Here is a 288,358-nt window from a genome sequence, read left to right on the forward strand (position 1 = left end):
TCTGGGTTGGGTCCTGTGTACCTGCTCTCTGGTGGCTTGCACAGAGCTGTAGGAGCTTTGCTCATCAGAATGTTGAGTGACATCATTCCAGAAGCCATTGGTAAGGAGCTAGACAAAAGAATCAGGACCTAAATGTACCCATCCTGCTAGCGAGTGGCCCCAAACCATCAAGAAGAAATGAGATAGAAATGAACAGAAAGTCCTTTTGTTGATCCCAAAATCAATGATTAGGAAGAGGCACCAAAGCTCTTGGCTGAGGAGCAGTTCATAGACTGAGGACCTGGCCCAGGCACAATGGGTCCCTATGTTATGTGGTCACCAATGACAAAGGACTGTAGAACTGCATTAGTAGAAACTCGGAGGCCCCTCAAAACACAGTAATGATGTACCTACACAGTGGCTTGCTAGAGACCTGGGTCTGACCAAGGTTCATATTTTAAGACAAATCAGAAAATATTTAGGAAAGAGAATGATACCAGTGAAAGATGTGACCACAGAGAGGGTTGAGAAATATCAAAGAGTTGATCATGACTATGATTTGGGTATAGCTCCAGTGACCACCCACCCCCCTGCCAAGGCTCTGTGTGTTGAAATTTATCCTCACAGGAGGAATTAAGACTGTAGAAACTTAATTGTACTTTGGTGTTTAGAAGTGAGGTCTTTGTTGGACCTTCAGGGTGGCTGGGATTAGATAAGGTCATCAGGGTGAAACCACCATGATTGAGTTTTAGTGTCCTTATATAAGAGACTCACTTGTACACATGGACACCTTGTCTCTCACCCTTGATTCTCGGCATCACCTCTAGACTCTGCCAGCATGAATGCTATCACAAGGTGAGACCCCCTAGACTTTGCTACTCAAGAACTGTGAGCCAACATAAACCTTTTTTAAAAAAAAAAATTATTTATTTATTTATTTGACAGAGAGAGAGGTAGGGAGAGAAAGAATAGAGAGAGAGAAAGAATAGAGACTGCAAATGAACTCCAGATGCGAATGCCCCTTTGTGCATCTGGCTAACATGGGTCCTGGGGAATCAAACCAGGGTCCGTTAGCTTTGCAGGCAAATGCCTTAATCACTGAGCAATCCTTCCAGCCTCCCCCCAACCCTTTTGTCAATATAAAGGACCATGCTCAGGTGTTTTATTATGAAGTAATAAGAAATGAATGAGCACAGTGATGTTTAGAATAGAAAAGGCAAGGGGACACACTATTCTGTGCAGAGAGCTGGCAACGTGACCACTAAACACGAAGATTGGAGAAATTACAGAAATGTCAACCTAGATATGTACGATCGTCCCATGTATGACTGAGTCCTCAGGACTACCGGGGCTCACTGGCTGGGATGGTAGAGTGAGCATTCTTTTAGAGTGAGAGATTTTTTCTGTGTGAGCCTATGGGACAAAATGCTTATAATGCAGGTCAGTGGGTTGAATACCGAATTGCCATAGCTACATCCTGTTGGTTCAATTCAGAACACGCACCTTAGCTGCCTGTCATTTCAAGACAGTTAACATACACACAGAAGTTATGGTAGGAAAGTGTGCTACTGGGGGTGTGTAATAAAGGTATGTAAGCAATTGACCATGAATAAAAGACAAAATCAAATACTTTTTAGTAGATTATAAAAGTGAACTCTGGGGGCTGGAGAGATGACTTAGCAGTTAAGAAACTTGCCTACGAAGCCTAAGGACCTGGATTGGATTCCCCAGTACCCACATGAATGAGATGCACATGGTGGCACATGCTTCTGGAGTTTGTTTGCAGTAGCTAAAGGTCCTGGTATGCCCATTCTCTCTCTCTCTCTCTCTCTCTCTCTCTCTCTCTCTCTCTCTCTCTCTCAATATACATAGATAGATGATAGGTAGATAGATAGATAGATAGATAGATAGATAGATAGATAGATAGATAGAAGATAGATAGATAGATAGATAGATAGATAGATAGATAGATAGATAGATAGATAGAAAGTTTCCGGCACTACCCTCTGTGGTGCTGTTTCCTTCTTCTAAAAGTGACATAAACACCAGCAGGTGTTTCCAATCCATCTCCAAACGTGAACAGCTGTCACCTGCCTGATGTTCTTGGGGGCACTGACTAACGGTAAGAATGGCCTCTGACAGACCACAAAATGGCCTGGGTCCTGTCCTCCTCTGAACACCCACACCCTTTGCAAGGACACTGTTGGTCAGCTTTACATCACAAACACCTGTGTTCATAGACTTATCAGGATTTTCATAGACTTTAAGGATATTGAAGGTTTACTTTGGCCCACTGTTTTGGAAAGCTCCCTTAAGTCAACTGGATCCATCGCTTTGGGGCCATAGCGAGGCAGCTCACCACAGCAGGGAGTGTGGGGAAAAGAAAAGCCATGCACCTCGTGACCATATTGTCAAAGAGAATGGAAGAATGATGAATAGCGTACTCCCCCTAGAGGGAACAACCCTATTGAGCTAAATGCCTTTCTCTACAACCTATCTCTTAAAGGTTCCACCGCCTTCCAGTAGCACCAAGCTGGAGACCAATCCTTTAATACAAAGGACATTCCAGTCCCAATTCATAGCATTAACACTGACTTTTCCTGGCAGGAAGTGGATTCTACATTCCCATAGCTTAACTCTGTCTTATTGTAACTTACCTTAGGGGGAAAAAAAAAAGAAGGCCATGGAAGTGGCTAGATATTAATTAGGGGTCAAGGCATCAATAGTCATTACATGCTTCTACCACCTTCCTCTGAACCAATACCCGGTCATCGTAGCAACAAACCCAGGCTACCCTGAGAGAGCTTGAGGAGAACACATGGAAACCTACTATTCTATCTGACAACATCCTAGGCTGGCTACTACCCAGCTGACCTCATAGCTGAGTAAACACACACACACACACACACACACACACACACACACACACACACACACAAACTCCATAGAAGTAAGCAAAGCCACCCAGCTCAAGCCAGCCCAAACTGCAAACCTATGCACTCAGGAGACAAATGGACATGGTTTTAAGCTGCTCCACTCTGGGGTGACTTGTCATACGGCAAGAGCTGACCGATGCATGCTGCACCCTACAGCCTCATAGTTCGTCTGCTTAGCCTTCCATATCACCTCGCTCGTTCTCAACTGTTCACCTACTGTTCTCACTCATTCAGAATCACTCCCTGGAGCCCCAAGATTTTAGCACTGGACTGGAAGGAAAAGACCTTGGGGGGCAGGTTGAGTTGCAATCTGTTTCCGTCTCACAAAAGCCCTTGCAAAGCACAACTCTTTTCTTTCAACCTTGGGATGACTGCCTTCGATTCCTTTGTTCCACGAGCTTCTGTGCTCCCAAGGAGCAGTGACAGCACTGCTTTCAGCCCGTGATTGCCAGTGAAATACTAAACCGTATTGATTTGAAATTCAGGATCCGCTGGAAGTTGGATAGTGAGCGTATTCTGGAGATAGGCAATTTTTATTTCTTCAAGTTGAAGAGCGATTATAGCTCCAAAGTATGTTTTTGACGTATCTCAAACCTGCTTTCTCATTTTCTTTCCTCCCAAATTATGAAATAGATTAGACTGCAGAATCTTTTTGCTCTTCCCAGTGAAGCATTCCATGCTCTCATCAATGAGAGAGCCAGTGTGAATGCACATGTTCTCTCTATTATCCAGATGTCGACCACTGTTGCCATGGTCTCCCCACACTCCCAAAATCTCAACAAAAGCCTCTTTTGCTATAAATAATGATGGTCTATTCTCAGTCAGAAGCCAGTAGAATCAGTTTTCCTTTAAGGAGGCTTACCAAAAAAATATATATATATCACTCACCAAACAAAGTTATATATTAGTCATACTTTCCATCTCTGTGGCAAATACAGGAGAAAGACAACTTGAAGAGAGGAATTATTTACTTTGGCTCATGCTTTCAGAGGTTTCGGTCCACAGTTCTTGGCTCTGCTGACTCTGGACCTAGGGTGTAGCACAGCAGAGCATTATGGAATCAAGGGAATATGGCAGAGGCTACGTATCTCATAGAGGGCAGGAAACAGAGCTAAGGAAATGAAGGGGTCAAAGCAGGACATGCTTCCATACCCCTAGTAAACTACTTCCTCCAACTAGGACCATTCTACTTTTCAACATATCAATATGATGCCATCATATTATGAATCTATCAGAGGATGAATCTATCAATTATATCAGAGGTCTCAGGGTCCAATCACTTCCAGCCAAGAACATCTGAGCCTGTGGGAAAAATTTCATATTAACACCAGTATAGTCAGATAGGCGTCATAAGGGACCATAAGCATTGCTTGGTTTGCAGCCATGAGCAACACTTAAATTATACATGCAAATGCTTGTATTAACGAAAAGCAGAAAAACTACTACTCGGAGGCAACCAGCAAAATTATATAACTGAGGAATTTCCAGCAAACTAGACCAAATAAGGTCACTGCACAGTCGTACCCAATCAAATGTGTTCTTTGCAGGCTGGAGAGATGGCTTAGAGGTTAAGGTTCTTGCCCACAAAACCAAAGAACCCGGAGATTCTTCAGTACTCATGTAAAGCCAGATGCACAAGGTGGCACATACGAGATGGAGTTCATTTGCACTGGCTAGAGGCCCTGGTGCATACATTCTCTCCCTTTCTATCTGCCTCTTTCTCTAATAAACAAAAGGTTTTTATTATTTTTTTAAATTATCTTCTTTGCTTTACTTCCATCTTTGTCCAGTCAATGCCACCCTTTGAGTCCCTTCCAGGAAGCTCCTTAACCACCTGTAGCAGTTATTGACTTGTTGCTGAGACAAAACATCCCACCAACCAGAAGCAGCTGTTGGGAGGAAAGGGTTTATTTCAGCTTATGGTATTGAAGGGACGTTTCAACAATGGCACACGTAGTCAAATATCAAAAGGGAAGAAACAGCTACTGAGCTAGTGGTGGGTGGTAAAGTCCCAAGATCAGCCCCAGTCACACACCTCCTCCAGCAAGACTCTGCCTTCAAAGCTCCAAAGCTGACAATGAGGTCTGAGGCTCAAGCACAAATTTATGAGGCTATGGGGGACACTGTACCTTCAAATCACCACAGACCCTCTGGCTGGGGCTACCCAACTGATGAATTGGTATTGGTTCAAAAGACTCTAAAAAAAAATCGCTTTGTGCCTCAGTTTAACTTTAAAAAAAAAAAAGCCAGTAGTGGCAGGGTCTACACAAACCTGAAACAGCCTGGACTGGAAGGAGGGTCACAGGAGGCAGAAGAAATGAGAAGCCTTTCCCTATCAAAGGATTTATTTTGCAGCTGGTGGAGCCTTTGGGGACTAATCTTATCTGGCTTTGACCTTGGCAGGAAACCTGACACATTGTTTAACATTTTCATAGTTGTGGGGGTGTGGGGAACATTCCAGCAAACACTCATGAGCACAATACTATGCACACTTCAGGGAGCTGCTGAGGCCCTGCAATATCCCCCTTGCATCTTGGTTCCAAACCTTGCTCCAGAGAATGTTTTTTTTTTTCTTTTCTTTTTTTTTTTTTTTTTCCAGCAGGGGAAAAAGCCGTTTGAGGGATGAAAAGGAGTTTCGTCACAAGGTAAAAAGGTCATATTCTTTTTTATGCATACAACACACACATGGTGGTACCTAAAGACTCACCGTACATCTGGCGGAGGGGAGGCTCCCGTGTCTTTCCCTAGACCTGCATGCGGTGTGTTGTACAAGCTAGAGGCCCCAAGCCTTGTGGCTGAAGTTGTGGACTCATTTACTTTCTTGTGGCATTTTGATACAGTTCAGATTTATTGATCTTGGTTTCTGGGAACAATATGGTTACATATTAGATACTTTCAGACCAAATTTTGTTTTCATCTATAAAGATTAGATAAAGGGTCACAGCTTTGTAGTTTTGACACACAAGAAGGACCAGCTGGGAGGCAGGACACGACAAGGTTCTCAATCCATATCTGCAGGTCACTGGCTGAGAGGTATTTAAAAAAATATATCAGTTTTCCCACTTAGAACCACAGTGTTCTCTCATCTGCTAGCAAGATGAGCTGGCTTCTCTTGTCCTACCTGCATGGTTACAGATTTGATAAGCCTTCAATGATGACAGTCACAGTGAACTCACTTCTAATGTGTATCTTACTCACACCTGCATCTCCAGGGTACAGGTACACTCATGAACCCCATTTCACAAATGGGGAAACTGGGGTTTGGAGGCTCTGCCTCAGACACGTGGCACTGTGTACTTAACCGTTATGGTGAGGTCTCATGGTGACTTCATCAGAACCTAAAATGCACAGAGGTGCCCACAGTCTTCAGCACCTTCAGCTTCGGACAATACCACAGCAGTCCCTCATCTCATCCTTCCAGAAGCAACCCGGCCCTCACTCTCCCCTGCATCTCTCTAAGTGTTCACACCGCCAGCCCTGTGAGCTCAGTCCTGGGCGCCTCGTGGTGGCCACATGCTGTCTCCATGGGTAACTCTTACTTTATCTCCCAAGTTAAGGGCTAGCCTTCCAGGACAGCGGCTGCCTTCCTCGGGAGACCTATTCCTGCAGGAGCACGGACTTCAGTCAGCATCGTGCCAGCCAGAGAGCCCCGACGCAGTGGAACCCACCAGTCCAGTGGACAGAAGTGGGGAAGTGGGAGGAGAAGGCCAGCACTCCTGGGGGCGCAGGAAGGGTCTTCACCAGGCTGGCAGTGGGGAAACCAAGCAGGACCTAGAGGAGAAAAGCAGAAGCTATGGGTAGAAAGCAGAGTGTGCCCATTTCTACTACAGAATGGGAGAAGCTAGTGCCGGCCATGCACCAGGTTGCTTTGGAAACTTCCAGAAGAGCCCTGGGTGCCTCCCTCCCAGCCCCACCACAGAGACCCTGGAAGGACTGAAGCATCATCAGCGATGTCATTCCCACGTTTACCTTTTTGAAATATTAATGACCCTGCCTGGTCTCCGTTCTGCTGCTCATGGCCACCGTACCTGTCCCCAGAGGCGACAGAGGCAGGATAGACAGACTCAGAACCCAGGATTGAAATTCCATCAGGCCTTTGGGTTCAATAGAAATCTTTTAAGCCGTGACAGTGCCGTGACTCCAATTCCTCCTTCACTAATTCCAGACGGAATTCTGTTTAATTCTAGCTATAAACACTGGCTGTGGAGCACGGGGCTCCCCCCCAGCGTCAGGTGTCTGCAGGGTCTTTTGTGGTTCCCGCTGCTCATACCTACACCAAAGAGGCCCTCAGAGGATGGGGGAGGAGAGATTCTGCATTCTGGTCAAGGCTGCAAGTCCAGTAGACCAAAGGAAAGGCCAAATTGCAAAGAAAGGATGGAAACCGAAGCCACTTCTCTATTAACCAACAAATACCTGGAACTCTCTAAAGCCAAGAGGCCAGACTTAGCACAGAGCCCAAAGCAGTGACGGTTAGGGTCAGCCCCTGCCAGCATTTGGCTGTTCTCCTGCATCTGGCCCATGGACCAGCCACAGTCCATGCATGCACTCTGACATGCACACATACTGACATGCATACACATGCTACCCACATACCAACAGGCATACACCCAGATGCACATGCCGACATGTGCACACACACACTAACACATGCACACGTACTAACACATTAACATGTACACACACATGCATATACTAGGATGTGGATTTGCATGCATGTGAACATACGTGATTACAGGCACATGCATGAGGGATACACATGCTGACATACACATGTGCTTACATGCATGCAAACACAGCAACACATGCTAACATGTATGCAGGTGAGCACACAGTGAGCTGCAGTTGATATCTGTGAATACTAACATGCATGCTGACATGCACACATGATATTCACCCATGCAAACATACAGAGGCGTGCACATGATGACATGCAAGCATGCTGACGCACTGGTATGCACAATCGCTGGAGCACACATGCAGCGCTCAGGACAGGTGCTCATCCACATCCTTCTGGCCCCCCCTCTCAGAGCCTCTGGTGCAATTTCTAAACTCCAGCTCCTGCTCGTCTTTGCAAAGGCTTTCTCTGCCCCTGGCGCCTGACCCACCCTGAGACATTGTAGGAACTGACAGGAAATGCCGTCGGGTGGCTTCTCGAACAGCGCCAGGCTCCTCACTCCTGCAAGTGCCCATGCACAGAGAAGTTAGGTTGATACCATCGGGCCCTCTCTTTATGTACCAGTGCTTCCTTCGGAATGTGAGACTCAATTCATTCTTCCAGCTGCGATCCAGTAAGAGTGCAGAGGGTCTATCACACCTTTCATTCTGGACAATCTGCCCCCATTATTGCCTTGTAAAATCACATTAGCTGATCTGGTAGCCATATCATATTGAGCCAAAACTCAATTAAAGTCCCGAAGTCTTTCTTCACGGGAGGCCGCTGTGCATGTGGCCATTGATTCAGTTATCAGCACTCTTAATAAAGCCATCCAGCCATGCTGTCTGTGGCCTTCTAACTACTCAGCTGCATTTTGGCCTCTTTCCAACTACTCCACGTGGCGAGAGACCCGCCTCCTCTCCATCTCGCTTTGTTCTGCGGATCTGAGGAAGCTCTGGAAACCAGCTCCTGCAGCCTTCTTGCCCTTGGGAACACAGCATTATAGCAGGAGAGAAATTTATACTGCAACCTGATCAAAACTCATAAAGTTATGCCATGTTACACATGATGTCCACAGGGTAGATGCATACATGTCCACTTGTCATGGAATTTTACCTTGTCTGTGCTGATGAAAATAAAAGGAAAACATGGAATTTCTCAGCCTGTCTCAGGAATGATGAAACTCTAGCCCACACAGACTCTACTGATTTATAAAAAGAAGAAAAGTGTAATCCATTTATATTTGTTTTGGTTACTAATCATTCATTTAAATCAGTTTTTACTATTATTCTCCTGAGTAGTTTTCTTTCTTCTTTCCTAACTTTTGTTTGTTTGTTTCTTCTTATCCTTTCTCTCTTTGTATTCTTTTGGAATTATATATCCAACTTTTATGCCTTCACCAACATAGTGTTAAAATCAACTACCACTATATTATCATAAAAGGATCATTAAGAACAATTTTCTTGGATTCTAATGCACTCTACACAAGTCAAGTTAGGCCTCCCCACTTCAATACTTTCCACACAAAACAGGAATCTGAGGACTGGAGAGATTGCTCAGTCGTTAACACACTTGCCTGCAAAGTGTAATGACCCGGTTTGATTACCCAGTACCCACATGAAGTCAGATTCAAAAAGTGGCATGTGCATCTGGAGTTCCCTTGCAGCATCTGGAGGTCCTGGCATGCCCATATTCTCATTCTCTCTTTCTCTCCTCCCACTCGTTGCAAATAAATAAAAGTAGTTTTTAAAGAAGATAAGGATCTGAGACTTCTGTAACTTCACCCAAATTTTGCCTTCCTATCATCTCTGAGATTTTTCATAGCATTTTAATTCCTTTTTATTTTAAATAATGACTCAAATGTTGACATTAATATTATATATATAGCAAATATATAATATATATAATAAATATATAAATAAATTATATATATATTATATATAGTAAATTTTCAATATGTTTATACAAGTTTCTCAAGTTGTCTTTACTTCACTGATATTTTCCAGGATTCTTTCCTTCTTTCAACATTGCATTATTATACTTGATCAGTCAGGTAGTATCTTTTTGGTATTTGTATATCTTATTTTTTTTTTTTTTTGAGGTAGGGTCTCACTCTAGCCGAGGCTGACCTGGAATTCACTGTGTAGTCTCAGGGTGGCCTCGAATTCACAACGATCCTCCTACCTCTGCCTCCCGAGTGCTGGGATTAAAGGTGTGCGCCACCACGCCCGGCTTGTATATCTTACTTTTATCTTCATTCATGTTGTATAGCTATTTCTTCTGGTTTGAAATGTTCATTCATGAAGGGAGGAGAGGAGTTCACAATGACTCAAGAAACTCATAAGAAATTTATAAGACTCATCCCTACTCAAGGTTATACAAGCTCTGAACAATTGTTGGGGGAGACAAGACCATTCAGCGGTAGAGCCAGCCGCATATTGTCCATGACTCCCAAGTGCTTTCGCACAGTGTGAGGCTAAGAAGCCATCAGACTGACAGCCAACTTTCCGGTGGCAACAACAGATGTCAGAGGAGACTGGGTGCTGTTCCGAAGTGATAAAGTGTTAAGTGGGTGATCATCCCAGGAGAAGAAGACTTTCCCAGCCACTATGAGATGGCACAACTGGATGAAAGACCTCCATCATCACTTTCATTTGCCTGTGTATGTGTGTGTGTGTGTATGCATGTTCAGATACACGTTGGTACATGCATCTGGGGTTGTACATGCATGTGTGAGTGTATGCAAGTCAGGTACATTCCTTAATCACTTTCCACTATACTCTTTTGAGATGAGGTCTCTCACTGAATCTTTAGTTCATTGATTCAGCCAGACTATACCTGGCAAGTCTTGGGGATCCTCTGTCTCCCAGCTCTAGGATTACAGGGGTGTCTCATCATGTCTGACTTTTACATGGGTGCTGGGAATTGAACTCAGGTCCTCATGTTTATGCACCAAGCACTTTACCTACCAAACCGTCTCCCTAGCTTCGTATTTTCTCTTTCTCTCAAAATTCAATAGAACTGTTTCATTCCCTACTGTATATTAAATTGCTATATTACTTATCTTAGGGGAGACCATCTCTATTTATACCTTATAGAAAGGGCAACAAATAGATCAAAGCAACTATTCCAGATCCATCTTGGTAAACCAGTGAACATTCCCATGGCTTAATAACAATGTGATGTGTCAGGTATGACTTTTTAATGCAAATGCAAACTTATTTAATGACTTTTTTAATTAGGAAATTTCCTCAGCAACACTTTTGAAAAATATTTTATTGATGTGCAAGCAGAGAGACAAAGAGAAGAGAGAATGGGCCTGCTAGGGCCTCCAGCCACAGTAAACAAACTCCAGATGCATGCACCATCCCATGCATCTGGCTTTACATGGTTTCTAGGGAACAGAACCCAGGTCATTAGGCTTTGCAGACAAGCACCTTAACTGCTGGGCAATCTCTCCAGCCCAGCAACACTTTTTAAAAATATTTTTGTTCATTTTTATTTATTTATTTAAGAGAAACAGAGAGAGAGAGAGAGAGAGAGAGAGCGAATGGGCACACCAGGGCTTCCAGCCACTGCAAATGAACTCCAGACACGTGTGCCCCCTTGTGCATCTGGCTAACATGGGTCCTGGGGAACCAAGCCTTGAACTGGGGTCCTTAGGCTTCACAGGCAAGCGCTTAACAGCTAAACCATCTCTCTAGCTCCAGCAACACTTTTTAAAACACTGTCTTTCTCATTTGTTCACTGAGTTCCCTTTGGAACTCCCCCAGCTATATTCCAGAACTTCACTTTCAATGTTCACGGTCTCTATTTGGGTTTAATATTTCTCATCTTTGATTTCCCTTTGAATGTACTTTCAGTGGGGTTATCAGATTTATATTCAAAATTATTTTTCTCCAGGGGCATTAGTAATCTTGCTCAAGCCACTAGTTTTTCTTTCATTTTGAATTCTATAATCTATTCTTGACCTGGGGAGGTAGCTCAGTCACCAAGTGATGACCTTGCAAGCACAAGGGATCTGAATTCAATCCCCAGAAGCCATGTAAAAATGCCAGATGTGGGCTGGAGAGATGGCTTAGTGGTTTAGGCACTTGCCTGTGAAGCCTAAGAATGCATGCTCAAATCTCCAGGTCCCATGTAGTCAGATGCACAGTGATGCAAGCATGCAATGTCACACATGCGCACAATGGGGTGCATGTATCTGGAGTTTGTTCATAGTGGCTAAAAGGCCCTGGGCCACCCATTCTCTCTCTCTCCCTCTCTCTCTTTCCCTTTCTCTCTCTCTAAAATAAAATAATGTTTTTTAAATGCCAGATGTGGTAGTGAGTACCTGTAATCCCAGCACAAGGTAGGCCAAGACAGGAAGATCCCTGGGGTTTGCTGGGCAGTCAGTCTAGCCTAACTGGTGAGCTCCAAACCAATGAAAGTCACTGTCTCAGATAGAAGTGGATAGATTTCCTGAAGATGACACCTGCCGTTGTCCTCTAGCCTCCATATGAACACCTATACATACATGAAAACAAAATAAAAATAAAAAAGTAGCTAGGCGTGGTGCCATATGACTTTAATTCTAGTACTTGGGAGGCTGAGGCCAGGTCAGACTGGACTAGAACAAGACCCTACCTTGAGAAACCAAACTAAATACATACATAAATAAAATCATTGTGTTTTTTTTTTTTCACTTTGAACATCTGAATCATGCCCCCACCCTCTTCTTGAGAGACAAGAACTCATTCTAGCCCAAATTAACTGGAACTCTGTCTGTAGCCCTAGGTTGCCTTGATCTCATGGTGATCCTCCTAGCTCAGCCTCCCAACCACTGGCATTATTCTAGGCATAAGCCACTGTGGCAAGTTCATGCCTGTATCTCACATGTCTTGGATCTGACCCTCATCTGTTCTTCATAAACACTCCCATTTGTTGCAGATATTGGCTCTTTCTCTGAAGGATACAGTGTCATTGTGCGTTTGTCATGTTCTTAGTTACTTGTGGGAAATCAGCACGTACCACCTTATATAGTGAGTGAGATGTAAGTCTGTCTTGGGCACACGCTGGTTCCTGAAGAAACTCCACATATGTGTCCCAGGGTCAGAAATGACCCCACTGGGATGAGTTTAGCTTTGTGTTCTGACAATCTAGCAGTTCCTGGATGATTTCTACATCTATCTCTATGCCGCAATGGTTTTTATAGGATTTCTTAGTTTTAGACCTGGCTGGGTACATTTAGTCTCATATTATAGACTGCAACAACAAAAAAAGTGTGCATCCTGGTTTCCTTCCATAAATTCTTTTTGAACTCAAGGTCCAGAGTACAAAACCCACGTCACGAATAGGGTAGAACTGTTGATCATATTTCCAAAGCAGAATGGTCCTTATTGCTGGGGTTCAGTTCTTCCTCCAAACAGCACCCAGCTTTGCCCATCACTCCTTGTAGCCCAGACTCATGGTTGATGCCTCTGGTTTTGACCCAATGCTGGGTTCTTGTTTCTGGCCCCCAGAGCCCTTCCTTCCCAGTACATAAATTCACCTGTGCATTTTCATGATTTCATTTTCAGTTGGTCATCTTGACCAACATTTGTAAAGGAGAGTCAGAAACAGAAGGATTCATTCATGGCCAGGGCTTTCACTTCTGTCTTTCCAGCTGTGCATCTCTGCGTAGAAGGCTGAGAGAAAACCCCCCAGCATATCCCCTAACTCAACGAAACTGCTCTTAAAGGGAAAGCACCCCATGAACAGCTCAGTGTCACACCCGAGTCTCTGTACCTCCTGTATGCTCAACGAGAACATGTGATTTCAGGAAAAAAGGACATTTCTACCTCTGTGTTCTGGCTCCACCGGGAGAGAATTCACAGTTAGAAGAGACACCCTTTTTTCTTAGAAACCCAATTTTGAGAAGAGAGCGACCTTCCCGATTGCTCACGCTCTCGCCCCAGCCCTGCTCAGAATCTCAGAGCACTTGCTGGGCCAGCCCGCACAGCTGAGGGAGAAGCCCAAGTCAGGCTGGTCAATAAAGCACAATAGAAATGTTAACTACGGTATTGATTCTTTATTATGTTTGTATTGCCTGTTTAATTCTATTTTCCTTGCAGGAAATTTTTAAATCAAAAATCCAGTCATTGAAAAGCCACACAAGCCAAGTGATACTGATGGGATGATAGGGAACGTACATTAAGGCTGCCGGCTGGGCCCTTCCACTTCCACCACCTCCAGCCTCAGTTCCAAACTGAAAGCTCCCCCACTTCTAGCTGAGAGTAAACGCCTGTGACCTCCAGCTCCACAGAGGCTAGCCTACTCTGATTAACTTTTCCATGTTATTTCATTAAATAAAAACAGTTTTGACACCCAGAAACTAAAGCATCCTAGAGATAACACAATAACCCCGTGCAATCATTTCAAATTGGATTGTAATAATTCATTTAGGTGACCATACATATTTGTTATATGTAATATGAAACATCACAAAATGAAATCAATAGAAATGTTTCTTGTTAATGAAGATATACTGGGCTGTTATGTGTGGGTTGCGGACTCAATACCACAGAAATCTTATTTGTATTATAAATTTCTGGGTACCCTGAGAGTTACAAATGAAGATAGCATTTCTTAGAGAAGTGACAGCTGGTCATTTAGAAAATTATATCATAAATTTTATGCCATTTCTTGGTCTTTCAAGGTCTTTCCATAGCACCATAGTCTTATAATTCAGGTAAAAAAAAAATTCTGACTGAGAAATTGCATTCAACCACTTACAAATAAACTTTTACCCAAACTTTCACTTTAAAATCATAGATTTTATACATTTTGAAATAATCTAGTTTTGTCTGAACATATTTAACCTTTACTATCCTGATATCCTTTCAAGATATTTTACATAAAAATAGATAGGTAGTTAGATGTCTGGATATAGGTTTATATGTATAATATATAGTTACACACACAATATAAACCATCCATCAGAACATTACCTAATATCATATATGAGGTACAAAATTACATAAAAGCATGTATACATTTGCTTGTGCATATAAACACATAGAGTAACATTGTTTTAATTTGTATCAACTAAACTCAGTGTTCCAACATGTGTAAGTGTATGTGTGCTTGTATGTATATATGTGTGTGTGCATGTGTGTGCACCTGGAATGCATACAACTTTCCCTTGTTGTGACAAAGATTCAACTTAAGGAAGGAAGGTTTCTTTCATCTTACAGTTACATTCCATAATGCATGGTACTTGAGGCAGCCGGTCACATTCAGCTCAGTGAGAAAGCAGAGAGTTGAATTCTGCTGCCCAGCCAGCCCTCTCCTGTATATACAGACCAGGACCCCAGCCCATGGAATTGTGCCACACACAGTGAAGGTAAGTCTTCCCATCTTAATTAACCTAATCCCTCACAGACATGCCCAGAGACTAATTTTATTTTTATATTCTTTTTTTATTTTAAAGAGAGAAAGACACACACACACACAGAGAGAGAGAGAGAGAGAGAGAGAGAGAATTGTGTGCCAGAGCCTCAGCCACTGCAATTGCAGTCAGACACTTGCGCCCTCTAGTGGGAACGCGTGGCCTTGCACTTATCTCACCTTTGTGTGTCTGGCTTACATGGGATCTGGAGAGCCAAATATGGGTCCTTAGGCTTCACAGGCAAGTGCCTTAACCACTAAGCCATCTCTCCAGCCTGCCCAGAGGCTAATTTAATCTGCATAATCCCTCCCAGGTGCTTCTAGGTCCTGTCAAGTTGACAATCAATATAAACAATCACAAGGCCATTCCTTGTGAATTTGATATGCAAACATATCACAGTTAAGTCAGTACTTTCTAACCCTTCTCTCCATAGATTCATGGCCATCTTGAATGCAAAATTCATACAGTCAAGGTTGTTCTCTGGCCTCTACATGCACACACACACACACACAGATTATGGAAAATGATGAACTATTTCAAACATTCATAAAAGTACAGAGAATAATATGCTCATCTTTTTAACTGTTTCATTAATTTATTTGCAAGCCAAGAAACACACACACACACAGAGTATATGGGCATTTCAGGGTCTCTGCACACTGCAAATTATCTGCAAATATGTGCATCTGGCTCATGTGGGCACTAGGGACTTGAACCCAGGTCATTAGGCTTTGCAGGCAAGCACCCTCACTGCTGATCTATTTGTCCATAGCAATACCTATGCTAATCTTTGATCCTCTTATTTTCTTCCTCTTTTTTTCCTTTGGTGGGCTTGTCTGCTATCTTACACCCCCTGCCCTGTGACAGCATTTGCTCCAAGCTCATTCTCACAACTTTAGTTGATCTGTAGACCTCACCTCTGGCCACCTACACTGAGGAATATCTGAAGGTCAACCAAACTGACCTTTTTGCCACCTTTCCTCCATCCTCCTCCTTCATTACAAGTGTTGATTTTCTGTTGGGCAGGTCACATCAGGAAAAAAAAAATTCTCCTATGGCATATTTTCACTAAGTTACTGCATCTCAGGAATGTCTGTCCACTACATCTCCTTCCTCTAGCCCTTTTGCCCATGAACCTAGATAGCGTCACTCTAGGCTTTTATCCTTCATTGGATCTGCTACGCTAGCTCCCTGCCAGCCTTCTCTCTCAGCCTTCACCAGCCATCCTCCAAGTCATTCTCCACCCTTATCTCTTTTTCTCTCTCTCTCTATCTTCTTTTTATTTGCTCAATTAAAATCCTATCATATCACTTTCCTACTTGGAAGGCTTTGGGGTTCCCCCACTTTTAAACTCTCCACAAGATTCAAACTATATCACAGAATACCAGCCCCTGGTTATTTCTTGGCCCTTGCTCACAACACATCTGCCTTTCCAGGCTGATCCTCCTGTCTCCCCAGAATGCTGTGACCCTGGTGCTAACTCTAAGTTATCCCTCCAGGGTCCATCGTTCTCTGGTCTGTCTTGATTTCAGATTTAGGGGTACACTGTCCTTCTGCACGTGCCTGTTTCATGTTCATCCTATGCTGCTGCTATGACACGCTTATCTCTCTGAACCTTCTGTGGATGCTCAGGAAGCAGAGGCTGGTATGACCTCTATGTGACCTGGACTGCCCATGCCTGCCCTGCCTTGAGTAAGAGCTCAGTAAGTACTCAACACATCCTGACTCAAGAACCTCTTCATTTGCACAGAGCTGGTGTTCTGGGGTTTAACAGAAAATTAATAATACAGCAAGTGTTTCTAAAATCCCCACTAAGGGTATGGGATACAGCGTAACTTAAATTCAAGAGTTTGCTTTAAGCAAGTCAGGTGAAAGTAGCATTATAAATTACTCCCATCTACTCCAAAGCTTTGACTTAGTAACCCAGAGAAATACAGTCAAAGGCTGAGTTCTTGCTTACCACAGAACACTGATGGCATCTTTCTATACATGAGGCAGTCGACAAATTGTAACATCTGTAGCCGTACAAGTCCTGAAGTTGTGACAATGAGCTGAAACAGCGGCCTGGCTGCATAGGTGGAGGGATGTGGGACAGGAAGGAGTATAAGAAGGTCTGGTCCAAGTGGCTGAGAACTAAGGTTAAACTAAGCCCTTGTATCCAGGTTCTGGGCAAACTAGGTCTTCTCCCATATCAAAGAATATGCGTTCGTGTGTATAAACCCATCGCTACTTTTATGAATAAAGTCACCCCATCGCCAAAAGGTAAACTGATTTTTTTTTCTTTGATTAATAAGGTTTAGTTTATAATGTACTGAACATGAACAGTTACAAATTCTAGATTCCCCCTCTATCTGTTTACCTACCTTCTCCTTGTTCCTTCTTAATTCTAATGGTTGTCCTTCTCTTCCCTGTTTGCTGTCCCAGGAGGCTGGCCCTGGCAAAGTCTTCAGTGGGCTTCCTTGTCCTGAGGCTCCTAGGTAGATTCAGCCAATGGAAAACCCTGGCAAGATACTGGGGTTGGAGGAGAGGAAAGGCCAGGGCGCAGCCTGTCTCTGGTCTCCCCGTCCACCCTCAGCTCTACCTGCGTCTGTGATTTTCTGCTGCACATACACATCACTGCTCTTCGCAATCCTCTGGGAGCTAGCAGATCAGTTCTCTCTGAAGCTCGCCCCTGGGTACACTATGTTTCTGATTCTCTTACCCTTTCACCTTTCTAACAACATCTTAAACCCCTGGAGGGAGCCATCTGCTTCCTTCCAGAAACCCTCCTGCATGCCTTCCCTCGCAAGAGCCTGCCCTTAGCAGCCACACCCAGGCAGGACGGATATGCTTGGTGCTGTAGGCAGTGAGCATACAGAACTCTGGCTGGTTGGACTCTAAAATCCTTTCCTCGTTCTTATTAATAAGGGTTCTCCAGAGCAGGGGAAAAAATGGGATTTTTAAGGAATCGGTTTATGGTACGGGTGAGGGAAGACATTATCAAGTCCAAACTCCATGGGACAAGCTGACAAGCTCAAGGAGGAGGTTCAGGGTAGTCTCGAGACTGAAGCTCGGGGTAATCAGACAGGAGGGTGGGGACAAGAAGGGACTCATGCCCTGCAGTGTAGAAGCAGAATTCCTTCTGACTTCAGAGACCCCTAGTCCATGCCCTTACCACCCCAGTGAATTGGTCACAACCCATCCAAGTTATGGAAGTTCATTTGCTTTATTTAAAGTCAATAGAGGGCTGGAGAGATGGCTTGGTGGTTAAGCGCTTGCCTATGAAGCCTAAGAACCCTGGTTCAAGGCTGGATTCCTCAGGACCCACATTAGCTAGATGCACAAGGGGGCACAAGCGTCTGGAGTTCGTTTTCAGTGGCTGGAAGCCCTGGCATGCCCATTCTCTCTCTCTCTCTCTTTCTCAGTCTCTCTGCCTCATGCTCTCTCTGTCACTCTCAAATAAAAAATAAATAAAAATGAATAAAGTCAAGTGTTAATCACATCTACAATTAGACATTCATGACAATATCTAGGTTATTGTTTGACCAAACAACTCATCAAAACAGTTTGGCCAGTTGATGAATGAAATTCACCAGCTCACCATCCTCCATACATACTTGGTTTCCTCATGGGGAGGGAGGTTTCCTTTTACAACAAAAGCTAGTGAGAGTCAACACAGCCTGGCCAGTAGATAAATGAAAATAACCACCGTGCTCATCTACCATACACATTTCCTTTCATTTGGTATAGAGGAGTTTCTCATTACCTCAAAAGCTAGTAAGGGCCTGAAGAGATGGCTCAGCAGGTAAAGGCACCTGCTTGCACAGCCTAACAGCCTAGCTTCAATTCCTAGTACCCACACAAAGCCAGATGCACAAAGTGCCAAATATGTGTGGAGTTCCTTTACAGTGGCAGGAGGCCCTAGAGCACCCTCATTTTTGCTCTCTCTCTCTCATCTCTATTGCACTCTCTTTTTCTCTCTGCTTCTGTCTCAAATAAATAAATAATATTTATAAAGCTAATGAGGACTTAGAAAGTTTGTTCTCAGTTTTCCTTTGATTCTGAGTATATGGAAAAACACCACCTTCGTGGCGCTGAAGGAAACCATCTAAACCCCTTGGTCTGTGTACACAGAATGATCCTGTTTTCTTCTTTTGTTTTTCTTTCTTCTTTCTTATTGACACTGATTGCCTTGTGCTTGAAAGTGTCCAAGAAATTTATAAATATAGGCAATAGAATTAGGATCTTGAACTATGACTCAAGAGATCAAACCCTGACAACTCAGTATGTTAAACTGTATTAAAATGCATGGCTCTGGAGGAAGGGATCAATATATGTCCTTCTCTGTCAGGAGCCTGCACTGGATGGCAGAGAGAAACGACCATCTGCGATGGTAGCTGTTGCCCAGGGGTTTCCTCAGCCCCTGTGCACACAGGGCCATTGGGTACAGAAAAGGCAAAAGTGGTGGGCTTCTGGAAGGAAGAGCTGATACACTTGCTTACTTATTTTAAAACTAAGGAAGGGAGCTGGGAGAATGGCTTAGCGGTTAAGGTATTTGCCTACAAAGCCAAAGGGCCCAGGTTCGATTCCCCAGGACCCACAAAATCCAGATGCACAAGGGGGCACGAGCGTCTGGAGTTCATTTGAAGTGCCTTGAGGCCCCGGCACACCCACTCTCTCTCTCCCTCTCTGTGCCTCTTTCTCTGTCAAATAAATAAATATATATATATATTTTTTTTAAAGAAACTAAAAAAAGGGCTGGAGAGAAGGCTTCACAGTTAAGGCACCTGCCTGCAACAGCTAAAGACCCACCAGGTTCAACTCCCCAGGACCCATGCAAAGCCAGATGCAAAAAGTGGCACATGTGCACGTAACTGGAGATTGTGTTTTAGTAGACAGAGGTCCTGGCAGGCCCATCCTTTCTCAATCTCTCACTCTCACTCTCTCTCTCTCCCCTTGCAAATAAATAGATAAACAAAATATTTTAAAACTGAGACAGCATGTCATACAGTATCATAACAGTGAAAATTACATAGCCATCACTGTTGGCCTCACCCAAAACACCCCCTAACTAATTGTGAAATGTGATTGTAACCCAGTTACAATCTTTTTGCTCCTTCCTGCCTTCATACAATAGGGGTCCCTCCTCAGTGAGGTTTCTGGTATTCCCCGTGGGGTTGTGGGTTATGTGTTGTGGGAGCGACAGTCAGTTACTAGGGGGAGGCAGTGCCTGTGGGCATGACATCCCAACCTGTGACTCTTACAATCTTTCTGTCCCTCTTCTGCAAAATTCCCTGTGCCTTGTTTGGTGTGTTTTAAGTCTACTTCAATGATGGGCTCTTAGGAGCCTCTGGGTTTCTGCTTTGGTAGGTGTTGAGTATCCTCAGCGTCTGTCTCCCTCACCCTGACACTGATTATCAGGCTCACCACGGAAGCGGCACACTTGCTCCTCTCCCCACTTCCTCCGTGGTTTTGCCTGGACCTTGGCTGAGATATGAGGGGGAGAAGTCTCCTTCCCATATGTACCCAGTGCAACACCAGGGGTCAGGGTTTGCCAATAAGAACTCATCATGGTTGTGCCGATGGAAAGAACATCCTTCCAAAAGCAGTCATCCACAGGAGTCCAAGGCCAGATTCCCATCTCCACGCACTGTAACAGATGGCATTTTGGATAAGAAGCAAACAGGAAGGAGCTGCCACACTCAGCAAATACAATGGTTTGCTTTATGCTGTGATTCCTTAGCTAAATATTTCTCAAAAGCTTATGGCAGATCTGGGGAGATGGTTTAGCAGTTAAGGCACTTGCCTGCCAAGCCTAAGGACCCATGTTCAGCTCTCAAGATCCCACGTAAGCCAGATGCACAAAAGGTGAGGCAATCGCAAGGATGAACGTGCCCAGTAGGTGGCGCAAGCATCTGGAGTTCAATTGCACTGGCTGAGGACCTGGTGTGCCAATTCTCTCCCCCTCTCTCTGTCTCTCTCTAAAATATAAAAAATAGATAAGCTTATGGGAGAGCTGGGGAGATGGATCAGTGGATAAAGGACTTGCAATAGCACATGAGAAGCTGAGTTCAGATGCCCTGGTCACACAAGAAACCTGGAAGCAGGGGTGGGCTTCTCTAATCCCAGCATGCCTAAGGTGAAAACGGTAGACCCAGGACAATTTCCCAGAAGCTCACAGGCCAGCTGGCCTGACAAACAGACCTCTACCCAATCACAGATCCTGCCTCTAGATGAAGCAGAAGGTGAGGACTGACTGCTCAATGCTGTCCTCTGACCGCCATGTGTGGTCCCATGTGTCCACCTGCTCTCACATTACCTCACTCCCTTCCCCCCCTGCCATGTTATGACAGCGCCTGGCCAAATGTTGCTCCTTTGCTCTGAGACTTCCCAGCCTTCAGAAATGTGGGAAACCAATTTCTCTTCTCATGAATAACCCAGTCTGTGGCATCTGTTCCAGCAATAACAAATAGACAAGGCATTTGATTTGGCATGCACATCACTTTTTACTTTTTTTTTTTTTTTTCCAGTTTTCCATAACCAGGCAACACCAGGATCGCCTTGCCTGGAGCATCTGTGCCACTGTGAGAACAAGATGGACTTTGGCTCTTCTTCCTTTGAGAAATCCCTGCAAGTAGTTGTTGGGCACTGATGGAGGCCAGATGTGGTGAGGAAGAGTGGGAAAAATGCTACAGAACGTCTTAGGCCAAGGACTTCTCTTCATATGGAGACACAATGCACTGGACAGCCCTGAGCCTGTATGGCTCTTACAGGAGTCACTTGGAGGAGAAGAGCAGGCAGTAGGAGTTAACCATGTTTATCCTTCTTTCTCACACAGCAGGAACTGAGGCTCTGATAACGTGTACCACTAGCTGGTGGGGAGCCAGAAACTCACACTCTCGTCTAGAAACGTATTATCAGTTCACACTGTCATCTCTGTGACATGGTACCTGGCAGAACATAAAAGAAGGAAAGGTTTGTTTTTCTTATGGCTTCAGGAGTGTCATGCAGTGTTGGCCTGGTATAAAAGCTGACATTAAGGCCTACAAGAAGCTGCAAAGAGAAGTAACAGGAAGGAGGAAAAGGTTCTTCAGTGACCTACTTCCTCTAAACAGGCAACACCTACGACAGTTCCACACACTCCCCCAATCAATAGCTTATTCAAATGCTGAAATCCATCAGCAGATCAATTCATTCATTAAATCAGAATGCTTATGATCAAATTGTCTCTGGAAATGTCATAACAGATATGCCCTGGGGCATGTTTTACTAATCTTGTAGGCATTTCTCAATCGAATCAAGTTGATGATGAAAATTCACCCTAGCAGGCTGGGAGGCGCCTCAGAGGTTAAAGGCACTCGCTTACAAAGCCTGACAACCTGGATTTTGGTTCTCCGGCACTCACCTAAAGCCAGATGCGCAAAGTGGCTATTGTATCGCAATTTCTTCTGAGTTGAAACATTCCCTCCTGGATTGAAGAAAGAAACTCAGGATAATGGAAGCCAACAAGTTTGGAAAGGGTTTCAAGACCCCACCCTAAAGATATATTAATTTGAAAACAACTGCTTGAAGAAGTGACTTTCTCTGACTGAGCTGCTGAAGGTCATGCGGTGTGCACCAAACTCCCAACGTAGTCAGCAACAGAGAGCAGCTTCCCTCAGTCACCGGCGTATGCTGGGGCGGGCTTTTAGGTGATGTGCCTGCCTTTGAGTCATCTTCCTGTAAGCAATCCCTTATCCTGCTTTGTAAGTAGCCCCAATCAAGTCATCGGTTGACCAAAACTGGTTTTGGTGCGATCATAGTCTGGCCTATCATCTGAGCCCTCTCTGGGGTTGTCTCACAACTCCTCTCACTGTGCTAGGATGGTGGTCTGTCGCCCTCCCGTGATGCACCAAATGAGCTGAAAGACGTGCTCCTCTCCTTGGGACCCTTGAGAACTTGGCTCTTAACAGCAAAAGCGGGGGCTGGAGAGATGGCTCGGTCAGAATACACGCCGGGCAACAGGAGACCCTGAGCTCAGTTCCCCTAGTACAGCAGTCACCTTCTCAGTGTTGAAGCCCCTGACAGGAGCAGCTGATGTGAGGAAAGGTTTTTTTTTTGGCTTACAGTTTTGAGGGGAAGCTTCATCACGGCAGGAAATGCATGGCGGAGCAGAGAGCTGGGGTGCCACAGCTTGTCACAGCTGCAGGAGGCTGACGTGGTGTGACTGAGCTGGCTCTGAACCCCAGTGGTGCTGAACTATGAAGTCCCAAGGCCTGTCCCGATGACACACCTTTTCCCACAAGCTTCAGCCTCCCAAAGGCCTCACAACCTCCGCAGATTTCCACAAGCTGGGGATCAAAACACACGAAGCTCTGGGAGACATGTTACATTTTACACCATACCAGGAAACCACGCAAAAAGCCAAGTATTGGCCCCACGTGCCTGTGACTCCAGTGCTGAGTGGGGACAGAGACAGGAGAATGGCTGGGGCTCACCGGGTAGCCAGTGTGTCCAAAAACACCCAGCTTCAGGTTCAGCAAGAGACCCCATCTCAAGGAAATAAGTAGAAGCATGATAGAGGACAGCCCCCTGCACCCCACCCCCCACAGCGTCATCTGGCCTTCATGGGCATGTGCATAAGGTATGCGTATCTGCTCACATGTGTGGGCATGCGCACATGTGCACACACACATGCACACACACTACCACCAGACAACTATCCCTGGTCTCTCATTGCCGGTGCCTCTGAGCCTCACTGCTGGTGGCTTTGCACACTGGTGTCTGCACTGGAGTTTGACAAACAGAGCATTGTCCTCAGAGCCGTACGTCTCAGCGGGGTCTTCTCTGCCGGCCCGTGTCATCTGACCCCATCTGTCCTTGCTCTTGTAGCTTGGAAGACACACCACGGCCGTGGAATGACTTTGGCACCTCCTGCCTTGCTGCAGGGCTTCAGTAACCTCTCATTCATGTCCCCACACATGACAGTCGAGGACATCTTGGGCCCAGAACGGACTCCACCCCCAGGGTCCCCCAGGCCCTGCTTATAACATGCCTGCCTACGCACAGGTTTAAGAGTGCCTGCTTATACCTATGTAGTCCTCCTGAATTATAAGGTTTCAATTTCTGTCCGTGTGTTCAGTGGCATCAAGCACCCTGTTTCGAAAATATTTGCCCCGTATTCCTCCTCCTCTCACTATCTCTTGAGGGAAGCCTTATCTCTCCTGGTTTACAGCTGGGCAAACTCATAAGCAGACCTTATCTGACTAGCCAAGAGTCACTCAGCCACTTAGTGACACACATATAAGGATCCCTCATTAAAAATCTCGACTATGAGCTGTTTCTGGGGAAGCAGGAACAGGCTAGACAGTATGAACCCACACGTAGCTGTGACGCGCGGTATGTCCGTATAGTGCAGCGGCCGCAGTTCTCACCTTCACAAAGTCACCCTGGCCCGGTTTGCATCCATCCGAAGCAAGGTTCAGCTGGGTATCTGTACAAGTTACTTCACCTCTCCGAGACTTGCTTTCTCACCTGCTGCACAGGAATCACAGCAGCAGCTTACAAAGCCAAGAGGACAAAGAAACAAGAATGCCAGCCTCGCAGCCAGAATGAGTGGCTTGGAATAGTAATTATTGGCTTAAAGTAAAATAACCATATGGCCGAGCACAGTTGATTTTTTTAAAAAACACAAACATTGCTGGCAAGTGCAATAAAAGCTACATCCACTCTGTCTTCACACTTTGGGTCCCCTTGTCATCCCTTCCGCCAGTATGCCAGACCCTCCGCCATGCCACCAAATTTACTTCCTGGCAAAACTCGAGCGTGTCAAAATTAGTTATCCTCATTGTGGCTGGCTAAACTGGACATCGAACATGAACTTTTTCCTACTTTTTACTACCTCCTTGTCTGGGATGGCCATTTATAAAGTTGTCCAATCATAAAATGTAAAGGAAAGAGGGCTCTTGTTAAAAATTTTTGAATTCAGGCTGGAGAGATGGCTTAGCAGTTAGACACTTGTCTGCGAAGCCTAAAGACACCAGTTCCAGGCTCGATTCCCCAGGACCCACGTTAGCCAGAGGCACAAGGGGACACATGCGTCTGGAGTTTGTTTGCAGTGGCAAGAGGCCCAGGCGCGCCCATTCTCTCCCTCCCTCTCTTTCTCTCTCTCTCTCTCTTTCTCTGTGTCTGTAGCTCTCAAATAAATAAATATAAATAAACAAAAAAATTTAAATGAAAAAAATGTTTGAATTCTACGTCCACAGGGAAGTAGCAATCTGAAGAGCTTCCAGGCCCCCAAACGCCAGGAAATTCAGACACTAAACAACCCACTGAGCCAAGAAATCAAGGTCTCCAACCTGATCCAGGCCACATGGCTAAGAGAAGAATTTACACTACGTTCTTCTTCAAGTACAAAGCAGAAAGAGAGCAAACTCGGAATCAAAAACAATGGGAGTGCCTCTGCCCTTTCTACTCCCACTGAGGACAGCAGGAAGCCCAGCGGATTTCTGTGAGTAGCTGAGGTGTGTGTGCTCACCTGCTCTGTCTCTATTTGATAGGCACTGATCCCTCTACACCCCATATGGGGTGATGGTTTGACTTAAATCCCCCCCTCCCAGGGCTCATGTGTTTGAACACTTGGTGCCCAGCTAGTGCTGCTATTTAGAACCTTCAGAACCAAAAGAAGTGGGTTACCAGAGGTAGGCAAACTGGGGGAGGGGGGGCATACCCTAGCCTCACGTCCAGCTCTAATTAGCTATTTTGTTTTATCTTTTTGTTTCTCAGATCTACCAAGATGTGAGCCATCAGCTTCACATGTCTTCATGCACCACAGAAAAGAGCTGGTCCTGACGCTATCCTTTCCCTGCCCTGATGGACTGCACCCTCTCAAATCATGAGCCAAAATAAATCCTTTCTGGACTGGAAAGATGGCTTAGCAGTTAAAGCACTTGCCTCTCAGGCCTATGGATCCAGGTACAATTTCCCAGGACCCATGTAAGCCAGATGTACATGGTGGCACATGTGTCTGGAGTTGGTTTGCAGTGGCTAGAAGCCCTGGCATACCCAGTCTCTCTGTATCTGCCTCTTTCTCTCTCCCCCAATAAAATAAATAAATAAATAAAGGTTTTATCTTACTGAAGAAAAAAACACTGTAAGATGAAATAAACCCTTTCCTTCCATAACTGCTTCAGATTGGGTAAGTTTTCCCCAGCATTAAAGTAGTGGACACACCAGGGCTGTGTCACGGAGGGCAGCAGTACCTCAGCATCAACCAAAACCACCTCTGCTGTAGGAACAGCACGCCAACTCACTACATAGTCATCTTAAAAAGCTGGAAGGGGTCTGGAGGGATGGCTTAGTGGTTAAGATGCTTTCCTGCAAAGCCAAAGGACCCAGGTTCAATTCCCCAGGACCCACATTAGCCAGATGCACAAGGTGGTACATGAATCTGGAGTTCGTTTGCAGTGGCTAGAGGCCCTGGTATGCCCATTCACACACTCTCTCTCTCATAAATAAATAAAAATTTTGTTAAAAAGCCAGGAGGGCAAAATTCTTAGAATCAGGTGACCCTGTGCCTGATTGGGAAGAATGGGGCTCCCAACCCTAACCCTCAATAGACAGAAGGAATGAGGCTGCTTCTTCCATTTGCCTAAAATGAGTCATGGTTCATCCATGCTGCTCGTCTCCTCAGAGAATGCTATTTCTCAAACATAGGGAGAAGAAAGGACAGAATTACAGACAGGCAATGAGTAGAATATTGAATAAGGCACAAACTTTCTTTCCAGATCATTTATGCCAATTAATTTGAACTACTAAGCAAAGTCATGCAGCTTGCTGGCAGTCCATCAGAATAAAGGGCATTTGTATTTCATTGTCATGTCACTCCTGGTTTCTTCTTGCAGACATTAACCTTGAACTTCTGCCATCACAGAGCGGTCACTGGCTTAAAAATATTTGCCTAGCACGATGGCAGTGAAGAGTTCTGGTCTACTTTCTTGCACCTAACTGTGGGCTTCTCGCTGGCAAACAAATATTCTAATCAATATCTTGGCTACATTCCTTTCCCATGGATATGCTAATTAAATAATGTTTAAGGTTTTGGTGGCTGAGGGGTTTTCTGTATGTCTCTCTGTGTGTATTTTTTTGTTTATTTTTATTTATTTATTTGAGAGCGGCAGACAGAGAAAGAGAAGGAGGCAGAGAGAGAGAGAAAGAGAATGGGTGTGCCAGGGCCTCCAACCACTGCAAATGAGCTCCAGACACATGTGCCCCCTTGTGAATCTGGCTAACATGGGTTCTGGGAAATCAAGCCTCAAACCAGGGTCCTTAGGCTTCACAGGCAAGTGCTTAACCACTAAGCAATCTCTCCGACCCATTTTTTTAATTCTAGAAAGTACAAAGCTGTTATCTCTGAAAGATCATTCAGCAGTTGTTAGTTACGTCATAAGACCCCTCTCCTCAGGAGCTGGGGAGACTCAGTGCATGAAGTACTGACTGTACATGCGTGGGGACCTGAGTTTGGATATGTTGCACCCATGTAGAAGCCAGGTGTGACATCATGCACCTGTAAACCCCAGGGCCAGGAAGCAGAGACAAAGAGGGTCCTTAGGACTTGCTGGCTAGCTAATCTAGCCACATCTGTGAGCTCTAGGTTTAGTGTGAGACCCTGTCCCAAAATTAAGGCAGAAAGTGATGGTGTAACACACCTCAAATGAACCTCTGCAAACACATGCCCTTGCACATACGCAAACATATATGCACACACCCACCACAAGCACGTGCTTTAAAAACCACAAAAGAGCCCTCTCTATGCATTAACTGTTAAGTAAATGCTTATATTTGCTAAGTTATAGTCAGTCCCTTCACACAAGTGATTTGGAGAAGCATAGGAAATATAGTCAGTGTGAGTAAGGGTCCTGGGTTGTATCAGTTTTCTGATGGTGATATTGTACTACAAATATGCAAGCCATTACCTTTGGGGGACACTGGCTAATGGATCTCTCTGTATCATTTCTGACATCTGAATTTGAATTTACAACCATTTCAAGATAGAAAGATTAATTTTTAAAGTGAATCATCAAAGGGTAAAATGTGAATAACCGAGCGCAACGTGGCAGAGGGGAAAGCGGGCAAGGAAGTAGGTACAGGCTGGAGGAAATTAGAGAGAGGCAAGCCAAAAGCTGCCTGCCTCTGCGGGCAATGGCTCGAACGCTTGATCTAAGCTTCCTCATATCCGAAGTAAAGAGGGAATTAGTTACAAGGATTACAGTGTTTATGGGACCATTTTAACGCTGAGAGAGGAGGGAGGACTGCACCCTGGACAGAATCTGTGCTTTCATTCCCTTCTTGGTGATGCCTACAATACCATAAAAGGGACACAACAGGAGTCAGGCTTTCTTTTGATATCCTTGAAGACATGTAGATGATGGAACTCAATGAATCAATTTCAGGAGAAAACAAAGTCAATTGTCTGAGGGACCAAGAAGTTTCAAGCAAGGTTCATGAAAGCAAGCGTAGAGATGTCACTCAGCCACCTTTCCACGATCACTTACTTCATGTTTCCTGGCATGCATTTACCCCCAACACTGGAATGCTCATTCCAGGAACTGTGGGCAAAGGTGTCTGTCTCTTCCTTAACTTTTTAATTTATTTTTATTTATTTATTTATTTGAGAGAGAAAGAGAGAACGGGTGCACCAGGGCCTCTAGTCACTCCAACCAAAGTCCAGACGCATGTGCCACCTCATGCATCTGGCTTATGTGGGACGTGTTGAATCCAACTTGGGTCCTTAGGCTTTACAGGCAAGCATGCTAACCACTAATCCATTTCTCTAGCCCTTCCTGGCCTTTTCTATTCTTCCATTTTAACAAAAACCAAGAGATTCCAATGTGTCTGCTACCCCTGTCTCCAATACCATCCTTAACACTAAGTACAAGTCATTATACAAGGGACAGGTTATATACTTGAAGGACCTCTCCAAGTCCCTGGCCAAAGGTGATACTTCAGAGAGTCCAGGCAACTGCTGAAGCCTGCAGCGTTATGGCTCGCTGCCAGGTTTCCTCCACAGGGCACAATGGCAGGATCAGTACATGTTTCCAGTAGGCCCTGGGCAGGTGTTTCTGTGTTGGCCATTCCTTGACTTCAGGCAGCCCAAGCCCAGCATCTGCATCACAGCTGGAGAAAGCGGGAGAAGCAGTTTAGAGAGACTGCACATCATCACAATGTACTGTGTGTCAGAACTAACCAGAGTAGACAAGTCCAAGGGGTGCCAACACAAACAAATGCTAACTACCCTTGTATGATCATCACACACTGTGTGTATGTACCTAGTTATCACACTGTACCTCAGAAACTTGTACAGTTATTATATGTCAGCTAAAACGTAAAGGAGCAGCTTAAATGCTTCCATGAAGTCAAATTATACCAGTGGATGGGAACCAAAGAATTCAAACATATGGTCTCTAACTTTGTGTGGGTGCTTGTCTGTGTCAAGGTCAAGCATAGTACAAAGTCCTTGGAGAAGCCACACAGAAGTGAATCAAATTCAAAAGCAAACTCCTGTACACCCAAGACCTAAGTGCTGGATTTAAGAAAGAAACCTGAGAAATATACCCAATAAGAGAACATGAATAGGGTCTTGGGAAGATTGGAGATAGATACACAGCTTGCTGGAAACTTATTTCACTAAATTACTTGGAATCAAAGGAATGTCAATCTTCAAATAGTGTCATTGTCCCCAACAAATCTGTTATGACTGGGACACTTTTGCTTCTTCACTGGAGACTTCAGACTCAGGATTTCCATCATGTGGTATTCCCCACATGAGACTCTGAAGGAACAAAGTCCCAAATGAGAGTCTGCTGTTCATCCTCAGGCACCTGATGCAGGGCGACTTGGATGGCAGAGAAAGTTGGAGACAAGGGACCAGCTTTAAAAAAATCCTTTGAGGGGTGGAGAGATGGCTTAGCTGTTGAGACACTTGCCTGAAAAGCCAAAGGACCCACATAAGCCAGATGTACAAGGTGGTGTATGTGTCTGGAATTTGTTTTCAGTGGCTGGAGACCCTGAGACACTCTTTCTCTCTCTCTCTCTCTCTCTCTCTCTCTCTAATAAATGAAAATAAAATATTTTTAAATGACCATGGCAATTCACAAAGGATACAATCAGCATGCACATGAGATGGAGCCTAACAAAAAGTAGAGACAATGGACCATCTCCTGCCTCAAAGGTACTCTGCCTAAATTATTTTTGATCTATTGGCACATCTCTTAGGAGCTACTAAAAAATTAAATTTTTCATTCATCTATTGTATTCAACAAGCACGAGTTGCAAGCCTGGATTATTAATGATGTCAGATCATGTATTACTAAAACAAATGCATAAAGGCTCCATTTCTGATGACAAAAAGAGAGTCATTTGTTTCAATCATGGAGGACAATCTTATTAAACACTGCCAACTCACTGCCAAGCTGGCCGGTCATCCATGCACAGCTATGGAACAAATGGAATCAAAGCACTGTCAATCTTCAGATAGCTTCACTGTCCCCAAAATAATAAACTTAAGGAGAGATAAATCTGTTATGACTTGGACACTGTTGATTCTGAACTGAGGTCTTCAGACTCAGCAATTCCATAATCCTTTCAATACTGAACAAGACTGTTCAGCAAAGGTTAGCGAGGATGGGCTCAATGATCTCACCTACGTACAAACCTTCTACACCCTGCTGGAACTGACCTAACCTTTCAGAAAAGCCACTTAGTGAAATGAATAAAAAGTCTTCAGTTTTGCAGAATAAAAGTGTATCAAATTTTCTTGCATCTATTTGTGACACTGAGGCGTAATACAAGAAGTCTTCCCTTCCTGGGGCTGAGATGGCTCCACCCTTAACATGCTTGTCCTAAAAGCATAAAGACCTAAGTTCAAGGGGCTGGAGGGATGGCTTAGCAGTTAAGGCATTTGGCTGCAAAGCCAAAGGACCCAGGTTTGATTCCTCAGGACCCCCGTTAGTCAGATGCACAAGGGGGGTACAAGCATCTCAAGTTTGTTTACAGTGGCTGGAGGCCCTGGAGCACCCAATCTCACCACCCCCCTCTCTCTCTTTTCCTCTCCCTCTTTCTCTGCCAAGTAAATAAATAAATATAAAATATTTTTTAAAAAAAGATCTAAATTCAGATCCCAAACACCCACGTAAAAGTCAAGCATGGCTCCACATTACATATCTGTATACTTAGGGCTGGAGAGGTGGAGACAAAGGAACCCTGCATTGTGCTGGCCTAGCTGAGGTGGAGACCAGGTACAGTGAGAGATGCTGTCTCCAAAACTAATAGTAATAGTAGGAGGAGCAATTGAGAATGACACCAGACATCAACTTCTGAACTCCACAGACATGCACACATATGTACCCTCATACACATGAACACACTTACACACTTGTACAGACACTACATGCACTACATGCACATACACAAGCCAAGAAGAAACCATCTCTAAGTTATTCCCATGAATTTTCTTCTACTTTTAAAAAATGTTTTATGTATTTATTTATTTGAATGAGATAGAAAGAGGCAGATTGAGAGAGAGAATGGGTGTGCCAGAGTCTCTAACCACTGCAAACAAACTCCATACACACGTGCCACCACATTGCCATAGTTTTTATTAATCCCAGTGGTGTTCAAACATTCCCATAATCCAAGCTCTTTTAACATAATACCAAAAATAATCCCCCCCCAAACCATAATGGCACAGAATAAACAGTCACTGCAAAAAAATGGCATTGGACATAGCAAAGAAATATTCAACCAATACAAGATTTAAACAGGGCAAACATCAAACTCTGTAGCTCCAAGTCTGACAACTCTAGTCAGTGACAACTCTCCATGTCTGATAATTATAACCAGCAACAAGTCTCTGGAGTTCCAATTCTGCCCCTCCAGCTAGGCTACTCACAGTCCTGGAAAAATTTATCCAGGCCTGGCAGCTCTCCTTAGCAGCCATCCCACTGTCCTGGCGTCTCCACTGGGTCTCCAACTGCAAACCACGGTGGGTCCATCCTCATGGCTCCATCAGGTCTCCATGCAGGTATCCAGCAAACCTGCTTCACACTTTCCATGTTCATTTTCAAAACACAAGGCTGTGTTGCAAAATCAGTGACCCTCTCTTTCCTGCATTTTTTATATACCATAATACCAGGCAGGGTGCCAATTTGTTAATCCAGGGGGGAATAAAGCAGACTTTGAAGAACAAGACATTCCTTCAGCATTCAGGCCCCTTCAAAAGACTGCATTCTTTCTGTTGGCGCAATGCAGGTCAGCTGGCCCAATCTCAATGGTTGTGATCTCTCATAGAATTGCAGCTGAATGGGCAGAAGTTTCACCCCCAAAATTTCATTTCTGTGCCATATCCCTCTGATCAAACTAGTCAATTTAGATACAATGCAACCCTGCATAAATTCTCCATGCACAGGCATAACAGTAAGCCTTTCACACACACTGCTTCTAGCCCAGTCCAAGCAAAGCATTTTCTCACCCTCTAAAGCCAAACCTCACAGTCCTTAGGTTTTACTGCACTTAGGTCTGTCAACTCTGACCAGAACAGTCCATCAAGCTGTACTTAGAGCACTACAAGGTGTCCTTTAGGCCAATGTTTCAAATCCTTCCACATTCCTCTTAAAACTCAACTTCAAGGATCACCATGATTTCTAGGCCACACTGAGACTACATAGTGAATTCTAGGTCAGAGCTAAAGTGAGACTCTACCTCGAAAAAAAAAAAAAAAAACAAACATCAGCTCCAAAAAGGCCAAAGCCACACATTCAGGTGTCTAGCAGCAATTCTACCCCACCTGTGGTACCAACTTTACTGTTGTGATCAAGTTCTCATTGCTGGCAGAAATCACCTGACCAAGAGCAGCCTATGGGGGGAAAAAAATGTTATTTTGGCTGACAGAATTGAGGGGAAGCTCCATGATGGCAGGGGAAAACGATGGCATGAGCAGAGGGTGGACATCACCTCTTCACCAACATCACATGGACAACAGCAATAGGAGAGTGTGCCAAACACTGGCAAGGGGAAACTGGCTATAATACCCACAAGACCACCCCCAAGAATACACTGTCTCCAGGAGGTGTTAATTCCCAAATCTCCCTGGAAACCTAGCATTCAGAACACCTAGGTTTATGGGGGACACCTGGATCAAACCGCCACACTCTGGAATCATTTATCTATTGCTATATGGGGGCCATATATTTTGCTGTCATTTTGCATACTTTCATATGCAAATGTGTGGGTGGAACCAATTGGGACAATGAACTGCACGGTGTAAAACTGTGTCTCTGAGGACCAGCCCATCTTTATCGCCATGTGTTTCAATGAGGACAAAAGCCACTCCATGGGGAATGGAGCATTTGGTTTGAAATAGCGTGTACATACCGGCATTACTGGTTCCTGTGATCCAGACCCATGCAAGGGATTAAACACATTAGCAAGAACCCCTTTACTGTGTGGCTAACATCAGAGAGCTTCACTTCATACTGGTGGAAATGGTTCTTGGGATCTTTCTAGAGGTAAGGAAAGAAATTCCAAGCCCTAACCTTCTCTAAGAGAGCGTTGACTTCATAGTCACATCTCCAAACATTCTGCCCGGTGAATAAGAAGCATTAGTTGGTGCTTAATTAAATATCTTAAATTTTGCATAGGCAAAAGCAATACCAGAGAGCAGAACAACGGGAAGAAAGCCCAGCCTGGCCCCATGGCACAGCATTTCTCTCCCAAACCCCAGGTAGCTGAGAGGTAGGAAGTCTAGAAACAGAATCGACCAGTTCTAATCTCTTTTATAACAATGTTCTTATTTTAACCCATGTCGTCAGGGGAAATAGCTGAAAATAGTGACAAATACAACATCAATAAACATAATAATAATTGATTTTGCAGAGATGAAAAATTTGAAATTAGTGGCCATTTCCCCCCCCACACACACACACCCCAGAGTATTGGTCGATTAATTTAATGTTCATCTTAGTCTTTCAAAGACATCCTTTGACTACTGATCTGCTCTGCCAGACTTTGTGATGGGTCTGTGGTTTAGGACTCGTGGTTATAGGATATTGCACAGTTCTGCAGTTTTAGAGAAAATCTTGATAGTGTGGGGAGGGCAGCAGACAGCAGCAGCAACAACAACAAAAGTTAAGACTTGTGAGGGCACTAAGCTTCCAGGATAGAACTTAGGTTGTCAAGTAGGATCTAAGTTACATGTCTGCATAACTCATCATTTTTCCTGCCTCCATTATGTTTTTGCATGTGCATAGTGTATGTGGTGTGGTATGTGTGTGCATATTGTGAATGCATATGTATGTGCAGATACATGCATCACATGTGCATACATATTCAGGTGTCCTCCAAATCCCTCAATCACCTGTGTGTTTCCTTGAAACAGTCTCTCACTGATCCTGGAGTTGGCTGTTTTCGTCAGCCAGCAGTTCTCTAATCTCTTCTTTGAATCCAACTCAGGCAATATCTTCCCCTCACCACCCCCCAGACCCTCATGCACAGGAAGCACTCTTATGCCTGAGCCTTCTAGCGTCCATGTTTGAGGAACAGATTTTGAGAGATACTCTCTGTGTTTTCTCAGATTATACTAAGTTAACTCAAAACTCTCAGTGCAGAGCAAGACTTTCACGGAATTAGTTCAAGTCTTTCATGTGGGACAAGATGAGATGAGATCCAGGTAAATGTTTCTACTTCCTTCTCCTGCCTATCTTTCCTCCTTCCTCCTCCTTCTCTCACTTCAAATTCATTTTTAAAAATCATCTAAAGGCACACACCTTTAATCCCAGCACTCAGGAGGCAGATGTAGGAGGATCGTCATGAGTTCGAGGCCACCCTGAGACTACACAGTGAATTCCAAAGCAGCCTGAGCTACAATGAGACCCTACCTCGAAAAACCAAAAAAATAAATAAATAAATAAAATCATCCATACACCACTCTAAGGTTTGATGCTGATACTTTTTCTACTAGACAACTGGGGTAAATATTATCACCTATTCTACATGTGATTGAGGTAAGATACAGGAAGATTTGGTGACTTCCCAAGATTCTGCAGTCATGGCATAAAACTAGGAACACAGACGGGACCTCTGGGTTCCAAGCTCGACCTCCTTCTATAGTTAGAGCAGCTGAGGAGATCTTTAACCAACCCTGTCAGTAACATCTCCATCTAATGTCCCCATAGAATGACTCCTGGAGTGCTGTGGATGGGCTCACAGAGGAGGAGCTCTGTGTCCCCTCAGATGTTACATGACTCAGAGCTTTGGGTATGTAAGATATGCTCTGGATGTGTAAGAGTGCATGGGTGTGCACACCCCAAAGGGTGTGTTCTGTTAGGTCTCTAAAGCATTTGCTACACATGGGACTGATCCAGCTGTTTGCTAATGTGCCTAGGGCCTTCTGCCTGCTCCATTGCCTTTACAGTGGCCCTTTCTGTTCATTCAGACCTTACTCGTCCTTGGCCATTCTCATGCAGAAAGATCTATGTGGTTACCATGAGCTCCTAACTATTATCCTTAACTCCTGCACATCCTACGATGGCACGGTGGCTTCAGCAACTCCGAAATGTATGCCCTTCTGTCTTGTTCTCCCCTTTTCTGGCCCATCCCAGAGTCCCCACCTTTTCTCCTATAAATAACCGATACGCTTTATGAAGATGTGTCTACACACTCCTCGAGGTAAGTGATTGTAATTGTCTTCCTAGCACAGTCGCCCACAAAACAGCTTTAACTCAGAATTTACTCATTCCCAACACATTTTCCTTAGGCTAGGAAGTAGCAGGACACGCCTGGGAGCTTTCTGGATGAGGCCATTTCTCCTTGAAACGTGATAAAGAATGGCTCTCCCTGCAAAGGGTCGAGGAGAGGCACAGCACCAAGTCACCTAAAGGCCGCACTCCCAAAGCCCAGCCATCATTAGGACCTACCGATGCCAAAGGAAACAATTCATCACTGGTAAAGACTCAAGAATTCTGGTTGCTTGGGCTGCAGAGACAGCTCAGTTGTTACCAGAGCTTTCTGTACAAATATGAGGGCCTAAGACCACTGACTTTTATTTCCCAGCACCCTTGTAAATAGCTAGGGATGACCATGTACCTGTGGGTGCCCAGCCCTTGGGGGAGCAAGACTGCCGAACTGCTGGGGCTCACGGAACAAAAATTTAAAATGGCAAGCTCTGGAATCAGTAAAGAGATTTCCTGTGGTGGCTTGAATCAGATGACCCCCCCATAAACTCAGGTGTCTTGGGTGCTTGATCCCCAGGTGGTGGCAATTTGGAAAGAGGAGCCTTACTGGAGGAGGTGTGTTGTTGGGGGCGGGCTTTGGGGTGTTACAGGCCCAGCTCCCCTTTGCCAGAACTTAGCTCACTCTCCTGCTGCTACTGTCCACCTGACGTTGGCAAGGAGCTGATATCCACCCTCTGCTCTACCATCTTCTCCCTGACATCGTGAAGCTTCCACTCAAGACTATGAGCCCCACCCCCTTCCAAACAAACTTTTCTCCCATCAGCTACTTTTGGTCAGTTGCTTAATCCCAGGAGAACTGATACAGGGCCTCCAAGAAACAAGCAATGAGTAATGGAGGTGTCACCTAATGTTCTCCTCTGTCTTCTACACACACATGGGGTATCACATCTGCACACACATGTACGTATACCACATACATACACCACACACACACAACATATCACATCTTCTATACACATGCACACATACAAAATTTAAATTATATAGAAGATTGCTTTTTGTTTTCTAATTTATTCTTTTTGGTGCTGGGGCTTGAACCCTGGCCCTAGTTTGGATGAGGCAAGTGTTCTAGCACTGAATTACAACCAAGACCAAAAAATGCATTTTTCAAACTTCATACCATTAAGCCGTGGCCTCCTACCAGAGAGGTTTCATGTCAGAAACAAAGGGGGAAAAAAAATCGCTGTCACTTTCCTACCTAGTGCCTTTCAGAGAGCCCAAGGCATGGATGCTGGGAATCATCAGATCGGACAGTCAGTAGGGAGGGCAGGGGAATCCAGTTAGAGCGAGGGACACAGCCTGAGTCACTGAGTCATAGTCCCCAGGCACAGGCCCCATTTATAACCTGTCCCTTAACTTTGTTTATCTTTGTTGAAATTCGCAGAAGCATCTTACTTTCCAGAAGTTGGGGCCCTATAATCATTACTTGTCTTTGGAGAAAATGAGATTAGATGCCTTTAATTCCCCTTCTCAGAAAGTCCACATTGTAACCGACGGCTCCCTGGTGACCCTCGTTCCTGGGTGGGGCGCCCGGGTTTCACAGTTCCCTCTTGGCCTGGTGCTGTAAGAACAAACCACAAGATCAGCAAACCTTGACACTCGGCTTGTATCACAGACAGGAGACAAGAGGGGCTCACCTCACTCAGCCTTTATGACTGACAGCCCGGCTCGCCCAGGAATAGGAACAGCAAACGTTTCTGGAAATGGCACACACCTTAGAGGTCTCGGCTTGTACTTTGCTGGGGCCGATGTCACCAAGAGTCATATGCTGGGTGATTTAAACTTTATTAGCTGATGATTTCAAGGTTTTGGAAGCCAGAAGATGAAGATTTACTTCCTCCTAGGCAATGGGGGTGGGGAGGTCTGATGCAGGCTTCTCTGTTACCCATAGGAGGCGCTCTTTTCCCACTAGCTTCTTCCAGTGGCATCCTCTCTCGTTCCTCCTTCCTCATTCTTTTTCTTCTTCCTCTCTCTCTCTATCTTTATCTCTCCAAATTTCCCTTTTTAATTAGGACTCATCCTAACTTCCTTTTAACCCAATTCCCTCATCAGTGAAGGGCCACCATTATTTCCAGAGAAGCTTCTCACTGGTCAGGGGGTACCTGAGGGAGACACCTTCACTAACATCAGGGGCCACCTTTTGTGGACATATGCTGGGCTGCAAGCCTCTCCCATGGGAGCCTGTGAGCACCCTCTGCCCACCTACCATGGCATTCCTTGGCTAAGGGGCTCTCTTCCACCCTCAGACAGGAGCACATCATCTTGAGATCTTTCTCTCCAGCTCCATAAAGGGTCCATGTCATGACTGTGGATCAGTACAGATACCCCAGAATAACCTTTCACCCCAAAATATGCTAATGAGCAACCTCAGTTATAAGCTCTGGGTTCTGGGCTCAGGTTGAACATCTTCGGAAGGATGGAACATTTCCCTGCTGACCCTGGTCAGGAAAGGTAGATTCCCTCCTAGAAAGAATTCTAGTAGCAAGTAGAAGGATATGGTTTATATGTCATCACATAAGGACTGACAGTAACCACTGGGTTTTGGGATTTTGTTGTTGGCTTTTAGCAAAAAGGGGGCCTGAGTGAGCCAGGCATGGTGGAACATCCCTGTGATCCCAGCACCTGAGAGGTGGAGACAGAAGGATCAGAATTCAAGATCATCCCTAGGGAGTCCAAGGCCAGCCTGAGCTACAGTGAGATCTGGTCTCATCAAACTAAAGAAAACAAACAAGGACCCGGGTAAGGAACAATCAGAACTCAGAAGGCTAAAACATGTCCGAGGAATCAAGATGAGAATGTAAATGCAGACATTTGTCACATTATCAAGGACGCCAGGAAGTAAAGAGATAATGAACTTTAGAGAGCAGAACAAGCCACAGGATGGGGGGAGAAGATCAGGCTTAACGTCTTAATTACAGGTTTTGCACTCTTGAGTCCAAGGAATCCAAATTCCTCAACCCAGCACATTTATCCCAGCCAATTAGCATTCAGAAGGAAGTTGCCTGTCACAGGAAGTGGTGGGACAGTAGCAGGTTGCACAGTTCCCTCCTGCCAGGCAGCTGGGTCTCTGTGGAGCACTCCTAAGTCAGCAAGATTTCCCTTAGCAGGCCGGGAGTGGTGGCGCATGCCTTTAATCCCAGCACTTGGGAGGCAGAGGTAGGAGGATCGCCGAGAGTTCGAGGCCACCCTGAGACTACACAGTGAATTCCAGGTCAGCCTGAGCCAGAGTGAGACCCTACCTCGAAAAGCCAAAAAAAAAAAAAAAAAAAAAAAGATTTCCCTTAGCCAAACTCTGTTCCAAGGGTGGTCCCGGACCAGCGACCAGGAATAAGCATACACCCCAGACCGTGCTGATCCATCCTTCCCCAGTCCTCATAGAGCCTTTGCTTAGTTATCTTAGTTATCAAACCCTTGCTTGACTCATCCCCAGATGAAGTATACTGAGATACATCCCCCGTGATGGATCTGGGAGCAAGGAAGGAAAGTGAGATATATCTCTGGGGGGGGGCTTACTAACCTTCAGTGAGAAGTCCCTACACCATCTCTGCATAAGTCACTTTAGTTGTTGTGACCTGACCAAGAAGCAGCTTAAGTTAGGAAGGTTTAGTTTGGCTTACAGTTCCAGGAGGATACATCCCATTATGGGAAAGGCATGGTGGCAGGCGGGTGAATCCAGCACATTACACTCTGGTCAGGAAACAAAGGATGAATAGGAAGTGAGGCCAGGCAGTAAAACATCAAGTTCCAACCACAGTGACCCACTACCTCCAACAGGGCTCCCAGTAACCACACCAGATGCATGAAGTGGTGCATGCGTCTGGAGCCATTTGCAATGGCTGATGCCCTGGCATGCCCATTTAGAAAAAAAAAATCCATCCCCTTCCAAAACAGTGCCACCCACTGGGGACCAAGAGTCCAAACACATGAACTTGTGGGGGACATCTCACATTCAAATCACCACAGTCTCTGGGGAGAAAAGGAGATCTAGCTCCTCTCACAGTGGGTAGTCTCCTTTTGTGACTTGGAAAATTCAGAGGGATTTTGAGGTTCAAGATTTTGAGGATACCAACCTAGATGGCTGTATTGGGGGCAAAACCAGGACTAGAGAGAGATGAGCAAGGCCATGAAGGAACAGTGGTTTTGTTTTGTTTTGTTTTGTTTTGTTTTGTTTTGTTTTGTTTTGTTTTGTTTTGTTTTGTTTAAGTCACCATACACACAAGGGCTGCACCCCTGATTCCTCACATGGTCTTAGCCTAGTTGCGATTGGTTTCCAAGTTTCGGTTTCCAGTTTTTCCCAACCATGATCTTGGCCTTAAGATTGAATTTGGCCTTGCTTGTAATTTAACTTATGTCAGCAAGAAGATTGCATAAACTGGCTATTGGGATGAAACCTCAAAGCAAAAGTGGTCCATAGCCCATTGACTGTGCAAACTTTCCTACCTTGTCTCACAGTCTAGGGATATGGACACACTCCATTTAATGTCATCATTTTAGTCAGGCCAGATAGCCAGAACACTGGAGGCCTTAATAAGACATATATGTTTCAGAGAATGTGAGGTCAACCCCACGAAGATTCAGAGGGGCACCATGTAAGTAACAGATGTGAAGGGTCAGGAGTATTCCAAGGCATCCAACGAAAAGGACAACATATTGCATCGTGCATCTCCATCACAGACAGACAAGCCCAAGATGATTTGTTAGACTGATTGTCTTGAATCACCTATGGTATTCCCACCAGCTCATCGTGTTGCCCATGAACAGCAGAGAGGGCCACAATGATGTTCTGTATAATGATGTGCTTGCTGGTACTGTCAAAGTCACTTAGCCACAAAAGCACAAATTTGATCAAATCTTCAGGCAGCTTTACTATTAGGGAGCTTTTCTTTTTTTTTTAATGTTTGGTCAGGGCTAGAGAGATGGCTTAGCAGTAAAGTCACTTGTCTCTGAAGCCTAAGTACGTCAGATGCACAAGGGGGCGCATGCATCTGGAGTTCATTTGCAGTAGCTAGAGGCCCTAGCATGCCCATTCTCTCTCTATCTACTTCTTTCTCTCTCTTCCCTCTCTCTTTCAAATAAATTTTAAAAATGTTTTTTAGAAAGTTTGGGGGCTGGAGAGATGGCTTAGTGGTCAAGCACTTGCCTGTGAAGTCTAAGGACTATGGTTCTAGGCTCGATTCCCCAGGACCCACGTTAGCCAAATGTACAAGGGGGCACACACGTCTGGAGTTCATTTATAGTGGCTGGAAGCCCTGGCGTGCCCATTCTCTCTCTCTCCCTCTCTCTCTCTCTGCCTCCTTCTCTCTGTCTGTCACTCTCAAATAAATAAATAAAAATAAAACAAAAAAAAGTTTTGTCACTGTATTATTAATTGTACAAAATAATGGATTCCATTATGACATTTGCATATACATATGCAACATACTTTGATCACACCCCATTACCTACTTCTGTTGCCCACCACATCCCTCCTATTGGTCTCTTTTCTCCTTATAAATAGTCATCCTTCAACTTCCATGTCTTTTTTAAATCTAGATTCTATGTCTGGCAGAAGACCTGCAATATTCCTCTCTGTGATTCTGCTTTATTTCGCTTAATACAATGATCATTGGTTCCACCCCATTTTCATTATTGGCAAATGGCATAATTGCATTCTCCTTGATAGCTGAATAGTTCTCTATTGTGTACATAGATCACATTTTATTTCTCCACTTATCTGTTGATGGACATCTAAACAGATACCATAACTAGACTATTGTGAAGAGTGTCACAATTACTAATCCACACTAAAACATGCTGGCTTCATTTATTTATCATATGATTCAGCCAGCAGTTTGGAGTGGCATTAATTGGGAGGTACTTGCTTTTGCCTGGGCCCACACCTACATCTATGGTTAGCTTAGAGTTAGTAAAGGACTGGATAGTTTGAGGTGGCCTTGACTGAAACATCTTACCAACACTATTCCTGCAGCAGGTTACCCAAAACTGCCCTGGTCTTGTTCACAATGCCTCCTAGGAGGAATTTCAAGAAAGCATAACAGTTCATAAGAGCCCTTCAGCTTTCTGGCAAGGCTCAAGACTGGCATTTCCACTGCCTCGTGTAGTGGTTAAAGACGTGGGATGTCTAGGTCCCAGACCAGGCTTGAAGGGGAACAGGATTTCTCCTAGAAGGAGGGCAGTAAAGTCAACGGGACAAAGGAAAAAAAAAAAAAGATGCAGGGGCTGGAGAGATGGCTTAGTGGTTAAGTGCTTGCCTGTGAAGCCTAAGGACCTTAGTTTGAGGCTTTATTCCCCAGGACCCATGTAAGTCAGATGCACAAGGTGGCACATGCATCTGGAGTTCATTTGCTGTGGTGGGAGACCCTGGTGCGCCCATACTCTATCTGCCTCTCTCTCTCTCTCTCTCTCTGTTGCTCTCAAATAAATAAATAAAAATTAAACCAAAAATTAACATATTTATTTATTTGAGAGATACTCTTGCCTCCACCTCCCAAGTTCTAGAATTATAGATATATGCCACAACTAGCCTCAACCTTAGACTTCTGCCTCCAAAAGTAGAAGACAGTAAGTCTCCGCTATTGAAACCATGCAGATTATGGTATTTTCTTCCTGTATCCCTGATGTGTTCACGCAGACAGCTGCCATCTCTCCCTCTCCTTCCCTGTGGCACTCTCCTAGCCCTTACCTCATCTCTTACCTGTGGATGATAATCCCAGTCTGACTGGAGGGTGTTAGGACCCATGAAAAGAACTCATACACACGTGTTTTGAATAGGAATTGACATGCAGAGAGTGGTATGTGAATTTCGTTAAAGTTTTGAAAGCCAACGCCCATCTCCAGGAATCACTACATGAATTATTAGTGACATTTGACTCTTGGGCCAGTGTGACATTAGAGGAGAAATAAAAAAAAAAAAAAAATCCTTTAGAAAGCCAAAAAGCCATTACTCTTCCCAAGCATGGTCTGTGAGTTGTTATAATTAGATCTATATTGTTTTCTTCGTTTTTCTTTCAATACACTGATGTGGCAGTGCCTTGGGCCTTTAGGGTTCTGATAAATTATTAATCTGGGAGTTAATAATTCATGTTAATTGGTGCTATAAGCACTTTCTCTGGCAAATGTGAACAAAGGTCACAGGTTTTTCACAACAAAGGTGAAACCTTCTCTAAGTTTCTTTTTCCATGATCTATCATGGAAATACTAAGATATGGAAGACAAAATTTAACCAGAACTGGGCAAGCAAGATAATTCCAAGGGTAAAGGTTTAGACCTCTAGTCACACTCCAGCAAACAACACGGATGCACAGCCCAGCTGAAAGGAGAGATGGTCTCCAAGAAGCAGGGACTGGAGCCCCTTGGGAGCTTTCTTCAAATGATGCCACCAGCAGGTTGGTGACCTTTAACAAAATGCTGAATAATAAGTTAGAGTTCTAATTCCTTCTTGATCATTTTTTTTTTCCAGAAAATAAGAAAAGGCATTGGACAGACTAGCATAGCAGTAGGATTTTCATAAAGAATGTGATTTTTCTAAATTTTAAGAGTAATAGACATTAATTCATACTGGGATAAACATGGAGAGGAATATAACCAAAGCCCTGCTATCATTGCCTTTTATTATTTTAATATTCTATTCTATTCTATTTATTTATTTATTTGTTTGAGAGAAAGAGAGAGGCAGATAGAGATAAAGAGAATGGGTACACCAGGGTCTCCAGCCACTGCAAACGAACTCTAGACGCATGCACCACCTTGTGCATCTGGCTCACATCGGTCCTGGGGAGTCAAACCTGGGTCCTTGGGCTTTGCAGGCAAGCGCCTTAACTGCTAAGCCATCTCTCCAGCCCAACTTCTCTCATCTTACTTTGATCATTTGTATGTTTTGCATTTTAGCCCCAGGATGAATACGAGATTGGTCATCACAGGCCGCGGGAGGCAGGAAGTAAACAGCTTACTACCACATAGCTAGACTTGCTCTCCAGCCCCATCCTTCACCCAAAGCCTGAGAGGCAGCCAGGAGAGGCCCAGGTGCCTGGGCATTTTGGTCTTCCTGAGCCTTGATAATGATTTGAAAAGCTTATATCAAGTCCCAGACTGGTTTGATGAAACAACTTACTCTCATTTGGAGAACAAAAGTATAGATTTTTTTTCCAGCCTTGATTAAAAGATAATTGTAAAATATGCAATGAATGAGGCCTGAAGACAGGATAAGACTGAAACGGAAACCAGCAGCTTGAAGAGTTTCAGGGCGAGGAGTCCAGTCCTCTAACTTTTGTTTTCCTTAGGAAAACGGGAACAGCATACATTTTCCGCTGTGGCCCTCTCCAGCCATTTACATATGGGGGAACTGTCCATTTGGCATCAGGTCCTATTTGGAAACTTGCCCTTTGTAAATGTTTTCATTTCTGGCACATCTGTGTGTTCTAGGCAGAATGAAAACACCAAGCAAAAAAAAAAAAAAAAAAGACAAATACGTAGAGAAAGGAATGGTTTTTCCAGCCTGATGTAGCACAGTGAGAAAGCAATCATTCAGCCGTGACTTTTAAAAGCAGGGATCCTTGACTGAATTTTCCATCCATTTCCTCCTAAATGACTATTTCTTTCCAGAACTGAACTAACGCAAGGAGACAGGTTGTTCCTGCGCCAGATCTGAGCAAGTGAAGGACGGAGGCTGCGTCTTCGGGGATGAAGTCAGCGCGATAAAACCTGCCATCTCTCCCTGCTGCCTCTTGGGCAGATGACAGCAAAGGTGCTGGTGTCTGGCTCGGGACACTTTTATTTGTGGCCAGCTGACTCCGTCACACTTAGAGTTCGATTATTTGCAGTCAGTAACAGGGATTCATCCTTGTGTCCATCACATAACAAGGGGAATCTTTGTCACTCACTGTAAGTAATAGCCTTGCCTCGTGTGGGAAGATGGGAGATGGACGCTGTCCATGACTTAGGTGGATTCTGACCAAGCTTCATGAGTCCTGTGGGAAAATTAAGATGAAGGAACTTCAGCAGAAAGAGGTAAGCAAAGTATATTTTGGGGGGCTTTGGGGGGGGCAAAGGAAAGTATGGAGGTTTCTCCCTCTAAGCTCTGTTACTATAGTCCGAGCTATGTCTCTAACTTCTCCTATCAAGCCAGGTGACCTTGAAGAGTCCTCTATTCCTATGTCCTCATCAAGGTCACGAACCCTTCCTGCAGTTCAACCACTGTGCCCCTTGGTGAACGAAGAGATAGATCCCATTGTGGGCCAACACCTAAATATGAAAGTGGAACCTTGGCCCAGGAGTGAACGCAGCTCCCCAGCTCTCAGCCCTTTCATACCACGCCATGGCCTTTCCTTCCACTTTTGGGTCGCCTGCAGTCGGATTAGTTTTATTACCTCATCAACTTTCTTTTTCCCCTCATCCATAAAAATTTTTGAAAAAAATGACCGAATGTATCAGACATGTCCCCAAACCTTTAACTTTCTGCCTTCCACACTGGGGGCATTCCAGCCTTGTCTCTGGAAGATTCGGGGAGTCCATAAATGCAAATAACTCCTCCTGGTTCTCATGTTCAGTAGTCGATCTCCAAGTTTGTACTTCCTTAGGCCAAGTTGTGACTTCGTTTAGGACAGTCTGTAAAAATTCCAAGATGGGTGGGAGAAATCAAATGAGGGCACTGGTTAGCTAACCAGTGCCCTGTCGCCCCACGTTTTGGTGTGCTGATTACTTGGAACCAGCCGAAGGACGATGACTCGGCAAGAGCCTCCGAAGCAACTCCGATTTTTCTGCCCTTCCTCCTGCTCTCCTTTTTCCGTGGGGCAAACCTCCACGCCCTGCTCCGCCGTCTTTCCTGACTGCTCTCTGCTCTCCAAGGTTCACAGCTTTCTCTTGTCTTCCTCTGAACATGGATGGTGTCTCTCCCCTCCAGCTCCGTCTCTAACTCAGTTTCAAACTTCCTCTCCCTTGTCTCCTCTAAAGACGCTTTCATGCAATTCACTGCTCAGTTTGGGTCTATGCCATCTGCCAAAGAATGGCCAGTTTTCACAGAGCTCGGTTTGGGGTCTCTCCCCATCCCACCTGTCTGCTTCATCACAGACCGCAGTACTGACAGTGTAGGGGCCGGTGCCGCCGCAACTTCATTCAGACTGGAGGTCCTTGGCTTCCCGCTGCAAGCCCTCATTTCTGTGCTGCCTGAGCTCCTGGCCATGGGTACGCCTGTTGGTTTTGGTGTCACTAAGCACATAATAAAAAAAGTACACTTCCACAGACGGGCATCGGATTCTAATCCTATGTGTAAATGAAACCACTTCCTTCTAAGTCCATGAATTTTTGCGCCTTGAAACAAATCATGTCATTTTTAAAGCTGACGTCACTGTGCACTTAAGAAGAAAGTTCCACCCAGTCTGGCAATCTTTGCAGGCACAATTTTAATTTCTACTCCATCCCCCATCACCACACTCTCTTGGGTTGATGTGCCTTAAGTATTTGAGTGAATGTTTGAATCCTCCCCCACCCGCACTCTCTCACATATTATACCAGTGAGTAATTTTAAGAAATCAGTTAACTCGGGCTCCTGTGACCCTGAGTGGACCTCATAGGTACTGAAAATATGAATACACGAAGCCCATTTCTTTGTGTCTTCTCCGCAGACTTGAGAGTCAACCAGGTCTCTCATGCCATCCGAGTCACACCCAAACCCCATGGAGGGATGCTACAAAAGCCAGAGCCTCACCTGTCCCCTGGGTCCCTGTTGCTTCCTGCTCGATGCAGAACTTGAATCTCATCACAGGGCATTCCCTGCCTCTTACCTGAACCCAGGGCTGTTTTAAATGCTTCACTACTTCTCTTTTGCCTGTATTTCTAACTTGTGCTGAGGTCTGGACTGCAGACAATTATGGTCTCAATTCCCAGTGTTCCATTTTTGCTTGTTCTCAGCATATCCAGCAAAGGCTGGGGTGGGTTTTTTGGTTGTTGTAGTTTTGTTTCGTTTTGTTTTTTTTCTGGTGGAGTCCATAAATGGAGGAATTAGGATAACAGCAGAAACTGGTTCCCATTCCTAGAGTGGCATGCAAGGCCGTCTGAAGTCTGGTCTCTAAGGCATTTTCATTCATAGCAATGAATTGCTCACAGTTCACCAAACCCCCACCCAGAGCCCCGGCAGGAAGGCCTTTCCCAACATGCTCACTGTCCCACACACTAGCCCTCCCCCACTATCCATGAAGTACGAGGAGCTTCATTAATTCAGAGGAAAACTGAAGCATGAGCTTCTTCGCATGTCATAGCAGCTAGGACGACTCTCTGTGTCTTCCCAAACCCCGTCTTAGCTCAGATGCTAAAACAAAGCACAACAGACTTAAACCATAGACCACTGTGTCTGCATAGATATGGATGTCTGAGCTCAGGTTCTGAGGAATTCCATTCTCAAGGGCTCTCTTCCCAGCTTATGGGGGGTCATTTTTGTGCTGTATTTTAACATGGCCTTTCTTTAATGCATGTGCAAATAAAAAAAACAATAGTAAACTCTTCTCTTTTCCTATACAGCTAGCCACCATTCCCACCCTTGCCACCTCACTGATCACAGTCACGCTGGGGGTTAGGACTTAAACACATAGATTTTGGGAGAACTTAGCTTAGTCCACAGTAACCTACACTGAAAGCTGCCTCAAAGAATAAAACCCACTTCTTGCACACAGGAGATTAATACCTTACACTTTGAGTCATCTACAGATTAGCTGAGTACTTTAGAATAGACATTATTTGTGGTATAACTGTACCACGGTGCATTATTATCATAGGATGAGGAGAAATTCAATATGCTTACACATGTAAAATATACATATGTATATGTGCTCCATAAAAAGTCATACTTGACCATTTTTGCCTAAAAGTTTAATTTTGGAGTGAAATTTAATACATATATGCATGTGTCAATGGTATCTGTACCTCAACCAATCATATAAATAATTTGTAATTTAGGTTTTATTTAGAGATGCGTTAATGGTTCATTTTGAAATTTTGATGAACATGGTCAAAACAGTTGGCATGACTAAACACTAGATTGTATTTCATGAAACTAGGCTCGGCATTGCCATCAATCTGTGAGTCAGAACAGGACAAACTGATGGGCCAATAAAGACCCACTTCACTGAAGGAACCTCACCTTTTCGTCTTGTGATTTATTAAAACCAAGACAGAAGTTGCCCTTCTAGAAATGGATGGATGCTGTCAGGTGTCATGTTACAAGTTAGGTTTTATTTATCTTTAGCTCATAGTTCCTTGTGACATGCATACTCAGTGACTGAAAATTTCCAGAGGTCATTAAATATCACTGGTTACAAGGTGCCTAAGCCCTCAGTGGTGTCTAAAACTAATGAAAGTCTCAGCTTAAATCTTACATCACACAATAAGAAAAATGTGGACCTGTTTTCCAGATCCCCGTTTCTTGTGAGGTTGGCTTATAAAATAATCAGAGAAACTTCCAGAACCCAGGCAGGAAGGACTGTTTGGGGGTGGTCGTTAACGTCTTCTGTATTATGCCTGACTTCCACAAGAGTCTGGAGCTGCTAAGAGCTTTGAGTGGAGGAGCTGCATACCATCTGTGCACCCCTGAAATGAAGGTGCCTTAGCAAGTGGCCACGTAGGAGAACAGGCCAACATGTGACCAGCCCGTCCTTGCTGTTCCAAGGATTCATTAAGAGCTGCCATTCCTTTCTGATAAAAAGATTCTGTAAGCTGAAAGATACACATTTACCTACACCAGATCCCAGAGGACAAAATTCGAGAGCTAGGAATCCATCAGGCTCGGTCTCTCTCTCTCTCTCTCTCTCTCTCTCTCTTCCTCCTCCTCCTTCTCTTCCTCCTCCCCACCCAGACCCATGGGCTGGTGGCAGAGACTCCCTCTGAACCAAAGGCCCTGGATTTCACTTTCAGTCTCCACTGGCTAGGACTAGAGGCTCACAACCTTCCTGGCTTTCTGACTGGCCTCATCTTGATCCAAGGGTCAGCTTCCCTCTGACCCGTCCTCAGAGGCGCCTTCACTGCTGGGGTGTATGAGCATGGATTGCCCTCATTCAGGAGAAACCAAACAGCTCTTCCCACCAGGGATTCTGCTCTGCCCTATCACATATATTCTTGCTTTATATTAACTGACAATGGAGTCCAGAAACATTTCAACTTGAAGAGGTCACAGAAGGGAAGTCCCCTTCCTCCCATCACCCATCTCCCACCTCTCCATTCACCCCATCCCACTGCCCTTCTCCATCTCCCCGTTCATCCCATTCCCTCTCACCCAGCGCCTCTCATTCAGGCATTCATCCGCCTTCCCTCGTCCATTCCTCCATGCACTTCTTTCCCTATCACCCATCTCTCCATGCCGCCTGTTTTCCAGAGCCTGACCTCATCAACTGCCTCAGCCACGCCATGAGATCTGACTCAGCAGTGTCAGCTCAGAAGACCGTGTCAGCAAGTGTGCAAGTGACCGGTGCTTGTCCCTCACCCTACTGCTCCGCACACCTGCACACTTTTCTCGGTCTTGGAGCTCATAAAAGCGTGCAGCTAGCTGCTGGTCACTCCCTTAGGTATTAGTTACAAAGAACAGAAGGAAAGAAAAAAGAAAGCTACCGGCCATTACCAAGGAAAAGAAGTGTCTCAAATCCTCAGACCATTTCATGCATCTGAGCTTAATTCAGCTGGAAGTAAATATTTCCCATAAACTTGAGAGACAATAAAAACCACTGATTTTTTTTTTCTTTTTGCATAAAGATATGTGGCATTTGTCTGGGGAAATCTGAACTCAGAAAACTAAAGGCTCCATCTCACTAAAAGATTTTTTTTTAACTTTTATTTTTTATTTATTTATTGGTACCTATACATATCTCAAGTAAAACTCAGAAACAAAACTAATGACATATAAGGATAGACCCATTAGATAATGGAAAAATTAAACACTGGCTTTTTAGTGGTTCCCAGATAGGTAAAACATTCTAAAGAGATGTCATTTTAGCCGGGCCTGGTGGCACATGCCTTTAATCTCAGCACTCGGGAGGCAGAGGTAGGAGGATCGCCATGAATTCAAGGCTGCCCTGAGACTACATAGTGAATTCCAGGTCAGCCTGAGCCAGAGTGAGACCCTACCTCAGAAAGAGAGAGAGAGAGAGAGAGAGAGAGAGAGAGAGAGAGAGAACATTAGAACATCAATTAAGAAAATAAAATTGGCTTCTCCCATCATAAAGAGCAATACAGAAAGGCTGGCTTTTTGGCCTATAAGAGTTCTATCTGTTTAAAAGCATGTCTTATAGAGACAGAAGGGACATACAAGGAAGCATAACCTTAGACTCCATCTAGTACTGAAGAAAACCGCACACAGGGACATGACTTGGTCAATGAACACAGTTGGAACGTGGACACCGCAGTACTGTATCGTGGCTAGACTATGGACAGTGATAAGTATACTGTGACTGTGTGAGAGGGTGAAAATCCAGTGTTCTTAAGACTGAAGTCAAGGAGCCACGGGCCATGGAGCATGCAAGTCACTTGTGAATGTTCAGGAGGAAAATATTACACATGTATATGTCCAAGTGTAGAGAGAGGAAAGAGAGAGCGTGCTCGATAAATGATAGAACAAGGAGAGCAACATGTTCTTAGCAGATGTAGCTGGGTAATGAGTTCTCGTCACGTACCCTGATATTCTTATTATTACAATTCTCCAAGAAATTGGAAATTATATACAAAGTAAAAATTTTATGAACACATGCTCTGATTTGAAATTAGGGTTTGAAGAAGAGTTACAAAGTAGAGAAAAAGAGGACAAGCAAAAAGTTAGTTTGGGGGCCGGAGAGATGGATCAGCAGCTAAAGCATTTACCTGCAGAGCCTAAAGACCCTGGTTCAATTCCACAGTACCCACGTAAAGCCAGATGTATAAGGTAGTGCATGCGTCTGGAGTTCATTTGCAGTGGCTAGAGGCCCGGCATATCTATTCTCTCCAGCTCTCTCTCTGCCTCTCTCCCTCTCTCTCTCTCTCTCTAATAAATAAATAAATACTTTGAAAAGTTAATTTTAGGAAGATAATTATCTGCAAGTGGCCTCTTCCTGTCTTCCAAGCTGGGTCACCCACAAAAGTTGATACTAGCTCCAGCCCACTCATCAGTATATCGCATTAGAAGTCATTGAGGTTGGCTAAAAACTGTCTACAAACAAGAAGTATGAAAGTGAGGAGCTTTCCTACTTGAGGATGGCTCACTGGGTAAAGTGCTTGCTGGCCAATCATGAGGCGTGAGGTCTGAAGTGTAGCCCCAGGGCCTTTGTAAAAGCCAGGCACAGTAGTGTGTGCCTATCGTTCAAGGGAGGCAGAGATGTAAGGAAACCTAGGGTTTGCTAATTGCTAGTGTAGCTGAATGGGTGAATTCTGGGCTCAATGAGACTCTGTCTCAAAAAATAAGGTGGAGAATGACTGAAGAAGACACTTCACATTGATTCATCCTCCACATGCGTGCACATGCGTACACACACATATGCACACACTCATATGCACTCAGAGTGAATGTGAACACACAAATCCTCTTAGCTCTGAATCCTTGACTTCCTCATGCTGCTCCTGGAGCCACTGCAGAGTCAGACAAATGTTTCCATGCTGGCCCCGGAGGAGAAGCCCATTTGGATTGAAGTTTAAAAGCATAAAACTTCAAATGTCTTTTTCAATTCTATAAAACATAAAATCCCTACAGAATAACTGGCGATATGCCAGACCAAGGTAGCAAACTGGCTTCAAAAAAAAAAAAAAAAATCACAATAATTACCGGTAGCAATAGCATCATTTTATTCTAACACTCTGAAATGCATTAAGTCACCAAGCCCTCACTTAATCCTTAAAAAAAAAAAAGTGATTATTCCCACTTACCAATGAGGAAACAGAAGCCCAGAGAGATTAAGCAACTTGCCCAAGGACACACAGCTGGCAAATTACTGAATTTGAGCCCTGGCAATCTGACGCTGAGCCTGCACCCTTAATTACCACACTCCACATCTCTGCCTCACCCTCTCAGTCTCAGACACCCATCTTCACCTGCTAGTTAAAATAGCTCTAATTATTGGAATTGCCTGACAGGGGTGTCGCTACTAAAGCAGCATTATCTTCATTCAGAATGATGTGTTTTGTCACCAAATCCCTAGAAAAAGATCAAAATTTACTTTACAGCACTGTTACATCGAGGTCATGTCACCATGTTCTTTTCATTGTCTTTACCCCTCCCAAACAAGCTGGGGAGATAAAATCTTCAACTATTTCTTCAACCAAAGATGATCTCTGTCCTCTAAATCCACTGTGAATAATGGCATCCGGCTCCCAGAACAATAGAAAACATCCCACTTCCTCACACATGACCACTGAGTGGCAGGATCGCAGACTTGTTCTGTGGGTTTGGCTAGTGCTTTTCACTGTTTCGTAGCAAGAAGCTGGGCCTGGTGACACACCTGTAGTCCCAGCTACTTGGAAAGCTGAAGTAGGAGGATCACTTAAGCCCAAGAGTTTGAGGCCAACTTGAATGAGTAAGACCCGACCGATCTCAAATAAAAAAGGGGAGGGAGAGAGAAAACCATTTTCCCCTCCCATGAAGCAGGGGTTTCATGGTAGACTTTCTTGGAAGGAGCAGTCACTTCTTCCATGGACTTTTCCTCCCAAAAGAAGGCCCTAGCACAAAAAGATGGGCAATTCTACAGAGGGCATGAAAGTAATTAGTAGGTGTTATGGGGTGATAGGAGCAGCGAACACTTCCCTGAGTGTCGGACAGTAAATGCCTTGCCTCGACATATCCCTGTGATCTACATGCCACAAGTATCAATGTCATAGATGAGGAAGCTGTAGAAAAAATAATGAATGTCTGGTGAGGGTATGGAGAGGGGGGTCTGAGTAGGGTTTGTCAATGTGACAGTGTTACAGTCACTGCACATCCATCCATTGAAATCCATCAACAAACACATGTAAAGCCCTGATGGTTTATAACCCATTCATGTGTGATCAGATACTCAGCTGCAGCCTTTTGCAGTGGTTCAGGAAACACATTTGGCCTCCTCCTGGTCACTCCTGACCATTTGCTGGTCCCTTGGAGTTCTCCTTACACTACATCCGGTTGATGGAGGACAAGTGGGCCCGAAATGCAGTATCCTTCTGGATCCATAGAAAACTGTGCCTACACAGAAAGCCGGCCCCCAGGCGTCAGAAATCAATGTGATTTCCCAGGTTCTCAGGAGCAAGCAGTCTTCAGGGTCTTCTAAGCCAGGCTCTCCTTGAGTAGCTAAAGCACCCGGGTACAAAGAGGCAAGGGCTACAGAGATGTGAACTTTCTCTGACTCACCTGCAATTCGGCCTGAAGTCAGACAAGTGCTAACGCACTGCAAGGCGCTGCCCCGGGCAGGGCATCGCATCAGGAGAGCCTGTTTCTGGGCACGGAGGTGGGGCTTGGCCAGATGGAGTCTAGTTCTGGTTCCCACCACACCTTGTTTGTTCATTAGGTCACAGAACCTTCCAGCAAGACTTATCTGACCATAGCGACAGCCTTCCAGGAAGAGAAGGGACAGAAAGACAGGCACTGTGAGGGCTGCGGCCTCCCTCCTCTCCAGCCAATCCTATCCTGTTTATTCTGGATTTTATTGCTCTCATCAGTCAGTCAGTCTCTTGGGAAATGGCTTTTGGCCATCTTTACTATTTGAGGAGCCGCGTCACTGCAACTGCCACGTCTTTGGTGCGGCATCCTGAGTTCACTTTCTTTAAAACGCGAAATCTTCAACAGGGCTTCTTCCCTGCCTGCTCGGTGCCTTGACATCTTTATCTGACATCAGGACTAGCCAAAGGGAGCAAAGTCAAACCAGAGTTTTCATTAGTCATAGAACTGAAACGTGGATACTTTGGTTTGCAAGTTGAAAAATTAACTTGTTCTCCCAGGAAAACAGTTTATGGCAAATAAACAGCCCAGCAATTTTAAAGACTATAAATACAGTAAAATAAGTCCCTCTTCAGATTTCTTTCGCTTGTGTCTTTTCTGCCTACCTCTTCTCTACTCTTCCTCCTTCTAAGACCTTTCAAATAAAAATCAAGAAAGGAAGGCTGGAGAGGCAACTCAGCTGGTAAAGGAGTTCAACCTCAGACAGGGTCCATGTTAAAACAACAAACAACAAAGCCAGGCATGGTGTATGCACTTGGAGCTCCAGCAATGGGCAGGCGGAGAAAGGTGGAGCCCTAGGGCTCACCAGCCAGTCAGTTCAACCTACTGGATGAGCTCCAAGCCAGCGAGAGACCCTGTCTCAGAAAAGGTGGATGGTGCCCAAGGAACACCACCCACCGCTGTCCTCTGGCTTCCATTCATTCAAGCATAATGCACATACAGGCGTGCACACAAACATGTGCAAAAAAGAATCGAGAAAAATCCCCAATAAAACCTTACAAGCAAATCTATGAGGCATAATATCTGCATAATTCCATACAAAACCCCTCATATGAATACAGACTGATAGCATTAGAGGAAAAAAACGGGAGCCATACAACCCAATGTGCCGGAAGAGCCTGGTGACTAAAGTAAAGGCAAGACTTTGCAGGAACAAAGTTAGTAAGAACACCAAACACTGATGTGATGGGAATCACAGGATGAAACCAATCCTACCATGTAGGAAACAGAAGCCAAAACGGTCATGATTCAGCCCATCTCTGTACTGAGTGCTCACTTAAAATCCACTCCCAGGCTGGAAAGGTGGTTTAGTGGTTAAGGCGCATGCCTGTAAAACCTAAGGACCCACGTTCTATCCTCCAGGTCCCACGTAAGCCACATGCACATGGTGGCACATGCATCTGGAGTTTGTTTGCTGTGGCTGGAGGCCCTGGTGTGGCCCATTTTCTCCCTTTCACTCTCTCTCTCTCTCTCTCTCTCTCTCTCTCTCTCTCTCCTTCTCTGTCTCTAATGAATAAATCTTTAAAAATAAATAAATAGGATCTGGGGAGGTGGCTCGGTGTTTAAGGGCATTTGCTTGCAAAGCCTGAGTTCAATTTCCCAGCCACCCACGTAGTTGGGCAAGTATTCCAAAAAAAAAAAAAAAATGTGCTCTCATGACACACACCTGGTTTGGAGAAATGAGTGAGCAGTGAGACCCACCCTTCAGGGGACAGATTAAGAATTCCTCTACCACGTGGTCAATGCAGTGAGAAAGACGGTCCTGAGAGAGTAGAGGAGGATTGGCCCTCAATGGTGTCATAGGGATGACAGTATCTGGACATGTGAGAGTAAACTACCAACATGAGTGTAAAGAAAGCTTCCTACAGCACCTCAGAGTTTTACAGCCTGGCAAAAAGCATTTGGAACCCCACTTTTCCAAAAAACGCCATCAAAAACACAGAATCCCTCAAAGACTTGAAAAAAATCAAGAGTTACTCAAGGTGCTAAAAACATAAAACTGCTTACCGTGATATGATCAGAAATGTTTATATTACCAAAAATGTATTAAAGACACTTCGGATAAAAAGTTGTTAAATGAAATTAAAGTCACTCACAACTCCATCAGTCAGAAATAAGGTTTTCCTGTAATAAAAATGTAAACCAGAGGAGATGTCCTATATCTATTTTATTTAACATAGTATGAATATTTCCATTAGCTTGTGTTCTTGGAAATGAGCTTTTAGAGGTGTGAGAAGCGTCTGCTATGTCGGTGGCATTGACTGGCTTTCGCAAACTCATGCACCTGAAAAGAGGTCATTAATCATTTGATGTATAAGTAGCACTATAATGAACATCTTAAATGTGTCCCTTAGACTTCGATATTCCTTACAATCTGGGGCTCTCCACTACCATGTTAATGCAAAATGCACACTTTCCTACGTGTGTCCTTGAGAAAAGGTCCCTGCCAGCTGAAGCACTTGTCTAAGGAAAACATCACAGTTTGCTTTCAGTTATCCTTGATAATGAAGGGGGAGAGAGAAGAACAGGCTCTGTTTCATGTCCCTCTTACTTGGCCTGAAACCACATGGGAACAGGTCCAAAGAATTCCTAGACACTGTGGGTGGCTTTGAGGGGCTATTTTTATGATAACTAAATGTGTTCACTTTCTTTTGTGCCAACAAGAAGTTTGGCTAATGAGCCCTTTTACCCCCTCTCTATTCATCTGAGAGATTAGACAATGTTCTAGGCTTTATAACGAGAGTTTTCTTTTTTTTTTTTTAAATACAAGCCACACATATTGGGTGGGGAAAATAGAGAAGAAATGTGAATGTAATTCCTTTTTCCCAGACCCTACAAGTCGCTGCTGGAACTGCCAAGACAAGAGGAAAGCCAGAACCATGGCTGGGTGAGAAGACAGGAGTTAGCGCCAGGAGACCTCATGGCCCTCTTATGTAAGGTGGGGGCATTCTCCAGGGAGGGAGGGCAGCAAACACTCCAGCCACTGAGTCAAGATCATAGATGAGGAGAGGCCATCCAGACTGAGCTGGTGGTCAATAAAAAGTCTATGCAGGAGTTGGCATTGTTTTAGTCCCCAGTCCAGCACATTTCTGGTTTGATTCAGCTCTTCATTATTTGTGTGTGTGTGTGTGTGTGTGTGTGTGTGTGTGTGTGTGTGTGTGTGTGTATGCAAATGCACCTGTAGGGGTACAAGGGGTACAGACGCCAAGGGAAACTGTAGAGTGTCCTTCCTATGCTGTACGTTTACATACTTCCTAGAAGAGGGTCTCTCTGAACACAAAGCTTTGACTTTCATGAGCTCCAATGATTTTCTTGGTCTCCATGCCCCATAGAACTGGACTTACAGTTGTGTGTGGCCTCTCCCAGTTGTCCATATGGGTGCTGTGAATTGAATTCAAGAGGTCTCAGGGGCTGGAGAGATGGCTTAGTGGTTAAAGCACTTGCCTGCAAAGCCAAAGGGCCCAGGTTCGACTCCCCAGGACCCACGTCAGCCAGATGCACAAGGTGGTACGTGTCTGGAGTTCATTTGCAGCAGCTGGAAGCCCTGGCATGCCTGTTCTTTCTCTCTACCTGCCTCCTTCTGCCTCTGTCAAATAAATACATGGATTAATAAATAAAATTTAAAAAGAAAGGAGGTCTCAGGTCTTTGTGCCCACAGCAAGCACTCTTACTTCCTGAACCACCTCCCCAGCCCAGATGCAGCGCATGTGAGGGCACATGCCCAGAGCCCTAGGCAGCTGGGTGAGCTGGGAGGGAGTCTCTATAAGGGAAGATCAACATGATGAGCCCACGAAACCTCAGTGACCCGGGAGCGTCCTCCAAGGTTGCTATTTGCACTGGCTGATGACTGTAAAAGCCAGCAGGCTTACTGAACATGGGTCCTGTCTAGCCCACAAATCTGATTAATAGCTCACTTTCCTTCCAGCCTTTGGGGAGGATATCACAGTCCCCAACAACATGGGGACCTCATGGTTCAGCACCCTAGATGCCGGGGTCCTGTGAACAAGCCCCCCGCAATGGCTACACCTTGCAGAACCTGAACTGTCCATGGAACCACATGAATTTCTTCAGCCAACACAACGTCTTCCTAAAGGAAGGAAGGCCCAGAGAAGACCAGGAAGGTAGCCTTGAAGCTGTCAGGCTAGGACAACCCCTTCGCTGCTCTTTCTCCCCCAGGGAGAGGAGCATCGGAGTCTTGCTGGGCAGCGGAAGCCCCACTAAGGCCATGGGCAGAGCAGCTCTGAGTCTGGAAGGAGAGCCTCCTACCAAGCCAGCTCAAGCAGCTGCCTGCCTCTGGCGGGGCCTGCTCATTCCCGGGCTGGCTCTCACAACCTGTCTGAAAGCGCTGCAATGCAGGAAGGAAATTTTTCAAGAGATTAAACTATTATTGTTTCCTGTGCACTGTCTTCATTGCTGTATGAGAAAGGAAAAAAAAAAATAGCTTTAAGGGCCCTTGAAAAGAGATTTGTCTGAATAGCAGGATTGTTGAGAATCATGCCCCTCCCTCCAGGCGGGATTTGGCCAATTTCCTCAGGAAAGTGGTTGATTAGGACCCGTGGATTTATCCACGACCTAAATATAAGATGTCATAAAGGTGATTAATAGTGAGCTCACCATCAGAGGGAGTTAAGAGTTTATAGAAGCTATTTTTAACGGTTTGGAAGGAGGGGGGGGGAGCCTCATTTGTCATGTTGCCAACATGTTTCGGTAGTTAAAAACCTCTTTGTAGCCCCTGATAATCCATGCTACTCACTGTTAAAGGTCGACTATGTTTTCTGATTTTTGTGAGTTTGTTTGAAAAATTGACTCAATGTGTTTCGCTATTTATATAAAAGCACACGAGGGAAGGAAATACACAAAACGTGGTTCTACCGTGATGAGTACTACAGCTCCCGGTCACACTGGGGACAAGACTCTCTTTTCTTGTTTCCACCGTTTCTCAGGAGAGAGAAGAGTGACTTTTCTGTTCATATCTCTGCCGTGTAAATAAATACCAATGGATGGAAGGTGCCCGAGACAGTCTGCAGAGGCCAGTAACTTGCCAGAGCTTCCCGAATTAAGGGAAAATGGAGCATTTCAAAAAGGGTGTAAAGTGCTTGCCTTGCATCCATGAGGAGCTCAGTTCAGTCCTCAGAACCCCTGTAAAATGTTGAGTGTGGGGGGGTGTTCCTGAAACCCCAGCACTGAGGAGGTTCAGAGAGGAGGACCCCTGGGGCTTGCTGGCCAGCCAATCTAGTCTGATGAGCGAACTTCAGACCTATGTCTCAAAAGAGGTACATAGCATTCCTAAGGATAACACCCCAAGATTGTTCTCTGGCTTTCACACACACATGAATGCACCCACACACACAAATATGCACACACAAAATTTTTTTTTAAAAAAAAGGGCTAGAGAGATGGCTTAGCGGTTAAGCACTTACCTGTGAAGCCTAAGGACCCCGGTTCAAGGCTCGATTCCCCAGGACCCACATCAGATGCACAAGGGGGCGCACGTGTCTTGACTTTATTTGCAGTGGCTGGAGGCCCTGGCATGCCCATTCTCTCCCTCCCTCTCTCTCTCTATCTATCTATCTCTCTACCTCTTTCTCTCTGTCACTCTCAAATAAATAAATAAAAATGAACAAATTTTTTTTAAAAAATAAAAATAAAATAAAATGCACAATAGATTAAGAGCTCCTGGTAGTGTCTGATGTGGCTTAGAAATGTCACATTACCCAGAGATACTAAAAAATGCTAGTTTATTATAAATATATTTTCTCTTCACTTATAACTTAACTTTCTCTAAAGGAATGTATAGGAATAATTTTTTTTTTCAAAAGTTGAATTTCCTACAAAGTATTCTACCTATTGTAGTTACCTTCTTGTTGCTGGAACAAAGCACCCAACCAAAAGCATGTGGTGAGATTAATCATTTATTTTGGCTTACAGTCTCGAAGGGAAACTTCATGATGGCAGGGGATGGATGGCAGGTGCAGAGGCTGGACATCACCTTTGCCACAGCAGGTGGACGTCAGAAGCAGCAGAGTGAGCTGAATTCTAGCAAAGGGGACCTGGTTGCAACACCCCTAAGCCCATCCGCAACAGCGTCCAGCACGGTTCCACCTCCCTCAGTTGGGGACCAAGCATTCAAAACACATGAGTGTATGGGGGACGCCTAATCCAAACCAGCACCCTACCTACTTTTCTGAAATTAGATAATTGCCACATTCCAACGGCAAATGCCAATGATAGCTGAATTGTGTGGCAACCCACTAATGGGCAGCCATTGAATTCTAAAGTTTGCCAGTTTTGTTGGATATGTGAACAGTGGAACTTGAAGGCATGTGTTTATTCAGTTGCTATCAACAAATCTCAACAGATAAGATGCTGTAATCCTTGCAGTGTGTTGGAAGGGGGCCCCAGCCAACATAGGAAACTGAATGTTATATAGGATATTCTTTCATTCCCTCGTTTTTTTGGTGGATTTATCGTAGCCTCCGTTCTGCCCGGAATGCTGGCTGCTTCTCCAGGCTGGGGAGGCAAATATGACTCAGACCTCACTGAGCTCCACGGGAAGCCTGGCAGATATGAAGACCTCTTGCAACAGAGGGAGATAAGTGTATAATCATATGTGCAAATGCACTTCCTGCCCAAGGTCAAGGAGAGGTAAAAGTTCTCTCCTATAGTGAGAGAAGTGGCCAATCATAGCCATCTGGAAACTTCTGTTTAAGGGCCCAGCAATGTTTTCTCTTGTATCCCATTGGCCTCAAGTTACTGCTAGATGTAGTCGGAAAGGAGGCTGGAGAAAGGGGTGTCTTGTCTTGCTCCCCCAAAATGATGGCATTTCTATTACTAAACAAAGCAAGAGGAGCATGATGCTTTAAATATTCTCAGGTAGGGGGTCTAAAAGGAGGTTGAACATCAAAAAGCATCGACTGGGCTGGGGAGATGGTTCAGTGGTTAAAGACACTTGCTTGCAAAGCCTGATGACCTGGGTTTGATTCCCCCATACCCACATAAAGCCAGATGCACAAAGGGCACATGTATATGGAGTTTGTTTGCAGTGGCAAGAGGCCCTGGTGTACCCATTCCCTCTTCTTCTCTTTCTCTCCCTCTCTCTCTCTCTCTCTCTCTCTCTGTCTCAAATAAATAAATGAAAATATTTTTTAAAACAGAATTGACCATTAAAGTACATTTCTTGGTACAGTGTCTACATACAATGATGGAAAATACATTTGATTACTATCTTGCATTGGAAATGTATAATTGCACGAGATTATTTACGTCATACAGTTATAAATATGGAATTGTTTATGCCATATAGTTATCAAATGTAGTTTATTTTCACATTTAGATTTATTAAATTATGTTCACTAATTCGAATACGTTTTAAAATAAACAACAGTGCAAGTTACATGGGATTTGTTCAAAAGGCTATAGAGGATTGAAGTTCAAGAAAGCCTGAAGGAGAGCAATGAACTTCAAGTCAGTATAGACTGTGTGGAAAGACAGCTAAGCGAGGGCACCCCCACTGACTCGAGGCCACAGGGCTCTTTGTCAGGTAGCTGTCTCCCACATAAAGCTGCCTGTTACTCACCTGGGTGATCAAGGCACCTAGTCACGCTCATATCCTCTGACTGGCTGTTGACACGTGTTGGCTACAAGGGGACGACACTTGACTTGGGTTTAAATAATGCACAAAACTCCAAAAGACAGTCACCACAAGGCCACTTGGCTTCAGTCTCACTGTCACAGGGTCTGAGATTTTGATTTTCAGCACCACACGGCATACAGAGGGTTAGCAGTAGTGAAACGCATCCTATAGCTTTAATCTTGTGCCCTGTTACCAGCCACCAGTGGAATATACAATTAACTCATTTACATAAATCTTATAAATAGCGTGCCCATAACACAACCTCGTATGTTTGGACAAGGGTTAGAAATAATCATTTTGTGGACTAGGGAGCTGGATAAAGAGCTTGAGATTGGATCCTCTATCACTGTGATAAAATCTGGTGGGTGATCCACCTGTATGCCCCATGCTTGGGAGCCAGAGACAGGATCTCTGGGGCAAGCTGGCTAACTAGAGCAGTTGAATCAGTGAACTCGGGGTGCAGGTGAGAGAGCCTGCCTCTGTAAAACACAGCAAAAAGACACTGAGGAAGACCCTCAAAGCAGCCATGAGCTATTAAATGTCTTTTTTTCCCCCTTATTCTTCAGCAAACTTCTATGGTGAATTGTCACGTGCCAGGCATGAAGCTGGGCACAAGGTATATAATAGCGGGTGAGGAAGTCAGAGCTCTTCTCCATGCTCAGTATCTGGGGTGGCATAGTATGGCCTCCAAAGATGCTTGTAAACTATCGTTTTGCTTTTGTGGAACCATGGCATTAGTTTTCTTTTCTTTTTTATGTGGAGGATACTTTTTTATTTTTTTAAATTCTTTTTTATTAAGTACATACTTTGTATAGACACATCATGTGTGGGTCCCATCACTTCTCCCCTCCCTGCCCCTATTCCGCTGAAGGCCCTCCTCACAAGATTGCTGGTGTTCCCCATAGAGTTGTGGGTTGAGAGTTGTAAGATCAGCAGTCAGGCATTGGGGGTGGGAGGGAAAGACCTCTGGCTATGCCCTCCCAACCTGTGGCTCTTATCATCTTTCTGCCCCTTCTTCTGCAAAATTCCCTGAGCTGTGGTGGGTGTGTTTTAAGTCTGCTTCAGTGCTGAGTTCTCAGGAGTTTCTGAATTTCTGCTCTGGTATGTGTTGAGTACTCTCTGTCTGTCTCCATCCCCCTGGCATAGAATGACATTAGTATTCTATGGTGTTACAGTAACTTAAGACCATACAGTGCTCTTCAGTGGCTCCCTAGTGCCTTTTATTTTATTTTTTTTTAATTTTTTATTTATTTGAGAGCGACAGACACAGAGAGAAAGACAGATAGAGGGAGAGAGAGAGAATGGGCGCGCCAGGGCTTCCAGCCTCTGCAAACAAACTCCAGACGCGTGCGCCCCCTTGTGCATCTGGCTAACGTGGGACCTGGGGAACCGAGCCTCGAACCGGGGTCCTTAGGCTTCACAGGCAAGCGCTTAACCACTAAGCCATCTCTCCAGCCCTCCCTAGTGCCTTTTAGTAAAGGCTCCAAAACCTGGGCAACATGCAACCTCAACCCAGCATCTCCACCTTCCACCCCACTGCCCCAGTGAGCTCTCAGAGGCAATGCTCCTCCCCTCTGAACAAGTCCAAACCTTCTGAAATTCCCCTTTTTTCTTCCCCCCACCCCACTGCCTGTGCTCCATAGCTATTCCTAAGTAAAGCCTTCATCTTCAAGGGTATTTTCTCAGGCAATTCTTTTTTTTTTTTTTTTTAATTTATTTATTTGAGAGTGACAGACACAGAGAGAAAGACAGATAGAGGGAGAGAGAGAGAGTGGGTGCGCCAGGGCTTCCAGCCACTGCAAACGAACTCCAGATGCGTGCGCCCCCTTGTGCATCTGGCTAACATGGGACCTGGGGAACCGAGCCTCGAACCGGGGTCCTTAGGCTTCACAGGCAAGCGCTTAACCGCTAAGCCATCTCTCCAGCCCTCAGGCAATTCTTAACTGAAACCCTCAGGCTGGCCCAGTAGAGGCTTCCCTTCCCCCTCCACTTTTCTGTCACACCGGTCCCCTTCTCACCAGCTGACTGTGGAGTTTGGGAGGTCTTGGCTGCTGACTGTACTTCTGAGTCCTGCCTTAGTGGGGGGTCAGTATAGATTGTCACAATGAATGAATGCATGGGTGAGGAAAAGACAAAAGATGATTCACCTTCATCTAAAAAGTCTCCCCAACTCTGTATATCTGACCATTTTTTACTCTCAAACAACTCCTTCAAAGTCTGAAATGCTTTGGGCAGCTTAATTATGACTCCTAGACTTAAAGAGAAACATGAATCTGTCTCTATTATAATAATCTTACTTTTAAAAAACGCAGCCTCACAAAAAAGAGAGAGAGAGAGAATAGGCATGCCAGGGCATCTAGCTACTGCAAAAAGAAACTCTAAATACATGTGCCACTTTGTGCATTTGGCTTTATGTGAGTACTAGGGAATCAAACTCAGGTCATTAGGCTTTATGGGCAAGTGCCTTAACTGCTGAGCAATCTCTCCAGTCCAAATTGGTGAGTTTTACCTGGTGATATCCTCTTGCCTTCTAAAATCGGCTACAATCTGCTGACCTTCTGCAACCTTGCATTCATTCCTTCCAAGAACAACGGTCACCAGCTGCAACAGGACCAGCAACAGGCAGTGTTCAAACAGCTGCTGTCCCGTGGTACCTCAAACTCACTTCATTTCTCTAAAACCACAACCTCCTGCCTCCACAGACGTGGGGCAGCACTGAAGTCAGGCAAAGCTCCTTCGAGCTGGGAGACAGATAATGGGGTACAAAACCTTCTGGCCCTCCAGATCAGTTATGTTCTCTTCCCCTGCACCTTTCAGGAACAAGTCCACAGGCCCCTCACTCAGACTCTGCCTTACAAAGGTTTGTGTGTTAACTTGGAAAACACAGAATTCTTCTAGGTGAGAAGAACGCTGGGCAGAGAATGTGAAGGCATATTTTTGAGGGTTTTTTCTTCTGTGTTGAGCACTCTAAATATAAAATATAAAAGTCATACAGGAGGCAGTATTTGTAATGAAGATTATATATATATATATATATATATATATATATATATATATATATATATATATATGTGCATGCACTGATATGCATGCATGTTCGCATGTGTATGAATAAGATGGTACAGTCTGTGTGTGAGATGGAATTCCGGAGGCACTCTCAATTGAGTACGATGATAGAAGGATTTGAGGAGGAGCCGCCTTCATCTTTGCTTAGACGAGGCACTGAAAACAGGAAGAATCTTAGAAGTAAACGGAGACGGGCAGGGAAGCAGGAACAGGCAGTAAACTAGGAGCATGGGTGGCCATCCTAGAGGACAAGCAAGGCTGCGGGACTGATGGGAGGGCAGTCCTCAATGGTTAGTACGTGAATCCAAATGACAGCAGCCCAGCAGTAGTAGGCCGTCAAAAAGTCAAGGTGTGGGGCTGGAGAGACAGATGACTTAGCAGTTAAGGTCTGCTTGCCTGAGAAGCCTAAGGACCCATGTTCAACTTTCCAGATTCCATGTAAGCCAGACACACAAAGGTGAGGCAAGTGCAAGGTCGCACATGCCCACTAGGTGGTGCAAGAATCTGGAGAGCAAACGTAGTGGCTGAGGCCCTGGCACACCAATTCTCTCTCTCTAATTTTTTAAAAATATTTTATTTTTATTTATTTATTTGGGAGTGGGAAAGAGGCAGAGAGAGAGAAAGAGAAAATGGTCATGCTAGGGCCTCCAGCCACTGCAATTGAACTCCACATGCATGCGTCCCCTTGTGCATCTGTCTTACATGGGACCTGGGGAATCGAGCTGGGGTCCTTTGGCTTTGAAGGTACACACCTTAACTGCTAAGCCATCTCTCCAGCCCTAAATTTAAAAAAAAGAAAAGAAAGAAAAGAAAAGTCAAGGTGAGGAAGGGACATCATCTCTGAAACCAAGTACTGAAAGAGAAACAAAAGTTCCCCTGATCCTCTCGCCCTGTAACTCGGCTTCATACACGCGATGTAACTGCGGCGGGTCACAGATTTCAACCACAGGGGCTTGACACCCCTCACGGCTCGCTTGCCCATGCTCCTTCAAGGTACAACGCTGCCTCAACAAAATGCTACACAAAGTGAGAGCAGACAGGCCCAGGAGGGATTACTAGATACACAAAGCTTCAAGTGTAGAGCGGATGGAGAGGACGGGTGCCAAGAATGATCATGGCAATGGCGACGGGGGGTGGGGGTCCTTCTGGTGCGCATCTGTGGGGCACACGCTTCTAAACTGAACAGACGTGGAGACAATGTGGGGTGAAGAGGCCTCCCTGCTTGCAGAGGGAAAGTCCTCAGTGCACATCTGTTAGACAATGAGGTGACAGGGGACGAGGGGACAGACAACAGAGGCCACTTCTCCTTCTTCTCTCTTGGTTTTAAATTCTACGTCCCACTTGCTTACTGTTTATTTTCACCGAAACCATTAGGCGATTTCCAATGGCCTGATTTTCCTTTCCTCCTTGCTGCACACAGGTACGTATGACCATGGATAGCCCAGGACAAAAAACAAACAACAACATAGAATCCATGCTCTTCTGTGTCCAGTAGAAACACGCAATAGTTCACGAAGGATATGATGGGGAACAGATCAGGATTAAGAGAGGCCCAGGCCTCTCCTGTCCCAAGGCTCTGCCCCTGAGCTGCACCAAGTCACAAGCGAAAGCCCTACAGGACCCTAGAGCTGCATGATCAATCCGAAAGGGAAGTTAAGCTCGTCTCCTGATCAGACCTGGGCCACTGTCAGTCCCCACGCCAGAGTCCAGCTAGAGGCGCGCGTATCTCATGAGAGCAACAGGGTATTGACCCCTCCCTAGAAGCTGGGAATCTCAGAGTGGGACCAGTCCTCAGATGTGCGGCTCTTAGCGTAGAGCAATGGCCCGAATGCGCTCTCTACCAACCCATCCCACACCCACCACCTCCTCGCTTTGCAGAGTGGTGTGCTCCAAAGAAAACGTCCACATCGTCAGCATCTCTGGAGGCGCACAGCAGCCACAAATTAAGCGGCCGGGTGGGGGTGCGTTAAAAAGGAAATGGCGTGTGAATGGTAGCTCATGAACGCACATTCAAGTTGTGAATTGTTTTCTAGATCATGAGGCACCAACAGTTTGTAAAGCTACAATCCATCAAGGCGCCCCCACCCTCCCCCAGGGCAATGACATCCATTACTGTGACCAAAAGATTTATCTTAGACCAGGAGTTAGTTTGGAGAAATCAGTTGCTTCCAAACATCATTTCAGTAGCATTAAATGAATTAAGTGTAAATTGCAGCTCATTGGGAAGACCCGTCCATCCTTCAGAAAGCCACATGGAACAGAGAAATGGGAGGAGCTGAAAGTTGGGACAGGATCAAAATATGCACAAAAATTTAACAGAAGCACATTTATTACATGAACTGCATCAGAAAGTGATAGGGAAGGAGGGGAGAGGGAAAGGAATTTTCCCTAGATACCAAATGTCTGCAGGAGGCTAGGCCCGGGCACCCCAACTTCAAACAGCTCTCTGTTCTGTGGCTTCTGGCTCTGTGTGTAGAACTGCACTCTGGTATGAAATACTGAAAAGAAAATGACTACAGAGGGGCTATTTAGACCTTCCTGGCAAGAGCCACACTGAAGGAGAGGAGGGAAAGGTCTGTTTATCTTGACAGAGGATTTCCTTACCATAGAATGTGGAAAACATTTCTTTTTGTCAAATATGGTTAATAGTCACCCAGCAACACAAAGCGCGGTTTCAGGAGCTTCACATCCACAGGGGGTCCCTAGGAGCCCTGTGACCAGGCCTCGAAGGGTAGAATATGAGCTTACTCAGGCCCATGCCCTGGACAGGGACAGTGTTGTTGAGGAGTGCATAGGAAAAATATCATTACCTAATAACACTTTCCACCAAGGAAAATGTTGTCACCTACTTGGTAGGTGATGTAGACATGCCCAGCCAAGAGCGGAGCAAGCAGAAATATGAATGGACACATCCTCAAAATGCCTTGAAAGTCCAGACTGGCTTTTTGAAGAGGAATAACGAGGTTGCCTTCCTGGTACGCCCTCCCCATTGTGAAAGGAACAACCTGCCCCACAGAACATCTCTGAGGGGAGCAGGAAGGACTCATGGAAAGGGCCTTGGTGTTTTGGACCAGGTTATATTGGTTCTAGTCCTGAGTCTACTATCCACTAACTGAGTTCTACAGAACCAACTGTCCTCTCTCTGAGCCATAATTTTCTGAAGAGCTTTCCAAGTATGTCAAAGCCACTGATCAGCGAGTTATTGAAAGGTCACCAACAGGCAAGAGACAGAACTCTGCATCTACTGGCCAGCTCCACAAACTCATAGACCTAAGTCACATATGGACCCAATGGTCTCATTTTCAGAAATGTTTGTTCTGCACATGTCAGAATTTGCACAAGGAATGGTTATATATGGTTCTTTTCATGGGCCCTTTTATCTACCCACATCTCTAAGGTCACAGTTGTCTGTCTTTTCTCTGTATGTTTCCCCAATCTGTGTGTGTGTGTAAGCCAAAAGTCGACATCACATGTCTCCTCAATTGCTTTCTATACAGTTTTTTGAGACACTTTCCCTCAGTGGATCTCAGTGATTCAGTGACTAGGCTGCCAGCAAGCCCCAGGAATCCTCTTGTTTCTGCCTTCCTGGTGCTAATATGAAGATCCAGCTGCTCACGTGGATTCTGGGATCTGGATCCAGGTCTCCACGCTTGCACAGCAAGCGAACTACCAACTGAGACAACTGCCGTTCCCCTGCTCCCCAAATTTCTAATGAAATAAAAACAACAGCCTAATCACCTGTGTGATACCTGGGGTAAAAGTTCATTCCAATGGCTTATTTCAGAAACAGGCATATTTTCTGGCTTTTTTCCCCCCTTTTTTTTACTGCTTTTGTCTACAAATCCAAATAAGAATGCTGTGATGTTTGGGCTGTTAATATGTCTCTGAGGAGCTGGGCGTTCCTAAGCTTATTCTGAGTTTTGGACTTCAAGCAACAAGATCCAGAGACAGAGACAGTCAATGCTAAAATCAAACTAAACCCAGCAGGGGGATGCTTCTGGGAGAGTTTGTACCTGGTATGATAAACTGAAAATATACATAAAATGCTTTAAAGTTACTCCAATAAGGAATTGAAAGCTATCCCTACTTCTAGACCTGTGACTTTTTTTTTTTTTTTTTTTTTTTTTTTTTCACTGACAGAAAGTAACAGAAGTGACGTTTGGCCAACTCTTAGCTTAGTCCTCTTGTGGCCTCGAAAGCGACCCTCTGCTGCTTTAGGAAGCCTGATACCATGTGATCAAACCCCCATCATCCAGTGAAAGATCAGAGACCATTGTCACAGTCACCCATCGCCATAGCCTATCTCCAGATGAATGTCCACGGCTCACGTGAATGGAAGGATCCGACACCAGCCAATGCCCAGCCAAGCCACCAAACAGTCATAGACGGTCTCCAGCAACAGGCTGAGACCAGCCAAGCCCATGCCAGACCAAAAGACCCAGAGAAGAACAGAACCATGAACTGAATACATGAGTGTTGACTTAAACCATCTTATTTGGGGACTGGTTGTCATACAGCAAAAGCTAACTATCGCACCTAGTTTGTCTTTAACAAGAGCTGGCTTTGGGAATAATCACATGCAATGCTTTACATCACATTATAAAGTAAGTAACTGGTCCTCAGTAATTTATCTGGTCTATCCGCTTTGCCCTCGTTCTCACCTACCCACGGCACCCTCTGTCAGAAACTGCTTTCTTCTGCCATCCCCAGGGAGAAGTGGTGAATAAAACCAATCTGAACAAACATGCATTTGTTCAAACTCAGGAAGAATGTCTTAAGTGCATGGTCTCATTACATTTCATTTTATTTCTGTAACAACCCAGGGAGTGGCAAACATCACTCCCAGTCACATTTCTCACAGATAAGAAAATTGTAGTTCGGAAAGGAAAAAGCTTGTCCACACCACTAAGTTGGTAAATAGTCTCTCAGTTTCTCAGTTCCAAGACTTACATGGTCCCCCTACCTGCCCCACCACCTCAAGCTTCTCTTCATCCAAAGTTTTGGCATTTCAGAAAGACCAGGTGAATTCTAGGGGAAAGGCCATGTCAACTGACCAACCTGATGGCTTTCTTGAAGGGAATCTAAACTTGCCCTTGGACCAAATCCAGGTGGTCACACAATTTCATCAACAAGGTTCTAATCAGGGACACACCACTCCTATTTGCTTGAGTAGTGTTCATGACTGCATTGTAAGGACAGGGTTGAGTAATTGGGACCAAGACGATATGACCCACCAAGTCAAACATATTTATAATTCTTCCCTTTTACAGGAAGAGTTCATCAAACCCTGCTGTGGATACACCAGTGTGCAATGGTAAAAACATACATTTTATATGCAAAAAATACATATATGTGTATATATATATATATATATATATATATATATATATATATGCATACACACACATATATGCATACACACACACACACACACACACACACACACACACACACACACACAAATATATATATAGGATTTAGTACCGACTCTGCCATTCACTAACTGGAATACTTCAGGAAGTCTCCTAACAACTCTAAGGAAAGCTAAGTTGCTTCCTTTCCTATGCCGTGGAGACAGGAGACATGTAAAGTTGTTGAAAGGATGAAGTGACTGCCTAGGAAGTACTTAACAAGGCATGTGGTACACATTCAATAAAAGGCTTTGCTGTCGTCTCTACAGATCAATAAAAGTCTCTGTCTCCTAAGGCACTGTATGAAGAAAGCTGCTCGCTTGTGGTGGATGCCATGATGTCTCAATGCTCCACTGAGACACTCTTCAATGAAGGTCTGGTTGTCCCAGATGTACACAATGGTGTCTCTGAGCAGCCTTCAGCTAAGGGCTCCCACAGGAAGGACCTCAATGCCTCAGTCATGCTCGTTCTGATTTATACAGGACCTAAAGGCCTGATCACCTCAGCTCTCATGAGGACAACTCTGAGAGCCAGCCTCTGTGGGGTTGAAGGACGCTGCGTCTCCACTTTTGCTCTGCTCACTCTTCCCTCCATAGGTGTAACTTCCATCTCAAGGCTTCTCCTCTATAGATAGACATCCTACAGGCCACCTGCTCTTCTCTGAGAGAATCCAGCCCATGGCATGTCCAGAGAAGAACAAAAAACTACTGTGCTTGGCAGAATAATGTCCCCACCCAAGATTGTTATGCCTCAGACTTTAGTGCCTGTGACTATGAACTTACATGACAAAAGTGACTTTGTAGGTGTAATTTAGATCAGGTGGGTAGATTCTTGTCCTGGATTATCTGGGTAGACAGCGGGGGAATCATAGACCCTTAAGCAGAGACTCCTTTCTAGTTCTGACCAAGGGGAAGATGACTAGGGAAGGAATACAAACCCCGACAACTGGTGAGTATAAAGTCACAGAGAGAGGGCACGTTGTCTAGGACAACTCAACGGACTGGGAACTAACTCTTTGATGTTTCTTGTGCAAATTCCATGCCAATAATCAACCTGTGTACCACGCGGATTAAGATAGTGCGCATGGAGTGTGGGAAAGCAAGAGACAAAGATGGGCAGGAAGCCAAAGTCACACATAAAGATGCATGTGTAATGGCTCTGCTTCTTCTTGGGCAACGTGGTGCTCTGCAAAGTGTAGGCACAAGGATTTACTCATTTTGTGATAAACAGTGCTTCTCCTGGCAACACTGTACATGTACCCGCTAATTAACAATGGGGACTCTGATAGCCAGCCGCAGAAGGATTATCAACCAGACTTCTGTAGATACAGCACCATCTTTCTTGTTCAGTGCAGTGAGGCATTTGACACATCAAAAGGCAAACAGCTACAAGCAGTCAGGTTGCAGCTGTCTATTCACTAGAGTGGAGTTACTGAACTCAAGGGGGGAGGGCGGCTTTGTTAGGCTCTCCAATTCATTCCAGAGAAGATATGCTCCTCTTGAGACATCTCCATCTCCATCAGGGACATGTTGCAAAACCTCTCCCCCCATGGTGGATATCCAAGACTAGATAGTGGCATTATATGTTCTGATTTTTTTTTTGGTCTCTATAGTTACATGCCTATTGTAGTAGTTCCCTTTCTTGTTGCTAAAACAAAATGCCAGATTATGGAAGGAAAAGGGTTTAATTTGATTGACAGTTGCAGAGGATAGAGTCCATCTTGGTGGAAAAGGCATGGAAGGAGCAGGAAGAGGGAGGAAGCAGAGAGCAATGAATGCCGCTGCTCAGCCAGCTCACTCCTTATATCCAGGAACCCAGCTCATGGGGTGGTGAGTCTTCCCACCTCAATCTGATCAAGGTAGTCCTTCACAGACATGCCCAGAGGCTACCATAATCTACCTAGTCCCTCCCAGTGACTCTAGGTCCTGTCAAGTTGACAATAAATATAAACCATCTTCACATCTATGATGAAATTTAATTTATAAACAAAGCACAGTGTAAGATAAACACCAATGACAAAACAGACTCATGATGACTATACACTGTTACTTAAAGTTTATGAGCTATTTATTTTGGAAATTTTTCTACTTAAAATATTTTCAGATCAGGGTAGACTGTGGGCAACTGAATCCCCAGAACGTAAAGCATTGTTGCATGCAATGGGCTGCCATACAGCAAGGTCCACACCACACTCTGGTTGGCACAGACTCAGAGTTTCAAGGAAGCTCAGCACCATTTCATGTAATCCTCTCATTGCTTGGATTCTATCAGCCAGTGTTGGGTCTCCATAGCAAAACATCCGAGATCAACTGAGAGTTAAAAGGGTGTGTTTTGCATCTCAGTTTCAGCCAATGCAAGGTAGCACCGTGGCTCAGGGATCTGGGGCGAGGCAGAGACGCAGGGGCCCAGTGCACAGAAGAGGGCCTGTGGTGAGGCAGACACACGGGGATTAGTGCATGGCAGAGTAAAGCTGCTCAGCTTGTGCAGCCAAGAAGCAAATAGAAAGAGTCCAAGTCCTAAGATCCCTGTTAAGGTATGTCCCTCATGACCTGACTTCCTTCCACCACACCTCACCACCAAAGGTTTACACCTCTAAAGAGCCCCAGAGGCTAAGCACCAGCCCTGCAACACCCAGCCCTTGGGAGACACATAAGACCCAGGCCATCACATTCACCATTTCCTAGAGACCCCAGTCTCTCCATTTAGGGGACAATCCATCTCCATGCTTACATCCCTTCAACTAGCTCTGCTTCTGGAGCAAAGCGGAACACAATTACAGGCAAGGTGGCGACGCACGTGGTTGCTTCAGGTCAGCCAATAATCTAACTCCTTTTGACAATATTCTTTAAATATGGGTTGTATGCTCTCCCACTGGAGACAAGACTTATTTACTTTAAAAGTGGCTGGAGAGATGACTTAGTGGTTAAGCGCTGACCTGTGAAGCCTAAGGACCTTGGTTCAAGGCTCAATTCCCCAGGACCCACATAAGCCAGATGTACAAGGTGGTGCACGCATCTGGAGCTCATTTGCACTGGCTGGAGGCCCTGGCGTGCCCATTCCCTCTCTAGCTTTCTGCCTCTTTCTCTCTCTGTCAGTCTGTCACTCTCAAATAAATAAATAGAAATAAGCAAACCAAACAAAAGTATGTAAGAAACTAACTCCCAAACTCATTTCCCCAGTCTGAAATCAGTAACCATGTGATAAAAGAAAGGATGGGGTGGGGTTTAGGGTGATTGCTCAAGGATTAAAGGTGGCTTATTTTCAACCTTTCCATCCCAAGTTACACGCCAGACCACCCACATAAAACTGGATACAAAGTGGTGCTTGTGTCTGTGATCCCAATTCACCTATGTCAATGGGAGGCAGAGAGCCAAGAAAACCCAAGAGCTCACAGGCCAGCTAGACTGGTGCACACAGCAGCAAAACAACCAGAAACCCTATCTAAACTTTTTTTAAAAATTTTGTTCATTTTTATTTAGTTAGTTGAGAATGACAGAGAGAGAGAGAGAAAGAGGGAGAGGGAGAGAGAGAAAATGAATGCTCCAGGGCCTCCAGCCACTGCAAACAAACTCCAGACGTGAGCACCCCCTTGTGCATCTGGCTACCATGGGTCCTGGGGAATGGAGCCTCTAACCAGTGTCCTTAGGCTTCACAGGCAAGCACTTAACCACTAAGCCATCTCTCCAGCCCCACTTGCTTGAAAAAGATGTTATCCTATTACCTCCATTACACGTATACCCATACACTCACATAAGTTTTTAAAATATAATGACAAAAATGAAAGCCAAAAAGTCCTCATATTTTTAAAAAATATTTTTTGGTTCATTTTTACTTATTGATTTGACAGTGACAGAAAGAGAGAGACAAAGAGGCAGATAGAGAGGATGGGCTTGCCAGGGCCTCCAGCCACTGCAAACGAACTCCAGATGTGTGCTCCCCCTGTGCATCTAGCTAACGTGGGTTCTGGGGAGTCGAGCCTCGAATGGGGGTCCTTAGGCTTCACAGGCAAATGCTTAACCGCTAAGCCATCTCTCCAGCCCAGTCCTCATATTTTGTCTTACTAACCAGAAGTGTCCTCGGGAGGGACGTAGCCTGTGTGGCCCCACTAGCCTTACAGGCACTACAGGATGTACTGCTTGAGAAGCTCAGCATCTCTACTTCAAACTTCTTAGGCAATAATCATCAAGATGGGAGCTGGATAACTGGAAAGTGGGACTCTCTGTTTCCACTGGAGGACACTGTCATTGATAGATCAGTTAGACTATTTTGGTTATGTTGTCACCCACGGTTAGACCCTCCTTGCAGTATAGAGATCTGAGCTTGCTGGTGCACCCATGACAGAAAGGTCTAAATCCATCTACAGCTCAGTTCCCTGCAAAACTCTCCACTTATCCCATCCCTGACTCCCGGTCTGGGCCTGAAGCCTCAAGTCCTGGTAGATGAAAAGGGAGGTGCCAAGGGGGCTTGGGTTCACTAGAGGAAAGCAACAATCAGAGTCGTGCTAACTGAAGACTCTCTTACTTACCGTCAGAAAGCAGCAACAGCTCCCAGCCTATCCGCGTGGCCTTGCTGTGGCAGTCAGCCTCTGTTTCTAAGAGGAAGGAAGGAAGAAAGAGAAGGGAACACATGGGAGGCTGAGAATGAGAAGGAATGCAAGGAGAGGGCAAAAGAAAAGAAGGAAGGATGAGAAGGAGGGCTAGCTCATTTGGTGAAGTGTTCACCCTGTAAGTATGAGGAACTGAGCATGATCTCTAATGCTCACGTAATACCTGGTGATCCCAGTTCTGGGGAAATGGAGATACGTAGAACTCTAGGATTTCCTGGCCAGCCTCGCCTTCTTGGTCAAGTGCAGGCCAATAAGAGACCCTGTCTCAAAAAAAAAAAGAAAAGAAAGATAGATGACTCCTGGATCATCTGGCTTCTACATGCACATGCACGCGTGCACACACACATGCACACACATGCATGCACACAAAAAAGCAGGAAGGGGGCTAGAGAGATGGCTTAGCAGTTAAGCACTTGCCTGTGAAGCCTAACGACTCCTGTTCGTGGCTCAATTCCCCAGAACCCAAGTAAGCCAGATGCACAAGGTGGTGCACGCATCTGGAGTTCATTTGCAGTGACTGGAAGCCCTGTCACGCCCATCCTCTCTCTCTCTCTCTCTCTCTCTCTCTCTGTCTTTTTCTCTCTCTCTCTCTCTCCAGCCCTCTCTCTATCCATCACTCTCAAATAAATAAAAATAAACAAAAAAAGCAGGAAGGAAGGAAAGGTTGGCAGAGGAGGAGACATGGTAGGGAAGGAGGGCAAAAGGGAGGGAAATAAAAAGCTGAGCTTCTGTCCTGAGCGCTAACTGTCCAAGCGCCATCAACAGTAGGATGTGAAGCTTCACCCAGCTGAGTCCTGAAGGGCACTTCTGCTTTGTAGTCACACAAGACAACAGAGGGTGCTGAAGGGAAGACAGCTCACTGGCCCCTAGGCACAAGAAGAATGCGTAAAGGCAGAGGCCTATGAACGCAACCCTGAAGTGAAACCTCCAAGATAATTTATGGAGGAAGAAATGAAAGAGAGAAAGATATCTCTGAAGTATCTAATTGGGGCCTGGAGCTTCCTCTACAGAGAAACCCACAATTTGTGTCATTAGAAGTAAACTTTCGGGCTTGAGAAATGTCTCAGAGGTTAAGGTGCTTAACAACTGGAGTTTGATTCCTCTGTACCCACATAAAGCCATATGGACAAAGTCCCCCACAGAAGAATGCTCACAAGCTACTACTAATGAAGACTCAGAATCCTCTGAGGGACAAACAGTCCCAGACAACAGCTGCAGCAGAAAAATTAGCATCCATGGCAGACAGCTCCACCCTGCCCTCATGGCTGGGAGCTGGCAGAGGGGAGGCCTGGGGCTGGTGTCACAGGGGCGTGTGCCCTCCCATCTGGGTTCTCTTAAAATACAGAGGGATAGTAAAGTCTGCACACTCACAGTGTCACAATAATACTTACTTTTTGTTTTTTAACTATTTTATTTATTTATTTGAGACAGGGAAGAGGCAGGTAGAGAGAAAGAGCGAATGGGCACGCCAGGGCCTGTAGCTATGGCAAATGAACTCCAGACACATGGGCCCCCTTGTGCATCTGGTTTATGAGGGTCCTGGGGACTCGAATTGGGGGTCTTCTGGCTTCGCAGGCAAGAGCCTTAACCACTAAGCCATTTCCCCAGACCCATGATGATATATTTAACCACCTCTCCTTTGGACTTAAGAAAATTTTCAGAGCCATTAGAGGGAAAGGATATGAGGAAAACTGGGTCCCATTCATTTGCTTGTTTGCATTCCTTCATCTAATAAATGTTTCTTTGAGTCCTGAGTTTGCACCAGACACTTACAGATGTTACATTGAACAAAAATGTATTTGCTATGCCAGGCATGGTGGCACACGCCTTTAATCCCAGCACTCAGGAGGCAGAGGCAGGAGGATCACCGTGAGTTCAAAGCCACCCTGAGATCACATAGTGAATTCCAGTTTAGTCTGAGGTACAGTGAGACCCTACCTCGAAAAACCAAAATTTAAAAAAAAAAAAAATGTATTTGCTATTTTTGTGTAGCTGTGACCAAAATACCAAAGAAAGCAACTTAAAAGAGGGCAGATTTACGTGAGCTCACAGTTTCGGGAGGTGTGGTCAGCGGACGCTGGGCTGGGGCAGAACATCCCAGTGGTAGGAAGACGGTGGAGGTTTTTCTTCACTTTGCAGCGTACAGAAGGCAGAGAGCAAAGAAGGGATTGGCGACCAGATGTAGCCTCCAAAGGTGTACTCCCATTGGTCTGCTTCCCCCACTTCCCTGAGCTTCCAGAACCTTCCAAAACAGCACCCTCTGCTGGCACCAAGCACGCATTCAACACCTGAGCTTGCAGGGCTGCTTCATACTCGGATGGTAACAAGCAGCATCTGCCACGTCCCTGCCCACTGGGCATTGAGATTCTGCTGGGTGAAAGAGAAAACCGAATCATCAAGCAGGTGTCGGGCATAAGGTCAGGTGGTGACGGGGGTTCTGAGCAGAAACAATGCAGGGTAAAAACATAGACTGTAGTGGTAAAAACGTAGAGCTGCAGCCTCCCAGAGCACACCTGGTAAATCTTTCCCTAAAGAAGTGTTTGCCTTATGTGGTCGTTTGGATAGATGGCCCCCAATATATTCAGTGTTTTATTAGTTTGTAGTTTGCATCTGCAGCCACCTGGCTGGAAGCCGTGTCACTGGGCGGATCTTAAGGTGTGGCAGTGGGGTTGAGATTCCAATCTAAAGATATGCAAAGTGTGCCTAGCTGGAGTTCCTGAAGTGTGCTGCGCTGTGTGGCCTTTGGCTTGTGCTTCTCTCTCTGTGAAGAGAGGCCAGCTTCTTCTGTCATTATGGAACTTCCCCTGGATCTGTAAGCTTCAATAAATATCCCTTCCTCCATAACTGTGCCTGGTCTGGAAGTTCATCTCAGCAAATCTAAAGTTGTCTGCTATACCTTATAAGCCAGAGTATAAATTCAGACTTTTTCTTAAATTATTGGACATTTTTAGAAGGCTTCAGGACTGGAATGCTGTAATGTGTGTGTGTGTGTGTGTGTGTGTGTGTGTGTGTTTGTGTGTGTGTTCATGATGTATGCATGTGTGTAGATGTGGGTGCGAGAATGCATGCACCCCATTTTTCAAAGCCAGGGAAGGATGTTGAGTGTATTCTCCTCTGTCTCTCTTCCATCTTATTTTCTTGAGACAGAATCTGTCACTGATCCTGGAACTTGTACAATTTTTTTTTGGGGGGGGCGACACTGGCTGACCAACAAGCCCTAGAACTTTTCCTGTCTTATGCCCTCAGCTCTGGGGTTACAGACATGTGTGCTGTAACCATGCTGACATTTAAAAAAAATATTTTTATTTATTTGACAAGAAAGAGGGAGAGGGAGAGAGAGAGAATGGGCGCGCCAGGGCCTCCAGCCACTGCAGACGAACTCCAGATGTGTGCGCCCCCTTGTGCATCTGACTAACGTGGGTCCTGGGGAATCGAACCTGGGTCCTTTGGCTTTGCAGGAAAATGCCTTAACCACTGAGCCATCCCTCCAGCCCCCCATACTGACATTTTGTGTGGCTGCTGGGAATCTAATTCAGGTCGTCATGCTCAGACAATAGGCATTCTTCCCCACCGAGCTGTCTCCCCAGCCCCTGCTTGTGTTTTTGAAGGGTCTCTCTCCAGCTGCTGTGGCAATAACACTGTTAAGGTGCCAAGAAGCTATTGAGGGAAAGAGAAAGGACACTGTAGAGGTCGAGACAAATCTAGCACATACAAATCTGTAAAGTTTAGGGGGTTTTAGGCAGTAGTCTGAATGCCATTTTTGAGGGGAAATAGAAAGCAAGGGGTGACTCCTGCTTTTTTGGCTTGAGCCGAAGTGGTTGGTGGTACCATTAGCTAGAACATTCCTCCCTCCTGATGTATTTAGTCAATTTCCTGTCTTTATTGTCTAGAGGAGACAGACCTGGCTTGGATAGACTCCTAGGTACGGGGAGATGATAACCTCATTATTTTATTTGAGTCCTGGTAGGCTGTAATGTTGGGAGCACACAATTCATAAATGAATTCACTCTACTCTCTTTATCTCTTTGTTTTTTTTCCATTCGATTGAAATCCTCAGCACTGGCTTCTACGAGGATGATGGATTTGGCTAGAAATTCATCACATTCATTCAAGACTAATATGGTGCTATCTAGTACAAGAAACAGATGAGAAATCATTCCTGTAGGATGGAGGCTCAGACTTGGCTCAGAGGAAATGTATGAGACATAAGGAAATCATTGGGACACAAATGTTAGCCAGCCTTGTACTAAATTAGAACATGCCTTCGTTCACCCAACGTGTATTTACAGGGCACACAAGCAGTTGCTTTTCAAAGGTGAATTTTCTTTGCATCCTTCAACAGTGTTGGACTTCAGACAAGCAGTTAGCCAACAGAAGAAAATCATCCAGGCAGCAAAGCGTCTAATGAGACACTTCTGTCTCCCAGATGCTGTGGAAGGAACCTGTGGACTGAAGGGGAAAAGCAACGTGAGCACTCAGAAATAATTGCAAAATACTCGCCAAGCAGAAAGACTGGATGCCACAGAAGCACATTACGGGGAAACCAATCCAGTCCAGGGAATAGGCGGACGCAGGGAGGATGAGTGGTTATCAATGAAGTACAGAATACCCAACAGCAAACAGGGCGGTGTGCCTGAGGAATGGGACGGAGGTAAAGAGGAGATGCTTAGCAGGGAGATGAGAGATTAGCCAAGGCTGGGTGAGGCAGTCGGGGCCTTCTGAGTAAGCCTTGCTCCTCGTTCACTCTGGGGACAGTCGGAAGCTGCTAAGTGGCTGTAAGTAGAGGAGTCAGGGGTTGGGTTTGAAAGCTCATTCCGGCAGTGCGGTGGGAAGAGACATGTGTGGGCAAGAAGGTTCGTGGTGAGGGAGAAATGAGGTTTAATAAGGTATGGCCGGGACGTGAGGAGCCAGGAGAGTTCCTCAGGAAGCAGACAGAGACTAGAGAGTGGCTGAGATGCATGGCCGCGCTCAGGCCTGGGCGAAAGTGGAAGCTGTGAAAGGCAAGGAGACGGTAGGGGCATCCGGGACTCCTGGCAGAAGTGTCTTATTAAAATGGACATCTGCAGAAGCTGTCTCAAGGCTTGGTTACACCTCCTGTCCAAGTAAGAAGACAGAAATCTAGGAAGAAATCTAGAATGAAGCCCAGAGACAGACAAGGATGAGAGGAGCCATTCCAGAGCCTAACAGACATGGGAACTAAGACAGAAGGAGAAACAGTGACCCCTGACGACATCCCTAGACTCCCTTCCCACCCCTCTGACAAGAAGAGAGGCAAGCAGAGTGTTCCCGACTCAGGAGAGGCCAGAGAGGGCAGAGGCTGCAGCTGTCTGGCCTGGGTTTCTGGAGAGCTGGAAATGTTCTAGTGAGGGAACACAAGGAAGGTCGGAGAGATGGCAGGAGAAAGAGAAGGGGTGGGCCGTGTGGATCGGGAAGGGACCCTTGCACTCCATTGAGTGAAGCTTCAGGCATCCCATGGGAAAGCTGAACAGGGAAGCCCGCACACCCTCTGCCCACTCTCTTGACCCTTCTTGAAGATAAATACCAATGCTGGGTTATGAGGTTCCAAGGGCCAGAGCACATCCAGAGGACCTCCTCAGTGCACGAGGGCAGACTTCCTTCTCTGTAACACCGCTCACTCCTGTCTGTGTAAGGACAGCAGTATTATTATCCAGGCTTACAGATACACGCAGAGGTGCTGACAAAACGCTGAAACACATCACCTGTAAGATTCCCTGGAAAGAGTCACTGAGGGAATTCAGATGGGGTGTCGCACCTACAATTAACCTCTCTATCCCACAAGTGGGATAATAACCCAAATGGAAAGAGAATGGACTCAATTGATTGGTTCCAGGAGGCCATGTTGCTCAAGGAAGCATGAAGAGCAGAATTCCAACCACCAAGTCATATACAAGCAATGGTGTATCCTCAAAGGGAAAATGGGGACATCAGAATCACCAGTCTTTTTTTGCTGTGGTTTCTGTTTATTTTTTTAATTTTTTTTTTTTTTTTTTACTTTGCTCTGTTCTCCAAAAATACTGTGGAGAAGGAAATGAAATGAAATGATTTAAAATTAACAGAGTTTGTTTCTTTTTTTCCATTTCCTTCTCTTTGTGGCAATTCCCCCAGTCTTCCTCAGCTTAGGGAGAGTAACATGGGATCGCTGAGTCAGACTGTGCCTCACAACAGGTAGAATGAGAAAGAGAAGGTGCTTTAAAAGAATAAAAAATGCTAGGCGTGGTGGTGCACATCTCTAATCCCAGCACTCAGGAGGCAGAGGTAGAAAGATTGCCATGAGTTCAAGGCCAACCTAAGTCTGCATAGTGAATTCCAGGTCAGCCTGGGCTAGGGTGAGACCCTACCTGAAAGAAATATGAGGGGGCTGGAGAGATGGCTTAGTGGTCAAGGTGTTTGCTTGCAAAGCCAAAGGACTTTGGTTCAATTCCCCAGAACCCACATAAGCCAGATGCACAAGGTAGATCATGCGTCTGGAGTTTGTTTGCAGTGGTTGGAGGCCCAGACACACCCATTCTCTCTCCCTCTCTATCTATCTATCTATCTATCTATCTATCTATCTATCTATCTATCTATTTATCTCTTTCAAATAAGTTTTTTTTGAAAAAGTTAAATTAAAAGAATATGAGGGCTGAGGAGATGGATTAGCAGTTGGGGCACTTACCTGCAAAGCCTGACAACCTGAGCTCAGTTCCCTAGTACCCAGGAAAAGCCAATTGTACAAGGTGCCACATGCATTTGGAATTTGTTTGCAGTGGCTAGAGGCCCTCATATGCTCTCTCTCTCTCTCTCTCTCTCTCTCGCTCGCTCGCTCGCTCGCTCTCTCCTTGCCAATAAATAAATAAAAATCTTTAAAATATATGACCTTGAATATGATGCCAAAGCTTTCTTCAGAATCTAGAAGTTCCACCCTTCTAGCAACCCAGCATTTGAGTCTGACTGTTCTATAGAAATGTTGGTAGGGGGCTGGAGAGACAGCTCAGTGGTTAGGGCCCTTGCCTAAGGACACATGTTTAACTCTCCAGGTCCCACATAAGCCAGATGCACAAAAGTGATGCAAGTGAGCAAGGGCACACGTGCACACAAGGTGACACACATGTCTGCGCTTCAATTGCAGTGGCTGGGGGCCCTGGCACACCAGCTCTCTTTCTGTCTCTCTCCCGATCTTGATCTCTCATTAAAAAAAAAAAAAAAAAAAAAAAAACTAAAGCCAGTCTGTTGGGCTTGCCTCAAGAAAAGAGAAAAAAAGAAATATTAATGGTGGGTCCTGAGGTGGGTCATGATTTCAGTTCATTGTCTGTGACTATAATGAATTTTACCTGAAGTAAGCTACTTTATAAGGAAAAGCAGTTAATGTAGCTCACAGCTGTGGAGATTCAAGAGCATCAGCTGGACTCTAGGGAAGATCTCAGAGCAACTGGCACCACAATGGATGGAGCGTGCACAAGCGGGAAAGATCACGTAGCCAGATAGGAAGCCAGTGAGGATAAGGGCCTAGGCTTGATGCCTTTGCGACACTCTTGAAAAAGTCAGGGATCCCATAAGAATTACCTTTATCTCTTTCAAAGTCAGGACCCCCAGTGACCCAACTGGTTCCCATAGGCTCCACCTCTTAAAGGTCCCACTTCTCACACTGCCATTCCTGGGTCAAGGTCCTCAACACATGAACCCTTGGGGACACCGTTATCCAAACCACAGCACCCGCCTCCTAAATGACTGATAGAAATGAACCTCACTGGTTTGTTCCTGTGGGTCACAGGCAGAGAAAGCAGGTCACTCATCTTCAGGCTTATTTTAAGGAATTATTTATTTATTTATTAGAGACAGAAAGAGAGAGAGAAAGAATGGGTGCACCAGGGCCTCTAGCCACTGAAAACAAACTCCAAACAGGTGTGCAACTATGTTCATCTGGCTTACGTGGGACCTGGAGAATCGTACCTGTGTCCTTAGGCTTTACAGACATGTGCCTTAACCACTAAGCCATGTCTCCAGCCCTCATCTTCAGTTTTGAGCTCTTCTTACTTGCACAAATGTTTTCAATACCCCTCCCTCATCCTCTTTTCTCTCTGATCCATGATCCCTGCTCCATTAACTCATCCCCAGAAGGTAATCTGTTCTCAAGTGATTGCTTATCTCTAAATATGCATTAAATATCTTTATAAGACATGTAGAGCTGTGATATTTGTTCAATTAATAATATTCAAGTGTTAAATTATAGTTAGTAATAATAAATTATCTATATGCACCATCATGTGTATACATAGGTTGTGTCAGTTTTGTGATTTCTCTCTCTCTCTCTCTCTCTCTCTCTCTCTCTCTCTCTCTCTCTCTCACACACACACACACACACACACATACACGCACACACACACACGGCTCAAGTCATGAAGTTTCTACAATGAAGATATTGGAGAAAAAATTAAGTATGGGTCTGAGGAGATGGCTCAGCTGTCCAAGATACTTGCTTGTAAAACTTGATGGCCTGGGTTCATTTCCCCGGTACCCATGTAAAGGCAGATGCACAAAGTGGCACATGCATCTGGAGTTCAGTTGCTGGAGCAAGAGACCCTGGAACACCCATTCATTCTCACTTCCCCTCTGCCTCCCCCTGCTCCTTCTCCTCTTCTTCTTCTTCTTCTCCTCTCTGTCTTAGATAAATATGTAAATAAATAATTTTAAAAATATTTTATTTTTATTTATTTGACAGAGAAAGTGGGAGGGGGAGAGAGAGAGAGAATGGGTGCGCCAGGGACTCCAGCCACTGCAAACGATCTCCAGACATGTGCGCCCCCTTGTGCATCTGGCTAATGTGGGTCCTGGGGAGTCAAACCTGGGTCCTTTGGCTTTGCAGGCAAATGCCTTAACTGTTAAGCCATCCATCCAGCCCATAAATGAATAAAGCATTTTAAAGAGAAGCATGACTATTGTAGTAGAGAGCCTCAGGTCGTTGAGATGAATCTCCAAGCCAGGCACAGTTACAGGAGATGAAACTGACTAGAGCAGGGGAAGTTCCACAATGGCAGAAGAAGCTGGCCCACTTTCTCAGGCCCACACACAGAGAGAACAGCTACAAGCCACCAACACCAGTACACGCAAGCGCACTTTTGGAACACCAGGCTAAGCTCAGGCACTTTGAATATCTTTAGACTGGAATTCCAGATCCATCCCTCACACCTTAGGAGCTGTCCGGTGACTCCTCCTCAAGCCAGGTGGCTACAGAACTGAGTGACAAACCTTAATAAACTCCTGACTATACCGGGGGCCATCCATTCAAACCACCACAACTATGGTATGGTTTGGATATAAAACGTCCCCCTAAAGGCTCCTGCAGTGGAGACGTGGTCTGCATGTGGTGGATGTAATCATCAAGAGGTGATTAGACAATGAGGTGCTCTGCCTTCTTCAGTGGGTTTATCTGCTAATTGGTTAAGAATCTGATGGCATCATGAGGAAGTGGAGATTAATCGGAAGAATGGAGGCGCTATGCAAGTGCTGTTAGGGTTTATGTCTTGTCCTCTCTCTCTCTCTGCCTCCTGTCCTCCATGAGGTGAAACGCTTCGCTCTAGCACACACATAGTCTCTGTCACGATGTTCAGGCACACATAGTCTCTGTCACGATTTCTGGTACATATAGTCTCTGTCACGACGTTCAGGCACACATAGTCTCTGTCAGGATGGTCAGCCTCACCTCACGCCCACAGCTATGAATCAGCCAGCCATGGGCTAAAGCGTCTGAAACCAAAGGTTCCTAACCAATTTTTGCCTCCTTTGAGTCATCTTTCTTGTAGCATTTTATTAGGCCTTAAAAATTCAAATTCAAACCTCTAAGTGAAACTTGAATGCCAGGTTGAGTAGATAAGAGTTGTGCAAGCAAGAATGGTAGTTTATATATATATTTTAATGTAAAACTATTAAGAAATAAGTACCAGTTAAAAATTCAAAGGAAGGAAAAATCATTCCCAAGATTCCTAAGCTCATAAGTCATGCTTGTGTTTTCTTTGATCACATATCAGGGTATGAAGATTTATGAGTAACTACTGTCTACTGAAGGGTAAACATCATTGAAACATTCTGGAGTCTATATATGTTTGCTCTTCCATTCCTAACTGTTTTGGCACATCACCAAATTTCAGTGAGCAATACCTTTGTAGCTCTCTACTAAATAAGAAGAATAGAAAAGAAAACTAGGCAACTTGAAAATTAATACAAGTAAAAGGATGCATTTGGTAGGTAAGACTATGACATTCACTATTTCCCAGGAGAGGGAGAGATGTCGTGTCCGTCAGAGGACAGAGAAAGGTTTCTGTCAGCACAGTCTTCGTCCTAAGGTTGAAATCACAGCCTCCAAGAAGAAAGACCTTAGCCTTCCTTCAGAGAAGCAACCTACTTATGTCTTGCTCTGAGCCAGATGCAGCAAATGTTGGATGAGACTCTCATTGTAGATCAGCCATCACAAGTCACTCTGCCACAATTAGAGTCACCTTCAGTCAATCCCATCAGGAAAGCCATTTCCCAATGATACCACAGAAATCAAATCAACATTAAAAGGAACAGGATTCCAAAGGACACCTCCCAGCCACCCCCATTAAAATCCAGAACACTTCTTGCTTATTTTGGACCTAGAATGTCTCCAAGAGGCCCATGGATTCAAAGCGCGGTCTTCAGCTTGGCACTAAGAGGCAGTTGAACCTTTAAGAGGTGGGGACTCGTAAGCGCTCTTAGGTCGCTAGCAGCATGCCCTTGAAGGTGATTCTGGGACTCTGGTCTCTTCCTCTCTGTCCTGTGTCACCCACTGACTAGAGGTGAGGAGCTTTTCTCTACCCCAAGGTTCCACTTTGTTGTGCTGCCTCAGTACTGGCCCCAAATCAGTGGGGTGTCTGACCATGGACTAAGCACCTCCAAAACTGTGAGCCCAGGAAACCTGTCTTCCTTCTATGTTAAATTATCCCAGGTATTGTATTTTGCTATAAATAACAGAGAGCTGGTTAGCACACATTTTCTGAACACAGGGACAAGCAGGTTCCAGGAGGGTCCATCCTGCCTGCCCTAACTTCCACAGCTCCTGTCTCTCTTCTCCTCTCAGTATATATGCTGGAGACATGCTCCCTTCTGGAAACCACCAGAAACAGTCTCTCAGAACCTTTCTCCCAGGTAGCATTTGCATTGGGCCAGAAGTCATTTACATCTAATGTAAATAAAGACCATGATCAACAAGGGTCCCTCACGGACACCCCTAAGGAGCTACTAGTGTTCAGACCTGATTTTTTTTTTTTGATAACTTTTTGCCCATAGAGTATCTAATTAAACAATGGAACATTTGCTTCTGTTTATGTCAATTTTTTTTTTCTGGGTGGCCATGGAATCTGCCCATGTAGTTTACAGGTGTATCAGTGAAGGCTGCCTACATAAAGTCAGTTAGACTAACACCTTTGAGCATCTGCATCCTTCAAGTAGGCCCCACAGCAAATGGTACGTCTGGATGTTTTATTTTTATTTAGTACTCCTTATTCTAGTTAACCAGGTTGCTTTAGAAAAAAAAAAAAAATTCTTCTAAAACTAATATTTACTCATTCCTCCAGAAATACTTTAATTGGTTTTGTGAAATCAATGGTCCCCTTGATAATTGATAAAAGAGTGTCTCTTTTCCCTGTGCTGGCAATATCTTGGTTTGAATAACTGCACAGATAATTCTTTCACAAATATGAAAAACAGATTTTCGGAAACAAGCTTATTTTATTAAGCCATGTTATCTAATTTTATCTGACATTTGAAAGTCATTTTTGCTAGTAAGCACTCTACATTAATACCTTGAGTTCACATAGAGTTTAACAATATGAATTTCCTATCAGAGAAAAGTCCAATATATGTTTGGCAGAAGCCAAGTTCATGAAGAATTAACAATTATCAAATTCCAAAGGGAAAACAAATTAGCTGTGTTCTTTCCTAGCCAGCTCCCATGCATCCAATTTGCACTTTCAAAATTCTTCCTCGGAACCTGGACTCAGGAATGAGAGATGTAGTGACTTCACCCAGGGCTCAGCTGTGCATTTTCAGCAGCTCAGCATCTCCATCAGCACCTGGCACCTCACTGTGGGACAATCAAATGAAAGAATGCAGAATTGAACAGGGTGGTTTGAGTTGTTAAGCGTTTAACACAGACAGCTCTGGGTTGGCCCCTTTGGATGACTCCGAAAAGTCTCCAGTTGGCACATTCTTTATTTCCCCACAGCGAACCATGGGGCAGTTTTGGTTTGGTTGTTCTAAAAAGTCAGAGCTCAGGCTGCAGAGATGGCTCAGCAGTGAAGGCCCTTGCTTGCAGAGCCTAACAACTCAACTTCAATTCCCCAATACCCATGTGGAACCAGATGCGCAAGGTGGTTCATGTATGTGGAGTCCATTTGCAGCGGCTAGAACCCCTGGGGCACTAGTTCTCCCTGTCTCTCCTCTATCTCTCTGCTTGCAAATAAATAATTCTTTTTTTTTTTTTTTGTAAGTCAGAACTCTGTGACTGCAGAAGGGAGAGTCCATAGATGCGCGCATGGGTAACACATCAGGGTGACTCAGGAAGGTGCCAGGATAACCCACCTGCTAATACCTTTATTGGTAAGTTTTCTACACTGCTCTCTGTGGCCTAGTAACACAGCGCCCCCAGATGGTTCACCTGGTTATAGAGTGGAAACAGCTGTGGATCTGCTGAAACTGAAAGGTTGCCAATTACAGGTGTGTGTAACATGCCAACAGCAAGTACTAAAGAACCCCAAGAGTGCACCTTCCAGCACCCTCACCCTCGCAAGCAAGCAGACCAGGCAGGCTCCATTTCATAGGATCATGCGGTGAGAACTCCCCGACCTTTGGACGTCTTTGGAGAGCTATCCAGACACATGGCAGAGCACACACACACACACACACACACACACACACACACACACACACGGCTGTGAGAGTCCCACCCCTGCAGGATGTGATCAGCAGGCTCAGCCTCCACAGGGAACCCACTAAGCCTTGGGAGTTCCAAAGGCGATGGGAGATTCCTAAGCAGAGAAGCAAATCCTGACAAGGAAAATGACCCATAATGCTCTTCAGCAGGAGACTCGAGTCTGGAGAGTTAAAGACCACTCTACCCCACTGATGGAACCATAACCACCGTGATAATGGTGGCCTCTTTTCCACAGACGTCACAGAGGGGTGAGAAATTGGGTTTTAAACAGCAGACTGGGAACAGATTTTTCCCTTTTGCATATTTCAGTGTGCTAGCTGTTAGCGTGAAAGCCTGGGAAAGCAGACTCCATCCTCTACCTGCTGATCTACCTTGGAAAGGGCTTTCACACCACGAGAGGTTCTGCAGCCCCCGGGGCTGGGAGAGGATGAGATCACAGAGCGGCTGGAAGGAAAACAATCTCAGGAAGGCGACAGCAAGGCAGCAACTGACTGGCTTCCAGGTCAGCGGAGGTCCTTGGTATGCCGGGAGCATCCGTACCCCCCAAATGGGAATAACAAAATGGCAAAAGTGGCTTTACGGAATTTACCTCACTAAACGTAAATATGGTAAAATTTCTTGACAAAATTTACCCCGCTAAATCCTAAGGATTCCTAATTCTGTCAGACTAAAACCTGCCATTCTTCCGATGTTCGCAGTCACATGTTATCAGTCCGGTTCTGTGGATCCAGGTTGCCACGGCACTCCTCCGTGTCCACTGTGGCCAAGAGCAAGCATCACTTCCTGACAGCACAACCAGACTGTTGAAATTCTATGGAGCGGATGGTACCCACAGAAGTACAGGGCAGTACACGCAGATCTTTACAGTGGGTTTTTATCAATTTCACACTGCCCCACTGTTTCATCTAATGCACAGAACTGAGAACTGGTTATGATGTTACTAAGTTATAAATCTGTGATTTCTTTCTTTTTTTTTATTTATTATTTTCAGTTTTTTGAGGCAGGGTTTCACTCTAGCCCTGACTGACCATCAGCACCATATGCATAATTTCTGAACCTGTCTCCCCTCAGTCTAGTTACCCACTGCCTGCCAATCAAGTTTTGGTGGAATTAGCTTCAGCCAAGTTCAATGCTTGGTGAACACAATTTGTTTACGGAATGATTAGCTTTCCTTTTGCCCTGTTTAGAGGAGAAAGTGGGAGGGGAGAGGGAGACTGATGCATGCTTGTATGCCCATGATGCAATACCACTGAGCCATGGAAGCTATTTACTTGATGTCTCACTGGGACAAGTCTTTCTCCTTACAGACAGATCTCTAAGGCCAAGCAGAGCAAACAGAGGCAAATTTCGTGTGGCCTGTCATCTGTGATGTCCTGGTTGTCATTGTTTCTTCAGAGGCCTGCTTTCTGTGTCACAGCATTGATGCTCTTGGAGCTTCTGTCAGCCACATGGTTCTCTAAGCTAAGAAAACAATCCCGCCTCTGACTGGGCACTGGGAACAGAAGACCCAGCTTCCAAAATGAGAGCCCAAGTGAGGCCTGTGACCCTGGCTTGAGAGAGAGAGAGAGAGAGAGGTGTTATAACAATGAACCACACAGGCTCCATTCCTGATTTTTTTTTTTTATAAGGTGCTGCTTTCAGCCCCCAGGCTCACCCAGAAAGTAACCAGAACCTTGGGCAAAGACTCACATATGCTTTATCTTAAGCAAAACTGCAAAGCCACTGGAAAATAATTAGCCTTGGCCAAATAAGAAATGAAAGGGGGGAAGGATGATAAAAGAAATATACACTCACATCTAACACAATAGTATTAATAATGAGCCCCTGATCAAATATTCTAAAATGCAGAGCAAATTATTTTTCATCAAAAGTCCACTACTGAAACTCCACTGCAGATGACTGTAGAGGCCGTGAACTTGGCTTTTTGCCCTCTCTTAGGGGCCATTGTACCTGAGCTGCCATCAGGTACGGGAATACCATTGGCCTCTGCCTCAATGTGGTCACATAAAGCAATACAGAAACAATTTTTGGCTTTGCTGCAAATGTGCATAATGGAAAGCAAATATTATTAAAAAGACAATCATTTTTAGTGATTAAAATAATCCAAGGCAGAAAAAATTTCTCCCATAAGTTTCTAAGTTCTCATTTATCATCGTTTTGCCGCAAGAAGCCAAAGTAATTTTATTTTTCCTGACTTCTATTAAAAAGATCAATACATATGATTCCAAAGAGTCTCGGCTCATGAAAAGATGGAGCAGGCCTGTAATCACATATGAAAGTATTGGCTGTCATTAGCAGAAAGATTGATCTGAAAAGACAGCCGACCCAGAGTGAAAGGACTAAAAATTTTCCACTGAGCTGCCCAGCACCTTTCACCTTCCAGATAATTAAATACAGATAACAGATTACCTTATTAGAGGAAAGAATTGGATTGGGGATATTCAGGAGATGCCCACTTTAGCAAAATGACAACAAATTTCTCAATAGTGACTTTGTTTCATGTGAAATAAGGTATGCAGCGCCACAATGCAAAGTCATAGTTCGATGTGCATTTGAGCCACAGTTTGCTGGATACGATTTTTATACAGTTGACTGTGGCATCACAGGCTCAATGAGTGCTCACATTCAATTGACTTTTACAAACACTAACTGGACATATTCAGGCAAATGTCACAGGCTCATCCTGTGAATTGAGCTTCTTTTAGCTTGTTTTAGGGAATTACTGGCATGACCCTTGGTAATGACTGTATAAAGTGCCCAAGAACTGAACTTATACAAACGGGCAAATAGTTTTACGTTACTGGATAGCTCACCTTTCCAGAAACCCACTTACAATGTAAAAACACACACAAAAAAAGCTAGTTATAAAGCAAGGATAGAATTTTTATGGGTCTATAGGAGGGCATGGTAAACTTGTAGATCCAGAGCGATCGTCTGAAGACACTCTCAGCTGAACTGAAAGTCGTGGTTTTTAATATCTTCCCTCCTGTTCTGCACAGGGGCAAAGCTAACATGGACAGCGTCTTCATGCTTTATAAACATGTGCACAAGGTGGGCAGAGAGAAAGAGCAAGAGAAATGCTCTGATAACCAAGCTTTGGCTTGTGTATTTTAAGACATGTGAATATTTTATCACTCCTTGATCTCTATACTTATGTAGCTACTTGCAAGTACCTGGGCATCTCGCAATAATTGTAATCGTTCATAACTATTAAGCACCGGTCACTTTGTAATGAACTTAAAGCTGACACTGAGGTGAGTTCTGCATCCATTCCCAGAACATCAGCACTGAGTGTAGGCGGGCATTGACTTTTATGTTAGGAGCCAGCATGTGTAATGGACTCCAATAGAGCTGGGGAGAGACTTTATGTGGCTGTAATATTCTATTACTCATCTCTGAATTCTTAAATGCTTTCATTATCTAAATTTTACATAAAATCACATTGTCATGGGCCCTACAAGACACTTTCTTGCATACAAATCTAAGCTGTTTGCCTCCATGTCTAAATTCAACAAAACATAAACACTTGATTTTATGAAAATAACAGAAAATGTTCACGCTTTTGGAATTTCCTGTAATAATAGTATCAGGAGTAAATTCCTCTAAAGACGGAGGACAGGAATAAGATCAGCCAGGAATTATTTTTAGTTTTACAAACTTGGTAAATTCCTTCCCATTTTCAACTGAAAGGATTATTTTTCCTTGTAACTATGAAAACAGCTCCATTTTACTAATGAAATCAATGCTTTTTAAAAAGGAAGGGAGAAATATAATTTTTTCCATGTGTGCTTTGTACAGGATTTTGTGAAGTATACATGCAGACATGCATATTCCATACTGGTGATGAGGACATGTCTTTTTTAAAATCCAGTTCTCTTTTAAAGAAAATCAAAAGAAAAATCATACCAGGGCATTATCACTTTAGGAGTCTGGGGAGATGACTCTGTCGGTAAAGTGATGTGCTTACCCATAAGCGTGGGGACCTGAGTTGCATCCACAGTGCCTACATAAGATACTGGACATGGTGGCACTTGTTTATGCTCAGTGCCAGGGAGGCAGACACAAGTGGATCCTTAGGATTAGCTGGCTAACTTGTCCAGCCTAACTGGTGAGCTCCAGGTCAAGCAGCGACCACAACTAAGAAATAACAACTGAGGTTGTCCTCTGGACTCCACACATATGCACTCACACGTGCATACATACCTACACGCACAAATAGCCACGTATCTGTGCAAATACTCACACACATGTATGTTAAAAAGTAACATTGAAAAAAAAAGTAACATTGTTACATTGAAAATGATACATGATGACTCTCTAAGGCTGGGATAAGCTACAGAAGGTTCTAAAGAAGGTCCCAGAGGGCTGGAGAGATGGCTTAAGTGGTTAAGGCGATTGCCTGTGAAGCCCAAGGGCCTGGGTTCCATTCTCCATGTTAGCCAGATGCACAAGGTGACACGTGCATCTGGATTTCATTTGCAATGGCTAGAGCCCCTGGGTGCCCATTCTTTCTCCCATTCTCTTTCTCTCTCTCTCCCTCTCCCTCCTCTCTCTATCTCTCACAAATAAATGTGTATATTTAAAAGAAGATTCTAGAAGACAACTCCTGGCTCATAAAATTCCACAATAGACAGACAGCCCATAATGTTGTTTAGAATGCTCAGTGGCAGGGTCACCTGCTGCTGGGCTCTCATCCCTCCACTGCTGTTGCTGTGACCAAATGCCTGACTGGAAGCACCTTAAGAAACAAAAGAGTTTATTCGGGCTGACGGTTTTGTGGGAATACATTCCATAATGGTGGGGAGGACATGGTGGCAGGAGCAGGAGGTTAACTGGCCACGTCGAAGCCAGATGACAAAGATGATGTGGGTGGGGCCACAGAGCTCAAAGCACATCCCCCAGTGCAAGGCTCCACCTCCTAAGGACTCCACAGCCTTTCCAAACACCAGCCGGAAACCAAGTGTTCAAAACACATGAGCCTATGGGGGTCATTCTAATATTTAATCCAAAACACAGTCTATCAATTAAGTATTAATCTCATGGGAAACACCAGGACTGTTAAGACAATTATCTGGGCACCCCATGGCCTAGTCAAGTTGATACATAAAATCAACCACTCCAGTAACTCTATAGAAAGATGACATGATACCCTTTTTTGTCACAACACTCCTACTCATCCCTGCTTCTCACTATTCCTTTGGTTCATTTGATTTGGTGGAAATAAATATTTCTTCCTGTGTTTCTAGAAGCAAAAAAAAAAAAAAAAGGTAATTCATACTAAATGAAACTCCCCCCCACACACACACACCAGCTAAAGCTAAAGCAAGGAATATTTATTTAGTAAGTGGAAGTCAATAGCATATTTATTTCAAGCAGTCAGATTTAGTGTCAACTTGTTCTATAAAGAAAGTTGATGGGAATTCATGCTCTTTCTTCCCTCTCTCTCCCAATGAAAAAATGTCCCGTACCATTTCTTTCATTCTCAAGAAATCTGCTATTAACTATCTGTCTTGGTTTGATTCAGGAATCTCCCATAAACTCATGTGTTCTGAATGCTGGGTCCCCAGGAGGTAGCAATGTAGGGAATTGAAGCCCCGCAAAGGTGTATTGTTAGGGGTGGTCTTATGAGTGTTATAGCCAGCTTTCTCTTGCCACTGTTTGACACATTCTCCTGCTGCTGTTGTCCATCTGATGTTGGCCAGGAGGTGAGGACAAGCTTCTGCTCATGCCATTGCTTTCCCCTGCCATCATGGAGCTTCCTCTCAGGATGGACTGTAAGCTAAATTAACCCCTTTCCTGCCACAAGCTTCTCTTGGTTGGGTGCTTTGTGCAAGCAACGAGATGGTAACGACAACACTACCTATTCAGTCTGCCTGGTTTGCTTCTTTGAGACAATCATAACAAAGAACGCTGGTGTAGAATGGTGCCTGGCTACAACTTTTGAAAGAATATTTATGCTCAATTGCTGTTTAAGAAAGAGATACATAAAGATAGGTGTCCTTGAAAGCAATGGAGCTTTCCTTAGGTCTTAACGGGCTGAAACTCAGGAGTTAGGGTACCAGAGAAGCTCGTGGCTACACAAAACTTTGACTGAGTCACTGGCCTCCAGGTTCTTGTCTTACGCATTTTATTTTTGGGATTTCGAGGTAGGGTTTCATTCTAGCCCAGGCTGAACTTGAATTCACTGTGTAGTCTCAGGGTGGCCTTGAACTCATGGTGAGTCTCTTACCTGTGCTTCCCAAGTGCGGGGATTAATGGTGGGCACCACCATGCCCAGCCCTCATGAAATTTGTGAATGAAATCCACAGACCATACAGTGTGAAATTTAGAGAGAGTTTATTATAGAGTTTACAGAGATAGAGCAAGAACAGAGAGAAAGAGAAGATAAAGTCCTCAGGCCGGGTGTCTGTACACCATTCCAGGTTTCTAGGGAAGGAGAAATCCTTCAGGGAGCAAAAAATGGGGAAGGACCAGATTCTCTCTTACAGGCTCAGGTTTCAAGAAAACTCTTCTACCCAGAGTTCATGACTGGTCAGCTTAAGCAAAGACAAAGGCAATGTATGGTGCATGATGAATCCACCACTGTGCATGTTCCAGGCAAGCACACCCCCCACCCCACCAACTGGAAATGGTGTCCATGTGTCCTTTGTTCTCAGGGGAAAAGAACCAGGAGGTGAGCTGCCCTCTCTGCCATCTTTGGTCACCATTTTGGAACACTTTAGAAGAGTATCTAGCTGCCTTCCAAGGGCCCTTTTCCCTGTCTACCCATCCAAGAAGCCATTTAACTTCTAAAGTCTCTCAGAAGCATAAATAGAACATAAGTGTAAGAAATACATGAAGCCAGAGCTGTAAGGATGGCTTAGTGGTTAAAGCACTTGCCTTCAAAGCCTAGGGACCCAGTTTCAATTACCCAGAACCCACATGGGCCAAATGCACAAGGTGGCACATGTGTCTGGAGTTTGTTTGCAGTGGATAGAGGCCCTGACACCCATTCTCTCTCTCTCTCTCCTTCTTCTTCTCTATCTCTCTTCCCCCTCTCTCTCAAAAACTAAATAACATTTTATAAAAAGAATTACATGAAGCCAAATAGTGCCAACAATCACAATGGAAATAAAGTCAGCTTCAAAGTCAACCTAAACCACAGATAAAAATAGCCTTTTTCACTTAACCTTCAAATTAATCCTGGGTGTTCTTTTATCCTTTTTATGTAACTAGGAAAATGAACATATTTGTATAGAATCTAATTTTGCTCTTTCATTTAATGTTAATTCAAATGCAAAAGCAGCAATGGGAAAGGAGACTTCCAAAGTCATCAATTCTATGCAGATGGGATGCCCAGAGTATAAGTAAAAGATGAACAAGCAATCTTAAGAAAAAGACATGAAAGATTGAGATTAGCCATAAGGGATGATTTGACCCTAGGAGGGCAGGCGGGAATCAATCATAAAGACAGGAAAGTGGGGTTTTCAAAATGTCATTGAATAACTTTTTTTTTTTTTTTTGGTAATTCAGAAAAAGGAAATGATATATAAAAACTTTCCAAAGAAAGGAGTATTCAAGAGGCTAAGGAGATAGCTCCTTGGACAAAGTGCATGCTACCCAGGCATGAGGACCTGAGTGCGATCTTCAGAACATTTGTAAAAATGGCAGATGTGCTAGCACATGCCAGTGCTAAGGCGGTGAAGACAGGCACCTCCTGGGGCTTGCTGGCTAGCCAGTCTAGCCTAATTGGTGATTTCCAGGACGATGAAAGACACTGTCTCAATAAAAGGTGCCTGGGAGAAGACACGGTCTGACCAACCAGCTGTCTATAATCTTGCAGTGAGCTCCAGAGATGCAGCTTCTGTGAGTGGTCACCTATGCTCAGTGGACTTTCCAGTGCAGCTGCTATGGTCACCCATGTTCCTGTAAATAAGCCCTCACCCTGGTGTGTAAGTGACTCCAATAAGCTCACTGACTCACCAAGTTGGACTTCAGTGTAATTGTTACATTGGTCTGCTGTTGAAACCCTATCTGAGAGTTGATAGATGTTGTATTTTATGACTATGTTGGGGTTTTTTTTTCCCACATATCTCCAGGAAAATTTAACACAATAACATGTATACACATGCTTATGTGCTCCACTCACAAACCAACACACATGCAAACTAAAAGAAGAAATAAGGGCTGGAAAGATGGCTTAGTGGCTAAAGTGCTTGCTTGCAAAGCCCAAAGACCCATGTTTGACTCTCCAGATCCCACGTTAGCCAAGATGCACAAAGGTGAGGCAAGTGCAAGGTCGCACATGTGCACTAGGTGGCGCAAGCATCTGGAGGTCAATTGCAGTGGCTGAGGCTCTGGTATGCCAATTCTCTCTCTCTCTCTCTCTCTCTCTCTCTCTCTCTCTCTTGTTCTCTCTGTAATAAAAAAAAAAATAAGAAGAAATGAATATTAAGCCAGCTCATCTGTAAGGCCATCACTAAGAAACATGAAAATAACAAAGAGTGATCAAACTATCCTTTCCCTCTGGGGCAACTGTTATGCAAACACCTTATATTCTCAACAGCACAGGAAAAAGGGTCAAGTCTGCAAAATGACACACAACTAAACAACCCACCCAGAGAGCTTTGCAGACAGGGGAGCATTTCGCAGGCATTTAGATGTTGGTTGTGAGCAAGCTGGAGTCAAGACAGGGTAGCCACACACAGTGTCATAGCTAATGCCCCTCAAGAGCAAGCAGTTACAAACTTCAGCTATTTTATTCTACACTGTGCTAAAGAGAAGATTTGCTAGCAATCCCCTCAGCTAAAAGTGTTCTGTAACAATAGAGGAAATGGGAGAAAAAATGGACTGAGTCAACTTTGAGATTGTCATGGGGTGGGAGGTATGTGGGCAGGAAAAGAACAAGAAGAGAAGGTAAACATTAATGAAAAAATATGTAAAATCAAACCAACTGCTGTCAAGTTTTCAAAACCCCCACCCCATTATACCTACTTTATGACCTGCTGTTTCTAAGCTTCTTTATTTTTTGCCTTTTTAAAATTTTATTTTATTTTTAATTCTTTTATTAACAACTTCCATGATTATAAAAAATACCCCATGGTGATACCCTCCCTCCCCCCACTTACCCCTTAAGCTTCTTTAATCAACATTGTTGACTTACTTTCCATCATACCCCTTAGCCATGGGCCTTAAACATTGATTTTGATTGGGAAATAATCCACTGCCAATTTTCCCAGTATCACTGGCATAATGGACTGCAGGCACATGCTAGTTTTCCAAGATCTCTGCTTTATATTAAAAGCAGTAAGCTCCGGGGTGAACTTTAAACAGCAGTTTCTTTGCTTATGGTTGAAGATGGCATTGTGTGATCAACCCTTTCCCTTCTTCACTCTTCCAAGTGAACGGAACCCTCCACTCCTCAGGGGCCCAGGCAGCACCATGTTTCTGTGCTTGGTAAGGTGTCTTTGCTCATGAATAGTTGTTCTGATTGGAGAGCATGGGAAAACTGCTCTTTGACTGGAGTCTGGCTGTGGGAGAGGGGCTGAGCCTAAAGGGGTGGCTTCAGGGTTATCCCTACAGCCGCCTTCCCTGCTGTCAAAATGCATGGCCTCCTGTCCAGCACGAGACAGACCTATGTAGAACAAGCTCCTCCCAGCTTTCATGGGGCCAGGATGAACATGTGACACCGATCAGTCATCAGGTCAGATCTTACCGTTTCTGTAGAATGTCCATTATGTGAGTTTCTGAGCAAAGAATGGGTACAATATAACCCCCAGAGTACACTATGAAGTCAGTGGGTATTTCTAACCATGAAAATATGCGACATTTCAGGGGTAACGTCATAAAAAGAGGCATCAGACCAGTGATCACGGTGTCCACTTAACTGCAATCTCTAAAAATAACGTCAGCTCTCATTTCCGACAGCAAGAATGAACACACTTATGTTTTTAGGAGTCCCTATGTAACCTAACTTTTCCAAAACTGAACTTAAATATCATGCAGTTAGAGTTACATCCCCCAAGGTCGTTTCAATAGACATGGGGATTCACAAAGCAGAGTGGAAGATGATGTGTTTTCATCAGAGCTCGGATTAGACGCATGGCGACTCTCAGCACTCCCACCCTTCCCCATTGCATCCTTCACTCCCCAGAGCCAAGAGGCTTCTATATGAAAATTACATGTGGTCAGAAAATTACAGGAGGCCTGGGAGTAATGATCCATTCATTTGATAACTTGCTAAATGCTTATATTTTCTGCACCTCAGTTTTTCCTTCCTGGTTAGCAACATGTGCATTGTGACGAGAGATAAACACATGGAGCCCCTCCCAGGAATACAAGCAAAAATGGTGGCAAAAAAAAAAAAAATTAAATGTCTTTCAAAATTGAAAATATATAATACTGTCTGTAAATGTCTTTTATGAGACACACTGGCTGAGAAGCTGAAATGTACTATTGTAACACACACAGAAATTTTTCAGATGACAGTGATGTACCCCAGCACTGGCAAAAAAATCCCACAGAAAATGAATGGCACCAGAAACACTCAAGGGGCACCTCAAGAAGCCTCTGACTGTGGCCAATAGGTCTCATCTCCAGAGGCTCCTACAGGATTCCAACTTCCATTGCTGAAATGTGAATAGATGAGAAATCCAGACCTGTTGGTCATTGTCCTCCAGGAAAATGCTGGCATTAGTTATTCTGAGACTGATGCTTCTATCACTGGCCATTCTCAACAGCCTTGACCTCCCTGGTGACTGCTTCTCAGTGTTCAGGGGAAATCCAAGGAAGTCTGTTCTCTATTGTCACCTGCTGGCAGGTCTGCTGATGTGTCCTGATGAGGTGACTTGCCACAGTGCAAGGTAAGAGGTCCCTGGGGAATGTCACCAATTCAAACATGCCCATAAAGTGCCCATGTCAGATCACCTTGAGTTGGGAAAATCAAGAAAACTTACTTGTGTGTGTGTGTGTGTGTCAGAGAGAGAGAGAGAGAGAGAGAGAGAGTTATTACTACTACCTGAGAAAAAAATGAAACATTCTATATGAACAATTCCCAGCTGTCAGGTACTGTATCCAGGACGTTCCAAGGCAAGGAGTTTACATGGTCTTGAGTAGTTCTGATGATAGTGGAAAATGCCTGATCACAATTTGTTCCCATTCTTCCTTTCCTCTTCAATCTTTTTCAGTCACCTGAGGAAACAGAATCTAGTTGTCAGGCTTCTCCAGCCAAGCAGGATTGGTCAAATGACATTTATATGAATGGTTCTAGAAATATTTTATACCAATTTCAACATTGTAGGAAATTAAATGTATGATATTCCAATACTAACAAAAGAAAGGTACTGTTTTTTCAGAGATGCCTGTCTGCTTCTGTGTTTCCTGTGTTGGACAAAAAGGCCCCGTTCTTCTCAGAACGCTGAAACATCAAGTAGCCATTATATTAAAATGAGTGTCCCTGTTTCCCTTTTAAGTTCTTAGGGAGGAAGAGAGAGAGACGCACAGAGAAATTCTAGGCTAGAAGATCAGGAGAGCAGACCATGATCACTTCAAGGCTGAGCACCAACCTAAGAACCTGTCACATAACAGTTGCTCAGAAAATTCCTGTGCTCTATGTGGAGTGACTTTTTTTCTTCTTCTCCCTGTTTGTTGTTGTTTTTGTTTTTGTTTTTCAAGGTATGGTCTCACTCTAGGCAAGGTTGACCAGGAACTCACTCTGTAGTCCCAAGCTGAACTCAAACTCACAGTGATCCTCCTATTCCTGCCTCCCAAGTGTTGGTATTAAAGGTGTGCGCCACCATGCCCGGCTCTGGAGTGACTTTCTAATGAGGGGGTTTCTGTCACTTCACTGTACTCAAAGTCACAGCAAAAATCTACTGAATAATTTCCATTGAATGATTCTATAGCATGATTTTCATTTAAGAACTTTTCAATGTAACTCTTTCTTCTCACTAGATGTTTAGTCTTGCACACCCAAAGGTCACCGTATTCAGCTCAGGAGTGGTGGACAATGCCTTTGAAACCAGACAGACACACTCAAGTTCAAGGACTTGCTTCTGCCCCTTGCTCTTGCATTCTTAAATTGCTAATTTCCCTGAGCCCAATTTCACCTCACCTGAAAAACATCATGTTTTTATTGGACAGGGATGTCTATGGGAAATAGATAATATATAAGAAGCAGATATATAATAACAATATATAAGAAGACCCTGATAATAAATAGTTTATTTATGATGGTTAATTCATTATTAATATTATAATAATTACATTTATTATCTTCCCACAATTTTAGGATGGCATAGTGTGCCTTATAAGTGAAACATTTTGCATATTTCATTAAGAAAGTCTTCTTACTTATAATTTATAAACTGTTTCTTCATCCTATATACTATCAAAGGAGAGTAACTTTTGGGTCTGGCCATGTCTGTGGACAGACAACCTGTAACAAGGCAAAATATTTGATGCAAATTTCTCTATAGCCTTCTTGAGTTACCTATGTAGATCTTTAAAATGTCTGCATAAAAAAAATCACCATCACAAAACAGTGATCATTTCCCAAAGTAAATAGGCTCTCAGTGGTCATCCAATTCAATGGACAGAGTTACTTCAAGGCGTCCTGTGAAGTTTGGGGGTAGGCAGCACCCCTCTGACTGTGCTGCACACCCCTTCCAAAGATGGAAGAAGACGGAGCTAGGAGCCTATGAGCAGATCAACACCCTCCAAACCTGCATTCACCCTCTGGTGGCTTAAGAAACAGTTCTCTCTCACTCTGTGTTCTATTCAGAAGTATTAACTGAGCATCTGCGATGCAGAAGACGCTGCTATGCAACAGTGGAGACAGAGGTGAACAGAAAAGCCACAGGCCCGCTCTCCTGGACCCTGCGTTTTACACTTGAGAAGTGGGGCACAATATATTCTTCTACCTTTCTAAAAGTTCTTGATTGTCACTATCCTAATTGCCAAGCCAAATTTCATTGCTTCTACCAAAAATGGTATGGATCAGTCTGAAGTATGAAGGCCAGCTACTGAGAGGCCTTCATAGTTGTTTTAGGGACATTTTTGGCCAAGGAAAGAGGGCTGTGGGAAACAGAATGACAAAACACTGGGAGTGACTTTAATCCATTCTTTCATCTGTCTCCACAGCAGGGATCACAACACATCAGAGTCTTTAAGCACAAAGAACGTTTTGTTCCTAAGCCCCCAGGAAATAAGGGGAGTATCCAGACGTTGTACCTATTTTGTAAGTTCAAGTGAAAAAGAAACACCGGACACGAAACCCGTGGCTGATGTCTTCAGAACAGAAGCTCAGCAGCGGGTGCTGATTCCCCGTGGTTAGACAAAGAAACCCCAGTCTCAGGAAAGCCACATACCAGAGCCCCGCCCATGCCACTGCTCAAACGGATAGCTGTATCAAAAAGTGAATAAAAATTGTTGTGGACATTTGAGTTTCGGCACGATATGAGAAAAGTGTTTTGTATTACTTAAAAGTTTCAATAGCCGTCTTGAATTTGGCTTCTCTTGAAATTAAGCCTGTCCTAAGTAAGCAGAGAGCGTTTATTACTTCCTGTATTGCTTTCCACACCACCAGAAAGCCTTAGGAATGTTCTAAAAGTTGCTATGTGGCCTTTATTATTTTTAAGGATATTGAATGCAATTAGGAGAATTTTCAGCAAGACCTCAAGGAATGTCATTTTAGCATGTGAAAATCTCTTACTTAAGCTGTATTAAATGCTACAATTAATTCGAGATTGCTGCAGGTTTTGTATGTATATGTGTGTTGCAATGCATGTGCATTTGTGCATACATGCATGTGGAGGCCAGTAGTTGATTATGGTACCTTCCTCAATTGCTGGCCTTATCTTGTTTTTTCAGACAGTGTCTCTTACTAGCTCTGGAGCTCACTGATTGAGCTAGAATAGCTAGCCAGAAAGACCCTGGTATCCTGTCTCAGTCTCCCGAGTGCTGTAACACCCAACTTTTACATGGGTGCCGTGGAATGGAACCCACATCTCTAAGTTTCGATAACTTTTTAAAATTTTTTTTTGTTTATTTGTTTGAGAGAGACAGAGAGGGACAGAAAGAGGCGGATAGAGAGAGTGAAAGAGAATGGGTGTGCCAGGGCCTCCAGCCACTGCAAACGAACTCCAGACACATGCGCCCCCTTGTGCATCTGGCTAACGTGGGTCCTGGGGAGTCGAGCCTAGAACCAGGGTCCTTAGGCTTCACAGGCAAGCGCTTAACCGCTAAGCCATCTCTCCAGCCCACCTTTTTTAAGATTCATTTTTCTCTCTTATATTTTGATTTAAAAATTATCGATGGGCTGGAGAGATGGCTTAGCGGTTAAGCGCTTGCCTGTGAAGCCTAAGGACCCTGGTTCGAGGCTCGGTTCCCCAGGTCCCACGTTAGCCAGATGCACAAGGGGGCGCACGCGTCTGGAGTTCGTTTGCAGTGGCTGGAAGCCCTGGCTCACCCATTCTCTCTCTCTCCCTCTATCTGTCTTTCTCTCTGTGTCTGTCGCTCTCAAATAAAAAAAAAAAAAAAAAAAAAAGGTTTTCCTTAACCAGCACACACACTGTGTGTGTCAGCTTTCTGTTATTTCTATAACAAATATCTGAGATCAATCAACTTAAATGGAAGAAAGATTTATTTTGGCCTGTGGTTTCAGAGGGTTCAGTTCATGATCATTTGGTCCCATTACTTTGGACCTGTGGTGAGTCAGAACATCATGGTTGGACTGTGTGGCAGACGAACTGCTCACCCAGTGGTGACCAGGAAGCAAAGGGCAGAAGGAAGAGGAGGGGCCAGCATCATCACAACCTATTCAGGAACACATTCCCAGTGGCCTAACTTCCTCCCTCTGGGCCTCATTTCATAAAGATTGCACTAATTCCCAGTATCGCCACAAGTTGAGGATCAAGTCTTGTACACATTGGAAGACATTCAAAACCCTAATCACAGTAATCGCTAGCCCTAAGAACAAAAAATAAATGAATTACATTATAAAATCAAATTGAAGCCAGGCATGGTGGCACACACCTTTAATCCCAGCACTCAGGAGGCGGAGGTAGGAGGATCGCTGTGAGTTGGAGGCCACCCTGAGACTACATAGTGAATTCCATGCCAGCCTGGGCTACAGGGAGAACCTACCTCAACCGCCCCCCGAAAAAAAATAAATTATGTTCATTGGCATTAAAAGAGTGAAGATGCAACTCACAGAGTCACAAAAGGTGTATGCAACACGGATCTCCAACAAATAACAGATAACTATAATATGTATTTCTTAACTCAGTAAGTAAAAAAAGAGTAACTCCACTGAAAAAAACAAACAATGAATTTGAATTTCATGTTTTAAATGTATTCCTTTCTGATTTTTATTATGTGTCTATATGTATGGATGAATGTATATGATATGTGGATGTGTATGATGTAGGTCTATGGAAATGTATGCCACAGTGCACATGTGCAGGTCTGAGAACATTGTTGGGGTGTTTGTCCTTACACTGCACACTACTTCAGCCCGGTCTCCCTTGTTATTTTGCCTTTGTTGTTTGGCTTTAATCCCAGCACTCAGGAGGCAGAGGTAGGAGGTTCACCGTGAGTTCGTTCGAAGCCACCTGAGACTATATAGTGAATTTCAGGTCAGCCTGGGCCAGAATGAGACCCTACCTTGAAAAACCAGTTTGTAGCTGGCCTAGGAGCTTCCAGATTCCTGGTTCTACCGCCCATTGCCATAGACATATTGGGATTACAGACACATATACAGGTTTGTATCTGGCTTTACGTGGGTTCTCGGGAATGAAACTTGGGCAGGCAGGTTTATAAGCAAGCACCTTTAACCCCTGAGCACCATCTCCCTAGCGTCTACTATTAATTTCATTTCACATACAAAGATTAATTAATTAATTTCACATATGAAGATATCCTAATGGCCAATAGACATATGAAAAGGTGTTCAATTTTGTTCATCTTCAAGGGAATGTGAACTAAAACCAGAAGCATGCTTCCTTCCATGTTGCTGAAGTTAAAAAATAAAGGCAGCAAATGCCCAGTGGAGCAATCCTCTCTCCCACAGTGTAAAGAGAGTATATGGCCTAATACTTGAGAAAAGTGTTCAAACCACTTACTAAGCAGAAATCATCAAAGTGTGGACCCTGGTCCAGTAATATCAGCGTCATCAGGAATGTGTCTGAAGCAGCAATTCTTGGGTCCCACATTAGATGTGCCAAATTAGAAGCCCCCAGGTGTGTAACAGATGTCTATATTGTCACAAGCTCTCCAGGTGATTCTGATGCTATCTTTAGAGCCAAGGTTGTAAAGCAAAACATTCATATTTCTCACAGCCCAGAAACTACACTCTCAGGCATGTCTAACAGAAATGTGACAATGTTCACAGCAGCGCCTCCCCACCCCCAGGACAGAGGAAAGGTAGAGACCCTCACATGCTACAATCCTAGGATGCAGTCATCGGATAAACATCTATGCAGTGATGAGGATGAGCACTCCGTAGTCTCACAATCTACATGGACCTCACACGCATCGTGTTGAGCAGAAGCCAAACACAAGACAGTGCCTTGGACAGGATTCTGTTCCTATAGAGAACAGAAGTGGACAAAATCAAAGCCAGCTGTCATAGGGCAGGATTCAGCTATGCTTGGGAGAGAACCGTAATTGGCCCACAGGGGCCTGAGGAGGGGCTATGGATGTGTCAGGGTTCTGTGTCTTGAGCTGGGGCTGGTTACAATCGTGTGAGCTTATGAACTTCATTGCACTGCACACCTGTACTGCGGGCATGTTTCTGTATTGTTAATCCAGTATTTTTTTTTCTAATTTGATTAAAGAAATTCCTTTTGGGAGTAGAATAATGACTCTGTGGGAAAAATGTTTGCCGCATGAGCCTGAATCCAGATTCCCAGCACCTACTAAAAAGGCCAGGGATATGGTGACACACACCTGTAATCCCAGCTCTGGGGAGACAAGGACTGGTGTGTCTCTACGCCTCACTGGCTAGCCAGTTTAGCCAATTTGGTGAGTTCTAAGGTTAGTGAGAGATCCTGTCACAAATAATAAGGGGAATATGAGAAAGACATGGACATTGACCTCTGGCCTCCACATACATATGCACACACAATCATGAGCACCCGTACCCACAAGTGCACTCACACATATGTGAACATACATACAGGTACACCATGTACTTCATGCACATAGCAATGCCAAAATCACAATGATAATTCTTTTTGAATTGTGTAATAGGCAAGAATTACTGCAGGTAGAATATTTGCATTGGAAAAGGTTAAGACATAGAAGAGTCCTATCCTAATATGTCACTCTAGGGAACTCTCATCAACATGACTGAAGAAAACAAAAAAGCTTCCAAGGTTAAATACCAATGGATACCTCCCTGTACGACTGCATCTAGGCAATCTTAGATGGTCCCTGGGGTCTTATTGGACAGTGGAAACCCACCAGTGGGCATAGCCCATTGGTAAATCTATGTTTTAATAATTAAAATGTAAACAGTATATATTTATCTCTTATCTCCATAGGAATGTTCAGTGGCTGTAATTGCATTAACCTACTCATCAGGCAGTTAAGAGCCATCAGGGAAACCAGGGAGCAGATGGGAAGGTCAAACACATTAACAAGCTAATGCCTGAAGTTTGCTAATATTTTTGGTCAGCAGAGCCAAGAGATTTAAAAGAAAAAAAAAGTGAATATCCCTTTATCTTTGGTCCACAGAGACTTCTCTTCACCTTGAACTCTCTGCTGAGTAGCTCCAAGGGTCTGGTTTAGACAGGTTCAATCTGGTCTTTACCAAGAAGGATAGTGACTTTGGGAAGTTACATGGCTTGAGTAACTCAATGTGGGCTATAAATCTATAAATTCTTTCTTCAATTTTTTTTCCTTTTACATTTTGAGGGATTTTTTTTTGAAAATGTAATTTTTTCACATGATTCAAAATTGAAAAAGTAGAATATCTACAAAAATGTTTCCCTCCTAATTGCATTCCTGACCCATCTCTGAAGGTAACAAATATTACCAGTGTCCAGTTTAACTTCCCAAGAACTGAATATTACTTGGAAAAATCATACAGCTGTGCTGTGGTTAGAGTGTGAAACCCCCATAGACATAGTTCATAGTGTTTGAACACCTGTTCCCCAGATGGGGGCGCTGTTCGGGAAGGTTGTGGAACCCTTAGGAGGTGGAGTTTGACTGAAGGAAGTGAGTCACTGGATTTGGAACTGGAACTTTTATAACCTGACACTATAAGCAGTTCACCCTCTGCTTCCTGACTAGGAATTCAGTGTGATGAGCCAGCCTTCCTTTCCTTGCCTGACACAGTGGAATACATTCTCTAGAAACTGTAAGCCAGAATAAACCCTTTCCTTCCTTAAATTACTTCCTTTCAGGTATTTTGTTTACAGCCATGAGTAAAGTAACTAATATAATCTGTGTCCACGTATTTCAGTTCACCCTTCCCTCTTTTCCATACCAATGGAAGCATATCACACTGTTAGGCATTTAGTATCTTGATTTTCCAAGTCAAAAATGGGTGCCTTCATTGTTTATTTTAGCTGCTCAGTGATCACTGTGTAAATGAATATATCATGATTCAGGCAGTCATCCCCTAAGATATTCATGTCTATCAATCTTTTCTCATTTCAAAACATCCTATAGGGATGGAGAGATGGCTTAGTGATTAAGGCACTTGCCTGCAAAGCCTAAGGACCCAGGTTCTATTCCTGAGTACCTACGTAAGCCAGATGCACAAAGTGGTACAAGGTGTCTGGAGTTCTTTTGCAGTGGCTAGAGGTCCTGGCATGCCCACTCTCTCTCTCTCTTTCTCTCCAATAAATAAAGTCCTATAAAAGTTGTTTTACATATGTCTCTGTGGACATGTTTATCTGAAAATAAAATCCAAAATTGTTGTTCATCTTATTATTACCTTTCAACTTTTTAAAAAATTCTACAGAAAAGTCACACGCACATTACCTTGAACTACAGATGATATATACTTTGATGAGAATCTCTTCAACACTACAATCCACTAAGCATTTTACCTGCATGCACCAAGACTCCTCCAAAAGCAAGTGAGCCAGGATGTTTGAAGGCTCTGTTCTGAAACACGTATCCCAAGGGAGAAGAAAAAAACGCAGGAGGAGGTATAAACAATGCCAGCAATAGCCAAACACACACAGTTGCCCTGAATTCTGCCCTCTCTCCATCACATCGAGACAGACAGAGGTAGCCAAGACTTGTTCTATAGACAATCAGGGCATAAATAGTTTAGACTTTGCCCTCCATATAACTGTCAGTTATAGCTTGTTCAATGCTACCGTGATGTCACAAACATAGTCAGACCTAACCCCGAAATGAATGTGTGTGGCTGCGTTCAACATCACATCCCAACCAAACTATTTACTAAGGCAGGCCAAGGGCTGAGTTCGATCTGCTAGCCGTAAGTTAATTGCCAAGCCCTGCTCTTAAAAGGGGTAAGATGAAAATTATTTATTTTAGAATAGACTGAGCTCTGGGCTCATTCCAAATGAAGAACCCCATTTGAAGCTTTCCAATTTCAATCGCAAGCACCAGTTTCCAGCCTCGGACTTGCGGTAACTCAACTGTCATTCTTGGTTCAATCCAATTCCACTCTTCCTATTTGAACAAGTCAGCTCTGCACTGATAATAAATGTCAATTTCAGAGGCTGGCTTATCCACCGTCCTTGAATGGTCCATGAGTGGACCCACTCATGCCAGAAATGTTAATGTGTCACCTTGAAGGCAAGGACTTGCTTGTAGGTTTCAATGTACACGAATACATGAAAAAACATATTTTCTCTCTCCAAAGAGAAAATGTCACTTTGATGTTTGCGTTCTCATGTGACAGAAAGCTCAGCTGAGCCTCCCCAAGTGAGGTAGCTCCTTCCAGCCAATTTCATAAATGGAATTTCTCTGCTTGGATTCTTTTAAGCCATGCATTTTTGTCTCTTGAATCAGGTGTTTGATGTCATTGCGTTATTATTTCCCTGTGGAGGAAGAAATATCTGTGCTGACTCCAAATAAGCTATATTTTTGGTGCTGTAGAAAATGGATAGCCATAAGAAAGCCAGTGCTTGGGCAAGACAAGGCAGTTTGCATCTGGAGTATCTCCCAAAGATGGATGTCCTAAAGGCTTGGTCTCACCAGCTAGGAACCATTGGGAAGTCGGCAAACTTTTAGGGGTGGGGCTTACTGAGACATCTTTAGATGGTGGTGTGTCTCCTTGAAGGAGACTGTGAATCACTGGTTGCTTCCCACGGTGGTTTGAATGTAAATGTGCCCCCACACAGGCTCGTGTGTGGCTGAATACTTGGTCCCCTACCCTGGTGGCAATTTGGGAAAATCGTAGAGCCCTTGAGAGATGAAGCCTTACCTGAGGAAGTGTGTCACTGAGAGGGGTGGGTCTTGAGGTTTATCAGTCCAAGTCAGCAGGTGTTCAGAGCTATCCTGCTTGGACTACCCCCTTCCTGCTGATGTGTGATGATGTGCACCAGCTTCCTGCCCCTGCCATGATCTCCCCGCCAGCTTGAAACTGTGAGCAGAAATTAACCCTTTCCTTCCATAAGCTGCATCTGGTTGGGTATTTTGTCCCAACAATAAGAAGGTAACTGCTACATTTCCTGCCCCTCTCTTTTGTTCCCTGTTCAAACGAGTGGTCCTCTATCACACAGATACTGTGATGTGCAGCTTCACCAGCCTAAAGTCAATAGAGCCAGCTACTCACGGATTGAAACCACCCAAACTGTAAGCCACCATAAACCTTTTCTCTTTATAAGTTGACTACCTCAGGTATCTGTAACAGTGATAGAAAGCTGACTGACAAATATGATGTCAGTGGACCTTCTCTGTTTCTCCTATCCTTACCAGAGCCTCCTTTCACCTTCCCTTCTTCCTCACCTTGTTTCTGGTCTTTCTCCTCTTTCTGCAAGCCAGCCAGACATGTAGGAATGGAAAGGAAGTTGAGGCTAGCAAGATAAATCTATGAATAAAAGATCTTAAAGACAATGTCAGCCAGGAGTGATGGCACACATCTTTAATCCCAGTACTGGGAAGGTTGAGGCAGGAGGATCACTGTGAGTTGGGGTCTAACCTGGGACTACAGAGTGAATTCTAGGTCAGCCAGGTCTACAGTGAGACTCTGCTTCAAAAACAATAAACAAACAAAAAAGAAAATGTCCTTCACATATATATATTTGTGCTATTATTTATCATCTTTATTCTAATGATTATGATTTTTATTCTATTTTTGAGTCATTTCTTTGAAAGTAAAACATATCTTTAGTATACTAAAGATGAGTCACTCTGACCATGAAATAAATCTAGAATATCAATTTGTAACAACTATGCCTCCAATGTCCCTTTTTATGAGTTCATCTCAGAAAGTTTCTTTGATTGGTATTTGCTATTAAAAATCAGTGGCAACACAACCACGATGTTATGACCTCTATACAAAAAGATTAAAATGCTAAAACACTAGTAGTCTACTGGTTTCACATAAAATATTAAATATTAGATATATTATAATATTACATACTATACTATATCTATTGATAATATGTATGTTGTATATTATTTGAATATTATATAATAAATGTCTATTGAGAGGTTGACAACCAATGACTCATGGATAGCATACTGTAGCCTCCAATCCCATAAAAAGAAATCTAGATGAAAATTGGAAGTAATGCACTGTGTGCCAAAATGGGAACGTAAGGGTTTCACTTAGATAAGCAATAGAACATGGCCTCATGCATACAGTCAGTTTCCTCGCGTGTCAGACAGGACGACACAGCCCACATGCCAGTGCTGATAGGCTAGCTGCCTTGGAACAACTGAGCATTCTGTGAATGCAGGTGGGTCGTTCTTCGCAGGAAACAGAAGGGACACCTCCATGCAGTCAAAGCTCTCTCTAGCAGATTAGCTTCTACGGTGTCCACATGATATCAATTATGAAGTATCCAGGTCATGCAGTGTGGAGTAAAGTCTGGGTGCACGCCATCAGGTCCGTGGCTGACCACCCTTGCTTCCTTTGTCTTTTTTATCTAGGACAAGATTTTGCTCTGCTAGCGGGCCATGAACCATTCCACCAACCTTTGTCTCATTAGTTAATTCCTAAGTGGCTGGAAGTTTTTTTGATTTTTTTCTTTTGCAATTTCTTTTTCACACTGCCAAGTGAATAGGAACAAAACGTACCTGAGACGTGAGGATCAGTCAGTCAGTTGGTATGGATGGTTCTGAAGGCCGTCCCTGGAATGTCAGGGTTCATCTATCCAGAACACGGTCTGAGGACCTCACACCACAGGTCCAAACAATTGCCTTCCAGGTCCATTGTCTGCATCAAGCTCTAGCCTGTCTATCCTGAAGGGCCAGCAAGGTCTGGCGCCTTCCCAATAGCATTGCACGTATAGCATCCTCCACAACAATGCAGAAGGGACCTGATGAATGAGTTTGGAGCAGGGCAGATAGTCCTGAGCCAACAGACCTGAGCTCTAATCCCTGGATCTGGGCCCTCACTTAATGTTCTGAAACCCCTGGATGCCGTTCAACATCCACAAACTTCACTTCCTTTAGGGATGTGTCATGCCTTGGATACACACGCATATGCACACCAACACATTTCTCAAACACTGCCTATGTTTAGACAACATCTCCCTTATCAGTCCTACTTGCCCTAGATAAACAACAACCAAAAAATGAGTTTCTGAAACAAGGGTGGGTGGTCAGCTTTCTGTATCCACGCTGGATTCACCCACTGAAGATCATAAATATTGGGAAACGCTGGGCCTTTATTTGTCACGGTCCCAAGCATCTCGGTAAAATAACTATTTACATTGCATCAGGTAATAGAAGTAACCAAGTGGTGACTTCCCGCACGCTTCAGGGTGTGTGGGGGCTGTATTCAGACACTAGGCCAGAGGCCGGCACTGTGCGTGGGGCATCTGTGGATTTTAGTATCCATGGCTATTATGCCACCACTCCACAGGGACACCGAGAAATGGCTGTGGGTGACCTAGTCTTTGTGAACCAGACACACTCGTGAGAGACTTAAAAGCAGTAGGGAGCAATGCAAAAAGGTAACAGGCTATAGGCAGCCTCTATTTTTTTTTTTTTTTAGTTTGTTTTTTTTTTTTTTTTTTTTTAGTTTTTCAAAGTAGGGTTTCACTCTAGTCCAGGCTGACCTAGGATTCACTGTGAAGTCACAGGGTGGCCTCGAACTCAACGGCGATCCTCCTACCTCTGCCTCCCGGGTGCTGGGATTAAAGGCCTGTGCCACCACGCCCAGCCCTTTTTTTTTTTATTTTGTGGAGAGCAAGGAAAGCCTTCAGCTTTGGGGAAGATCAGCCGAAGAGGTCTCCAGCCATCAGAGATAAGAACCTGTGGGGAGGAGCGGAGGGAGGCTGTAGAGATGGCTTAGCAGTTAAGAGCTTGCTCGGTTCAAGGCTCAGTTCTCTGGGACCCACGTTAGCCAGATACACAAGGTGGCGCATGCATCTGGATTTTGTTTGCAGTGGCTGGAGACCCCAGGGTGCCTATTCTCTACCTATTTGCCTCTTTCTCTCTCTGTCTGTCGCTCTCAAATAAATAAATAAAAATAAACAAAGAACCTGGGCCTCCCTAGCTCTGCAGAGATGTTAAGAGGCCATCACAAAGATTTCCCACCCTTACAAGACAATATGAGCTATCAAATCAATTGTGTATTAAGTTCCATTTATGCTTTTGCAAATTTGAGTGTGTTTAGCTGTTTCCAACTAAGGATCTCAACACATTCACTTATTTTGTTTTGCAACAAGAAATGCTAAGGTAGATTTCATAAAACATGTTGAGCACAGTGTGACAAAGCTGCCTGTAGTCCAGGCCCGTGGTGCGCATCGGTATTGGTGAGGTGGCTCGCTGAGTAAAGCGCTTGCTTTAGTTCCTCAGTTCCAGTGGCCACAACCCACATAGATGCTTGGGGGGGCAGGGTGGCCCACCTGTAACACCAGCACTGGGGAGGCAGAGACAGGGACTCCCCGGGACAAACTGACTAGCTGAATCGGGGAGGTCTGAGGTCAAGTGAGAGACCCTCTGCAAAATCAGATGGGGAGTGAATAAGGAAGAAACCCAGTGTCAACTTGCGGCTTCCACATACACACCAGAGCATGAACACACGTCACCCCCACACACATGAGCACACATAGACAAGAACTCACATCATTCAAACACATACACAAAGGGAAAAAAAAGAATCTCTTTTCTTCAGCTTTTGCTCATGAAGTATTTTTTTTAAAATGTTTATTTATTTATTTATTTATTTGACAGAGATTGAGAGAGAGAGAATGTGCATGCCAGGGCCTCCAGCCACTGCAAATGACAGAGGGGGACCATTTTACCCTATGTTTTACCGTTGCGATTAAGACATGCTATAATAAATTCTGTGGGTCCTGTTAGAATAACATTGATTCATAGCTCACCTGGTAAAAATAAGTTTAATGTTGACATAACGCCCCCTCGGGTATCTGGCTAATGTGGGTCCTGGGTCCTTTGGCTTTTCAGGCAAACGCTTAACTGCTCAGCCCTCCCTCCAGCTCATGAAGTACTTTTTTTTTTTTTATTAACATGTTAGTTATACATCTATTTACTATCCTTTAATGGATAACCTAAAGATAGATTACATGCAGCATGCTCTTTTATTTTTCGTTCTATGTTTGTTTTTGTTTTTTTGTTTTGTTTTTTTGAGGCTAGGTCTTGTGTAATCCAGGTAATCTTGTCAGGTAGCTGCCTCTATAATTTTGTTTCTTGTTAATGTATCCAGTATCTGTTTCCTTATCATTATTACATCCAGTGCAGTGGTGGGAATCTTCTTATGCTTCACCTGGGGGAGGCAGTCCCAGATCTCTGTGACAAAGGACACAGCTAGAGAGTTGACTCCCATCAAAATCCCTGATCTCTTTCAGTAACAACATACTAAACTGGAATAAAGGAGATCATAAACATTTTGATTTCTGGGCTTTAGAGAGCTTTTAGATGGTGTTTCATTCTCACATCTGAAGAGCATTACAGTTAGAATAAAAATGGTTTCTTGCAAAGAGACCAGGTTGGCTGAATTTAAATCATAACTTCTGATTCAGATTGGATTTTATCATCCCATTTGTATAAAACACAAATCCAAATAAAGCCACGATGACAGAGGGGGACCATTTTACCCTATGTTTTACCGTTGCGATTAAGACATGCTATAATAAATTCTGTGGGTCCTGTTAGAATAACATTGATTCATAGCTCACCTGGTAAAAATAAGTTTAATGTTGACATAACAGAAAAAGCACTTGTTTAAAACGAACTGAAAAGCAGACAAATTTAATTTACAATAGATTAGTCCTATTTGTGAAAAACTATTCAATGTGAGTATTGTAAAACTTGCCTCTGATCACCTTCACACACAAGTTGCTGCTCTGGGGAAAGCAGAAAGGAGAAATAAGGACTTCCCATGCTGGGCGTTCACCTAAGCATTGCCTCATGCAGATGTGAATGCAGAGAACCCAGCAAGCACAGTGGAGAAAGACTTCTGCCGTGGTTCTCCTATCCCCAGGAACACAGCGACCATGGATGCTCTGGTCCGTCCTAGTTTAAAGCTGTAAAAAGCCCTTGACATCTTTAGGTCACAAACTGCAATGGTGCTCATCTTAATTTCTGAACATTCCCCCACTCCAAGGCAAGTTGTTCTGCTCAAAGCCCTCCACAACCAGCCAAACTGGACTCTTTTTCCCCCTACATTGCTGAAGCCCTCTTTGTGGCCTATATCTGCAATGGTAGTCAGCCCAAGTGAAAATTGAGAAGCATCCCTTTAAGGTCCTTCTATCCTAACAGCCCAAATTGCCTAATGCATAGGGCCAGACGTGGCCAAAGTAGTTAAGGAAGTGGGTGGTTCTTCTGGGACGGGCTAGAAGGAGAAAGCTACCATTAACTAGCCACTGTCTCCAGCCTGCTTTCCAAATGTGCCATCTCTATCCTGTCACTGCTGGTGAAAAATTTAAAGGCCACTTTTATTTCTTCAATCAACAGCTTGATGAGATCTAATAAAGTGCAATTGCTTTAATGGATAGGTTGATGTACTGGCAAATTGAGGTCCGAGGGCCCCATACCTGGCATATACACACATATGCAAGTATGTGATCTTCCTAAAACAGCTCTTCCCTTCCCACCAAAGGGCATAAACCATTTGTCCAAACAATCGCCCACTCTAAACTGAAGACAAAAGCTTGGTCGGTGTTGAAATCTGGGTGGGGCCCCCAGAATCTAAGACTCTATTTTTCAGGTGGGAAAATCAGATGCACAACATAATAGATCAAATGAAACCAAAACACTGAGCCCTGCCAAGCACTTCCAGCAGCCCCGTACAGTGCCAGATTGAACTGGCTGGCTCAGCCTTCACAAGGTCAAAGAGGTATCTCTTCAAGATCTTTCCATGTTGTTTCCTGAAACTTCCATCAAACAGAGGTTTTTTTAAAGATTTATATTATATTATATATATTATATTATGTTCTTTCATATTGTTGCCTGATACTTTCATCAAGGAGTTTTTAAGATTTTATTTTATTTATTAGAGAGAGAGAGGGAGAAAGAGACATACACAGAGAGAGAGAGAGAGAATGGGTGTGCCAGGGCCTCCAGCCACTGCAAAGGAATTCTAGACGCATGGTGCCACCATGTGTATCTGGCTTACATAGGACCTTGAGAAACAAACCTGGGTCCTTAGGCTTCACAAGCATGCATCTTAACTGTTAAGCCATCTCTCCAGCCCCATCAAACAGAGTTTAAAAAAAAAAAAAAAAGTTTCAAGGGCTTAAAGTATTCCAGTGGGTACTTTGCTATTTTACTTTGACATAAACACATTTCTTTATAATCACTTAAAGTACTTTGCACATATAGGAGAGATAGTGCATTCAAACCTATTATATATTCTTTCAAGTGATTATAAAAAGATGGAACTTTGGGCTAGAGAGATGGCTTAGCAGTAAAGGTGTTTGCCTGTGAAGCCTAAGGACCCAGGTTCAATTCCCCAGGACCCTTGTAACTCAGATGCCAAAGATGGCACGTGTGTCTGGAGGTCATTTGCAATGGTTAGAGGCCCTGGTATGTCCTCTCTCTCTCTCTCTCCCTCTCTTATAAGTAAATAAGCAAATAAATGAATAAATAAATAAAATATTTTAAGTGATGGGACTTTGTTACATCTTTGTTCCTGCAAATGAATGAGCAGGGTATTGCTCCATCCAGCGATGGCCGGACATTGCATCCACTCCCTAGCTACCCAGAACAGCATCTTCTCAACCAGGAGATAGACAAAGCCAAGAACGTTGTCATTTCTCAGACACCCCCCTTTCTAAATCCAAACCTGTCCTTCATATCAACCATGAGCTATGTCAGAAAGCTGCATTCACATTTTGAGACAGTTCCCTTTAAAACACACCTAACGTCTGAAGTCCCTTGCCAACTCAGGATCATAATCTTAGCCCAAGGTCTCATCAACGTGTCAGCTATTGTGTGTGGAACTCAGTAATACAAGGCTCAGGAGAGATCTCCAGTCAATCATAACCCCCCCCCCCCCGCCCACCCAAACAAAACCACACACAGAAAAAAACCCTACGTGACAAAGTCTATATGAAGGATATTAGTTTTGGCTTCCTCCTCTGTCTCAAAAAAAAAAAAAAAAAAAAAAAAAAACAGTTCCCATAAAATAACATGGCTGGCTTAGCAGATCAGCATTACTCTACAAAGCCTTTCACAACCCTCACCTCACCTGAGCCCAACACACCTCAATGGAGCCAACAAAGCCGACCTTATCCTTACGCTGGGATTGTGAAATCAGGATCCACAGGGGTAACTACCTTCTCAGGGAAGCAGCAGCCACGGGGCAGGTGCTGCCTCCCATTGCTCAGTTTCAGAAAGGGCCGATTGATGTCGTTTCAACACAAAGACCAGGACCTCTAAGAGCTCCGCTACCGCTGGGATACATGTCTCTTGAAATTCAGTCCTCTGAAGGTGGAGCCAAGGTTTTCCAAAACACGCACTCCTGAAGACAGTCTTCCACATTCGCTTCTCTCTCCCCAAGAGTTTACCTGGCTCATCAAATCCTTGCTACCACACATTTTAAGAATTTTAAACATCCTATCATGTTTACACACTTGGGGAGATCCATCTTATTGCCCAGTTAGTGACTGGGCAATGATAACAATAACTTCTTTGTAGGGACCTCTCTGCACTGGCAGAACTCTCCTCCCTTGTCTTACCAGTCTATTTAAATTTTTCTTTATTTATTTAATTATTTGAGAGAGAGAGAGAGAGAGAAGCAGACACAGTGAGAGAGAGAGAGAGAACGGGCATGCCGTGACCTCTAGCCACTGCAAATGAACTCCAGATGTGTGTGTCCCCTTATGCATCTGGATTGCGTGAGTCCTAGGGAATCAAACCTGGGTTAGTTGGCATGGCAACTTAGGCAAGCACCTTACCTGCTAATCCATCTCTCCAGCCCTTTATTTAAATTTTTAATATTTTCCTTTCATTGTGGATTTTTGTTTGGAAGCATGCGGTTCCATCATTTGCCTTGATCAATGAGCTTTTTGTTCCCTGAGATTTATGCAAGAGGGAAGTGCTCCCTCTCCTCTGACCCTAACCATAGTTCTATTTCTTTAAAATCCTTCTTTCCTCATTAAAAGCAAATAATCACCTATGGATCTGCACAAACTTAGACAGGCCCCGGCAGTTGGGAGCTCATGACCTTGGTCAACTTAACTATTTTGACCCTTCATGACCCATCAGAATATTGAGCTCATAGACATATTTAAGTCATAAAATCAATTTAAAGATGCTTGTCAAATGCCTGGCCCAGAGTGAATATACAATAAATAGCAGCCATTGTTAACATTATGACCATTTTCTTTTTAAATTATTGTTGTTTCTAATTTTGGCAAAAATACAAGTGAATTACCATGTTTACCACTTTAGAGTTTTTAAAAAAGATTTTAGTTATTCATTTATTTAAGAGCGAGATAAAGAGGCAGATGAAAAGAGAGGGAATGAGTGTGACAGGGCCTCTAGCCGCTGCAAATGAACTCCAGATGTACTCTGTGCATCTGGCTTTATATGGGTACTGGGGAATCAAACTTGGGTCCTTAGGCTTTACAGGCAAGTGCCTTAACTGCTGAGCTATCTCCCTTGCCCTAAGTTATTTTTTTTTAATATTGTATTTATTTGTAAGCAGAGAGGGAGAGAGAGAGAGAAGCAGACAGACACACAGTATAGACTTATACAGGTCCTGCTGGCCCTGCAAGTGAAGTCTAGATGCATGCACCACTTTGTGCATCTGGCTTTATGAGGATACTGGGGAATCGAACCCAGGCTGTAGGTTTTGCAAGCAAGAGCCTTTAGCCACTGAGCCATCTCCCCAGCCCTCTTTCAAGTTTAATAATGTTAATTTCATTCACTTTTTTGGGTAGTCACCTCCATAATTCTCTCCACTCTGCATAAGTGAAACTACGCCCCCAACTGAACAGCACTCCACATTCCCTGTGGCCCAGCCCTTGGCAGCCCCCATACCACCTTGTGTCTCTAGAAGTTCAAGTACTCTAAGTGTCTTATATGGACGAGATCATGGTCCTCATCCATGTTGCTGCTGGCTTAGTTCACCGAGTACAAACATCCTCCATCTTCACCCATGTTGTAGCATTTTCTCATCACTGGGGTAGATCAAATCCAAAGTGACTATCTGCTGTGTCACTCTTCCTGAGGAGACAGGAACAAACATCTGTGCACCCCCGGAAGAGCACTGACGACGGATCGAAGAGGTGAGTCCTGCTTGGTGGACCAGTGCGAGTTTATTGAGGTTCCTTACAGGACCATGGGTGACTCGAAGCTACATGATGGAAAAGCCACGCCCAGCACGCTGGAGACACCCCACACCAGCTGCATGCCCTGAGCTCTCTGCACACCTTGCTCGTGGCTCTGCTGGAGTCGCTTCTCCCTACTTGTTGCTGCGTTGATCACCCTGGGGGGGGGGGAGCTTGTGACTCTTGTTCTTCTCTCTGAGTCTCCTGGGCCTGGGAAGTGTCAGCATTGTCCTCCTTCCCTCCTGCAGTGACTGTTTCTGCTCAGAGGAAATGAATGCACAGCATCTCCTTAGAGAAAGGGGCAAGTGCGGAGCCAGACACAGAAACGCACACGGGGAAGGCACATGAACTCGGACACAGAGCTTGGAAGCAGACAGCACAAACCAAGGAGCAACGAGCAAAACTACACAAAGGAAGACAAGCTCCTTCCTCCACGTGTTCCAAGGGGCACGATACCTCTCCCGCCCTGAGCTCAGACCTCCAGCCTCCAGAACTGTGAGGCAATCGGTGCCTTGTTCTGAGCCACCCAGCTCTGGCAAACGGTTATAGTAGAGAGTCAGCAAGATAATGGAAATAAAGCATGTATAGCTCAATGCCTAACATGTAAGAGATGCTCCAAAAATGCGTACGGAAGTCATAAGTGTTCTTTTAAAGTCTAGATACCTTTATCAGACCCCAAGGATGGGTTTTACTAAGAGACTCTATATATTCTTTCACGGTGCTATGGAATATTGGGAACTGTCAGTATTGCCCACATTATAGACAAGGAAATTGGAGCCCAGGGAGGCGAAGGAACTTATGGGATAGAACCAAGGACATAACCCAAGTGGTGTCAGGTTTCCCTGGCAATAAGAAAGAGGCTGGGGGCTGTTCTTGTTTCCTGGGCAACAGTGGGTACTGGTCTTACATGCCTGATTTTGGACCCTAGGCCATATGTTCTAGCACTTTCTTTCTTTTTGTGGTTTTTTGTTTGTTTGTTTGTTCATTTGTTTGTTTGTTTTTTGGTTTTAAAGGCATGTTCCACCACGCCCGGCTTTTCTTTTTGTTTTGTCTTTAATTGTTTGTTGTATTTTTTTTCTTTTTATTTTTTTGTGAGAAGGGGTTTCTTATAGCCCACCTGACCTCAAATTTACTATATAGCCAAGGATGACCATGAGCTCCGGATCCTTCTAACACCCAACTGCTAAGATTACAGGCTCAGGTTACCACACACTGACTCTAATTGAGATCCATCATCAAAGAACAGTGGGAATGGGGAAAGGATGAAAATCCCACTTTGAAAAAAACACATGTGTATATTACACTTGGGTTTAAAAGGCAACTTCTCTCTCTCTCCTCTCTGTCTCAAAGAAATAAATAATTAAAAAAAAAAAAAAAGACTGGAGAGATTGCTTAATGGTTAAAGCACTTGCCTGCAAAGCCAAAATAACCCAGGATTCAATTCCCCAGAACCCACATACACCAGATGCACAAGGTGGCACATCTATCTGGAGTTCGTTAGCAGCAGCAGTAGGCCCTGGCAAGCCCATTTTCTCTCTCTCTCAAATAAATAAAAAATTTAAAAATTACAATGCAGTGTCTTTCAAGCCTCTACTTCTGAGGGAAAAAAGATAGAGAAAAGAAGAGGCAGGAAAAGAGAATGCAGAAGAAACTCTGGCTGTAGACGGACCTTGGCCAGGCTACGGAAGGGCATGCCACAAGCTGCAAAGGTACGACCAAGCCCTCATCGCTCCAGCTCAGTCCTCACCTGCCTCCACTCTCAGGGGGGTTTTGCACCAGAAACTGGCTAGGCCCAGCCCACGTTGTGTGGGAGCAGATTTTAGACAGTTATAATCCCCTCAGAGCCTCGCCTTCTGCTATTATCTCAAGAAGGAAGCTAATTATCTGACTGGGGATGGGAGAAGGGTGAGCAGGATGGGGCTCTCCAGGCTGGAGGGGCAGCTCCAAGGCTGAAAGTGAGCCAAGAGCCTCACCAAGAGGGAGGGGAGGAGGCAGCCAGACCTCCTCAGGGATTCGATCCGTTTGGTGTCAGGAAAGCCAGTGACACCTCCAAGATCTGGGGAACAGACAGAGGCGGGGGTCAAATGCAAATTACTGGGAGAAATCTAAAATATTTCTGGCGAGATGAGAAAAAGAATTGGCAAAGAAATAGCATACGCCATCTGATTAAATATCTGCTTTTTGTCTGGTAAGAAGCAGACTGGATCATGTGGGAGACTGGAGAAAAAGCTGCATGCTCAGGATGACTGGGAAGAAATATAAAATTATAAGTAAGGAGAGAAGGCCAAGGGTTTGCCCAAATCAGCACCACCAACTTAAACATGCTGAGTTCTCTTTTTAAAAAAAATAATTTTTATTTATTAGTTACAGAGAGAGAGAGAATGGGTGCGCCAGGGTCCCTAGCCACTGCAAATGAAGTCCAGACCAATGCACCACCTTGTGCATCTGGCTTATGTGGGTACTGGGGAATGGAACCTGGGTCCTTAGGCTTTGCAGGCAAGTGCCTTAACCACTAAGCTATCTCTCTAACCCCACATTGGGTCCTTGAGGAAGAACTGAGTGTTGAAAAACAGCTTTGCCACAAAGCAGTCTGTGACAACTATAGATTTACAATAATATCCGAGAATTGGAGAACACTGTAGATTTCCACTGACGCCTGAGGAGGTGGCGGAAAAGTTAATTTACCTTATTGCATCCCATCTTTAACTGATGAGGGAAACCCCAACTAAGACCTGCCCTGAGGATTCCTAAGTCATGTGAGTGGGATGAAGGAAGTCCATCCTCCAGCCAGAGAAAAGAGAAGAAGCGAGCGTCAACAACAGAACAGAGCTAAAGCGGTCTCAGTCACACTGCAAACCAAGAAGGCAAGCAACACCATCCTGGCTCGATGTGGGATAATAAGCAGACTATTAAGCGAACTTCGCCAAGTGCTCAAGAGATGATTTGGAAAGACGTAAATTGTTATGTATAAAAGTGCCACCGGTAAACACTGAACTTTATTAAGTTGCCTAAGCTGTTACAAAGATGCTGAACAAACATAAGATAAAAGACCACTCTAAAGTAAAGTCTTGGAGGGGAACGCTGGAGAGATTGATTAGTGGCTAAGGTGCTTGCTTGCAAAGCCTGACAACCAAGGTTAGACTTCCCAGTACCCACAGAAAGCCAGATGCAGAGCGACGCAGGCACCTGGAGTTTGTTCACAGCGGCAAGAGGCCCTGGTGGGACCATTCTCGTTCTCTTCTCCACCCTCCCTCTTCCCTCTCTCCTCACTAATAAATGAGAAATAAATGTGCTTTAAAGTGAAGACTGTGGACTGAGGAGCTGGCTCAATGGATGAAGGGCTCGCCACACAAGCCTGAGTACCGGGGTTCAGATCCCCAGAAGCCATATAAGGAGTTGGATGCTATGTATGTCATGAGCATATGTAATTCTAGCACTTCTAGGGTGAGGAGGGAGGTGGGAGAATCTTCCAGAAGCTTGAGGGCCAGCCAGCCTGATGAATGCATTGGTGAACAAGAGACTCGGCCTCAAACATGGAGGAAGACAAGGAGTACCGACACCCAAAGGTGTCCTCAGACCTACACACACACACACCCCAAAGAAATGCAGAATGTGGTTAAAATTATTTAATAACAATAATACGAAGCTGAAAACCTGGCTTATATTATTTTTATTCTCATAAGTGAAATTCGAAGAGTAAGTATGTCTCATGCCACTTCTTTGATATAGAAAGCTTGTTTCAAAATTATCTCCTTCTCCATGCTCTCTCTCTCTCTCTCTCTCTCTCTCTCTCTCTCTCTCTCTATGTCTTCTCTGCCTCTTTCAAACAAACAAATAATAATGAATTAAAAGGGAGCATGGAGACAGTGCTTAGCGGTTAATGCACTTGCCTGAAAAGCCGAAGGACCCAGGTTGAATTCCCCACAGAAGCCAGATGCACAAGATGGCGCATGTGTCTGGAGTTCGTTTGCAGTGACTAGAGGCCCTGGTATGCCCATTCTGCCTCTCTCTCTCTCTCTCTCTCTCTCTCTCTCTCTCTCTCAAATAAATAAAATAAAAATAAGAAACTTACTTCCTTCATTTTGATCTCATAGAAATATGTATTTTATAATGGTTTTATAAATGTAAAAGACCTCTCCAGTCAAATTGAACTAGCACATGACAACCTAATCACAGGAGAGTGTAAAAATTTTAAAGAAATACATAAAAAGAATAGGAAACATTAAAAAGAAGAAGCAAAATGGGTCGCGATTTTTTTTTTTTTTTTTTTTGGTAAAACAGATATGACTTGGCAAAAATAAAGCCAAGAGGGCTGGAGAGATGGCTTGGCAGTTAAGCGCTTGCCTGTGAAGCCTAAGGACCCCGGTTCAAGGCTTGATTCCCCAGGACCCACGTTAGCCAGATGCACAAGGGGGCGCACGCATCTGGAGTTCATTTGCAGAGGCTGGAAGCCCTGGCGTGCCCATTCTCTCTCTCCCTCTATGTGTCTTTCTCTCTGTGTCTGTCGCTCTCAAATAAATAAATAAATAATTTAAAATAAATAAATAAATAAAGCCAAGAAATATTCAGAGACTTAGACTGTGAAAATTAAATCTAGTTTGTACTGAAGAAATGATATTGAAAAATGATCAGGAAAAGATATTTTTAATGAGTGAAGGTTTTTAAATATTTTAATTTTTCGGGATTTTTATGTGTGAATGTGTGTGCCCTACAGAACTTTATTTCTTTATCTGTCTTCCCAAGACACGAGCGGCTCTTGGGGGCCTGCTTTGTGTCACACAATTCCCACAGCACTAAATAAGTCCTCAATTTGTGTTGATTCCTTCTTTAATTAGTCAATCAATGTACATAAGGAAACTGGCATTTAGAACACCTAAGTTTATGGGGGACACCCGAATCAAACCACCACACCCTCTCTGCTTCTTTCTCTCTCAAATAAATAAAAATAAAAATTTTAACAAAAAGAATAAATTTCTAAAAAGTTCATTACAAATAAAAAATTATAGCAATATTTATTTCCAACAAAACTCTATTCCAGATAAACTATTTAACATAACACGTCTAAAATTCATTGCCAGTTAATATAGAATCAAAAGTGAAAATGCAATGTTTTCTGAGTGAATATCAAATAAAGAAAAAGTTATTACAAATGACTAATATTTAAATAGGAATCAGTATATAGAAGTTAATATGCATGCCTCTAAACAACTCCTCACTGAAAGAGTAAACAAAAAACTGAGCATGGTACTGACGCCTATAATTCCAGTGCCCAGGAGGCTGAGGCAGATGGATCACCACGAGTTCAAAGCCTGAGCTACAGAGTGCGATTTATGTCAAAAAAAAAATTAAAAAGGGAAAATAAGAAATAATCTTTTTGAAATTTAAATGGGTAAAAATTTCAAACTATATTGTCAAAACTTTCAGATAAGCTCAGATGGAACTTACAGGAAATTGTACATTTCATTTCTCTTAGAATTAAAAAGAATGACTGAAATTCAGTGAGCTGAACCCTCAATGGGAAAAGAAAATAAATTTTGTAAGTGGTTAAAAAATACTTTTAAAAATTGTGCTGTTTGAAACATGGTTGAGCAAGTCTCTCTGAGCTGAGGCATGGATCTTTTAGGGTACATGCACAGTAAGGGAATAACTGGGTCTGATGGTAACTCTATAGTCAGTTTTTTTAGTAGTCTCCATATTTCTTTCCAAAGTGGTTGTACCATCCTACATTCCCACCAACAGTGGATGAGGGCTCCCATTTCTGCACATCCTTGTCAGCATCTGATTTTTTGATGTTTGCTATCCCTACTGGGGTAAAGTGGAATCTCACGTCAGAGCCACACATTGGGTCATGACATGCAGAGACACGTCCTGCTACCCAAAACTAAAGGCTAACCCCACAATTCACAACCCATATACCCCAACAAGGAGGGTCCCTGTGGAGGGGGAGGACAGGGAAGAGGCTAACAATGGTACCAACTTGCTGTATTCACTGATTACACAAATAAAAAATAAATTGTGCTGTTAAGCTAGAGAATGACTAGCTGTGCTCTGAAGCAGGTGCCGAGCAGAGCAGATTCTTTAGAGAACATGCTCACAAATACCCGTCCCTGAGCAGTACACTTAGGAGCTCACAATAGACCCATACAAACGAGGAAGCAGAGACGATCACAAATAAAAAATATTTTTCAAGGGCTGGAGGGATGGCTTAGTGGTTATGGCACTTGCCTGTGAAGCCTAAGGACCCAGGTTCAATTCTCCAGGTCCCACATAAGCCAGATGCACATGGTGGCACATGTATATGGAGTTTGTTTGCAGTGGCTAGAGGCCCTGGCATGCCCTTTCTCTCCCTCCCTTCCTCTCTCCCTCCCTCCCTCTCTCTCTCTCTCATAAATAAATAAATAAAAATAAAATATTTTTAAAAATAAATAAAAAGTTCAAGAGCTATGGAGGCACATTACATGTGGAGCGATGCTAATCAAATCTCTACAAGATAACAAATTCTTCTAAGAAAATGCCATCAAAACACAAGCAAGGGCTTCTCACTGGGATAAACCAAAAACCATAGAAAAGGCCAACAAATTAGTCAAAGTTCAGCTATGTTTAAATAAGTGTTTTTGAGTAAGAGTAGATTATTTTTATGTCCTTTCAGAACATAGAATATATAAAGAGTCCAGAAATACAGTTTATTCCAATTTGTCCTGAAAGCAAAAGCAGATAGATAAAATAAAAAAAAAATCAAAGAAAGAAGAAAAATTATAAACCAGTCTAAGAACTATAGAAACAAGTGTTCTTTTTAAAAACCACAAAATGGATTTATTATTTTGGAGTGGTCCACAATAATGTTGACACAAAGACCCCAACAACACTTGACTTACTCCAAAACCCAGCACACGGAGGCTAATTAGAAAAGACACTGTCGCAGCCAAATACAGAAGAGCAAAAGCCCAGATATCCAGATATTTCTTGTGATATTTTCATATTCGTACATTACGTTTTCATCCTGCGTACTCCACATTACCCTTCTTTGTCCCCTCAGCCGCTCTGAACTCCTTCTCCTTCCTCTCTTACTAGGAGCTGTGTGGCATAAGAAAACCGCTGCCCTTCCCTACCTAGAGCAAAATAGGACTGTTCCCATCTTATAGAGGTCTTGTGCAGGTAACCACATCCGGTCTAAATCCATGAGTGCCAATAACTTTCTCATGTCCAGACGCCAGAGTTACACAGATAATATTTTTAAGGAAAAAAAAATCAATCTAAGATTGTCATTAATTCAAATTGAGTATCAGCTGAGAATGAGAAACAGAATGACTGTAACAAGCTATTTCCTCATTGTGGGCAATGGGCGCCACCCACCCACCCAAGGGGGCCCTCCAGAGCACCCATGTTGCTGTCACTGTTCACAGGCCGTCACCCTCATGGTAAGCCATGAGTGGTTTCAGTCCCACTTGGTCCCCTCGGGAAGTCCCTGCTAGCACCCTTCCCTGTCCCTCGCCTCATGGCTCCACTTGGGTCCAGCTGCCGCAGAATGCCCTACAGATCTTTATTTCTTTGTCTGTCTCCCCGAGACACGAGCAGCTCTTGGGGACCTGCTTTGTGTCACACAATTCCATTATCCCACCCCACAGCACTAAATAAGCCCTCAATGCGTGTTGATTCCTTCTTTAATTAATCAATCAATGTAGAGAAAAATCTGCAAGCCCACATCTGTAAGGCTTTCTGCGGAGCAAGGCAATTCGAAATTCATGACTGAGTCACAGTTACGCTCACACATCCGTGAGCACAGATTCACATCGCCAGTTTTAAGGGATTTCCCAATTCCAGCCTTTAAGACTTGAATGTAAGGAACAAAAGCTAAAAAGCATTCCACGGTCATTTCTCTTCTTCCGGGTTTGGTTTCATCTGTGCAGACGGTGAGAAAACACAGCTAGGCTAATCCAGGTTTCCAAGTTCAATTACACACTTGTAAGGGCTAAGCTTCAGATGAAACGTTAACCAAAAGAACTTCCTTACTCAGCTAATGGTCTGAACATCTCCTTTGGCAAAACCCAAGTAAATTTCCTCCTCTTTTAAGAGGCAGCTATTTATTTTGCCACACTACCTGTACCAAGTTACACTAATCAAGACCACACTAACAAAGCCTCCTTCTACTCATGATCAAGATAGCTAGTCTTCAAGATAATAAAAAACACTTCTAAGCATTCTGAATACAGTATGTATTAATTGAGGGGGAGAGACTGTTCTGAGGCACAGTGAAATTATATCATAGACAAAACTCCAGGAATCCACCAAGAAATTGGCTAAAATAAATATTCAAGAAAGTGGTAATGGAAAACTTGCTCATTTGGGGTATGATTTGACGCATCTTGGGTTTGCAGCTTTAAGAAGTTTCTGCCTCACTCTCTAGTTAGGTTTATGAAGTGGATTTGTTTTCTTTTTAAAGAATCAAGACTTGTCTTCAAGTTCAGGTAAACAGAACGGGAGGCTCATGCAGCGAGGGAGGATAAGAGTGGATTGTCTGAGGAAAAGTATGGCAAACAGACAAGATTAGTGTTAACAGCCACAGGACATCTGCACGTTGCAGAGAGGAAGAGGGAGTTGGCAGGGATCCAAGAAATCTGAGCTATGAAGCCCACAAATCCAAATTATTCAGTACAAATCCCCATTTAAGAAAGATGGGCCAGGCCCATAAACGTGCCTACCATCCCGACCGTTACCTTTGTAGATGCACACCTAAATATTTAGATGTAGCTAGGACATCTGCTGAATTAAAAAGTTATTTTCCAATCTTTTAATATCACAAAGCAGTTACACTGCTCGGTCACCACTTATATAATTTGCCCTGACAATTTCTTGTCGGATACCACCAAAGAAAGCAAATGAAAAATAGACAGAACAGTTAGTGTCTTGCATGATATATGCCTGTGCCAAGAAGAGATTAGCAAAAATCCATCTTCCTCCACCTGAATTCAGAGCATGTTTGAGGGAGCTGTCAGGAAAGTCGTTACTAATGAAGTACCAGGCTATGTGCAACAATGGTTAGAAAGGAAATTTAAAAGATAAATGCAATTGCAGATGTCACAAATGTTTCATTAGTGAAGGAAGATGCTGGGAAATGTCATGTTTCTGAAACAGCCTGTGATGATTACAAGTGACCAGGGCATCGAATCCTCTCCAGTCCCATGTCTCCATCCAACTCTCAACCTTCTCCAAGACCTAAACTCCTCCTAGTATGTTTTGGCACTAGCTTATTTCTAGAAAACTTGGAAAGACAGGGGCTGGAGAGATGGCTTAGCAGGTAAGCACTTGCCTGAGAAGCCTAAGGACGCCGGTTTGAGGCTCGATTCCCCAGGATCCTCATTAGCCAGATGCACAAAGGGGCACATGCGTCTGGAGTTCGTTTGCAGTGGCTGGAGGCCCTGATGCACCCATTTTCACTCTCTCTCTCTCTATCTGCCTCTTTCTCTCTCTGTCTGCCTGTCACTCTCAAATAAATAAACAATAAATAAATAAGTAAGTAAATAAATAAATAAAAATAAACAAAAAGGTTGGAAAGGCAGCCATTGCGATCTTGTAACCCTACCACACATACTTTTAGGCTAACCTAGTTTAAGGCATGAATAATCCATCGATTGAAGAGACCCAGGAACTTGCAAGTCATCATAACCCTCCTTGTTCTCCGAGGCATCCCAACACCCACCTAAAGATCCACAAAAAGAGCTTTGCTCATAAGAGGGATGGGTCTTGGTCTAGAGACATCTGCTGAACTATACCTCTGGCCACTGCACTGTGGTTTAGGGATTGGGAATTAATGAACATCCAAAGAAGGCATAGAAGGAAAGGAGAGAAATGGACTCCAGGGTGTGATAACTTTGCAACAGGAGGCCAATGATTCCTCTTTCTATCTAGACACTCCCACCATGCCCTTTGTCTAGTGACTTAATATCTTAACCATAGACGGGGTCTTGTTGTTCTCTCAAGGAACTGTGGGATATGTCTCTGCGAGAAAAGCAAGAGCTCACCTTGTCCGAGAGTGCTTCTGGAATGTGTTTCTTCAATTTTACTTACTTATTTATTTATTTATTTGAGAGAGAAAGAAGCAGACCCAGAGTGAGAGAGAGAATGGGTGTGCTGGCATCTCCAGCCACTGCAAACAAACTCCAGATGCATGCACCACCTTGTGCATCTGGCTTATGTGGGTCCTGGGGAATCGAACCGAGGTCCTTTGGCTTTGCAGGCTGACGTCTTAACCACTAAGCCATCTCTCCAGCCCACTTCTGGAACATTTTATTCTCTATTTAATCTCTATTTAATCTCTATTTCATGTTCCTGCCACATCAACCTGAGAAGCCAAATGAACAACCAGGGGCTGCTGTCTGCTTCCCCTTCTCTGGAAGCTCAGGCGCTGGCCAACGGTGCCCTTCCTAATCTGCTCTGAGCAATTAAGAGCAACTGTGTCTCATGTTCACACTGACAAGCGAATGAGTGATTTGGAATTGGTTGGCTCCACATCTACCATTCCTGCAAAATATACTTTGAAAAAAAAAAAAAAAAAACTCTGAGTAGACCCTGGCTCCCAGTTCCTCTGTGGCTTGTGTGAGGCAGATGGAGGAGAAAACAGAGGTAAGGGGCAGGGGAGAGAACAAGGATATATCAACACATCAAGAAGAGAGAGATGGGGCTGGAGAGATGGCTTAGCGGTGAAGCGCTTGCCTGTGAAGCCTAAGGACCCCAGTTCGAGGCACGGTTCCCCAGGTCCCACGTTAGCCAGATGCACAAGGGGGCGCACGTGTCTGGAGTTCGTTTGCAGAGGCTGGAAGCCCTGGCGCGCCCATTCTCTCTCTCTCCCTCTACCTGTCTTTCTCTCTGTGTCTGTCGCTCTCAAATAAATAAATAAAAAATGAACAAAAAAAATATTAAAAAAAAAAAAAAGAAGAAGAGAGAGATGACTGCCTTACCAGGAGATGGGAGACCTCCACCTCATCTGCCCGGGCTCAGAAGTTATCACCGGGGAAATGGGGACACGAATACTGTTCTCACTGCTAGCCTGAAAACCAGTTCCAGGGAAATTGCAATAGACACTGTGGTCACTCGAACCCCACACAAACAGAAATCCAGAGTCCACAGGGAAACCAATACTAAATCAAATCCCTATCTTGCCCACCAAGGCTTAGGGAGGATTAAGGAAGAAGGGGCAGAAAGATTGTGATAGCCTCAGTGTGGGTGGGATTAGCCTGAGACATAGTGTTTTCCCCATCCCTGCAGAGACTGACTGAAGCCTCTTGGTCCCCACAATGAATACCAATAACCCCACCAAGGGCCCTCAGAAGAATTGGGGTGGGGATATGAGGTCTATGTGTGTAACCTTTGTATTTAGAAAAAAATCAATAACTTAAAAATAAACAAATAAATGAAACTCAACAAAGAATCATTGGAGCCAGGCGTGGTGGCACACGCCTTTAATCCCAGCACTCGGGAGGCAGAGGTAGGAGGATCGTCATGAGTTCAAGGCCACTCTGAGACTACATAGTGAATTCCAGGTCAGCTTGAGCTAGAGCAAGACCCTACCTTGAAAAGAAAAAAACTGTTGAAATCTTCATGGTTAAGGACGACTATGAACCACTTTGAAGGCGTTTGAGATAAACAATCTGCAAAGAGCCAAACCCGCCACCAGTATAAGACTGCTAAGCAAGACGGAAGCTGGACCAGTCCCTCAGCTTGGATTTCATCTCTGATCTCACATTGCACTGAATGCAATTTAGTCAAAAAGTAATGCTTTTCCTTCTTCAGTGTCCAGCAATTGGGATGATTCTGCTTTGAGTAAAAATCCATAAAGCGGAGTCAGTTCCCTTGTGCACAGTCTGTTCTAGAAGGTACAGAGAGTCGAATGCTGCATGGGAGGCAGGAGGAGAAATGTCAGCACCACTCCAGGAATCCAGCCAGAGCCAGGACCCAAGAACCCATAGACACAGAAGGATGCAAGACCCAGGGCCCCAGTTCCCTGTGGGAAATTAGTGTACAAACCAGTGTCTCGGAAGTCATGGAAGGGGTGAGGATAAAATAAAGCTAAAGATTACAGTCAGCAAAGGCAGGACAGTAGGGTCTGGCCCCATTCACCGAAGGCAATGGCATAAATGGGACCCAGTCAGGACGGGCTGTTGGAGAACCTGCACATGGATAAGGCTGTGAGCGTCCACAGGAGAGCCAGCCTGAGGTGGACATGGTTGTGGTGGATCAGATACCTAGAGACAAGGTGAACAGAAGCCCAGGACCACAACGTGACCATCAAGAAGCTCTACGCCATCCCTTCCATGTGCAAAGATATCTTCTTTGAAGTCCCATTAGTGGGATTTGGAATGCCTCAGAGAACGGAGTGCATTTTGTGGTTAATGGCTTGCATGCTGTTAGGTCATTTTGAGTGAATGATCCGAACAAGGCAGGACCAATCCTACAAATCTAGAAGCCATCCTTTAATGACAGGAGCAGCCCATGGGCTGAGCCACTGGCCAAGTGGTATGTTTGGCATTGAGTAGAAGTCACTTCAGAAGCACATGTCCCTGATGCCTCTCGCTCTTACTGAGCATGTGCAGTTAGACATGTGAAGATGAGCTGGTGGTGAGCGTTAGCACATCTACCCCAAGGGTGGTTAAGGGACCGTGGGCGTGCTGTCCACTCTTTTTTTAAATAATTTTTTGTTTGTTTATTTTTATTTATTTATTTGAGAGCAACAGACAGAGAGAGGAAGAGTCAGAAAGAGAGAGAGAGAGAATGGGCACGCCAGGGCCTCTAGCTACTGCAAACGAACTCCAGACACGTGCACCCCCTTGTGCATCTGGCTAACGTGGGTCCTGGGGAATTGAGCCTTGAACTGGGGTCCTTAGGCTTCACAGGCAAGCGCTTAACCACTAAGCCATCTCTCCAGCCCTGTGCTGTCCACTCTTAAGCTCCTTTATGCTAAAGAAGCAAATCACAGCCTAGGAATCAAGGCTCACATTGACGACGGCCTTTCCAGGTGTGGTTTCTTGGTCTGTTTTGTGTTAGTTTCATTTCATTTTTGTTGTGCCTGTATGTGTGGGGCATGCACACGTACGTGTTGATGTGAAATCGCACGGGCTCACCTGCAGCAGCTCAAGAAACACACCTTGCAACAGAATCTCTTACTGATTCCATAACATGTCCTTCATAAACACCAGAGATTGGTCTCTGCTCTCCACAGAAATGGGGTTACAGATGTGTGTTGCCATGCCCAGCTGTTTACGTGGGCTCTGCGGATTTGAACTTGGATGGGCTCCAAACCCCCTCAGTCCCCCATGCTTGTACAGGAAGTACACTTAACCACTGAGCCATCTCTCTGTTTTTAACCAAGTTTCAGCTCCATACCTGGTTTTTATTCCTACATTCCCTTAGCATATAGCTTATTGGTTCTGCAGATTTTATGCTGCATTTAGTATGGAGTAGACAATGTTAAGGGCTTAGAGTATGTTTCAAGACCTGAAATCGTTCATAACTTGGAACTTTGAGTAAACTATGTAGTTAATAAGAAAAAAATGCAATTAGTAAGGAGTATTTTCACTTATTTCTTGGTGCCACTTTCAAATGGCTGCGTATGTGTCACTAATGTAGCCATCATGGAGGACATTTCAGACCTACAACACTGCCCTATATTAGCATAAGAACTCTTATACTAACACGAGGCAGCGTGATAGAGCTGAACCGTACGTACATGGGCCCTTTACATAAGGCAAGGCTTCTCATCTTGCCTCCACGTCCCACATGCTCAGACAGCGTTTGAGAATGGGCTGGTGCATGCTTGTGCATGTACCAACTTAACTGGCCACGGGGTCCACCAGCTAAACACTATTTCTTGTGTATCTGTCAAATGACTCAGGAAGACAGGTTGCCTCCTCTGGTGTGAGGTGGGTCTTATCCAATCCCTTGAGGACCTAAATAAATCAGAAGGCAAGAAGACCAAGGAACTCCACATGTTTCCTCCCTGCCTGCCTGCATGGCTGGGACAGTTCACCTCGTCTTTGATTCCCCAGATTGGGGACGACACCATTCACTTCTCTGGTTCTCAGGCCTTTGAACTTGAACTGAACTAGGCCCACAGCTCTGCTAGGTTACCAGCCTGCACACAGTCCACATGGACTTCTCATGCTCAGCATTAGGGGGGGAGGGGGCTGATTCCTCACCATCTATACACACACACACACATCTATGTGTATATATAAACAGATCAGTGTGTACATATAAACACATACAGTCAGGTGTTGCTAAATGACAGACTTACATTCTGAGAACTGTTCTGGGCTGATTTTATCATTGTGAGAACATCATAGAATGGTATTCATGCAAACTAAAACGGCATGGTGACCACTAAGGGACGTAATCTTGTAGGCCCACCGCCGTGCACGTGGTCTGCTATTGGCTAGCGCCTGTGACGTGGCAGAGGACCTCACGGACATGGGTGGTCCATTGGATGTGTGTGCTTCTGGAGAACTCTGGCCGCTGTGGCAGTGTGGAGCTATCCCAGGCCAAGTGCATCAGCTGCTCAGTGTGGGCAACTTGTTCACACCCTGATGCTCTTCCATGTGAACACACCAAAAGTAGAGCCCTTCAAAACTACAAAATTCGACACAAATTCAATCAAAGTGGTTTAATAAAAAAAAAAAAAAAAATCAGATCACTGTGCTTTTTAGCATACCAGGTCACTGTGGGACCGGGAGCAGGAAGGGGGAGGCTCCGGGCCTGAGCCTGGGCTACTGCTCCGCCTTGTGTGCCATGCATGCCCGTGAGCTTCTCTCCCCACCCCCATCCTCTCCGCTCAAATTGCCCCGAGCCTCGATGCTAAGGCACTGGCTGACGGCTCGGGCCCTTCCTGTGGAGAGACGTCCGTCTGGAACAGGTCCGCCTCTGTTCAGTTTTGCATTGGCATGTGACAAGCACCATCGGAGCCTCCACTGTGTGTCTGCAACGGGGTCTCCTGGCCACAGGCGTGCCTGCAGAGGGCTTCCCATGGGCCCACAGCGGAGCTGCTTTCCTGATGGGGAATACCCCCTATAGCTAAACTCAGCATTCATTGCCATTAAAATCTCAGATTGTGCTAAGCACCAAGCATACAGGTAGAGTATAGCCTCCCAAATAAGCAAGCAAAACAATTAACTAGAATTTAAAGTACCTTTGTGGGGTGGAGAAATAACTCAGTGGTTAAAGGCTCTTGCTTGAAAAGCCAAAGCTTGGAAGCCTATGCTCAATTCTCCAGTACCCACATACAGCCAGATGCACAAAGTGGCGCGTGCATCTGAAGTTCGTTTGCAGTGGCTGGAGGCCCTGGCACACCCATTACTCCCCCTCATTCTGTCTCTGCTTGCAAATAAATAAATAGTTAAAGTCCCTTTGTGGGGCTGAGCGATGGCTCAGCTTGGAAGAGCATGTGCTGCACAAGGGTGCAGACTTGAACCTGATCTCCAGCACCCATGTGAAATGCCAGGTGTGGCCACGAATGCCCTTGACGGCAGCACTGAGGGAGGCAGAGAGAAGAGGGTCACTGGGGCTCTCTGAGCAATCTAACTAAAAAACAGCAAGTTCCAGGGTCAGAGAGAGACTCCATCTCTAAGAAATAAGGCAGAAAATCAAGAGGATGACACCCAATGGTTTCCTCTCATCTCCATATGTGTGTACACAGGAAGGCAAATCTGCACACATGTATGCACACCACACACACACACACACACACACACACACACACACACACACACATCACATACTATACCAAAATATAAATAAAATACCGTTGCAGTCAGGTTTGCATTGCTGGCAGAAATCACCCGACCAAGAGCAGTTTGTGGATAAAAACAGGTTTATTTTGGCTTACAGGCTCGAAGGGGAAGCTCCATGATGGCAGGGAAAACGATGGCATGAGCAGAGGGTGGACATCATCCTCTGGCCCACATCAGGTGGACAATAGCAACAGGAGAGTGTGCCCAAAACTGGCAAGGGGAAACTGGCTATGACACCCATAAGCCCTCCCCCAACAATACACTCCCTCCAGGAGGCTTTAATTTCCAATTGCCATCAGCTGGGGAGACTAGCATTCAGAATACCTAAGTTTATGGGGGATACCTGAATCAAACCTCCACAAATTCCCTTGACATTTCTTTAAGATGCTAATAAAGTATGGGATAGCTGACTTATCCATACGGACCTGATAAGAAATCTCATCCCACTGAGGTTGTAAGCTACTGCAACAGACTGCTTGAATGAATGTTTGTATCCCCTTGAACTTGGCACATTAAAACCACAGCCCCTGGTTTTGAAAGCATTTCAAAGTGGGCCCTTCGGAATGTGAGGAGGGCATGAGGACAGAGTGCTCATGACTGGCCTTAAAGCCCTTATAAAAGCGTTGGAGAGATGGCTCAGCAGTTAAAGCAGTTGCTTGCAAAGCCAATGGCCCTGGTTCAATTCCCCAGTACCTATGTAAAGCCAGATTCACAAAGTGGGGCATGTATTTGGAGTTCGTTTGCAGTGGCTAGAGGCCCTTGAGCACCCATACTCACTCTCTCTCTCTCTCCATCTCTCTCTATCTCTCTCATAAATAATAAAATATTTTTAAAAGCCCTTATAAAAGACATTAGAAAATTCCCTCATTCCATACACATGAGGACTCAGTGGAAGACAGGCATCTAGGAGCCAGGAAGTGGAGCCTCACCGGACACCAAAACTGCCTAGGCTCTGGCCTTTGGGACTTCCTAGCCTTCAGTCCTGTGGGAAATAAATTTCCCCACAGTTTATAAGATGTCAAGTCTATAGTACTCTGTTACAGTAGCCTGAGGGGACTAAGATAAAGACAACAGCAAACAACAGAGGGGAGTTCTGTCCCATGGGTCACACAGCGATGGTTCCTGGGGTTAGAGAGGAAACTGGAAGACAGTTGGAAAGTGTTGACACTTATAGTAGAATTCGCTCCACTCTCTTGCACCACGGAGCCTCTAAAGTATGTTTGAACACATGTGACTATTTTGTAAGGTCTAAACAAACAAAAAAATAAAACATAGAGTCCCATCCTAAGACCAGCACATAAAAGAGCTGTTACACTGAAGATGAGTGTGAGGCAGTTCTGCAAGTTCAGCATGGTTTTAGATGGCTTTAGACTGACTGTCTTTCCTTGTTTTGTTTCTGAATTAGCTTATGCCAAGAGACAGATACTTGCCCAAAATCTTCCAATTACACACACACACACACACACACACACACACACACATATATATATACTAGGAAATGTTATAATCTTATTAGAAATCAAATTCAGGGCTGGAGACATGGCTTAGTGGTTAAGATGCTTGCCTGCAAAGCCTAAAGACCCAGGTTCAATTTTCCAGGTCCCACATAAGCCATAGGTGGCATGTGCATCTAGAGTTCATTTGCTGTGGCTGGAGGCCCTGGAGTGCCCTTTCTCTCTCTCTCTCTATGTCTCTCTCTTGTTCTCGCTCTCTCTTCCTGCTCTCTGTCTCTAATAAATAAATTAATTAAATAAATCATAAAATTTTTTTTGAGAAATCAAGGACAGAACAGTGTGTTTAAAAAAGGGAAGAAGGGGGCTGGAGAGATGGTTTAGCGGTTAAGCGCTTGCCTGTGAAGCCTAAGTATCCTGGTTCGAGGCTCGATTCTCCAGGACCCGCGTTAGCCAAATGCACCAGGGGCACATGCGTCTGGAGTTCGTATGCAGTGGCTGGAGAACCTGGCGTGCCCATTCTTGCTCTCAAATAAATAAATAAATAAACAAAAAAAAAAAGGGAAGAAGGGGCTGGAGAGATGACTTAGTGGTTAAGTGCTTGCCTGTGAAGCCTAAGGACCCCGGTTCGAGGCTTGATTCCCCAGGACCCTCATTAACCAGATGCACAAGGGGGCGTGTGCATCTGGAGTTTGTTTGCAGTAGCTGGAAGCCCTGGCATGCCCATTCTCTCTCCCTCTCACTCCCTCCCTCTCTCTCTCTCTCTCTCTTTCTCTCTCTCTCTCCCTTCCTCCTTCTCTCTCTCTGTCACAATAAAAATAAACAAAAAAATTTAAATAACAGGGAAGCAGGAGCCAGGCATGGTGGAGCATGCCTTTAATCCCAGCACTAGGAGACAGAGGTAGAATTGCCATGAGTTCGAGGCCACCCTGAGATTACATAGTGCATTCCAGATCAGCCTGGGCTAGAGTAAGACCCTACCACAAAAAGGGGGGGGAGGGGGAAGTAAGGGGAATGGAGAACAGCTCATTCAGGAAAGCACTTGCTGTACAAGCATGAGGACCTGAGTTCAGATCCCCAGCACTCAATTAAAACCTGGGTACCTGTATCTCACCAATAAATAGGTAGAGGCAGTAGGATTGCTAGAACTTTCTGCCCAGGCAGTCTAGCCAAATCGGTGATCTCCAGGTTCAGTGAGAGACCCTGACTCCAAAGATAAGATGCAGAACAAATGAAGACACTTGATATCAATTTCTGATGTGCACATGCACACATGTGTATAATCACCTGCCCATATGTATACACACACACAAATAAACATGCAAAAACTCAGATTACCATCAGGCTGAGGATTGGGGGGAATATTAATCAGAACACACCAACAATCAGAATATTTTTTTTACTTATTTATTTATTTATTTATTTATTTATTTATTTATTTATTTGAGAGCGACAGACACAGACAGAAAGACAGATAGAGGGAGAGAGAGAGAATGGGCGCGCCAGGGCTTCCAGCCTCTGCAAACGAACTCCAGACGCGTGCGCCCCCTTGTGCATCTGGCTAACGTGGGACCTGGGGAACCGAGCCTCGAACCGGGGTCCTTAGGCTTCACAGGCAAGTGCTTAACCGCTAAGCCATCTCTCCAGCCCCAATCAGAATATTTGATCTGGGTGATCTCCTGAAGACATTTTTAACCTTGTGCATGTGTGTTCATAAAGTAGCATAGATTCTATAAATATTCAAGTCAGACTCAAAATTATTAAAATAATAAAAAGTAGAATGAAATAAATAGCATAAAAATTATTGCTTCTGACCAACTTTTCCCAGTGTAGTAATGCCTTTACAATATATCTCACAGTGCTCTAAGATAATAAATTTAGGTAATTTTGAGCCTCGACATTGATGGAAACATGTCACATAGCAATAAGAAACTAACAGTCATAGAATTTGTGATATGTCATTGATATTATATTCAGAAATACTCATATCATGTGATGACTTTTTATTTGGAGTCAAATAAAAAGGGTCAAACCCTTACCGTCCCATCCAGTGTCTCTGTAGCTTTGGGCAATCACCAAACAGCGTAGGCATTCAAGGGAGAAATGAACGAATGGGACTGTGTATGAATTCTTTGGATACAGGCATAATGTACCAATGGTTTATCCACATTCATTGAGCTACTGGCCATGTGATGATGGGGAAGAAAGGGGAGGCCCTATATTTCCTGTGATCTTAGAGCAATCCAGGGTTGTAGTGGGTGTATGTAGGGTGACAGCATAAGACAACATGACCCAAGTGTCATAAAGGTGACAAACCCAAAGATGACAAGCCCAAGAGTCAAGAACAGCAAATGGCCTTATTTATCTCAGATGTGACCTTGGAAACGTTTCTGCTCACAGGTTGTTGTAGTCCGGTTCGCATTGCTGTTAGAAATCACCCAACCAAGAGCAGCTTCTGGGAAAAAGAGATTTATTTTGGCTTACAGGCTCGAGGGGAAGCTCCACGATGGCAGGGGAAAACGATGGCATGAGCAGAGGGTGGACATCACCCCCTGGCCAACATAAGGTGGACTACAGCAACAGGAGGGTGTGCCAAACACTGGCATGGGGAAACTGGCTATAAAGCCCATAAGCCCGCCCCCAACAATACACTCCTTCCAGGAGGCATTAATTCCCAAATCTCCATCAGCTGGGAACCTAGCATTCAGAATGCCTAAGTTTATGGGGGACACCTGAATCAAACCACCACACAGGTGTTACAGTTAACTTCTCATTAGTGGGACAGACACCCCAACAGAAGCAGTTTACGGGAGCAGTTACTCTTTTCTTTTCTTTTTCATTTATTCATTTGATCTTATTCACTATTAATATTTTTACCTTTAAACTTTTTCATACTTAGGTTTTCCTTTCCTCTGATATTTATGTTAATGTAGCAACATTGGTATATCTGTATATATAGTATACTTTAATATAAAACTAAATATTTTTTAAATAAATATTAATATTAGTTTTACAGTTACTTCCTCCTAAACAGAGGATCTGATTTTCTCACACATTAGTTCTAGGATTCATTATATACTATATCAGTATCCTCTCTGTGTGGGTGTGGTTTGTGTGCATACACGCATGTGGGAGGGTGCCGACATATGTACATGAGGAGGCCAGAAGTCAACAACTGTCTTTAATGAAGTAGCAAGTTCTTGATCTCTCTAAAAAAATATTTGTGTTTGGATATAATTTTTCTACCCTACCTTCATTGATTCTTAAAGAATCCTATCCACATTTGGGCATAGAAATATACTATAATTCATTCAAAAATTCTGCATCTTGTACTTCTGAGTAAGAAGATATTTATAGAAAATAAAGGTCAGCCTTTGTCTAAATCTTAAGAAGTTTCTAATTTTTTAAATTTTTTTATTAGTTTTCTATTCTGCAAGTACAGGCAGTTTGGTACCATTATTAGGCTCATCCGTGACCTACCCCCTCCCCATTAGCCCCTCCTTGTTGAGGTATATGGGTCGTGCATTGTGGAGTTAGCCCACAGTTATTGATACGATAAATGTCTCTGCATATCATGACCCAACATGTGGCTCTGACATTCTTTCCGCCCCCTCTCCCGCAAAATTTTCCGGAGCCATGTTGGGTTCATTTTTGGTCTGCTTCAGTGATGAGGTGTTGGGGGCCTCTGGGGCATGGGCTCTGGCTCTCTGATTTGGTAGGAGTTGATTTGTCTGTGTTGATCTCCTTCCCCCTTGTGCTGGTATCTGGTTCATCAGGAAAACAGCACCCTTGCTTGTTTCACCAATTTTCCTTAGTTTCAGCCAGGGCCCTTTTGAGGTATGATCTTAAGATCTGCATCTATCTGAAAAAGAGAAGCAGATTCTCCAACGGAGAGTAAGTTAGCACCAGGACAAAGGAGATAACCCTTACTTTTTTTATAGAGAGTTTAATAGGTGTAGGCCCTCTTGTAGCCCATGACTGATGGTAGCTTGATATTGGAGAGTGGGCTTATGTTTGGATATGGTTCTGACTTGTTTCTCAGCTCCAGCTATGGGTCCCGTACCACTGAGGGTATCAGTTAGCCAAATCAAGAGCAGTTGGTTCCCCACCATGGCTGTGTGCCACTGTTGCACTTGTGTGGGCATTACATCAGGTTATTTGCTGCTAAGTAGGTTGGACCATGAGTTGCTTGGACAGATATTGGTCATTTCCCCCAGTCGCCCATGTTGCACCTTCTGGCACTAGACATGCTGAGTGTCTGGGGACTGACTCTCTCCTGGCCTCCAGCCATGCCATTCCATTTTACGTGACAGCTGCAAATGGTGTCTTCAGCAATAGGGTCTTACCACTAACCTTTGGTGGGTCATCAAGTACTCTGACAGAAATCTGTCATTCTTTTAGGAAACCTTGTAGGCTTCTCTGATCAAAAGTTCATTGTTGGTGACAGCCCCATGCTGGTACTGGGAGTTACAGGTCAGTGCCCCCTAAGAAACTGAGGAAAAAGATAACTAATATACAAGAGTTAGAGAGGAGAGAAAGAGAGAGGGAGAGGGAGGTAGGGAAGATGTAGAAGATCTTACTTTGAGCTGTCAAACACCACTATTAAGCAGGCTTGGGAAAATACCAAAGTGGAAGTCACCTTCTTCTAGTACCAACAGCCCTCGAGTGCATTCCAAGTTGTTGCTGAAAAGTGCGGTGTGCATTTTTGTAGTCTAAAACATTCTCTGTCGCTTTTTGAAATCTGTAGCGATTAATACAGGTTGTTAAGTTTACCGTCATTGTTCGTGTCACATTTTCACCTGATTTCCAGTCCCTTGATTGGTCATTTGACTTTACCTTTCACTGGGGGTTGGGGAAGGCTTTGGATTTAGCCAAATGTTGAAATGACTCATCAATCATAAGAAAAGACTTCAAGGGGATATGGGTGAAACTTTGGGATTGTGCAGTCAGCTTCTTACGTTCGACTTCAAGACAATAAGTCTCATGGAGAATTTTGCTTAACAGACCTAATGAGTATGTTAGTCACATCCAAAGTTCATCTGCTGTCCACATGTTCACCTCCAAGTATAGAGCACACATGTGTGTGTTTCATCCAACACCCATTTATTATGTAGCAAGATGTGTTTTAAGCTATTCATGGCTACCAATCTATTCCCTAAGCCTTAGAGGTCACTATAGAAAGAAAAATGAGCCATATTCCCAGGATGTGAGCCACATCTGAGCAAACCCCAGAGAAACCACAATTCCAGCTTTGTCTGCATGGATTCCAGTTGAAACATAGAGCCAAAATACTTCCAATGATTGTTTTTAAATCAACACCTCTGAAATGTTCATTTTATGAATTCAGCCATATGTTTACAAAGGGGCCAAGCATTTTACTTTAAAAAAGGGTGTGTAGGATATGCTTGTGTGACAAGCGTGTGTGTGAGGAGGCGTGCAGGCACATGCCTACAGCCTCAGGTGTCACCCTGAGGAACCCATCCCCCCCTTTCTGAGACAGGGTCTGTGGATCCTCCTGACTCTATCTGATCTAATTTTCCCAATGATGGGATTAGAGATGTGATTTTCCTGTGAGTCCTGGGGATGAAACTCAAGAATTTATTCTTGCTAGGCAAGTGCTTTATTGGAAGCTATCTTTCCCCAGCCCTGAATTAATTTTTCAAACATAAAAATATTGTTTCCATAATATTAAGATTTGAGAAAAAAAATAATGTGTAAGGTTAAGAGAGAAACACAATGAAAGCTTAAGAACTCACTTTGGAATTATGAACTGAAAACTGCATGGCCTTCCAAGAGTCACAGTAAGTTATTGGGTGACTGTTAAGTGAAGAAACTGAGAAACACCCACAGCACTGCAATGCAACCTTAAACGCACCCTAAATAAAATGGATACTCGTGGTAGTTTAAATCAGGTATCCCTCATAAACTCACGGACTCTGAATGCCTGGTTCCCAGCTGGTGGTGATTTGGAAGGTGGAGCCTTGCTGGAGGAGGCGTGTTTCTGAGGGCGGACTTAGGGATGCTACAGCCAGCTCCCCTTCTCTAGAGCTCAGCTCACTGCTCTGCTGCTGTTTTCCCCTGCTGTGGCAGAGGTGAAGTCCAGTCTCTGCTCATGCCATATTTTCCTCTGTCATCATGAAGCTTCCCCTTGAGACTCTAAGCCAAAATAAATTAGCTTTCTTCCCATCAGCTGCTTTGGGCCTGGTGCTTAGTCCCAGCTGCATGAAGGTAACTGTGACAATAGTTAAGTGCCCCACCCCAAATCTGGGTGGGGCTGCCATGAATTGCAAAGCATAGGTATAAGTAGGATGTGGAACTGCAAAGCACAGGCAATCTACGGGTGGGCTGGAAAAGCTTCATAAGGTAAAAGCATGCAGGATTTCAACACTCAGGGAATAGGATTCGGGCCAGAACAGAATGACCATACGCATGAGGAGGGTTGGCCCAGCCCTGAGGCAGCCAGCAACCTGTGGACTAAAAGGGCCTGGGTCGGGCTGGAGAGATGGCTTAGCGGTTAAGCGCTTGCCTGTGAAGCCTAAGGACCCCGGTTCGAGGCTCGGTTCCCCAGGTCCCACGTTAGCCAGATGCACAAGGGGGCGCACGCGTCTGGAGTTCGTTTGCAGAGGCTGGAAGCCCTGGCGCGCCCATTCTCTCTCTCTCTCCCTCTATCTGTCTTTCTCCCTGTGTCTGTCGCTCTCAAATAAATAAATAAAATATTTATAAAAAAAAAAAAAGGGCCTGGGTCTAGGACACTATAGTACCCATTACTGAAATGGAAAACTGTGATCAGACTGTGGAGGGCTTCAAATGCCAAGCCAAAAAGCGAGGACATTTCTCTGAGGGAAGTGAAGCCAAGGGAGGGTGTTGGCAAAGTTCTTTAGTTACTGGAATCCATCGCAGGCTGAAGGACGGACTATGAGAAGCGGAGAAAGTATTAAGACTCGCTAACATGAGGCGATGGGTGCACATGGTCAGTTACAGGCACTTGAGCCTGGAAAGTAAAAGTGGGGACAGAAGAGGGGAAATTCAGTAGCAAGTCAATTTGGTGACTGGTACCTCCTGGAATCAGGAACAATAATTCAAAATTTTCAGGGACAGCAGACACAGAAGGGGTCCTGGAGCTCACTGGCCAGCCTGTGTAGCCTAATTGATGGGCACCAGGCAAATGAGAGACCCTGCATTGAAGTAGGTGGGTGATGTTCCTGAGGTTATTCTCTGGCCTCCACACGCATGTGCCCACACATGAACCACACCCACATGCACATGCAAAAATGTAAAATAAAATGATGCTTAATGTGAGTCTTAACATGTCATCTAGAAAAATATATCTTATTTATTTATAGGTAACAAAAGACAGAGAGAAGAGAGACAGACAAAGAATGGGTGTGCCAGGGCCTCCAGCCACTGCAAATGAACTCCAGATGCAATGCACCACCTTGGGCATCTGACTTTATGTGGGTGCTAAGGGTATCAGACCCAAGTTGTCAGGCATTACAGGCAAGTAAAACAAATAAAGGGGAGAGAGAGGGCTGTAGGGATAGCTTAGTGGTTAAAGCATTTGCCTGCAAAGCCAAATGACCCAGGTTCAATTCCCCAGGACCCACATTAGCCAGATGCACAAGGGGGCACACATGTCTGGAGCTCATTTGCAGTGGTTGGAGGCCATGGTGCATCCATTCTCTCTCTCTCTCTTTCTCTCTCTCTCTCTTCCTCTCTCTCCCTCCCTCCCTCCCTCTTTCCCTGTCAAATAAATAAAAACTAAAATATTTTAAAGGGGAGGAAAGTCACCAAGGTACAAACTGAGGCTGTCACACTGTCATGAAGACAAGACGGTGGTGAGAAGCAAGGGAATGACAAAGATGAAAGGCAAGAAGCAGTCAAGAGGCCAAATTGCTCACCCCAATGATAACTCAGACATGGGGTGATAAGGGAACCAGAAGGTAGTCTCCCGGGCACCATGCTTAGGTGAACCTAGGGATTTTGCTCCCACCTTTGAAGTGGAGAACAGTTGACAAGGAGGAGACAAATCATTCAATGAGATGAGTGACAGAGACACAGTTCTCCCCAGAGACAGAAGAAGCTCCGGATTAACAGAGCTTCACACACTGAACATTCCATCAGGGCAAAGCAGCCTGAGCAACAGTGACGCTTAGGGACCAGTTGGGAAATGTCCTTCCAATGCCCCATGTGAGGATGAGAGAGCTTCACCCTAGGATCCTGCTAATAAACGTATTGCAGTCATTTGTTAACAAACAAATGAAAATCTAAAAGTGCCTTCGGTCAATAGAGCTAGGGAAACAGAACCAGGGTAAGATCTTGCCAACAGAACTCATCTGCCAAAGCTGTGTGGGTTCCGCCTGCAGGAGCTCTCCTTGGGAATCCCACGTAAGGTAAAGTGAGTATATTCACCTGATAGGGAAGCTCTGTGAGGGGCTGACAACCCACTTCCCAGCAGCGTGAGGATGCGGCAATTTGATCAGCTCAGCTGCCCACAAGATCTGTCCCCTTAAAGCTCTACGAAGGGGGGCTGGAGAGATGGCTTAGCGGTTAAGCGCTTGCCTGTGAAGCCTAAGGACCCCGGTTCAAGGCTCGGTTCCCCAGGTCCCACGTTAGCCAGATGCACAAGGGGGCGCACGCGTCTGGAGTTCGTTTGCAGAGGCTGGAAGCCCTGGCGCGCCCATTCTCTCTCTCTCCCTCTATCTGTCTTTCTCTCTGTGTCTGTCACTCTCAAATAAATAAATAAATTTAAAAAAAAAAGCTCTACGAAGTGATCAGTGTAGAGAACCCTTGGGAGGCTGGGAAGAGCTCGGTCAGAAAAGTGTTTTTGTTTTGCAAACATGAGGGCCTGTGTCTGATCCCCAGAACCCATGTAAAAATGCTATTTGTAGTGTTATGTACCTCTATTCCCAGCTCTGGGGAGGTAGAGACCGGATGGTCCCAGGGGTTTGGTAACTAGCCAGTCCAGCTTAATTGGTGACTTCCAGACCAATGAAAGATCCTATCTCAAAGGAGTTGGAGAGCCTTCCTAAAGAGTGACACACAAGGGACTGGAGAGATTGCTCAGTGGTTAAATGTGCTTGCTTGCAAAGCCTGACGGTTTGAGTTTGATAGCCCACTACCCACATATAACCAGATATACAAAGTGGTGCATGCATTTGGAGTTCATCTGCAGTGGCAATGGGCCCTGACATGCCCATTCATTCTTAATCTCTCTGTGTCTATGTCTATCTCTAGAGAAAGTAAAAAAAGAATATCACTCAAGGATATCCTTTGACCTCCACTTGCATGGCCACACATGTAAACACACACGCACACATAAGACAGGAGAGCCTTCGGCTACCCATGTTAACCAACTTCATGGGCTTGTGGATCACACAGGTGGAACTCAAGATGGACACAAGCAGGGGAACCAAAGTTTGGGCTACAGCTGATCCCATAACCTGCTCATTCGCAGCTTCCCGCCAGAGATTGCTCTCTCTCTCCTCTCTCTCACTTTCTCTCTCTCTCTCTCTCTCTCTCTCTCTCTCTCTCTCTCTCTCTCTTCTCTCTGCCTGCCTGTCACCCCCCAGGGATGTTGTGTCCTTCTTTCGTTTCTTGGGTCAGGTTTCAGGCTGACACGTGGTAATTGATTCCGCTGGTGGTGAGACGGGCGTTAAGTGGGAAGGATGAAGTTTCAGTGGAAACAAATAGCATTTCTCGGGCCTGACCTTTCCGCCTGCGCTTCTGCTGTGGTTGCGGCTGGGGTGGGCAGTTCAAACCCGCGTGAGCCTTTGTGTCTGTGTCTGCACTTCTCCCAGCTCACCTTCACCGGCTCCCAAGGCACGATGACAGCTGGCCTGTCTCACTGTCACTTCTGGCGCAATGACAGCCCAGCCGCAGGTGGAGGCTCTGATTCAAGCCCACGCATTCTTGTCCAAAGGGCAGAGATGGTGGAGTGCGCCTACTCCTTCTGGGATAGCAGGACTTTGTAGAAAAGGCTTCCGTTTAGGAAATAAGAATGGGCGTTCGAATGACTAGCAAAGTGCGTGTTTGGTTCAAGTACAGTTTCCGTTTTGTGGCACAGTGGGACAATCAGGACTGACTGAAGAGTTCGGAACTCCCCTCCCCCCCCACCCACCCAGTGAACTCTTGGGGTGTGGCCATAGTTGTGCTCTGCATTTCTCAGACACTCCTTCAGGACTAACGGATTCTGGGAACGACATCTGGGGACAGCCATCCTAACCTGATGCTGCCTTTGACAGAAGAAGCCACCTTACCCAAGATCAAGATCACACTCTCTCATGACAGCTGACATCAACGACTGGTTGGCAGGTGATGTATAGCACCTGAAAATTGACATATTCCGTCCTGGAAAGAAGACGGAGAGCTCCCAAGACTCAGGCAATAAACAACTCAGTTCTTAGGAATCTCCTGAAAAGTACAAGGGTCTCAAGGCCTCTCCCTAGGGTTATAAAAGAGTGCGCTGCTGGGAAAGAGAAAGTCGAAGACCAACCGAGCTGCCTACCAGTTGTGCAGCGCAGTGAAGCACTTACCATGAGTGTCACCTGCGCTGAAGCAGCTCCTTGGTAATGCAGCTATCATTGAGTCACCCAAACTTTTGTAAGTAACCCCTCACTCCATCCTGTAAATAACCTCAGTAAGCCCATTGGTTTACCAGTTGGAGTTTGTCATAACCATTCCTTTGACCTATGCTCAATGCCCGGTCTGGGGAGAACAGACGCTTGTTCGTGAATGTAGGTCTGGAAGGATTGCTCAGAGGTTAGGGTGCTTGCCTGAAATGCCTGATGACGTGGGCTCAATTCCCCAGGAGCCACGTAAAACCAGATGCACAAGGTGAACGCAACAGCAGCGTGTGAGCATGGCAGCCTGCGGTCAGTTAAGCCTGACTCTAAAGGCTATATCCCAGGTTCCCACAGAATGACAAAAGCGCCATGCAGTGTCTTCTCTTCCTTCTCCTGCTGCCTCTCCTCATGGGCCACAGGAGTGCACCCTACAAACTCGCAGAAGGCTAATTTCCCCCCAGCAGAGTCCACAGACTGGGACTGGAGAGCTGGATGACTCACTACACAGCCTCAGTGAAAACCCCACCTTGCAGCCAGAGTTCAACGTGGCAGGGAATAAGACAGGCGCTAGGGTGGGCTGTGGTGGTCTGGCAGCAGGAAGTGAGCAAGCCCCGTGCTGGGCATCAGCTCTTCGAGAAACACGTGGAGAAAATGGTTGGTGGCATTGCATGTGGATTACTGAGGACTGTGAATGTCTGGGAGAATGAGAAAAGCAAAGCTGAGGACTTTGACCATGACTTGACGCATATGAAATCCAGCCAACCTCCTAGTTAGCCTGAGGACAGACTGTTTCTTGCATTCAAAAAGGTAGCAAAGGTAAGACCTATTGCAGAAGACACCATACGCCATCGACACAGAACACGAAGAGACCTGGCTGAAATCTGGAAGACAGCCAGTCCACAGACAGACCGTCTGGTGCTGCAAAATGCTCTGTGAGCTACTGGGGGGTAAGTGGCCAGCAGTGGTGTGAGCAAGCAGGGCTCTAAGCTACTCAGAAGCAACCAGCATGACAAGACGTGCACACACCAGCGTAATGGTGGCACACAGCCTCAGTGGATAACCAACGGCTTTCCGGTTGGCTGAAAGATCCACTCAATGAAAAGTGAACCCCTATCTAGAATTGGCAACCAGGTCTCAATCCTATGACTACAAAGGTCATGCTACCCAATGTCAAGCTCCCACTAATCTTTGGCTAAAAGAGGGGCTAAATCCATCAAAACCTCCCTAAATTAGTAACATTTAACCTATGCTGACTTCACTCTCCACTGGAGAATCTGCTTTCCTTTTTGAGAAGGCAGAGAGACCCGAGGTGATAAACCACCCCTCGCATTTCAGTCAAGGCCATGGTGAAACGGGGAGACAAGCCAGGGGGCTGCCACCATGGAGAGCCTGATAATCAGTGCCAGGGTGTAGGAGACAGATGCTAAGGACATTCAACACTTACCAAAGCCGAGATCCAGAGGGTCCTAAGATCTGATCACTGAAGTAAACTTAAAATACACCCATCAAGTCTCAGGGAATTTTATGGAAGAGGGCGCAGAAAGATTGTAAGGGCCACAGGTTGGGATGTCATATCCAGAGGCACTGCCTCCCCCGAATAACTGACTGCTCCTCCCACAACCCCATGGGGAATACCAGAAACCCCACTGAGGAGGGCCCACTGTGGACTGGGGGCCTGAAGGAGAGAAAACATGGTACCAACACATCATGCATCCATGCAAAGTATGTCCTTAATAAAAATTTTCAAAAAGAGACAAAGAAGTACACAAAAACACTAAGGATTGGACCCAGGTCATAAAATAGAAACAACAGTTTCTGTGAGAAGCATCAGAGCTCCCATTTCACTGTGGTTTGAATGTGCCCCCCACCCCCAAGTTCACGTTTTAAAAACAGTCTTCACGGCGATGATCCCAGGAGGCAGGAGCTAAGGTGTTGGTGTCTTATGCCTCTGCCTTCACAGCATACTCATGTCACCATCCCCACAGGAGCAGGTCAGATTTCAGTGAGGTCAGGGCTGGAGAGATGGCTTAGAGGCTAAGGCCCTTGCCTGCAAAGCCTAAGAACTCATGTTCGAATCTCCAGGTCCCCCATCAGCCAGATTTATAGTGACACAAGTGCACACAATGTCACACATGCTCACAAGGGGGCACACGCATCTGGAATTCGTCTGCAGAGGCTGGAGGCCCTGGCGTGCCCATTCTTTCCCTCTCTCTCCATGCCTCTTCCCCCCCCCCCTCTCTCTCTCTCTCTCAAAATAAATAAATAAATAAAATAAAGTAAGGTCAGCCACCTCTTGCTCTTCTATCTTTTGCCATGAGATGGTGGAATGCAAAGCCACCTATCAGATGTCAGCCCCTTGGATATCCCAGCGTCTATAACTATATATATATGCATTTATATATACATATATATGTATGTATGTATATGTATGTATGTATGTGTGTATGTGTATATGTATATGTATGTATGTATGTGTGTGTGTATATATATATGTATGTATGTATGTGTGTATGTGTATATATATATGTATGTATGTATGTGTGTGTGTGTGTATATATATGTATGTATATACACATATATATGGCCTCAGGTGTCCTGTTCTAACAGCACAGCACAGACTAAGGCATGATGGGAAAGAACAGCAGTCTGAGCAAGTCTCGTCTGGTGAGATCATCTGGACCACAGCACTGAGACCGCCCTAATGACACGAACACAGACTAAGTGACTTAAAGCACACACATTTATCAGAGTCTGGGAGGCTAGAAGCCTAAGGTCAAATGTATTAGTCAGGGTTTTTAACTAAACAGATCCTATGTGGGGATATATAGGAAAGGAGATTAATTATGGAAATCAGCTCATATGATATAAAGGCTAAGAGGTTGAATGCTCAGCCACCTCTGTAAGCCAAGGCTGAGGTCCGAGAGACAGGTAGAAGCATCGGTAGGAATAAGATCCGGAGTCCAAAATCTCAAGATACAGGGAGTCCGATGTCCAAGAGCAGAAGGACTTCCCAACTCAAAGAGAGAGAAGGGAGGAATTCGCTCTTCCTGTTACATGTTAGTCTGCTCAGGCCCTCGGTGGACTAGATGACGCCTTCCTATGGTTAGAGCTGAGGACTGCACTCCCTATTCAGTCTCCTGTTTCAAATGCTAATCTCCTCCCAGATTTACCCAGAAATGTTTTACCAGCTCTATGGCATCCCTTAATCCAGTTTACAGGACACCAAATAAACCATTCTACCAGATGTCAGCCGGGTTGGTTCCTTCTGGGGTTTCTCACCTTGGCATGCAGGTGGCTGCCTTCCTCCTGTGTCGTCACATGGCTGTCCTTCCGTGTGTCTGGGTTCTGATCTCTTCCCTTAGGGACATCAGTTATATGAGATCAGGCCCTTTCCTAATGGCCTCGCTTTACCTTAAGTACCTCTCTAGTGACTCTGTTCCTAAATGCAGTCACGTTCTGAAGGTCCTTGGCCCAATCTCCAGACATAAATGGTTTCACACTGAGCCCAGGAGACCTGCATGTCCTCATGACATCCACCCATGACTCTCCAGGTCATCAGTCATATCCAAGCTCAGGTCTAGCCTGAGAAGGTTCACTGGATAAATATGCCATCCTATAGCCATTTCCCCAGTCTGCCAATGTATGGTGGTGACAGACATACTCAGTGACTGCAAATACCCACCTCAGGGTTTTGGGTGTGTGGGATAAGACCTGTCAATGAGGAAAACTAAGGGGAAGTTTCTAAAAGTGCCCCAACTCTAGTCAAATCCAAAATAATATCTCATCCTGAGATGGGGAGTGGAGGCAGGGCCAGGACTTAACTTAAAAATTGTCCTTAGAGACCTATAGGATGCAGGACTATGTCTAATATCAAATCACTTTTTGATTAATCAGCTCCATCCCTACAGAAGACAGATGTGTCTTGGGGGATGATAGACCCCCACACACTTAAACAAGAGGCAGCCCACAGGTGGCCCTGGAGCTTTCTTGCCAGATGTTCTGTCTTCACCCATTCCCAGACTCAGGTACATGGCACGTAGCCCTTGATCTGGGGAGATCTGGCGAGCATGTTCTTTTCATCTCTATCAAACAGGAGGATCACTCACCATTGCTGGGAACAGACAATGGTATTCCCTTACAGGGTCGGCCTGGGGCTATGTTAACGCTCCCCTCTGTCATAATGCAGAATGAAGAGAGGAGGACCAGTTGGGTCACTGCAGAGCATCACACTGGTGATGACATCATCACATCAGCCAAAGCTGATTCTCCAGGTCCCATGTAAGCCAGATGCACATGGTGATGCATGCATCTGGAGTTTGTTTGCAGTAGCTAGAGGCTCTGGCACACCCATTCTCACTCTCTCCAACTATCTCTCTCTGTGTAAGAAAGGAAGAAAGAAAGAAAGAAAGAAAGAAAGAAAGAAAGAAAGAAAGAAAGAAAGAAAGAAAGAAAGAGAGGAAAGAAGGAAGGAAGGAGAGAAAGAAAGAGAAAAAAGAAATAAGGGAGGGAGGGAGAGAAAGAAAGAAAGGAAGGAAGGAAGGAGAGAACGAAAGAGAAAAAAGAAATAAGGGAGGGAGGGAGAGAAAGGAAGGAAGGAAGGAAGGAAGGGAGGGAGGGAGGGAGGGAGGGAGGGAGGGAGGGAGGGAGGGAGGGAGGGAGGGAGGGAGGGAGGGAGGGAGGAAGGAAGGAAGGACAAGTATGCCAGGGGCCTTCACGAGTCACACTTGTGCAGTAAAGGCTACGGGACAGCCAGGCTGAGGAGATGGCGCTTGTGACACCATCATGAGACACGGAGTCTGCAATTACAACGTGAGGCAGCGGCACCAGTCCATGACCCAAGCACTCCTGCAACAAGACGAGGCCCCACCTAGCCCAGCACAGCAGCAAACAGCAGAGAGACCCTTGTGCTTGGGCCCAAGCAAGGTGGAAGGCAAAGCCCGAAACCCGAGGCTGTCCTCTTAGCTCCACACGCACGCCGCGGCAGACACACGTACGCTCCCGTGCGCAGGAAAGAAAACGGTAAATAACATCAAAGGGGAATCTGAGAGCTGGTGACGTATCAGCAAGCTCCTGCAGGTCCAGGATCGAAGGCATCTCAGCTAAAGAAAAGAACAAATTATTAGACCTTTCCCCCACCCAAACAAAGGGTAGTGTACCTGGTAAGTTCCTTTAGGTTCCGGAGACATGAGCACCACAGTGGGGAATATTGTCTATACCCAGTAACTAGCAACATGAAAGGCACTGGTTTCATTGGGAACCAAAGGGGGAAAAGGCCCTGTGAAAGATCCAAGCTACAGGGTAAGTGGCCCAACAACTCAGCCTTAAGACCCTGTCCCAGCAGCCTTTAATATCTTTATGCAAAGATATTGGCAATAAAAAACACGAACTGTAGAGTTTTTAGCCTATCACAACCTAGAAACTTGGAATTCTGATGTCACCCTGTGCGGAAGAGGAATACAGATTCCATTCCTACTTGTGACCATCACAGGTGAGTCCTCAGACACCTATCCTGAATGTGCATGAATGGACACAGTGAGTCCTTTCTTTATAAAATAAATGGATATTGAAAAATCATAGGAAAAATAAGATTTTTATATGTTTATGGCTTGGTGGCAGATTGCCAAGACTGGAACATTACAGCAAAGAACTCTAGAACTTAAAAAGAACATCTCAGGCTGGAGAGATATCTTAGTGGTTAAGGCACTTGCCTGTGAAGCCTAAGGTCCCAGGTTCAATTCTTTAGGTCCCATGTAAGCCAGATGCACATGGTGGTACATGCATCTGGAGTTCATTTGCAGTAGTTAGAGGCTCTGGCACACCTACTCTCACTCTCTCTATCTCTCTCTCTCTCCCTCTCTCTGTCTGAAAGAAAGAAGGAAGGAAGGTAGGAAGGAAGGAAGGAAGGAAGGAAGGAAGGAAGGAAGGAAGGAAGGAAGGAAGGAAGGAAGGAAGGGAGAGAAGGAAGGGAAGGGAAGGGAAGGGAAGGGAAGGGAAGGGAAGGGAAGGGAAGGGAAGGGAAGGGAAGGGAAGGGAAGGGAAGGGAAGGGAAGGGAAGGGAAGGGAAGGGAAGGGAAGGGAAGGGAAGGGAGAAAGAAAGAAATGGGCCCTGGAAGAGATTTATCCTAAGCATGGGACACCCAGACACCCAGTAACCAAGCATTTCTGGTGATCTGGGTCCCATCATACCCACAAAGCCGCACAGTCGGGCAGACCTAGCAGCCTCCATGTTAATATGGGGGCAGTATGCTTTAGTTTGTTTTGTAGGTATAACTAAACACTGGAAACTTAATAAAAAAAAATGGGCATTATTTTTCTCAGTGGAAACTGGGAAGTCCCAAGATCAACAGTCAACATGTTTCTTGTCTGGTCCAAATCCAATTTATGTGCCATGGTGCCTCGAATGTTGTGCCCACAAAGGAGAAGGTGCCAGGTTTTCATGACACAGAACAGAAGATCCAAAGAGCATGAATCCAGATGTTGCATGACACCTCCTTTATAGGGGTCTTTAATCCTATTCATGGCGTTAAGAGTCTTCATGATCTAATCAATTCTTAGTGGTCCTGTGTTTCGATACCATCACATTGGCTATTAATTGGCCTGAATTTTGGAGGGCACACATCTGAACAACAGTATGGGTACAAGCACATCAAGGGCACAGACAAGCTGCACAAACAGGTACCCAGACCACAGTGTCATTATTTGCCACTTGTTGGGTCAGTGCCTCCCTTGAGTACATACCCGTGGCCGTGTGGGCATTCCCTTGTGACTAGCTGATGCAGGAGGACAAAGCCTCAGCTTGGGTTGCCACAAGGCAGCTAAGTATAAGGGTTCTAGAAAACAGAAAACCAGTGGCTGAGGAGCAGCCTCACTCGCCGTCTAGCCTTGAAAGATGACGGTGGGAAGAAATCTTCCCAATGGACAGAGGTTCGGATGCCATACGCGTCATGTGAAATGGGGATTGGCAATCCACGGTGTGCACTTATCATTTGCTCCTTACACTTCGGCTGGACTTGGGCAATATCCGTGGGTGGTGCGTCCTCAAATCTAGATGAGCATTAAAGTCATCTGAGAATCTCAAACTCCCACACGAGAAATGCAGAAATAGAAGTCCAGACATGAAGCTCAGAATCTTCATCTTGAGATCCTCGGGTGGCCTCCTAATTTCCGTTTTAGGAAACATTTGTCTGAATGGTTAGTTAGCAGGGCCGTAGCAGAGGACAAAGTCATCAGTCACAACACCAGTGCCTCTAACATCTATGCGCTCTGCACACGTCGGCTTTTCCGTCTCACAGCCACGCTCCTGGGCATGTCATGTCATGTGATCCATCATATTTTGCCCCTGAGAAGACTGGAGTTCAGTGACTTGCCCGAGGCTACAGAGCTAGTGAATGACAGAGGCAGCACTTTGAACGTGGTCTCACTACCGCTTACCCAGGACACTGTAGTAAAAAGAACAGTTAAGGAAAGAAAGGGAGTTGAAATCTCTGTAACCCAAAAAGCACACGCAGCCTGTAGGACTAGATTCCATATATACCTAAACAGAAGACAGTTTTTCCTAATGGCTCCGTATTAGAATGGTCCACAACAGCGTATGGGCGCCACACAGTGGCTGTGAAGGGTTGCTTGTATCGCCACAGCTCTTCAGTGGCAGGGTCAGCTTGTTTCAGAAAAATTATTGACATTAAACAGACGACCCTCCTCCCAGGTTCCAAAAGAATGTTTACGTTTTTAGAAAATGTTTGTAAAATATGTCATAAAAAATGAAAAGAAAATAGGTGAAGTCAATAATGGCAATAGGAGTGATAGATTTTTTTTTTCAAATAAAACGTAGTCATAAAAGATAAAAAGTGACAATGTAAATAATTTAAAGTCATATATTTATAATGATTTTATTATGCTCATACGTTGATATGCTCTCATGATTTTCTGGGAGCTATATACCTAAACTCAGCTTCCTGAGTGTAACCACTGAGTGTGGGTGCTCTGGAGATTGATAAGTATCACTGGAAGGCCACCCAGGGTATCTGTGTGAGGTTTCCACGTGAGTCTGTGGACTGAGTGGGGAAGGCCTGCCCTGAACAGGGGTAGGCACCATCCAATTAACTGAGTGATAGAACATAAAACTTGGGGGGGAGGGGTTGCTGGAGTGATGGCTTAGCAGTCAAAATACTTGAATGTGAAGCCTAAAGACCCTGGTTCCCCAGGACACACATAAGCCAGATGCATAGGTGGCACATGTGTCTGGAGTTTGTTTGCAGTGGCTGGAGGCCCTGAAATGCTCTACCTACTATCCATCTATCATCTACTATCTATCTGTCTATCTATCTATCTATCTATCTATCTATCTATCTATCTATTATCTATCTCTCAAATAAATGAATAATTTTTTTTTTTAATGGGAGCATGGAAACTTCTAGCTATCATCTGCCCTTGGATATGAGAACTCCAGTTTCTGTGGCCTTTGAACTCCAGGACTTAGGGGCTCTAGGGTCCTCTATATCATTAGCACGCCTGCTTCTCAGGACTCCGGCATTGGATTGGGCCACATGACTGACGTCCTTGGCTCCCTAGCTGGAATCTCTCAGCCTCCATAAGTGGGTTAATTTTCCAGGTCCTTTTTCATTTCTTTCCTTTCTAATTTTCCTCTCTCTCTCTTTCTCTCTCCCTCTCTACTCTCCCTCCCTCCCTCTTCCCTTCCCTCCCTTCATCACAGAGAGAATGTATGTGGGGAGAGAGAATGATAGCTGCATCTCCTAACAGCTGCACTGCCTCTGGAGAATGCTAGCTAAGACAGACTCAGAGAGGATTACCGTACGCATCGGTTACAGAGCCCAGGCCACCCCGGGCAGTGACAGGTTGCTAGAGCCTTCACTACAAACACATCTGACAGTGAGAATGGGAAGAAAGAAAAGACGCCTGGTCTGTTGGGAGGAAAAAGAAAATTCCTCTTCAGCACTGACATTGCTTTAAAAAGCAACTGGAAAACAGGCTACTTGAGCTTTGGGTCTTGGCTCTGCAAGCTGCACGGGGCAGGGCTCCTGCAATCCGTGAAGCAGGTTGGTCCTCTTCTATGGGAAGCTTCCGGCTTTGGGATCCCTGTCACGAGAAACCCATTCTAGACATCCGGGGCCTCATCAGCAGACCTCTGTCAGGCATCAGAAGGAAATGGGCAGTTGGCCAGTAAGCAAGCATACATTTCACACACACACACACACACACACACACACACACACACACACATACACACACCTAATGAAAACCACACACAGGAAAACACGCGATGTGTTCTACCTGCCCAAGACAATCTGGAGTAGAAAGCAAATGGAAAATCGCCTCGGGGACTTTATTCTGAATCCACTACATCTGAGGGGGGAATTGAGTTTCTCAAAAAATAAAGTCAGTCTGTTTACAAACATACTGTTTTTGCCAAAGAGAATTCTTAATTTTAGGTGCTCTGGGAAAACTGCAGAGTCCTCGGGTTTGGGGCCAAAGACGCCCAAATGTTGCAATCCTAAACCTTTGGCAGTGACAAAAAACATGTTTGCAAGTGGAAAGTTTTCGGTGTGGGGCTTCGTGTGTTGTTTTGTTTGGGTGCCCGCTTGCTTGCTTGCTTGGTGCCAAAGGATTTCCTCTACGTCTTCCCAGAACTAGGGAGCAGGGGTCAGCGGTCCTTGGGATCTTGGCCCACCTGTGCCCCTCCTCAGACATCCTGTATGGTTTGAGGCAAGGAAAGAAAAGAAGAAAAATTAAATGTCTTTCAACTTGGGAAGCCATCTTCAATATAGGGAAACCTTAAAACCTGAAGCTTCTGACAGCTGGATTTCCTAGAGGCTGAATGGATTTCTGCTCTTCACCCTAATTCTGAGCCAACATTGGGTGGTCTTCCTACTATATTGCTCCTGTTGTCTTCCCATATCTCCACCTCTCTTGGTTAGTCTCTGCTCAGGTAGCAGTTTAATATATTAACAGAGACTCCACGCCTATCGAAACTAGACACCCAGAGAGGACTGGCTTCCCAGATGTAGGGTTTCCAGATGTGTCGCTACCCTCCCGTAAAACAGGAATAATTGTCTTGGAACCGGGGGCTTTTGATTAGCAAAATGGGTGTGTTAGAACTCACAAAGCGAAGGCTGGTCCTTTGGTCTAACGTTTTGGTCACGGGAAGATATAGAAGGGCTCCAATATCCCACCTAACACTAGACAAAGACAACCTGAATGCAGCATGTCTACTGCTGGGGACTGAAGCAGATTGAAGGCCCCAGAGGACAGCAGAGAGAGCCAAGCAGCTTAGCGCTCAAACCTTCAGCTCACCAACCCAGATAGGGAGGTAGGGGAGAGAAGAACTGCACCCTGGTTCAGTCCTGAGAGTCCAGGGCCACCTTGGACCCCCACACAGCAGAGACTCGCCCACCTACAGCAGGAGCAGACCAACTGATGAGATCCACCAAGAGTCATGCCCAGACAGCTTCTGAGTCCACTGTGTGCCTCAGCAACTCACTCTCAGGAAGCCCCAAGATGGCCATCACACCTGACCCCTCCTTCTCTCCGCCAGCCTCCAGGTGGCCCTCCCTCCTCTCTATCTGTTCATGATAATCGTGCCTTGCATCGCAGAGGATTCTGCCCTCTACTTTATCCTCTCTTTCCCTCCATAGCACATCTATTGTCAAATGCCACTGGTCCTACCTTGCTGTTGTCTTTCCCATCCATCCTTGGTCTTCATGTCAGCGCTAACACCTGAGTCAGGTTTCTCAATGGAACTCTAACTGGACGCCTTCCTAATATCCTTGGTGCCTTCGCAAACCTCTTCTCTCTGCTTAAAATATTCTACCCATCTTCACCCATCTAACTTCTGTTCATCTATAGATGGTCCTATGTGCCTCTTCTTCCTGGAAGGCATCAAGCTTTCACCAACGGGTAGGCAGAAAATGGATTCCTATTGGCTGGAATTACAAGGAAATAGCTTAAGTAGACCTCAAAGGTAAGGTGGTGGGGCGGCGGTGGCTCACTGACGACAAGGACCCGGTCTCATTCTCTCTAGTGTCTTTGCTGTCCCTGGTGTGATCTTCATCTTCTAGCTAGTAACAAGATGTCTGTTCCCATTCTAGATGTTTTCAAGTGGAAGAGGAGGAACAGAAGGAGGAGGGTCAAGGGAAACACTGGGAGGGGGAGGAGGCTGTTCAGAAGGAGATATGAGGAGACATTTTCCAGAAGCATGCATTTCTCTCCCTGCCCCCAACAGAATCCTCTTTACATTGTACTGGCCAAAATGAGTTCATGGGTCTGTTACTCTACCAGTCACTGGCAAGGGGGATGGCTTGACTGACCGGTGAGGCCATAAGAGTTCAACTTCCTACGTGGAGCTCAGATGAAGAGAACTCTACTCCCTGATCCAAGCTTTCTTCCCATTTGGAAAGAAATATGAAGCAACTGCATCTGGTTCAACGGTCCTCCAAGAGCCTTGCCTTCCTTGACCTCCTGAGCATTCACTAACTGGGAGGTGAAAACAGCCTCCTCCTCACCCCCTTCACACTCACCATCTCTTGCAGAGCTTCACACAGCTTCAACGGGAATCACATCTCAACACATGAGTTTGAAGTGGTAGTTCAGATTCAAGCCATGATACTCAAGTATGGAGAAGGGAGAGCTTCAAAATGTTTTTGGAGGTAGAATCTACCTACTGTCTATGGCCATACCACCCTGGATACATCCAATCTTGTCTGATCTCAGAAGCTAAGTAGACCCGGGCCTGGTTAGTCCTTGGATGGGAGAACTATCTACCCACGTAAGCTCCAGGGCTCTGTCAGTTATACATCACATAAAAAAAACACAAGTTAGGATTATACAAAGCTGAATTTTTCCTTCCCTTCTTTTTCTGCATAATAGATATTTTATTAGTATTTTTATTCATTTATTTGAAAGCAGACAGAGATAGAGAGAAAAGAGACAGAGAGAATTAGTGTGCCAGGGCTTTCAGCTACTGCAAACGAACTCCAGATGCATGTGCCCCTTTGTGCATCTGGCTTTATGTAGGTGCTAGGGAATCAAACCTGGGGAAGTAGGTTTTGCAGGCAAGCACCTTAACCCCTGAGCTATCTCTCCAGCCATGCTCCCTTGTCTTCTTTTTTTAAATTAATTTACTTTATTTTGGTTTTTCAAGGTCTCCCTCCAGCTCAGTCTGACCTGAAATTTACTATGTAGTCTCAGGCTGGCCTAAACTCACTGTGCTCCTCCTACCTCAATCTCCCAAGTGCTAGAATTAAAGATGTGTGCCACCACACCCAGCTTAACCAGATGGCGTTTTATAAAATATTTTAACTTTATTTATTTATTTGAGAGAGAGTCAGAGAGAGAGGTGAGGGGGGGCAGACAGAGAGAGAGAAAGTGAATAGGCATGCCAGGACCTCCAGCCACTGCAAATTCCAGATGCATCTGGCTTACATGGGTACCGGGGAATTGAACTGGGATTCTTAGGCTCCACAGGCAAGCACCTTAACCAGTAAGCCATCTCTCCAGCCTCTCTTGTCTTCTTTGAAATCCCCTACTGTAACTCCTCTATCGCAGGTTTTCACACCATTTAAAGGCTTAAGAGGCTTTTGAAGTTGTTTTTCTATTCACGTCCTAGCACACAGGCAGTGAGTCAGTCTGTCCCCAGTCTTCAGATGCTGGTCTTGAACTCCACCTCGGTGCTATGTGATCATTCACTTTGTCTCCCAGCACGGATCCACACACTCAGTGTCCCCAGAAGCGTTGTCTCAGCAGGCTTGGATGAGCACCTGTGGGATGCTCACTCCCCAGTGCCCCAAGGTCCTCACACGAAAACAAAGACCTTGGGTGAGCCACGTGGAGAACTGAGCCCTGCTGATGGGAATCCCAACAGTCTCTCACGTCAACAGCCAGCGAGGAGACCTGGCAGCACCCGTGTGGCCACAGTGTGGCACCATCTTCCCAGCACATGCCAGAGAAACGCCGTACGTTAAGTACACGCACAGAGTGAAAAGGTACCCTTGAAGTCCTCTACTCAGATGCATGGAATGATGTCCCTGACGGACAGGGTGGCTCACTGTTCAAGGAGCAACGGTGGTCATTTTCCTTTCTTCAGGAACGTGGGCTGCAGGCTCCCCATCTGGCAAGCCCACCCTCTGGAAGCCGAGTCCTTGGAGACAGAGCCCCACCAGGAACCAAGTTCAAACTGTGTGCAACCCTTACGTTATGTCTATTTTAGAAGTTGACTTTGGCAGAGGTGTTGACCACTCACACAATATATCTACTCTTCGAAAAGATAAGGAGGAGGTTTAAAAACCTAGCACTGACTTTTCTTTAAATTCTCACTTGGAAGCAAATGCCTTGGCTTCCAAAGAGGGGTATAAAACTTGCCTCAATGATGACAAAGGAGCTGGAACACCTTATAAAGAAAAGATTGTAACTATAACTTACTTTTAAAGAACCTGTCTGCTAACATATCTCCTGACTGGCAAATTCTGAAGAATGTAAATCTTCAGATTATAGTCTATCTGAGGCAGTGTTGGTTTTTTTGTTTTTCAGAACTATTGGAATGAGTCTAAGTAATGAAATAAATTCAATCATATTTTAAAGAGTCACTGTCGAGAGATGGAGTCAGATGGTGGATCACGTATAAATGGGGCAGAAGAAGAGAAGCCACTAACTCATCCAAGATGCCAAAGCCCCACCATGAGGGCACTCTGGGAGAATTAGGAACAAGGGCCAGGGGCATGGTTCAGCGGGTAAAAGTGCCTGTCACACACACATGAGGCCTTACAGAAGCCTGAGACCATCTGAGTTCGATTTCTCAGAACCCACATGAACAGCTAGGCATGGACATGCATGCCTGTAGCCCCAGTCCTTTTGCGGAGTGGAGACCAGAGAGTCTGGAGCTCACAGAAACCACAGCCCTGGGTTCAGAGAGAGACTGTGCCTCAAGGAAATAAGCGCAGATGGGTAAGAGAGAAGGACACCTGTTGTTCATTCTCCTCATCTGCACACACAAGAACACACACACTCGCACACACACACACACACACACGGAAAGAATTAGGAAGATTTCAACTCTCCATCCCTTCCAATAGTGAATGAGTAAGAAGACCACATTCAAAAGGGAATGACAGAGGGCTGAGATAGCTCAGTGGTTAAAGGTACTTGCTGGCAAAGCCTGACAGCTTGGGTTCAATTCCCCAGTACCCATGTAAAGCCAGATGCAACAGGTGGTGCATGCATCTGGAATTTGTTTGCAGTACCAGAATTCTCTTGCATACCCATACTCTTTCAGTGTCTGCCTCTCTCTGTCTCTCAAATAAATAAAAAAATTTTACTACAAAATAGAACTGCACAATATTTTCTCAGATCTACTTCTGTACTACTCAAAACACTTCAATCTCCTCCCCCAACAGCTCTTTTTCCTTTACCTTTGAACAAAATGGAAAAATTAAACTTTATTAAAGCTCATGAAACAAAACCTTTAATTCAGGCTCCACCAGGTACTTTTAAATAAATAACATAAACATTTTCCATGCTGAAAAGTCATGTAATTGGGTCACCAAACAAAACAAGACACCACTGTAACAGGAAACATCTCAGGGGTACAAGAAGAAAATGAAGAAAGGAGAAAAAGTCCCTGACTAATCATAAAGTGATGCAAATGTGAAAGGAAATACTCAGGCTGTATTTTTACCCAGCTGGGCAGTCAGATGTTTAGAAATGCCCTGGATGCTTTCTCAATCTTTCCTGCTATTAAAAGCAAAACTGATCAGAATCAACTCTTTTTCTTTCTTTCTTTCTTTTTTCTTTCTTTCTTTCTTTCTTTCTTTCTTTCTTTCTTTCTTTCTTTCTCTCTTTCTTTCTTTCTTTCTTTCTTTCTCTCTTTCTTTTTTCTTTCTTTCTGCAGGCTCTTCTTAATCATAGCTGTTCCGCCCAGCGGCGATAGGAGGTCTAATTGTGAGGACGTTAAAGTAAGATGTTAGCCTGGGCCAGAGTTATTTCTGTGAAAGTCACAAGAACTGCGAGTCTGGGAACACGTGCAGAACTGGGAAAAGGAGGAGGTGGGGAAGGACTTAGCACATTTTCAGTTTGTTTCTCTCACAACCTGTGTGAAGACCCAGACATTGATGGACTCCAGAAGAAGTCTCTGCCGGCTGCACTCCCGGGAGCTCGGCCAACGCCCACAGGCCTGTGGTGAGCTGGTCCCTGGAGGGAGAAGGTGGTGACAGCCACAGGCTAGTTACACGGTGTGAGAGCCGGGAGGACAAGCTCTGGCAATGCCCGAGTCGCCCTCTGTGGCCTTTTCTTCAAGAGTGAAGTTGGAGGCATCTGGTCAACCCCAGGTGAAGCGGCGACTCGGAGCGAAGCTTGGAAACTGTCAAGGAAGCCAGCCCTAACGAGGAGCAGAGACCCAGAAGTATGTGCCGAGTCAGCCGGGCGGGGGCTGGAGTGAGAAGCCGGCTTGGCTAGACTCAGTGCCACCAAAGCTATGGCTATGTGGGACCGCTCGGCCGCTGGGGCAGAGGGCACAAGTATCCTGCAGAGCGCCCTGCACGACAGGCATCATTAGCCTTGCGATTCTCAGCAAGCTGAGGAGACTGGTGCCAGCTTTTGCCCTGGATCAGTGCTTGGCCCTTTCCCCAAAATAGCATGTGAGACCTGTGAAAAATGTGCCTTGGCCCATTTTAGACTCTGGGCTCAGAAGACATGAGGGCAGGAACGAGGCCGGATTTACATAAAGTCCTTATCACCCCTTGCTGGAATGTGTTCTCTGGCTTGGGGACTGTCCCTAAGAAATAACACAGGACCCAGCAGCACAACCCAGAGAGCTTCATCCTTCAGCGTGCATCCTGTCGGGATGACATATGTAGAGGAGGGGACTTTTGCCACTCCTGTGCCCTGATCAACAAGAACATAGCTTTATGAAGACATCACACTCAGTCATTCCTGAGGCAAAATCACTTTTTTATTTTATTTTTATTTATTTTACGGGAAGAAAGAGAGGGAGAGAGAGAGAGAAAGAATGGGCATGCCAGGGCCTCCAGCCACTGCAAACAAACTCCAGACACGTGTGCCCCCTTGTGCATCTGGCTAGTATGCAATCGAACCTTGGTCCTTGGGCTTTGTAGGCAAACACCTTAACTGCTAAGCCATTCCTCCGACCCAAAAATCACTTTTTTATATTGATAAACCCAGCCACCTTCTTTTCCAACTTAGGTCAAAACGAACATGTCTCAATTCAGCAATGTCACTTTCTGCCGTTTCCGTGTGGGAACTCTTATGCGCTAGCAAAACTGGCATCAGGGATGGACATTCATCTGGTGGAAGGGGAAGTGTGTGGACATGCAGCCACACATAACCATAAGCCAGATGACTCCTTGTTTTTCCCACTTCAGGCAAAGTCTGCTGGCTATTAAGGAAGAGAGAAGTAATGTGTCCCCAGGAACCCAGAGTCACTGGTATAGACTGACCTGCTTCCACTCACCCCACAATTAACATGCTGAACTGTTAACCTGTGTATTAACCTATAATAACCAGTACCTTATAATGTGACCTTAACAGGAAATTATAACTAGCCAAGATGAAGTCATTAGTGGAGTGAGGTGGGCTGCTAATCCAGTCTGGCTGGAGTCTTTTTTTTTTTAATTTTTTTAAATTTTTTTTATTAGTTTTCTATTCAGCAAATACAGGCAGTTTGGTACCATTATTAGGCTCATCTGTGACTTACTCTCTCCCCAATATCCCCTCCTTGTTGATGTATATGGGTCGTGCATTGTGGAGTTAGCCCACAGTTATTGGTACGATAAATGCTTCTGCATATCTTGACCCAATGTGTGGCTCTGACATTCTTTCCGCCCCCTCTTCCGCAAAATTTCCCTGAGCTATGTTGGGTTCATTTTTGGTCTGCTTCAGTGATAAGGTGTTGGGGGCCTCTGAGGCTCTGGCTTTCTGATTTGGTAGGAGTTGATTTTTCTCTGTGTTGGTCTCCTTCCCCCTTGTGCTGGTATCTGGTTCATCAGGAAAACAGCACCTTTGCTTGTTTTGCCAATTTTCCTTAGTTTCAGTCAAGGCCTTTTTGAGGTATGATGGGCTGGCTCTCTCCTTAGGATCTGCATCTATCTGAAAAAGAGAAGCAGAATCTCCAACGGAGAGTAAGTTAGCACCAGGACAAATGAGATAACCCTTACTTTTTTAATACAGAGTTTAATAGGTGTAGGCCCTTTTGTACCCCATGATTGATGGTAGCTTAATATTGGAGAGTGGGCTTATGTTTGGATATGGTTCTGACTTGGCTGGAGTCTTTATGTAGAGTAACACCATGGAAAGAGACAAAGGTGTGTACGGCGAGAAGATGCCAACAACAGTGAGGAGAAATACCTGGAACAAACTCTTCCCCATGCTGCAGAAAGAACTAGCCTTGCCAATTTGTTGATTTTGGACTTTGGACCTCTGAAATTCAGACTACAAGTGCTGTTGTTCAGGCCGTTTACTCTGTGGCACATATTTACTCCAAGGACACTCATATAATCACATATGACTTTTGTGAGTCTTAGATCCTTTGGCCTTCATGGGTCCCTCCCCCCATAACAAATATTCAAAATTACTCATATCCCTGTGTTTCTATAGAGAAATATTATACAGGCTGGGCATGGAGGTATGGTGGTGCACACCTTTAATCCCAGCACTCAGGAAGCCAAAGTATGAGGAGCACTGTGAGTTCAAGACCAGCCTGAGATTGCACAGTGAATTCTAAGTCAGCCTGAACTACAGCGAGAATCTACCTTGAAAAAAAAAAAGAAAGAAAGGAAAGAAAAAAGAAAGGAAGAAAGAAAGAAGTATAAAGCAGGCTGAATTATATTCATCTTTACCTCTTTATTTAAAAAAATACCGATCTTAGTGGGCATGAAAAGTCACATGGGCCCTGGACACTGTGCCTTCTGCGTCTCACAGCCCCATAGGAAAAGATTCCTTAAAGCCCTCAGTCAAGGTTAAAGGAGTCCTTGGACATCCTCTGTCTTGGTGGCACATTGAAATGACTCAGACCACTCCCTCACCTCCCCCAGGCTCAGAGTACCTGTGAAAACCAAAGTACTTTCTCATGGACCTCTGCTGACCCAGCACAGCCGGGATGTAGTAAGTGCTCAGTAAATAACTGTTGATCCAACTTGAAATGAACAGATAGGGATCTGAGGCTATTCAAGGTCATTACCGAGAATAAAACAAGCAAAGAAGAAAGTGCTGGCAGGCGCCGAACCTTAACAGCTGCAGCCTCGGCTCCTGGTAGCACAGCGAGGATTTGGAAGCTTGGCCCAGCAAAGATTTTGAAACTGAAATAAAATGTTTTATAACCATCAATTCTGCTCCATTTCTTTTTACCCTCTTGCTCTCTTCCTTTATCCAAATTTTGTTTTTTCACTTTTGTTTCGAGGGGTTTCACGTGAAGGTTTCTCAAATTCTGACTTTTCCACTGAGATTGTGCGAAAGCAAGTAGACCCGGGCTTGCTGGACCCCGCTTCCCCTGTCCTGTAGCTCAGGACGGGGCGACAGTCCTAGTCACCCTCACTTTGGGACAGTTTCTTTTTTTCCTGCTAGCCATCCTTCATCTTTGTCATGTTCTTTTCTCCACCGGGAACCCACACTAGAAGACAAACAAACCTCATTTAGCCCTACTGACACTGCATACAGTTTTTCAGGGGAAACATTACAGGGCCTGGGGAGATGGCTCAGCAGCTAAGAGCACTTGCCACAGAACCCTGAGGACCTGGGAAGGTCAATGCAGCAGCACTCACATAAACAGGGTCACACCAGTGACTCTAGTCCTACGGGGGCCAGACCAGAGAATTTCTGGGACTTGCTAAAACCACAGTTCCAGGTTCACAGAGAGATTCCATCTCAATAAAACTCAATGATGCACTGAAGGAGGACATCTGACATTGCCCTCTGACCTCCGCATGCACATGCATGGGGCACGGATCTTCACGCATGCATACGTGCTCACACTATACACATTCCACACACCTCACATACTACACACACACACACACACACACACACACAAGAAACATTCTATTGAACACATGGAAGAAACTACGATATGGCTGAAAATAACACTTACAAATTTATGGTGGGATATCATGAGCTGTTAGAACATTCTCCTAAAAGCATTAATTATTAATTAGTTAATAAGATACTGTGAGTGTCACACAAGCAAAAGGCTGTAAGGAATACAACTGGGAGATGCAAGGTTTAAAAAGCCAAGCCAATTTTCTGTAGCACAAGACTTTTCAGAGCCTTTTACCTACAACGCCAATCTCCACAAAGCAGAGAGGGCATTGTGTATTTCATAGATTGACTTGGCCATGGATGCACCCCACAGGGCGGGGAGATACTTCAGGGAAAAGGGTGCAGCTCAAGGGACGCTTTATCACAGACTCATGTGCAGTTTCAAAGAAGACATGTGCTTCTTGAAGAAGGGCTACTCACTATGTGCTGAAATACTTGAAGTGATCTTAAAAATTAAAAAAAACAGGGCTGGAGAAATGGTTTAGCAGTTAAGGCATTTGCCTATGAAGCCAAAGGACCCACGTTCAATTCCCCAGGGCTCACGTTAGTCAGATGCACAAGGGTCGCACGCATTTGCAGTGGCTGGAGGCCCTGGCGTGCCTATTCTCTATCTATCTATCTGCCTCTTTCTCTCTGTCTGTCGCTCTCAAACAAACAAATAAATAAATAAATAAATATAAATAAATAAATATTTTTTTAATTTTTTTTTATTTATTTATTTGAGAGCGACAGACACAGAGAGAAAGACACATAGAGGGAGAGAATGGGCGCGCCAGGGCTTCCAGCCTCTGCAAACGAACTCCAGACGCGTGCGCCCCCTTGTGCATCTGGCTAACGTGGGACCTGGGGAACCGAGCCTCGAACCGGGGTCCTTAGGCTTCACAGGCAAGCGCTTAACCGCTAAGCCATCTCTCCAGCCCATAAATAAATAAATATTTTAACGCTTGTATTTGAGCTCAAAACAAAGCAAGATAAGTTGACTAAACAGTGTGAGAGAAGAGGCCTGGGGAAAGAGCTCTAGCGACAGGAAGAATTTACAAGTAGAGCTTGAAGAACACTAGAAAGCCAGCTGGAAGGTGTCTGTGGACAGCACCCCAAGACCCCAAAGGAATGGGGGGGTGGGCAGGGAGGTGAAGCACCATACTTCTGTGGGACGAGCCGGAACCAGGAACTCAGCTTGCAGGCACAGGCGCAGGCGTGGTCCGGAAGGCCACAGGGAACTAGGCTCCATCACTGACGTCCCCCTGCCCAGTTCTCAGGGAGCAAAAGGTACCAACAGTCAGGATTGTGAACCAGGCACATGGTGGAGCCACTCCAGGTCAGGGCTGAGCACATTAAAAGATCAAAATCCCACACTCTCTGACTTGAGACGCGCATCTTAATCATGCAGTCAATGCACTCATCTGCAAAATAAGGTCTTCCCAGTATCACCCTGACAATATGTGATGTTATGCAATTCATGCATCTGAACAGAGCCAGCAGGGCTTAAATGGACAGGGCACTTGGAGGTCACAGAGTCTAGTCTCCCACTGTGAGCTTAGTGGGATGGTGTGAGCTGACACTGAGCTCTTTTTCTAAAGGAGAGCAGCTGTTCTAGCCTAGATAGTTGGAAAGTCAAATGCAGCCCCCGCCCACATCACCTGAGCAAGAGGTGGGGTTCTCCTCCGCACCCATGAGACACAGCTTTAAGACAACCAAATGGTCATGTATTGGGGGACAGGAATGCAGAAGAAGTTCTGGGGTGGTCTTCTTCCCTTTGGGACTCAAACAAGATCCATCCCCACACCATCCTGAGTCTCTTTAAAAATATTTTCTTTTTTGTTTATTTATGAGCGTGACAGAGGCAGGTAGAGAGAATGGGTGCACTAGGATCTTTAGCCACGGCAAATGAACTCCAGACGCATGTGCCACTTTGTGTATTGTGTGGCTTATGCATTACATGGCTCACGTGGGTCCTGGGGAGTGGAACCTGGGTTCTTAGGCTTCACAGGCAAATACCTTAACGACTAAGCCAGCTCTCCAGCCCCTGCCCTGAATCCTAAATGATGTAATCAACTGAGTCTTGTGTTCTAATTTCGTAGCTACTTCCCAAACTGCCATGGACCCATTAACAATTCCTGAGTCTATAAAATTAAGAAATTAGTAATAGTTCCACAGAGCTGCAGAGTGGATTGTGTGGTGTAGGCTGTCCAATGCGGGAAAGTTCATAGCTGGCCCAGAGGGACAAGTCAATAAATATTCTCAGCTCTGTGTGTGTTGTGATCCAACAAATGATGTCCCCGGGTGCATCACTGATGCGTCTCCCCACCATCAGATACCACCTGTTGCATCCTGGCACTCTTCTTGCCCGCCTGCGAGGGATTTCAGCTCCAGCCACTCACGGTTTTCTTCACCCCGCTGCCGCTACAGCAAATGGAGACCAAGAACATATACCCACTGGGCATCCCACATTCCTTTATGCCCATAGCTAGCATTATAATTTTAGCTAAAATTTCAGAATAAGTTGGCTTTCCATTATTAATGTTTTTTAAAATTTTTTATGTATTTCATTTACTTGAGAGAGAGAGAGAGGCAGATAGAGACAGAGAGAATGGGCACTCCAGGGCCTTCAGCTGCTGCAAATGAATTCTAGATAGACACATCACCGTGTGCATCTGGCTTACATGGGTCCTAGGGAATCGAACCTCGTTGGTTGATGCAACTTACACATGACCTGCATAATGTGAGGGAAAATGATGATATCGAAATGGAAGAGGGACTAGCTTGAAAGAAGGAGTTCAGTGGAGAAAGGATAGTGGAGGGGGACAAAGGAGCACTGTGGGAGAAGATTATGACCAGGGCACATTGTGATGATGTGAATGAAAGTTGTTAATTAATAAAAATGTTTTCAAAGGCCAGGCATGGTGGTGCATGCTTTCAGTCCCAGCACTCAGGAGGCAGAGACTGGAGGATTGCTGTGACTTCAAGGCTAGCATCAACCTACAGAGTGAGTTCCAGGTCATCCTGGGCTAGAGTGAGACCCTACCTCAAAAAAAAAAATTGTTTTGAAAATGCAAAATATGTCCTAAAAATGCAGGGTGACCTGGGTTGTTTGTTAATCCCCTTCCCATCTGCCACTTGAGGGTGGCACTGATCCTTGCCATCTTTGGTTCACTCTCAGCTTCTGGCTAGCCCTTTAATTAAAAAAAAAAAATGGAATTGAGTAATGCAAGTCAATTCATTAGAGTGAAACTTTTTTTTTAATGAACTCAACTGGCAGTGCATTAACTCAACATGTATTTCAAATATTGGAAGAATGGCTAAAATATAAGCATAGATTGTTTTATGAAGTATTATTTTGAAAGTGAGATACTGAGTAATCAATCCATTCACTCAAAAAGTGCTAGCTTAATACCTACTAAGAGCCCATCGGGATTGAAACCATTGGAAGTAATAGATGAACCAAGTCATGGACAGGCGGCAGGCAAGCAAATAGATCCCCAAATACCTGTTCACAAAGGAGGCATGAACAGACGTGGGCAGTGCACAAAACAGAGGCTGTGCTCTGGTCAGAAGGTCCGCCAAGCTTTCAGTGAGCGGCAGCATTGCAGCTAAGCTGGCTAGGGTCTCACTTGATGGACAGGTGGGAAAGTGGGAGGCAACACTGAGTGATTGGAAGGCATTCAAGACAGTATAAATTTCTCATAAAAAAAAAATGTCACAGGAGGACTGGAAAGACTGGAAAGCGGTTAAGGAGCTTGCCTGTGAAGCCAAAAGACGCAGGTTTGTTTCTCCAGAACCCACGTAAGCCAGATACACAAGGTGGCGCGTGCGTCTGTGGAGTTCGTTTACAGTGGCTGGTGGCCCTGATGCACCAATTTTCATTCTCTCTCATAAATAAATAAGTAAATGTCACAGGACACCGGGGGGCAGATGAATTCAGAATGGCTGGAATATCAGGTCCAGGGAGACTTGTGAAGGTGATGGGTAGAAGTTCGATGAAAGAACTATCCCTGAGGACTTGAGCTTCACCCTAAAAGCAGAGCAGACTTTCAGACTTGCCACTAGTGCGGAACCAAGCAGGGGGGGCACCGCGGTCATGAGCAGGCAAGCGCAGGAAATTACTTAGCTGTCTGAGACCACCCGGCCCAACTAACTGCACTTCCTTCTCCTAAAGCATGCACCTGGCAACCGGCTGGGAGCCCACCCTGAGCCCACCACCACCACCTGCACAGAGAGGCATGTGCTGCCCACTCCACTGAAATAGGGGTCACCTCCTAGTGACAATGTGCAATCAGCTCTTACTCGAATGGTTCTTAGATAGAGCTGGGGTCGGAACAGCAAGGACCGTCCAGCCTACACAGGTTTTGGTGCATGTACATTTAGACAAACTCCTCTCCACGTGGACTTTTAGGAGGACGAACTAGGACTATTTGCCCCTGTGTTGGGGAAGCAGAGACAGATGGATACTGGCCAGCTAGTCTAAATAAATCAGTGGGCTCCAGGTTGATTAAGAAACCCTGTCTCGGGCTGGAGAGATGGCTTAGCAGTTAAGCGCTTGCCGGTGAAGCCTAAGGACCCCGGTTCGAGGCTCGGTTCCCCAGGTCCCATGTTAGCCAGATGCACAAGTGGGCGCACGCGTCTGGAGTTCGTTTGCAGAGGCTGGAAGCCCTGACGCGCCCATTCTCTCTCTCTTCCTCTACCTGTCTTTCTCTCTGTATCTGTCGCTCTCAAAGAAAGAAAGAAAGAAAGAAAGAAAGAAAGAAAGAAAGAAAGAAAGAAAGAAAGAAAGAAAAAGAATGAGCAAAGCTCTAAAAAAAAAAAAAAGAAAAGAAACCCTGTCTCAAAAAATAAGGTGGAGAGGGCTGGAGAGATGGCTTAGCAGTTAAGATGCTTTCCTGTGAAGCCTAAGAACCCATGTTTGACTCTCCAGATCCCACTTTAATCAGATGAACAAAGTCTAGGCAAGCGCAAGGGCACACATGTCCACTAGGTGGTGCAAGCATCTGGAGTTCAACTGCAGTGGCTGAGGCCCTGGTGCGCCAATTCTCTTTGTGTGTGTCTCTCTCTCTAAAATAACAAAAAAATAAGATGGAGAGTGATTGAGAAGAACACTTGATGTCAACATCTGGCCTGTATACATACACATGTACACACACAAAAGCATTTTCCAGGGATCCCATTGTCAGGTTTTAATTCCACTCAGAAAAAACTCAGGATTGGTTTAGTGCCCAAACTGATGGTGACCTTGTAGACTGTCAGATCCTCAAAACAAAATCATCAGTTCTTGTAGGAGAACAACCAGGGTGTTTAGCAAAAACATATCCATAATTCCCTGCTTCCACCCTGCCAGAGATGAAGCAAAGAAGTCCAGAAATTTATAAGGGTTCCCCCCACCCAGAAGATTCTGTGGTTCTTCCACGTGTGGAAATAACTAAATAGCTCATCTCTAATCCAGTGTCAGTCCTTAGTAACTCATGGGTCCCTTGAGCAACTACTAAAGGAATTGTGCTGGGGCTGCAGAGACAAAGCCCAGAAACCTCCCTGCCAGAGAGGAAGTTTAGGGTTTCTCGGTGCCAGCAAAGCCTGTGAGGAAAAGCTGGGTACAACTGTGAGTCTGCAGGGTAAATATTATCACAGTGACATACAGCTGCCACCAGTGTGAGTCGCCATGTAGGTGACGCCCTTCGGTGGATCACAGGGTGCCCTAGCGTAAGCAGCGGATCTGCGACTGTCACTACCAACTTCAACAGCCTCCTCCAATCAGTCAGTGAGGATTTGCCATTGTTGTTATGGCAACAAGAGGAACCTAGGAAGAGTGATCCCTCTCTGGCTCCAGAGCAGGAAACACCTGTAAGCGGGGCCAAACACAGACTGTCTGGTTCGCTGGGATTCCTAAGGGAAATGACAGCCTGATGAGTGACATATACGGCTGGCGACCTCCCTCATTTCAGAACTCACACTTCCCCAGAGGGAAAGGTGACCAGTGCTTGCCAATAAGCAGGTGATGCCCTCTGGCCTTTCCTTCCCTCTCACAGTGCTAATCTCCAATGCTGATCCCAGCTCTGTCCCTATTTAAACCTACAGTGCAATGTCCGTGGCCTGAAGATGAGCTTGGGCTCCTCCGCATTTGCTTCACTAACCAAAGGGCTGGACGAATTTCCTCCCAGGTTTTCACCATTACTCTTCTCTTCAATTGGGAGAGATGGGTTGGGTGGCCAAGCTCAGCCTGTTGGGACTGCCAGATCTGAGGGTTTTGCCTTAAAACTCTAGTTACAACCTCTGTGGGGTAGAATGAAGGAAGGAATGGAGAAATGAGGCAGGGATGACCGGTGGAGAAAGAGATAAGGATGAGGAAATGCAGAAGAAGGGGGAAAAACCTGGATTGGACACAGGAGACATCCAACTATTCGTCTGTTAGTATTAGAAGGAACTACTTGGGCTGGGGAGGTGGCTTAGTGGTTAAGTCACTTGCCTGCAAAGCCAAAGGACACAGGTTCGATGCCCCAGGATCCATATAAACCAGATGCACAAGGTGGCGCGTGCATCTGGAGTTTGTTTGCAGTGGCTGGAGGCCCTGGTATGCCACCGTTCTCTCCTTTCTCTCTCTCTCATAAATAAATAAAATATTTTTTTAAAAATAACTACTGGGCTGGAGAGATGGCTAAAGTGGTTAAGCACTTGCCTGTGAAGCCTAAGGACCCCAGTTCAAGGCTCGATCCTCCAGGGCCCACGTTAGCCAGATGCACAAGGGGGCGCACGTGTCTGGAGTTCGTTTGCAGTGGCTGGAAGCCCTGGTGCACCCATTCTCTCTCTCTCTCTCCCTCTCTCTCTCCCTCTCTCTCTCTCTCTCCCTTTCTCCCTCTTTCTCTCTCTGTCACTCTCAAATAAATAAATAAAAATTAAAAAAAAAAATAACTACTGACTTCAAGGTACTTCACTTGGGATATTAAAACAAAATATAACCTTTAACTTCACTAAAAGCCAGCAGGGAAAAAAATACACTGTACAGATAGTCAATTTCTTTTTTATTATTTTTATTTATTTATTAAAGAGAGGGAGAGGTAGAGAGAGAAAGAGAGAGAGAGACAATGGGAGCTCCAGGGCCTCCAACCATTGCAAACAAATTCCAGATGCACATGCCACCTTGTACCTGGCTTACGTGGGTCCTGGGGAATCAAACCTGGTTCCTTTGGCTTTGCAGGCAGCTGCTTTAACCACTAAGCCATCTCTCCAGCCCTGGACAGACAACTTCATTAAAGTCTGTAAAGTCCAATTCACGTGTATACACAGGTAACCTAGGGGCGCCGGGAGTATCACGTCAGAAGCTGAATCCTACAGCGTGAGTGGGAATGAAGGCAGCTTATACCTCCAGTAGCAGGGAAGTGTGTGGAAAGCAGAGGAAAGCTTGGGCAGAGGCAGAAGAGCACACTGGGTGTCGAGAGGAAGTGTGGGCATGAGGACTGTCAGAGAATGCACTCCGGGAACCCTTCCCCCCTGTGTGCACCTTGCTTTGACTTGGTACATGCTCAGGCTCCCCCACCCTATCCTGCCTCCCTTCAGCCAAGAGTTCAGACACCCCATCCTATCCTACTGTTACACACAGCAAAACAAATGCGGCAATTCTAGCATCCAGGGACCTGGAAGAGTCATCAGGGTAAGCACTGTATCATCTTGGCTACACTGTTTTCCAACACCTAAGTACCCAATTCAACCACATCTCTCTCTAACCAAAGCTTTCCATCATGGGATCTATAAAATGGTAAAGAGTCCCATATAGGAAAAGGACAGAAAAACAGTGAGGTGGAAAAGGACCTAGAAGGAGGGTGATGATTCTCATTCAGCCTCCTGTCGTGTCAGTAAGACATGAGAGCTCACCAAGCCTCCATCCCTCATCAAACCGAAACACTACACTGGATGATCTCTAAGGGCACCCCGAAGCCAAAGGGTTGGCAATTTTTCCAGAATAGCAGCTCTAGAGCCATAAGGATCCACAGAGAGGAGTTCTTCAGTGAGGAAAAGGTTGTAGAAAAAATTTAACACCATCCACTTCTCTTTACTCATCTCTTTCATTGGTATATTGGGGTGAGTGGTCAAGCCTAACCTGTTGAGACTGCCAGAGCTGGTTTATGGTTTGTTTGTTATTGTTGTTGTTTTTTCTGAGGTAGGGTCTCACTCTAACTCAGGCTGACCTGAAATTGACTATGCAGTCTCAGGGTGGCCTTGAACTCACGGCGATCCTCCTACCTCTGCTTCCTGAGTGCTGGGACTAAAGGTGTGCACCACCACACCCGGCTTCAGAGCTGGGGTTTTGTTCTAAAACTTTGATTACAACATCTGTCAGGTACAATGATCGAAGGAATGAAGAAATGAGGCAAAGATGATGAATGGAGGGTTGTGCTGTGATGTCGCTGAAACTTTCTCTCTGTGACTCTCCAAGAGGAGGCACTGGGGAGCCCACTGTTCCCCATTTGCAAGTTTCAAATAGCTCAAAAGATCCTTTATTCCTAAAGCCCTTGAGAACAGTTGGAGGTACCTCACGTGGCAAAGGGCCAGGTGGTCTGCTGTATGCCTGAGGGATTTAGAAGGTTGGAAGGAAAGGAAAGCCATGATTACAGTAATTTCATCTATGCGTTTCCAGAGATTAATTATATTTATTGCATCTGACACCAGTCAGGAATAGCAAACATCTTTTGTGGGCCTTACAGCAAAAGTTAAAAAGCATTACTCCTAATGGTTGACTTTGTTTTATTATATCTGACTCAAAGCCAAAGGTAGACAGCACTTAGAGCTGTCTGCGGACGTTAATGTTTGAAAGCAACGGACAGCTTCCCTCTCTATCGTCCTACTGACACCTCCCCCCAACACCAGGTGTAGGTGTGCGTGTGTGTGTGTGTGTGTGTGTGTGTGTGTGTGTGTGTCTGTGTGTGTGTGTGTCTGTGTGTCTGTGTGTGTAGGGGGATAGAAGGAAGTGCAACACCTCTAAAATTTGTTATTTAGGTGCCACATAGCTAGGTGTTTCTGGGTTCCCTCCTATCCACAGATGCACAGTGATAAACAGTCTACCAGACATTGTCCCATAAAGATGACGTTATGTGAAATAGGACAGGTAGAATAACAACGGGGTAAGCATATGCCAAGAAAGGAATGGTGAGCTCTAGTTGGGATGATCATAAAAGGAGGGTTGTTTGAGATAAACCAACATCTATCTTTCAGGCAAACACAAAAGGGAATTGGATTCTGGGGGACGGGGTCAAAATCAGCAAGCAAAGACAGAAAACTGTGAAAGGGTGGAACCTCCTTTCCAACAAATTTTGCATAGTGGGTATTCCTATGGGGAAAGAACACAGTGGTACAGAAAAGAGAACTCATGGGATTGAAAGCCTTACAGGCCACCCCAACAGAGGGCACACGATGGGTAGTCAGTAAGGAGCATTCATGACCTTGATGACAGGGGCAAGGTGAGAAGAGCTATACTCACGAGCCAGGGCCTTTCACAGTCTTGTTGTGAACCACAGCTCCAGGACACAGTTGCACTTGCCAGTAGGAGTGGTAGCACTGCTTCAGAACACACAACTCACACTGCCTTGGTAACATGGCCTGGAAATCTAACAATCGTGTTCCCATAAACAGATAGATATAGATGATATAGATAGAGATAGAGATAGAGATAGAGATAGAGATAGAGATAGAGATAGAGATAGATAGATAGATATATCTATAGATATATATGTATGTAAATTTCAAGCTGTTACTTTGCGAACAACTTTTTTTTTAAGCATTTATTTATTTATTTATTTATTTATTTATTTATTTGAGAGCGACAGACACAGAGAGAAAGACAGATAGAGGGAGAGAGAGAGAATGGGCGCGCCAGGGCTTCCAGCCTCTGCAAACGAACTCCAGACGCGTGCGCCCCCCTTGTGCATCTGGCTAACGTGGGACCTGAGGAACCGAGCCTCGAACCGGGGTCCTTAGGCTTCACAGGCAAGCGCTTAACCGCTAAGCCATCGCTCCAGCCCAACGAACAGCTTTTTTAATTTTTTTTTTCGGCAAGAGAGAGAGAGAATTGGCATGCCAGGGCTTCAGCCACTGCAACTGATTTCCAGATGCATGTGCCACCCAGTGCACATGTGCGACTTTGCACCTGCGTCTCCTTCGTGCATCTGGCTAATCTGGGATCTGCAGAGTCGAACACAGGTCCTTAGGCTTCACAGGCAAGTGCCTTAGCTGCTAAGCCATCTCTCCAGCCCACAAACAACTTTTGTAACTGACCCATTGGTAAGCAATGGGCTGACCTCCAAACAATGACAATTTGCTTCATGTTGTAAGGAGGCCTGCAACTTTTAAGGAGAACTTGCAATCTAGTGGAAAACATGATAATATCGCAGAGAGAGTATTCACTGGTTCCCAGGAGGCAGGCTCTGCACCTATGTGTTCCTATGTCATAGGACAAGAGCATAAGCCGCCAGAGAGGTTCCTCACTAGCTACACAGATGGCCTATGTGAGTCACAAACCCACACACATCACACAGACACACATATACCACACATACATATGGCATATATTTATAGCATGAAAATCCACATAGAGTTAATTTCACTGGAAAATTGTTCTCCTTTCTTAGAACATTAGTCTCTAAGGACAGAGTACAAGGGGGAAAAAAAAACTGTTTTTATAAGCTTGCCTAAGAAAATTGTTACACCCCAAGGCCCATTATACTTAAAAAATTCCAATGCATCTGTCTCTTGTTTACTTTGAAACCACCATGCTAAATCTACTTGAGGAATTCAAGGCAAGATAATAGAAGTTATGTTTATTTTTATTTGGCTTTAGAGGGGAAATATAGTGGGAGAAGGGGAATAAAGTCTCAGTTGTCAAGACAATATGGCAAAAGCCAAAACGTACATGAAATGAATTAAGGCTGATCCTTCTACCTCTATATTCTCAATGGGTCTTTTCTTCTCTCCAAACAAAAAATTTATGTCTTCTTTCTCCATACATATTTTCTGGATCTATACTCAGTGACCCATATTTTATACTGCCAATTATACTTAAATATCAAAAATGTCTACTACAGGCTGGAGAGATGGCTTAACGGTTAAGCGCTTGCCTGTGAAGCCTAAGGACCCTGGTTCGAGGCTCGGTTCCCCAGGACCCACATTAGCCAGGTGCACAAGGGGCGCACATGTCTGGAGTTCGTTTCCAGTGGCTGGAGGCCCTGGCGTGCCCATTCTCTCTCTCTCTCTCTCTATCTGCCTCTTTCTCTCTCTGTCACTCTCAACTAAATAAATAAAAATGAACAAAATTTTTTTTTAACTTTCTACTACTTATTTGAAAAAAAAATGGCAAGCCAAAACAAACAATAAAATTCTACCATAAAACTATGGGTGCAAGCCCACATCATCACCTGTGCACTCTTCTGTCTACTGAGATCACGAACAGTCATGTAAGTATTTCAAGCTTTTTGTTTATGGGGTTTTTTGTTTTTGTTTTTTTTTTTTTGAGGTAGGGTCTCTCTCTAGCCCACGCTGACCCTGAATTCACCACATAGCCTCAGGCTAGCCCCAAACTCACAGCAATCCTCCTACCTCTACTTCCTGAGTGCTAGGATTAAAATCCTGTACCATCACACCCAACTTTAAACTTTTTATTTCAATATAATTTTAAGCTCAAAATATTGAAGCAATAGAATAAAGAATTCAGAGTTTCCTTCTATCTCCATTCTCCACATACTACCACTTACCATGTATGTGCAAATGGATAGGTGCATAAATTGAAGACAACATGCCTTTTTTTCTCTAAATTGTTTTGTTTCATATGTGGGTGGTGTACAGCGTGAGCAACATAAGCACTTGTGTGTGCCCTGTGCACATGCATGTGGAAGCCAGAGAAGAGTGTCAGGTTTCTTCTGGGTATTACTCCTTCCTGTGTCAAACTGCTTGTCCAGTGAGCCCCAGCAATTTACCAGCCTTCACTCCCAACAGGGCGATGGTTACAGGTATGTGTGGAGATACCTGTTAATGTGCTATGTTTGAATACATGCTAATTAAAGTTTTTTACATGACAGTTATAATCTATATATAAACATAAACAAACACATCTATAAGTACTCTCCCGTATTTAAGTACTGTTGAGTAATACATAGATATGCAAAGAATTTATTAGCATAAAGCTAGGGTAGTGATTATTCCTGGAATAGAAGAGCAGCTTGTGAAGTAATTGGCAAATTCTAGTATAATTAAAGCGGTATAAAAATAAATTGAAAGCTGGGCGTGGTGGTACACGCCTTTAATCCCAGCACCCAGGAGGCAGAGATAGGAAGATCGCCATGAGACTACAGAGTGAATTCCAGGTGAGCCTGAGCTAGAGTGAGACCCTACTTTGAAAACACCAAAACTAAATAAATAACTAAAATAAATAAATAAATAAATTGAAAAGTCAAAAAACAGTTGCCATTCTTTCTAAAGTGCTTCAGAAAAAGAAACAGTATGATTATTGACAGCTCATGGGGAAACCCTTTTGATATACATCTGTAAGTAAAAAGGTCCCAAGATAATCCACATGCTGACTGGTAAGACAGCCCTGAGGGGCTGGGAGGAGGGAATGGACCCAGAGGCGCAGGGCAGGAGCAGGCCTCTCTTGTTACTCACTGTGTTTCCCCACTGCATGCATTTTTACAAGCAACTTTTCATGGCCTTTAAACAAATTAAATGACTCAGTCAATCTAAGAATGAGAGGCATGTGAATGAATACCAGACTAAGTGAGGGGAATAAGCAAGTGAATGGGACAGGGAGGGAGCGAAGAAATGGAGAATGTTTAAAAAGCAGCCCATCGGAGTGACAGGAATCAGCGACTGTTGACTGCTCGATGCTGAAGAAGATGACTCCATCACACCAGCAAGGCTCAGGGAACACTGGGGAGGAAGACGCAGAAAGAATGTGAGAACTGAGGATGGGGAGGAATGCTTTGGTCTACTGGCTTCTGGACATGGAGTGCCCCTTGCACTCATGACCTCACAGCAGCTGGCATCACCTGCGCAAGACATGGACAATATTTCAACCATCAGCGTTCTGTTGTGGACGATGGAGGAGGGCAAAAATAAGAAATCAAAACAGAAGAAGGACTCGCTGGAAAGAAGAAGGAGCGCAGTGGAAATAGAACGCAAGAAAGCAGTGGGAATGGACCATGATCCAAGTATAGTTATGCAAATGTATGGAAACTGTCGATGAAAAAGTAAAATCCAAGAAGCACCCCAGCACGGTGGGCAGGTCCTGACAGCAAAGCTTCCCTCAAACCATGGTCAGTGAATGAGAGAGCACATTATGCAAAGTCCGGCCAACCCACATCAGATGCTCTAGAGCTTGCATGTGTGAACACCCTTAACTCCCTCTGTGAGATGATGCTGAACTTTTGTAAATGAAAAATCTATAAGAAAATCCGTGGTAGAGAAGTCACAATGGAAGCCACCATGTCCTATCCTAACACCCTGTGTATTTCCTAACACCTCCTGTCTTTCCTTTAGGTTTCATGGGATCCTTCCAGGAAGTGTCTCTGCCCATTTACAATTCCCTAAAGCATCCAAAAGCTCATCTCTGCATCATGTAGAATCAGTTCTTTGCAAACATTCCTGTTGAAAACAGAGCCATAGCCTCTAAATTATTTTGTACCCAGTGTCCCAATTCATGGTAGAGAAGTACACTTTTAAAAATGAAGCAATTGAAAAAATAAAAATAACACAACTGCAAACTCTCCCTCCAATCAAAAACCATTGGATGTAACTCTGAGAATCTACGTTTCCAGGAAGCTTTTCAGAGGGAGAATGTGTTGTTTAACCCAGCCAGGACCTCATCTATAGAATCCATATGTATTCCCCATCTCACCACCGAGTTACACAGGTGAAGTGAAGTGATGGGTACCCCTGCAGTGCCTGGTGTACAGCAGCCACTGTAGTCAACTGTTTCCACTGAAGGGTATTTTAACCTATGCCCAGGACATAGGGTCGGAATAGATCTGGGAAGGCCAGCAAATCAAGAGAGAGAGGAACTGGACCAAACTTTTCAGAGCTTTGTTATTCACAGGAACCTGGGGAGAACTCAACACATCATGTGAGGCTACCTGGGAAAACCCCTGGGATTAGGCAAGGCAAGAGGGATGAGAAGGAAAATGAACAAGCACTTGTACTGTTGTTTCTGCGAAAAACACCAGTGAAGTTGCGTAAGTCCAGGGTTGGCTAAGCTGAGCCATTTCAGCAGGCGCCGGGGCACAGGACCTGGTGATTAGGTGAGTAAGGAAGGTGACGGTGGTCCACAGTGTGACAACCGATATGAGAGGAAACTCGGATGTGGACCTACCCAGACATTCCAGGGGGGCACTGGCTGGCTCCTAGCCAAGGTCTCCAACCTGGCACAACAACACTTGCCTACCATGTACAAGACCCTAGGTTTGACACCTCGCTTTGCAAAACTAAAATTTAAAAGTTGGCCAAAACAATGCAACCATCAAATAAATTTTCATGTAATTAAAAGTCATATTAAAAAAAAGTTGGGGGAGGGAGGGCATTACCATGGGATATTTTTTATAATCATGGGAAATTTTAATAAAAATTGAGGAAACGAAAGTTGGTCAAAGCCTGGTGTGGTGCTGCACACCTGGAAGGCAGAGGTAGAAGGATGTGGTAGTTTGATTCAGGTGTCCCCCATAAGCTTAGATGTTGGCAACTGGGGAATTAATGCCTCCTGGAGGCAGTGTATTATTGGGGGCAGGCTTATGGGTGTTATAGCCAACTTCCTCTTGCCTGTGTTTGGCACTCTCTCCTGTTGCTATTGTCCATCTGATGTTGCACAGGAGCTGATGTCCACCCTCTGCTCTTGCCATCATTTTCCCCTGCCATCATGGAGCTTCCCCTCTATAAGCCAAAATAAACCCTTTTTCCCCACAAGCTGCTCTTGGTCATGTATTTTCTGCCAGCAATGTGAACCTAACTGCAACACAGGATCTCCGTGAGTTTGAGGCTAGCTTGGAACCCAGGTCAGCCCAAGCTAGAGCAAGGCCCTACCTCAAAAAAACCAAAGAGGAAAAAAATGTTGGTCAAGACAACATTTAAAGGAAAGTATGTGTGGTGGTTTGAATAGAATAGATGGCCCCCAATATATTCAGTTTTTTATTGTTTGTAGTTTGCATCTGCAGCCACCTGGCTGGAGGCAGTGTCACTGGGTGGATCTTAAGGTGTGATGGTGGGTTTCAGATTTCAATCTAAAAATATGCAAAGTGTGCCTAGCTGGAGTTCCTGAAGTGTGCTATGGCTTTTAGCTTTTTTTTTTTTTTTTTTTTTTTTTTTTTTTTGGCTTGTACTTCTCTCTCTTTGCTTGGTCCTGTGAAGGCAGACCAGCTTCTTCTTTCATTTATGGAACTTCCCCTGGATCTGTAAGCTTCAATAAATATCCCTTCCTCCATAACTGTGCCTGGTCTTGAAGTTCATCTCAGTGCACCTGAATCTATCTGCTACAGTATGTCTCTGTACAGATTTACCTGCTCTCAATACATTGGATAAATGGAATCATATGTGACCACTATGGATTGAATTCTGTCTCCCCCAGTCCCAATAAAAAAGCACCACTGTGGCTATATTAGGCAATGGGCCTTTTGGAAGGCAATTAGCATTAAAAAAATAAAGTTGTAAGGTTGGGCCCTGATCTAATATGACTGGTCTCCTTCTCAGAAAAGGGATGGTCATCCTCCATGTGAGCACACAGGGGTGAGGCCATATGATAACATTCAAGAACAAGCCAATAGGCTGGAGAGATGGCTCAGCAGTTAAAGCACTTGCCTGAGAAACCAAACAACCCAGGTTTGATTCCCTAGTGCCCATGTAAAGCCAGATGCACAAAGTGGCGTGTGCATCTGGAGTTTGTTTGCAGCAGCTGGAGGCCCTGCTGCACCCATGTTTTCTGTATCTCTCTCTGTTTGCAAACAAATAAAAATTAAATATTTTTTTAACTTTAAGCTTAGATCCAGGTGTAGTGGCACACACCTTTAATCCCAGCACTCAGGAGGCAGAGGTAAGAGGATTGCTGGGAGTTTGAGGTCAGCCTGAGACTGCATAGTGAATTCCAGGTCAGCCTAGGCTAATGAGACCCTACCTCAAAAAATGAAAGAAAGAAAGAAAGAAAGAAAGAAAGAAAGAAAGAAAGAAAGAAAGAAAGAAAGAAAGAAAGGAAGGAAGGAAGGAAGGAAGGAAGGAAGGAAGGAAGGAAGGAAGAAAGAAAGAAAGAAAGAAAGAAAGAAAGAAAGAAAGAAAGAAAGAAAGGGAAAGGCCAAAAAACAAACCTTTAGAACAATGAAAAAGAAGGCAAAACCAGCAAAGAGCCTGCGGGAGGAGCCCATCCCAGACACTCTGAACTCGGACTTCTGGCCTCCAGAACTGCGAGGTAAGGTTCTGTTATTGGTGCCACCCTCTCTGTGACAATTTCACATGGCCCCAGGAGCACATGGGCAGGCTGGCACAGCGTGTCACTTAGCATAAAGCTCCCGTGGATTTTACTGATGCTGTTGTTGCTGTCGTTGTTCTTGCTGTTAATTTTGTCATCGCTGTTTTGCTTTGGTTTCTTTTTGAGACAAAGTCTCACTATGAAGCTCGTGCTGACCTGGAACTGGGGATCCTCCTGTCTCAGTCTCCTAAATGCTAGGTTGTAGGTAAACATCACCGTGCCCAACAGCATCAACCTCTGACCCACTGACGCATTCCTTTTTGAGACAAAATCATTTTCCATTACATGTGCATATCACTGTTTTTGTCCATGTTTCTAGCATGTGGCTACTGTGAGCAATGCCACCGTGGACCTCTACATATAATATAGGTATTTGACTGCTTGTTTTCAATTCTTTTAACCATATACCTAGGAATAAAATGGCTGGATCATGTGGTAATTCTGCATTTAACTTTTTTTATTTTTTTATTTTTATTTTTTGAGAGAGAGGGAGAGAATAGGCACACCAGGGCCTCAGCCACTGCAATCGAACTCCAGACGCCTGCACCATCTAGCAGGCATGTGTGACCTTGCACTTGCCTCACTTTTGTGCATCTGGCTTACATGGGATCTGGAGAGTCAAACATGAGTCCTTAGGCTTTGCAGGCAAGTGCCTTAACCTCTAAGCCATCTCTCCAGCCCTGCATTTAACTTTTAATTTTTTTCTTTATTTTCATTTATTTAGTTGATAGTGACAGACAGAGAAAGAGGCAGAGAGAGAAAGAATGGGCACGCCAGGGCCTCCAGCCACTGCAAACGAACTCCAGATGCATGCACACCCTCCCCCTTGTACATCTGGCTAATGTGGGTCCTGGGGAATCAAACCTCAAACCTGGGTCCTTGGGCTTCACAGGCAAGTGCTTAACCACTAAGCCATCTCTCCAGCCCCCTGTATTTAACTTTTTAAGACCTTTTTTATTTTTTTCCATTTTTGCTAATTTTACACATGTATATTTTTTTTCTTATTCCCCAAAGTAGCCACTCTTTAAACTATCTTTATTTGGAAAGAAGTCATCTCAATACAAGCACTGTTTTACATAGGTAGTGTAATACCCCTGAGCCAGCTTCCTTACCTTTCAGTTTATTGTCTGTGAGAACCATTTCTCCAAAAGGAAAGAAGTTAATTATGATTTTTATGGGTGTCTGATTTTATTCAAAACAAGTACCTCTAAAGACCAAGTCATCATAACTGAGCCCCAAATTTCAAGCACTCTTTACCCTGTCGATTAATGCTGATCACTTCTAAGTAGGTGAAACTTGACCTTCTTAGCAGTGAACTCATAAAATAGATTTCTAGACCTTAAGCCATACACTTCATACATGCATGAATGCAAAATGGAGAAAGCCTGTCTGGCACAATTGCTCAGATGGATCAGAGCGAAGCAAAGGCAGGTTATGGAAACAAAGCATAGAAAGTTGAAGGGGTGGAGGAGATTAGCTGGGTTCATAGAGACACAGCTGGGAAGGGAAAACATAATGGGGCATCAGAGAGACACGCAGAAAGCAGAACAACACAAGAATGCCAGGATGAGGAGAAGACCTGCCAGTTACGGAAGGAGACAGGGTTAAGACGGAGGAGGAATGTGAGTTTCCTGCCCCTGCCAATGTCTTTCATGGCTAATTACACCCTGACAGCCTGTAAATTCCTCTAATAGTTTTCCATGGAGAAACTATTCTTCTACCCACCCCTGCAAATATGAAGTGGTGAGACTGGTTTAGACTAGCTTCCAGAATCATCCAAGTGGCCTTGATTATCAATGGTGGGTGTGGACAAGGGAGAAAACAAGAATGTATTCTTCTGAGAGCCTTCTGGGCAAAAAGAAAAAAATATCACCAAATCACCATGTATGGTAAATATCAGATTCCAGACCTCAGATGTCCCCATTTCTCAACTGAAATAAATATCTGGAGGTATCTTGGGGTCTCTCTCTTTCTCTCTCTCTCTCTCTCTCTCTCTCTCTCTCTCTCTCTCTCACACACACACACACACACACACAGATACACATACACACACATACACAGACCCAACACAATAGACAATCTCTCTAACCAACTCTCAGCATCCACTTGTCAGAGTAAATGGATTAATCTTTGTCACTTAAGGACATATTCTAGTTCCACATTCATCGGCAAAGAAACCAAAATTGAGTGAGTCAAAGAAAAAGGCTTTCTCATACCCAACCAGAAGCTCCTTCATGGTTTGGGATAAATGCAATGACACCAAGCTTTCCTCCTTGCGGTCTATTACAGACACAGGCTAGAAAGGAGGGAGAATGGTGGAGATGGCACAAGAATGTGTTGACCTGCAAGCTGTCTTCAGGAGGTGAGTCCACACCAATTGTCAAGTGGCTTAACACAACATTATAAACTGACTGAACACTTATGAGATTTTTCTCTTGCAATTTTTTTTCAACTCAATTACACAGTTCTTGAGTGTCAAAGCTGTTGAGGACAATGCCATGTTGCTATGTCAACAAGCTGGACATGACTGGTAGGTCAAGCAAAACCTGGACAGAGGAACGGGCTCTAAGGTGTGAATGAATGATCCACAGGGTCAAAGATAATACTCACAAAGGTCTACATCAACTCCTCAAAAGTCTACTAAAAAAAATGGCTTCTTTTCCTTCTTTTCCGCAAACCTCTTCAGATTCTTGTCTCAATGCTCCCTGGCTCTCTGGTCCCTTGAGAGCATCAGAATTCTCATCGAAAAATGGCCAAAATAACAGCATGTACCAAGCAGACTTAAATGAGCTCACATCTAGCCCAACAGTCAGCAAGGGCAGAGCTAGCAAAGGTAACATGGCCCGGACTGAGGACCCAACTTTTAGAGTCTAATTGATGCAATAGGACTAAACGTTTCCAAAATATTAAATAGCCTAGGGATCCTTGAAAATATTCAGAAAGGAATATTACACATGTTTAGTAACTTGGGCTTGGTTTTGTAGTGGCTTTTACAGCCTGTGCAGTTAATTGATGTCAAATGGAAAAATAGGCAAAGCTTGCCCTAGTTGCGTATGTGGGTGCAAAAGACACACAGTTCGGGGTTCTCCTTCTATCCAACACCATCATTTATTTCCCTGGCAGGTGTCCTTTGTGGAAGAGACTTCTCCAAAACACAGAGATGCACTAAGAAAGACTAAAAAGACTTATTTTAAACTAAAAAAAGAAAATCATTTCATACTTTTATGGATGAAGAACATGGGCGCTTACCATTTTCTCTCGCCAGCAGAGAATTCAGACATGTGAAATAATTGTTTAATATATTTATTTATTATTTATTAAAGAGAGAACATGTGTGCCATGAACTTCAGACATATCCATGTGCCACTTGGCTTTACGTGGGTACTGAGGAATTGAATTCCATGCTGGCAGACTTTGCAAGCAAGTACATTTAACCACTGAGCCAGCTTTCTATCCATGAAGTTATTTATTTATTTAAGAGTGACAGAGAGAAACAGAATAGGTATGACAGGGCCTCCAGCCACTGAAAATGAACTCCAGATGCATGTACCCTCTTGTGCATCTGGCTAACATGGGTCTTGAGGAATCAAACCTTGGAACAGGGCCCTTAGGCTTCACAGGCAAGCTCTTATCCACTAAGCCATCTCTCCAGCCCTGAAGTAACTTTTTTTTTAATCTCATATATTGAGTATAATATTCTTGCTTAAATACAACAACAACAACAAAAATTCCTGCCCAGAAAAAAAAAAAATAATGACCAACTGGGTACTCACTGATTATTAGAAAAATCTGTATCTTGGAGCTGGGGAGCTGGCCCAGTTGATAAAGCACTCACCTTTGAAAGCATGAAGACCTGAATTTCATCCCTAGAAAGCCCATGCAAAAGCCAAATATGCTTGAAACACCTGGTGCTTGCTGGCTAGCCAAACTTGCCCAACTGGTGAGATCCAGGCCAGTGAGAGAACCTGTGTGATGGTTAATCTCTTTTGTCAGTTTTACAGGATTCAGGCTTAACATGGAAACAAATCTTTGTGCGCATCTGTGAGGGAGTTTCCAGATTAGGTTAGTTGAGGTGGGGAGACCCACCCTAAATATGGGTAGCAACTAGAGTCTTAGATTCCATGAACAAGGAGAAAAGGATATGAGCAGCATTACTACTCTCTCTCTCTCTCTCTCTCTCTCTCTCTCTCTCTCCCTCCCTCCCTCCCTCCCTCCCTCTCTCTCTCTCTGTTTCTGTCTCTCTCTTCCTGACTGCAGACTGAATGTGACCAGCCTCATACCCCCGCTGCCACACTTTCCCCATGTCTTACCTCAAACTGTAAAGAAAAATAAACCCTTCCTCTTTAGGTGGTGCTTGTCAAGGATTTGGGCACAGCAACAAGAAAAGTAACTGCTGCACCCTGCCTCAGAAAAGGGTGTGCGGCACTTTAGAGAAACAACAGCCAAAACTGTACTCTGGCGTCTCCACATGTACATGCCACACACACACGCACTTACACACAGATGAACACACACAAGGGCACAAAAGAAATCTTCATCTCTAGGGCTGGAGAGATGGCTTAGCGGTTAAGCGCTTGCCTGTGAAGCCTAAGGACCCCGGTTCAAGGCTCGGTTCCCCAGGTCCCACGTTAGCCAGATGCACAAGGGGGCGCACGCATCTGGAGTTCGTTTGCAGTGGCTGTGGCTGAAGGCCCTGGCATGCCCATTCTCTCTCCCTCTTTCTATCTGCCTCTTTCTGTCCCTGTCTCTCTCAAATAAATAAACAAAAAAAAAAAAAATTAAAAAAAAGAAAAGAAAAAGAAATCTTCATCTCTAGCCCGGATCTTGACTCGGATTCCCAAACTCTAAACGGCACACAAGCGAGTCAAGCTCGATCAGAACCTGACTGAGTGGCTTTCCCACTCCATCTTTGTATGTCTTTCGGTGCAATGGTCATGCATCCAGTTCTTCTTGAACAGAAATGGAGGGGAAATCTTTAGTACTATTTTCTCCATCTTTCAACACACGTCATGGTCAATGAACTCTTGTCCATATTCCCTCTACATGACCGTCAGTCTCTGTGTTGCTCCAATTCCATGGCCATCCAAACTATGAGCCCAGGCAGCCACTATTTATTGCATGAACTATACCCCCGCCCCAGCATCCTCCCTGATACTGCCATCCTTTGTTTACCACAGTTGCTAGGGATGGGGAGATGGCTCAGAGGTGAAGGCACTTGCTTGCAAGCCTACTGACCTAGGTTTAATGTTCCTCAGTGCCCACATCAACCTGGACACAAAATGACTCACAGGTCTGCATCTTCAGCAATGCGAGGCAGAGCCAGGAGAATTTGGAGGCACTCAAGTAGCAACAGTGGCAAGAGAAACCATGTCTCAAAAGAAGGTGGAAGGAGAAGAGAAACGCCCTGAGGTTGTCCTCTGACCTCCACATGTGTGCCATGGCATATGCACACCCATTTATCCACGTTCACACTTGCATGCATATATACACAAATAATTTTTAACTTATTTTTTAATTTATTTATTTGAGAGATAAGGAGAGAGAGGCAGATAGAGAGAGAGAAAGAATAGGCATACCAGAGCCTCCAGCAGCTGCAAATGAGCTCCAGAGGCATGTGCCACCCTTGTGTATCTGGCTAACATGGGTCCTGGGGAATCAAACCTGGGTCCTTTGGCTTTGCAGAAAAATGCTTTAACCACTAAGCCATCTCTCCAGCCCACAAATAATTTTTTAAAACCTCCAAAGTCCCATCTGACATCCCACCTTAGCTTTTTGAATGTCCTGGAGTTCAGGAGATACAAGTTTATTCTAGAATGTTCCAGAACATTCCTCGTGATCTGAAACCATGATTTTCTTACTCTGAGCTCCAGCCAGAGCCTCCCTTTAACTACAGACCCACCCAGATCAAAGGGTCTTTCATCCTGCTCTGCCCCTCTCAGAGATGCTCTTTCCCTACTATCTGGATATGCCCCTACTTGACCTTCAAGTCTCCCTCATATGACTCTGGTCATATGGAGTTTATACAGCTTCATACATTCCTAGAGCTGTTTTACTTTACTTCTTACACGTGTCTTTGTTCCCTCACTGTTGTGACTATCTGTCCCTGTTCGACTATCAGCACCATGAGAACAGGTCTGGTTTTTCCCACCATCCTTCCTTCCAAGTCTAATGTCTATGAAAAGCAGGCTCCTGATAAAAGTGGAGGCTGAGCAGTGAGTAAAGACGTGAAGGTGAGGAGCACAGGATTTAGGAAGACAGGAGCTGTATTTCATTCCAAGAGGTTCTTTAGACAAAGTCCCTGGGGATGGCAAGTGGAAGAATTCTTGTTTCCCAAGTGCTCACCTACAGGAATGGCACAACGATTCTCTCTCTGTTACTTCCAGAAAATTCCATAGGAAGTGAAGGTACAAAAGCATGGGCGTCTTCCCCTCATACCAGCCCTCTGAGAATAGGGCCAACAGTAGAAATAGGAATTAGAGAGAGGAAGCAGGAATACGTCTCTGCAAAACCTTCTCAAGTTGTCAAGACAAAATGCACCAGAAAATAACAGATGAAAAACAGGAAAAAAAAACTTACTTATCCATCACCTTGAGAAATGAACAGGAGATGCTTGAGTGTTTCTCTTTTTTTGTTTTGTTGTGTTGTGTTGTGTTGTGTTTTTTCGAGGTAAGGTCTTGCTCTCTAGCTCAGGCTCACCTGGAATTCACTATGTAGTCTCAAGCTCAGGCTCACCTGGAATTCACTATGTAGTCTCAAGATGACCTCAAACTCACAGCCACTATATCTGCCCAGAGTGCTGGGATTAAAGGTGTGTACCACCACACCTGACTTGAGTGTTTCTTATCCATTTCAAATCACATGTCTCCTCTTCCATCTGCTGAAAATTCCATCGACTGAGGAGAAATAGTCCCTTGACCTTATCTCCAAGGAAGATAACTAGAGGTTTGTGATGTTTTAGAAGGATGATGGCAAGAGGTCTTTACTGCCTGGCCACACAGAGTTGCTTCTCTGAGAATTGTGAACAGATCCACTTCCAGCCATGACAACGAAAGAGCCTGGAGCAACTGAAGAGTGTCTACTGGGAAGGGAAAGAACCCCACTCACCTTCTCAGTTTTGTTTTGTTTTAAATATTTTATTAATTTATTTTCAAGGATAGAGAAAAAAAATGGACAGGATGGGCACACTAGCCATTGCAAACAGACTCCAGATTCATGTGCTATTTTGTGCATCTGGCTTTACGTGGGTACTGGGGAATCAAACCTGGGTCATTAGGCATTGCAAGCAAGTGTCTTAACCACTGAAATGTCTCTCCAGCCCATCTTTTCAGTTTCGACAATTACTCTTTCATCTAAAAGAAAACAGAGCACATGAAAGTGAACGTTTTTCTCTCACGCACACCTGTGTTTAAAATAAAGCTTTCATGAGGCACCTTGACAGAACCAGAAACAAGCATCCTGCAGAAAAGCTGGCCTTTTTCCCAAAAGCTATCATCCAGTTCCTTCCAGCAGTGAAAAGTGAAAGTTTATCTTGAAATGTCTACTTTTAAAGGAAAATACATGACCATCTTGCATCATATTTCAAGTAAGTGCAGCAGCGTTCTCAGCTCCAGTCTTACATAAAAGTAAAAACTAGATCTGTGTCTGGCTTCTCTTGCCCAAGTTGAAAAAAATGTTCCAGTAGAAAAATCCCATGGAATACACATGGAATAAGCATCCCACTTTCTCCAGGTCCTCTCAGTCACTGCGCTCCAGAGCCGCCCACCTGTGTCCCATCAGTCCAACACCTCCAAACCAACACAGAGCTCTTCTCCTTCCCAATGTGCTAAACTTTAATCTTTATCCCTCTGACATTTTCTCGCCTTGGCAAAAACCAGAAACTTTCAGGGTGGTGAATACACAGTAGGTGTCAGCCTAAGGGTTAAGAATTCATGCTCCCAGATGATAATCATCAGTATATTGTTCTGGAAAATTAAATACACCTGAGCCAAGTTCCTCATGGCTGTGCATTTTGGAGATGGTTCAATTAAAAAAAAAAAAAAAAGAAGAAGGAGGAGAAGGGGGAGGGGGAGGAGAGGGGAAGAGGGGGAGGGGTAAAGAGAGGAGAAGGAGAAGAAGAAATGGTCCAAGTATGTGAACTTTTTCTCACATGTATTTCCCTAGGATTCTTTTTCTAACTTTCTTTCTTTCTGTCTATCTGTCTTTGTGTTATTTCATTATATGCTTTGGGTCTTCTCCAGATATTTTACCTATCCTGATCTCCTTGGTATTACATTCCACCATCTTAGCTGGGGCATCGAAGGACAAAGAGGCTGGTAGTTTAAGAAATGTCGTGTGTACGATATTACTACACTCCAACCACTCTGGGCACACAGACCTTCAGAGAGGAGGAGGAGGAACAACACAACACGGCGCTAACCCCACAGGGGCGCACTCATCAGAATGCTCATTTGCTTCCCGCTCGATGCCTGCAGCTGGGCTTGCATCCACACGGAAATTAACATTCTACAAAGGAGGAATTAGCAACTGGTGAGAATGAAGGATTGGGACAAAATAGACACAGGCTCGGTGACTGATACCACATGATTTCTTTCATATATGGAATACAGAAAAGTTGATTTCAAAGGAATTGTGAGTAGAACAGTGGTCACTAGCAGCCAAGGAGAGTAGGGAGAGAAAGGCAATGCAGACAGGCTGGCCAATAGGTGCTAACTTACAATGAGCGAGGAGAACTCAATTAAAATTCTGGCAGTATACCATGTAGTAGAGTATCTGTGGATAATATTAATAGATAATAATACTCTCTATATTTTTAAATATGTACTTATTTGAGAGAGAGAAAGAGAATGCATATGTCGGGGCCTCTAGCGACTGCAAACAAACTCTGGATTCGTGTACCACCTTGTGCATCTGGCTCTATGTGGGTACTGGGGAATTGAACCTGGGTCCTCAAGCTTTGCAGACAAGCACCATAATCACTGAGAAAACTCTCCAGCCCAAATCTCTATATTTTTAAAAGCTAAAAGAATTTTCAATTGTCCCACACAATGATATGATCAATATTTGGGGAGACATATATGCTTGTCCTGATTTGAACCTCACACTATATATACATATGCATGTATCAAAACATCACAGGGCACCCCATTAAATACATGGTGGTCATTATTCTTATTCTGAACTTGTCATCTCACTGACTGGCATCACACAGGCAGATGCCACAGTAGATGTCACTGACACGGACAAACAACACAAGACGTCCTTCCAAACACAGCCAACACAAGCTGTCAAGTTCACTTCTGAGGGCTCCTTGTTTTTCTACTCTCCCCCCCCACACACCCCACAAAATAAACGACACATCAGACAGATTTACAAAAGAAGGTGAGAGGAATAGATTTTAAAAACTGATATCTGTAGGGCTGGAGGGATTGTTCATCAATTAAGGCACTTGCCTGCAAAGCCAAAGGATCCAGATTTGATTCCCCAGTACCAACGTAAAGCCAGATGCACAAGGTGGTACATGCGTCTGCAGTTTATTTGCAGTGACTAGAAGCCATGGTGTGCCCATTCTGTATCTCTTTCTCTCTCTCTCTCTCTCTCTGTCTCTCATAAATAAATGAAATATTTTCAAAAGCTTTAAAAAACTGCTATCTTGACTGATTGGCCCCATCAATACAAACGCAGAGGGACAATCCTATCAAAAGTATTTCCATCCTTAGCCGGGCGTGATGGATCATGTCTTTAATCCCAGCACTCGGGAGTTAGAGGTAGGAAGATCATCATGAGTTCAAGGTCACCCTGAGACTACATAGTGAATTCCAGGTCAGCTTGAGAAAATATTTCCACCCTTGACGCACTGCCAGGCAGGTCAACTGAAGAAGGAAAGAAATCACTAAGGGACCCTTCCTGCCATTCCGCCCCACCTCCTTGATGCTGCATTCATTGGAGAAGGTTACTAGGACCTTCCCTGCACCTCCTTCCACCCCACAAAAATTTATAAACAGCACCTTTGTGAGCCAGGAACTGGGGCCCAGCCACAGCACGGAGAGGCCTTGCCAAGCTTACCAAGCCAACATATATGCAAAGCTCCCCATAGCGCATTTACAGAACGCATTGGAAAAACCCAGCTGCTTTTTGGTTGAAAATTCCGCTCTACTTCTTCAATGGGTGTTCATGTCTTTGGAGACTCAAATGCACAATAGTGCACATGTTCAGACATATGGAGTCACTAGTACATAAATGGTGCATGGCTTCAAGATGTCTATGTCATTCCATGGCTAGTGGTCTCCTCAACATTTGCCGCGTAAACACCTCCATGTCCAGATGTGCTCTGTCAATGATGTGTTCCCAAAACATTAACAGGTTTCAGGTGACAGTGGCCTCCGGATACTGATGCTCACAATACCCGTGGCTTGAATAGGCTTAGCAGAACTAAGCTCACTACTTTATGGGCCACTTATGTTTACTTATAAAGCATACTGCTGACTGGGAAGGACCACTTGTAGATCTGCACCATTCTCTAGGAGAACCACTGGCCACGCTGGCTTTGGAAGACTTGAAAGGTGGCTCATGCAAATCAAAGTGTGCTGGGAAACACACACCAAATTTCAGAGACGTAGCATCAGATTGGGGACGCAGCTCAGTAACAAGGCACTTTCTGTGCATGTGCAGGGCCCTGAGTTCAATCCCCAGCACCATGAAAATTAACCGACAACCAAAAAGTAGTACCAAAAATGTCAAATAACTCATAAAGAACCTGTTACAGAAACCAAGTGTTCAAATGCTAACATGACTATATTGGATTAAATCAAGTATACTACTAAGATTTCACTTGCTTCTTTTTATTTTTTTGTATTGCCAGTAGCATGGTCCAAATTTCACACATGGATCACATCATATGTTCATGGTACAGTGCTGACCCAGGACACTGACGGTGGCCCAGGAATCTGCATGGCCAGCCAGGACCCCAAGTGTCTGACATCAGTGTCAGTCAGAGGCCTGTGAAGCTGCAGGTGGTGGCCTGAACCGTGAGTCTGAACTCTTGCTTTCTAACCTTGTCTCAGGCCTTCCTCTCACCTGGTCTCCATTCTCCTCACCAGTACAATATCTTGGGTTTCAAACTTCCAAGAACCACAGATGGGATGTCAGGCCAGGAGACATCCCCTGGACCAATGAACCCACATGGACTGACCCTAGAGACACACTCCTGGTCACGAACCACAGTACTCCAGAGAAGCCCTGAAAGAATAGGTCACTGGAGGGCTTCCCACAGAAGCACAGTGGCTAACCACACCACACCTTGTCGGTAGCAGTAGCAGGAGCCGCTGACCATGAACTTACTATGGGGAAAACCCAGTCATGCTACTTTTTTGGACGAGTGAAAAAGGAAGTACTGGGGTGGAGAGATAGCTTAGTGGTTAAGCACTTGCCTGTGAAGCCTAAGGACCCCGGTTCGGGGCTCGATTCCCCAGGACCCACGTTAGCCAGATGCACAAGGGGGCGCACGTGTCTGGAGTTTGTTTGCAGTGGCTGGAGGCCCTGGTGCTCCCATTCTCTCTCCCTCTCTCTCTCCCTCTCTCTCTCTCTCTCAAATAAATAAAAATGAACAAAAAAAAATTTTAAAAGGAAGTACATAGATCTGCTCCCTCTGAACCTCGAGTGTGCCCAAAGGGAATGGGGCGGGAAAGTGCCGCTCTCCTCACACCGCAGCAGGTGAGAAAGCAGAGACAACAGTATTTCACATCCATGTTTGTTGACCCGTGTGAGGAGACAACTCACCACAGTGACCAAGAGGAAAAGTTCCCACCCAAGCCTTTCCTTAATCAATGCAGCAATGCCCCCTTTCCCCATAGCTTTATTGTCACCACCAAGAAAGGAGCAGAGGACCAGCCACAAACAGGTCAGTCACCACTTAGACATCAACACGATGGCATTCTATGGCCTAGGGTCTGTGATGTTCATGAACGGGCTTTTACTCCCATTAGATAATAACCATCTGTCCTGTGTGTAGGCTTGTACCATGAGAAGATACATATGAAAATGCCATTTGCCAGCGGCCTCTCCAAGTCAAGCCTTCCCGGATGGCACATTAGCCTGAGTCACCATCTGCAGGTTTGTTCTGAACATCAGCTTCTAACCAAGCCCATGAAGCAGGGTCTTCTCCCCACTAGCTCAGCCACACAATGGTTGCCAGCGCACAGAGGATGAACACATCCGCGAGATGTGTCACAAACAATTACTGGGACCTGGCCGATGAGCTCGGGGCATGAATAAACACAGCCATTCCTGGGAAGGCTTCAGTACATGGTCCTGTGCTCAGTAGAACAGGGTGTGTTCTTCCTGGGGCCTCGAGCTCATCTGATCGCAGCGCCTCACTGCTGGGCTCTCAGAGCTCTCCGCCGGCACACATACAGAGGCCGGTGTCTTGGACAGCCAAGCTTGGCTAAACAGGAGCAGAACAGTCCAGGTGGCCAGTCAAATAAGTTATCATCTGTGACCTCAAAGTAGACTACAGCCAGCTGGCATGGCCGTCCAACAGCTATGTCTTCCCTTGGCACACGAAACAATGAATGCTCTCCATGATGTATGACTGAAGTCCTGCTAGGTCCAGATATTGTGTCACTGGGAGTCTATGACAATGAGCAATTAAAGAGCTTTCTGAAAGAAGATGGTCCCATTAGCTTTTCCCAAGTGCTGATAAGGTAGTTCTGAGCAGACCTCAGTGTTTTGTATAAGACCATAGCTGAAAATGGGCTATTTTTCACTCAACATACCTGAAGGGTTGAGGGCAGGCAGGACATCACTGCATCAGCTACCTCTCATGAAGTCAGGACTCTGTGCAAGAGGCATTTTCTCCAAAGAAGACCACATGGCATGCTGTAACCTCTAAGGGGCTCCACACACACAGGGCACAGCTCCTAAATGAGGCAGCGGGCAGTGGGGGACCTGGAAGGGAGGAGTCCATCTTGGGAGGAGGTGTCTCATGCATGATGCCTACAGAAGCCCCTGCAGACAATTCCTCAGGCACCAGAGAGAAAAATTAACTCCCACCACATGATATCTAAGCCCAGACCATCTTGGAGGCTTCGCTAGCATATCTGGAAATTCATTATGGGTTAACAGTTATTTTTTGTCTATGTGTGTGTGTCTGTGTGTGTGTGTGTGTGTGTGATGTTTGTGTGTGTATATGTATGTTCACATATGTGGGTGTGGGCATGCCATGGCATATATGTAGAGATCAGAAGACAACCCCATGGGTTAGTTCCCATTTGCAGCTCATCTGAGGCAATGTCTCTGTCGTTCACTGCTGCAAAGCCAGGCTAGCTGGACAACGAGCTTTGAGCAATTTGGCTCCTCATTCTTTCCTTTTTCAGAAGATAAGGGGGAGAATGGGAAAGACTCCGTCTTGCTCATGAATGAGAGCTGGTACATATTTCTAGGAATTCTCATTCTGAGGCCGGTTCCTACTGTGCCAGGTTGTTCTTCAAGTCATTTCATTGTACAGTGTTAACTAATGATTGCTCCTGTAAAATCGTAGTTTTGAAAACTGTATGATAAGAATAGAAATAACAAACAAGGAGAAACATGAAAACACACCAAGTCAGTCCTAACATTAAAGCATAACCAATATGTAAAACTACTGTGTAATTACCCAGGATATGTTTTAAGTAATAGATGCTTTATTCAGCTTCAAAACACTCTCAGAAGTTTTGTGTGATCATTTCCTCACAGTCCCTTTCTCACGTTACTTAATCTTCACCAGCATGATGTAATCCCAGCATGCCTACGGCAACAAGAGGCAAAGTCAGTAGACTCCCAAAGCTCATGAGCCAGCTGACATGGCATTCATGGCAGCAAAACAAGAGAAATTCTGTCTCGAACAAAGAAGGAGAGGACAAGCACCTCCAAGTTGTCCTTTGACCTTCACATCACTCCATGGCACATGCATGCCCACAAACACACACATGTACAGAGAGCAACACATTCACACACACCACAAAATTTTTAAAAGAATATAAAATGATATCCCAGGTATGGGAAGGGTCCTTAAACATGGAAAATAGTTATGATAATATCTCTACTGCTCATATGCAATAGTAATCCCATTTTTTAAAAATATTTATTTATTTATTTATTTGAGAGAGACAGGGACAGGCAGATAGAAAATAGGCATACCAGGGTCACCAGCCACTGCAAATGAACTCCAGATGTGTGTGCCACCTTGTGCATCTGACTTACCTGGGTCCTGGGGAATTGGACCTGGGTCCTTAGGCTTTGCAGGCATCTTAACTGCTAAGCCATCTCTCTAGCCCAGTAATCCCACTTGACTATATATCCGAAAGACTTGAAACCAGGATCTTAAAGGGATACTTGAATGTCCATATTCATGCCAGTACTATTTGGTATAATTATAAAAATAACCCGTGTCCATTGTCAGACAAGATGTGGTACATGCATACATTGAGGATTTTCCCTACTTTAGACAGAAGGAAATTCTCAGGCTGGAGAGATAGCTCAGTGACCAGAGTTTAATTCCCCAGTACCCACATGAAGCCAGATGCACCAAGTGACACATTCATCTGGAATTTGTTTGCAGCAGCTAAAGGCCCTGATGTGCCCATTCTCTTACTCTCTCACACACTCTCTTTCTCTCTTTCTCTCTCCTAGGTATAGTAGCACACACCTTTAAGCCCAGCACTCAGGAGGGTGAGGTAAAAGGATTACTGTGAGTCTGAGGCCAGCCCGAAACGACATAGTGAATTCCAGGTCATCCAGGATAGAGCAAGACCTTGCCTCAAAAAAAAAAGGAAGAAAATCCTTTGTTTTTTGTTTGTTTGTTTTTAATTTTTGAGGAGGGTCTTGCTGTAGCCCAGGATGACCTGGAATTCACTATGAAGTTTCAGGGCAGCCTCAAACTCATGGTGATCCTCCTACCTCAGCCTCCCAAGTGCTGGGATTAAAGGTGTACACCACCATGCCCGGCTACGGGAGGAAATTATGTATAGCTACATGAATAAACTTGTTGAGAGGGTTATGCTAAGTAAAATAAAATACTCTATTCATATGAAGGTACACACTGTGTGATTCCATGTACACAGAGTATGTATACTAGCAAGAGGCATAGAAAAGGATATACCAATGGTTTCCAGGGACTAAGAAATGGGGAAATGGAAGGTTTTGTTCTATGAGTATAAAGTTGTACTAAATAACTAAGTTATGTTTTCTGTCCAATGTTGTGCCCATAATGAACAGTACAACAGTGTCTATTTCAAATGTTGTGAAGAGGCTAAATCTCATGTTAAGTTTTCTTACCACAGAAACAATCAAAGAGATGCAAGGGAACCTTGAGGTACTGGTTATGCATATTACCTTGATTGTGTTGATGGTATCATAGCATTTCCATGTGCCCAAACTTGTCATATTATGCACATGAAATATATTGGTTATATGTGTGTTGATTATGCCTTGATAGTGCTTTTTTTTAATAAGGAGGAGACAGATTTTAGGGTTTCAGAGTTGTTTCCACTGTATAAAACAAAATAACCAATAAAAAAATATTCAAAAGGCACTAGGGATTATTTTGTTGTTGTTGTTCACTTCGATGAATACTTACATCATTTCTTTTTAAAGTCAATGTTTTCTTGAAAAGGATTACTCTGCCCACATGCCTCCAACCACACCCTGGGTCTGGTACATTTGGCCAATACATCATGGCTACCTTATGAGAGCCTGTCCAGTAAATGATATGCCAGGATCCATGCATGTGGACCAAAATAAAGAAACTCAAGGAACCACAACCATCTCTTCCCATTATCTCCCTCTCTCTCTCTCTCTCTCTCTCTCTCTCTCTCTCTCTCTGTGTGTGTGTGTGTGTGTGTGTGTGTGTGTGTGTGTACAAACATATGCATTTGTGTGAGGGTTAATCTTGGTTGCCAACTTGACAAGATTTAGAATCACCATGGTAACAAATCTGTGGGTATGCCTAAGGGATCCTCAAGATTACATCATTGGCGGTGAGACCATATACCCAAAATAAATGTGGGTGGCACTACTCCATGGGCTGGAGTCCTGGACTGTACCAAGAAGAGAAAGCTAGCCTCAGCTGGCTTACCACTTATCACTCTCTGCTTCCTGACTGTGAATTCACTGTGACCAGCTCTTTCAGGGTCCTGCCACCATGATGGACTGAATCCCCCTAAAACTGTAAGCCAAAGTAAACCCTTCCTCCCTTAAGTTGCTTTCTTCCAGAATATCCTGTCATAGCAATAAGCAAAGGAGGAGGACAGGGAGAAGGCTAATGATGGTACTAACATGGCTGTATACACACTGTGTACATGACTAATAAAAAACAATACAGAATGTTTAACAACAAAAAAAAGAAAAGTAACAAATATAATATGTATGTTTCTACCAAACTTGTCTCAAGAAAACTGGATTATCAAAAACTCAGGACCCAGCAGACTGAACTTCTTGCCCCAGAGTAGCAATTCTCATGACTAGTTCACCTACGAAGAAAGATCAAGGAAGCTGGCAGGGTTCCGGATGTGTCAACAAAATGCTGTTGTCTAAGGCAGGGAAAAGGAAAAGAATGAAAACAGGAGAATGAAGGGATAATAAAAACAATGATAGTAAAAAAGGGAAAAAAAATAACTGATGTAAAAAGCATTGCCTCAAGTTCTCATACCCCTCCCCGATTCTAAAATGAGAAATACAAGACTAGAGTGTCACTGAGGTGGTGACAGAGGTTTGCAAGCTCCATGCTTACAGCTGAACATGTCTTTGCCAATGGAATTAAGGTGGTAAAGATCATAGATGTGGGGGGGCAGTACTAGGGCTGGAAAGCGAGAAAGGAAAATAGCAAAGGCAATCATTGGCTTAGGCACTATGCTGGTTTGATTCATGTGTCCCCCATAAACTTAGGTGTTCTGAATGCTAGGTTCACCAGCAGATGGCAATTGAAAATTAACACCTCCTGGAGGGAGCGTATTTTGGGGGGCAGGATTATGGGTGTTATAGCCAGTTTCCCTTTGCCAGTGTTTGGCACACTCTCCTGTTGCTGTTGTCCACCTGATGTTGGCCAGGGGTTGATGTCCACCCTCTGCTCATGCTGTCATTTTCCCTGCCATCGTGGAGCTTCCCATCGAGTCTGTAAGCCAAAATAAACCTCTTTTTTTTTTCCCACAAGCTGCTCCTGGTGGGATGATTTCTACCAGTAATGTGAACCTGACTGCAACAGGTACCAAGAAGAGGACAGGGAGAATGAAATCCCAGCAAAGGCAAAACTAAGAACCAAGAGGGTGGCCCAGAGTGTCAGAAGGAGAATAAGGATGATAGAAAGAAGACAGGTGGAGCCAAGAGCTCTGGTAATTAGTGGCCATTGGTGTCTTTGTAGAGCACATTTACAATAGAATGATAGAGAATAAAGCAATTACCAAGGAGGGGATGCTCACCAGTAAGATACAGGTACATTGCCCCTAAATGCAAACCAGAAAGGAGACATCACACATGACAAGACAGATTAACAAAACTATGACAGAGGAATCACAGGACAAGCAGGACAAATTGAATCCAAACAAGTGTGAGACAGGAAGTGTATGGACAATGTCCAGTTGACTGCCATAGGATGGAAGAGAGAGAGAGAGAGCCCTCTCCCAGACTGGAAGGACTCACTGGGCACAGAGATAGGGCAAATCCAGCCTTTGGAATTCAATTCAGCAAACTGATGTCCAAAGGAGTTGGGAACGACTCACTGATAGTCTCACAGGGAGGCCACAAGGCGGGTGCTGGAGGAGGCACACGTGTTAACATGGAAAACCGTGAAGTCTTCCAAGAAGCAAACTAAAGCAAGAACAGGAATAGTTCTAGGAAATGAGCTGGAAGACATCCAAACAGCATCAGAGATAAGTAGGATCTCCCCAAGGGACTGTGGTTCAAAGGTCAGACTCCAATCCCTGAGAACAACCGGCAAGAGCAGAGAGGTCCCATACAGGAGAGAGGAGACTAAATGTGTCCAGCAGGCTCTTGACAAAAAGATAAGATCCCCTCAAAATGGTAAGACAGGGAGCTGGAGAGATGGCTTAGCGGTTAAGCGCTTGCCTGTGAAGCCTAAAGACCCCAGTTCAAGGCTCGATTCCCCAGGTCCCACATAAGCCAGATGTACAAGGTGGCACTCGCATCTGGAGTTCATTTGCAGTGGCTGGAGTCCCTGGCACACCCATTTTCTCTCCCTCCCCCTCTCTCTCTCCCTCTTTCTCTCTATGTCTGTTGTTCTCAAATAAATAGATAAAAACAAAAAAGGTATGACAGCAAGTGAGCAGAGCTGGGGTACAAGATAGAGCAAAGGGGGTCACAGCTCCTCGGCTCCTTCGTCTGTCGGGGCAGAAAGAGCCAGGCGGAAGCGCAACTGGCCAAGGAGCCCGCCAGAGGAGAACTGACAAGACTCTGAGACATAGAAGGCCAAAGAAGGAGCACTTTAATACAGAGAAGCTTTAGAAAAAAATAAGCGAGCAGAAAAAGAATGCTCGGAGAGGTCCCAAGAAACGTTTTGTGAAGAGGAAACCAGCGAAGAAGTAGAAATAAAGAAAACGCCCAGGGATGCACAACCTCGCTGTCCCCCCAGACCTAGCCAGTCCCAGACCCAGACGACGTGTCACCACAGAACGCCCTCCACCTAGTGTGACATGACCTTACACTCACCAAGCCAGGAGACCGGACATCAACTTCTGTGTGACATCCAAGGAAGAATTTCTGTGTTAGTCTATGCACTGAAAATTCAGGAAGGGGTAATCTTAAATTCGAAGATCTCTGAATGCCATCTAACTAATCACCCACCTCCAACACATCTTTACACATCATCCCATCAAAAACCAATGACTTTGAAAGCCCTGATATGCCTTGAGGACTCTTCCCTCACCCCAAACAGGAACTAATATCCCCCAGGAAACAAAATGTTTTAATCTGTTGGATGGAAGTCATTACCAATGATTTCTCTCAATCTGAAGAGACCCTGCTAAGGATCATCTTATTTATCTCACATTCATTTGTGAGGAAAAGTCATAATTATGACAAAAAATACTTGCTACTATGTACTGAGCATGGATGGGCTTCCTGTACTGATCTTACCTATGTTATCTTGCTCCGTTCTCAGCAATCTCATGGAGCCTATCATTGTGCATCCTACAAAACAGAGCAACACAGAGGTTAAATTCTCTGATGAACCCTTAGAGGTAGCAGAAGAAAGATTCACACCAAAGCACATGGGACCCAAGTCCACACTCCACTTCATTCTCTCAATAATTAACAGATTCATTCCCAGTGGTGCTGTGTACATTTTTAATCATAAGCATTTTTGTCCTAAGATATTTTGTTAACCACATTAAAGTGAGCAATGTGATGCAATAGAATTTTCACGGTTCACTTCTCAGCAAGGATAAGGACTCCATCAATACGTTAGCATGCATATCCACTTATCTAACATCAAAGAAATAAGAGCTTGCTTCTGAACAAAAGATACTGCCCCACCCATATGTTGGCAACTCCAAACCCTTGGGCTTGTAGCCACACCGTGGTTATTCACCAAAGCTCAGAGACTGTGTCTTCATCTTCTAGCTGTCTCTCACAAATGCCCTGAGCATCCAACACATGGCTCAAGCTACACGTCTCCAAAATATGCTTGTTACAAATCTTTCAGACACCTTCTGGGCTGTAAAGGGAGCATCGGTCATAGAACACACCCCAACAAAAAATTTATATTCTGAACTTCAGCTAGAACATTGTTAAGGACAAAACTGTAAAGTATATCTTCTCATCATGTTAGCCCAATAGAAAGTGTTGGGAAAAAAAAAAAAACAATTCCAGGAACCAGCGTACAAGTCTGAGCACCATAACTATATTGGCCTGGCACCAACTTATAAGAAGAATTACATAAATCTTTGGAGCCTGTCCTAAAGTATTTCATCTTATAATTTTTATTATTTATTTATTTGTAAGCAGAGAAGTACAAAAGGAGAGGGAGAGAGTGAGAATGGGCACATCAAGGCCTCCTGCCATTGCAAATAAATTCCAGATGCATGTGCCACCCTGTGCCTCTGGCTTTATGTGGGTACTGGAAAAATCAAACCCAGACCATCAGGCTTTGAAAGCAAGCACCTTTAACCACTAAGCCATCTCTCCAGCCCCTATTTTGCTATAGTTTTAGCTATCTGGCATATTAACCCCTTCCCTTATTGGAGGATATCTCCCCATAACCTGCCCATCATAAGACCCTGTCACTAGAAAAGCTGAAAATACTGTGGTCCCATTAGCTCTTATCCCAGGAAAGAAAGGCCAACCATGGCCTTCTAGTGGCCAAGCACATGTCTGGGCCTCCGGATAACCTATCTTTATCCTTTCCTTCCATTTATCCACTTGTTTATTAAATTCTATCTACTGCTTCTTCCTAGTGCCTGAAGAAATTCTTGGATCATATGGATAATACAAAACATACTTCACAAATGAACCCATACATAGATAGATAGATGGGTGGATATGCAAAAGAGAATAATTTACTAGAACGTTCTCCATGGTGTCATGCATGATACAGAAACTTATTCACGCATTCCTTCCTCTAACTGTGGTTATTGAGAGAAAGACACAACAGGACAAAGATCATTTTATAGTCTGTGGAAAGTTCGGTTTCCTCCACCCACCGCACAACTTGTTCTCCTGATGCAAGTTCCGCTTAGTGCTTCCCTCAGCACTGCACAGGTTTAAAGGGTATCTTTATCCTTCCCTTATTCCTATCACCATTTTGATGAGTGGAACTTCCAAAAGAAAAACATTAATAAATGTTCCATACAGACAGGTCTGATTATCAGCCTCTGGTGATCCCCTTAGGGGCCAAGGAGAACAGATTAGGAACAGAATTGAGAAAATATTTCCACAAAGCTAAAAGGAATGGATGTGGAGAGCTTGACTGGAATGCCATAACGCCTTGAGACCAGTCCCCAGAAACATCAAAAGAATAAAATATAGAGCCGGGCATGGTGCCGCACGCCTTTAATCCCAGCACTCGGGAGGCAGAGGTAGGAGGATCGTCGTGAGTTCGAGGCCACCCTGTGAATTCCAGGTCAGCCTGGGCTAGAGTGAGACCCTACCTTGAAAAACCAAAAAATAATAATAATAATAATATAATATAATATAATAAAGCCATTCCCGAATATTGCATAATGGGATGGGGAGATAGCTTGATGAGTAAATCAGTTGCGATCCAAGGGTGAGGATGATTCCCAATACCATGGAAAAAATGTCATGCCTGGTGGCATGTGCCTATAATCCCAGTACTGGGGCAGAGGAGACCAACATATGCCTGGGGCTTACTGTCTAGCTAAATGGATAAGCTTGAGGGCCAGTGAGAGATCATATTACAAAAAGAAAAAAAAATGAAGTGGATATTGACTAAGAAAGACACCTGATATTGAACTTTGGCCTCTGTACACATGTACACACACATGCACAAGTGCCCACACACATACAAACATGTATGCACACCATACACACATAGACATGCCAAAAAATAAATTAAATTAAATTGAAGGGGTAACGAGGATCTAAAAGAAAGTCCATAATGCTTTATAGCAAGTCCCTTGAAATCTAGAACAAATGAACCAACAGTTAACATAATCTGAGGATATTTTGGCATCCATTCTCTCATCCTGCTTTATGATATACAATTTACTTATTTGAGAGAGAAAGAGAATGGGCATACCAGGGGCTCTAACCACTGCAAACAAACTCCAGATACATGTGCCACCTGTGCATCTGGCTTTACCTGGCTACTGGGGAATTGAACCTGGGTCCTTAGGCTTCACAAGCAAGCACCTTAACCACTAAGCCATTGCCTGCTTTACATTCTTTTAGCAATTTCTTCACATTGCACATTGGACCTGCCCCGACACCAGTCATTCCATCATCTCTGTACTTCACAAAATAGAGACCTTGGAGGAAGATGGCAGACCTGAGATGGTTACCTTGTTCTCCTTCCACGCCTCATCCTAACAAATTGCAGAAGAGACAGTTGTAAAATATGAAAGCAGTAGGATTATGCCAAACTAGGAACTGTACCAAACATTAAATGGGAACTTTGAGATAAAAGCAGAAATACATGAACTAGACAAGATCAGCTTGTCAGAGGAAACTACAAGCAAACCCTGATACACAGAACCCTCGACAGAGCACATGACCACACAGAGCAGCCGCGAGAAACGGGCACAAACAACACAGAACTCACTGGGTCAACATGCGGAGTAACCACCTCTCTGCACTTCCCCCTCCCCACTGTCTTTACATTTCTTTTACTTGTGAATGTGTGTGGTTTACATGCATGTGTGTATGCTTGTGTGTGTGTGTGTGTGTGTGGATGCACATGTGTGTGCAGATGCACATGACACGTACATGTGGAAACATGCAGATGGAGGGGAGAGGTCCATATCAGGTGCCTTCCTCACTTGTTTTCCACCTTATTTGAGCACAACACCCCTGCTTTGACATAAGTGCTGGGGATCCAAACTCATGTCCTCATCTTTGCACAGCAAGCACGTTACCCACTGAGCCATCTCTCCAGCCCCCTCCTTCCCTTCTTGAACTGAGCGGTGACCAAAGCAGCATATTGCACAGGGTAAAGTGATGGGTGGAGTGCTCAGACTTATGAGGGATCACCAAGCCTGAGCTAATGCAAAAAAGAGGTGGGATGTTCACAAGCCCATCTCCCTTTTCCCAGGCACATAGGAAGACTACACGTGCCAGTTTCCTTTGCAGGTCTGCTGAGGTCATATAACTGGTTTCTAGCCAATGAATGGTAAATAAATGTACCCTTTCCAGGCCTGGTCATAAAATGTACCTCACAAACATCTTAATCCTTTCCTGCAATAGCAGAGGTCCGATTAAGACCTATATGTTCTAGTGCTGAAGTGACGGCTCAGCAGTTAAGGCACGTGCCAACAAAGCCAAAGGACTCAGGTTCAATTCCCCAGTACTCATGTAAAACTGGATGCACAAGTTGGCACATGTGTCCAGGGTACATTTACAATGACTAGAGGCCCTGGTGCACCGCCCATTCTTTTTCTCTCAATCTCTCTCTCTCTCTCTCTCTCTCTCTCTCTCTCTCTCTCTCTCTCTCTCTCTCTCTCTCTCTCTTTCTCACAAATAAATAAATAAATAAACTTTTAAAAGGTCTATGATCTTACCAAAGATCCTCAATGAGGACAACATTGTAATGCGAAGACAACTGTGGCCTCTGAGCATGAGAGAGAGAGAGTAAAAGGGAGAGAGAAAGAAAGAGAAATCTTTACCAGGCGCTAAGATTGGATTATTTATTACAGCTGACATGAGTTATATGATTCCACAGTCAAGACACTCCAAAAGGACATGGAGGAGCCACACTAGAAAACACTTTCCCAGCATCTCCATCATTTCAGTCAAGGTATTGACAGGAAATGGATGGTGTTTGCAGAGGTTGAACTAAAGAAATATTCATAGGTGGACTACTTCAAGAGGTCATGAAACAATCCACCAAGAAATGACTAAGCTCTCAAAGATCAGCCATGCTGGGAAATCATTACTCCCTCCAGGCCTGGAGGAGAAGAGAAAGGGACAGTAACCAAATGTCAGTAGTCACAGTCAATACCATTCCCAAAGAATTCTGATTATAATGGGGGAAAAAAAGACCTCAACTTTCAAAAACAAGGGAGACGACACTGGAGAAATGGCTTAGCAGGTAGGGTGCTTGCCTACAAAACCAAAGGACTCAAGTTCGATTCCCCAGGACCCATATAAGCCAGATGCACAAGGTGGTACATGCGTCTAGAGTTCATTTGAAATGGTTGGATGCCATGATGGACCCATTCTCTCTCTCTCTCTACCTCTTTCTCTTTCTCTCAAATAATTAAATAAATAAAAACAAAAAGACATCAACTTTCAAAAACAAAGGAGACAGGGCTGCAGAGATGGCTTAAAAGTTAAGGTGGTTGCCTGCAAAGCCTAACGATCTGAATTCAATTCCCCAGTGCACACATAAAGCCAGATGTATAAAAGGGTGTATGTATTTGGAGTTTGTATGCAGCAGCTGGAGGCCCTGGTACAACTATTCTCTCTGTGTCTCTTCTCTCTATCTCTCTCTGCTTGCAAATAAATAAATAACAAAAGCCAAAGGACCCAGGTTCAATTATCCAGGACCCACATTAGCCAGATGCACAAGGTGGCACATGCGTCCGAGGTTCATTTGCAGCAGCTAGAGGCCCTGGCATGCCCATTCTCCCAATCTCTGTCTGCCTCTTTCTATATCTCTCTCACTCTCTCTCAAGTAAATAAATAAAAATAAACTTTAAAAAAGGCAGACACAGAGAGAGAGAGCAAGGGAGAGGGGGATCGGGATGCCAACCTTCCCTCTTGACCATCACACTTAGCTGGAAGCTCCCTTTGGCTGAACCAATGGTGAAGAGATCCCAGCGATGCAAGAAGCAGCCTCTGGGGCCAGTGCTAGGCAGATAAAGACAGAGCACAGATACAGGAGACCAGCACATGACCTTCCAGCAGATCATTAAGCCCATCACCCCAACTCCAGAGGCACGCATGAGTGAGCAGAGCTTACACCCTGGAAGGACAAGCAGTGATCATCACAACAACAGATGAGCAGACAGCAAGGAGTAGGTCTGAGCAAAGTGACACACAAGTCAGGTCGTTGCAAGGAAGGCATGATGGCGCAGGAAGCAGAGTACACATAAGAGGGTCATCTTTAAGGACACATTTTGGAAGCATAAGAGTGGTTCTCGCTGGACATGGTGGCGCATGCCTTTAATCCTAGCACTCGAGAGGCAGAGGTAGGGAGATTGCTGTGAGGTCAAGGCCAGCCTGGGCTACGTAGTGAATTCCAGATCAGCCTGGGCTAGAGTGAGACCCTACCTTGAAAAAAAAGAAAAGAGTAGTTCTCACACTCACATCCACAAATTAATAATCTTCTATTACGAAGGAGAATTGGAGATCCTGACAATCTTTAAATTGATTTAAACAATACAACACTCATTGTATAAACAGCACTGCAAACCAGAATTGCGCAGTTAAATAGTAACTTGCTAATCTGAAAAACTGAGCCAAAAGATTATTTAAGATGATATCATCAAAATAGAGAAGTAAAAATTATCTTTAAAAAAAAAAAGTATAAATGTCCATTTCATGAAAATTCTACAAGTAGATAACAGGAAATTGAGAAATGGAAGCGAACAAATAATTTCAAAACAGAAAGGAAATGTCCCAGAGCTGAAGAAACATGGATTTCAAAAGCTCATCACTTGTGAAAAGGCCTAATCTTTGACATACTGTTATAAAATTAGGAAGTTTAAGGATCAAGAGAAAATCCTAAATGCTTCATGAGAGATGAAACAGACTGCATGAAATGAATGTGTATCTGGCCAGCATCAAATTTCTCCTGCACAACATGATGCTAAAAGATAAGAGCAGTAACATGAAAGTCCTGAGAAGGCATTACTTTGAATCAAGAGTCTGATTCTTATCCAATTTAGCACTCAAAAAGAAAAAATACAATAAAGCCATTTTCAGATACTCAAAGGTTCTGGAAGGTAATACAGAATTCCCAAAAAGACTCAACAGCAAAAGAGAGAGAGAAATCAGGGACCCCAGCATTAATGGTTTAAAAAAATAAATCATAATTTATAAATATATGTTTTAATTTTGTAACACTAATTGCAACTTAAATCCAAAAAGATCTCTACATAGGAGACAGTGAAATTAGGGAAGTAAAGGAGATGGAGTGGAAACCTGCCATTCCCAGTGTTGTTTGGGTATGAAAAGTTAAAATGGTAGATTTGAATAACAACTGACAACCTATCAAAGAGGAAAAAATAACGACATTAAGATATGTTGTTAAAAAAATGCAAACAATGACACATAAAAAATAAAATAAATTTGGCGCTAAAGAGATGGATCAGCAGTTAAGGAAGACACTTTCCTACAAAGCCTAATGATGCAGGTTCAATCCACCATGTGGTGCATTCATCTGGAGTTCATTTGCAGAGGCTGGAGGCCCTGGCACACACATTCTCTTTGTCTTTCCCTCTTCTATGTATCTCTGCTTTCAAATAAAATAATAATAATAATAAAAGTACCTGTAAATAAATAAATTTGATTCTTTCAACACCTAAGTGGTTTTTCTTTACAAAAAAGTGAATTGATCAAGATGAATCTGAGAAAAAATAGAAAATATTAATAGACCAATAATATTCATAAATATTAAAACGACAGGACTCTAACACTCAAAATTTCTTAAAGAATCAAGTCCAGAAACTTTTATGGAAATTTCTATTCCTTAAAGCAAGTAACAATCTCAGTTGTGTCTCTGTCTGAAGGTACACAAAGATGGGGTACAGCAAACTTCACTCTGCCCAGATAGCAACACTGTAATTCCAAAACCAGACAGAGTTATTAAAAAGGAAGTGAGGGGGTCTGGGAAGATGGCTCCGTAGGTAAAGTGCTGGCCACTTAAGCTTGTGGACCCAAGTTCAGACCCCCAGTACCCATGTGAAACCCACTGCACTGGGGAAGGAAAGACAGGAGAATCTCTAGGGTTTGCTGGCTAACTGGTCTAGTTGAAGTAGTGAGCTCTGGGTTCAATCTCAGATAAGGGGAAGAGCAAGAGAGGAAGACACCCAACGTCAACACCTGACCTTCACACACCCACACATGCACATTCATGCACACGCACCTCTACCTGCACACACACACGAGTCCCCATGCATGAAAATGCAAACATATAAGCATGTATACCACACATACATGCAAGTGACTTTCCTTGAGAATAAAAGTGACCTCCCTTGACAATACAAGTGGCTTCCTCTTTCATCTCTCTCTCTCTTTCAAATAAATGAATGAAATATTTCTTAATGTGGCCTATGCATTTGCAGTTCATTTGCAGTATGCACACTTCTGCACTCAGATAGATGAACACGCGCACACCTCATGGAGAGAGGGCAAGCGAGAAGAACGGGAGTGTCAGGTAGACACCCCCGTGCCCAAGGGGAAAGTTGCAGTCATCTGGGGCGGTAGTGGTCCAGAGAAACACTGCCATCCAGCTAAACGATTGTCCCATCTTTCTCCTAGAGTCCAGGTATCCCCAGAGCTCTTGATTTCACCCTCTGGTATTTTACTTCCGACCCTGAATACCTTCATTTTCCATCAGAATAGTGATTTGGTGATTTTGTTGACTTCTCAGCTGCCTCTTCAATAGAAATTAGGGCTCTGTGTTTGTCTCTTTCAAAACAATCGGTGGCACTTCCAATAAATAAAGTGTCCCCAATCAATAAATACAGGCTTCTGTGGTTACTTTTATTAATCACATGGATATAGATATAAAGATGCCTTACCAAACAGGCAATAAGAATATGTTAGTTTTCCATCACTGTGACAAAATACTTGAGACATGGACTGGAGAGATGGCTCGGTGTTTAAGGCACTTGCACACAAAGCCTAAGGACCTGGGTTTGATTCCATGTAAAGCAAGATAGACAAAGTGGTGCATGCTTGGCTAAAGGTCCTGGAACACCCATGCACACACAGTCTCTCTCTCTCTCTCTCTCTCTCTCTCTTTCTGCTTGCAAATAAAAGAATAAAATAGTTGAGACAACCAACTTAAAGGGGAAAGGCTCATTCTATGTCTTGGCATCAGAAGATGGCCAGTCCTTTGCTGCTCAGCTCCTTCAACTTGAGGACGTTAGTGACAAAGTCTGTCCCTGCAGGCAATGTGGGGCTGAGGACGCTGCTTACCTCCTAATGGACAGGGCGTGAGAGACAGTCATGAAAAAGTTCCAGAACCCATCCAGGGCATACCTCTCTAGCCTGACCCTCTCCCTAGATCCCACTTCTTAGAGATTCTACAACCTTCTAATAGTCCATAGGCTGGATATCATGCTTTAACCCATGGGCCCTTGAACAAAATTCCAGATTCAAACTCCAGCAGTTACCAATACTTTCGGGGGGGGGGGTCAAAATTAATAGGTTAAATTCAACAAGGTAAAATTTAATAAAAGCACATTTAAGTCCCACACTGAGACTTTCAAAATCAACTTTATAATCTCAGGATAGGGAAACTTCTCTTACTCATATTCCATTGCCCTGGATAAGCTACAAGCTTACAAGTGGGAGAAAACTAGGGTATTTCATCGATAGCAATGTCACAATGAAACGACAGAAAGAAAGACACAGACACTAGGTGGTATTGTGACAAGGTAGCTTATAACCAAGATGGTGAAGGAAGTCAAGCCACGTCACAGAAGAAACCCTTGAGAATACAAGTGATTTTCCTTGAGAATACAAGTGACTTCCCGGGAGAATACAAGTGATTTCCCTGGAGAATACAAGTGACTTCCCGGGAGAATACAAGTGATTTTCCTGGAGAATACAAGTGACTTCCCTTGAGAATACAAGTGATTTTTCTTTGAGAATACAAGTGACTTCCCTTGAGAATACAAGTGATTTTTCTTTGAGAATACAAGTGACTTCCCTTGAGAATACAAGTGACTTCCCTGGAGAATACAAGTGATTTCCCTGGAGAATACAAGTGACTTCCCTGGAGAATACAAGTGATTTCCCTGGAGAATACAAGTGACTTCCCTGGAGAATACAAGTGACTTCCCTGGAGAATACAAGTGACTTCCCTGGAGAATACAAGTGACTTCCCTTGAGAATACAAGTGACTTTCTTTGAGAATACAAGTGACTTCCCTTGAGAATACAAGTGACTTCCCTGGAGAATACAAGTGACTTCCCTGGAGAATACAAGCGATTTCCCTGGAGAATACAAGTGACTTCCCTGGAGAATACAAGTGACTTCCCTTGGAGAAATGATCAGGCAGGTGGTTAGCTCACTTAATTGATAGACCATCACCTACAAGAGGAGGTGGACCAAGTCCCAGAAGACAAGACAAGAATGGGTAAGTGGTGGGTTCAGGAGGCCTAACTTCTGTCAGAATCCAAAGCATTTAACACCCAGGACCACTGTTCTCAACCTCAGTTGTCTGCCAGCTTCACCTGAGTGTTGAGAGAACTGAATCCACGTGCTTAGTTAGAACAAGGGTGGTTTCCTTCCCAGCCTCCCAGGACAGGCAGCTGGATCCAGTTCTCAGAACGGACTTTCCTGCACAAATGGACAGCATGAGTCATGAGTGGTTAAGAAAACAGGAAGTTTAGGGTAGAGGGAAAGAAGACAGCCATACAAAAAACTTATGACATGTGTTTTAATTGAAAGCCCCATGGATTTATTTCCACAAGGTAGTCCCCAGCCCAACTCCAGCTCCTCCATCAAGGAAAGCTGTGCCCTCTTTGAGCCACGCTTTGTGCATGCGTATGTAGGAAGCTAGCGATTCCCACCATTGGCTGTCACTAAGTCAAAGCCCACATTAATATAAATAAGAGCCTGGAGCATCAAACATTTGATTCTCTGGCCCCTTTGATCTCTCTCCAGCTCTGTTTCTACACTCTCCTATTACTGAAGTGCCGCAGATGTATTAAAACATCCCAGCTGTGTTACTGGCATCCCCAGAACAAGAAACAAACCATACTGATCTCACTCCTGACAGAACCCTATTTCAGACACAGACCTCACTCCATGAGACCAGACACCACCCATGGGTCCCTAACCCATGAAACAAGGGTGGAGAGCTAACATATACCAGGCGAATATCTTCTTCCTCCATGCGACTCGTGCTAATATTTTTCCTATTTGCACATGAAAGTTTCCTTCCGTCAGGCACTCATCACCAGGGGTGGCCTCGTCGAGTTTTTATTGACTGAATATACAGGTGAAAGCATGGGAAAGTAACTGAATCATGACACCACCTTAAACTTTCCCAGTTCGTTTCGAGCATCTGTTTAGTTCATCAATGCTTTATTTGTGAAATCAAATACTTGGCCTTACAAAACATCTATTCAGACATTCGTGACTCAGAATTCTGGGACTTTCCTGCATGTCTGGGAGCCGTGTTTATGATACAAATGTCTAGTTAATAAAAGCCCGCCTGCCGCATGGCAAAGACCTTTTATGAGCATAAAGAGAGAAGGTGGGGGAGCTGCACTGGCCAATTCTCCCTGTTCTCCTTTGGCTAAGTAAATGACATGTGTGAGGTTTGATTGCGCTGGAAATTAACCAGAATATTTATACGACAGTGAAATTGCTCTCTGTGGTGGTACCATGGCGGCTGTGTCATTAAATGCTTCTTCAGATCCATAGGTTGTTCAATCCCAAGAATGAGTGGACTCTGATGTACATTTATTGACTTTGGCTGATACTGACCTGTCTTTATAGGCTAATCGATTATAAGAGATGTACAGCCCTGGTATGGGGGGCTGATGATAGGGGGAGCTACATATAGATACTAGGGTCGAGAGGGAATCTAGAAAAAGTCTCTGCGCCTTTGGTTCAAATCTTCTGTGCACTAAAACTGCTCTTTAAAAAAGAAAATAGCCACTCCCACCAGAAGTTGGCATTTCTAGAACACTGAGAGGATCTTACAGGATTTTGAGGGAGTATTTGTCAGTTGGAGTTTATTATAGGAGAGGTTATTACCACCTTGGTTGTTGACAACTGCTGTTCTCTCTATGTGACCTCTCTCTTCAGGTCTTTAGGAGGCTCACTTCTCCATTTCATGCAGCTTTCAGTGTAAATGGCACTTCTCCCATGAAGTCATGCCTTCTAATATAGCATCCCCACTTACTGTGCACAGTGCCATCTTGTCTCTTCATATGTCATAGCATGTTGTCTCATTCCTACCAGAAAGTTCCCCAGTGTTCACAAAGGTGCCTCTCTGTTGGTTCTGTCAAGTTTTACTAAGTGCCAACAAACTGCGTGAGGTGAGGCACTTGCCTAAATTTCTCAGTTGGTGGGAAGGAGCACATGTGGCAGTATCTCATGACATAGCCGTGCACATTGTCTTCCCATCTTCCAGGTAGGAGATGAAGGGAAGGAGAAATGCAGGTAGCCCTGTGGCTGCTCCACATGCAGTCATAGACTTATCCCAGCTGGGAGAACCCAGAGGGGAGGAGGTGTGGGCAGAGAAGGATATTGGAGCTAGAAATGATGGCACATGTCTTTGATCCCAGTACTCAGGAGGCTGAGGCAGAAGGATTGCTGTGAGTTCACACCCAGCCTGGGACTATAGATTGAGTTCTGGGTCAGCCTCGGCTAGAATGAGAGCCTGCCTCAAATAAAGAAAATAACTTTTAATAAAGATGGCTACTTGAGAGACAAAAATATTTAAAGTAGTAGATGTCTAGAGTCATAGGCCAGGCCAGATGTATTATTATTTGCTACCCAAAAACAAAACATCCTGTGAAAACAAACCATTACTTCAAAGACGTTCAAAGAAACACACATCTTGGACCTAAATACTATTTGGGCCCTGCAGCAGGATTACACCTGAAGACCCAAAACTAAGGCTTCCAACCCAATTAGCCAGTTAGGGCACGCCAGTAATCACAGTAATAGAGAATTGTTTCCTTCCTATGGGAGATATCCATCTAAAAGGGTGACTACAAACACCTCAACCACATCACATCAATAGAACCAAAAGGAATCTTGAGAAAGCTAGATATGGACATTTATACCGAAATCAGATAAACACAAATACATATAGCCTCACACAAATAACCACAGTCATATATGTGGAATCCTTATTAGTAAGTACAGTACATAAGATGCATTATATGACTACAAATTATATTTATAGATATGTAATTTTACATTTAGATACATAAGCATAGACAGATTGATAGATATATAAATGACAGATAGATAGATAGACAGATAAGATAGATAGAAGATACAATGTAGCCAAAAATTTACCCATCTCTTTTTTAACGCATGTGTATATATAGGTACCCACACACGCACCTATCTTGGGTATTTTTCTCAGTAATACTGTATACTTCCTTTGATACAGGATGTCATCTTGGTCTGAAGAAATTAGTCATTAGGCTAACCTAGCTAGCCAGTGATTCCCCAGGCATCCTCCTGTCTCCACCTCCCTAGTACTGGAACTGCAGGCATGAGCCACCATGTCCAGCATTTTCGCATGAGTACTAGGGAATAAATTCAGGTTCTCATGTTTGCAAGGCAAGCACTTTACCCACTGAGCTATCTCGATAGCCTTCGATTGTCCCTGTCTTAACCACTTTCCTTGACCCTCGCCCCAGCTTCATCATGGAAGAACATGTTTTCTTGCTGTGAAGACTTAGGGCACAGTCATATGATGGACTTCGGTCAATAGCATGAGTGAAGAAACGTTTTGCCAGTTCCTAGCTTAGGACTGAATGGCTTTGCTTGCTTAGGTGGCCGTGTATATCTTCTGTTACCAGAACTCCATGCTGTGGTTGAGCTCATCATTAATTCCCCACTCCCAAGTGGAGGATGAGGCATGCCAAGAGAGGTGCCATCTAAACGCCCCTCCCCCCCAACACACACACACCAAGATGCAAGAGCATCCACAGCTGACTCTGGGTTTCAGCCACAGAATCTGTGGTGCTGCCGTGCAACATAGTGTAGCAAGTGATAACTGTTCACGTGGCATAAAGATTGCCCAGCCTTTGTCCATCATGCCTCACCACTCCATAGGAGCCCCAACCCCTTAACTGACATCTTTCTCTTTTTTTTAATTTTTTATTTATTTATTTGAGAGCGACAGACACAGAGAGAAAGACAGATAGAGGGAGAGAGAGAGAATGGGCGCACCAGGGCTTCCAGCCTCTGCAAACGAACTCCAGACGCGTGCGCCCCGTTGTGCATATGGCTAACGTGGGACCTGGGGAACCGAGCCTTGAACCAGGGTCCTTAGGCTTCACAGGCAAGCGCTTAACCGCTAAGCCATCTCTCCAGCCCAGTGACATCTTTCTGTTTTGAAGTCCCATATAAGTAGAGAATAGCTCGTGAGTACCCATGTTACCAACGCACGTAATTGCTTATTGATGTAGTGTCTGTCATATTTATTGCAAATCATTTTCAATGTGTGAAAAAAAATACAAGGTGACTCATAAAGTTGAAATTTGTTCAGGTGTCAGAAACCTCACTGCAAGCCACCAAAAACAAATCAACGAAGTCCAGCACGGTGATAACGGATGCTGATGTGATCGAAGGAGGGTGACAGGATTGTCTGGAAGATGGGTAAAACAGGACAAGGGAGGAATCCTTCAGAATCTCAGAAACTACACTGCCACTTGGATCACATCAACAGAGCCTCCCGCAGAACACCACGCCCTGAGATACTAATGAAAATTACACAGAGCGGTAAACAGTATCACTCTCTTAGAAAAATGGTTTAAAAACAATGAGGGAAGGGCCTGGGGATAAACTCAGCAGTTAAAGGCTCTTGACCATAAAGCCTTCTGGCCTGGGTTCAATTCCCTAGTCACCCACATAAAGCTTGACAGGCATTCAATCGCAGTGACAAGAGACCCTGGTATGCATATGCATGCACATGCACACACACACACACACACACACACACACACAGACAGAAAGAAATTTTTTTTTAAAAAAGCCAATGAGGTAATTGATAAGTTTTGAAGTCTCCTAACCAATTAGTGAAAAGGTTTCTTTGGACGTTCTATGATTTGTTTACTAGCTCCTCCTACACACGGGGGGGGAGGGGGGGCAAGAGAAGGGGGAGGCCCAATTTACTTCTCAAGACTCAACATTGTTAATTTAGATTACCCAAGGCATACTTACCAGTTTCCTGTTGAAATGTGACTCACCTCCAATTTCCTCTTTCCCAACATCAGTCATGTCTGTCACCTCCTCTCCCCACACTCAACCTCTCACCACCAAACTACCAAAAGAGACTACAATGGCTAACGGCAGAACAAAAAGCCAGAAGACACACATTCCTTGGGGATTTGTTCCGTTCTGTTCATGCATGAGACTGCACATGGGGAGGAGGGGACAAGCAAGGGCAAGGGAACGTTTGATACTAAACCTGAGAACTGAATGTATCCATGCAAAGCCATAAAATCCAGAAATGGCAAACAAGAAACCTCAGCTTGACTCTCAAAATTCAACATCATTAAAAAGTATTTGTATGTCCCTGGTGTCCCCTAGAAGCTGCATTTACAAACAGACAAACAGGGCTGGAGAGATGGCTTAGCGGTTAAGGTGTTTGCCTGCAAAGCTAAAGGATCCCAGTTCAATTCCCTAGGACCCATGAAAGATAGATGCACAAGGGGGAACATGCATCTGGAGTTCGCTTGCAGTGGCTAGAGGCCCTGGCACGCTCATATTCTCTCTCTCTCTCTCTCTCTCTCTCTCTCTCTCTCTCTCTCTCTCTTTCTCTCTCTCAAATAAATAATGAAATATATTTAAAAAGATACAAACAGACAAATAATATATGGCTGAAGCTGAAGAGGCTGTTAGTGGGCAAGATCTAATGGGCTTAAAAACCTCCTTGCCACTCCCCTTTCCCAGTGGCATTACCACCTGCAGGCTTCACCCATGCAGAACTCAGCTCAGCCTTCCCTTGTGTTGGCAGCCAATGGGACCCTCTCCCCAAGGTCCTGAGCTCCTTTAGCCAATATGACCAATCCACATCCTCATATTAATTACTATTTCCCTAAAATTTCCTCATCCCTAAAATCCTTGTTTGATCTTCTGAACTCAGGCCCTCCTTTGACCCACTTAGAACTGGCAAGCCTGGAAGAGAGAGACTGAAGCAAAACAGAGATTTCCTGCAGGCTAGCAAAAGGAAAGTAATACCAGTAAACTGATGGCCATAAATCAGACAACTTGTTTTGTTCATTCTCTTGGAATTTATTTATTTTTGACAGCCTATTATATGTGAAAAATACAAAGAATAGCAGTGGCTAGTTATAAGCACCCTACAACTTGTCCAATCTACAAGGACCATTCAGGACTGGAGGAATGGCTTAATGGTTAAGACATTTGCCTGCGAAGCCAAAGGACCCAGGTTGGATTCCCTAGGACCCACGTAAGCCAGATACAAAAGGGGCATATGCATCTGGAGTGCATTCACAGTGGCTAGAGGCCCTGGCATGCCCATTCTCTCTCTCTCCCTCTCTCTCTCTCTCTCTCTCTCTCATTGCAAATAAATAAATAGAAGGACCATTTATTTTGTTCAAGACATAATTCCAAAGTCAGGACAAACTGGTGAAGTAAATTAGAAAATTAACTGAGAAGACATGGACTTTTTGCAGCTTCCAGAAGGCTCTGGGTCATCCACCAAGCCTGACCACAGTCAGAATAGCTAGAATAATATAATGTTTTCCTGGCAGACAGGACAAGGGACTATAATCAGATACCCCTTACCCACACTCATGTTTTTCCTTGGACCACTCTCTGTATCGAAGCCCTTCTGTTATTTCAAATTGGCATAGCAATGAGCCAGAAGGGTTTCCAAGGACACATTAGTCTATTCCAAGGATGCAGGTCTATTAGCTCCCTTCACGCTGACGGTGTATGTTCCCAGGGAACATCTGACAGCATGCACCATACTAAATTTAACAATGATTATTTTAAAATGATGCTAGAATCATTTCATTCAGTCTCCAAATTTGTGGCAGAATTAGGGAAGAAAATTTAATTATATGAATTCTCAAAGACTCTATGCATCATGACCATGAGTCTCCCAATCTTTGCTCCAAATAGCTTGGGTTTCAATGTTGTGTTTGTTCGGAGGTTGTCTGTGTGGAGCTTGTGCTGGCTGTGTGTGGGATGTCACTAAGCTTGCATGGCTGTCCCTTGACCTCCCACAGCAGGTATTGGGTGCCAGGGCTGTGATCCATGCACATGTACAAAATATAGACATAAGAGCTTCCCAAACTAATGCAGAGTCCCAGTGGGGATACTCCACGACATATTAATCAAAGTCAAATGGCAGAGCAAATTGAACTGGTTCATTAATTATGAAAATTCTCTCACAAAGTGACATCTTGTTAGCTCTGTGGAAGCCTAGCACATTCTCATATGGTCCTTTCTGTCCACTTGGATCGAAAAATGTCACATTTAGTAAGGAAGTAAAGTTTTTCTTTTCCTCATTTAGGAAGAAAAAAATTGCGTTATGCCTCACTCACATCTAATTATATACCTGTGTGTTTCCATATATCCACTATGTGGATAGAGGTAGCCTTGTTGCTGAAAGGAAGCATACTGTGCCAGGGCTTGTTTCACAGAGATATGTAGATGGGGTTGGGAAAATAAAGGTCATTTTCTAGACTTTTTTTTTAGACTTAGGAACCTGCACACCCTAACTTGCTGGGGAAGTCCAACTGTCCTGTGGAAACTTGGCCTTATTTCCTTCATATGTTGGCTAAAAAGTGATAAGAATGTGAGCCTCTCTCCACTCTCACTGAAATCAGTTTCAGCTCCTTGGGGTCTTTTATTCCCCAAATATGCAGGAATGAAAAGAAGCTCCTAAAATGTTCCATTTTTTTTTTTTATTCAGGCCATTTATACAAAGTAAGATGGTTATTTAGATCCGTTTGATTTAAAAGAGATCCTAGGGCTGGAGAGATGGCTTAGTGGTTAAGGTACTTGCCTACAAAGCTTAAGGACTCAGGTTTGATTTCCTAGTACCCATGTAAGCCAGATGCACATGGTGGCACATGCATCTGAAGTTCATTTGCAGTGGATAGAGGGACAGGCATGCCCATTCTCTCTCTCCCACTCCCTCCCACTCCTTCTCTCTTTCTCATAGATAAGTTACTAAAAATAAAACATTTTAAAATATAGAAGATGGGCCGGGTGGGCTGGAGAGATGGCTTAGTGGTTAAGCACTTGCCTGTGAAGCCTGAGGACCCCAGTTCGAGGCTCGATTCCCCAGGACCCACGTTAGCCAGATGCACAAGGGGGCGCACGCGTCTGGAGTTCGTTTGCAGAGGCTGGAGGCCCTGGCACCCATTCTCTCTCTCTCTCTCTCTCTCTCTCTCTCTCTCTCTCTATATATATATATATATATATATATATATATATATATATATGTATGTATGTATGTATGTATATATTTGCCTCTCTCTCTCTCTGTCACTCTCAAATAAATAAATAAAAATGAACAAAAAAATTAAAAAAAAAAAGATGGGCCTGGTGTGGTGGCACACACCTTTAATCCAAGCACTCAAGAGGCAGAGGTAGGAGCATCACCATGAGTTCGAGGCCACCCTGAGACTACATAGTGAATTGCGGGTCAGCCTGGACCAGAGTGAAACTCTACCTCAAAAAAAAAAAAAAAAAACACTAAAATATAAAAGATGACTGGCACTTGCCTATAGAGCCGAAGGACCCAGGTTTGATTCTCCAGTATTCACATAAGCCAGATGCACAAGGTGGTGCATGTGTCTGGAATTTGTTTGCAGTGGCTGGAGGCCCTGATGCATGCATTTTACCTCTCTCTCCCTCTCTCTCTCTCTCTCTCTCTCTCTCTCTCTCTCTCTCTCTCTCTCATAAATAAAAAAATATTTTTGAAAATAAAATAAAATAGATCCTTAAGATCTCACTCACCCAACCTCACAGCCATGCCTAGAAACTGGGAATCCTTTCTAGATGGAAAAAAAAAATCCACAAAGTAATGGTGACTTAACTGATAAGAGTTTATTTATTTCACATAGGTCTAATAATAAATAATAAATAATAATGTCCAAAGGCTATTACAACACTCCATAGTATCAGAGTCCTAGGCAATTTTATCTTCTACCATCCAAAACATATGGCTACCATAGAGCCAGCTGATGCATAGAGGCCAAACAACAGCTCTGCATATAGCCTTTAAGATCCCTTTAAGAACCTGGACACAAAGCCCTCCTCTCCTAGGGAAGCTGAGAACCAGAGTGTTTACTCTGAATGAAGTGTGTTCACTGTTATTAAAGGAAGGAGCAGGAGAATAGCCTCCTCAAACATACTCCCTTTTTGTGAAAGACAGTGTGTCCCTAATTATTGGCACAGAAAAGGCACAAGATACACATTTTTTTAAATGAATGACTGAACAGAAAAATAGCTAAACTCCTTAAGGGAATGCTAATCTAAAAACAGAGATGAAGACAGATTGCTAGGATGTGTATGTTTGTGTTCATACATTTCTCAGAAGTTAAGTTTGTTTTTAATTAAATTATCAGTTTAAGGAAGCATATATTTATATGTCAGAACCAGGGATGTGAATATCCCACTGGTAACTCCATCATATTCTTCCTCAGAAATTCTCAAGCCCAGATAGCCATGGACCCTGTGTCATTTGTCAAGGAATATCCACTAACAATTCATGGAAAAACCTCTTCTTGCTAAAATTTTAGCAGTTAGACTAAGATCTTAAAGTCAATATAAATAAATATATATATGATTTACCGCCTTCTATGGTAGCTTCATTTCCCTATGGAATTCCCCAGCAATCATGGAAGACTAGAAGTGGTAGACATCTTGCAATGTCATCAAAGAAATACATCTGCCTCAGATCCTGATGTCACCACACAACTGAGGGGAAAACATCAGAACAAAACCTCATGACAACGACATGATCTCATTCCTACCAGAGTCTGGATAATATCACTTCCTCTTTAAGGAAGCACTAAAAAGGGAAGATTATCCAGACAGATCATCTTAGACATACTTCATTAGATGCATGGTGGAAGATGGGGTTGTGCCAGCCTTCCCAGGAAATCTGGCATTTGTTTGGAAAACCGATCTAGATATTAAAAGAGCTCTGCCTAACAGAGTCAACTATGGCCAGAGTTCTCTGGGGAAGCACACTCATAAAGAAGAGGCAATTGTCAGAAATTATAATGGATGCTGTATTCATCCTGCAGCTCATGTTTAAAGCAGAAGTGAGACGATTTCCCCCTTTGACTATTTCTCATCAACAGATGGTTGTCAACCACTTGAAAAGTCAACACATGATGGAATAGTCTTAAAATGCTACTATTTTGTCATGATTTTCCTTTCATTTATTAGAAGAATGTGAGGATGAGGAAAGAGAAGGTAGAATCTGTAGTTGATAATTGTTTATGATAATTACAGTTCATGACATATGATAGGCAATCAGAGTCATTTGTCCCATGTCAAAGAAATTACATGCCATAAAATATTAATGGGGAGCTAAGTCAGTGTTGGAGACCCTATGTAAGGAGCTTAGGTTAGGGGGAAAGAGTTGAAGAGAAAGGAATTAAGAATAACATTGGGCTGGAGGTGTGGCTCACAGATATAGCACTTGCTCAGTGTAGTGTGTGTGTGTGTGTGTGTGTTATTGAACAACCTGTTAGCCAGTTATCTATACTTTTCCAGCATAGTTTTTATTATTCTGTTAAAGCATACTCTAGAATACATCTGCATACTCTAGAATGGTATCGAAAGATTAAAAATACTGTTTCTCCACCTACCTAGGCAGGAATTAGTTATAACACAGTTAAATATAGAGCAGTAATCCAATAAGCTGCAGTTAAATATCAGAAGCTAGATAATAATAGAAAAAATGTGCTAACTTGGAACAGAAAATAAAAATTAAGGTCAAAATTAGAAGCAGTAAATAATAATGAAAAGTTTATGTTAGCCAATGTCACCACTAACAGGATGGAAATATTTTCAAATGTGACTCACTGCAATTGAAACAGGAAGGAAAGCAAAAGATTCAACATCTAGAAAGATTTAAAATGCACAAGTCAGAGCAATGTCACCTTCCTCACAGTGGAGCCAAACCAGCTTACTCCAGCCAGGTGCCTCTGGAGAAAAGAGTTACTGAATCCCTAGCACACACACATACAGGGTTGCATACACACTAAGCACTATGTCATACCCTGAAGGATCAAGGACAGGAGACATATTCAAGAAGGAAAATGTTGGGCTGGAGAGATGAGTTTACAGTTAAGGTGCTTGCCTGCAAAGCCTGAGGACCCAGGTTCAATTCACCAGTATCCATGTAAGCCAGATGCACAAGGTGGCACATGCATCTGGAGTTCATTTGTATTGGCTGGAGGTCCTGATGAACCCATTCTCCTCCCCCCCCCTCCTAAATAAACAGTTTTAATTTTTAAAAAAAAGGAAAGCATTGTGTCCTGAGAATCTATTTCTATCCACTCCAGAGGGAGTAAGAGCAACAACAGACCAAAGAAACTATTTCATCCAAGTCTAGCTTGGTGAACCAATGAGTTTACTGGGAATACACACAGAAGCATGGGCAATGGGCTATTTACAGGAGTATGAACAACCTCTGAGCTGCTACAGCATCAAAAATTCTCTCCTCCCATCAATAAACTACTTATATATCCTTGGAGAGGGAAGGAGCCTCATTATCCCTGACCTCTCCTTCCACAAGGGAATGTTTATACTCCCAAGCTTATGAGAGCTTTCACAGCTCTAAGTGAAAAATCATATCCAACTTCAGTGAAATACCCACACTATACTCCACCCCTTCTTCCAGCTCTTACATTCTTTCCTCTCCCTCTGTAACAGTATTTAATCCTTAATCCTTGGATAGGGTGCTATAGATGTAAAGTTATCTTCTCTCCTTAGAACTGAGTATTAGACTGTTATGTCACAATAACAGTCACTTATTCTCAGTTGTTTGACAGGCTATGAATCTCCATAAAACTGTAACCCACAGCCAAAAGAATTTCTTTCCACTAAGGTTGACAGCAGCAATAATCTGTTGGCATAAGCATGAATTTAGAAAGCTGTTTGACCGACACATCATATCTACTTAACAAAGCAATAGCAGAAGCTTCTCCACTAGAGCCTATGACATCCCCAGCTACACGTTTTTATCCTGGCTTACAGAATCAAACTTGGGTTTCCACCTGTTCAGTGAACTTTAAATCTAACTGTAGCTATTTGCACATGGTTTTATCCTGCCACATGTTTTATCCTGGCTTACAGCAATAAACATGGGTTAAATCTAATTGTAGTTATTTTCCCTCATAATAGTATGCCATTGTTGCACCAGCAAGCACATCTACACAGTCTTAGTGCACAGGGTTCATAACCAAGCAGAGCAGGCTCATTGGCAATGATTCTTCCCCAAGCCCCCTAGAAACCTTCAACTCTCCTTCCATTGCTATGAATGGTAGCCAGTAGGGATGGAGCTTCCAGCTAAGTCCAAGCCTGATTGCTTCATCTCCTTCAGCCAGAATGCACAGTGTCTTCAACAATACAATTTACACCTGCCTGCATCCAGTAGCAATGGCAACAGCCTGTGTAATGTGTGCCACCTCTGATGTTGGAATTTTATTTGATAGCCTTATGGTGTCTCCCACTGGTTTAGGGTATTTTCTGAACTTTAATCTCTTAACTAATATTTTTTTAATTTTTTTTTATTTATGTGGCAGAGAAAGAGGGAGAAGGAGAGAGAACTGGCATGCCAGGGCCTCCATCCACTACAAACGAACCCCAGACATATGTGCCCCCTTGTGCATCTGTCATATGTGGATCCTGGGGAATCGAACATGGGTCCTTTGGCTTTGCAGGCAAACACCTTAACGGCTAAGCCATCCCTCCAGCCCTCTTAACTAATACTTTTATATTTGCAGGCACAAGCAGTTGTAGGATTTTACCAATCACCTTGTCAGGTATCATCTGCACCTCACCCAACCATAGAACTTCCAAGAAGTTATCAGCTGCATCTTGCCTTGGCCCCTTATGCAGATTGATTTCCCATCCTCACTTCTTTGGGTACTTTTAATTATTTATTTTTTTATTTATTTATTTGAGAGCAACAGACACAGAGAGAAAGACAGAGGGAGAGAGAGAGAATGGGCATACCAGGGCTTCCAGCCTCTGCAAATGGACTCCAGACGCGTGTGCCCCCTTGTGCATCTGGCTAACGTGGGACCTGGGGAACCGAGCCCCGAACCGGGGTCCTTAGGCTTCACAGGCAAGCGCTTAACTGCTAAGCCATCTCTCCAGCCCACTTCTTTGGGTACTTTTATACATTTTTATATGCTGTTAAAATCTGTAAAACACTCAGAAGTTATCATTGCATAATAAAACCTTCCTACAGAATGTGGGAGGATTTCTGAAGGCCCAACACCATCAGCTCCAAGAAGGTGAACATTGGTCTCAGGATAAGGTGGCTGAAGGAATACATTAAAAATAAAATTAGGGGCATGCCCACTTCTCTCTCTCTCTCCCTCTGTAATAAATAATTAAAATAAAATAAATTTTAGGCCTGGAGGGATGGCTTAACAGTTAAGGCAACTGCCTGCAAAGCCGAAGGTCCCAGGTTGGATTCCCCGGGACTCACGTTAGCCAGCTGCACAAGGGGGTGCATGCATCTGGAGTTCGTTTGCAGGGGCTGGGGGCCCTGGAACACCCAGTTATTTTCTCTCTTCCCCCCCCCCTTCTCTGTCAAAGGAATAAATAAATAATAAAATATGTTTTAAAAATAAATCAAATTAATTTTAAAAAAATAGCAAGGCTCGATACAGCATAAAAAGATTCGATTATATTTCCTCAGGAAGCAAGTGTAAGTAGATGGGAGTCACTATCTTATACGGTGCTCTATAATCCACATTGCTTCTCCGTGAGCCATTCAGCCTCCTCGTCCTCTGTCACTGCCACAGGACCACTGCATAGCTTCCTGGCTTGGTGGAGCCAGCTGGTGCTGACCAATCCTTGTTTCCTAGCCTCGGGCTAAGCTGTATCGTAGCTCTGCTGGCATATGCTGCACCCACCACGCCAGTTGGCTTTCTGGGTCTGACAGGATTCAGGCTGGCATTGAGGTTACTGCCTCTCATTGGCCAAAACTGGCTGCTAAAGGGGGTGGGTGAACAATTTCCACTTTCAGCATACTCATTTTGCAAGGAAGACACGCACATAGCGCGCTCTGGGGGTGGGAGGGGAATAACTGCCCATCCCTGGGACAAGTTTCACCTTTTCACCTGTATGACTATTATTTAGTCCTTCCTTTGCGCGTTGAGTGGGATGTCACTCGGGCTCTAATGACTTCCAGAGACTCACACTAACTTTTGATTCTTGTCATTTTTCTCCTGGGAGCTCTAGCTCTACACAGACATTTCTACAATTGCTCTCAAGTGACCCAGACGGAGCCCTTTGTCTGATTTTCTTCTTCTCCATCCATCTTAATTGCTTTACTGCTATAAGAACCCAGCTTAGATGCTGGCCTAAGTCATTTGGATCTGCCAGTTCCTCTCCTACCATGTAAAGATCATGACCCACCATGGAACTCAACAAAGCCATGAAAACTCCAACCCAGACCCTTGGTCCCTGATGAATTTACTTCATTCTCAACTCTCTTGTGAAACAGTCCTATCTGGCCCAGTAAACTGGGCACCAAATATCACTTCTCTCATGACCAGGTCCCTAGTAACATCTACTCTGCTTTTATTGTCTTCAGTGCCTGATATTCATGAGGACCTCAGGCAGCAATGACCAAATGACCTAACGGGTTCATATGACCCAGTCCATCAGCAAATAATTTCCCTCACATTGTCTCAGAGTATTTAGCTTTGGTCTCAAAATGAGTAGTTGTATTACTCAATTTTTCTATTTCCATGGTACTGAGACTGATCCCATCCACCACCCCTTTGTGCCATAGCTTGACAGATCAGGGTATGAGAAGTTCTTTGTGTGTCAAAAAGTTGTTCTCAAGCTGGAGAGGTTGCTTAGTGGTTAAGGGGCTTGCCTGCAAAGCCCAAGGACCCAGCTTAGATTCCTCAGTGCCCATGTAAGCCAGATGCACAAGGTGGTATGTGTATCTGGAGTTTATTTGCAATGGCTAGAGGCCCTGTCATACCCATTCTCTCCCTCTGCCTCTCTCTCTCTCTCTCTCTCTCTTAAATAGATAAATAAATATAAATAAATAAATAAAGCCTTTCCCAATTCAAACCGTTTGGAGATAGCATGTTTCTCTGATTACCATAGTTTCACCATGCTGGACATTCTTAAGGCCTACATATGCATGCTGAATCACACATCTTCCCTGTCTATGTATTAAATCAGACCTGAGGAATATCATCCATCATGGCTCTCATTCTTTTCTCTTCTCTGTCCAATTCTGCCCATAGGTCCCAAGTATCTGGATCCCAGGAAGGAGGCATCCTGTTTGGACTCTCCTCTTTCACACGGTGTAACTCCCAGCAAGCCAACACCTCCGTCTCATCCTCCATTGTTTCATTTTTTTTTTTTCTCCTGTCAAATCAGGGACTAAAGGGGAGGTGTCACGTGTCTTTTTCCCACTGTAATTCCTTCCTTACACGGGTAAGTTCTTTCTGGGCTGACAGTTCAGCCTCAGTCACATGTCCTATTGCCAACAGCTGAAGCCCTGCAATTGTTGCCACAGCCCGCTCACAATCCCATTTCACCCATGCTGTGTTTATGGGTTCCATATATTCTGTATGTCAGCCATTTGAGGGGCTCCACGAATTTACCTGGAAGAGCACGTTCATCAGAAAATGCATGCCATTCCGTATCATATGAAAGAAGACAGCCATGTTGGGATGTCCCGAAGAAGCCTTCTACATTCACATCGCTCAGCCTCAGTCAATGTCATTTACCCTAGCAGAGAGCATATACCTACTGCCATAGCAAGAAGGCGGACCAGCACACACCTCACTGGGAAGAACAGGACAGCCATATGGGGACTGCTCCAGCAGACGCTTCACCCTCACACACACCCCCCCACAAAAGAAGCCATGCAACTTCTCCTCCCAAACTCATCTTTTTAGGCACCAAGTAAGTGTCGCATGACATTTCCTGGGCAATCTTTTTCTGCTCACTCTTCAGGGCAAAACAGACCACAGAAATGATTCCATCCAAGTCTAGCTGAGTGAACCACTAAGTTTATTGTTTTATTTTGTTTTGTTTTGTTTTTACAGGAGCAAGTTAAAGGTTTACTTATAGGAGCATGGACAGCTACACTCTACCACACAGTCTCAGCTCCTAGTAATAGTTAATTACTTTATATACCTTTGGAAGGAGTGATGTAAGGATGCATCCACCCTCCTGCCACCGGGAAATATGAATGAACCCATTCTTTTGTTTTATTTTTTTTAATTGAGACTAAACTTGTGGCAGTCCTCCTGCCTCAGCCTCTCAAGTGCTGGGGTTATAGGCATAAGCCTCCATGGCCAGCTTTGGAATCCATCTTGTCTTGTGAGGATGATCACAGTCACTCTGACTCAAGATGGCAAAGATCACATCCAGCCCAGAGGCAATAGCCACACTACAGGTGGGGGGGGGGGGGGGAATTAGCAGATAACTCAGCTCAAAATCATCTTGGGGCCAGGTGTTGTGGCGCACACCTGTAATCTCAGCACTCAGCAGGGCCAGGTAAAGGGATCACTGTGAATTCAAGGCCAGCCTAAGATGACATAGTAGATTCCAGGTCAGCCTAGGCTAGAGTAAAACTCTGCCTCAAAAAAAAAGAAAATCTCAGGAGGCGGTTGACCAGTTATCTGTATGTAAAGGCCCTGAGAGAAAGAATAAGCGAATAAATGGCTCTGTCACATCAGGTAAGGTGGCCAAGGCTGGCTTGGGAAGAAAGACAGGGAGGTTGCACATAAGAAGCAAAGCAAAATCTCTGTCACCCAGGCAGAGCTCCTATGTTCAAAGTTGCAGGCACTTGGATTCTTGAACTTAGAAGAAAAGCATCCAAAGGTCAAGTTTGAAGGCTAAAAAAAAAAAAAAAAAATGCAGAAAACAAGTGTTTCCAAAAACATAGACCCAGGAAACTAGGAGAAATGGATGACCTTGGCTTCTATGAATCTATGTCCCTGCTTTAATTTCCTTAACTAGGAGACTACTTTGGTGTACATGATGCTTGTAAACCCCATAAGCAGAAATCTAGCCAAGAACAATCAGCATGATTTATCAGAGAACACGTGCTCATGTCTTTATCTAACTTTATCTAACTTCCCTGTAGAAGAATTTAAAGGGTGCCCATTTCTTTCATTTTTAATGCTTTATTTAATCTATTCAAGATATCAGTGGGGAATAAAAGATATCAGTGGAGGCTGGAGAGATGGCTTAGCGGTTAAGGCATTTGCCTGCAAAGCCAAAGGATCCCCGTTTGATTCTCCAGGACCCACATAATTCAGATGCACAAGGGATGCACACATATGGACTTTGTTTGCAGTGGTTGGAGGCCCTGGTGCACCCATTTTCTGTCTCTCTCTCTCTCTCTCTCTCTCTCTCTCTCTCTCTCTCTCTCTCTCTGTCTCTCTCCCTCTTTCTATCTCTCAAATAAATAAATAATAAAATATATTTTTTAAAAAATATATCAGTGGAGGTGAAGTGAACTATTCCATGCAGGTAGAAAAATTATAGCCTTGAAAAACAATCCAATCTACATGTTTCTTCCTGACTCACACCCAACTCAGCCACTAGGCAACTGAACAAAAGGTCTGACAGACCCCCAATATTGCACAGCTTGACTGAACCCAGCCCCTTCCCTTCCTTCCCTCTTTTATTTTTTTAATTTTTTTTTTTATTTATTTATTTGAGAGCGACAGACACAGAGAGAAAGACAGATAGAGGGGGAGAGAGAGAGAATGGGCGCGCCAGGGCCTCAGCCTCTGCAAACGAACTCCAGACGCGTGCGCCCCCTTGTGCATCTGGCTAACGTGGGACCTGGGGAACCGAGCCTCGAACCGGGGTCCTTAGGCTTCACAGGCAAGCGCTTAACCGCTAAGCCATCTCTCCAGCCCCCCTCTTTTATTTTTATCTCTCCGTCTTCTCTCAACTTTCTCTATGACTGTTTTATAGATCTCAGTAACTGAGATTACCATCATCATAAGTTACTTTTCTGGTTGCTATGACAAAATATGAGCCAACAGCAAATCAAGGAAGGGTTGGTTTTGGCTCGCAGTTTGAGGGCACAGACCATCACAGTTGGAAGAGCATCATGACAGCAGCGTGAGGCGGCTGGTCACATGGCGTCTCACTCGGGAAGCAGAGAAAAATGAATGCCAGTGCTCAGCTTCCTCTCTGTTTATTGTCCAAGACTACTACAGCCCATGGAATGGCGCTGCCCACAGTTAGGCTGGGCATTCCCACTGCAACCTAACCCAGAAAATCCCTCATAGCTACGCCTGAGGTGTGTTTCCATAGTGATTCTAAACCCATTGATTTAACAATAACGATCAACCATCGCACCATCCATCTAATTTCCAGTGCGATATTGTGGTGTATTCCTACTTAACATCACCCTGTAACACTTTCACCCAGAGAATAAACCCAAACAGCCTCAGCATAACATAGGAAAACTTCCTATCCAGGTCCCCACTTGCCTTTCAAATCTGTCCTTCCCACCCTGGGCTCACAATATACCAAGGAATCCTCCAAGACCCATCTCCAGCCACATTCCTCTCCTCCAACAGTGAGCCCTGCTCTTCTTTGCCTGGGCAGTGTGATGCACTTCACCCCTCTGTGAATTCTTTCTTAACTCTCCAGGCCAAGATGATCAGTGGATCTGTTACCCTCCTATTGCCTTGGGTTTATACACTAGCCTATACACTGCTAATGGTTCTGAGGATTTTTTTTTTTATTTTGTTGTTTTTTTTTTTTTTTACTATTTTTATTTGAAAGAGAGAGGGAGAAGGGGCAGACAGAGAGAGGGAGAGAATGTGAATGGGTATGCCAGGGCCTCTAGCCACTGCAAATGAACTCCAGATGCATGTGCATCTGGTTTCACATGGGTACTGGGGAATTTAACCCAGGTCATTAGGCTTTATAGGCAAATAACTGCTAAGCCATCTCTCTGGCCCTTGTTTTGTTTTTGTTTTTATCTTTTCTTTCTATTAAATTTATATTAGCTTACAAATAATTAGGTTTTTTACCGTAGCTTTGCATATATATGTGTGTGTGTGTGTGTGTGTGTGTGTGTGTGTGGTTTTATTTATTTATTTATTTAAAAGAGAGAAAGAAAGAGGCAGATAGAGAGAGAGAGATAATGGGCACCCTAGGCCCTCTAACCACTGCAAATGAACTCCAGTTGCATGTGCCACCTTGTGCATCTGGCTTACATGGGTACTGGGGAATTGAACCTGGGTCCTTAGGCTTTGCAAGTTAAGTGCCAGTTTTTTATTTCCCTTCTACTTCTCCCCTTGTGTCTTCTCCTTGGCTTAGATTCCTTTCTGCTTTCATCCTCCATGTTTCTTTTTGTCCCTTCTCTTCTTATCACCTTTTGTTCTCTCATGGCCTCCTAAGTAGAATCACAACCCATATGCAATATCAAGTCCCCTTACTGTCATACATGCAGACATTAAAAGTTGGGATCTAGGTATGAGACAGAACATGCAATTTTTGTATTTCTAGACTTGGGTTGCTTCTCACTTAGTATATTGCTTTCCAATTTCATCCATTTTCTCCTACAAATTTCATCACTTCCCTTCTCTTTACAGCTGAGTAAATCTCCATTGTGTATGAGCCACATTTTCATGATCCGGTCATCAGTAGAGGGACATTTAGGCTGATTCCATTCCCTGGCTGTTGTGCCTACAGCAGCAATGAACATGGGTGTGCAAGCATCTCTGTGGTAGAACACAGACTCCTTTGGGTCTAGGTCCAGGAGCGGCATAGCTGGGTCATATGGTGGTCCAATTTTTAGCCTTTGAGAAACCTCCATGCTGGTTCCTCTAATGGCAACAGTTTGAAGACTGTATCCTCCAAGGGCAAGAATGCATCTCAACAATGTTAGTGCGTGAGCACTAGCCCCTTAGCCACCTTAAGCAGAGTCACAATGCACACATAGACATTTTCTGTTATGACTTTTTCCAAATCACTAACATATGATTGAATTTTTATTACCTCCATTCCCACAATGGGCAATTAGCTCCACAAAGGCAGGTGTTTTTGTCTACCCTATTGCCCCCAAAACACCAATCATCCTTAAAATAATGGCAGTCATGTGGTAGGCACCCAATATTTCCATGAACTCAAGCCAAGAGGACTGGGGCAACCTACTTGGAGGCAGTCAGACACACCAGTGAACTTGGGGAAAATGTGGGGAAGCTGACAGCCTGGACACAAACCAGAGAGCCAGGAGAAGAGCCCCAGACAGAACTGTGGCTTCCTCTGCTATTCTCTCTGACCAATGACATCCGTAACTTGTGAAATCCGGAGCAGAAGAAGAGCGTTACAAGATTTATACGTGCATAGGTTAAAAAGTCTGTCTGTTCCATAAAAACTAAGAGCAGAAGCTGCCCAGCTTTCAGGAAGGAAATACATATTTCACTGAGTTTCATTTTGAAAAGGAACTTCATTTTTAAAATATTAGATGTTCTCGTCAAATCAAAACCTGACTTCTGGAAGTAAGACAATGTTTATTTCAATCAGACTTTAAAAATTAATATTAAGACCCCTTTAATTCATTGTCAACCATTTAATTTTAAAAGAACTTTTCTTGATAGTAATTATTACTGAAATGCTTTTTCATACCTACATTTTGGATTGCTTTTGAGGCTAGGGATAAAGTGGGTCCTTTCTGGTAAAAGAATATGAGTCACTTACAAGTTCCAGGCCCTAAACACTTCATATTTCAAATTCTAAATGAGGCCGGGCAAGGTGGTACATGTCTTTAATCCTAGAACTTGGGAGGCAGAGGTAGATGGATCGCCACGAGATCAAAGCCACCCTGAGACATCAGCCTAGGCTATAGTAAGACCCTACCTCGAAAAAACAAAACAAAACAAAAAAATCTAAGTGAGGATAAAACTCACATGAGTCACCTACACTAAGCACCAGCAACCGTAGTATCACAGTGAGTCCTGGGTCCCCTTAACACAAGAGGCCCAGGAGTGTCTTCAGGTGGTGGGAAACCCTGTAAACATATACGCACGTTATGGAAAAGCAGTGGTTTCTGCAAGAACCCATCAGAGTCAAGCTGTTAGGAAATAAGTGATCTAATTTTCCCACCACTGACTAGTCTTACCCAAAAAAGCAAATGGCATGTGAGACCGGCCTCTGTCCAAAACTGAGAGACGGCCGCAGTGTAGAGGGTGACCCTCGCCATTGTGTTGAAGCCTGGACCCCCAGAGGGGAACTGCTGAGAGGTGGTGGGACCTTTGGGCGGCAAGGCCCTGCAGGGAGGCCTTTGGGGAATGGGGAGGGTTCCCTTGAAGGGGGCTGCGGGACCCTGGCCAGTTCTCTCTGCTGCCTGGCTCATGATGTCAGAGCGTTACTTCACCATATTTTCCAGCCATAATGTGACGCCCAGAACCATGAACCAGATGAGGTCTTGTCCCCCCTGTAAGCCACTTACCTCAAGTATTTCACTGGAGAGATGTGAAGCTTATTAATATAGTCGCTATTCTAATTTCAGAGTTTCCTGGTCCTGCCCTGATTTTATACCCAGAGGAAGAAGAGCTCATTCCGAGAAGGGCTCTGGTTTGCTTCCACATTGGTTGTCTATTTGTCCACCCTTTAATCCCACTTCAGACATTGATTCCAAGGAATTAACCATAGCTGTGAGGAAAGGCATAGATAAATAGATATTTATTCCAGCATCCTTTGTGAAAATGAAAAAAATTGAGACACGATTCCAATGTCTCCTAATAGGAAAATGATTGAGCAAGGTAAAACTCTTCAAACGATGGAATAGAAAGTTTGGTTGTTGTTTTTAAAAAAATAAATAAATAAACGGGTTTCGAAGAGTGCTTAATGATCTGGGGATATGTTCATGACAAAATGCATATGAAAGGAGGATACAGGGCTGGAGAGATAGCTTAGTGGTTAAGGCATTTACCTGCAAAGCCAAAGAACCAAAGTTCAAGTCCCCAGGACCCACATAAGCCAGATGCACAAGGTGGTCCATGCATCTGGAGTTCATTTGTGGCGGCTAGAGGCCCTGGTGTGCCTCTCTCTCTCTCTCTCACTCTCGTTCTCGCTCTCGCTCTCACTCTTTTTCCCTCTTTCTGTCTCTCTCAAATAAATAAAATAAAATAAACCAAAAAACACACAAAAAGCCGGGCATGGTGGCGCACGCCTTTAATCCCAGCACACGGGAGGCAGAGGTAGGAGGATCACTGAGAGTTCGAGGCCACCCTGAGACTACATAGTGAATTCCAGGTCAGCCTGAGCCAGAGTGAGACCCTACCTCGAAAAAAAAAAAAAAAACACACAAAAAAGGAGGATATAAAATTACATGCACAACATGATTTCAATTTAGTCACTAAAATAATTCACAATTATTGTCATAATATTTTTTCCAAATTGCCTACAATGGAAATATACCACGTCTATAACTAAATGAAAAAAAAAATAGTATTCAAAGAAATGAGTTTCCCCACACAAAAATCAGCGCTAAAAGTTTCACAATAACTTAGCATGTGGCTCTGAGAAGAGAGCTCAATAAAGACTGCAGTAGTCAAGGCCAGAACGTCCTCTATCAATGAGCAGAACATCATCCTGCTGTTCATGACTCTGTCCACACTTACAGGAAGAGCACCATTACACACACTAAAGACCCAGTCCAGCTATAGCCTTTTATTAGTATACAGTAATTGTTCAAAACAAAAGGCTCCATTACGACATCTTTTTTTAAATATTTTTTGTTCATTTTTATTTATTTGAGAGTGACAGAGAGAGAGAGAGGGAGAGAGAGAGACAGAATGGGCATGCCAGGGCCTCCAGCCACTGCAAACGAACTCCAGACACGTGCGCCCCCTTGTGCATCTGGCTAACGTGGGTCCTGGGGAATCGAGCCTCGAACCGGGGTCCTTAGGCTTCACAGGCAAGCGCTTAACCGCTAAGCCATCTCTCCAGCCCCGAGTTCGGTTTTTATTTTAATTAACATAATGATCTCCAGTTTCATCCATTTTCCTGCTTAAAAAAAAAACAAGATTGTGATTTTTCTTAATGATCAAATAATACTTCATAGTGTATATATGCCACATGTTCTTTACCCTTTCATCCTCTGATGGGCACCTAGGCTGATCTCTGACTTGGCTATTGTGTGGAGCGCTGCAATCAGCATGAGATGGCAGCTATCGTTATTGCATACTGACTCTGAATCCTTGGGACATATAACCACAGGGGTACAGTTGGCTGTCTTGGTGTTACCAGGTTTCTTACTGCTGTAACAAACTGCCATGGCAAAGGGAGAAAAGGCTTACTTGGGTTTATAGTTTGAGGGCATAGCCTGTCATGGCAAGAAACAGTTGGCAACAGGAGCGTGTCACCTAGTCACCCTGTGTCCCCAGTCAGGAAGCAGACAGCAACGAATGCTGCTCAGCTCACTTTGTCATTCAGTCCAGGACCCCAGCCCATGAAGGGTGCTGCCCACATTCAGGGTGGATCCTCCTACCTCAATGAACCTAATCTAGAAAGACCCTCACAGACATATCCAGAGATTTAGTTCTATAGTGCTTCTAAATGGCCGATCGAGATTAACCATCACAACTTGTCAAGTTGATCACATCAACTTTAATCCATAACCTTCCATCTAATGTCCCCATAGGACTATAGCCATTTCACAGTGTAAAATGCATTTAGTCCAACTTCGAAATTTCTCATAGTTGGGCTGGAAAGATGGCTTAGTAGTTAAGGCATTTGCCTGTGAAGCCCAAGGACCCAGGTTCAATTCCCCAGTACTCACACAAGCCAGATGCACAAGGTGGCACATAGATCTGGAGTTTATGTGCAGTGACATGCCCATTCTTTCTCTCCCTCTCTCCCTCTCTCTCTCTCTCTCCCTCTCTCTCTCCCTCTCTCTCTCTCTCTCTCTCTGTCCTTCTTACTCTCTCAAATAAATAAGTGAATTTAATTTAAAGATTTTTTTAATTCTCATATTCTTTAAAGGTCTTAACACTGTTTAAAAGTATAAGGTACAAGTCTCATTTAAGTCTCATGGCAATGTCTTAACTGTGCTATGGAGCTAGGATAATAGCTCGGTGGGCAAAGTGCTTAGCACACAAGTATCAGAACCTGAGTTCAAATCCTCAGAGCCCATAAAATACTGAGCATAGTGGTACAGGCCTTTAATCCCACCACTGGGACAGCCCAGACTGGCAGATCCAAATTGGTGAGTTCCAGGTTTGGTGAGAAACTCGGCCTCGAAAACTAAGGTGAGGGCTGGAGAGATGGCTCAATGATTAAGGCACTTGCTCACAAAGCCTAATGACCTGAGTTTGATTCCCCAGGACCCAAGTAAAGCCTGATGCACAAGGTGGTGTATGCATTTAGAGTTTGTTTGCAGTGGATTGAGGCCCTAATGCTCACTCTTGCTCTCTCTCTCTCGCTCTCTCTCTCTCTCTCTCTCTTTCTCTCTCTCCCTGCCCTTTCAAGTCTGATGGTTCATGCCATCAGAGGCAGGAGGATTACTGTTTATTCAAAGCCAGCTTGAGACTACTTAGTGAATTCCAGGTCAGCGAGACCCCACCTCAAAAACAAAAGGTAAAAAAGTGACTGAGGAGGACACCTACGCTAATCTCCAGCCTCCACAAATATGTACACACATGTGTACAAGCACTCACGCATGTGCTTACACACACATATAAACATATATACATACATGCACACATACCACACACATACACACACACACAAAAAAAACATGCTTACAATGCAGCAGCACAGAACAAACAATTCCACTCCAAAAGAGAATAACAATGGCATGGCAAGAATTGATCAGACCAAAGCAAGGCCAAAACCCAGCAGGACAAACACCTTCAACTCCATGGCATGGATCTGGAGCTCCTGGTGGAACCATCTGGGCTCCACGAGCTTCGAGTAGCCCTGTCCCTCCAGCTCTGCAGCCTGAAGCACATGGCCTCTCTCTTGCAGCTCCATCCCATGCCTAAGCTTTCATCAGTATATGTCCCATCATTCTAACATCCTGGCGTCTCTACCACAACTTGGGCTCCACCACCACAGCTTTGTACAGTGGTCTCTCAGAGTCTCCCTGCAGGGACTCCAACCCTGTCACATACTACCTGGCCCTAGCATCTCTCTAAAACCATGGAACAAGATGCCACGGCCCCCACATCTTGCATCTTGAAGAGAACTATTCTGACTAGGGTGAAGTGGACTCTTAATGTCATTTTTTGATTTGCATTTTTCATATGTTTATTAGCTATGTATTACTTTAAAAGTGTCTGTTAGATTCATTTGCCCATTTATTAACTGGATTATTTGAAGTTTTTCTGGTTTTTAATTTTAGATATGCATTTGTTATGTATGTGTGTATACATACACACGCACACATATATATATGATATTAATTTCCTGTTGGATAAATATCTGGCAAGAATTTTCTATGGTAGAGTGTCTCTTATTTCTTTTGCTATACAAAATCTTTTTAATTTGATGCAATCCTGTTAATGTTTTTTAAATATTTTATTCATTTATTTATTTATTTGAGAGAGAGAGGCAGATAGAGAGAATGGATGTGCCAAGACCTCCAGCCACTCTAAATGAACTCCAGACATGTGCACAACCTTGTGCATCTGGCTATATGTGGGTACTGGGAAATTGAACCTGGCCCTTTGGCTTTGCAGGCAAGCATCTTAACTACTAAGCCATCTCTCCAGCCCTCCTGTTAATTCTTTTTTTTTTTAATTTATTTATTTGAGAGCGACAGACACAGAGAGAAAGACAGATAGAGGGAGAGAGAGAGAATGGGCGCGCCAGGGCTTCCAGCCTCTGCAAACGAACTCCAGACGCATGCGCCCCTTGTACATCTGGCTAACGTGGGACCTGGGGAACCGAGCCTCGAACCGGGGTCCTTAGGCTTCACAGGCAAGTGCTTAAGCGCTAAGCCATCTCTCCAGCCCCCTCCTGTTAATTCTTGTTAACATTTTCTGAGCAACTAAAGTCCTATTCGGAAATACATTGTCTGTGCCTAGATATTAAAGTAGCTTCCTATGTATTCCTCCACTACTTTCAAATTTTTGTTCTTAAAGTCTTTGGTCAAATTTTGAATTGATTTTTAAACAAAGTGAGAGATAGGGATCTAGTTTCATTCTTCAACATATGGATGCCCAGTTTTCCCAGCATCACTTGTTAAAGATACTATTAAACTATGGCTTTTCAATTATACAGATGGCATAAAGTTTGACCACCAAACAGCATTAGCACAGAGGGTTCTGGCTACTCAACATAAGCACAGTGATGCAGTTGAAAAGAGGCACCACCAGCCCAAACAATTCTTTCAAGGTCTTCACTGAACAGATGGGTATTCATGCAAGTCACTAAAGACTATGTCTGGCCAATTAAAAAATTTCCTGATGAGGGCTGGAGAGATGGCTTAACAGTTCAGATGCTTGCCTGCGAAGCCGAAGGACTCAGGTTCGATTCTCCAGATCCTACATAAGCTAGATGCACAAGGTGGCATATGTGTCTGGAGTTCGTTTGCAGTGGCTAGAGTTCCTGGTGCAACCATTCCCCCTCCCCCTCTCTCTTTCTCTCTCTCTCTCTTCCTTTCTCTCTGGCACAAATAAAAATAAGTAAATAGCCAGGTGTGGTGGTACCTGCCTTTAATCCCTTGGGATTAAGCACTGGGGAGGCAGAGGTAGGAGAATCGCCAAGAGTTCAAAGGTTAGCCTGAGACTACATAGTGAATTCCAGGTCATCCTGAGCTAGAGTGAGACCCTCCCTCAAAAAAAAAAAAAAAAAAACTTTTCCTGATGATTAAAATTTCCCTAGCATTTCCATATGAGGAAGAACAGATATCTAATCCATACTAAAGGAGAAAACCCCCCTATACCTTCTTCCAAAGACTAATTAACATGACCAGCTCTGCGTTGTGACTTGTAGTTGCCTTGTAGACCAGTAGTCTTAACATACTTAAACTTGGTGACCACAGCAAAGAGAAAATGAAGCTATTCCCAGCAGCATTTCATCCTGAAGTTTCATCTGCAAGCCTTAGGAGTTTGCTTGTTAATGGAGGTTTAGCATGGATTGGAGAGACATCTAGTGGCCAACTGAGTAAAACACAGTACAGTGCTCAGGCTACATGAAGGAAGCAATTTTATGTAATTACCAAACAGCTACAGTGTCTGTAAACCTGTGAAACAAAAAACAAACCTCGCATTTAAAACAGAATACTCCTCAAAAGTAAATAAAATTGCCGGGTGTGGTAGCACACGCCTTTAATCCTAGCACTCAGGAGGCAGAGGTAGGAGGATCACTGTGAGTTCAAGGCCACCCTGAGACTCCATAATGAATTCCAGGTCAGCCGGGGCTAGAGTGAGACCCTACCTTGAAAAACAAAACAAACAAAAAAAAAGTAAATAAAATTATTTGCTTTCCTATTATAAAATGATAACTTTTCAAAAGTTCTAGAACAAAAAGAACACTGTGTGTTAACAATTTGAAATTTGCAGTACTTGCTGCAGGTGCTTTCCTTTCTTGGATTTAACCCATGACCAATGGGCTAAATGACATGGAACCATGCACTTAAAATGAACTAAGAATTAAAGATTTTTCTTAGATTTTATATATTGACCTAACTCTACTTAAGTTAACCAGTTCAAACATCAGACTCACAAACTAACCAAAATTGAACAAAACTGCAAACTCTGAGTGAAAGTCTTCAAAATGTCATATATGCCTTCTTCCTTCTTTCCATTGAGAAACATGAAAGCAGAACTTTTTATTTACTTACAAGGAAAAAAATCAGTGTGTGTGTGTGTGTGTGTGTGTGTGTGTGTATTACTTCAAAAATATCAATATGTGAAGATTTGCAATTGTATTTTATCTTGAACTGTGTCATAATGTATTGGATATGTAAAATAAACTTTGATCTAGATAATCAATTGCAAGGCCACTTACTTCATAGGATATTCACTCCTCCAACACTCTCTCCCTATGTGATGCTCAATCACGGAGTCAGTTTACCTTCCTGGTGCTGGGACAAAATACCTAACCGGAAGCAGATTCTGGAAGGGAAAACCTTGCTTCAGTTTACAGTGTCAAGGAGAAGCTTCATCGTGGTAGGGAAAGCATGGGTGGCGCGGGAAGCCTGTGTCATCACATCAGCAGGGAGGAAGCAGTGAACGTACAACAGCCAGCAGAGCTGTGTGTAACACTTCAAAGCCGTCTACCAGTGGCCTACTTCCATAAGGCTGTACCTCTTCAAGGTCCGACAACCCTCTCAAAAAACACGTTGTCGGGAGATTAAGCATTCAAGTGTGTGAGTCTACGGGAGACATTGCCTTCAAACACCATACCTTGTACACGTATGTGATGATGGGCTGGCTTCAGCCATGGTTACCAGAGGCCAGGGGACTCTGCGTATGCTCCTCGACAATGTGCAGACTGCCCAAGGTAAGTGAGGCACGTGTGCCTGTTGCCTCCGATCCATCTCCAAGCAGACCAATCTCTAACCTGCATTAGCTACCCCTGGGCACGCGTACTAAACAGGAGAGAGCTCTCATTTATTGAGTCCTGTTAACTCGTCCATATTAGGAAGCATAGAGAAGAAAGGTACTCAGCTGTTCAGTAGGGAAGAACCTTTGTAAAACCTAGTACGGAGGTTTAGATCAAAATTTAAATAGATGGCTCAGCAGTTAAGGCACTTGCCTGAAAAGCCTCCCCACCCAGGTTCGATTCCCCAGTACCCACATAAAGCCATATGCATAAAGTGGTGCATGTATGTGGAGTTCATTTGCAGCAACTGAAGGCCCTAGTATGCCCACTGTCTCTCTCTCCCCCACCCTCTCTTCTATCTCTCTGCTTGCAAATAAATAAATACATTTAATTTAAACAGAATGCAATTTGTAAACCCCTTCCTTCATGATCACAGGCACTTTCAGACAAGGTGGCCCGCCTAGCGCTTCAGCTGTAAGCCACCACCAAACCCGTTTGCTTCCTATTCTGTGGAAATAACGGCAGCCAAGCCCTTTGTGCTATTGCAACTCCACATTGGAAGCGCTCCGCACCGGGCCTGGCTCCAGGCCAGCTCCTTGTCATTATTTTAATCTAACAAATTTGAACTATACTTATTAAGTGTCAGGCCCTATGCGGGAGCACCATGCAAATATCAATCCATTTAACTCATAAAAACTCCAACACGGTCACTCGATACTGGTTTCATTCCCAATGTGTGGGTGAAGAGCTGAGACGTGGACAGTTTGATCCCCTGCCCAGTTCCCACCAATGGCTACTACCCAGTCAGTCCGGCTCCAGACTGCGCCCTCCTCGACACTCTGCGAGGCTGCCACCGAGGTTTGAACTTGAACTTGTCCCAGCCAAAACACAGATCTGTTGAAATTGAATGGCCAAGAGTCACAATGAGGCCAATTATTTTATACACTAAGAAATAATAAAAGGAAATTTCATGAACAATGATATGATATTAAAAGGGAAGGCCTTTCTGAGGCAATTAAGAGAGCTGAGGATGCAGCCTAGTGAGAGACCACAGGCCTGGTGTGCCAAAGCTCTAGCTCAGACCCCAACACAACAGCTAAGCGGGGAGAGAGAGGGGGAGACTGGGCCATGAGTACTCCCTCATTCGTGGGACTAAAGAAAGAGGCTTCACATAGCCTCAGGCCAGCTTGCACTCCTGCCTTCCACCATGCACACATATCTGAGTCTAGATCCTCACACCCACGTAAAAGCTGAATGCTGTGGTGGGAATCTGCAATCCCAGCATGCCCAGGGCAAGAAGGAAGGAGAAGACTGAGAAGCTTCCAGAAGCTCACCAGCTAGCCTGGCAAAGATCAATGAACGATGAGAGACTCTGCCTCAAACAATGGGGAAGGCAAGGCCAACACTCGAAATAGTTCTCTGACCTCTACACACATGCCAGGGTACATGCATGCCTGTAATCACACACATGAACACATGCATATGCACACATCATTCATACACACACCAAATAAATAAATAAACACAGCGTTCCTTCTCTGTGGAAGTGGTAGCCCTTATCAGACCACAGAACCACTGCTGCACTGATCTTAGAGTTTCCAGTCTCCAGAATGGTGACAAGATGAATTCCTGTTCTTTCTAAATTAGCCAGTCTTGGGTATTTTGTCAGAGCATCACACAGCAAACTGAGACCACTGCTATTGCATTCTCATGTGTCAGCTGAGCCATCAATGGAGTAGTTAAAGCTCACTGATACTAAAATCTGCAGAAGCTGAATTAGAAGTTCCAGAAATGGTGTCAAGGACACACTGAAGTGGACACAGAACAGTTACTGTTACCATGACACACCTCAGTGACTCATCAAGAAAAAGCATAAACAGCCAGGTGGCTCATGCCAATAATCCCAGCACTCAGGAGGCTTAGGCAGGCAAAACACTGTGAGTTAAAGGCCAGCCTGGTCTACATAGTGAATTCAGGGCAGCCTGGGCTACCAAATGAGAACCCTCATCTCAAATAAACAAAAAGAGAAAAGCAGTAATCAGATGATTCTAGCTCAAATGAAGATGAGCCCTGCATCTCCTATGGCTTTAAAAACCAGCACAACTTCCCTTTCACCCCTTTTGCAATGGTTCAAATAAATGTGGAGAGAAGATGAATCCAATGTCACAGTATCCAAAGCAATGCCAAGTCATTCCTTCAAAGTTAAGGCACTCTACCAGGACTTTTCTTTAAGTTATTTTTTAAAAATGTGATAACATGATTCAGGATAAAACATAAAATCATGTTTGGAGCATAAAAGTCCTTTTTTCAAAAATAATAAGTTGAGTTGTTGGTAAACATGTAATTCAAAAACAATAAAAGGATCTTGTAGATCACTAGTCTTTAACTTAAAGCCAAGTAATAGACACATAACAGTGAGGTGTGCATCTTAAACTTCTTGACTGCTGAGCCATCTCTCCAGGCAATCTTAAGTTTCTAATTAAACAAGGAGAGCAATGGAGTTAGTGTTCCCGGAGAGGGCACTTTCAGAGGATCAGTTCCTTCTTATGCTCTCTTTTTCCAAATAAGAGCACAAGTGGGTTTTATCTCAACATTTTAATCTGCCAAATAACAAAGCATTATACTACATCAAAAAATAATTTGCAATCAAAGGAAATGCAGAAAATTATGCAGAGTATATCGCATTTATACATTATTTCAACTTCCCAGGCTGTTTTCACTTTTTTAATTTTTTGTTTATTTTTTTTAATTTAATTTATTAGTTTTCATTTCAGTGAATACAGGCAGTTTGGTACCATTATTTAGGCTCATCTGTGATCTACCCCCTCCCATTAGACCCTCCTTGTTAATGAAAATGGGTCGTGCATTGTGGAGATAGCCCCCAGTTATTAGTATGATAAATGTCTCTGCAAATCATGACCCAACATGTAACTCTGACATTCTTTCTGCCCCCTCTTCCGCAAGATTTCCCTGAGCCATGTTGGGTTCATTTTTGGTCTGCTTCAGTGCTGAGGTGTTGGGGACCTCTGAGGCTTTGGCTCTCTGATTTGGTAGGAGTTGATTTTTCTCTGCGTTGATCTCCTTCCCCTTTGTGCTGGTATCCAGTTCACAGGAAAACATCACCCTTGCTTATTTCACCAGTTGTCATTAGTTTCAGTTGGGCCCCTTTTGAGGTATGTTGGGGCAGCTCTCTTCTTGTTTATTTTTATTTATTTATTTGAGAGCGACAGAGAAAGAAAGAGGCAGAGAGAGAGAATGGGCTCTTCAGGGCCTCCAGCCATTGCAAACGAACTCCAGACACATGCACCCCCTTGTGCATCTGGCTTACATGGGTCCTGGCGAATTGAGCCTTGAACCGGGGTCCTCAGGCTTCACAGGCAAGCACTTAACCGCTAAGCCATCTCTCCAGCCCCTGTTTTCACTTTTTAAGTGGACAAATAATTTAACTTTACTGTGGAGATACAGTGCATTGGAAACTAGCACTTACTGGTAGCTTGAAGGATTTCCTAAGCTCATGAGAATAAGAGTGAAGCGAGGATTGGAAACTGTTTGGAGTTGAATTGTGTCCCTCAGTAAATACTACTTCAAATACTCACTCCCATTCCTCAGAATGTGACCTTATTTGAAGGCAGGGTGTTTGCAGAATCATCCAGTCAGTTATCGGAGCTGGCTCCAATTCAACTCTACAGCCGCAGTGACATAAGCTACAACTTATATGAACCTGAAAATACTACACTCTGTGAAATAACACAAACACATAAGGGAAATATAATGTTATCCCTTTTACATGAATATGTATAATATGCAAATGAGTGGAGACAGATTAAAAGTTAACGGATTGCATGAGGAGGAAGCGAAGCGAGAGTTAGTTCTTCCTGGGGGCTGAGTTTCTGCTGGGGTGATGAAAATGGCTTAGAGGCAGATAATAGTGGTGCTTCTCAACTGTGTGAATATACTTAATGCCACTGAACTGTGTCCTTAAAAATGAGTGCACATTTTATTTATATATTCTCTCATACTAAAAATGCAAATGAAACTTCATATAGTAAGAGAGAGGGGAGAATTTGGACATAGACACACATAGAGGGAAGCTGATTGGAAGAGACACAGGACAAAAGCAGTTGTCTACCAGCCTAGGACAGACAGAGGCCTGCAACAGACACTCCCTTCAACGTTGGTGATGGTTATCGTAATTGTCAACTTGACTGATGCTAGGACCACCTAGCAGACAAATCTCTGAGCATATTTGTAAGGGAGTTTCTAGATTAGGCTAATTGAGGTGGGAAGACCCACCCTTGCTGTGACTGGCACCATTCCATGGGCTGGGGTCCTATAGTAATGGAAAGAGAGAAAGCACGCTGGGCACCAGTAGGCATCTCTCTACTTCCTAACTGGATGCAATGTGGCCAGCTGCTTCATGCCACCATGCCTTCCTTACCACAACCTACTACATCTATGAAAACTGTAAGCTTAAAAAAATAATAATAAACCCTTCTCTCTCTTCCCTTAAATTACTCTTTGTCATATAGTTTGTCACAGCAACAAGGAAAGTCAAAAAGATCACCGCCAAAGGAACCACCCTGCGTACATCTTGACCTCAGACTTCTGGCCTCCAGATGGAGATAAGATAAATTTCTTCTGTTTAACCCACCCAACTTGTAAGGTTCTTTGTTACAGAACCCCTAGAGAACTATACAGATTTGGGTAGCAGGAATAGGGTTACTTAAACCCATAAACTTAACTGGACAATAGCTCAGAAGCAACCAAGAGACAGGCGCGCGCGTGCACAAACACACACACACACACACACACACACACACACACACACACACACACAAGCTGGTTAGACAGTAAGCAGAAACAAGGAACCCAGTGACCCAGAAAAACCAGCCGATCTCTGTCCTCAGCCACAGGTGGGTCCGTTTGCTCTGATGGAGGCCTGATGCCCTCCAACAGCAGAGTACCACACCCAACATTGCCCAGGCTGAACAGTCTCTAAACTCAATTCTTCCCTTGGAGAAAAGGCCACCCTACCCAGCTTAGCAAACATTCACTTTCCCTCCCTCCTTTGCCTGGCTTGCTGACTGAGGAAACCCTGAGGGGGCCCCCATTCTCTCCTTGGCATCACCTGCTCATTGGCCTCTACACCGTCTCCATCCAGCTCAGCTCCCTGGTCCAGCCCCAGCCAGGGCCAGCAAGCCTCCTTCCTTCACCCTTCCACTTCAAACCCATCCCCTTCATGCTGATGCTCACTTGATCAGTCTGAGGTAGCCTCAGCACCTAGGAGGTAGGGCAGGAATATGTCGTTACAGGTCCCCTTCCATTTACATTAGACCTTCATCTAATTGGCAGAGTTGGGTGCAGCAAAGAGAGCCAACTGAACCGGCAACTGGTATTCTGACAAACAAAACAAACAATAAAAAACACAAAGCCCCTCCCTATATACTTTTGTCTTTGACCTCAAGACTTCCATAATAAGTCACCTGTTAGCCAGTGGACCCCAACCCTCAGCACTACATCTGATTAGTTGCTTGATAAACAGGTCACTCTGCCCTCTTAAATACCAACTCCTCACTATTGAAAGTGATTTAGTGCTATGGAAAGGAAAGACACATACAACAGTATTTGGGATGACTTTCAGCTCTGAAAAATTCTTCATTTATATTCAACATCAGCTCGAGATAAACCATCAGGATTTGTCGGAATCATTTCTATTATTGGGGTTTAACTACCTCTCTGATTTAAGTCAACTGGGATAAAAAGAAATAACACGGGATATAAATAAGCAGAAGAGACAGCACCAGCCACTTGACTCGATTTTTCTTAATGTAAAGTGTATTGATCCTAACTGCCAAACCGCTCTTGCCCTATAGCTGAAATAGAGATATCTTCATTTATGATAAGTAAAATGAGCCTTTACACAGTAGTCATTTGGAAACATGAACTATCTAGCTATGCCAAAGATCAAGCAACTTAAATTGACCAATTAAATTCTTAGCCATTTCTATCATTTCTAGTAAAGCCAAAGAACATTTAGTAGTATGGGGAAAATATTTGTACAACAACATTTGGAGGAGTAGAATTCAGAATTATGTGCTATGTAATATACATGTGTTTAAAGCCAACATGGTGAACTCAGTGTTAGTTACATATATAGATATGATCTCTCACATAAAATAATGACTCAATATATCCATAGAAAAAACTTTAATCTCAGATAATGGTAATTATAGCTGAATGATGGGTTTTATGTATTACTTTTGGCTTTTTTCCAAATTTGCAAAGATAAATTAGCATTACTTCTTTATCAGAGAAAAATGTTCCACTTTATCCTAACCGTTTATTAATAATACGCAGACAGTACTGGCAGAACACCTAATTACTTTGCATACTATGCTGTTAACCCATTTGATACAATTTTGCAGTCAAACCCAAAAGCGGTTAAAATTTTTATGCTGGATCCCATGGAAGTTCAAGATACCTGCCTGTAAACAAAATCGAACAAATACACAGGTTGTTAACACTTAAACAAGGGTCGTTTTGGTAGCTGGTTCAGCCTCTGTGTGCCAATAGAGACCTCTATCCTCTTCATTTACGTTCTCGCTTCCTTCCTCTGGGTATATAGAATGACAGCTTATGTGAAAATCAAGTTCAAATTACCAATATTTCCTGAGTGGCTAGAGGTCAAAATTACCTTCATAAAGAGCTCTAGAGCCCAGAGTGAATTTCTATTTATTCAGCATTCTATTTCACAATTTCAACTAATCAAAAAAAAAAAAAAATGGGGGACAGGGAGGGTCAAATCAGGGTACAGTGGGAGGGAGATGGAGGAGAAGAGCAGGAGGGGGAGAGATATGCATTAATGAGGAAAAAAATTAAATAAATAATTCTTTTTTTTTTTTTTTTTTGGTTTTTTGAGGTAGGGTCTCATTCTAGCCCAGGCTGACCTGGAATTCACTATGGAGTCTCAGGGTGGCCTCGAACTCACAGCGATCCTCCTACCTCTGCCTCCCAAGTGCTGGGATTAAAGGCGTGCGCCACCACGCCCGGCTAGAAATAAATAATTCTTTAAAAGCTAAAAATTCATTTGTTCACATTTAGATCAAAAGGGGGAGGGGCAAAAGGATTCCCAGGGTCAGCGCTCAACTTATCTTGACCCAAGGAAAGAAAGGCCTGGGTAAACACAACCGGACAGATGGTTTACGGGTTCTTGTGTTTTCTGAACATTTGTATAAGAAAACACATGCTTAGTCTAATTCAGTCTCCGTGCATGATATTAGTAAGAAAAAGAGCAGCGTGTGGTGGTGCACACTTTTAATCCCAGCACTCGGGAGGCAGAGGAAGGAGGATCACTGTGAGTTCAAGGCCACCCTGAGACTACATAGTGAATTCCAGGTCAAACTGGGCTGGTGTGAGACCCTACCTCGAAAAACCAAAAACAAAAAAGAAAAGAAAAGAAAGAAAGAAAGAAAAAGAAACTGCATACTGGCAGATGGAAAAGAAATCCTCGATCTGCTTTGTGGGTTCCAGGCATTCATCCTCTTTTAAAGAACGAGCATCCATGAGGTGCTCAACACAGCACTGGTCCCCAGAAGAGTGGACACACTCCTTTCCCATTTGCTGACCATGCTTTCCTATGGCTGATTTTAGTAGTAAGCAAAAATCTCCTTCCAGAAATATAGGCAACTAAGACTGAGTTCACTGTGGGTGGTTCTCATGTTGACTTTAAACAAAAGGCATGTGAGGCTGGAGAGATGGCTTAGCAGTTAAGGTGCATGCCTGTGAAGCCCAAGGGCCCAGGTTCAATTCTCCAGGTCCCACATAAGACAGATGTACATAGTGGTACATGCATCTGGAGTTCATTTGCAGTGGCTAGAGGCCCTGGTGTGCCCATTCTCATGCTCTCTCTCCCTCCGTGTCTTTAATAAATCTTAAAAAAAAAAAAAAAAAGGCTGGAAGGATGGCTTAGCAGTCAAGGAATTTGCCTGCAAAACCAAAGGTCCTAGGTTCGATTCCCCAGGACCCACATTAGCCAGATGCACATAGTGACACATGTGTCTGGAGTTTGCAGTGGCTAGAGGCCCTGATGTGCCCTTCTCTCTCTCTCTTTCCCTCTTTCACTCTGTCAAATAAATAAATAAAAATAAAATATTTTTTTAAAAAAGAAAAGATGTGGATTATGGACTCCCATGCATACTCTATGCAGTGGAGAAGGGACCTGACCCTCTCCGACACTCCTTGCCTGGCCCAGGGGCAATTGTGTCTGAGTGGAAAGTGTATTGACTTACTATAGACACAGTAACAAAATGCCACAAGTGAATCAACTGCACACAACAGACATGGATTGTTTAACCGCTCCGAAGGCCAGGCTTCCTACGCCGAGGTGTTGGCAAGGCCTCTGAGTCCATCGATGCCTCTTCCTTGCTGCTGTTGCAAACCCCTGGCTGACATCCCGTGGTTTGCTTCATAACTATGGCATGTCACTGCTTACTCTCTTTCCCACCCACTGCATTCACCAAAACCAACAGGGACTTGTCCAAAAGTGATAGTAGTTACTAGAGGAAGGAAAATGGCTTACTGGTGGGGAAAAGCCAAGAGAAAGAACACCGGGTTCTACGTTTCATTTATGACCTGATTATGGCCCCACTTCATCTCTTGGAAAAGAAGGGAACATTCTGAGCATAAGCAGGGAAGTCATTCATTGAGCACTCTTAGAATGCTCTGGGCACACCACCCCCATCCAGCTCCGCAGATAAGAATGACAACATCATGTCAGGAAGGACATCTTCACTCACTCCTGAAAGGGAGTGTAGAAGAAGAATGGTATTCATCTGGCAAAAATTGCAGAGTCTACTAAGTGTCCATTCTTACTTTTCTAAAAACTTCAAATGTCCACCCCAAGGTGAACAAACAAACATCACTGAGGGCTGGGAAAATGGTTTAGCAGTTAAGGTACTAAGCCTAAGGCCCCTGGTTCAAATCCCCAGGACCCATGTAAGCCAGCTGCACAAGGGGGCACATGCGTCTGGAGTTTGTTTGCAGTGGTTACAGGCCCTGGTATGCCCCTTCTCTACCTTCCTCTCTCTCTCTGCCTCTTTCTCTTAAGTGAATAAAATATTTTTTAAAAAAAGAAGAAGAAAAGAAAAGAAACATCATTGAACAGGGAGTGGTGGTGCATGCCTTTAATTCCAGCACTCAGGAGGCAGAGGTAGAAGGATTGCCATGAGTTTTAGGCCACCCTGAGACTACAGAGTGAATTCTAAGTAAGCCTGAGCTAGAGTGAGACCTTACCTCAAAAAAAAAAAAGAGAGAGAGAGAGAGAGAGAGAGAGAGAAATAAAGAAAGGAAGGGAGGGAGGGAGAAAAACAAACCTTATTGGTTGAAATGGCTGTGGTTATTAGAATACTTCTGTAACAATGACCCTACCAAATACTTTCTAGGAGTTTTAGGGTGCTCTCTCTCTCTCTCTCTCTCTCTCTCTCTCTCTCTCTCTCTCTCTCTCTCTCTGTCTCTCTCTCTGTCTCCATATATGTATCCTTCTGTGTGGAGGGGCACAGATGTGCCCATATGTGGGGGCAGAGGACAACTTCAAGAGACTTTCCTCCGGTATGCAACCACCTCATCTAGAGAAAGGACCTCTCGCTGGTCTGGAACTCAACAATGAGTCTAGACTAGCTGACCAGCAAGCTCCAGGATCCACCATACACCTGTCCCCACCTCCCCAGAGTTAGGGTTACAGGTTCATGCCAGCACACCTGACATTTTACACGGGTGCTGGGGACTGAACTTGGGCGCTCATGCTTGCAAGGTAAGCACTTTACCAACTGATCTACCCCCTCACTCCTAACTGGGAGCTTTCTACAAGGGTTGTGGACTATGCGTGCATAAACAAGGGGCTTTCAAATTGCACTGAAGACAATTTCCCTATAAGGTAAGTTCATAAAAGAGCCTTAAGTGAATGGAATCTTCTCTTTTCAAAGGTGAAGCATGTAGCTTTTCAGGATAGCTTTGCTTTCACTGGTGGAGACTCAAAAGTAGAGGCTCAAAGGTGAATCAGACAGAATTACCTCCGTATTGTCTTTGGAGCTCAGCTCAGATCATAAATAAGAGCATGTCAGCCACCTTCATGTTTCATTTTCCAGGAAAACACAGCCCATACCCCACCAAAGCTTATTAAATTACAAAGTCACCAATCAGCAACGCACACTCTGTCACCAGGCACAATGTGACTACATCTGGGTCAACAATATGAAGAAATTCGTTATCAGTGGGTAAATATGAACAGTTCCAGGAAGCAGATCTTGGCATGACTGCCTTTTGTTTCACTGACTCCAGGACCTGAAGCTCTCACTTCCACACAGGCCAGGTCCACCTTGACCCTAGCCTCTAACAAATGTGTCAACGTGCCAGGAAAGCAGAGAGTTTGCCTGGCTGAAACCAAAGACTCTTCTGGCAACCCCCAAACATGCCCTTGGCAGTGGCCTATCCATAGCAAGTCAGAGAAATGTAATCTGTCTTAGGAATGCACCTGGAAAACAGCAGTATTATATCCACCAGGGACAGGTCTTCCTGGGGATTACTGAGGGCTCTGAAACATGAGACATCTCAATCTTTCGTAATCATTATCCCAATTAATGTAACTGCAGACACCATTCTTAGATTCCCAGGTACAAATGTGTCCCGTTCCTTTGAAGCTGATGAAGGCATTTGCTTCAGCGCTTGCTCCGGGCGGGAGCCAGGTTAGCCGCCCTCCGTGTAAGCCCCTCATCTCCCTCCTGCACCAATGTGTTCTCTCTGCATTTCTGTCATGCCTTGACCTTGGCAAGGACGAGGTAAAGGGGAATGCCTGATTAACTTTCCATTTATAAACCAATTATTTTACTATTGGCACTTTCATTCTACAATCACTGACACAAAATCTTTTATAAAACAAAATGTAATAGATGAGGAATCGATTGGATTTTTTTTTTTTTAAGTTTGCTTTGAAGTCAGCCATGAGAAATGCCCTTTCATAAGAAAGGTCTGTCTAGAAGCTGCTGGACCTCAGAGCCTACAAATGGAGCCACTGGAGACACGTAGCCACATCCAGTCATGGGGAGAACTCTTACGTTTTGTGTTTAACTGAAATGATAAACAAGTGGTTTTTCTTTTACCTAATAAGAAAAAATGTTTATACATACAACTGTCCATGCTAAAATTATGTCCAAAATTTCTGCAAGGACAATAGATAATAAAGTTTTCTATTCCTTTCAAAGAATCCCCCCCCTCTCTCTCTCTCTCTCTCTCTCTCTCTCTCTCTCTCTCTCTCTCTCTTTCTCTGTCAGCACAGCCATCTGATATATCTTTAGTTCTTCCTTCAAATGTCAGCTTCTCATGAGGCCTTCCGCAGTCACTTCATTGGCAGTCTTTCTCCTGCTATCCAACTTCCTACAACCTCCTTCTCTCTTTGCATTTCCTCCTCAGCACTCTTAAACTTGGAATTTCCCATCTTTTGTCCACTGCTTCCCTTGACTTACTTCATGACTTCTCCCACAAGCATGTCAGCTCCCTAAAGAGAGGGAGATCTCTGTGACAGCCACCACACAGGCCCACAGACAGCCGTCACTCAGTCAACAACAGAGATTTCAAACTGGAAAGCTGAAATAACACTGCCAACCATGAACAGGTGTCACCTTTCCCTCCATGAAGGTAGACGATACAGTGAAATCATTTACCAGGGGAGTTGGGAACAAAATACAGGAAACAGAACTGCTTCTATCCCTACATAGCAGATGCAAAGCTCTGTGCCTTGCATTTTACCTAGAAGCCGAGCTAAAGGAGCAACCATATCCTGGCCCCCACCTACTGGAAACATAGGCAGGGAGCTGCTCCTTCCGGCTTCCAGGTTGCTTATGACCCACTAGTCAGCTGGATCCAAGGTAAGCTTCAAGGACATGCAAACTGGGCATTCACAAAAGGCCCTGCCCTCAGAAAGGCTCACACTTAGTCTGATATCCTGCTGTCCCCTGTCTGGAAAATTTTAACAATTTTATCTTTGAACTTGTGTTTGGGGAAGTCAGTGGGACCCTGGAGCCTGCATATATATGGAATTGATACTTGAAATAAAAAGGGAGAGTGTTGCTAGGCATGATGGCACACACCTTTAATCCCAGCACTCTGAAGGCAGAGGCAGTAAGAGCTCTGTGAGTTCGGGACCACCCTAAGACTACATAGTGAATTCCAACTCAGCCTGGGCTACAGCCAGACCCTTCTCAACAAACTCAAAAGAAAAAAAAGTGGGGGGGGGAGTGTTTTTAGAGGCACATTTCCATGCTGTTTCTTGTTTTATGAATTCTCCAAGTTAGCATGCAGAGTAATGGAGTTCATTGTGGATTCTTCATCTATATGTGATGTCATACTTTGCTCTGATCCATTCCTCTTTTATCATTCCTCTTTTGATGTCCTGTCAAAAGCAGACCCCCACCACCACCACCATGTAGTTGGTTCCGGATGTGATCATGTTCTTTCAGCAAAGTAAGGAGCACTCTCAGGTGCAGAAAACACATTCTGCCTCATGGTGCTGTTCTCCCAACTTGAAAGAAACATGGTTATCTTTTTTGGCTAACATCAACCACAACAACACTTAAGGTTCCATTAAATCTGAACTTACAGAGAGTAATGGAGGCAATGAGCTGCTGTGAAGGCAAGAAATAGCAGAGAAAATTGTTTTATAAAAATAATTACTGGAAGTGTTAATAAGAGAAGCTGGGAAATTGTTTTGCTATTCAGCAACTATTGGAGATTCTGCTTGGGCCTTGGTTAGCATCATAGTCTTCGGTTTCTCACCAGCTCCCCGGCTAAGCTGTGATGCTCTCTGTCTAGCCGAACATCACTAAGGACCAGATGAGAACATCAAGTATAGAGCTGAAAGTGGATTCGTCTTCCTAGAAGCAGGTGCTTCCCAAACACTCTGTCCCCATCCATCTGTTGGAAGCCAGTCCACATTTGCCTTCAGGCCACAAGGTTGGGATCATGTTCTCAGGTTGTTCTGTTTCCCCACAAGGTCAGGGCACCTGTAGCTGAGTGTGGCCTCATAACTTGAATGAGTTATGCGGGAGCAAACAGCAACTGTTTTCCGAACTAATAATAATGAAATAATATTTACAGAAAAGCCTGTATCATCTCATTTTACTAAATGTATAAATGATACTATTTTAAAGTCATAATTTTTTAATTTTTTATTAAGAATATACTTTGTACAAAAAAGCCTAAATTTAAAAAAGAATATAGTTTGTATGGACACAGCAGGTGTTAATATTATCATCTCCCTCCTCCCTAGCCCCAATCCGCTGAGGACCCACCTCACTGGAGTTGCTGGGAAGGAATCTCCTTTTATACAGAAAAGTGTTCCCTTTAGGAAATGTCTAGTGATACAGCCCCCCTCTTCCAGAGCTTCAGGAGAGCATCACAGTAGGCAGGATTAAACCCAGCACCTCCCAGTTCCAAACCCGTGAAAGCAGCAGCAATGTTGCCTCGTGGTCATATCAAAGGCTGAATTCTCTGAGGCAGGCTCCAGTTACAAAACTCACTCTGCGGAAGGCTGGAAGCAAACAGAGCAGAGAGATTCCTGCAAACACCAGGAGCAGTGGAGAGAAGAGTAGATAAAGGGAACCCTTTCAAAAGCTCAGGGGAGGGCTGGAGAGATGGCTTAGCAGTTAAGCACTTGCCTGGGAAGCCTAAGGACCCCAGTTCGAGGCTCGATTCCCCAGGACCCACATTAGCCAGATGCACAAGGGGGCGCACGTGTCTGGAGTTCCTTTGCAGTGGCTGGAGGCTCTCGTGGATGCCATTGAGAGCTGCACTGATTTTCTATAGGCACCACTCATTTGAAGCTCTACAGACTCAGGACCTTTCTTCTCCTCCTTCTCACATTCCCAATTCAGTCACCAATTACTGACAAGTGTTCCTCTCAAAGCTCTCTAGAATTTATTTCCTCCTTTATGTCCAGTCTGTCCCAGTACAGGAATCTATGGTTTCTCAAACAGACCATTGCAAGAAAATAAATGATGTAGTTTTACTAACCTTGGCCCCTCACCTTTCAGAACAATCTCTCTAGCCAACCTTCAAGTGGTCTTTCTAGAATACAAACCGGACCTTGTTTTTCTCTTGGTAAAAGCCACTTGCTTGCCCTCCACCTCCTGTGGCTGAGTGTCTCGGGTGAATGGGATATAAGCCATATAAAGTCACAGCTTTCTCCCAGGCACACCTCCAGCCCCCTTCCTGGCTTCCAGCCACTGCAAACTTCTCCCTCCCCCTGGGCGGCTGTCTCTATCAAGCAGCTTCTCTAAGCACAGGAAGCTTTCCTATAGGCCTACACAAGGAAACCATTCAGGAGATGTTCTCAAGGGCCCAACATGTACAATTTATTCTTTAACTAAAAGAGGATATTTTGACCAATCCCAGACTTCTGTACCCATAGAAATTTCATTGATGTGAATTTCATAGGGTTAATATCCCACCTCTGGTACACTGGTGTCTATGTCAGTTTCTCAACCTGGACACTATTCACATTGTGTGCTACTCTCTGGAGTGGAGGACTTGCCTATGCACTGCAGGATGGGGGAGAGCATCCTTGGGCTCTACCCATTCCTCGCCAGTTCCCAAATGTCCTCTGGGGACTAAAGCAATTCCAGGTTGAGAACTGCTGTCTCGGGGCATCTATTATACTCACAATTCTACGATTAGCTAGTCCAAGTGCACATGATGTCATAAGAGATGGACCAGAGCAACGATCAATGGGATGTCAGGATGGTCGGCGTTGCGGCAGACATAGAGAGAGGATGCATGCTGGCTGTCCTTATATGGCCATCATCCTGTCTAAACGTCAAGGAGCCATCCCCCAAAATTATCAACACAGACCAGCCCCATCAAAAGCCACTCCCTTGGGCTGAAGAGATGGCTTAGCAGTTAAGCGCTATGAATCCTAGGGACCCCAGTTCGAGGCTCGATTACCCAGAACCCACATGCACAAGGGGGTGCACGCATCTGGAGTTCATTTGCAGTGGCTGGAGGCCCTGGCACACCCATTCTCTCTCTCTCTCTCTCTCTCTCTCTCTCTCCTCTCTCTCTCTCTCTCTCTCTCTCTCTCTCTCTCTCTCTCTCTCTCTCTCCCTCTTTCTCTGTCTGTTGCTTTCAAATAAATAAATAAAAACAACAAAACTTTTTTTAAAAAACAGCCACTCCCTCCATGCTTTTGTGTTTCCACTTCCCTGCCAGTCCTCTGGCACATACCTCGTTTTCTCTTGGAGCAGAAATGAGATTCCTCACCAAAGCCGTGCTCAGACCAGATCCTGGTTGTTTGCCAGGATAGGACGAGGGAGGCACGAAGCCAACTCGCCACTCCAGCATCACTTCAGACATCAGCCAGACCATTAAGCGGGTCATCAGCAAGGCCGTTTCAGCACAGATAAGAGAGACACGATGACCTGAGAGCCGTGTGAAACCCTTCTCAGCCTCTCCAAATTCACATCCTTGGAACTTTTAAAACATCTTATTTATTTATTTATTTATTTATTTATTTATTTATTTGGTAGAGAGAGATAAGCCATCTCTCCAGTCCTAGAATTTTTTTTTTCAAATGAACCCTAATCTCCAGACAACTCCAGATACATGTGCCACCAAGTACATCTGGCTTATGTGGGTTCTGGGGACTCAAGCCTGGGTCCTTAGGCTGCATAGGCAAGTGCCTTAACAGCTAAGCTATCTCTCCAGGCCTAGAGATTTTTTTTTTGAATAATGATATAGCTTAGTCAGTAAGCTGCTTGTCATGCAAGAATGGGGACCTAAGTTCAATGCCCAGAGCCCATGTAAAAACAAAAGTCACCGTCACCATGGTGCATACTCTTATAAGCCCCGCGCTAGGAGGTGGGGAGGCAGAGACACAAGATCCCTGAGATTCCCTAGCCAGACAGCCTAACCTAATTGGTGAGCCCCAGGCCAATGAGAGGCTTTGTTTCAAAGAGGTGATCACAATTCCTGAGGAAGAACTCTTGAGATTCTCTGCTGGCCTCCATACACATACACACCCACCCATCCACCCACCCATACACCCACACCCACACACAGAGAAACATACACATATCCACATTCACTAAAAGTCTAAAGCTACATAACAGGTAAGGTTTTGACAAATCCATGCTATATTAACTGAACTTAAGAATTAACACCAATTCTGAAAGAACTATAACTATTATGAAAACAGCTATGCTTGCTCAACCAATAAAGTTAATGCAGTAAACCACTTGTTTCAAATGATAGGTTCTCTCCCACTGGGCACATTCTTACAGCTCACTATTGCTATTTTGTCCTCTGGATTTTTGCTCTAATTAGTTAATTACATAAATTCTGCACTTTTTTGCCAAAGGAAACAAAAACACCTTTCCAGATTCTCAGTTTCCCAGTCTTCATCTGATGGACATCGCTGACTACAAGTGTGTGCCCAGGGCAAGAGTCTACATGTCTAAAACTAGTTTGTGATTTAAAACAGAGTAAGCTAATAGGAGAGGGATGAAGAAAAGGATAAGAGAGTGCCATCTTTGCTTGCCATGGGCCAACTTAAGTGGTAATTGTAAGATGTACCATAACTAGCTTCGTTACAGATTTGGGTGGTTTTTTTTTAATTTGTTTGTTTATTTGAGAGAGAGCTAGAGAATGAATGTGTCAGGGCCTCCAGCCACTGCAAACGAACTACAGACGCATGCGCCACCTTGTGCATCTGGCTTACATGGGTCCTGGGGAACCAAACCTGGGTTCACAGGCAAATGCCTTAACTGCTAAGCCATCTCTCACGGCCCAGATTCTGCTCTTTTTTTTTTTTTTTTTTTTTTTTTTTTGTTTGAGGTAGGGTTTCACTCTAGCCCAGACTAACCAGGAATTAATTATGTAGTCTCAGGGTGGCCTAGAATTCATGGCAATCCTCCTACCTCTGCCTCCCCAAGTGCTGAGAGTAAAGGCGTGTGCCACTAGGCCTGGCTCTAGATTCTGTTTTTAAGGTTGTATAAAACCTGCGTCACATGCTATCTGAACTAGGAAAACGCTCTTTAAAGAAACTGCACTGAATATTTTTCTTGCTAATTATATTTTTTTATAATTAATAATTGTGATGTATTAGTATGTATATATAATCCCCAAATCCATCCACAGAACCTTGCAGAAGATGAAGATGTCTGTGTGTTTCCCATGCTTGAGTTGAGGCCTGGGGATATCTACGCTGTCATTTATTCTGGTAAGTTTCCCAACTCTCTTCTTGATTTCCCTTTCTGAAAAATGAAGATAGTATTTAAGAGTCATGGAGGGTCTTCCACAAGCATATGGCTAACAGCTGTGAAGGCCCTCACTCACTGTCTGACGGAATCGGCCTGTCTGCCAGGCTCAGTCCACTCAAAGTAAATATCCACAAGCACTATCTACTGAGTCAGGAAGATGTAACAAATACCCTTAGTATTTTTCCTTTTCAGTATGATGTGAGCATGTGTGAGTGTGGGCACACAGATGCCGTGGCATGTGTGTGGAAGTAAGAGAACGACTTTCCAGGGTTGATCCTCAGCCTCTGGCTCACCCGAGGCAGGCTCTTTCATTCCCCTTGTTTGTTTGTTATTTACTGCTGCCTTTACCAGGCGAGCTGGCCCACAAGCTTCCAAGGACGCCTCCTGCCTCTGCCTCCCATCTCACCATCAGCATGCTGGTACTGCAGAAGCGCGCCACAGTTTGTGGCTCTCACGTGGGGCCAGGACTTCAAAACTCAGGAACTCAGTCTTGCACAGCAAGCACCTAACCACTGTGTCGTCTCTCATGCCCCAACAAATACACTTTTGGATGCATTTGCCCAACCAACAGAGGATTTTTAGTGGCAGCAGTGAAAGGTAGTGGTCAAAGGCCGTGCTAAGCACCAATACCAAGTGCAGAAAAGATGCTTCCAGGGCTGGAGAGACAGCTCAGCAGTGAAGGCACTCACCTGCAAAGTTTAACAGCCCGGTCTCAATTCCCCGGTACCCACGTAAAGCAGATGCAGAAAGCGGCACATGCATCTGGAGTTCGTTTGCAGCAGCTGGAGGGCCCAGAACACCCATTCTCTCCCTCTCTCTCTCTCTCTCTCTCTCTTTCCAATAAAAATAAAAATAAATAAATAAAAGCAGGCCAAAGCCAGACATTATGGAATATACCTTTAATCACAGCACTAGGGAAACTGTAGTAGGAGGGTCATTGGGAGTTCAAGGCCAGTCTGGAACCATAGAGTGAGTTCCAGGTCATCCTGGCCTAGAATGAAACCCTCTAGAAAAAAAATTAACAAAAAAAGCAAAACAAGGCCTGGAGAGATAGCTCAGCATTTAAAGGCGTTTGCTTGTAAAACCTGATGGCCCAGGTTCAATTCACCAGAATCCATTTAAAGCCATATACACAAACTGGCATATGTGCCTACAATTCACTTGCAGAGGCAAGAGACTCTGGCATGCCCGTTCATTCTCTCGCTTTCTTCTCCCCTCTCTGCTTGTAAATAAGTATACATAACTAAAAAACAAAAAAAAAAAAAAAAAAAAAACACAGGTATGCTGGAGAGATGGCTTAGGGGTTAAGGCACTTACTGGCAAAGCCAAAGGACTCAGGTTTGATTCCCCAGTACCCACATGGCACATGTGACTGGAGTGAGTTTGCAGTGGCTAGAGGCCTTGGAGTACCTCTCCCCCCGACACCATATGGAGATACATGTGTGTGTGTGTATATATATACACATACACTTATATTCTGCCTCTATCTCTCAAATAAATAAATAAATGTCTCTTTTAAAAAATACAATACTGAGCCAGGCGTGGTGGTACACACCTTTAATCCCAGCACTCGGGAGGCAGAGGTAGGAGGATCGCCGTGAGTTCAAGGCCACCCTGAGACTAAAGAGTGAATTCCAGGTCAGCCTGAGCTAGAGTGAGACCCTACCTCGAAAAAAAATAATAATAATACTATACTGACTAGGTTAAAATCCATTTCATTTCTTTCCAACTCTTCAGGTACATGGGAAATTGCTCTTCAGATTTTAAAGTAAGCAGAAGCCAATAGCTATTTCAAAAATGTAATAAAGTGGGCTGGAGAGATGGCTTAGTGGTTAAGCACTTACCTGTGAAACCTAAGGACCCCGGTTCGAGGCTCTACTCCCCAGGACCCACGTTAGCCAGATGCACAAAGGGGTGCACGTGTCTGGAGTTCGTTTACAGTGGCTGGAGGCCCTGGTGCGCCCATTCTCTCTCTCTCTCTCTCTCTCTCTCTCTCCCTTTCTCTCTCTAATAAATAAGTAAAAATAAACAAAAAATGTAATGAAGCAGACTGGAGAGATGGCTTAGCAGTTAAGGCACTTGCCTACAAAGCCAAAAGACCTCAGTTCAATTCCCCAGGACCCACATAAGCCAGATGCACAAGGTGGTGCATGCATCTGGAGTTCATTTTCAGTAGCTGGAGGCCCTGGCACACCCATTCTCTCTCTCTCTCTCTCTCTTTCTCTCTCTCTCCCTCTTTCTCTCTCACACTCTCTCACACACAAATAAATAAATAATTTTTAAATGTAATAAAGCAGGTGAGGTAGCACTTGGGAGGCTGAGGTAGGAGGGTTTCTGTGAGTTCAAGGCCAATCTAGGACTGCAGAGTGAGTTCCAGGTCAGCCTGGGCCACAGCAAGACCCTACCTTGAAGGGAAAAAAAAAATGAGTGTGTAAAATAGGTTAACATGCAGAAAGAGACGATATGGGCTGGAGAGATGGCTCGGCAGTTAAAAGCACTTCCTTTGCAAGTATGAGGGCCTGAGGAGGCCTGAGAAACCACTCCAGGTTGATCCCTAGGAGCCATATAAATATATGGAGGTGACTACACATGTCTGTATCCTCAGTCTTATAGGAGAAAAAAGACACAAGAATTGCTAGAGCTTTGGAAAAAAGTCGAGTTCTGGAATCAGTAGGAAACTTCAGATCAAATAAGAATGGGTGGAAGACAGTGCTGAGAAGAGGTGACAGAGGAGTGTTCAACACTGAAACATCTCTATCCCCACCTCCAAGGCTCAGGCTCCATTGCAGAAGAGGTGGCAGAAAGACCATAAGAGCCAAAGGAAGGGTAGCACTGCTTACAATGCAATCTTCCAGACACAAAATGGCCTTGAAATTCATGATCTCACAGTGCCTGGCACTACCTACACAGAGCCTCATAATAGGAGGACAAGATGATGACATCAAAATGAAAAAGAGACTGATTGAAAGGGAGAGGGGATATGATGGAGGGTGGATTTGAGGAGGGGAAAACAGGGATGGGGGAGGGAATTATTGTGGTTTATTGTCTGTGTGGGAGATCAGCGGATCAGAATATCCAGTGTTCTGTTTGTGCCAACCCAGGTGGTATCAGGGCACTGCATGAGCACATAAAAGTGCATGTCACACACACACACACATGCAGAGAGAGAGAGAGAGAAAGAGAGAGAGAGAGATAGAGAGAGAGAGAGAGAGAGAAGAAAAAGAAGAAGGAGGAGGAGGAGGAGGAGGAGAAAGGAAGGAAGGAAAGGAAATAGCCAGTCTGAAGTTCTCTATTTATGAACACTCTATCAATCCAGAACTGGGGAGCTATAGCAGGAAGGTGTCCTGAAGGGTAGGGACATTTCCTCAGCATCAGAAAGCAGTGAGGAGATTCAGACAGGGGACACTAACACTGGCAGATGTTATAGATGTTAGAGAACCTTCCATGTGGAGAGGGTTAGGACAGTTCCAAAGGGCAGCACCAATACCAATGGGTACCATATTCAGCTACATGGAAGAGAGACTTTCCAATAACTAAAACCTTTAAAATAAATGGCACAGGAGCTGAGGTAATGGATCAGTCAATAATGCGCTTGCCATGCAAGCATGAGGGTCCGAGTTCAGATCCCCAGAGCCCACGAAAATGCTGGATATGGCAGCGCATGCCTGAATTCCTACCCTGGGGAGGAGGAGACAAGCAGATGCCCAGATCAAGTTGGCTAAGTAGACCAGCCCCAGTCAGTGAGCTGGGTTCAGTGAGAGACCCTGAATTGATAAATAAAGTGGACAGCAACACAGAAAGAGACCTGGCATCAATTGCTGGCCTTCACACACACGCTCATACGCGCACGCATGCACACACACACACACACACACACACACAAATCCTATGGGCTGGAAAGATGGCTTAGCAGTTAAGTGCTTGCCTGTGAAGCCTAAGGATCCCGGTTCAAGGCTCAATTCCCCAGGATCCACGTAAGCCAAATGCACAGATGGCGCATGCATCTGGAGTTCTTTTGCACTGGCTGGAGGCCCTGCTGTGCCCATTCTCCCCCCCCCCCCGTCTCTCTCTCTCTCTCTCTCTCTCTCTCTCTCTCTCTCTCCCTCCCTCCCTCCATCCCTCTTTCTTTGTCTGTCATTCTCAAATAAATTAAATTAAATTTTAAAAAAAACCTGGGCTGGGGAAATGGCTTAATGGTTAAGGCACAAAGCCTAAGGATCCCAGTTCAATTGCCCCAGGATCCACATAAGCCAGATACACAAGGAGGCACATGCATTTGGAGTTCATTTGCAGTGGCTACAGTCCCTGGTGTGCCTATTCTCTCTCTCGCCATCTGCCTCTTTCTCTCTTTCTTTCTCTTTCTCTCTCTCTCTCTCTCTCTCTCTCTCTCTCTCTCTCTCTCTCTCTCTCTCTTTCTCTCTCATAAATAAATGAATAAAATATTTTTTTAAAAACCTAGCCCAGTCTTAGAGAGCAAGGAGCCCCTACTTTCCCCCAACACAAACATAAACATCCACTGCGTGGACATTTAGGAGAACATCATATTTTTCAGGCTTCACAATGAGTTTTATAACAAGTTTTCCCCATGGGACAGAGAAATGAAGTCAAACGTCCTCAAGGACAGCATATGAACTAACCCAAAGTTTGGCTTTCCTCTGACAACTTTTCACACTGTTACAAAGATTAATAATGTCCCTGGTCAGGGATTGAGGAGATGGCTCAGTGCATCCAGCTCTCTGCTTGCTATGCAAGTGTGAGGACCGGAGTTCAGATCCCAAGGTCCCATGTAAAAGCCAGGTGGGAAAAGGGGTGCATCAGTGATACCAGCGCTCAGAGACAGGGGACGCCCTCCAAGGCAAACTGGCTAGCTAGCTTAGCTCAGTAGGTGAGCTTTGGGTTCAAAGTGAGAGAAGTTTCCTCACTAAACAAAGGAGAGAGTGGTCAACCTCTGTGCATATGTCTGCACATGCACACACATGTACACCAACACATATATCCACACAACACACACACCAAAAAAATAATAGCACTAATAAGGGTTGGAGGGATGGCTTAGTGGTTAAGGCACTTTCCTGGAAAGCCTAAGGACAGCCCCAGATTCCATCCTCCAGGACCCATGTAAGCCAGATGCACAAGGTGACACCTGTGTCTGGAATTCATTTGCAGTGGTTAGAGGCCCTGGCACACCCATTCTCTCCCTCCCTCCCTCCCTCCTTCTCTCTCTCTCCCTCCCTCCCTCTCTCTCCCTCTCTCTCTCTCTCCCTCCCTCCCCCCACCTCTCTCTCTCTCTCTCTCTCAAATAAATAAATAAGTCAAACAAAATAATAAGAATAATCCTAATAAGATCTTCAACCTTACCCTAATCACAATGTGACTCTTGACGACCTCCCGTGCTCAGCAGCAATTGTGGGTTCTCTCCAGCACCTCCCCCACCTCACAATCACAGCTCCACTCTTGCTAAGAGCCGTCAACTATAAACCTCATCATTTATAATGCAGAAAGGGAATAATTGATTTTGCTCCGGTTACTCATCATAATGCTTCTCTGTTATCTGCACTGATCCCTGTGGTTTCCCTGCAAAGGAAGGCTGCCCCTTCTATGGGACAATCTAAATTTCTCTAATCAGACAACAGCTGGACAAACAGCACAAGCTTTGGACTGATGTGATAAGACCAACCACACCTACAGCCTGCCTGAGGCTCGGAGCCTCCCACAGCAGCCAAGACACAAATAGCGACAGCGAGGATGCCCGGGCCCTAGTTGAGGACCTTTCCTTTGCTTTATCCAGTTGTGATAAATGTCTAGAAAAGCTGAGGGGCTCCCTGTGAGGGCCGGACTGGACAGAAGCCAAGTAGCACCCAGGGAAGCAGGAAAGAGAAACATATCAGGCTGGCCCTGAGCATGACTAAATGCATCTCTTCAGCCTTCTTTCGAATATTTTATTTATTTATTTATGAGAGAGCTAGAGAAAGAGGTGGATGGAGAAAGAGAGAGAATGGATGCACCAGGGCCTCCAACCACTGCAAATGAAGTCCAGACTCATGTGACACCTTGTGCATCTGGCTTAAAAGGTAGGTACTGGGAAATCAAACCTGGGTCCCTAGGCTTCACAGGCAAGCGTCTTAACCTTTGAGCCATCTCTGTTGCCCCCAACCCTTCTTTCTATGGCATCTTTTCCATCCTGCCCAGTGTCTTCATGCCATGCTAGTCTTTGCATGAGGATAAAGACTTTGTTGCTATTGAAAAGAATTTTATAAAGGTATAATTGGCATGATCAATCACATGCATTTATGGTGAATGTTCCTGGCCATCACCTAAATCAAGATTACATACCTATTAGCTCAAAAAGATTCCTCAGGACCCACTGACAATCCTTCCCTCCGACCACTTCCCAGGCCACTTCATCTCCAAGTAACCACTGGTCAGCCTTTTGTCAGTGTAGGTGGGTTCACATTTTCTAATAGTTTGGATGAGAGGGTTTTGTGTGAACGAGTGATTTGTCAGGGATGAAACCCAGGGCCTCAGGCATGGGGATAAAGACTTGTATTGTGTCCATCTCCACCTGCTGTCCAGAAAGAAGCCAAGGAGGTTTGCAATCCTGAGCACACTCAGAACACATCCCCAACATCCAGGGAAGAGTCCTGAGCCACTCTTCCTTATGGAGACTTTATAGTGGCTGGTGAGCAAGCTGTGCCAAGCCCACCCTACATAACTGTTCCATAAGAGATGAACCATAATGAAAAGAAGTGGATGGATGGATGGATGGTTAGGTGGGTGGGTGGATGGATGGATGGATGGATGGATGGATGGATGGATGGATGGATGGATGGATGCTTAGGTGGGTGGGTGGGTGGATGGATGGATGGATGGATGGTTAGGTGGGTGGGTGGATGGATGGATGGATGGATGGATGGATGGTTAGGTGGGTGGGTGGGTGGATGGATGATGGATGGGTAGGTAGGTGGGTGGGTGGAGGGATGGGTGGTTAGATGGTTGGATAGGTGACCTACATTACATACTTGTTTGAGGCAGGATATGATGAAAAAAAATAGTGAATGGGGCCTGGAGAGATGACTTAAGGGTTAAGGCACTTGCCTGCATAGCTAAAGAACCCAGGTTTGATACCCCAGAACCCACTTAAGCCAGATGCACAAGGTGGTGCATGCATCTAAAGTTTGTTTACATCAGCCAAAGGCCCTGGAGTACTCTTTCTCTCTATACATCTGCCTCTTTCTCTCTACCTCCCCCCTCTCTCTCTCAAATAAATAAATAAAAATAATTTTTTAAATAGTGGATGAGGGCTGAAGAGATGGCTTAGCAGTTAAGATGCTTGCCTGCAAAGCCTAAGGACCCAGGTTCGATTTTCCAGGTCCCATGTAAGCCAGAGGCACATGGTGGCACATGCATCTGGAGTTCATTAGCAGTGGCTAGAGGCTCTGCAGCGCCCATTCCCCTTTCTCTCTCTCCCTCTCTCTCCCTCTCTCTCTCCCTCTCTCTAATAGATAAATAAAAATAAATCAGAAAAAAACAATAGTGAATGAGAGAATGAATGAATGAATAACTCTTGCAAGCTTACAGAATATCAAACATGTAGAAATCTTCTCCTGGGGAATGTTCCCGTGTGTGCTTCTGTAAGGTGTGAATATAATAGACCCCTAATGTTCTAGAAGAACAAGGGTTGGCCAAGGGCTTTAGTTAAGCAGTTGCCTTGGGGCTGGAGCTGGGACACGTATCATCAGCTCAGTGCACCAAGGAACACAGAGGTGCTAGAGGAAGGGACCAAAGGGAATACGGGTTTTACTTATTTATTTATTGACTCATTCTGTCTTGTGTGTGTGTGTGTGTGTGTGTGTGTGTGTGTGTGTGAATATAAGTGAGCACGTAACGCAGCACGCGTGTGGGAGGGCAACTTCGAGTGTCAGTCCCCACCTTCCACCTGGTTTGCAGCAGGGTCTCTTTCTTTGTTGTTCCCGCCGTGGACTGCAGGCTTGCTGGCCCACAAGCTCCTGGAGTCTCCTGTCTGCTCATCCCTTCTGACCGTAGGAGAGCTGAGATTGCAGGCACTTATCACTGTATCTGACTTTACGGCTAAGGATTCGAACTCAGGTCATCATGATTGCACTGCGACTGCTCTTACCCGCTAAGCCATCACACCAGCCAGGAAATAAGATTTTTTTTTTTTTTTTTTTTTTGGTTTTTCCAGGTAGGGTCTCACTCTAGCTCAGGCCGACCTGGAATTCACTATGGGGTCTCAGGGTGGCCTTGAACTCACAACGATCCTCCTACCTCTGCCTCCCAAGTGCTGGGATTAAAGGCGTGAGCCACCACACCCAGTTTAGGAAATAAGATCTTTAATATCTGGGGAGCCCGAGGATCCAGACAGTCATCCTTCCCCCCGGGGAAGGCTGCCTGAGCTCAGACCCCACCTCCTTAAGCAGGACTGCTTGACTTCTTGCTCTGGTGAGGAAGGCAGGCCACACCTTCAAGCGTCGTTTCCTCATGATGTGGAGTCAGATCCTTCTGAATCCTCAGACAGCGTGGCTGCCATGACTGGGTAGTTTCTTTACATACAACAGTACCAAGTCCTCAGACAATACTATACTATTAAATTCACATTCTGGAGCTGGCACCACGCCTTTAATCCCAGCCCTTGGGAGGCAGAGGTAGGAGGATAGCCATGAGTTCAAGGCCACCCTGAGATTACATAATGAATTCCAGGTCAGCCTGGGCTAGAGCGAGACCTTACCTCAGGGGGTGGGGGGAATCACATTCTGCCCTTTTGGAACCTGAGACACACATGTGAATGTACTGTTTCCCTGGTTTTGCCCGCCTTAGTAGTAAAGCTGGCCCTACCAAGTCTAGGGCTCAACATCAAATGTTGATGAGAGGCTTCTAAACATGGGAGGTAATGAAGACAGAGTGATTTAAATGAAAGCTATACTGCATGTGCACTCATTCTCCCAGGAGTTGACTTGGGCATTGATTACACTCACATATAAGAGCTAGAGTTAGAAGGTACTGATATGGGGATGGAGAGATGGCTCAGTTGCTAAGGTGCTTGGCTACAAAGCCTAACAACCCAAGTTTGATTCCCCACTACACACATAAAGCCAGACGCACAAAATAGTAAATGCATCTGGAGCTTGTAATGGCTGGAGGCCTTGTTGCACCCATTCTCTCTCTCTCTCTCTCTCTCTCTCCCCTTGAAAATAAAATATTTTAAAAAGAATGTGGGTTCCCAGTAGCTGGAGGCCCTGGCATGCCTATTCTCTCTCTCTGTCCATAAAAGATGAGTTAGTAGTTGAGCACTTTCCTGTGAAGCCTAACACATCCCACATAAACCAGAAGCACAAAGGTGAGGCAAGCGCAAGGTCACACATGCCTACTATGTGGCACAAGCATCTGGAGTTTGATTGCAGAGGCTTAGGCCCTGGTACACCAATTCTCTCTCTCTCCCTCCCTCTGTCTTGCTCGCTCGCTCACTATCAATAAAATTGAGGGGAATGGGGAATGGGGACTGGAGAGATGGCTTAGCAGTTAAGGTGCTGCCTGTAAAGCCTAAGGACCCAAGTTCAATTCTCCAGGTCCCACATAAACCAAATGCACAGGGTGGCACATGCATCTGTAGTTCACTTGCAGTGGCTAGAGCCCTGGTGTGCCCATTCCCTCTCTCTGCCTGTTTCTCTCTTCCTGCCTCTCTTTCTCAAATGAATAAATACAAATTAAATATTTTGAAAAAGAGAATTAGTCCTTGAGGTAAACCCTTGGGCTGTCTGGTGCTCACTATTGTCCTCTCTCCCTCTCTCTCTCTCTCTCTCTCTCTCTCTCTCATGCACACACGCACATGTGTGCACAATGACAATCTCTACCAAACTCTGAGCTGCTAAAAATTATGGGAGTTTTCAGAAGCAGATGTTTCTCGGTAAAGCTCCATCACAGGAAACTATGAATGACACAGCGTGTTTAGGAGGTGTAGTTGTTTGATTCAGGTGACCCCCATAAACTTATGTGTTCTAAATGCTAGGTCCCCAGATGATGGCAATTTGGGAATTGGAGCCTTCTGGAGGCAGTGTATTGTTGGGGGCAGGCTTATGGTTTCCCCTTGTGTTTAGCACACTCTCCTGCTGCTGTTGTCCATCTGATTTTGGTCAGGAGGTGATGTCCACCCTCTGCTCATGCTATTGTTTTCCCCTGCCATTATGGGGCTTCCCCTTGAGTCTGTAAGCCAAAATAAGCCCTTTCCTCCCACAAGCTGCTCTTGGTCAGGTATATTCTGACAGCAATGTGAAGCTGACTGCAACAGTAAAATTGGTACCAAGAGTGGGGTCAGTACCACTAGGAAACTGACTTTGTAGCTTTGGTCAATTGGAAGCAATTTGAGGAAGGAAATGTGGAAGAATTTGAGACTTTGACCTAAGAGATGCCTTGCAGTGCTGTAAGTACAGCTTGATGGACTATTCTGGTCAGAGTCGAAAGACCTGGATGCAGCAAGAACTATGGACTGTGAGGTTTGGCTTATGGGGGTGAAAAAGAACTTTGTCAGGACTTGTCTAGAAGCACTTTTTGTGAGATGCTTGCAGTTATATCCATGTCCTGAGAACTTGTGCAGGGTTGCATTGTGTAGAAATGGACTGGTGTGAGCAGAGAGATATGGCACAGAAAAAAAATGAAATCTTTGGACCAAAACTGCTAAGCATTCAGCTGCAATTGTTTGAGAGATTACAGCCATTGAGAGTGGACCAACTAGTCTGCCTTGGGACATCAGGAAAAATGCAGACTCTTTTGAAGTGATCTGAATGCTACAGGAGTGTCTTGTTCTTCAAAATCTGCTTTATTCCCTCCTGGATTAACAAGTTTGTAGCCCACCTGGTACTATACAGTATAACAAATGCAAGAAAGAGAGGGTCATTGAATTTGCAACACTGTTTTGTATTTTGGAAATGGACATGGGCAGTGTAAAGCAGGCTTTTTGAGTTACCTGCATGGAGATCCAGTGAAGCCTTGAGTATGAACCGTGGGTTGCAGTAGAGACTCAATGGAGATGCCAGGGCTATGATATGGCTGCCAAAAAGAGCTGCCAGCACCAGATGAAGTTTTCTGGGACTGTGAGTAGCTTAGCTGGAGGGGCAGAATTGGAACTCCAGAGATTTATCACTGGTTTTACCTGGACTTGGATATTTGTCACTGGTTAGAGTTGTCAGACTTGGAGCTATAAAGTTGATGTTTGCCCTGTTTGTTTTATATCTTGTATTTCTTTTCTATGCCCAATGTCATCTTATGTAATGTGAATATTTATTCTGTGCCATTGTGGTGGGATTTTTTTTTTTTTTTGGTATTACAGCTCATTTAATTTAATTTTTTTTTTCTTTTAGAGAGAGAGGAGACAGAGAGATACAATTGGCACACCAGGGCCTCAGCCACTGCCATCAAACTCCAGATGTTTGCACCACCTAGTGGGCATGTGCAGCCTTGCACTTGCCTCACCTTTGTACATCTGGCTAGCGTGGGATCTGGAGAGTTGAACATGTGTCCTTAGGCTTCACAGTCAAGCACCTTAACCACTAAGCCATCTCTCCAGCCCTTACAGCTCATTTAAAAGACCTTAGACTATGGGTATGTATGAACATCATTGGGATTGATAAAAACTATGGAGACTTTTAAAGTTAGACTGAATGCACTGCACTGTACATCATGAATGATTACCAGTATATGGGGACCAGAGATGGAATGTGGTGGTTTGATTGAGGTGTCACCCATAAACTTATGTGCTCTGAATGCTAGGTTCCCAGTAGTGGCAATTTGGAAACTGGAGCCTCCTGGAGGCAGTGTATTATTGGGTACAGGCCTATGTGTGTTATAGCAAGATTTTCTTTGCCAGTATTTGGCACCCTGCCCTGTTGTTTCTGTCTACCTGATGTTGGCCATGAGGTGATATCCACCTTCTGCTCATGCCTTCATTTTCCCCTGCCATGATGGAGCTTCCCCTCGAGTCTGTAAGCCAAAGTAAACCCTTTCCTCCCATAAACTGCTCTTGGTCGGGTGTTTTGTGGCAGCAATGCAAAGCCAACTGCAAGGAGGGAATCTGAACACGTAAAGTGGGGAGAATCCCTCAATGGCTCCCAACTGGGAACCTGAACAGCTAGTGGGGGAAGGAGCACAAAACTCTTTGACATTAGATAGCATGCTGTCTCTGAGTGCTCTGTGATGCCTCAGCATCTACACCTTTTGCCTGTTCTGTTCTTGCTTCTGGAAATATTTTTTATACCCATATCATTGGATTGAAGCCCTATTCACCATTCTGAATCTAATTTAGCTATTTTTACCTCTGTGAAGAACTGCCATCTCAAATACTCTGGATGATATCCTCTGTGCCCTATGAGTAATTTTTATACCCTAGATAGATGACAGGTCTCCCTCCATCCCCTGTGAAAGATCAGGCTTACCATTTGCTGCATGAGCAGTGGAGTCCTCAAGCTCATTGGTCTTTAGGTATGATGTCAACCTTCTTTTTTTAATACCTATTGTATTTATTTGAGAGAGAGAGAAAGAGGCAGGTAGAGAATGGATGTGTCGGGGCCTTCTGCCACTGCTAATGAACTCTAGGTGAATGTGCCACCTTGTGCATCTGGCTTTTATGGATCCTGGGGAAGCAGAAATGGGTCCCTTGGCTTTGCAGGCAAGTGCCTTAACCACTAAGCCATCCCTCCAGCCCTGATGTCAACTTTCTACAAACTTACATCCACCCAGGCCCCTCCATGCTGCCCCATAGGAACTGGAGAACAGAGAGAATGATGTCAAACTCGCGCTCCTCAGCTTACCTGATCAGCTTGACCTCTGACCCAGGAGTCTTGTGTCTTCTGCCAGCATCCATGAAACAGTAACAGGATAACTTGCAGTAAAATCCAGACCCGTCATGGGCCCTGAACCACTCTTCATCCTTGGCTCCCAGAATGTAGCATAGGATACCTCCAGGATTTCATCAAGTTGGGTCAACTAGTTCGCAAAGGACTTTCCTTCCACTGAGTGAGGTTCAGTGCAGTGTTCCTCAGGCTTGGCACTTCGGAATCTGGGGCCAGACACCTCTCAGCTGCACGGAGGCTGCCCTGCACATTAGAGTGTTCACTATGCCGCTGTCCTCACACCGTAGAGCTCAGTAATGCTCGCCTGCAACTGTGGCAAACAAAATGGCCCTAAGCACGCTGGAGAAATGGCCTAGCAGCTAAGGCATTTACCTGCAAAGCCAAAGGACCCAGATTCAATTCCAAGGACCCAGATAAGCCAGATGCACAAGGCAGTGCATGTATCTGGAGTTCATTTGCAGCAGCTGGAGGCCCTGGTGGGCCCATTCTCTATCTACCTCCCAACCTCTTCTCTCCCTCAAATAAATAACTGAAAATTAAAATATTTTTACTGGCCCTAAGGAAGAAAAGGGGAGGGATATATGAACATATATATATAGCTTTTTAAGAGAGTCTTTAGGCAGAAGTACCCTGTGGAGATGGAAAATGGTGCACCCAAAGCATACATTATGAGAAAAATTTCATTGTCCGGAGGGGGATACCTTCCAGGAAGTCATTAGCCAAGGAGGCCTCCAAACATTGCATATTATTGCCAAGGCTCTTGATTGCCCCCCAAAACAAGACGGTAAAACCCTAGTTCTGAAGACACCACATGCTTAGGCTGCAGGCCTCTGAGAAATCAAGCTGGAGTGAGCTGGAAGCCTCCTCCTGTTGATTAGCTGTCACCATGCTGAAGAAAGCTACACAGCATGTATCCTTTGGAGAAATGTAGTCTTAATGAACAGTGGACCCTGTAAGCTGTATAGCTGGCCGGTCAGACCAAATGTGCCAAATGGTGCAATGGTGGTATTCCTCTTATGGGGGAAACAACTTACTCTCTGATTGGACTTGAGGTCTGCTTAGTAGGAGGGGATTCATGCCTGGGACTGAAAACCTAGTTAAAAGCCTGGGCTGGAGAGGTGGCTTAGCAGTTAAGGTGCTTGCCCACGAAGCCTAAGGATTCCCCAGTTCAATTCCTCAGTACCCATGTAAGCCAGATGTACAATGTGGTGCATGCATCTGGACTTTGTTTGCAATGGCTGGAGGCCCTGATGCATCCATTCTCTCTTTTCTGCCTATATCTCTCTGTAATAAATAAATATATAAATTTTTAAGAAGTCTGTGGCTAAGGAGGTCATAAGCCCTAGAAGAGAATGATACTGTTGTCTAGCTAAATGAATATATAGTATGCCCACCAAACTGCACTGTAAACACTTATGTTTATGCCCATATATTAATGCAACTTTCACTTCAGGTTAGAGAAGTTTCTCTTTTCAGATGGCAGAGACCACTAGGGTGAAAATTCACCAAAGTGCTGAGAAGAAGAGATAGTGGAATGCTCAACGCCAAGTGAGACATCTCTATCACACCCTCCAAGGCTCAGGACCATTGCAGAAGAGGCAGTGGGAAGAATGTAGGAACCAAAAGAAGGGAAGGAGTGCTTACAATGCTGTCTTCCATACATAAAATAGTCCTGATATTCATGACCTCACAGTGGCTGACAATACCTACACAGAACTTGCATGATAATAAGAAATAAGAAGAAAAATAGAGACAACAAAATATAAGAGAGACTGTGGTGATTTGAATTAGGTGCCCCCCCCCCCAAGAAACTCATGCTAGGTCCTCAGCTGGAGGCAATTTGGGAATTGGATTCTCCTGGAGGCAATGTATTGTTGGGGGCAGACTTATGGTTACTACAGCCAAGTTCCCCTTGCCAGTGTTTGGCACACTCTCTTGCTGCTGTCGTCCACCTGATCTTGGCCAGGAGTTGATGTTCACCCTCTCTCTGCTCATGCCACCTTTCCCCCTCCATCATGGAGCTTCCCCTTAAGTCTGCAAGCCAAAGTTTGCCCTTTTCCTCCCATAAACTTGATTTTGGTCAGGTGCTTTCTGCCAACAATGAGAAGTTGACTGCAACAGAGACTTATTGGAAAGAATGGATTCAGTGGAGGTGAGATTTGGGAGGAGGAAGATGGGGGTAATGAGACAGGATACAATGATCATGGGAAGTTGTCAATACATAAGGAAGTTTTTGATTTAAAAAAAAAAGCTAAAAATAAACAAATAAAATTGTCACAGCAAATGCCAAATATTTACTGGGAAGGAAACATCACATGCACACCACCACCACCACACGCAGCGATAACCACTGATCTATACTATGCAAAGGAAGGAGGGGAAGAACAGGCAGGACCATAAATCATAATTTCGTGTGCTTTGAGGTTTTCATGTGTTGGGGAAGGATGTAAAATCCTGCACCTAAAGGCAGTATCTGATAGTAGCAGGGTGTTGCAGCTGACCGTGGAATGCTGGGGTGAGTTCCCATAGATGTCAGGCAGGGCCAGCAACTCCACAGCCTCATCTATACCCCAGCCATTCTGTGAAGAGGACACTGTCCCTTCAGAGCAGCCGGAGGCATGGGATAGTTGGCCTTGAGCAAGCAGCTGTCCTTTAGCGCTCTTGCTGGTCACTATTACCTACTGTGATAACCCACACACAGAATGGGGTGGGGAAGTTAGAAAGAGAAAGGAAAGTTACGCTGTAGGAAACAAAAACTTGCCATAAGAGGACCAAGATCAACCTGAAGTGTCAATATTAAAACCCTTTAGATACCTTAAGTCCACAAAATAGTACTAGAAACTGTAACAAAATGTACATTCATTCCTACATGAAGTGTTAAAACAATTATTCGTGTTTTGTGCATCATGAAGAACACTGCCCAGAAAAAGTGCTAGAACCCATTTAGTGACTGCCCTCCTGAATCTTGATAGAGCACCATTGCCATCTGGTGATGGGTTAGAAAATTGTCCCCAGATTGCAAGCATTGAAACCTAGCAGTGAGTGGCAAATATGCCCATTCTCTCTCTCTCTCTCTCTCTCTCTCTCTCTCTCTCTCCCTCTCTCTCTCTCTCTCTCTCTCTCTCTCCCTCTCCCTCTCTCTTTGTCTCTCCACCCTTCTCTTTGCTTGCAAATAAATACCTAAAAACAAATAAATACATTCGGGCCAGGGCGATGGCTTAGTGGTAAGAACACTTTCCACACAAGCACGTGGCTTGAGTTTGATCCCCAGCACTCAACTACAGCATGCTTTCACCCCAATGCTAAGAGGAATGGAGACAGGAGGCTTGCTGGGGCTCCCTGACCAGTCAACCTAGACAAAATGGGAAGCTCCAGGTTTAGTGAAAGACTCTGCCTTGGGAAAACAATGCCAAAGAGCAGGAGTAGAACATCTTCCTCTGGCCTCCACACACATATGCATGGGGGCGGTGCATGTGCACACACATGCATACACATACACGTCAAAAATTAATTAAGTAATACTCCAAAATTCAATTCCAATATTCTGGGGGGAGGAAAAATGACTGGAGAAAATAGGTATGACTTAAAATTTTAATAAAAGTGAAAATTAGGGAAAAAAACTAACATCAAAAGGCTATCTCAAGCCGGGCGTGGTGGCACATGCCTTTAATCCCAGCACTCGGGAGGCAGAGGTAGGAGGATCGCCGTGAGTTCAAGGCCACCCTGAGACTCCGTAGTGAATTCCAGGTCAGGCTGGGCTAGAGTGAGACCCTACCTCGAAAAACTAAAAAAAAAAAAAAAAAAAAAAAAAAAAAAAAAAAGGCTATCTCCTGGTTCTGTGATTTCCCTCCCCAGAGAACAGAAATTAAGCCTGGGTTCATGTGGGTTTCTGGAGAGCATCTCTTCCCCCACTGTTTTATTTAAAGCCACAATGAAGCCAATACGGGAACTTTCAGGTATCAAGCAGGGAACTTTCAGGTATCAGGTATCAGGGGCTCCCGCCTCTGTACTGAAAGGTTCAATGACGCAGAACATTAAATGAGTGATGAAAACTTACAAAGGACACCCCACTTGAACAAATCCTAGTTGGCACTTCTAAATACCACAGATTTCTTGCATGGGTACCCTGACTCCAGGCTGCTTCTCACAAAGGCCAGAATGGACAATCGGGGAGTAACCTGCTCTGCAAGTCACCGAGAAGGCCAAGCACTCTCCAGCAACTTCTAGCAAACCTTTTGTGTTCCTCTTCTTGTCTGAAACACACTGTTTGCTTGGCAAAATCCATGAGAACCTCCTACAGCAAATGTTGATCTAAAGAAACGGTCCTAAGTGGCCAACCACGTTTATCCAGGCATTACTTCCGCCACCTGCATGGAGTTTACCAAGGAGGCGGGTAGAGTGGCTATCTTGTGTGCGTTCAGCTTGAGTTGCCTGGATACCACGTCTTGTGCTCAACAGGGCACATAAATCTAATTGTTCCTCTCTTCACTTGAACCCTAAGAATTCCAAATTAGATCATATCACACGAGCAAGCCCTGTGCACTTGAACTCTCCGTGTGGCTTGCCCAAGCTGCCCTCTGAAATCAAAAGCAGGAAGCTTTCCAATTAAAAAGATGACATGGAATCTCGTTGAGCTTGGCCATCTTGCAAGACTCCCCTCTGTGTGTGAGCTTGATTGCTGCTAATTGCTGGCGATGTTAAGGACCAGATTTCTGAAGTCTGACTCCCTTTCTGCAGCCAAATTGCTGGCATATATGTTAATAACATCTTCATAAAGTTCTATTTGTGGGAGAAGAATTGCTCAGACAGATATTGGCCACTTTTCCCCAGTAGCTCATGCAGGACCTTCTGGCACTAGACAAGCTAACTGTCTGGGGACGGATTTTCTTCCAGATTCTGGCCAGTCCTCTCAATGTTTCATACCAAGAGCATACAGTGTCTTCAGTAATAGGGTCTTACCATTAACCTTTGGTGGGTAATCAAGTGCTCTGACAGAAGTCTGTATTCTTTTGCAAAACCTTGGGTCTCTCTGATCAACAGCTCATTGTGGATATTAACCGCATCCTGATACTGGGAGTTACAGGCCAGTGCTAAAGGGGGGAAAAAAAAAGAAGAAGAAGAAAAAGATAGGTAATATAAAAGTGAAAGAATAAAAAGAGAGAGAGAGAAAGAAACAGGAGAAAATTAAGGTTAGGCTTCATCTTACCCTCTCCAGGGCACTGATTCAGGTGTTCCCTCTAAGGACCTGATGAGGGTTCAACCTGTTAGTCCGTCTTCCAGGATGTAGGATTTTATGGCACCAATTCCATCTGGGTTCAGTGTTGTGTCCCTCCCCCCACCTTACCTTCCCCTCCCGCCCCACTCTCCCCATTGTCCGGTCCTCAAGATGCCTATTTGGTGTGTCCGCATCTCAAGGCAGATTCAGGTTAGGAGCCACAGATGAGTGAGACCATGCGATGATTGTCTTTCTGTGATTGGGTGAGTTTTCTAAATGATCTGCTCCAAGTTGAGCATTTTTCTACAAATTTCATTGTCTTTTTTTTCTTACTGCTGTGTAGAATTCCATCATATAGATATATCACATCTTAGTTATCCATTCATCTAGTGATGGACATCTGGGCTGATTCCAGCTCCTAGCTATTATGAGTTGAGCAGCTATAAACAGGGTTGAGCAAATATCTCTGAACTGAGGCATGGAGCTTTTAGGGTAAATGCCCAGTAAGGGAAGAACTGGGACTGTTGGTAACTCTATACTAAACCTTTTTAGGAGCTTCCATATTTCTTTCCAAAATGGTTGTACCATCTTACATTCTCACCAATAGTGAATGAAGGTTTCTATTTCTCCACATCCTCGCCATTTTTGTTTTCATTTGATTTTTTTGTTGTTGTTGTTTTGTGTTTCGAGGTAGGGTCTCACTCTAGCCCAGGCTGACCTGGAATTCACTATGGAGTCTCAGGGTGGCCTCGAACTCATGGCACTCCTCCTACCTCTGCCTCCCGAGTGCTGGGATTAAAGGCGTGCGCCACCAAGCCCAGCTTCATTTGATTTTTTAATGTTTGCTATCATTACTGAGGTAAGGTAGAATCTCATAGTTGTTTTAATTTGCATTTCCCTGATGGCTACTCAAGGTCTAAGCTACTCAGCAGCAAACAACCTGACGTGATACTCACTCAAGTGCAATAGTGGCACACAGCCTTGGCTGGCTAACAGATCCGCTCAGTGGAACAGAACCCATGGCTGGAACTGGGAAACAAGTCAGAATCATATCCAGATAATGATTCTGCTTTCCATTGTCAAGCTCCCACCAATCTTGGGCTACAGGAGGGCCTACACCTATTAAATTCTCTCTAAACTAACAATGGTTATCCCATTTATCTTGTGCTGACTTCACTCTCCACTGGAGAACCTACTTCTCTTTTTCAGATGGATGCAGAACCTAAGGAGAGAATTACCCATCACACTTCACCAGGGCCCAGCTGAAACCATAGAGTAACTGGGTAAATGAGCAAGAGTGCTGATTTCTTGGTGAACCTGGTATCAGCACAAGGGTGAAGGAGACAGACACAGAGAACACTCAACTCCCACCAAATCAGAGATCCAGAGACACAGAGGTTCCCAAGAGCCCATCACTGAAGTAGACCTAAAACAAACTCAACATGGTTCAGGGAAATTCACAGAAGAGAGTGTGGGAAGATGGTTAGACCCACAAGTTGGGACATTATGCATAGAAACATTGCTTCTTCTCCATAATTGATGACTACCCCCACAATTCACGACCCACAATCCCCATGGGAATAACTGGCACCCCCAATGAAACGGGTCCCTTCGGAGGGGGGGCAGAGATGACAGTAAGGATGATAACAACATGTGCTGTTTACACTCTGAGTATGTCCATAACTACTAAATGAGAGAGAGAGAGAGATGTGCAGGACACACATACAAATACAATTTTTTAAAGAATAAAAAAGAAGAAATCTTGAAAACTCAACCCAGAAAATAGTACATTACCAATTTTACAATAAGAGGAAACAAAAGTATAGCTACTATAAACTTGGGAAAACCTTAAAATACAATTACTAGGGCTGGAGAAATGGTTTAGTTAAGACGGTTTGGTTAAGGAGCTTGCCTATGAAGCCTAAGAATCCATATTCGACTCTCCAGATCCCACAAAAGACAGATGCACAAGGTGACACATGAGCAAAGTCACAAGTGCACAATGTAGCACATGCCTCTGGAGTTCAATTATGGTGGCTGGAGGCCCTAGTGCAATTCACTCTCTCTCTTTCAGTCTCTCTCATTAAAAAAAACATACAACTACTAAAAATCACGGAAGCCAGATATGGTGGCACTCGGGAGGCAGAGGTAGGAGGATCATCAACAGATCAAGCCAGTCTGAGACGACATAGTGAATTCTAGGTCAGCCTGTGCTACAGTGAGATCCTACCTCCAAAAACAAACAAAAAAAAAATGGAGATTTTTAAGGTCTATCGGTCTATCTTTTCATGAAATATTTTTCCCTTTTTGACTTGATTTTTTTTCATAACATTAATCATAGTTGCCACTAATGACATTCCTACATCATTATTTCTCAAAAGCCAGTCTTCTAGTCTTCCTGACTGCTATGAAAGTCAAGCCAGAGAGGAAACAGGATGTATTGCTTCCATCCCTGATGCTCCATGCAGCCATGACTACGTGAACATGACAGCAGCATTAGAAAATTTTAATGGAGTCAAAAACATTCACAGCACCTTGTGTTTTATTGTAGCTACTGAACGGCTTTGTAGCCTGGAAGCAGCAAGCTATATACTGTACAGACCAAGTGTGCAGTAGCCATCCCACAGAGGCTGTTTAAACACGCTCTACCATGTTCACACACTGGCGCAATCAACTGACGACGCAGTTCTCGCCACACCTTCCCATCACTAATGACAAATCACTGTATCCAACGCAGTGTGAGCTCACAAGAGTGAGGACACGATCTCTGCACGGCACTGGGGTTCTGTTCCCTGAAGGTGTCAGCTAACTGTCTCACAAGCACAGTGCTTCATCTCCTGGCTTTGCTCTGATACTACGGTCGTGCAAGCTGTTACAGATATGAGACAGATCGGAAGGACTCAACGCTCCCTAGGACGGTTAAGCACTGCTTTTTTGCATGGGCATCTATCTTATGCATATGCATGTTCATACGCATGTGCACAAATGCGTGGAGGCCAGAGATTGCTGTCAGATGTTGTTCTCAATGGCTCTTCACCTCAGTTGCTCTCAGGAAACCCAAGCAAGCTTGCCAGCTAGCCCTGGGGATCCTTCTGTGTCTGCCTCCCCAACACTGGGATTACAGGTGAATACCACCACACCTAGCATTTTACATGGGTGCTGGAGACCTGAACTCGGGTCCTCATGCTTACATAGCAAGCACTTTACCCACTGAGCCATCTCACCAGCCCATGTTAGCCGCTATTAGATGCTGCAGGAAAATGTTAGGTTAGCCAGGCTTGGTGGCATATGCCTTTAATCCCAGCACTCAGGAGGCAGAGGTAGGAGGATCACTGTGAGTTCACAGCCACTCTGAGAGTACTTAGTGAATTCCAGGTCAGCCTGGGCTAGAGTGAAACACTACCTCAAAAAAAAATTGCTAGGTTTATGTTGTTTTTCATAGATCTTTATTATAAATGTGCTTTTGTGTGTTTCTTCCTTCCCCAGGATAAAAGCAAATATAAAGAGAATGGCCTTCAGATGCCAACACCTCCACACTTACTGTATCACTTCTGTGGGCATTATAAAGACAGAAGGGTAGAGTGAGGTTTCTGGGGATAACAGCCTCGATGAGCATCTCCAGCACACACCAACCTGCCAGGAAAGAGAAAAAGAAAAGTGGACAACAGTTTTCATTATCTCCTAGACAGGAGCGAGAGATGAAGAGAGACAGAGCCAAAAGGCAAGAGAAATATCTTTTTTGTGTGATTTATTTTAAATAGGGTATAATCAAAACTGAAGTAGAGAGAGAGACTAACCTCTTCCAAGTTTTTAGCAAAAAAGTAAAGACTGATGACGTAGGATTGCCAAGCTGATAAAGAACTTTCTCGTATAGAAACTCATGGAAGGTCTCAGGAATCTTGAGCTACTACGCCAAATTTATAGTGAGGACACTAAGACTCTGATTCAGAGCAAGTAGTAATGATGTAACAGTGGGAAGGGTCAGGTCAGCAGCTGGACATAAAGATTAAAAAAGACAGGTTAAAAAAAAAAAAGCAACACTGGGCTATACTTTGTGGGAAAAGAACTAAATCATAATTCCCCAGATGGGACTCGGCGGGGGGGGGGGGGGGGGGCTCGTCTAGATCTTTGAAGCGGACTTAGGAGTCCAGACAGCTACACTCACTCTTATTCTGACAATTCAAAGACACCATTTCCCAAGCTGATAAATTCTCATTTTAGAGGTGACTCATACAACATTGTCTCCAAAAAGAAATCCACCCAGAAATGTGAGATGAGCCAGTCATAAAACAAAGGGCCCCAGCTGCTGCTTGAATTGGCGGATGCCTCAGATGGGACACTGGGCTTTAGTCAAAATATCAAAGGACTTTAAAGCAAGCAGTTCACCTTGAAGTGGCTTTGACCTGAGCCCCAGATGGGGAAGTTGGATCTCAGAGGCCAGGCTCGCCACGGCAGCAGGAGAGCAAGTCAGTCTGGAAAGCCAGGAGTAAGAAGAGAGAGGGGGGAGGAGAGAGAAAAGAGGGGAGAAGGAGACAGAGAATTCCCACGGAGCAACTGGACCCTGGCCGTGGGGGACACAGCAGGAAGGTGAAAGGACGTGGAGTAAAGTGCTGTCCTACAGTCAATGCAGAGTCAGAACTGGTCAAGTACTGACCCTAAGTGACCGGCAAGTGAGTGCTCGGTCCTAAACGGGGTGTACACGTCATCCCCTCCAGGAACCACATCACGGAAGATGGGACAGAAAGCACGCAAGGGTTGAACATGGGGTAGCACACTGTGCAGCTCCATCACCTGGACATGACGGGGTCACTGCACTCATGAACTCCTGCCGGATGACGGTGCCTGCACAGGATGGGGCCAGTCGTCGGTTGGTTATTAAACAGAGGAGGGGCTTGAGAGGCTACTCCCCTCCCTAAGGAGTCAATGGTTGCCAGAGGACAGGAAGTCATTCTCTTCCGTGGTACAGCCAGGAGTAGCAGATAAGACGAAATAACATACAAAGGCTGGCCATGGTGGCACACGCCTTTAATCCCAGCACTCGGGATCAGGAGGCAGAAGTAGGAGGATTGCCGTGAGTTCAAGACCACCCTGAGACTATATAGTGAATTCCAGATCAACGTGGGCTAGAGTGAGACCCTACCTCAAAAAACCAATAGATATAGATATAGATATAGATATAGATATAGATAGAGATAGAGATAGAGATAGAGATAGAGATAGAGATATAGATATAGATATAGATATAGATATAGATATAGATATAGATATAGATATAGATATACACACATACACACACAAAGGCTAGGGGAATAAAGGATAGTCACGTAGGGCACATATGATCAAATGGACTACATATGTCCAAAGGCCAAATTTAAAAAGACATAATCAAAAGATGCTGTGCCGGGTATTAGTCAATGCTCTGCCCCTGACTGATCTCTAGTTGCCATTTCACTATTAGGAATAAAAGTGCACAGCCTCAGTATACCTATACCACAGAGCCACTGTGAAAAGCCAGCTTTCACCAGTGCTCTTTGTACACAGAAAGGCAAAGTTTAATCCGTGGCCGCGGGGAAAGAAGGTTGCTGTGAAACTCCTCTTACAACCACAACTCCGGTTTGGATTCTTTTTTTTTCTGCCCTGTGTGTGTGTGTGTGTGTGTGTGTGTGTGTGTGTGTGTGCACGTGTGTGCGCACATGTGACATACTGTGGTAAGTGTCAACAGTCAGGGTGGATCTTCCCACCTCAAGTAGTCTTATCTAGAAAAATCCACAACTGATGTATATTGACCATCTTTGCCAAGACTGTGGAAAGTCACAGCTACAGACATAACGGGGACTCACAAACACAGCAACCTAGCTGTCAAAGACCAGGCTGTTTGACCAGGAAGTCAAATGATCAGCCAGGATTCTCATGAAAACCAATCAAGCAGTTCATGGACACTTCTCAACCATCTCAAACATAAGTTCTTTCTGTGATAGGCCTGGTTTTTTGGTTGGTTGGTTGGTTTTTTGCAGATGAATCAATGCATTCACTTGCAACTCAGAAGCCTTCCAGCTCTGAACACAGCATGCTTGAACCTGAGGCAGAAGACGAGAAACCATTCTCCTGGGAACTGAGACAAGTTACCTAAGAAGAGGGTGAGGCTGCCAACTCATCTCTTGTAGAAAAGGTTGACCTCATCTGATGTTGTATAGTGGGCTAGGAAGATGGCTCAGTGGATAAAGCACTTGCTGTACAAGCATGAGGCACCATGTAAAAGCCAGGTAGTGGCCTGGAGAGATGGCTTAATTGTTAAGGCAATTGCCTACAAAGCCTAAGGACCCAAGTTCAATTCCCCAGTGTTGCAATCAGGTTCACATTGCTGGCAGAAGTCACCTGACCAAGAGCAGCTTGTTGGGGGGGAGGAACAAAGGTTTATTTTGGCTTACAGACTCAAGGGGAAGCTCCAAGATGGCAGGGAAAAGCGATGGCATGAGCAGAGAGTGGACATCACTTGCTGGCCAACATAAGGTGGACAATATAGCAACAGGACAGTGTATCAAAATACTTGCTATAGGAAGCTGGCTATAATACCCATAAGCCCACCCCCAACATTACACTCCCTCCAGGAGGATTTAATTCCCAAATTGCCATCACCTGGTGACCTAACATTCAGAACACCTAAGTTTATGGAGGTCACCTGAATCAAACCACCACACCATGTACCCACATAAGCCAGATACACAAGGTGACACATGCATCTGGAGTTGACTTTGCAGTGGCTAGAGGCCCTGGCTCACCCATTCCCTCCTCCCCCACAAATAAATTAAAATAATAAATAAATAATTAACAGGTGTGGCAATAATCTTGGCACTGGGAAAGCAGAGACAGGAAGATCTTGGGGCTTGCTGACTAGTGAGCTTTAGGCTAAGGCCATAACTCTGTCTCAAAAGAAAATAAATAATGGGCTGGAGAGATGGCTTAGCAGTTAAGCACTTGCCTGTGAAGCCTAAGGACCCCAGTTCGAGGCTCAATTCCCCAGGACCCACGTTAGCCAGATGCACAAGGGGGCGCACTCGTCTGGAGTTCATTTGCAGTGGCTGGAAGCCCTGGCGCGCCCATTCTCTCTCTCTCTCTCCTCTCTCTCTCTCTCTCTCTCTCTCTCTCTCTCTCTCTCTCTCTCTCACTCTCAAATAAAAATAAATAAATACATACCATGGAGAGTGACTGAGGAAGATACTCTATGTCAACCTCTGGCTTCCATGCACACACATACATTAGCACATATACACAAAAATATTGTCATAGCAACTGCAGAGATATTGACAGACAGCAAACACACTGCTCCTCCCACCGCCACCCACCCTGCCACTTCAAGCCGCCTCCTCACAGGAACCAAGACAAGGGAAGTCTGTCATTAAGGTCCACAAAAGCAAGAAAAGTGTGTTAACACTGAGGTTTTTGTGGTGAACCAGAATGCGGTCTCCCTGGGGTTTGCTGGTGGTGTCTCACCAGGCTACTCGATCCCAGTATGACTGTGGCTTGGTCCTCAAACAAGCTAAGAGATAAGCAAATTTTCTTCCTTCCAGGGTTCATTCAACGGACTGCCCACAGCATCGTCTTTGGTGAAGGTCAGCAGGAGAGTAGGAAAAGCCACAATGCCCCCACACTCGACCACAGAACCCCACAGAACAAGACAAGCTGGTGCAGAGTTTCCCTTCCACAGAACAAAATCGAACTTTATTAAAAAGAGGTATGCCAGCCTACCAACCGCTAGTCTTTCTAAAATGTGAATGGAAGAACATGGGAAATTTGATGGGTATTTCAAACCACGATAAGAGGCTGCCAAACATCACAAATGATACTGTAGCACCACCAACCTCAAAAAGTAAAATGTGTTAATATCCTAAATCTGCATAATTTGATTCAGCTGTCACATGTAGATATGTAAAGTTTGTTTTGTTTTGTTTTTTTGAGGTAGGGTCTCACTCTAGCCCAGGCTGACCTAGAATTCACTATGTAGTCTCAGGGTGGCCTAGAACTCATGGCAATCATCCTACCTCTGCCTCTCGAGGGCTGGGATTAAAGGCATGCATCACCATCCCTGGCTTATTTTTTTAATAATTTAGTTAATTAATGTATTTATTTATTTATGAGAGCAAGAAGCAGATATAGAGAGAATGGGAACACCAGGGCCTCCAGCCACTGCAAATGAACTCCAGATGCACACACCTTGAGCATTTGGTTTTACATGGGTACCGGAGAACTGAACCTGGATCCTTTGGCTTTTCTGGCAAGCACCTTAACCACTAATCTATCTCTCCAGCCCTAGCTACTTAAATTCTAACTCATCAAAATGATACAAAATTTAAAATTTGGCTCCTTAACCATGCTAACCACACATTTCATGTGCCACACATCTACATGTGGTTAGTAGGTACCATACTGGAAACAGCAGATCCAGAAACTTCTATCATCACAGAGAGCATTATATATTCTAGCCAGGATGGCCTCCCAGGTATGTTTCAGGTCCTGACTTTGACCTATGTGGTTCTTGGTCTTGGTTGTTAAGTTGGCTGGTGTAAGAGGGGTCTAGGAGTGGTGGGAAACATCTCTGCGTGTGTCTGTGGGGGTGTTTCCAGAGACCATTGACTTATGGGACAGTGATGAGGAAGGGAAAGACCTGCTCCAGATAGGAACAGAACCATCCAGTAGGCTGAGGTCCCAGGTAGAAGGAAATTGGAAAGAGGAAACCTGTATGTGTGTTCAAGCTTCTTTCCATCCTGAGTGAATGCATGTACGGCCGCGGCCATTGTCCACAGGCTCGACACCAGCTTCCTCGGCCTTTCAGTGTGGACGTGACACCAGCTTCGAGGCCTTTAGACCTGGACTGGAGCTGCTGGGGTGTCCACCTTCTTCCACTGAGCAGATGTTGTGCCCCCTCCGCCTCTCCAGCCTACACATGGCCATAACCGGGCTACCCAGCCCACACTGTGAAAACAAGTCCAATAACTCCCATCATATCTATCTTATAGATATGTATGTATGTATTTATGATTGTGCACTTTTATCAGAAGAGATTTCTCTCCAAGGAGTTCTCAGAGTAAAATGAAGAGCAGGTCACTAAAATGGAACTGAGTAAGCTCTACTCAGAATGGCCAGGATCGCAGGTGAAGCAGTGGCCTCTGCCTTGTCCCCTGTCCCAGCCTTTCAGCATCTCACCAATTCACCCTGTTTTACCTCTGCTCATGGCTAATGAGGAAATGAGAAAAATTTTTAAGTTAAACACCATCAGAAAGCTATAAGAATTTGAGCAAATTGTGCAATCCCACTGAGCCCTAGTTTTCTCATCTGAAAATGGGGTTATTACTAGAAATTGCACAAGCTTGCTGTGAAAATTAAATGAGGCCACGTTATATAAAGCCCCTAACCTGATCCATCATCCAAACTAATTCTGTCTAGGGGCCTAGCAGTTAAGGCACTTGCCTACAAAGCCAAAGGACCCAGGTTCAATTTCACAGGACCCACATAAGCCAAATGCACAAGGTGGAGCATGTGTCTGGAGTTCATTTGCAGTGGCTGGAGGCCCTGCAGCACCCATTTTCTCTCTATCTGCTTCTCTCTCAAGTAAAAAGTAAAAAATAATTCTGTCTATATTACTATTTGAATTACTGTTGTTGCTATTATCTTTCCCTCAGCAGCATAGCCTTTTATATTAACAGTATTTCTTGGAAAGAAAAGCATTACATTTTGATTTAGAAAACTCCTCTGATCTACCCAATGGCCATGAGAGTTGGCACAGACTCTAATAGCCAGGGTCCCCTCTCACCCTCACTTCCAGCCCTGGGGGTCTGGCACAAATACTGACACAAAGTAATGTCAAGATAGAAGCTGATTTTCTGAAAAGACTCATTAATAAACCTCTGTAAGACTGATTGGAGAAAAGAAACAAGCTAAAAATACAAAATTCTGGGATTCAAACTAGAAACATAGATACATAAGTTTAAAATGATAGTTAATTGAGAATGGTTTATGCCAACAATTCGATAACTTAATAAAAGATAAGGTTTAGGAAAAAGTTAGTTGCCAAAATGACACTAGATGAAATGGAAAACCTCAATGTTCCTATAGTTACAAAACTCAATTGCTAATTTCAAAACCTTCCTCAGCTGCATGATAAGCACTTGAGATTTACTATAATATTCTTTCTACTTTAAAAAATGCTATTGTGGGGCTGGAGATGGCTTAGCTGTTAAGCTCTTGCCTACAAAGCCTAAGGACCCTGGTTCGAGGCTCGATTCCCCAGGACCCACATTATCCAGATGTACAAGGGGCACACATGTCTGGAGTTTGTCTGCAGCGGCTTGAGGCCCTGGCACGCCCATTCTCTTTCTGCCTCTCTCTCTCTACCTCTTTCTCCCTCTGTCTGCCGCTCTCAAATAAATAAATAAATAAATAAAAAGAAACAAAATTAATTTTAAAAATGCTGTTTTGTGTGTGTAGTATGTATGGTGCGTGTGTGCGCGACATGCCCAATGGACAGGTGTGCAGTGGCCAGAAGAAGAAGGCTGGTGTCCTCCTCTATCACTGTTCTGCCTTATTTCCCTGAGATGCAGTCTCTCATTGATCCTGGCGCTCCTCATTTTTTCAGTTAGGCTGGCTCTCCATGGAAACAATCCCAGCAATTATCCTGGCTTTGCCTCCCTTTTCCACTGTGGTTCCAGGCATGTGTGACCATGTACAAGTTTTTTTTGTTTTTGTTTTTGTTTTTACATGGATGCTGAGAACCAAACTCAGGTCCTCATGTATGTACAGCAAGAGCTCTTACCTACTGAGTAAGATTCCCAGCCCCTCTTTTCACTTTATTTATTTATTTATTTGCAAGCAGAAAGAGACAGAGAGAATGGGCCTCCAGCCACTGCAAATGAACTCCAGACTCGCGCGCTACTCTGTGCATCTGGCTCTACATAGCTACTAGGGAATCAAATTAGAGGTGTTAGGCAAAGCAGACAAGCACCTTAACCACTAAGCCATCTCTCCAGCCCTCTTTCTACCTTTTATCATGTAAAAGCATAATAATAATAAGCATTTCCTACAAAAAGTGTTTTATAGATAAGTTTTATTGAGCATCCAAGAAAAAGGAATTTTGATTTCTCATAATAATTTTCAAAGATAAAGAAGAAAGGATTTGGGAAGTGGAGGCAGGAGGATCAGTTGTTGTTAGTTATACAGCAATTTCAAATCTGGCCTGGGACACATGACACCCTATGTCAAAAAAATAAAAACAAGCCAGGAGGCATGGTGGTGCACGCCTTTAATCCCAGCACTCAGGAGGCAGAGGTAGGAGGATTGCCGTGAGTTTGTGGCCACCCTGAGACTACATAGTGAATTCTAGGTCAGCCTGAGCTAGAGTGAGACCCTACCTCAAAAAATAAATAAAAAGAAAAAAAAGAGTAACACGAATGAGAAAGGAAATGAAAAGTGAATGTGACAGTCAACATGTCATCTTGATTGGACGAGGACTCAATTAAGAGATATGCCTCTGGGCATGTCTATTGTGGGGTGAACTATGGCTCAGGCATGGTGGTGCATGCCTTTAATCCCAGCACTTGGGAAGCAGAGGTAGGAGGATCACCATGAGTTCAAGCCCAGTCTGAGACTATATACTGAATCACAGATCAGTCTGGGCTAGAGACCCTACCTCAAAAAAAAAAAATGGACTAAGAATGAGCTATGGGAAAGAAATGAGAAATGTGGGAATATTTCTTCTGGACCTTACAAATAAAAAACCCTCTATTAAGATTATGGCTGTGAGATGCTAAATTCCTTATGTGTAACTTGCTGTAAAGTTAATCTTAACAGCTATGTAATCCACAATTTAAAACAATGTAACTGGACTGGAGAGATGGCTTATTTAGTGGTTAAGGCACTTGTCTACAAAGCCAAAGGACCCAGGTTTGATTTCCTAGCACCCACATAAAGCCAGAAGCACAAGGTAACTCATACATCTGGAGTTTGTTTGTAGTGGCTAGAAGCCCTGGCATGATCATTCTCTCTCTCTCCCTCCCCCCCTCTCTCTCGCTGTCGCTCTTAAATAAATAAAAATAAACAACAACAAAAATAAAGCAAGGTGACTAGGATTCCTCTGCCTTGGTATACCTTTGGCCTGCAGAGCACAGGTGATCAATATTAACAAGCAATGTTCAGAGATGCTGACTGATCTTAAGCTATGCTCTTTGCCCAATTTCCTTGGTAGTCTATTTGAATTCTAGACTCAGAATAGGCTTACATGCATAAGAAGTGATGATCACAGTGTTGAAGACAATGATCTCAGTAAGTCCAGACCCACAGATCTACTGAAGACAACAGATGAGCTTAATGTGATTGTTCTTGTGATCAGAGTGTGTGTGTGTGTGTGTGTGTGTGTGTGTGTGTGTGTGTGTGTATGTGTTCTGGACCAGCAGAGTCCAGCAGGTCATGCCCCAAATCCCTTCCTGTGACAAATGTTTAAGGATTATCCAAAGTCAAAAGTTCCCTACCCTTTGCTTATACAATTTGTGCACAAGGGGGCGCACGCGTCTGGAGTTCGTTTGCAGTGGCTGGAAGCCCTGGCACACCCATTCTCTCTCTCTCCTTCTATCTGTCTTTCTCTCTGTCTGTCACTCTCAAATAAATAAATAAATAATGAACAAAACATTTTAAAAGAAAATGTCAGTGAGGCCAGGCGTGGTGGCACACACTTTTAATCCCAGCACTTGGGAGGCAGAGGTAGGAGGATTGCCATGAGTTCAAGGCCACCCTGAGACTCCATAGTGAATTCCAGGTCAGCCTGAGCTAGAGTGAAACCCTACCTCGAAAATAAATAAATAAATAATTTTTTAAAGGAATAAACTATGGAAGCTCCTCCCAGCTCTATATACACTCACTTTCTTTACATCCTCCTAACCAACCCTGCAAGACAGATTATCACCCCCAGTTCAAGCTGAAAGAAATCAGAGCTTCACAAGGTCACATAATTCACCCAAGGTTATTCAGTTACTTTCATGGTAGAACAGAAAACCCAACCTGGTGCGGCTTCAAAACCTCCCACCTCCTTTCATATGCTTCCTCCCCCCACCCTTCACCTCTGCCTGCACCTCACTGTCTCCCACATCCTGCTGCTCTAAAGACAAACAAGACTTTAGAGCTGGGCCGAAGAGATGGCTTAGAGGTTAAGGCACTTCCCTGCAAAGCCTAAGGACTCACGTTCGACTTTCCAGGTTCCACATAATTCAGACACACGGTGACACAAGTGAGCAAGGCCACACATGTGCACAAGGGGACACACATGTCTGGAGTTCAATTGCAATGGCTGGAGGCCCTGGTGCACCAATTCTCTGTCTCTCTGTCTGACACACACACACACTCACTCTCTCACTCTCACATAAGAAACAGCAGTCTGTTGGGCTTGCCTCAAAAAAAAAAAAAAAGACTTTAGAACTCATAGAAACATTTTTGAGATTGCAATGATAACTAAATCAGAGGTGAGTGTGTAAGAATTCAGGAAGTGTGCCTGGAATGGAAAGAGAGCCTGAATACATCATTAGCAAGGTGTGGGCAAGAGCTTGTTCAATGTTTCTTGTTTTAGCCTTTCTATGTATGTGTGTTGTGCTCATATGTGTGTGTGTGTGTGAGTGTGCAGGCCAGAAGTCAACATCAGGTGTCTTCCTCAGTTGCTCTCCATCTTAGTTTTTGAAACAGAGTCTCTAAGAGAACTGAAGCTCCCCAACTTGGCTAGACTAGCTAAGCAGCAAGTCCTAGGGATCCCCCAGTCCCCATCCCTGTGCTGGGATTACAGGAGTGTACGGCTTCTCCCTGTGTGGGCACTGGGCATCGAAACTCGGGTCTTCATGACTGCAAAGCAAGCGCTCTACTGACGGAGCCATCTCCCAGCCTTGGATGCTTGTTAAAACTGGGCCTTCTAGAAAATACTTAGTAGCAGAGGCCAGTAAGTTAAAAAGGAGATAGGAAGGGAGGAGGTACTTAATAGGTTGGTATTGTATATATGTAAGTACAATGATTGAGATGGGGAGGTACTATGATGAATGGAATTTCAAAGGGGAAAGTGCGGGAGGGGAGGTATTACCACGGGATATTTTTTATAATTATGGAAAATGTTAATAAAAATTGTGAAAAATAAAAACTGGGCCTTCTAGGTCCTCACCCCACAATATCAGGTCTTCAGGTTTGAGGGGAGACCCAAGAATCACGGCTTTAACCAGCATCAGCCAATTCTGAGGCAGGCGTTCAGAGACACTGGTGGATGTGTGTGATAAAAGATAGAAGACAGATGTTTGCGCTGTTAACTATGAGAACTATAAAAGAAGAAAATAACCATCTAAGGCAACCCCTCAAACCACTTCTCTGCTTTACAAACGTCTTTGTCCCAGGAACAGAATATTCTGGAAGACCTGGGCAACTGGTAAAGAGAGCAGGGAAGAGCTTTCCACATCAGTAAGTGGCAACGTACCAAACCTAAACTAAGGCTTAAAATAATTGCTAATACTTGATCTAAGGTTATAGATGAGTATGGAATGAAAATGAGAGGAAGGAATGAGCTTGGCCTGTGTTATCGATTTACACTCTGAAAGAAATGCCAGAACTATTATTTAGATGTCAAAATAACTCCAAGAAGAGTACAAGCCTGTTTTGATAATTTGAAACCAAATACCTGCCTGCTTTGAGATGAGGCTTTCAGACATCATGCCTCCGTAAATCCCACTGTGGTGCCCTGAACGGGTCGTATTTCCTCTTCAAAGGTTAGACCATGTTAAATTACGTGCAATCCCAAAGACCCAGTCATTGTCCTGCTTTCAGTCCCTTCCTCTTAAAAGCATGTTTTGACTCAGATTAATTTATAGCCCAAGGAGGTTTGGGGAAAGCAGAAAGCCTTGAAATTGCAAGTAAAAATAGTCAAGAATTCTGGTCGATTCTTAAATACCGAGCGATATTGTTTTGGGAATAGAACCGGATTTGCAGGGCTACAGGTAAATGGACCAACATGGGATTTGCAGAGTCCGGTAGACATTTCCAGAGAGAAAAGTCCAGCTGGGTGATGCCTCAGAGCACAAAAGTAGCTTCAATGGGAGCCCAACACCAGGCAAAGTGCTAAGCAGATGAGAGGCAGAAAAGCAGGAGAAATGAGGGTGGTGTATTTAGTTATGACCCAGGACTGTCTCCATGCAGGACGATCACAGGGCTGCTGGGTCCCTGCCCCTGAAGCCCTCACTGGAGAGCGGAGTCAGCAGAGCGGCTGGGGTCCTTTTACTACGGGCTTCAGTAAGAACCGGGGGTCTCCTGTGCATAGCTGTGTTGTGAGGGCTCCAATCACAATACCCACAAATGTTCTCATCAGGATACTAACCTAAAGTATACATGATGTAGAAAGAACTCCAGTGCCTATCAAACGGTAAGTACAGTGTGCCACAGTTATGCAATGGGATACAAAGACTAAGAGAAGTAAGTGCTGATACATGCTGCACTGAGGCATAGGGAGTCTTGTTTGCATTTGATTTGATTATTGGGGGTTGTTCTCCTTGCTTCTATATAGTATGAGGCTGTATTCTTTTTAGTCCATGATTTTGTACATACTAAATATTCATTTAATATGCACGACTTTCCATAAAGTTTCCTCTTTCAACTCAAATGCTGGGAAATAATGAAGATGAAGATCTACAGACAATTATAAGCCAAGAAGG

Source organism: Jaculus jaculus, chromosome 5, assembly GCF_020740685.1.
Source record: "Jaculus jaculus isolate mJacJac1 chromosome 5, mJacJac1.mat.Y.cur, whole genome shotgun sequence".
NCBI lineage: Eukaryota > Metazoa > Chordata > Mammalia > Rodentia > Dipodidae > Jaculus > Jaculus jaculus.